General features: G+C 43.3%; 4 protein-coding genes and 2 long non-coding RNA genes across 12 annotated transcripts; 3 read left to right on the top strand and 3 right to left on the bottom strand.

Moving 5' to 3' along the window:
* Nucleotides 1–40,484: 40,484 nt before the first annotated feature.
* On the bottom strand, nt 40,485–80,586 carry GFI1 (growth factor independent 1 transcriptional repressor). 2 transcript variants are annotated; one of them, XM_083620720.1, is made up of 8 exons: nt 80,478–80,586; nt 71,535–71,695; nt 64,275–64,537; nt 63,477–63,674; nt 50,737–51,143; nt 49,261–49,398; nt 45,863–46,028; nt 40,485–42,122 (listed from the first exon to the last, which is right to left on the bottom strand). In XM_083620720.1, the coding sequence occupies exons 3-8, from the start codon at nt 64,387–64,389 to the stop codon at nt 41,944–41,946; spliced, it is 1,203 nt and encodes a 400-aa protein (XP_083476846.1). In that variant the 5' UTR covers nt 64,390–64,537; nt 71,535–71,695; nt 80,478–80,586; the 3' UTR covers nt 40,485–41,943. The 2 variants fall into 2 exon arrangements, with proteins under 2 accessions (XP_083476846.1, XP_083476847.1); XM_083620721.1 differs by lacking the exon at nt 80,478–80,586 and adding an exon at nt 78,154–78,208.
* Nucleotides 80,587–87,928: 7,342 nt separating this feature from the next.
* Nucleotides 87,929–155,493, bottom strand: EVI5 (ecotropic viral integration site 5). Of its 4 annotated transcripts, XM_083620626.1 has the most exons (20): nt 154,931–155,493; nt 143,675–143,892; nt 137,339–137,528; nt 136,784–137,008; nt 131,870–131,944; nt 130,135–130,260; nt 129,428–129,571; nt 128,884–128,973; nt 128,694–128,791; nt 126,497–126,557; nt 124,694–124,747; nt 120,928–120,960; nt 120,246–120,392; nt 116,819–116,953; nt 115,084–115,224; nt 113,890–114,048; nt 112,138–112,284; nt 110,950–111,045; nt 105,609–105,704; nt 87,929–89,184 (listed from the first exon to the last, which is right to left on the bottom strand). In XM_083620626.1, exons 2-20 carry the CDS (start codon nt 143,821–143,823, stop codon nt 88,882–88,884), a joined length of 2,469 nt encoding a protein of 822 aa, XP_083476752.1. In that variant the 5' UTR covers nt 143,824–143,892; nt 154,931–155,493; the 3' UTR covers nt 87,929–88,881. The 4 variants fall into 4 exon arrangements, with proteins under 4 accessions (XP_083476752.1, XP_083476754.1, XP_083476753.1 ...); XM_083620628.1 differs by lacking the exon at nt 120,246–120,392; XM_083620627.1 differs by lacking the exons at nt 143,675–143,892; nt 154,931–155,493 and adding an exon at nt 141,092–141,343.
* A 5,308-nt stretch (nt 155,494–160,801) lies between these two features.
* RPL5 (ribosomal protein L5) lies at nt 160,802–170,130 on the top strand. Its single transcript, XM_083620738.1, has 8 exons — nt 160,802–160,973; nt 162,427–162,496; nt 162,595–162,710; nt 164,906–165,040; nt 165,895–166,097; nt 166,684–166,861; nt 168,263–168,351; nt 169,972–170,130. Exons 1-8 carry the CDS (start codon nt 160,971–160,973, stop codon nt 170,069–170,071), a joined length of 894 nt encoding a protein of 297 aa, XP_083476864.1. The 5' UTR covers nt 160,802–160,970; the 3' UTR covers nt 170,072–170,130.
* Nucleotides 170,131–171,330: 1,200 nt separating this feature from the next.
* LOC310765624 lies at nt 171,331–173,239 on the top strand. Its single transcript, XR_014549687.1, has 2 exons — nt 171,331–171,576; nt 171,689–173,239. It is a non-coding gene; the product is annotated as an uncharacterized lncRNA (long non-coding RNA).
* On the bottom strand, nt 172,520–195,875 carry DIPK1A (divergent protein kinase domain 1A). 3 transcript variants are annotated; one of them, XM_083620713.1, is made up of 5 exons: nt 194,188–195,875; nt 180,242–180,376; nt 179,414–179,521; nt 177,145–177,321; nt 172,520–175,873 (listed from the first exon to the last, which is right to left on the bottom strand). In XM_083620713.1, the coding sequence occupies exons 2-5, from the start codon at nt 180,359–180,361 to the stop codon at nt 175,061–175,063; spliced, it is 1,218 nt and encodes a 405-aa protein (XP_083476839.1). In that variant the 5' UTR covers nt 180,362–180,376; nt 194,188–195,875; the 3' UTR covers nt 172,520–175,060. The 3 variants fall into 3 exon arrangements, with proteins under 3 accessions (XP_083476839.1, XP_083476840.1, XP_083476838.1); XM_083620714.1 differs by having other exon boundaries at nt 194,195–195,875; XM_083620712.1 differs by lacking the exon at nt 194,188–195,875 and adding an exon at nt 192,034–192,912.
* A 2,384-nt stretch (nt 195,876–198,259) lies between these two features.
* LOC310765621 lies at nt 198,260–198,632 on the top strand. Its single transcript, XR_014549684.1, has 2 exons — nt 198,260–198,329; nt 198,425–198,632. It is a non-coding gene; the product is annotated as an uncharacterized lncRNA (long non-coding RNA).
* Nucleotides 198,633–219,404: the final 20,772 nt, after the last annotated feature.

The following is a 219,404-nucleotide window of genomic DNA, read 5'->3' as shown; positions in this document are numbered from 1 at the left end:
TCCATTGGTGATAACCATCTTGGAGTCTTATTTTCCAACAAGTCCTTATATCTAACCCAGACGTTCAGCAGTGCTTTTCTGACAATATGGTTTTTGAAACTTTTATGCGCTTTAACCTTGTCATACCACAAATATGCATGCCACCCAAAAATGTTATTAAATCCTTCCAAATCCAAAATGTCTGTGTTTTCAAGAAGCAGCCATTCTTTAAGCCAGCAGAAAGCTGCCGCTTCATAGTACAATTTAAAGTCTGGCAGGGCAAACCCCCCTCTTTCCTTTGAATCCGTTAATATCTTAAATTTTATTCTGGGCTTCTTGCCCTGCCAGACAAATTTAGATATATCTTTCTGCCACTTCTTGAAACAGTCCATTTTATCCATTATCTGCAATGCTTGAAACAAAAACAACATTCTTGGCAATACATTCATTTTTATAACTGCAATTCGACCTAACAAGGAAAGCTTCAAGTTTGACCATGTCTCTAGGTCTTTTTTCACTTCTGTCCAAGTTTTTTCATAATTGTCTTTAAATAAATTCACATTCTTGGCTGTCATATTCACACCCAAATATTTCACTTTTTTAACCACAGTCAACCCCGTCTCATTCTGAAACCTTTCTTTTTCAGTCTGTGTTAAATTTTTCTCCAATACCTTAGTCTTTAACTTATTCAATTTAAATCCTGCCAATTGACCAAACTCTTGGATTATTTCCAAAACTCTTTTCGTACTAGCTTCTGGCTCCTGTATTGTAAGTACCAGGTCATCTGCAAATGCTCTCAATTTGTATTGTTTAACTCCGACCTGAATCCCTTTAACCAACTGGTCCCTCCTGATCATATTAAGCAAAACCTCCAGGACCGATATAAAAAGTAAGGGGGAAATAGGGCACCCCTGTCGTGTCCCTTTTTCAATCTTGAACTCTTCTGTTACCACATTATTTACAATTAATTTTGCTTTCTGTTCAGAGTATATTGCACCTATACCCAAGCCCTATCTTTTCACCAGGTCTTTATTTTTACATTTCCTGTCAGCTTAGCAGCATGATTTTTACAGGTTTATTTTAGGCTCAGTGCTTAGTCTTCTACAACCATTTGAGCTTACATTAAAAAAGTAAGTGTTAGTCTTGTAATCTTTTAAGAGGATGTATTTGTATCTGAATAATAAATCCATTTAACACACACACACATCCAATTTCAACTTGTTAATTGCTGGAACTCTTAACTTGACTGCCCTTTTCCATCTCCACAGGTTTGGGGATTTTTTGGTGGGGGAGGGGGATACGGGCTTTGTTTTCCCTCATTTGCTCATAAGGTGGAGTCGGTCGAGGTGCTATTTTCCTTTACAGTCCTATTATTCAGAAGGCAAATTGAGACAGGTGAGAATGTACATTTTTTACTTTGGGGGACAAAGTCCCATTTACTACAAAGATGAGATTGTCTAGCATAGGTGATCTTATTTCTAAGTAGGAAGTGCTGCCATTGGGTGCAGGCCGAACACGGAGAATCCTCATGCTTAAAGTATAGATCTTCGGGAGAATCAGCTCTAATTTTATAACTTTTTTTTTAAACCAACTTTTCCTGGCTCCCTTGCCCCCTCCCAGGAATTCAGGTAGTCACAGTTTGATATCCCAGGACCTCCACATAGGGTCAAGGGCTCCCAAGCTTTATGAGTACAGTCGTACCTTGGAAGTCGAACGGAATCCATTCCAGAAGTCTGTTCGACTTCCAAAACATTCAGAAGCCCCGTCGGACATTTGGCTTCCAAAAATAGTTCTCAGACCAGAACAGTGACTTCCAGGTTTGCGGCGTTCAGGAGCCAAAACGTTCGAGAACAAAGCTGTTTGGAAACCAAGGTATAACTGTACAAGGATTGCTTTTTAACTTCAAAAAGGTTTGCAGACACATAACCCCATTACAATGCTAATTTTTATAATTTTCAGCTCAGTTAACAGAGGGGAAAGTAATGCTATCTTGACTTTTTCCTTCGATTAAGGTACTATGGGCTTTCTTTTCAGCCAGAATTCACCGGAACCCATTTCTGGCACCTCTCAGGTGGGCGCCATTGCCGCCATAACCTATTTTTCTAGAAAAAATAGCACTGGGCACAAGACCAAAAAAAATGTTCTCTGATTCCGCCCACTTTTCTTTCCCTAGTTCCCATCTCAGTTTGCCATGTCTTTTGTAAGGAAGGTAGACTCGAATGAAGAACATGCAAAAGAAGAAGAAATTGGGTGGTAACAGAAAAAGGGTGAGAAGAAACAAATGGTGGGGGGAGGACAGTTTATAGTGCAAAGAGATGTACAAGAGTTGTGTAAAGAAAAGGGGGAGTTAATTGGGATGGGGATTTCCTTCCAACGAGGCTGTTCAGATGAAGTCAGCAGAAACGGCGGAGGCTGGGTCCTCCTGAGTGAAGCACTTGGAAGCCACTCAGAAAAGCTAGAATAAACCTAAGCAAGTACAGTAGTACCTTGGTTGTTGAACTTAATCCGCTCCCGGAGTTTGACTCCTGGAACCATTCGGAAACCAAGGCGCAGCTTCCGATTGGCTGCTGGAGCTTCCTGCACCCAATCGGAAGCTGCGGAAGCCACATTGGACATTCGGCTTCCAAAGAATATCCACTTCTGGATTTTCGGCTTTCGGGAGCAAAAATGTATGAGTACCAAGGCATTCAAGAACCAAGGTACGACTGTATTGCAGACTTATGCATATACCGTATTTTTTGCTCTATAAGACTCACTTTTTCCCTCCTAAAAAGTAAGGGGAAATGTGTGTGCGTCTTATGGAGCAAATGCAGGCTGCGCAGCTATCCCAGAAGCCAGAACAGCAAGAGGGATTGCTGCTTTCACTGTTCAGAGATCCCTCTTGCTGTTCTGGCTTCTGAGATTCAGAATATTTTTTTTCTTGTTTTCCTCCTCCAAAAACTAGGTGCATCTTGTGGTCTGGTGCGTCTTACAGAGCAAAAAATACGGTATGTATAATTGGTGCACTTTATTTTAGTTGTAACTTTTATATTTTGTTAATTTCAGAATTTATCGTTTCTACTATTGTAATAATAATAATAATAATAACAATAACAATAATAGGGATTTGTGGTTCCCCTCAGTCTTAAAAAGTGTACCTCCGTGTTCCTTCAGCTGCGGCTGTGCTCTGACCTTTACATGAACCAAGATGAAGCAGAGCTTTCCAACCCAACCCTCCTGCTGACAACACTAAAAGCTGCACTGATTCGCTCAGAATAGTCGCGGGGAGAACTTAACTAAACCTCTCTCCCAAAATGCATCTCTCTAGATAGCCGTGGCAGTAGCCTCTTGAATGAAGCAGCTGGGGAGAATTTTGCACATTCCCGATGTGGCGATGCATCGCTTACGGACAGACACACACTAGCATGCCTGCAGATGAGCTGGGCTGGACTCCAACTGAGCCGCTGCGTGAGCGGAACAACTTTCACTCTTGCAACAGAATGTCCCCTCCCTTTCCTCCCACCAGCCCACATGTCCCTTGCATGCACACACCCACACCATTCCTCCAGGAGGGGAGAATCCTCCTTCTGGGGGTGCTGGAGGGAAGGAGGGGAAATTTCCCTTGTGTGAGCAGAACTCATTTTAGCAAACGAGGGCTGGATGGATTCAGCCCTGTTTTGATACACTTCTGTACAGCCCAAATCTTCTAGGTAAGGTAAAGGGACCCCTGACCATTAGGTCCAGTCATGACCGACTCTGGGGTTGCGGCGCTCATCTCGCTTTATTGGCCGAGGGAGCCGGCGTACAGCTTCCGGATCATGTGGCCAGCATGACTAAGCCGCTTCTGGCGAACCAGAGCAGCGCACGGAAACGCCGTTTACCTTCCCAAAGAAGCGGTACCTATTTATCTACTTGCACTTTGACGTGCTTTCGAACTGCTAGGTTGGCAGGAGCAGGGACTGAGCAACAGGCGCTCACCCCATCATGGGGATTCAAACCGCCGACCTTCTGATTGGCAAGTCCTAGGCTCTGTGGCCACAGCGCCACCTGCGTCCCTAATGGACAAAGTTCAAATACAATCTAAAACCATCCGCACATGAAGGCACCAGCAGCACAAAATAAAAGCTAGCTTTGAACCACATGGCAGCATTCAATGGGCAGGGTGCCGTTCAAAACTAGCAAGGGAAGGCAAAAAATAGTTTGAAAACTGGAAAGCGTTGGATATTTAATAACTTGGGAGAAGAGAAACGTATTCATCTGATGCTGAAAAACTTAGAATATGGGTGCCAGGGGAACTTCTCTGGGGAGAGCAACTGGTACACCTCTTCCAAGAAGGGCTTTTCCTGAGCCCTTTTTTCCTGCCCCACCTCATTAGGCAGCAGAATCTGGATAATGTCCTCCAATGAAGATCTTATGGTCTATCTATGCAGATGCCTCCTCTCATATGAGATACAGTCCCATGGGTTTCTTGTATATTTAATTGCTTGGGTGTGAATATAAATGGAAGTCAAAATGGGCAAACTCCAAGCAGAAGTCAGTTGCACCAACTAGCGTTCTATGAAATCAGGACTCTGGGGTACAACATTTTACACCAGTGTAATGTGGATGGCGCTGTGGGTTAAACCACAGAGCCTAGGGCTTGCCAATCGGAAGGTCGGCGGTTTGAATCCACATGACGGGGTAAGCTCCCGTTGCTCGGTCCCTGCTCCTGCCAACCTAGCAGTTCAAAAGCATGTCAAAGTGCAAGTAGATAAATAGGTACCGCTTCTTTGGGAAGGTACACGGCGTTTCTGTGCGCTGCTCTGGTTTGCCAGAAGTGGCTTAGTCATGCTGGCCACATGACCCGGAAGCTGTACGCCAGCTCCCTCAGCCAGTAAAGTGAGATGAGCACCGCAACCCCAGAGTCGGCCACGACTGGACCTAATGGTCAGGGGTCCCTTTACCTTTAGTGCTACCAGAAGTCTCACACGGGGATACATTCTAGAGGAATACAGGGTCCCATTCGATCAGCTTTTAGGAAATGTAATCCTATTGCTTATACTAGCACACAAGACTTATTGAAATCTATCGGATTGTTCACACATTCTGCTGAACACGCCACAAGCTGCCTGTACACATGCACAATGTGTGAGAGCGTGCACTTGTTGATTTATACAGTTCCAACTTGTGTACACAGTCTGTACACTGAGCATTACATGTGGGTTACTGTGAGTGTACAACTCAACCCTTCATGTACACAAATTGTGCACTTGTTCAATGTAATGTGTGACAGGCTTGAGCAGCAAGTTCTATTCGATTGCTCTCAGCAGTGCTTGCTCATTACAAACCTTATATGGTGCCCTATGAGTAATATGGCTGTGTGACACACCTTTTCAAATTTCACACCAGTGGGACAGCAATAACTAACTTGGGATCAAAATCAAGCCCTACTTTGTGTGCCATCCCGCCAAAATGAAGCACTTTTAATTCACATTTCATTCAACATAAATTTTCCAAGCATGTGCCGAAATGTCTCCTGTTAAAATCTGAGAAATCTGAAAGTGCTGGATTGTGCCCGACATTTGCTCTCTCAAGCGACTGGCAAATGCAACTCACATATTTAGCTGATTTCTAAAATTCATTGCCTGTGAATTGCTCTCATTCATGTCTGTTTCAGTTGTAAGAAAACACTGATACAGTGGTACCTCGGGTTACAGACGCTTCAGATTACAGACTCCGCTAACCCAGAAATAGTACCTCGGGTTAAGAACTTTACCTCAGGATGAGAACAGAAATTGTGCCATGGCGGCGCGGTGGCAGCGGGAGGCCCCATTAGCTAAAGTGGTGTCTCAGGTTAAGAACAGTTTCAGGTTAAGAACTGACCTCTGGAACAAATTAAGTTCTTAACCAGAGGTACCACTGTATTAAGAATCGAGAGTGGTGCACAGACCCTTTGCATCTTCCCTATTCTTCCCTCCATGCGTGCGGGAATTGGTGCTGCTAATCCCCTCAGCCCCTTTCCATGAACATAGAGCTGCACCCTTGTGACCGCTGTTTGCTCCTAAAGGCTGGCCTGCGAAGGGATCATGTGCACAATTTCAAGTGGAAGCGTTGTGAGATTTGATTGTCCATGTTAAGGTTTCTGAATCTAGGGTATGTGGCTGATACAACAAGGGTTTAGGTTTTGGCTTCGTCCCAGGTTCATGAAGTGTTATTCTCACATTTCACGTTTCTGTGTGCATACTTATATTATCCACTTAAAAACATCTAAGGCAAGAGGTTGCATCTTAATTTCGGTTACTATCTGAAAGGTAATCTGTCTCTGGAAACCTTCATCTCCAATATGCAGGTGTTATTTGTGGCGATGGAAAGGCACTTTGCACATGTTCAGATGCACTGTTATAAATTCACCTGCCCTGTGTCTTAAGCTCTACTGCTGAAAACCAGTAAGCTGAGAATTAAATCACCTTCCTCCCCTTTCTGAAAGCCCCTCTCCGTGTGAAAAAAAGGAGATAGAGGTGATTGCTTTAAAAACCACACACCTGCTGCAATACCTTTTTCGGCATCAAAGCCAGCAGAGAGGCAACGGATGTGGCTTGGGGTTGGAGGAAAAAGCGCTTCGTTTTGTTTGCTGCCCTCTGAATAACAAAAGTCATTTTGAACAGTATTTGCCGCCAGGGGTTTAAAGCAGTTTTAAAGCTGCTGGGGTTTAAAGCAGTTTGCACAACGCTCTGAATTCACCATCCGCCTTAGCAATAAAAGATGACTTTCCATGCATTGCTTAAGCTCTGCTCCTGATGCCCTCCCAGATAATGTAACATGGCATCAGCCTTTTCTGCAAGTAAATATTCTGGTTTCCTTTTTTTAAGCTTTCTGATATGTCCATTACATTGACCGCTCCCATCATAACGTTCTCATATCCTCAGCTGCCCCTATTGCCAGCTTTAAGATTCCTGTATGGCAGGAGGGATACAGCTTTTTTGAGCATCATTGATGTGGACATCAAACTGTCATGTCCCCAAATTAATCAGGGTGTGGCAGAAGGGCTGTAGCTCAGTCTCCAGGTAGGCTGGGGAGGACTTATGCCTGAAACCCTGGAGGACAGCTGCCAGTGAAGAACAGGTGATACCAAGCTAGATGGAGCAATGGTCTGACTCTGTATAGGGCAGTTTCCTGGGTTCCAGTGATGTGGGAGCAAATCTCGTAGTTTGTGCTGCGTGTGAAGAAGTACTCTCTCATCTGTCCTGAACGTCTTTCAACATTCACCAAATAGGTGTTGGTTCTCATATTATGAGTGGGAGAAAAACATCTCTCCTCTTTTTCCACACCACAACACTCACAAAGATCTGAGGGTAGGCATTTGGAGGTACAAAATGTCACAAACAAAGCCTCCCCTGAACACGTGTGTGCTCCAAAGCTCTTTCAAATTAATGCAGCAGATTTTCAGGTGCAGAGGGAATCCCACAGAAGTTGGATGCTTCCACTGAAGTAAATAGGGGAATTATGTGCACGAGCTCCATATGGACATTAGTGCGCCTGCGCACCTAAGGAATTGCTGGATGGATGGGAGTTTACACCACCAGAGACTGTCCCTAATTTGGAGTATTTTCTGTCCCTGTTGAAATTAATTAAAGTACACAGGAAGGAACTGGGGAACAATTCAAGGTCTCTGCGCTGTTAGTATGCTCCCAAGGAACCCTGCACGAGGGCCTCTTCACACATTTCTAAGGCGCCCCCCGAAAAATACTAAGTGTGACTGTGACAAACCAGGCGTTTGAAAATGTGGGTTGGAGAGGTACACCAATCGGCGAGCCAGGATTTAACAGGTGTGTACACTACCTGTTGAGTATACACTCAGGGCCAAATCAAACATGGCATGGGAAATCTATAATCTGAGCTCTGGTGGTGTCACCAGAGCAGTCACTGGGGTTTCTGATTTTGATTGAAGCAGCGATGCTAAGAGGTGAGGATTTTAAACCTTTTCCCTCACACTTAAACCCCCCACAACTGCTATTAGTCCCACATTTGGGGTGGGGAACAAATGACTGTCTCCCTGTCCCCCACTCCGGTGTGGACTGCGTAGCAGCTTTGCACTGGGTATGGGGGAAGGTAGATTAGGAAGTGGCATAGGAAAGGGTTAAATACTCTGCCACAGCGTTGCTGCTTTTATCAAAATCTCAGCTCTTGTGGCTGCTTTAAATTTGTCCTTTTAAATACCATAGATTGCAAGAGTTTATGAGTGGCTACGCCAGGTTTGTTGCTGTGAAATGGCCCATAGTGGCAGCTCTGTCACCGTGAGCTAATCGCACCCAGCTTTGTTTTTTCTTCATATTAGACTTCTGAATTACCATGTTGTTTATGAGAAAACTGTTCTAGCCGTACCTGTAAGACTCTGTATATCACGAACCACCCTGGTGTAGCCCCGAGCCCTATAATGCCATTTCAGGTTGACATTAAATATTGAAAACACGCAACCAGCTTGTAGGAGCAAGTCTTAGGTTTCTGTATTCAGCAGCTGGCATGCAAGGCGGGACCAGGCTGCCTATAAAACTCTTTTATTCCTGCCCTCGTCCCTCTGCCACCTGACAGCTACCTTCTTTTCTACCTTCACTGATTAGATTCTGAGGATATATCCTGAAAATCACATGCCTTTCTGCTGTATGCTGGGTCTCCTTTCCAATCTGGAAGACAACAATAGCAATAGAAGGAGCCGCAAGCACTACATGATGGTGGCGGGTGGAGCCCTATGCAAAAGTGGTCTTGGGCAACTATTTCAATTTTTACTTTTGTACTGTAGGCTAGTTTCTACAAACACACATGCACAGACCCCTACAAGCAAGAAATGTTATCAGAGTCCAAGGGTGCCTGCAAGCCAGGCAAAAACACTTGGGGTTCAAAGTAGGGTTAGTGAGGGCATGGCCTGAGGAAGGTTTGAGGGGCCACATAGAGATGCCTGGGACCTTTATATGTTTCAATATCTCGCTTCCTGCTGCCAGTAGCAAGAGGTGGAATCTTCAGGTCCTGCCTTGTCTCGGCACACATTCAAGAAAGCTCTTCCTTCTTGCTCAGCATATGACCTTTCCGCGCAACCTTTGCCACCAGCTTAAAACCATGCGGTTTGGTGCAATGGAAACAAGGACAAGTCTTGCCACATAACACCCAAATACTTCAGAAGAGCCGCCAACCGGGTTAGAGTTGGTCTGGAGGCTACTGTAGGGCAGACAGAGGGCAAGAGCTGGTGTGGGCTGCTTTCGGTGTTGCAAAACCAGGCCACAGACAAATCTTGGAGAAAACTCAAAAGAGGGAAGGAGCACACGCCTGGCTGCAGCCGTTGATAAAATGGTGCGCTGGCCCTTGTCGTCTGTCCTTTGGCGGGAAGATTAGTGGAATGACCGCTCCCCACATCAAATGAGGGGTGCCTTTGGAGTGGCTGCGCGCAGCCCCCCCCCCCCAGATCCCATGCGGATCCAACCGCAACCAATAAATACCGTATTTTTCGCTCCGTAAGACACACTTTTTTCTTCTTAAAAACTAAGGGAAAATGTCTGTGCGTCTTATGGAGCGAATGTGTGGTCTCCCCGGCCAGCCCCGACAAGCTCTGGGAGCAGTGGGAAGGCTGCGCGCAGCCTTTCCGCTGCTACCCAACCTGCTCTTTGGGGCTGGCGGTGGGGGAAAGCCAGGCTTCCCCAGCCAGCCCCGACAAGCTCCTGAGCAGCTCTGGGGTAGCCCGCAAAGCCTCCGCAGGGCAGCAGGCAGCCTTCATCCCGCTGCCCTGGGGAAGCTTCACACGGCTATCCCTGGCTTTTGCGGGAGGTGGGGGAAGGGACAGAGTGAGGCTCTCTCATTTCCCTCACCTCCCGCAAAAGCCCCCAAGAGCTGCATTTTTTTTTTCTTGAATCCCCCCCCCCCAAAAAAGTAGGTGCGCCCTATGGAGCGAAAAATACGGTAAATGGAGGGAGAAGCATGACCAAGAGTTTGGAATGAAATTCCTTTGAGATGAGATTGAAGGATCTCTTCCACTGAGCCTAGACCTGTGGGTTTTAACCCCAGCTCCAGTTTTTTCAGGTGCTCTCAGGCAAGGGCCCCTCCTTCAGTGGCTCTGTGTCTTCCTCGCCACCACTGTTGGCAGCTGTCAAAGACTGCAGTGGTGAGGAGTCGCAACATCAGCCGTCCCAGAGGATTCTTCTCAGAGGCTTTGCTGATGAATGGGCTTTGGGCAGCTTCCAGATTCTACCAACCCTTGACCCCAGCAATACAGACCAGCTTTCCTGAAATACCGCTCCCCAATCTTCCCACGTACAGAAGTGCTCAAGTTCACACTCCTAGTACAAATAGGGTGAGGTTGTTGCCTTCAACAGAGAGGGCAAGACTTTGGGGCAGAAGTCCAGGTCCCTCTCAGCAGGATAAGCAGGCGCCCCCATTCCTGCAATACAGCAGGTCTGGTTTGCCACATTTTGAAGTGAAGCCAATATGCATTGCTATCTAGAAACCCTGTCCCCTTCATAAGTCTGGAGTAAAAAATTACCCAGTTGCATTACTGAGGAAGGCCAGAGGCAAATGTCTTCCCCAGGCAAGGTGTCCAAGATCCTTTCACCAAAGGTGGGACTTCTGTGCGGTCCCTTGCTGCAACTCAACACGTTCCTCTCTGTCTTCCATATAAAATCCTCCTCCAGACTTTTCTTTGTATTCCTGTTCTCAACCTCTATCACAGCTCCTTCCACATGATGTGCACGAATTGCAAAGCTCTCTCTCTGTCCCTTCTCTTTAGCCCAGTAGTGTCTGGGTCACATTGGGACTAATAGGGCGCAATGCAAGGAGGTCAACAGTAGGTGGTGCCAGAGCCAATGACGGCCAGAGCCAACTCATCCTAGTTTTGTCCCCATCCTCTTCCCCAAGTTCCAAAAGGGCCAACACAAACCGAGAAGGAAAAAGCTGGTCTACAGTTCCATCCCCTCAACTGGTTGCAGAAAGGCAGGTGGTGACACATTGAGGGCAGACCAAGGTTGGTGGAGCAGTGCCCCATTAACCCTAGTAGACCAGGCTCTACTGCTTTAACCCCTTGAGTGCCCTCTTCCCCTCCAATCCAGCTACTGCTTCCTCCCCATCTAGCCTGGCTCCTCACTCCACCTGACGCAATTACGGCTGCGGGGAGGTGGCTGGGCCCTCCATGTTTCAAAAGCTCGGATTCAATGCTTAGAAACCCAGATTCTGCAGCTAGAACTAAATTGTGCAAATTAGACACAACGGCACACATTGCTTAAATCATGTGTGTTACAACCAAGTTCTTTCTCCTTCTCTCTCTATCTCTGTTGTAATAAGGAGATGTAAAACAACTTTTTTTTGTTTTGTTTTTTACAGTCCTCCTAATGGACGTTTCCACTATACCTGAGTAAACGGCAGTCAGATATTTGCCAATATTTCCCACACAGAATTTTTTTTCTGGCCTCTTGTCTTACATGTGGTGTAACTTCCACCAAATTGTGGGGAGGTTGACGGGTATTGCCTCATGCCATTTTAACTGCCTTGTCTAGACATCCTTTGTTGGCTAATTCCATCATGGAATGAACTATACCTTCAGAGTGGAGCTTGCAAAAGCGTCGCAGCTACCTTTCGTTCTTGAAGCCAAAACCTCATTACAATAACCAGATTGTCACAGAACTGTTTGAATCCCGGATTTATCTACTTAGACACTATCTGGTGCTACAGAGAAAAATAAGAGCTGCTGTGGTTAATGGGCAGGACTGAGCAATGGGTATTGTTGAGGGTTCACTTCTATGCATCGTACATGTACAGTAGAACCTTGGTTATTGAACACCTTGGTACGTGAACATTTCGGTTCCCCAACGCCAAAAACACGGAAGTAAGTGTTCCGGTTTTCAAATGCTTTTTGGAAGCCGAACGTCCGATGCGGCTGTTGGTTATTGTTTCTGGGGCACCTGTGCCAATCGGAAGCTGCGCCTTGGTTTTCGAACGTTTCGGAATGGATTACGTTCGAGAACCAAGGTACCAATGAATTTACCTTTTGCCTCTTGTGTTTACCATTCTGTCTCTCTCTTCCTGCGCCTGCCTATCTGGCTGCCAACTAGGATAAAACTTTATCCACCCAATAAAGTAGACTCTAGTTCAGGAGAGTTTTTGCCCCAGTCAATCTGTTAATCCTTAAAGTGCCAGGGGATTCTTATTTTCTGTGTATACAGCAACAGAGCATTGGTTGGTTTAATTTGTGTTGGGGGAAAACTTCAATAAAGAATGATAAGAACTGAGTTATCAGTGGTTCTCAAGAAGCTGGTTGCTCACAGTTGGCAGCTACAGCCTGACTCATCAGGCGCCCTTTTTTTTTTATGGCAGCCAGATGCTGAGCCTGTCGCAAGCTCACCCTTCATGCAAAGAAAACGATAACAGCTTCCTAATCAGGATTTGCTACTGAGCAGGATTTCCTATAAAGATTTCAGGCCAATAAACCTGGCCCGCATTCAAAAGAAAGCATGGATAGACAAGATGTACAGAGTTAAGCGTGGGGTCAAGTGTCACTGCCAAGCAGATAGCTGCTCTAATTGAATTATTTGGCACTCCAGCCACACATGAAAAAGAGTATTTGCATGACTGCTTGGATGAGTCACACCAGTCAGAGTCCACTCAAGATTCATGCCCGTGATTCACTCCAGAGCTTTTTTCTCCAGGGCTGCATTCCAACCCTGGAACATGCAGAGTAACAATGAAACTGGGTTGGGGCCCAATTTCAATTGGTAGAGTGGAATGTTAAGAGAATGCTTTACTTTTTGAGGCCATTTGGGCATGGTTTAAATTATGGAACAAAAAATAAACATGGCATCTAGACTGAGATATTTGTAAAATGCAAATATATATAAATTGAATCAATTAATTGCTTAGAAGGCAGGAGACTAATCAGTTGGTAGCCCCAGTAATACAGAGATGAGTGTTTACAGACATAATTTCCTTGCATTTTAGAAATTAAGCACTAATTCCTAGTCTCCCATGAACAGTTCATGCAGAAGGTCTCAGGCTCGATCCCTGGCTAGATTGCCAGTTTCACAAGAGCAAGGGAACAGAAAGTGCCACGCCAGATATTCTCAGAGAACTAGGAACAGATCAAGCTCAACAAAACTTGTGCATGAAACAAGCAAAGTAAAGACTGCCACATGCACAGGCAGAAACGAATCAAACTAATAATGTCTTGATACGTTCTTGAAAAAACAACAACCCCTCTTAAGCTTTGATTTTTTACACAGCTCACCTTTGTAGACTCTTGGTTTATGTATGTGTGTGTGTTTCTTAACCACACTTGCATCCTCTTAAACGGAAAACAAATTCAATCTGAAAACAGTACTCGCTTGTGCAGTACATCAAACCTACAAGCAAAGCAGCACTGGAGGGGGGCGGGAAAGCACCTTGATTTGAAAATTAAAGGAAATGATGAACACCTTCACAGAATCTTAGAACCGTAGAGCTGGAAGGGACCTAAGGGTCATCTAGTCCAACCCCCTACAATGCAGGAATCTCAGCTAAAGCACCCATGACAGACGGCCATCCAGCCTCTGCTTAAAAACCTGCAAGGAAGGAGAGTCCACAATCTCCCGATGGAGATCGTCTCACTGTCGAACAGCTCTTACACTGTCAGAAAGTTTTTTTCGTATGTTTAGTTGGAATCTCCTTTCTTGCAACTTGAGTCCTACCCTCCAGAACAGGAGAAAACAAGCCTGCTCCCTCCTCCATGTGACAGCCCTTAAGATCTTTGAAGATGGCTATCATATCTCCTCTGTCTCCTCTTTCCCAGGCTAAACATACCCAGCTCCTTCAACCATTCCTCATAAGGCTTGGTTTCCAGACCCTTGATCATCTTGGTTGCCCTCCTCTGTTTGATGCTGTATTGTTTTTAATATTTGGTTGGAAGCTGCTCAGAGTGGCTGGGGAAACCCCGCCAGATGGGCTTCAAGGCCAAATGAGATAATATGTGAAATGTGGGGATGCATGTCACATACCTGCATTTTAATCATTGAAATAACAGCTAGGAAGACAATGGTGTAGGTGAACACTTTCCTGACAAAAGAAGTTGGCGGGGGGGGGGGGGGAGAGAGAAAGATTGAACAGAAAACGAAGATTGCAAAGTTAGGTTTGGTGACTGCAACACGGCATGCGAAAGAACACCTACATTTATTTGACTGAAGCATTTTAACTCAATTCCTCAGCTTAAAAAAGGACTAACAGAGTGGCTAAAATGACAGTCCATGCAATCTCAAAAGGAAAAAAAAGGGGATTGGGAGGCCTGGAGGAAAAACGAACAAACTCGATTCCTACATCGCTTGGGGTTGGACTAGATGACCCTCGGGGTCCCTTCTAACTCTACAATTCTGTGATCAGCAGTCTTTAGTTACATAGTTCCAGTTCTTTCTGGGACAGGAATAGGTTCGGGGGGGGGGGACAAAGCTGCTGGTCTCTAGGCAGAGCCATTGGGAGTGGCCCTGCATCCTTTTGGCTGCAACCCAATGACAGTTGGCTACTGTGCTGCCAGAGGGGCTGAATGATGCCTTGAAATGATAAACCACCAATTATGTGGATCTTTTTATCCTCCATGCTGGTTTCCAATTAGTTTCCTGAGCTCAATTCAAGGTGCTGATTCTTCCCTAAGCAGCTTGGGGATACCCAGAATACCATATCCTCCTGTACTGTTGGCACATGTCTGTCTCAAGAGACAATGGAGTGCACCTCTGCGGGTGGAGTGAAAAAGCTGCAGAATCACAGCCCCTGCTGCTTCCCACGTTGTTGTTTGTGATGCATTAACAGCACCAAAGTGACCTCTCTGGGGTGCAAGCCTGGGCAGTGTGTGTGGAGGTCCAGGGCTGCCCCAGATGACAATACTCTCCTCCCAGCCTTACTGACGTGGTTCAAAGAAAAGCAGGGCAATATGTTTGGCACCGCCTTTGCTGCGGGAGTTGCCAGAAAGAGGCATACAACACGCCATCCGACCGTCTTAGGGACTCCATGCCGTATTTGTATAGAGCTTATTCCTTAGCCTTCCCCCAGGGATGTCCCTCAAGATAGCAGGTATGGATTGTTCCTCAGGGCTTACCCCCAAAAGCCTTTCTCACAAATGAGTATAGCCAAAAGGCACCAGAGGTTTATGATTAGAGTTTTCCTTCTCCAAGATGGGCTACCTTCCCAGGTTGTACAAACCCCACCTGCTCCTCTCCTGCAAACAAGCCCTCTTCTGTTCCAGCTTTCCTGAAATGTACTACCATCACCAGAGGCCTAGCTGTCTATTCCACCACCGAGAGAGGCAAGGAAGCAGATCGTTTTCTGTAACAGAGCCCCAATTGTGGAATTCCCTCCCTAGGGAGATGAGGTTGGTCCCATCCTTGCCTAACTAGAGACAGGCTATAAAAATGGTTTTGTTTTGACAATGATTCTGGTTTCATTTCTAATTGGTATTTTGGGTATGTACTGTTATTTTTAATTATTGTATACCTCCTTAGGGGCAGAAAAGTGCTTCGTAAGTGCTATGAATGAATGAATGAATAAATGAAGGAATGAACGACTCTTGAGTGCTTCCACTGCTTCATGCCCACCAGACCAGGGAGACCCCTGTGTGACGTGATTCTCTGTGTGTGTGTGTCTCTCCTTTTCTCCCTCTATCGATATATGAGGCGTGACAGCACACCAAGGACAAAAAAGGCACACTAGGATTCCCTGACGCAGCCCATGCTTCAACAGACAAGAAGTATTACTATTGCCCAGAAAGCATGGACCCATCGCTGAGCTCCGAGTCACTAGGCGAAAAGATTGCAGCTGCAATCTGGCAAAGGAGCAAAATAGCCCATCAGTTCTCATAAGCCAACTGAAGCTAGAGAATTTTGGGTGTAAACTATGATCGTTTTTACCCCATGCTTTAGAATTTCTAAGCACTATTTTTCCTGTAAGGTAGGTCACGATTTCTCTCCCCATTTTACTGCTGCAAATGGAAAGACAGAGAGTCCACCTACAGAGCCCACAGTAGGGAGGCAAGATTTGAGGCAGGGGCTTTCTGCTTCCCAGTAACCTCTCCCTGCCATTAAGCTCCAGAATCTCTTGTTGCGATGTCTTCAAGATTCATTTGACCCTTGGACTCAAATCTTTTCACTCCTCAATATAGATTCTTCCTCCTGAATTCTGGGTCATCCCATTCATATTTTAAGATGCCTGTGGTCAAAAACTTGAAAGCTGGATACGTGTGTGCGCGTTTTCAATGCTTCGTTCCAGATTGATTGTTCTGAATATGAGAAAGACAACCCCCGAGGCGAAACCAATAAAACCACTTGCCGTGCTTTGCCCACTCAGTGTGCTGGTGGGATTGCAGAAAGTGCCTTCAGGTTTACGCATGCATTTCCTACGGAAAGTCTGCTGGGAAGCATCCTTCCTAATCACGATGCAAAATGTGCAGCCCGTTCCTTTACAGGCTTGCTCAGAAGTAAGCCACACCGAATTCCACGAGGCTCACTTGCTCCCAGGGACGTACTCATAACAGTGCAACGTGACATGCTAATTCGACTTGACAATCATTTCTATCTTGCAGCCCGTCTGAATCTCATGGGAGTAGTCGCTAGATTAACATCTCCGCAGTTCCCTGTTTGATGCATTCCTCCAGCTCTCCAATAGACAGTGGCAGCACCACATCAGGGCAGGGTTTTGAGGCAGAATTCCAGGGTCTCGCTCAGCAGAACAAGAAGGTCTCCCCAGCACAGCACTGGCTTATTACATTTTGAATTAAAGTAATACACACAGTTTCATCTAAAGAGGGTGGGGACCTGTAAGACCATTAAGTCCAGAGCTGAGAATTACCTCAGTGCCTCATTGATCACATAGATAGCATAGTTACAAACAGGACCTGCAACAACCCAGTGTGGGCTTCTGCTATTCAGGATTCCACTAAGTCAATCAACATCCCATAGTTGCTGAGCATCCTGCAATCCTATGCACACTTCCCAATGAACGCAATAGAAGTTTCTTTCAAGTGAGATGATGGACTTTTTGGAGCTGGCCGACCTGACTGGAAGAATCTGCGAACAGAAAGTGGAGGAGCATCAAGAAGATTGGGAGAAATTTAAGGACTAGCTAGCTAGATATTCTAATATAACATAAGTAGAACTACTTCTAAGTACCAAACTGGCCTAGGAGTTAAATATGTTGAATTGTATAACATTATGGATTGAAAATATTATGAAAAGAAAAAGATGTTAATTGAATAAGTCAATTTTATTTGAAAGTGGGTATTGGAAAACTGCTACAATGAGTTCTATGGAAACTCAGTTAGCGGGGATTCGAGGAAGTCATTCAACAATGACAACTAAATTGGGATTTTAACAGTTAGGGTACACGTTTGTTTGTCTTTTTAATATTGTAATGTTTTTCTTTTATGTTTGCTATAAATTTGGAAAACCAATAAAAAAATTTTGGGGAAAAAAGAAGTTTCTTTCAAGTGCATATGCATGGACTGCAAGGTTGCAATCCTAACCTTTCTAAGCAGGAAGGAGGCTATTTTGAACCCAGTGGGACTTGATGTCTGCGTAGCTCTTTCATTAGAAACAGACATGCGTGACAGCAGCTACCCCTTTTTATATTTTTAGACATGAGTGCGTGCAGCCACTGCCTCTTAAAGTTACATGAAAAGTGATCCTTGGATCATATCTGTATACCTGTGCCATGTCATGCAGGTAGCATTATAAGGAAGCTACCATCCTTCAATAAACTGAGCAATGTCTGGTGGGGAGCTTCTCTACACCCATTGTTCAGCCCGGACACTGAGATCCAGCACCCAAGGTCTTCGGGTGCTTCCCTCACTGTGAGAAGTGAAGCTACAGGGAACCAGGCACGGGGCCTTCTCGGTAGTGGCGCCTGTCCTGTAGAACCTCCTCCTACCAGGTGTCAAGGAGATGAGCAACTATATAACCTTTGGAATACATCTGAAGGCAGCCCTTTACAGGGAAGCTTTTTACTGCATAATGTTTTATTATGTTTTTATATATGTTGGAAGCCGCCCAGAGTGACGGGGGCAATCCAGTCAGATGGGCAGGGTACAAATAATAATAGCATTGTTATTGTTTTCAACATTGTGATATATCACCAACTAAACATCACAATGCACCCATAAATTGCAATGTCTGAAATAAGGGTGGAACTATGTAGAGGCTAACAGCATAAAGTCCAGGCAACTGTTACTACAGTGGTACCTCGGGTTACATACGCTTCAGGTTACAGACTCCGCTAACCTGGAAGTAGTACCTTGGGTTAAGAACTTTACCTCAGGATGAGAACAGAAATCGCGCGGCGGTGGTGCGGCAGTAGCAGGAGGCCCCATTAGCTAAAGTGGTGTTTCAGGTTAAGAACAGTTTCAGGTTAAGAACGGACCTCCGGAACAAATTAAGTACGTAACCAGAGGTACCACTGTACTTAGGGGTCTAAAACCAGTACGTTTTTACTTACCTTTAACATATTGTTAAAACTATCATTTTATAGTAAAGAGCAATGGGGCAGCAGACTGGGAGAGATGCCTTAGATTCCAGTGCTACCCTTCTGTGGGGGATAAGAGCCTCTTGAGATGACCATTCATTCTCCAAAAGAGCAGAGACCTCAGTTGAGGAATTAGGGTGGCCTAAAACAATATAATGTCAGGTCAGTGATGGCGGATGTGGCTAGCCAAAAATTGGTTGCACAAGCCAAATTGGCCAGCCTGGTGGGCTGGGAGTTTCTCACACCTGGTCTAGACAACACTGCACTAGACTGATCAAAGATCTGTCTCAGTGTCCACAGTAAATAGAGAGTGTACAGACATTGTGGTGCTAATTTAATAAAATGAGATGGTATCTGTGCAGAGCAAGCCCAAAATGGAGACAAAACTGCCTATTTGTTTAGGGACAAGCATGCAATTCTCTTTACTCTAGAGTCAATGACACTTTGTCAGGCCTGACTGAGCTCCAGGAAGTTTGAGCAAAGGTTCAGATTTAACTATCAAATTCACAGCAAGATTTAGCCTCTAGCTTCCTATGAAAGCTTTAATAAATAATAAGTCAACAGGACGAGGGCAAAAAGCAGCCCCACCACCAGTCCTTTCCACACAGAAGCTTTGAAAACATTCCTTTTTGACACAGATGCATATTTTGAGATCTTCATTGCTCAGCTCTCCAGTAAAATAGCCAAGGGCAAGAAGCACTTCATCTGCTCTTTACGCTAGTCTGGAATTCCCTAAAAAGCAGAGTGCGTATGAGGGAGAAACTTGTTCCCATAAATTTCACTAAGGACACTATTCGAGACGTACACCTGCTTGAGAGTAAGCCCCACTACACTCATAGAGACTTGTGTCTGAGTAAACATGCACAAGACCATGTCTTAAACATCTTATAGAATACAGTGGTACCTCGGGTTAAGTACTTAATTCGTTCCAGAGGTCCGTACTTAACCTGAAACTGTTCTTCACCTGAAGCACCACTTTAGCTAATGGGGCCTCCTGCTGCTGCCACGCCGCCGGAGCACGATTTCTGTTCTCATCCTGAAGCAAAGTTCTTAACCTGAATCACTATTTCTGGGTTAGTGGAGTCTGTAACCTGAAGCGTATGTAACCTGAAGCGTATGTAACCCGAGGTACCACTGTATAGAGAAATCATTCTCCTGACAATGAACAGTGAGTACTATTCAGGTTTGGGGGGCTTCCTTTGCACCTACTGTTATGTAGTAAGAAACACAGAAAGCTGCCTTATTTGTCAGTCTAACCATTACACAAATCTTATGATGAGACTGCACTGGGGATACAATGTACCGTTCTGGTTGCCTCACCTCAAAAACGATATTGTGGAGCTGGGGGGAAAAAGGTTCCGAAAAAAGCAACCAAAATGATCAAGAGAATGGAGCAATTCTGCTATGAGGAAAGGTTACAACAGTTGGGTTTTGTTTTGTTTTTTAGTTTAAAGAAAAGGCGAGTAAGAGGAGACACGATAGAAAGGTATACAAAAACTTTCACGGTTTTGAACGAAGTAAATCTCCCTCTCTCATAACATTTGAATTCGGGATTATTCAGTGAAGCTGAATTGTTGGAAGGTTCAGGATAAGCAAGGAAGTATTTCTTCAGACCATTTTCCACCTTACTACAAGACCACCACATGGGATAAAAAGAACCTTCTTTCTCTTTACGTTTCCAACCTTTGTTTGATTTAGATTTATACATTTTTGCCAGTTTACTCAGTATTAGATACCAGCGATATATCATTTTCATATAATTTTCTCTAAAACCATAACATGCTGTAAATTTTATATCTATATTCCACAATCGTTCCCGTGCTTCCATATCTATATTATGACCGATATCTATTGCCCAGTGTATCACTGAGGATTTTACTTGCTCATCCTTTGTCTCCCATTCCAATAATATTTTATACATTTTAGACAACACTTTTACATTACATTCCAGCAGGTCTCTCTCCAATTGTGATATTTGTTCCCTTGTATCCTATCTTTCTTAAAAAACTACATTCAAATGGTGATATTGTAACCATGTTGTTAATTTACCAGATAATTCCTTAAATTCTTTTAATTGGAAGTACTTCTCCATACAGTGGATTGCTAAACTATTCCCTCATTTCACGGGGTTGGAATAGATGATCCTTAGGGTCCATTCCAACTCACAATTCTGTGATATGTGATATGGAACTCACTGCCACAAGATGTGGTGACGAACTCGGGTGGCATTAAAAGAGGGTTAGACAAATTCATGGGGGATAAGGCTATCCACAATGCATGCCTCTGAATACCAGCTGCTTGGAAACAGAAACAGGGAGAGTGTTGTTGCGCTCAGGTCCTGCATTCGGGGTTACCATAGGATCGGGTCAGTCATTTTGAGAACAGGATGCTGAAATAAATGAGGCTGGGGTCCAATCCATTTGGCTCTTCTTATGTAGCCCAGTATTGTCAACTCTAGGGACGTGGGTGGCGCTGTGGGTTAAACCACAGAGCCTAGGACTTGCCAATCAGAAGGTCGGTGGTTCGAATCCCTGCAATGGGGTGAGCTCCCGTTGCTCGGTCCCTGCTCCTGCCAACCTAGCAGTTCGAAAGCACGTCAAAGTGCAAGTAGATAAATAGGTACCGCTCCGGCGGAAAGGTAAATGGCGGTTCCGTGCGCTGCACTGGTTCGCCAGAAGCGGCTTAGTCATGCTGGCCACATGACCCAAAAGCTGTACGCCGGCTCCCTCGGCCAATCAAGCGAGATGAGCGCCGCAACCCCAGAGTCGGTCACGACTGGACCTAATGGTCAGGGGTCCCTTTACCCCTTTATCTTTTTATGGTCAACTCTGCCAGTGGCTCTCCCAAAAGATTTCTCATCACCTGCTACTGCCCCTAAATCACTTGTATGCACACAGCCATGGGTGCTTATCCGCTGCTGCACATGACATTCTTGATTCCCTGCTTCCCTGCAAGAGAAAACACCCTGTTCAAACTGCCAATTGCCCCTAGGATGGCAAATCCAAAGGGATGCATACTCTGTCCACTGGCTTAGGGCACTAAGGACCAGAGATGCAGGTGGTCTAAACCACTGAGCCTCTTGGGCTTGCTGATCAGAAGGTCGGCGTCTCGAATCCCCACGATGGGGTGAGTTCCCGTTGCTCTGTCCCAGCTCCTGCCAACCTAGCAGTTCGAAAGCACACCAGCGCGAGTAGATAAATAGGTACCACTGGGTGGGAAGGCAAGCAGCATTTCCGTGCGCTCTGGCTTCTGTTACAGTGTCCCATTGCACCAGCAGTGGTTTAGTCATGCTGGCCAGATGACCGGAAAAGCTATTGGCTCCCTTGGCCTGAAAGCAAAATGAACGCCGTAACCCCATAGTCGCCTTTGACTAGACTTAACCATCCAGGGGTTCTTTACCTTTACCTTTTTACTAAGGACCACTTGAAGACTGATCCCCCTACCTTCACGGCAGCTGCTCCAATGCCAGTTTTCGTCTTTATAAATGACTTGGATGAAGGAATGGTAGGGGATGCTCATCAAATTTGAAGATGGCACCAAACAGGAAGGGGTAACTAATGCCGCAAAAGACAATCAGGATTCAAAATGAGCTTAACAGATTGGAGACCTGGGCCCAAGCTAACAAAATGAATTTCAACAGGGACAAATGTTAAGGTTTTGCACTTAGGCAGGAAGGACCAGATGCACAAATATAAAATGGAGATCACCTTCCTTACATGCAGTACATTTCAAAAGGATCTAGGGGTCTTAGTGGACCACAAGCTTAACACGAGACAACAGTGTGATGCAGCAGCAAAAAAAGCTAATGCTATTTGAGACTGCATAAAGTGTCCAGATCAAGGGAAGTAATAGTACCACTCTATACTGCCTTGGTCAGACCACACCTGGAATACTGTGTCTAATTCTAGGCATCACAATTTAAGAAGGATATTGACAAGCTGGAACATGTGCAGAGGAGGGTGACCGAGATGAAGAGCATTTGAAGAAGCTGGGTATGTTTAGCCTGGAAAAGAGGCAACTGAGAAGAGATATAATAGCCATCTTCAAATATCTCAAGGGCTGTCACATGGAAGAGAGTAAAGCTTGTTTTCTCCTGCTCTGGGGGGTAGGACTCAAACCAATGGCTTCAAGTTGGAAGAAAGGAGATTCCAACTAAACATTCAGAAAAACTTTCTGATAATAAGAACTATTCAGCAGACTCCCACGAGAGGTGGTGGACTCTCCTTCCTTGGAGGTTTTTGAACAGAGGTTGGATGGCCATCTGTCATGGATGCTTTAGCTGAGATTCCTGCATTGCAGGGGGTTGAACTAGATGATGATGATGATGATGATGATGATGATGATGATGATGATTTATTTGTACCTCGCCCATCTGGCTGGGTTTCCCCAGCCATTCTGGGCAGCTTCCAACAAAGATTAAAAATACATCATAATGTCACACATGAAAAACTTCCCTGAACAGGGCTGCCTTCAGATGTCTTCTAAATGTCAGGTAGTTGTTTATTTCCTTGACATCTGATGGGAGGGCGTTCCACAGGGCAGGCGCCACTACCGAAAAGGCCCTCTGCCTGGTTCCCTGAAGCTTTGCTTCTCACAGTGAGGGAACCGCCAGAAGGCCCTCGGCACTGGACCCTTGAGGTCCCTTCCAACTCTACAGTTCTATGATTCTATGATCCCTCTTTTCTTTTCTTTAGATTGGTATTTCTGACTAAACATTCAGAAGACTTTCCTGATGGTACAAGCTGTTCCTCAATGAAACAGACCACTTTGGAGCGTGGCGGATTCTCTTTTGTTAAGACATTCTTAAGCAGAGGCTTATGAGAAGTGAGAAGTGCATTACTTGCAACGACTGGCAATTGGGCTAAATGACATTTGAGGGATCTTCCAACTCTATGAATCTGGCAGGTCCAAGGTGTGCCATTGTACTGGTGCTTCTTAAAGGAGAATCTTTCTCTCTCTCTCTCTTTCTCTTTTAAAGCCACAGGCTTCAGGGGAAGTTGTGACCTTCCACACATAACACCCAGAAGGAAAGATATTGAGACATCTTCATCTATGGTGCAACACTCCTGATTTCAGCAGAATTGCAGTAGCAACTGTGCACTTGGCACATCCAACTGCAAGGAGCCTTTACATGGGAGACTGTGCTCACACCCATGCACACACGAGGGCAAGGGGGGGACTTGAATAGGAAAGACATTGATCCTAATGCCTGGGTGAAGTTTATAGTAGCATAAAGGGCAAAAGAAATAAGGGCTGCATCGTGCAGTTCAGCAAAAGCAAGAGTGCTGTATGGCAGGGAGAACTTGTGTCTCTCCAGGGATTGCTGGACTCAGCTCCCATCTGCCCCGGGCAGTGTGGCCAAATGGTCAGAGTAAGAAGAGCAGCATCTCAGAGTTATAACAGCAGCTGCAGATTTCCCATCCCTGCTGTACTTATGCTCTTCCTTTATTCACAACATAACATTCATGTCTCTCCTGTATCTGTATCCACAGCCACAGCAGGCACTGAAACTACCCATCACTCTGACTTCAGTCCCCAAAGGCACACTTCTCCATTGTCTCCTGAAACAGGCAGATTCCAACCATCCATATGAGAATGTAAGAAGGGGCCTACCAGATCAGACCAAATACATTCTGGTCCAATGTCCTGTTTTCACAGTGGTGAGGGAAGCCCCACAAGCATGACCAGAGGGCCACAGGGCTCTTCACCCCTTAGGGTCCCCAGCGATTGGTAAACAGAGGCATTGTGCCTCTGACATTGGAGGTAGAACATAATGGAGGTAGTCATCAGCAACAACAGGCTGATCAATAGTTTGTTTTGTTTTAATGAGAGTGCAAATTGGTTGCTTCTCTTGTCTGTCCTGAATTGTCCCATATTCAGCTTCCCTGGATGGGCCTGAGTTGTAGTATTATGAGAGAGGGAAGAAAACTCCTCTTAATCAACTTTCTCTATTAACTGTTCAGTAGTGCATACCATGCTGTGTTGTGCTAGTTTCACAAGTTGATCCGATGCACCGGCTGAGATTGAAACAGGGCATATTTAAACAACTACAACCCACCCTTACCCATGCTGGGTACCATGTGCTCAGTGTCACATTTACACTGGGTCGCTTAGTACCCTAGAACGGTACCCACCTGGGCCACAGAGCCCTAGGATGCTAATGGATGCATCGGAGCCGAAATCCCAATTTAATTGTGAAGCTATTTGTAGAGCATGCCACATGGCAAAGCAAATTTAGCGACGCACTGAAATCAGGCCATTGTGGCAACGTCACAAATGCTGGGGAAAGCCAATGCTGACAAATGTCAATCATTATCATATAAATCGAATGCGGCACAGATACGGATGGAGGCTAGGCAAGTTGGACAGAGAACTGGAGAACTTATCTGTCCTGCTATACATTCCAGCCACCTTCTTCTTCTTGTTGTTGTTGTTTAGTCGTTTAGTCGTGTCCGACTCTTCATGACCCCATGGACCAGAGCACGCCAGGCACTCCTGTCTTCCACTGCCTTCCGCAGTTTGGTCAAACTCATGCTGGTAGCTTCAAGAACACTGTCCAACCATCTCGTCCTCTGTCGTCCCCTTGTGCCCTCAATCTTTCCCAACACGAGGGTCTTTTCCAGGGAGTCTTCTCTTCTCATGAGGTGGCCAAAGTATTGGAGCCTCAGCTTCAGGATCTGTCCTTCCAGTGAGCACTCAGGGCTGATTTCCTTAAGAATGGATAGGTTTGGTCTTCTTGCAGTCCATGTGCAAAAACCTACTTGGTATTAACGAACTCACTATCAGTGCATCGGAATGGACTTGAGTAAGTTCAAAGCCATCAAGGACGAACCTGCACAGGAATTTTTGTACATATCATTTTGAGTCTGATCACATCAGCTGTGACATCAACATCATCTTAAGATCAGGGTGTGTCAGCTTGGTGACAAAATGCAAGCCTTTGTGAGATAATCACACTTTGATTGTTTTTGTTTTAATAACAAGGCAAATCACTTGTAAATCTGAAAGTTGCAATGGAAAAATCTCTTTGGAAGATTGATCTGAATCCTCAGACTATGGCGTAACTTTCTCAGAGCTCTATTTGAACTGCTTGCCATTCATCAATCTCACCTACATCAACCTAGCTAAACCAAAGAACGTGGATGCAAGCCGCTTGGTCCCCATCAATTTCAGTGAGACTCAGTTGGCTTAAGGCCAAGTGCTTTGGTATTGCTGCATTGTGGGATTGGGCTCTGTGAAAGGACTATAATTCTTTGCCAGACCTTTGCCATGGATTATGGGGTTAAGCCTCCTGGCATTGTTGTGTGACTGCTGTCCTTTGGAGCACTACATTAATGTAATGAGTTTCAAGCGTGAAGAAATGACCCAACTAATAAGATAGCGTAAATCCTTTCTCCACAATGACTTTGTGTGTGTCATGCTTACAGCTGGGTCCACTCTTATCTCAGAGGAAAAGAAGAAAATCAAGAGCAGGAGTTCCCAGTGGCACAGAAACCATGAAGGAGAAATGACTGAGAAGATTGTCCGTTACTGATAAACCAATTGAAGTGGTTAGTAGAGGAGAATGTAGAAATCATCCTCCCTGCAACAGGCAAAAACTTCACTTTCTTTCAGGTTAACTGAGCCTATGGGTTACAATAATATACCCATATTTTTTTTTAATAATTCCATTTACACTACCAGTGTTGCTAAATCCGCTTAATTTATGTAAATAAAATGCTTACACGAGGACATTGTCAATAATGTTTGTGTGCGTTTCGCTTTTTAAAACTGGGGGCAATCAAATAGATTGTTACATAAAGAATAAAGTGGCAATCTGGATTTTCTTTTTTACAATATGACAGAGAACATGCATTTGAAGCCTTAGTATACAAACAAACTTCTATTCATATTAGCCTAAATTACAGCTGAGGCTGTGAAAATTGCCCCAATCATAAATAAAGGGTGCCAATTGTTTCAGTGGCACTGGCTGTTTGTTTATCTATATTTTGGTGTGCTTATTGATAGCGAAGCACTTCTGACACCAGTGAGCTGCTGACTTGATAGAAATGAATGTTCATGAACATTCCAAGTTCTCAAGGGACAACATTTCAAAAGAGGTTAAAAGCATTGTTTTGTGAGAGAACAATGGAACACATGCCTGTAACAAACTGAGACAGCAGAACACTGAAACATTCCTAATAGTTAATGTAGGCTAAATCCTATATCCACTTAATCTGTGCTCAAAACTTATTTCTGAGCAGAGGACTGTACTCTGAAGTTACAAAAAACTTTGGAAGGATCCATGACAAAGTTTTATACCTCTCCTGGAGAGCTTTTGGTGTGTCTACCGACATTGCCTGACTTGTGCTGACCTCTTGGCTGCACGGCTTGTAGGGGCAAGGGGTCAAGGGCATGGCTGACTTTTGACTGGTAAGGGAAGCGCACTTCCATTTGGTGCAAAGAAGAAAATTTGCACCTCCTGAGGTCAAGTGATAAATCTGGACAGAAGGTTCGGCTTCTTCTTTTTTTAGCTCAGGTTCGATAATATTGTGCGGGGATGATACTTGCAGCCACCGATGTTTCATGTGGTCAGGAGTGAGGTGGCGCACATGGGGTGCCATTGCTTCCCTGACTTCCCAGCACATCAGAGAATACTCTGCGGAGGGTAAATGTGGATTCTGTGGGGACAGTGGTGGACCTACATTGGAGTCCGTCAACATATGGAGGGCTAATGGTTTCCAATCCTGGTTTAGGAGATCTTAGATGTTGTTTTATACTGATCCTTAAACTCTTGCTTGCAGCAGCACGCTGAAACCACTTTGCACACGATACTCTCTGCACATGCGAAACACGCTATTGATGAAGACGTGTGGGGCAAAAGGCTGAGTAAGTATGGAAAGGGGTTCTGTGTTCAAAAAGGTCTGAGAGATACAGGCCTAAATGACCCAAGCCAAGAGCCAAGCATTAGCCAGAGAGAGTTGCCATATCTCCTGAATTTCCCGGACATATCTGGAATACTTCAGCTGGCAGCCTGTCTGGGAAAATCTGGGTGTATGGCAGCCCATGGCAGCTGTGTCATTGTTGCCAATTTCCCATTAAAATAGCTCAAAAACGGATTTTTTTTGTGCAATTTTGCCAAAAAAGCTCAACAACTTTGCCAAAAAAGAAGCTCAACAACAGGTTTTCACTTCCTGGTCCCAGGAACTCCAAGATTACATTTATTTAGCACATGGCTTGGCTGAGATCTAACTTTGATTGAAAGCTGGGAACAATCCTGTAATAGCCCTTTGACTTTCCTCGTAGCTCAAGATCTTCATAAAATGTCTGTACATTTCACGGGCAAATATTGACAATGCGATCCAACTGACTGAAAATGTTTGGTTTGCACCAGATGTGTCGCGTGGTACGTCTTGGAAACATTAGCTAAAGGAGTGATTTGGGAGCATAAAATGTTGGGTGGGTATGTTGACTTTGCTGAGCTGTTTGCATTATGTTCCTATCACGAGATGATGACATGAGAATTTTAACGATTAAAAATCTAAGCCATGTATCTAATCTGCAGCACTTTAAAAGTCAACACATCCTCACAGTGGAAAAATAAATCGTTTAAAAAAATTAAAACCTCCAAGGGAAAAAATCAGTATCCGTGTAGTTTGTTACAGGTGCTAAGAGTTGTTAGGAGACTCCTATTCCTCTCACAGAGCTAAAATTGCCAGAATTCTTAGGAAGAGGGATTGACTGTTCAACCCACACTGGAAAATGTAGTTTTCTGAAGGAAATAAGGATCTCCTGATCCCCGCGACGGAGTGAGCTCCCGTTGCTTGGCCCTGCTCCTGCCAACCTAGCAGTTTGAAAGCACATCAAAGTGCAAGTAGATAAATAGGTACCGCTCCTGCGGGAAGGTAAACGGCGTTTCCGTGCACTGCTTTGGTTCACCAGAAGCGGCTTAGTCATGCTGGCCACATGACCTGGAAGCTGTACGCCGGCTCCCTTGGCCAGTAAAGCGAGATGAGCGCCACAATCCCAGAGTCGGTCACGACTGGACCTAATGATCAGGGGTCCCTTTACCCTTTGCCTTTAACAGCTCTCAACATCCTTAACAAACTACACTTCCCAGGATTCTCTGGGGGACGGCATGGCTGTTTAAAGTGGTATTATATAGATGGAGCCATAATTCAACACTGCTAAATGGATAATGTTCTCCACCACCCCTGAGGCCCAATTAAGGTGCCCAGGAAAGACCACGTAACAATGAGAAAAATGGCTAGAGGGCTCAGAGATGAAATCAGGGGCAGCTGCTGCTGCCCACCACCTGCAGCCTGGGACAGTTGTCCCCTTGTGTCTAATGGTAGGGCCAACCCTGAACATAGCAGGCTATTGAGGTAATGAAGTGAGGAATTAACTGCCGTTGCTTCCAGTGATTGGTGCACCCCAATGAGCCATGTTTGGGCAAAGCTGGCTTCGAAATGTACATTAGTTTACAACCTACAGTATAGCATGTGTTGATTGACCGAGTGACCAACTGATTGATTGGTGTTGTGTCTGTGTTAACAGATTTTTAAAATCATGGCACGCTAACGAAACGCAAAAACTTTGTAGAATTGTTCCTTCTTCAGCAAATAGAAACAAGAGTTGTAAGATCAGATACAAAAAAAGCCACAAAGCCAACATGTTCCCCGCCACGTTGCTACAATGGCAGGATATGCTCCAGTCGGGGTTGCCATTTAGGGAGGGCAGGAAGCAGTAACCCAGAGGTGAGATCACCTGCGATTATTCTTCAGAAACACCCATATTTGGTGGGTAAGAGGCATCAGAAGGAACCACAGTAAATGCCCTGACTTAAAATACATTGCTTATTTCCCCCACCCACCAATTTATCTTGAATTTAACCCCAGTGTTATCTCTGAAGCTTTCTTTGAATCTTATCACGTCTGCTGTAATCTTTTGTTCCCTCCCTCTACAGCAGATTTTCTGGCCCTCCGGATTTTGTTGGACTATTGGACATGGTGGCTGAGTCCAATGGGAGTTGGGAGTCCAGGAACATCCAAAATACTACGGGTTCCTCATCCATGATCTACAGAAACTTTAAATGATGTCCCTTGTATGAGGCACAAGTGCTACAAACCCAGCAGCAGTAAACAAAGAGCAAACAACTTCTCTGTACAGTGGTACATCGGGTTAAGTACTTAATTCGTTCCGGAGGTCCATACTTAACCTGAAACTGTTCTTAACCTGAAGCACCACTTCAGCTAATGGGGCCTCCTGCTGCTGCCGTGCCGCCGGAGCACGATTTCTGTTCTCATCCTGAAGCAAAGTTCTTAACCTGAAGCACTATTTCTGGGTTAGCAGAGTCTGTAACCTGAAGTGTATGTAACCTGAAGCGTATGTAACCCGAGGTACCACTGTACTTTTTTCTTTCTTTTGGAGGGGATGTTAAATGCATAGTCAGTTTCCGTGCTCAGTCTGCAAAAGTTTTAGGCTTTAATTACGGAAATATCACTTCTTCTTTTTAGCGATCAAGTATTTTATACCCAAGGACCATCCTATGTTGCACATTCGCTAAACTTTGAAGTTTCTGTTAATTCTGGGGGAAATGTTCAAAAGAAGAGCTTTCCAAGCCTAACAGTTGCATTAATTAGCATTGGAAGTAATAATATCATTTAATCATTTTTGCCTGTAATTCCTTAAGGGGGCGGGGAGTGCTTTTTCTCTTGGCCTGAATTTTCCCTGTTAGCTCAGCCCGCAGAGACTGGGCTGTTCTCTTTCCTCACCAACACCTTTCTTTATTTCCTGTGTGATTTTCCATCCCATGCAATTTCTCTCTGTTGTGAGCCAATTTGCGGTGGCAAGACAGTTTAGGTGTCCTCAGCACTCTGTTTCCTTACAGGTTTAGCAATCTCTAGATTGATTTTGTGGCCGGTAAAGATAGCGTGATTGCTCCGTCGTCCGTTTGTCACCTCTCCTTTGATTCCAGCCCAACGGTGAGATGTTCTAAGAACATGTATTTCCTCCATGGTTTCTTCCCCAATCTGAGTTGCATCACTACGCTTCAAAGAGGATGGGATGCAGCCGTTGCCCGTTGCCTTTTTGTTTTGCTGCCCTTGTGTCACCTTTTCTTCTAACCCCCCTGGATTCATTGCCTCTCTCCAGGAGTGGCTGAATCTATCCGTTTTGGTTTCTCACAGGTTCTAAATTTTCCACTCCTAAACTCAGTTCTCCACATCACGTTACAGTTTTGTTTTTTTTAAGTGGCTCTCATTTCCATTTTACCGTAAATTTCTCCTAATGATAAACCTTCTTTTGCAGTTTTGCCTAATATGCACATTCTTGCAAAGTGACTTTGTCTTGCATGATGCATTTGTGCATATTATTTTCACTAAGAGATGCATTTGTACAGTTTGCCCTACTTAATTCACTCTTCAGTAAATGCATTTCTGTACGTATTACTTGACTGTAGTGTAGAACAACGTTGCAAAGTGCCAAATTCGAGAAATGGCTGTGTATTGGTTTGTTTATTGTTTTAGAAAGTGAACTTAGCAGCATCACCTGCAAATGTGAACCGAATCAGATTTTTCCTCCATTCTTACTCCTCACTGCTCTTTTTCTTTAGCATCTGATCACTGGCTTTATTATTGACCCACATTCCACCCAAATAGGTATTAGTGCATTTCTCTGTTTTGTGAATGGTGTGTTGTGCTTTCATTTGGGCTTCTATCCTTTTGCCTTTTGAGTGTCCATTTGATGTGTCATGTTTGAGAAACTCTTTCATAGAATGTGATTTACCGCACATGGCTGACAATTCCTCGTGACAGGTTTTCTTAAGACTCTTTCAGTGTCATCTACAAGTATAATTTAAGCTAGGAGACTTTTCTAAAGGCTGTTTATTTCTGCTCAAGCCGGAACTACTGAACTGGGTTACAGACTGAAGTTGGTGGAGCAGGGCCTCATTCACCGTAATGGACCAGCTTCCATGGGCACTAGCCATGTATTGGGGCCCCCGTAAATGTCTACCTCTTGACACCTGCCTAGAGCTGCAAAAACAGGGAGCTTTTGAAAGGAAGTTTGATGATTTGCACTCAGCGAGGTGAGTCATAAGTTGTGTAGCACAGGTCTGACCTGTGAATTGGCACCGCCAGGACAGGAAATGCTAAACCAGCACATCCTCTGTTCTACGTAAAAGGGGGGGCACACCAGGACTTCACAACTGGTTTTGGTGTCTGTACCATGCACAGGCACTGGGTGCTGGAAAGCATGTGCCTGCATGATACAGTAAAGTCCCACTGAATTCAAGGTGTTTCTTCTGAATAAATATTCAAAGGACGAACACTGCACAATCATTTTAAATATTTCATTCAGTGAGCTGGTGTGCTATACCTGATGATAACCCTTCAGACGTCTCTCAACTGGGAAAATGACTAAGTTTGAATCTATTAAATCTTTATATAACATTTTATTGATTTTCCAAAAATAAAAAACAACAACAATACAAACAAAAACAAAAAAACAAATGGACTTCCCTCTAATCCCTTCCTTGGTTCTATTATTTATCAAGATACTGCGTGTCCATTGTTAAATTTGTAACATATTTAAATCGCCAATATCCATTCATAATAAAATCACAAGTAATCTTAAAGGTAAAGGTAAAGGGACCCCTGACCATTAGGTCCAGTCATGACCGACGCTGGGGTTGCGGCGCTCATCTTGCTTTATTGGCAGAGGGAGCCGGCGTACAGCTTCTGGGTCATGTGGCCAGCATGACTAAGCTGCTTCTGGCGAACCAGAGCAGTGCACGGAAATACCGTTTACCTTCCTGCCGGAGCGGTACCTATTTATCTACTTGCACTTTCACATGCTTTCGAACTGCTAGGTGGGCAGGAGCTGAGACCAAGCAACGGAGCTCACCCCGTCGCAGGGATTTGAACCGCAACCTTCTGATTGGCAAGTCCTAGGCTCTGTGGTTTAACCCACAGCGCCACCCATGTCCCACAAGTAATCTTAAAACCCTGCTAATGTATTAACCTGTGTACATTGCTTCTGTATATATACAATATTCTTCCACAGTTATCAAGAGAATGCAAACAAGTCTGTAATGATTTGGAAACTCTGGGCAATGGTATCCCATGCAGTAGATCAGCTAGTTAAAGGATTGCCACTTGCACAATGGAACTTCCCCTCCTTCTCCCTCTAGATTAAGAGTCTCATGCTCTACCAGATGAGCTATCCAACATAGCTGCTGTGGCAAGCTAACACGATAACGCATGCTCATGTCTTCACGCTAAACCATGGTTTGGTTTAACGTGATGTGTGAAATCAGGCCTATATCTGACATGAAGACATAGTGGGCAACTGTAAAGGAAACCTTGTCAGTCACCTTAGATAATTGGATTTAGCAACACATAGGAGTCAAATCCTAGGGACTGAGGTCCCTTCACACACCCACCCCAATTGTTGTTGTTGTTTTTGTTGTTGTTGTTGTTTTGAGAGAGGGCCAGCCCCCGCAAAAAAGCTGATGGACATTGCCATTCAATTGGTGCATCTTGTGATTGATTATGTGAGTCAGGGCTTACCTGCCCACCCCTCCAATATTTTGTTCAAGTTGGCAACCCTGTAACAAGAGTGTGGAAAAAAGGCAGAGCAGGATGAGGGCATAGAAGTAGCAGTTAAGGTGAAAAATGGGCACTGACCAACATCAAAACCACACAGGTGTTGGGTGGTGTGTGTGTTTTTCTGTCATTTGTTCAGCTGCTGTGTGTGAATTCCAAACCATATATGAAGGGAATATTTCCTGCTGTCTTATTTCAAGTTCTGTATCTTGTGCATGCTACCCGGGGAGCAAAAATGGAGAGTAAAACCCAAACGTTAACAGATCCTTTTAATTTCCAGGTGCTCTCCTTGCCTTTTTCTTCATTGCACAGAAGAAACTAATTATCAGAATGCTGGGGCAGTTCCCCACTGAAAGTGCTCCCTTTCTTAATTTTTTTACTGAAAGATTTTATGGCCGACACCAAGTTAATCTTTGTCAGGCGATGGGCAGTAAATATCCCTGCTAGATGTGTGCCTGACGTTTTTATAGATCCAGGCTTCCACAACCACCCCCAGCTTCCTATTTGCTCTCCATGGCATTTATATGCATATAACGAACAGGTGTGATAAAAATTGATCAGATGAACTGGAGTCCAAACTAGATGAGATGCCAGGGGATGCAGGCTTATTTTCAAAAATAAAAATGAAATGAATTTGCCTTTCCCCTGTGGTTGGGAAGACAGCTGAGAGGGCCTGATTTTGACTGGGGGGTTCTGCACCCTCTCTCCCATGCTGCTGCTGGTCTTATCAGTTTCACAGCCCCCTGCAGGTGCGCTTCAGTAATAATAATAAAAAACAACGCAACTGTTGGAAGGCCGATCACTGGTATACAGGTGTCTCAGATAACCCGGGCAACCCAGCGCCAAGAGTGAAAGGCAAATTCTGGCCAACCGCAGCGGTGTCCATTCAGCCACCACTTTAGTTATCCCTTATATGGAAGAGAGTAGAAGCATGCCTTCAGGGACATGAGTGGGGCAGTGACTTAACTTCTGTTGACTTTCTGCCCAACTACCAGTTGGCAGCACCCACAACCTCGGACGACAAAGGTTGAGGGATCCAGTAGGGTCCATTAAGCAGGCTGGAACCCTGCACACCTGAGGGCTTGGTAGCGCTGGCCAAGAAGCTGCTCGCCGTTTAAATATTCCCTCAGTGCCCTGGAATACCTGACAACAGTGTTGCTGCTGTGGTGTTTGGGGAAATTAAAATGGCAGGTGGCTTCCCACCTCCTGCTGCTGCTGCCAAATGTGCCAGTGGCCAGGAGCAGGGGCAAATAATGACATATTGCTGCCTGCAGAAAGGAGAACACATTCGGGAAGAAGAGTTTGGATTTGATATCCTGCTTTATCACTACCCGAAGGAGTCTCAAAGCGGCTAACATTCTCCTTTCCCTTCCTCCCCCACAACAAACACTCTGGGAGGTGAGTGAGGCTGAGAGACTTCAGAGAAGTGTGACTGGCCCAAGGTCACCCAGCAGCTGCATGTGGAGGAGCGGGGAAGCGAACCCGGTTCACCAGATTACGAGTCCACCGCTCTTAGCCACTACACCACACTGGCTCTCAGAAGCTGACTGGAGCGGCGGTTGAATCTTACTTGAACTGTGGCTGTGTCCTCTATTGTATGGGAAGTCAGCAGGACAACCAATGGGGCGCAGGGCAAGTTGTATGTCTTTCATACATAGCTGTATCCTCCATGGAACTACTCCCCACCCACTCCCTGAGGCCGCCACTTCCTACTGGTTAAAGGTTAGGTGGACACTGGCCCTGAAAGTGGACCGGAGAGCACCAGTGTGGGCAAGGCCAGGACAATGTCCCATCACAGGACATTTCTAGCCCTGCTCCAGAACCTGGAGCTGAACCAGAACGAGCTTTGCTTCCTATGGACAAACAGAGAAGCATATGGCTCATTCTGGATCAGCTGCAGGTTCTGGAGCAGGGCTAGAAATGTCCTATGATGGGACCCTATTAAATTTTCTGTTTTACAATTTATAACATTCATTTAAACAATCTTAAAATATCAATGACTTTCCCTCTTCTGTTTCCATGGTTCATTTTGCATATCATATTTTACATAAACTGAACCATTCATTATTCCATTATTGCATCCATCAAAACTTTTTTACACTGTTGAATTTATCTTAATGCTGCCAATGTTTTCAAGTGTACACAATTCCCCCCCCCCCATATCCCCATATTCAATAAACATTCTCTAAACGTATGTTCTTCTTGTTCTCTTATTCTATATGTGAAGTCTGCAAGCTGTGCATCAGCTTAAGTTGCCATTCTTCTTTAGTTGGGACCTCACTCGTTTCCCATTTTTGGGCTAACAAAACACGGGCTGCAGTAGTGGCACACATATATAACCTTTTTTGACACCTGGGAATTTCTGTCTAAATTATCCCCAACAAAAAGGACTCTGGTTGGGTTTGGTTTTTTTTAAAGTACTTTTAAACATTTCCCCCCAATTCATCATGGATTCTTGTGGCCACATGCTTCTCTGAATACTCACCATCCTCTAGATAGATCAGTGTTTCCCAAACTTGGGTCTCCCGCTGTTTTTTGACTACAACTCCCATCATCCCCAGTTAGCAGGACCAGTGGTCAGGGATGAAGGGAACTGCAGTCCAAAAACAGCTGGTTAGACCCAAGTTTGAAAAACACTGATCTAGATGGTATTGGCCTCTAAGCCCCATCAGCCCCGGACATCCAACATGGCCAAGGGTCAGAGATTATAGTTGTACAGGATGCTGCACTAGATGGGCCATTGGCCGAATCCAGCAGGCTCTTCTTATGTTCTTAGGGCTGGCATAACACATTTTAAAGTAAAGCAATACGCCCATTGCCATCTAAATAGGCCCCATCTCCTATAAGACTGTTAAGTCCAGAGTCTGAAATTCCCCAATTGTACCACTGAGCCAGGAGACCTGGATTCAGATCCTGACTCAGCTATAAAGCTCATTGGGTGTCCGTCAGTCTGACCCAAGGGTCAGCAAACGTTTTCAGCAGGGGGCCAGGCTATATTTTTTGGGGGAAATGAATGAATTCCTACGCCCCACAAATAACCCAGAGATGCAGTTTAAATAAAAGGACACATTCTACTCATGTAAAAACACGCTGATTCCCGGACCATCCGCGGGCCAGATTTAGAAGGCGATTGGGCTGGATCTGGCCTTAGTTTGCCTACTCATGGTCTGACCTAACCTACCTCACAGGGTTATTCTTATGGGGAAGCAAGAGGAAGGGGCAGGAGCCATCCGGAGCTCCTTGGAGGAAGTGTGGGGGTGGAGTGGGGAATGAAAATTTTTAACGCTAGCAAAATAAATAATCATTCCATTTTCTGTCAGGATCAAATGATAACATCGGCAAGCAGGGGGTGGTTTCTTTGTTGCCCATTCTTTCCCTCTGCTCTTCTGTTCCTCCCCTTCCCCATCCCGTCTCGCGCGTTTCAAATCAATCAGGTGAAATCCACCTTGTTCTCCCGTGCCCTGAATCATGATAGCTCAGCGCACTTGATAGGTAATTTAATCACCGCTGGCGTGAATGAACACAAGCTCAAATTAGCTCCTGAAAGGGTTAGTTTTTCTGAGATAGCTCTGCTTTTCCACTCTTGTGTGGCCACAGAGCTTCACCAACTGGCTAGCTGGAGGGGCCATAAAAAATTCAGTGAGAGACATAAAGGTGTGCACAGCCGTTGTCTCCTCTTACCTTTTCCTTCAGTTACTCTGGCAGACAAAAGGTATGGAACCCGCTTCATGAATAATGAGTCACATAATATAGGCGATGCATTTTTAATGCAACCAAGTAATAACATTAAGGAAGATATTTGCAATCTTCAAATTTCACACTGTAACAGCCTCAATAATTTGTTCTGATTCCTACCTGCTTAGATTATTACGATATTTCCCACCCCAGCACCGTTTTTCACTGCAAAAAGGTTATTTTTAAACAGCAGTTTTGCGTGTGACTTATTTTTGCCTGTCGGGGTACAATAATACCGACTTCTGACATTCTTCCTGCTTAACTGCAACTGATATTTCAAAGCAGTTCTGTTGTGATTGAGGTTTTAACATTGTTTTGTTGACTTGGTCTTATTGTGTTGTTTTGCTGGGGTTTTTCATTTTGTTTGTTTGGTATTTCCACATGAAAGGGCAATACATAAATTCTTTTAATAAACAATGAAAATAGAGATACTCACCTGCATTGCAAAGAGATGACCCAGTAAACTACATCCAAAAGTGGCGGAAAAAGTGACCATGTGCCATAATTGCTTTGAAAGGTTACCACATGAATTCGATTTTTAAAATGTCTCACATCATGGGCTTTAATGTTGGGGGGCACAGAGAGAGTATTGAACTGAATCCACACTAGGCATTTGGGTGTGGTTAAGATTTTAATGCAAACGCGGGTGGCGCTGTGGGTAAAACCTCAGCGCCTAGAACTTGCCGATCGTCAGGTCGGCGGTTCGAATCCCCGCGGCGGGGTGCGCTCCTGTCGTTCGGTCCCAGCGCCTGCCAACCTAGCAGTTCGAAAGCACCCCCAGGTGCAAGTAGATAAATAGGTACCGCTTACTAGCGGGAAGGTAAACGGCGTTTCCATGTGCTGCGTTAGCTCGCCAGATGCAGCTTGTCACGCTGGCCACGTGACCCGGAAGTGTCTTCGGACAGCGCTGGCCCCCGGCCTCTTAAGTGAGATGGGCACACAACCCCAGAGTCGGACACAACTGGCCCGTACGGGCAGGGGTACCTTTACCTTTACCTTTACCTAATTCAAACTTTCCTAAACACTAAACAGTATGTGCCAAAACACTGCTACTCTTTGACAGCTGCATTTCTCTGAATTTTTTGATGCAGTTTTCCAACCAAATAAAGTGTGTGTGTGTGTGTGTGTGATAGGGGAAAGTATGTATTGAAATGCATATATTCATGAAAATGATATATAAAATGCATTATATTTGGGGAAATTGCTTGCAAAAAGACTGTGTCTTATCAGGCAGAGTTGTATAAAAATGTGTTTATTCAGATAAATGTGTATTTAAATGCTGGTGAAATTTATATCAAAAGGCAGACTTGTGCAGACAGCTGGAGAACTGAACTTGAGACTGCAAAAATGAGAAATGGAAAATTGACAGATTTGTCCATCCTAAATCCATAAACTTTTCCTTTAGGAGTGTGGCACATTCTGACAAACCATGTAGCCAGAGCTTGCAGACAGCTGAAGGTTGTCATGTAGAGAAGGACCTTATTTAAACAATTTTTTTTATCAGTAACAGTGTGAACACCAGTTTTCATCCCAAGCCCCTACAGAACAAGGTGGCCATAGTTCTCAAAAGGAGAACCATGTCATTTAGCGCCTTGGGACAACACAACTGGAAGTGCACAATTAGATCAAGAAATGAGCAGGTGGTTTGAATAGGACAGACATAGGCAAACTCGGCCCTCCAGCTGTTTTTGGGACTACAATTCCCATCATCCCTGACCACTGGTCCTGTTAGCTAGGGATCATGGGAGTTGTAGTCCCAAAACAGCTGGAGGGCCGAGTTTGCCTATGCTGGAATAAGATTTTGTTGCATTTCCCTTTATGTTGAGTTGACTATCCGTACTGCCCTCCAAATGCAGAAAACCTGTGCTGGTTTTGTGGATATCCTGAGTGTAGAGCTCCAAGACCTGGGGGCAGGAGTTATGTGTGTTCAAAGCCCCATATTTAGAGGAATCTTATGGTATGGCCCTCCTGAAAGTGTACTGTTTCAGAATGCCTAGGGAGGTGATGGGATTGAATATTTCACATCAGAAAAACTTATTCGAACTAACCTGTTGTGGGGGACTAGAGGGCAGGCTAGACTTAGATCCCTGACAGGCTAGCTTTCCACAAGTGGGGCACGCTGAAATATTCCATCTCCCACAGAACTCCCAGGCATATTTTTTTTATATAAAACTGTATAACTTTATTATTACAGAACCAGAAGCTTTATTTTTCTCTCATGTGCCTTGTCTTTTGGATTGTAAGTTTGAAGGCAGAAGCTGTCTTGATACCGATCTTTGTCTGCTGGTCTACTTAGCACCTGATTTTGCACAGTCCCTGGTTATTACTTCACACAAGATCTCCTGGCTAGCCCAGGTTAACAGAACCCCATTTCAGCACTCTGAGCCTGATACTTTGGCAACCTATCACAGGGTTTTGCAAACTTGGGTCTCTAGCTGTTTTTGGACTACAACTCCCATCATCCCTAGCTAGCAGAACCAGTGGTCAAGGATGATAGGAATTGTAGTCCAAAAACAGCTAAAGACCCAAGTTTGGGAAGCCCAGATCTATTATAAAAATGAACCGTGTCTTGAACGAGCAAGGTGGGACTATTCAGACTCTCCCAGTTAAATGGATTTATTACACTAAATTCAGAACTGCTAATTATTCATCATGATTTAAAACAAAACAAAGAAACGCCTGGAGGTTCTGCTAGGAATGAGATGAGCTAGGCCATAGGTGGGCAACCAGATATTATTGGACTGCAGTTCCCATCTGTCCTGGTCAGCAGCGCCAATGGCCAGGGATGATGGGCATAATATTCCAGCTAAATCTGGGGGGCACAGTTCTGCATCCCTGAACTTGACCGTCTCCTCTTAGGGGTGACCAGTGATTATCCCCAGTCCTAAACAACTCTGCATTCATTTCTCTGAGCTTTCCACATGCTAAGCCAAAGAAAGTCAAAAGTGTGGGTGTAAATCCAGCCCTTCTCTGAACCCTGTGCTTCTTTAGGTCTCTTTTCTCGTTCTCAAAAAATGTGTCACATCCTGGTAATATGCTGAAATAGCTGCCTTCGCATGCTCTCTAAGCCTGTATAATTGCCACGTAGGTTACATGCGCACAGCTTGCGGAGGAGATCAAAAGACTGCAACCCTACACCAATTTACCAGAGAGTAAGCCCCTACTGAAGCCAACGGGACTTGCTTCTGAATAGGCGTGTATCAGGTTGCACCCTAGAAAAAGAATCTGCTTATCTATGATCCTGCTCAGTCGAGACCGCTCTGGGTGATTTTTTTTTTGTATCATGTGCAATATAAACTCCTGTCCAGGCAGTGACTGCATTGTCAAGGAGAAGGGCACCGCTGTGGGGGAATCAGATTGTTTTGCAGTGCAGCTGTCCATACCTTTGTACTGTTTGGCACTATATTGGTATATATATATATATATGGTGCACAGGCTGATAGGACTCCAACTCTGGCACTGATTTGACATGAATATGCCTGTCAAAGTGTGGCCTTAAAGTGACACCTTTTTGGCTGATTTGCGCTTCGTCTGTCTTCCTCCCAGCTTCAGTGTTCTGTCTTGTTTTTTGTCTGATCGTACAGCAAGCTTTGTTAACTGATTCGCTGTAATTCCTACACCGTTGGGGGAAATAAGTCCATTGATTTGTGGAGCCGATTTCCAAGTAAATTCATCTAGAATCGCACCTCTGGTTTGGTTAATATGTCCTGTTGAAATAAATACTGCTTCTGAGGATCCTTGGGACTTTATTAATTTAAAACATTATTCCAATAAATATGCATCAATGAACATAAGACACACTGTAAAGTCTAAATAAAGGCATTTACAATCCTATCTATAAAGTAAAAACAGATTCTTCCCCCACCCCTGCCCACAATGAGGTATGCACAGGATTAGTTAAGGCAAATTCATACTATAACAAACTGATACTAATTTATGGGTCCTTCCAGGCATGAGACCATCTGAGAGCATATAACCTAAATATTCAGTCCAGAGTAACAGGAGCTCCTCAGCTATTTCTCACCTACTGGTTATCTAATCACAGAATGCCAATGACATTTAAAAGCAAAAATCTGTCCTCATCCCTTATTTCTGCCCTCTTCAACTCAAGGGCAAACTTCAACAATTTTTAATAATAAGGCTCTTTCTTACTGGCTCTTCCCAACAGGTGCAAAGGAAAAGCCATACATGCACCACACAAAAAACCAGGACATAAAGTAGGTAGACTGAAATTCTTGGATAGGAGCATTGTGTTGTCCTAAAAGTTGCAAATCCCTGGCATGAAGGGAGCTACTGGAGATTAACACCTGGCCTGGGTGTGCAACGAAGACTAAAAATTAGAGATGACATCTTGGTGAAACACATGTGAGGAGCATGTGGGGAATGCCGGACTCTGCACAACATCTAAATGCTGCCCTCCAACTTATTCAGGCATTCTCAACCAGGACTAGGCAAGGTTGGCTGAAGTAGCCAAGGGGCTCTTTCCCTCAGTTGGAAAAATGTATTGGGCCACAATCCAATACTCCTAAATTTGGAGCCTAGGACCAGTTAGCTGGGAGCAGTCCTAGGAAGCTGCCTAATAGGAGCTCAATAAACTCTGGAAAAGGCGGGGCCTTGAGGTCCCAGGTCCAATCGATGAAAACCAGTCACAAGTTTTTAAACGGTAGAAAATCAAATACACACTCTCTCTCTCCTTTGTCAAGCTGCTCAGTGTGTTGACCATGTAAACTCAGGTAGTTTAGTTTTCCCAGATAAAAAGTAATTTTCAGGAAATCAAGGGTTAGCTGGGAAATTCATTTTTTAAAGGACTTTCTGGTTCATAGGCACCAGTAGCTTATGTATACAAAGACTTTGGGGGCTTTAAGGCGGTGGGGTGTGCATGTTATTTTTCCAGTGTTTAATTTTAAAGGAAGAGACACAGGGTGGGGAAAAAGACTTCACCCCACCTTCCTTCAGCCTTGGCGTTCCATTTTCTTTCCAAGACCTTTCGGTGAAGTTCTACAAAATGCTGGCCAGTCTGCTCTGGCTTTCTGTTTAGTGAGAACATGGCAGGAAGTGGCCAGACAAGAGAGGCGGGGGCAGGAAGAGGGCAGCCCACCAAGGGAGGAAGGAAAAGTCTGTTGACATAGTGTTTTGGGGGTTCCCTGGGTTCCCTCCCCCTCCCCGCCCGGATTCTGCATGGCTCTCATTTCAGACCATGTTGCGTCTCTCGGTGCCTCCGCAAATCCACTTTTCTCTGGAAGCCTTTGCCACACAGATCGCAGCCAAAGGGCTTGAAGCCCGTGTGCTTCCGACTGTGGGTGATGAGATTGGAACTCTGGCTGAAGGCTTTGCCACACACCTGGCACTTGTGGGGCTTCTCACCTGCAGATTACAAAAGGATGGGCACAAAGTTACAACAACGTAGCACCCTTAACAAACCAGCTTGAAAAGTCCAATAGAAAATGCAGAATTGGACAAAATGACAGGAAGGATTTGAAACCTGCGGGACCAGAGATTTACAGAAGATTGGAAGAAGTATATGAATTATTTGAAGAGCAACTGTAATCAACAAATTACACTAGTAGGACTGCAAGAAGTTTTGTAAGGAGAAATATACGAAGTGTTACAAAGTAGGAAAAGATAGAGATATTGGTTATGAGTTTGAAATGTAATAGGGAAGATAAGAAATGCATACTGAGAAATTAGATTGGAAAATTTTCAGACAGGATTGATGGAAGTAAAAAATTTGAATAAGATGCAAAAGTATGTTTAATTACTGTTGAAAATGATATGTTAAAAAAACTAATAAAAATTATATATATAAAGAAAATGGCACCCCCAGATATCCAATACGGGCAGGTGACTCGGAATAAATACTAAGGATAGCATAGGGCGGCCATATGTCTGGACATTGCCAGGATTTCAAAAGGCGGACATCTGGAGGTGAATTTCCAAAAGGCAGCACTTTGTCCTGGATCTTAGGCAAGTCAATTGGAGAATCGCGTTTTTGTAAAAAAACAAAAAATACACAAACCCTCAACTCAACAGCTTTGGGGTTTGTCTAAAAAAAGCTGAACAATTTTCAGGGTGCCCTGGTTTTTACTTTTTGAAATATGGCAACCCTAGGATAGCATCTTTAAGATCCTTGTCAAGTTTTGTGCTAATTTTAATCGCCCTAGTTTAGGACAAGTACCAGCCACTCTCTGACAAGGCACAACTGGAAGAAGGAGACAAGGGAGCCCTCGCATTACCCTTTCAGGTAACTCAGAGCTTGGCAATGATGTCAGGGCTGAGAGGGTGCAGCCCCTAAACAGCCTTCTCAATGGGGATCTCAGCTCTCAGACTTAGGAAGCTATCCTTTCCTTCCCTAAAGCATCCTTGGCAAACTACTGATCAGAGTTCCCTTGAAAACCTTTGCAGGAGAAGATTCCCACCCTCTTCCCCTAAGCAGCTCATTCTTCATTGCTCACCTCTTCAGATGAAAAGAGCATTTCAATAGCAGTTGGATTGTTCGTTTCTATTTCCAATTGCACGAATGATTTCCTCTCCCAAACATGCACACAGATAGCGGCCCTCATTGCTCACTAAGCCAGTGTGCCTGTTTGGAAAGTGGAAGAACCTGATTTTAAAATCCGGGCGCTGGCCTCATCCTAACCACAGAAGGCCTTTTTCTTTCACTGCCTCCTTCCCTGTCTCTGAAATGTTAATGGTCGTGCTTCCTGGGGAAATAATTGTGCAGCCATTTGTTCTTACATGTTGCAAGGTTTTGCTGAGGGGCATCTTGTTTTCCATCAACACGCGCTCAAAGTAAGTGGCATTATGCTGAGAGTAGACTAGCGCACTTTGAAACTGTGACAAGCAATCGGTTTCTAAAAACCAATAAAAGCTCACAAAAATGGGGCAGGACATGGGTGGGGAATGGAGTTAGCAATGCGGAGATGGACAATATCAGTGATGCTCTTACAATCAGATTGCACATGGAAACTCTCAACAGCAGTGACCATGAATTGCATTTTCCAAGGTGTAATATGCGGCGTTTTTTCACACCAGCCATACAGAATGACATAAAACCTTGAACCAAAAGGCTGTCTCAGAACTGGGTGAATGGACATTAAAATGGCACTTTAAGCAAGTGCGAAGTCATGCAGAAATCCTTATTTCATTGGGATTTAAGCTGGCACTGACTGAAAAGATATCTTGCATTTGTGGTGGGTGGCCAAATGAAAATGTTGATCCAGTGTGGTACTGTTGTGAAAAAGGCAGATTCCATGTTGGGAATCAGTAGGATACGATGGAACCACCTACACAATGCCTTTACACAAAACTATGGTGCAGCCACTCTTATAATACAGTGTACAGCTGATATATTAGAGCTGGAAAAGAGCAGCCAAAATATCAGGGGGCTGGAGCAACTTCCCTAGGAGAAACAGGTTTGGGGGTTTTTAGCCTAGAAAAATTGTGAGTGACAGGGGAGGACAGAGAGGCCATTTTCTCCTTCTCTCAAAAGTACTGGAATAGGGATTATCTGATGAAGCTAAATTGTTAAATAGTAGAGTTTGCTACCACAAGATGTAGTGCTGGACCAACGTAGACAGTCTTAAGAAGGGATTAACCATATTCATGGTGAATAAAGCTCTCAGTGGCCATTAGCCATGGTTTTGCATCGCATCCAATAACTGAGGCAACATGCCTCTGAATATCAGTTGCCAAACAGCAAATGGCAGGAGAGGCCTATTGCCCTCACCTCCTGCTTGTGGGCCTTCCATAGTCATCTGGTTGGCCATTGTAGGAAACAGGTGTCGGACTCTATAGATCTCTGCAAAGCTCTCCTCCTGTTTTTTATTTGCATGGGGGATAATATCTTTGTAATTTACTCCCGCTTCAGTGGATAAAGAAGGCTGCTGGGTCAGAAGACATACCCCCTGAGAAAAGCTCCATTTAAATCTGCAGTATGTTTTGTTTGTCTTTCTCCTGACAGTTTTCCTCAGCTATTCAATCTGCGTTTTTGTTTTGTTTCCATGTTCCCCAGAAACTCAAAATCATGGTGCCTTGCCTACCACTGAAAATAGCCCTCAAGCAGTTTGAATGGAAAAACTCAATAATACACAAGAGAGCTCCAGAGCAAGTATCAAGACTGACTGTTCGGATCTGCATCCTCCAAATTTCTGGCTGGGCCTACCATTAGACAGAACAAAATGCGCTCATCAGGCAGCAAATTCTGGGGCACAGGGATGGGTAGCGACGTCAACTGAATTCTATACACATGCAATGGGGAGGGCGCCATCTTGTTTCTTGCCTCAGGAGTGTGGGTAGAAATAACAATACAAAGGGAAAATTGACATTCATTGCTCCAGTGCTTTCCCCCCTACCCCCGGGGTACGCAGGGGTACACATACCCCTAAACATTTTGTGAATCTAAGTTTGGCCTCATTGAGGGGCAGTATTTCAATATGAGTAGGAAAATGAGAGAACCCCTAAACATTTTTTTAGGGGGGGAGCACTGCATTGCTCTGTCCAGCGGCTCTTTCTGCCCCTGGCATGTGGCCCTCAGAATGCTGCCTAGAAAGGAATGTGGCTCTCACATAGAAAAACACTTGCCACCTCCTCTGCTTTAAAGGAAGAGCTGAAGAGGGCTTGCGTGTCTGTCTTTCTAAAACTACTTGTACCTTGGAGAGACAAAAAATAAATCTGTCAGCTAGTCCACCCTGCTTTCCTGGTGTCACTCTGGAGGAAACCAGCGGATAAAAAGAAGTTTAGAGCGTTAAAATTGAGATGTGGAAATATGGAAATAACGGCGAGAGGCAGGATTGAGATTTGGAGATGTGCTTCAAGGTCCAGACTATGGGAAGTCCCAAAAATTAATAATTATAATTTGGAAGGTAATTTGATCTTTTTTATTTTAGTTTTTTATTTTTATTGGATTATGATTTGATATGCTAAATTGGATGTTTTTTAACTGGAAAATTAATAAAAACGATTTAACAAAAAAAAGAAACCAGCGGATAAAGATATCCATTTATCCCAACAGCAGGGAGTGGGAGGTGGATTTATTTATTCATTTGATTGATTGATTGATTGATTGATTGATTCTGGGAAGCCAAGAGGGATGTAGCGATTCTCACCTGTATGGATGAAAGTGTGCTTCTTCATGTCGGATTTCTGGTGAAATCTCTTCCCACAGTACTGGCATGGATAAGGCCGGGTGTCTGAGTGGATGAGAAGATGGGTAGACAACGTGGAGGACCTCTTGAAGCTCTTACCGCAGATCTTACAATCAAAGCTGCGCTCCTGCCAAGAGAAAGCAGGACCTTCATGCAGATGCACCATCTTCTTCATTTAATGCGTTTAGAATATCTGTCCTTAGCTAACCACTTACATAGAAGCAGCTTTCAAAAAAAATAAAATCTGATGATTGATTTTTTTTCCTTTGGTTTAAGAAGATTGACGTACTGCTTAAAGGCGCTTACATAAAATATTCACAAGGACAAACACGTTGGAATAATACAATTATATCAAAATATAGATTAAAACACGAAGATTTGAAAGCAGATATCCATTAATTTAAATAGACATACATGGGTATTCTTGCCTAAACAAAACTCAGGATTATTCAAAATAATTCAGATATACGGTGGCCATTTGCCTTGTCGCAAAATATAGATCCCATAGTGACTGCATTGGATAAGGGGGTGTGTGCCTGAAGTTGCCTCCTCCTTCAAACCTGGGACTTTACTTATATTTCATTATATTGAAATGTTCTGTTTTATCAAGTAGTTTTTCCCCGAACCATGAAAACATCCCCAAACCACTCTGGAGATACTGAGAATTGAACCAGGAAACATCTGCATGTGGTACTTGTGTTCCACAGGTTTTACATGTGTATTACAGAAAGAGTTACATTTTGTGATGAAAAGCCTTTAGTGTTCATCCTTCCAGCTCCAATTTTAAAAAGCACCTAGAGTTCTCAGGCAGGTGTCTTTTTGTCACCAGAGTCAAGAAAATCTATGTATAGTGGTACCTCGGGTTAAGTACTTAATTCGTTCCGGAGGTCCGTTCTTAACCTGAAACTGTTCTTAACCTGAAGCACTACTTTAGCGAATGGGGCCTCCTGCTGCTGCCGCGCCACCAGAGCACGATTTCTGTTCTTATCCTGAAGTAAAGTTCTTAACCTGAAGCACTATTTCTGGGTTAGCGGAGTCTGTAACCTGAAGTGTATGTAACCTGAAGCGTATGTAACCTGAGGTACCACTGTACATTTCTTTCCCACTCGATCCGCACCATACATTTAAAGTGCACCCAGCACACATGATGACCCTCAAGAATCCAGGGAACTGTAGTTCCCCCCTCCCAGGGTCAGAATTCCTAGAACTTTTGACAAACTACAGTTTCCAGGATTCTTTAGCGGAAGTCATGTGCTTTAAATGTGTGTTGGATATGCTTTAAACTTATGGTATATATCTGCTGTCCCCGTCCCCCCCAGCACTTCAACAGTGTTGAAGAAGGGGTGAAGCTTTTGAAGGGTGCATAATTTGGGTTTGGGGACAAGAACTCTTTTTTTAAAAAAAAAAAAAATACTTTTATTTTGCTTTAAACAAATACAGATAAATATAAAGAACCAAAATTACAAAAGATAAATCCTTAATAATAATAATTGTAAAAGCTAAAAAACAAAAACAAAAAATATCAAAGTACAGTGGTACCTCAGGTTAAGCACTTAATTCGTTCCAGAGGTCCGTACTTAAGCTGAAACTGTTCTTAACCTGAAGCACCACTTTAGCTAATGGGGCCTCCTGCTGCTGCCGCGCTGCCGGAGCACAATTTCTGTTCTCATCCTGAAGCAAAGTTCTTAACCTGAAGCACTATTTCTGGGTTAGCGGAGTCTGTAACCTGAAGCGTATGTAACCTGAAGTGTATGTAACCCGAGGTACCACTGTACATGGCATAGAGCATAAGCCATTATGGGAAAGAAAAAAGAAAAAGGAAAGGAGGAGGGGGGCAGGGGGGGAGGAAAATGAGCCAAAACACAAGAAGGCTTGTCTATTGTATGCGTCCATCATGGTCGCAACAGATCATTATTCTAACTCTTTTATTCGTACTCTAATGCATGGCAGGAGTGAGGAAGGAAGAGAGATTTACTTAGATGTATTGCAGTGGTAGTAACGCTTCTCCAAATCTAGATCGCAAAACCCTCAAACTTCACTTTTGTGTTCCAGGATCTCTAATAGTTTTAAGAAGGGAAATTTGCGCTGGCACAAAACCCCACACATACACTAAGTGGAAGAATAGAAGCACGACCCCCACCCCACTTGCTATACCCCTCCCCCTCTTTCCCCCTCTTTTCTTCCTAATATTTTTAAACAATTCATGAGCCAAGAACTTATACATTGACCACTAATAATGAACCACATGTTGTACATATTACCCCACATTTATTATGCTATTTTTGTGATAGACAAATGGCATGAGAAAACTTGGTATACTTATTTGTATAACATTATTCTTGTTTTTAAAACCCAATAAAAAGTTATTTTTTTAAAAAAAATGGCAAATTTGATGGAAGTTTGTGTGTGTGTGTGTGTGTGTGTGTGTGTACACGTGCATATGGGTTTGTTGTGCAGGGCGGGGAAGGCTGCAACAAAACCATATGAAATATCACTGTTTCGTCTCTTTGGTGAGCACCTTTCAGGTTGGTTGTAGCATTGTAACCAGGATTAATCCCCACCAGCCCTGCATGATAACCCACACACCTTTCCCTGGCAAGGAGACTGCTAGTCCCATGAATCTGTCACTCTGGGCTCATTTATATTGTCATTTAATGTAAATCAGGGTTTCCCAAACTTGAGTCTCCAGCTGTTTTTGAACTACAACACCCATCATCCCTAGCCAGCAGAACCAATGGTCAAGGATGGTGGGAAATGTAGTCCAAAATGTAATCCAAAAACAAGTTTGGGAAACTCTGATGTACTGTAGATAGTGAGTTTTACTGTACAGTGGTACCTTAGTTTCAGAACATCTTAGTTTATGAACAACAATTAAGAACGCTGCAAAACCCAGAAGTAGGTGTTTTGGTTTGTGAACTTTGCCTTTGAATAAGAACATGTTTCGCTTCCTGTTGAGTGTGTTCCATTTGTAAATTGAGTCCCGCCCGCTGCTATGAGAAAGCACGCCTTGGTTTAAGAACACTTTGGTTTAAGAATGGACTTCCAGAACGCATTAAGTTCGTAAACCAAGGTACCACTGTACATCCATTAATTCTTCATTGTCTGTATGACATTCTCCTCCAATCACTGCCTCTCCACACTTTCCCCTCCCTCAAGCCAGATTTCCTCGCACCCTCTCTGTTTCAGAGTATCCCCGGTATGAGTAAATCTGGACTGAAGGAGGGGAAAGTGTGAGGAGGCAGTGCTTTGGAGGAGAACGTCAGAGAATTAACAGAGGTACAGAAAGCGGGCTCTTCGCATTAAGCCACCGTGTGGACAAGACCTCTCCAACCACTTGCCACCTTCCCCGTGGTTCTCACCTGTGAGTGCACAGCTTTATGCTGCTCCAGGCTAACTGCATGGCCAAATGTCTTGCCACACATTTCACAAGCGAAGGGCCTGGTGCCGCTGTGCGAACGACGAACGTGCACCTCCAGGCCGTGGGGAGTGGAGAAGACCTGAGAAGCAGAGGGAAGACAAAGAGAATTATGGTTCAGGAAGGCCTGAAGCTCACAGCAGGTGCTGAACTTGAGATATCAGAGCTGTTTAGGAGAGTGTTTCCCCCCACAGAGGTTCAGCCAATTAACATTATTGAGTATTGGTGCCATCAGGGTGGGGCAGGTGTCAATGGCCCAAGCCACAGAATGAGCAAGAGGGATTGCAGCCACAGCCCGGCTGGATGACCACATTTTGAAACAAATGAGGTAATGCATGTTACCATCTAAAAAGAGGGGGACCTCATAAGACAATTAAGTCCAGAGCCTAATATTACCTAGTTGCAGTGGTGTAGCAAGGGTTGCGAGGGCCCGGGGCCATGTGGAGGGAAACAGATGAGGCACACATGCACATTCAACTGCCTAATAGTGCCTGCGTCACCCAGGAGATCGCAGCCACAAAAATAAGAAAAGAAGAGTCATTTCGTTGTCTGGAGAGGTCACTTCCTGGTTCACATGGAGAAGCCTTTTTCAACGGAGCTCAGCGACAAAAGCGCACAGCTGTTTTGAGGCAGCACTAGGTGCTGAAATTTTACGCTCCTAACAATTTTGCATCCGGGGAAACCGCCCCAATGCTACACCACTACCTAGTTGTGCCACTGTTACTGCAAGCTGAAATGCTGATTGACAAGTATGTGGTCTGCTGTAATAATTGATACTGTTTTGTCAATCAGTATATATATCTGATACTGCTTCATATGTAGTTTATGATTTTAGGGAGATATATATAGTGTCATATGTAGCGGGTTTTTTCATTGTCTAAACTGATTGATGATTTAGAAATGCTACAAACAGCTTAGAGTGTCTGTGACAAAAGTAAAGTTTAGAAATGTTACAAAACAAGGACAATTGTGAAGTCCAGCCAGACCTGCAAAAGGCTATTGGTCAGTAATGGCTGTATACTATGTCTAGGATCAGAGACAGCAGGCCTCTGGATATCAGTTGCTGGGGAACAACAGTGAAAGGGTTTTTGCTGTCATGTCCTGTTTTGGGGCTTCTGAAAGGCATTGGGTTGGCCACTGTAGGAACCAGGATGTTGGGCTCATGGGCAAGAATCTTCTTATGTTCATAAGAGCTATCTGAACAATTAATATGCCATGGCTCCACCTTCCCCGTACAAGCTTCCTAGTCACACATCCTGAAATTAAGCAATAAAGAGGGACCTGTCTCTGCCTTGACCAACCTTGCCCAAGCCTTTGGACCTCACCAACCCTAAATAACCCCCACCCCAAAGCTGGCTAAGTGGAGTAGGGTGGAACAGAGGAATACCACCAAAGGGGAATCATAGAATATGATCCATACCTTGCTGCATTTGACACACTTGTAGGAACCAGTGCTGATTAACAGGGGGCGACAGAGGAGCTCTGATTCCAATTTGATGCTACTTGCACTCTTCTCCTGTTGGAGTCCAGGTGGGCCTTCCACGTAGATCCCAGAGGCTGCTGCTGGCCGCTCAAAGAGTCCAGAGGAGCCAAAGTCACCATAGAGTCCCAGCGCTGAGCTGCGCTCCGATCCATAGAGAGCAGGCTCAGATCCCCTCTCGCAGAAGAGACCAAGGGATGAGCTACGTTCCAGACCTGGGCAGGGCCTGTAGCTCTGGACCAAATGTCTCAGCTCAGAATTCCCAAGGCTACTCCAGGCATAGGGCTTCAAGGGCACCGAGAAGGGGGGAGCTTCGTCCAAGGAGGGGCAGATGGAGCGCTCAGAGGCTGTCGAGACACAAATTGAGTGCAGGCAGTTAAACGGGGTTCACACAGAACACGCACTCGACCTCTTTGTTGTGTTAGCTCTTTAGTATATAGGGTGCTTCCAGGCTTATCTTACAAATAGGTTGTGCATATCCTGTTTCTCTTTGTTCATGATCGACATGAGTGTCTACATACTCCATTTTCTCCAATCATGTTATTCACTGCTATACCACCACTTGACAACTAAACCACGGGGTGGAGCTTGATGGAATGTGTCTGGGCTGAGTTTCTTTGTTCCGTATTATTATTATTATTATTATTATTATTATTATTATTATGCTGTCCATCTGACTGGGTTACCCCAGCTACTCTGGGAAGCTTCTAACAAATTAATATACAGTAAGACATCAAACATTTAAAAACTTCCCTATACAGGGCTGCCTTCAGATATCTTCTAAGTCAGGTAATTGTTTATTTCCTTGACATCTAATGGGAGGGTGTTCTACAGGGCAGGTGCAACGACCAAGAAGGCCCTCTTGTCTGGTTCAATCACTTCTCTTCCATACATCCTCCATATATATATCACACATTTCCTCAGGGACTGCCTATTTCCATATGAACCTACCTGGAACCTGAGACCATCTTCTGAGGCCCTTCTTCATGTGCCTCCTCCTCAGGAGGTCCAGAGGGTGGCAGCACGAGAAGGGGCCTTCTCTGCACTGGCCCCTGTCTGTGGAATGCTCTCCCCAGGGAAGTTTCCCAAGCGCCTTCATTATACACCTTTAGGCACCAGGCAAAAACGGTCCTTTTTAACTAGGCCTTTGATTGATTTGATTAACATCCTATGTCCTTTTAAAATGTGGCTTTTTGGGGGGGAGGTGTTATTGGGTTGTTGTTTTTATTTTTATTACGTATTTTGTGGTTAGTGCTAAGAAGCTTCCATACCAGCAGTGGCTGCAGAGGCACAATGGGTTGTTTTTACTCATCATATTTGCCGTGGAAGAGGAAAATCCAGATAGGACAAAGCAACATAAGGACAGGGTTGGCATTTTGTTGGTAGCATCCTTGTGTGAACAGTGTAAAAACACACACCTGTGTGCATGAGTAGCACGCATTTCGCACTGAATGCCTGCCTGGAAGCACCCCGGTCACTAACGGCCGCAGTTCACGTGTGAGAGAACTACTCCCTCCCTCCCATTCACCCACAGGTTGAAATAAGTTCAGATGTATTTGACCAAACAATAATACACTTCCTCTGTCATTAGCCTAAAAGCTCTGTCGAAATTAAAATGCAACACTAAGGAAGCAAGCCCTCCTGGAGATAATAGAATAGGCAATAACAAGAAGCTCTGCTAGTCAAACATTTCAACAACAGCTTCATAACAGTTGGCTCATTTTAAAAACCACTGGAGATTTTCACGAGTTTAGTGGCAGCGGTTGCAAGGACCAGCCAAACGTTTTACATCTTCATTTTGCTCCGTACAAAGCTACTTTCAAATTCGCACTCTGCGCCGTCCAGTTCATAAACATTTGAGATTAAAGGATAGTTCTCTTCTTCGCCCTGATTTCTGAGACAAAACTAGGGAACAGTGAAGCTAATTCTGTCATTCACGAGTCTCATCTCAAACCTGTTTCCTTGCAAAATCATTCAGGAGTGAATCATTTCCCCCGTTTTTCAGTTATATGAGTGATTAGCAGCACAGCACCACCATTTTGGAAAAAGGAAAAAAAAACATAACACAAGGCGCTGATCTCATTTTGGAGACAATCTAAGAATTTGCACAGTTGCAGATGCTTTCAACCACGTCAGATTTATTTTGGTAATTCCGCCCACCTTTATAAACCACCCTGCGCTGATAAAGATCACGGGGTGATTCACAATTCATCATAAAAAAAAATGCAATAAATGTATGTAGTTCGCCAACTCAGAAAAATGAAGTAAAAGCCCAAGAATGTAAGCTCCTAGGAAGAGGGTGATGGCAAGCTAGTCAAACAACTACTACGACACCACGCAAAACGCCTTGGTAGACAAGTACATCTTTGGCTGGCAATGAAAACTGCATGTTGAAGATGACTGATGCACTTCCAGTAAAGGGAAGTTCCACAAATAGGGTGCTGCCACAGAGAATCATAGAATCTTAGAGTTGGAAGGGACCCAATGGTCATCTAGTCCAACCCCCTGCAATGCAGGAATCTCAGCTAAAAGGCCTTGTTCCATCAGCGGGACCATGAGAATGGCCTCCCCATGCAGATCCCAAGGTTCAGGGTTGGCAGATGAAGGGAGATGTTTTAGATACAGTGGTACCTCATTTTACATACGCTTCAGGTTACAGACTCCGCTAACTCAGAAATAGTGCTTCAGGTTAAGAACTTTGCTTCAGGATGAGAACAGAAATCAGGCTCCGGCGGCGCGGCAGCAGCTGGAGGCCCCATTAGCTAAAGTGGTGCTTCAGGTTAAGAACAGTTTCAGGTTAAGTACGGACCTCCGGAATGAATTAAGTACTTAACCCGCGGTACCACTGTACTGAAAGCCTCTGGGAGAAAAGGGGATGCAAATTCCCAAATCAATGGCAACATTTGAAAACGCCAAGCTAGATTATAAGGTCTCAGACAGTAAGGGAGAGAATACTTGCTCTTACAAAAATACTAGTAGTTATAGCTATATTAAAGCATGGTTTGCTTTTTAAAGATCTCCCTTATTTATGACCAGGTGACTCAAGGGGTCAAACTTTTCCTAGACCACAACATTTTAAGCTGTAGGCGTGGCAAGGGGGTTGCATGTTTTTTCCCTTGGTTTGCCGTGAGGTTGAAATCAGCAGGTTGAAAACTAGAATGTCACTGAGGAAGGCAAGGTGCGTCTTCTCCTTGGCATGCTAGTGTTCTACCTACGGGAAGCTTATTTGTAGGAGAAGGGTTCAAACATTCAGGCTCCCATCCCTTATGCATTTATCACTTGTGTTTATAACCTTTACCAAATGGTCTCTGGGCAGCTAACAAATTACCTGGCAGGGAGACCCTCTGATCTCAGGTGGCCTTACTTCTGAGTAGATGAGCCTAGTGTTGCACTGACAGCCTCCCACCTGCAGCATCAGCCAAGGAAGCTTTGACCACTTGGTGCTGATTTGGATGCCTCTATTTTGGTTCTGGAGGAGACACTTGAGAGTCGCATGGACTGCAAGAAGATCAAACCTATCCATTCTGAAGGAAATCAGCCCTGAGACCTCACTGGAAGGACAGATCATGAAGCTGAGGCTCCAATACTTTGGCCACCTCATGAGAAGAGAAGACTCCCTGGAAAAGACCCTGATGTTGGGAAAGATGGAGGGCACAAGGAGGAGGGGACGACAGAGGACGAGATGGTTGGAGAGTGTTCTCGAAGCTACAAACATGAGTTTGACCAAACTGTGGGAGGCAGTGGAAGACAGGAGTGCCTGGCGTGCTCTGGTCCATGGGGTCACGAAGAGTCGGACATGACTAAACGACTAAACAACAACAATTTTGCTTCTAGCGTGACATCGAAGTCTCGCAAAAGTTCACTTGCATCATTTTAAATCATAACCAGCCCAGTAATGGCATTGCCTGACTTATCCAGAGGTTCTTGCCCTATGACTCCACAAGATCGTGTCTGCTGCATGATCAGTCTTAGTGAAAAAAATGCATAGCAATTGTGGCACCAGATGCAGCTCTCTTATTGTGCTTCTGTCATAGACAGATATTCTTTCTAAGCCTTGAATGCTTCTTCCCCTAGCTCCATGGTTTTCCACCAGTGTGCCGTGGCACCCATGGGTGCGTTGAATGACGGTCAGGGGTGCTGTGGGCAACACTGGCCTCTGTCCCTCTTTCCTTCCCTCCCTCCTCTGATGCCCTCTCACGTCTCTGCCTCCCAAAGGCTTGCACAGCAGTTTGTTGCAGCAGCCCTGGCTGCAAACTCCCCGGACAAATAGTGCCTCTAGGGCTGGCCAAGGGCCGATTCCTAGGCCCTTGTGGGGCAATGGGAGGAGACACCTCTCTTTGGGGCAGGGGGGCAGCTCAGAGACCAGGGGCAGCAGCAGCAGCTGCCCAGAGGACTCCCAAGGAGAGGGGAGAGGAGGCTGAGGGAACACTCCACAAGGGAGGGTGTTTGAAAAAGACTGAGAGGCTGCCGGCTCTGCAGGCAAAGGGTGACACATCTGGGCTCCCGAGCCCCACAGGGGTGCTGCAGAAAGAATGGAGTTGGTCAAGGCAGCCGTGGACTCAGAAAGGTTGAAAACCTCTGCTCTAGGTAGTACACCGATTGCTGCTCTGAAAGCCATGTGGAATTGCAGGCTATTACCAGCGCCTGTTGGCTCATGCGGTGTTGCTAGTGAATGCCTGTCCTGTCCTTATCTACAAAAAAGCTTCTCCCGCAGCAAGAATTATGTACACACACATACACACACCCCACAGCATAACAGCAGTACCTCGGTTCCATAACTTGAATATGCAAGTATTGACTGGTTTGGGCAAAGTGTACATTGGGGTTATACTTGACTCCTGCCCTATACACACCCACACACCCACACTCCAATACAGGTGATCAGTGCTTTTTAAAAATAAATAAATAAAAAGTGGAGGGAAGGTGCTGGTGCTCACTATGAAGTTGTTACAGTAAATGCCCCACACTTTTAACATTTGGGGCGGTACTCCGTACCCTTGAGTACCCCTAGGGGGGAGCACTGCCTGAGGTGATTTTTTAACCTAACTTGCGCCACTTCGTGCCCTGTGTATTCCCTAGCAGTTGGACATATTTTTACATGGAAAGAAACCACACACAGTAAGAGATGTTTTTAACATCAATAAATCAGAGGGTCAGCTGTTCTGTAATGTTTCAAGCCCTGTCACATTGCGACTTTATTTTATTGTTAACAGAGGAGTTTTACTGAAATGCCATTTTTGTTGGTTAGACCTTCCCAATTAAAATGTAAAGGAGGCTGGGAATATAATGCTACACGTTGAAATATTTGGTGCCTAACCATGACCCAAACTCTGAATTTGAATATCAAAAGGTATTCATTATAAATAAATATAAATAGTGTTTGTGGGAGGGGGCATTGTTGTTGTTTTTTGTTTTGTTTTTTGTTTCATTTATTTGTGCTTTTATCCTGTATTTTTTATCTTGTCAACTGTCCTGAGATTTTCAGATGAAGGGCGGCGTATAAATTTAATAAATAATAAATAAATAATAAATATTTCATGCTAGCCTTACTTTGAGTAGTTAGGTTGATATTAATAAATGTGACCAGCTTAAGTTCAGTAATTTTAGTGGGTTTACTTTGCATAGGAAAAGGAGAACTACAGCCAAAAATATATATTTGTGCTGTTATGGCCTCTAAGGTGTGAACGCATTAAGGTTTTTGTTTCTGTTCATGCCTGCAATATGTTTTGAGTTAAAGGGAAAATATGCATTGGGGGTTATTACCATAGCTGTCAACTTTTCCCTTTTTTAAACGGTAATTCCCTTATTCCGAAAAGGATTCCTCGCAAGAAAAGGGAAAAGTTGACAGCTATGGTTATTACAGATTTCACACACTACTCCTATATTATTAACAGTAGTCCAGTTTAATAAGTTTTACATGAAATGGAGTCAAATCAAATGTCATATGTTATCTGAATCCATTTCATGTAAAAAATAAAAATGCTACATGTAAGAGATACATCTAACTGTGCTTTTAAATCCCCCAATACCTTGTAGTTCACATTATTAGCTAATTTTATCAAGGAGCATATTTAAAGCACATGCACACACGTAATAATCATAGGGAAAAATGCAAGATAAAATGTTTCAGTAGAATAATCAGTTTACAAAAACCATCAACTAACTCCTGAATTATTGCTTATCAGACTGATAATCCAATAACAATATATAATCAATGGTTTAATAGAGAGGGGAAAGAAGAGATGTGATTAAGTCCACTGAGAATAAAAATAATTGTAAAAATAAAAATGGCCGTAGCTTAATAATATTCTATCTGCACGCACACACACCCCGGCAAGAAAAAGACGGGTTAAAAAAGCACTTTCTGCAAGTACAGGAAAAGGTAATAAAACAATTATAGAGGCTTTTTTAAAGGAGGAGGAGGAGAAATTAAAACTTTAAACAATTTTACAAGTGAATAGAGCAAAATAGAATCAAAAGGGAAAGGGGTATGAATTGAGCAGGTTTTGGGGGGGGGGGGTTACATGTTTATTACAGCCTCAGGTTTGTGCTCTGCTTTGACAAAAACAATTTTGCAGTAGCGATATTTTTCTCACACTCAGCCAGATCACCTACTGGGTCCCATTTTGATCATTTGAGCATGGTGTGGGTGGGTAGGGGAGAGAGAGAGAGAGAGAGAGAGAGAGAGAGAGAGAGAGAGAGAGATGGGGGCTAAGCCGTTAGTGCCATTAAGAGAATGTTTGGGGCACTGGGATGCCCTTCTTCAAATAAATCAGTACAATAAAAGCCAATCACTAGGCAGAAGGAGAAAGCCAGCCCTCAGTGTCAGATTTGGGGGTATGGTTAAAGGAGTTAATTATTAAATTGACATCTAATAATATAAATTGCATTACATTTCTACCTCTACAGTAGGTACTGTTTGAGTATTTTGCCTGAAGAAACAACAGTGTCTTACATTACCTCCAATTTTAAGAAGGTTATCATATGTATCTTCCTTTTTGGTTGTATTATTATTATTATTATTATTATTATTATTATTATTATTATTCCATGTATTGCCCAGTCTTCTCCAGCAGGTCCCAGGGTGGGTTACAAGGATTTGAAATTCAGAATTAAAAAACAGGTCAAGCAAAAGTCTAACACCCACCTTGGTGAGATGTCACACACACACACCCATTCCCCCAAGATCTATTTTGTTGGGAAAAAACCAGAAGGTGGCAACTTTACTATTCTCAGCGTTCACCACAGTGTCACTTAATCAGTGGAAATGCTGTCAGCAATTTCCGTTTCTGAGCAAAACTGAAAACAAACACTACACAAAAAGTCCAAATGAACTGTTCTCTGTTGTGCTTTCTGTCAAATGGGCCAAAAGTTCAGCTTGCTTTGCCAGCGCCATATGGACCCCCAGCAAGCTGACTAGAGATGTTGGAAGCAAACCAATTTAGGATGCAGCTCAAACACTGGGAATCTCATCACCAGGAGTACACCACAGATATATTCTATCTCTGATCATGAGCGAGCAACGCAGCAAGGCTAGCTGCTGTCAGTCTGATCTGGCAAGCAGTCAGTCTCTAAGAGAAACTACCTTAATCAATCATAAGCTTTGTAATCTCCTAATTCAGTCCTGTCACTGTAAACACGACTTTGGCCCCTTGCAACTACTTTTGATATTTTCGAGGCTGGCCTTCTTGCTTCCAAAGGGCTCTTGAATGCTCTTGATTATAGCTGTCAAGCGTCCCTTATTTGGCGGGACAGTCCCTTATCCCAGCGCCATGTCCCTCTGCTGTCCCTTATTGATGATGTCCCTTAAATAAGCTACTGAAGGTAATGGGGCCCTTTCTATGTCCAGCTGTGCTTTGTCAACAACAAATTGTTGCTGTTTTTTGTGTTGAATATATGCTATATGGTAATTTATGGACCTAATAGGTATCTAAAGCCATTTGCACGCAACAAAATATTTATTTTATCAAAGTAATTGTTGATCCCTTATTTTGGCTGCTGATCCCTTATTTTCAAGGCTGCTGGTCCCTTATTTTCAAATCTGTAAGTTGACAGCTATGCTCTTGATGGATATTATTTTGGATAAGCAAGGATGCTATTTTTTTTGGAAGTTGTACGCAGACATCAATGACATCCAGGCACATGACGAAACAAAAAGCCACAGAACTAGATTTACAGAGAAACTATATGTGGAGAGATGTATGGAAGTGAGAGCTGAGAGCTGGACCATACAGAAAGCTGATCGCCGAAGAATTGATGCTTTTGAATTATGGTGCTGGAGGAGACTCTTGAGAGTCCCGTGGACTGCAAGAAGATCAAACCTATCCATTCTTAAGGAAATCAGCCCTGAGTGCTCACTGGAAGGACAGATTGTGAAGCTGAGTCTCCAATACTTTGGCCACCTCATGAGAAGAGAAGACTCCCTGGAAAAGACCCTGATGTTGGGAAAGATGGAGGGCACAAGGAGAAGGGGACGACAGAGGACAAGATGGTTGGATAGTGTCTTCGAAGCTACAAACATGAGTCTGACCAAACTGCGGGAGGCAGTGGAAGACAGGAGTGCCTGGCGTGCTCTGGTCCATGGGGTCACGAAGAGTCGGACACGACTAAACGACTAAACAACAACAACATATGTGGAGAATCAATGCATTGTGTGCAATCCAATCAGATGGGTGGAGTACTGTTGTTGCTGCTGCTGCTGCTGCTGCTGCTGCTGCTGCTGCTGCTGTTAGCACACCCATTTTCTCTCAGTTGTATGCCTTCAGTTCATTTATCTTTACTTCCAGGATTACCTCATCCCATATATGCCCACTTAACTGCTTTGATCTACAGAACTGACACTGTTACAGGTAACACATAATAGTTGTTAATTCACTCGTAAGAAAGTGATCTTTTAGTGTGGCAGCTCCTAAACTTCGGCATCTTCACTGTTCTTTTTCCGGCACTTGCTAAAAACGTTTTAGGCAAGCTAGACATGTAGAAGTTGACATGTGTTTTAGTAAGTTCTTTGCTGAACTATTTATTTTATTTTGGGGGTTGCTGTTTTTTTTAATACTTGATTTTAACTTTGCCCTTTATTGACAATGTTAGTGTTTTGCACTGCTTGGAGGTAAGATCCACAATCAAGCAGTGTTTTGTTAAATAAAGACATGCAATGCCACCAAACTCTCAGGGTTATTGTGAGGATAAAATTGGAGTTGTGGGGGCAAGCATGTATGGCACCTGGAGGTCCTGGAAGGGTAGGCAGGCTAAAAATGTAAGTATAGATTTCTAAATTGTATTTTAGTGGGAGACCGGAAGAAAGGGCTGAGTCTTCATGGCAGATGAAGGTGATGGACTATATGGGATTGGCAGAAATGACTGGCAGAATCCAAGACCAGGGAGAAGAGTCGGTGGAAGAGGATTGGAAGAAATTTAAAGACTATCTACAGAAATATTGTAAAATTAATGAATGTTAGAATGATGTTGGATAGAAATTAAGTGGTTTCCAGCTGTAATGCTTTAAGAATATGGAAAAAGGGTTATTAGTAACAAAGTTAATAAGAATATGCAAAAATGAATTGATAATGGATGAAAATACTGAGTTATAAAATGTTAAGTTATAGAGATAAGATAAATGAAAGAGGGTAAGGATTTGCTGATTTGATTATTTAAATGGGAATACAAGAAGGGGAGGTGTGAGGAAGTCAAAGAAACAAGCAAATGAGTTTTAAGTTATGAAAAATGGAATTGTTTTTAATTTTTCTTATTTTTTGTGTGTTTATTCTTATTTTTTTGTTTTTTTTATTATGTGTTTTTGTATATTTGTTTTTGTAAAACCTTAATAAATATTTCTTTTAAAAAAAAGAAAGAAAGGGCTGAGTCTTCATTTTCCTCCTGTGGATCCCTGGAAGGATCTATTCCTTCGCGCCATGAAAGCAAACAGTATCACGGTGGATTACTCATCCTTCCTTCTGAATAGCCATAAAATATTTTCATAGCCTAGCAAGTAATATTTAAAAGTCTGGAAGGATAAAATGAGGTGACTATAATGCCATCATTATCGCTACACTATTCAGCTGTTCCTACCATCAGATTAATACAATCATCATTGTCAATAGGAATGTATATATAGATACATAAAGCATACACAAGAATGTGTGTCTACATCTGTATATTACCCATCACAATCCCAGGCAAGATTACTGGGAAATAAACTCCACTGTGTTCAATGGGGCTGAACCCCTAATAATAATAATAATAATAATAATAATAATAATAAAAAATTTATGTGCTGCCCGGCCACTCTGGGCGGCTTCCAACCACTTAAAACATCAAGCACAGTAAAACATCAAACATTAAAATGGCAAAGTGTGCAGAGGAGTCTAGTCTGAAATCATGCTGTTGTTCATTTATGTCAAAAGCTTAGACAGGTTCCTTTTGGTTGTGATTGCTTGAAGTGCCGCAGAAATGTTGCAAACCAGAGTCCCTTGTTGTAGCCTGTGAAACAGGTGGTGATTTTTTGGGGGTAGGAGATGCCTAAGCAGGCAGACAGGCAAGATTCAGAAATCCTATCACCCATTTCCTTTGCTATTTTATAGGGCAACCTTCTCCTCGGAGGAACGAATCACTTTCTTTGCAGTTCCTTGAACTCACGACCTGATCAAATTGCAAACAACTACTTTGCAAACAAGAGGGTCGAGAAGGGGCGCGGGCGTGTTTGAAATATATATATTTCCCTGTCTTTCTTTTATGCCTTTTTAATAATCATATTCCCAGATATAAAGCATAAGACATAGCCTATTTTATCAATACATGTCAAGCATCCTTGTCTTTCCTACTGCACAACTACAGTCATTTTAGGGAGAATTGTTTAGTAAGGATTTTGGAGGAAGCCTTCTGAGATATATTAAAAACAGCAGCAGCAGCACAATTTTTCTGCTTTCTTTTCAGCCAGAGAGTTCTCCCTGCTCCCATTCTCCACTTTTATGCTGCTAGTATAGACCTAGGAGTGATCTCTTTCTAGCTTTAAAGCCAACGCCTTCAAAACTATGGTTATTTTTATTTATTTTTTGTTTTTTTAAAAATCCGCTTTTCTATGACTCCTTCGTTCCTAAAAGGAAAAGGAAAAAACGCCAGCAAATTGTTCTAAATTGCTCGGGCTGTGTTTCTGAACGCGATCAGGGCGACTGACGCCAAGTGAGGAGTTCAGCTTCCTCTCAGGGCCGACCACATCAAAGGGAAAGGAAAAGCCAGCCAGAGGCTGCGCTGCTCTCGAGGAGAGGCCGTGCGCTCGGATCGAGTCCAGGGCAGGGAGAGGAAGGAAGGGGCTCTTTTGAGAGAGAGAGAGAGAGAGAGAGAGAGAGAGAGAGAGAGAGAGAAAGAAAGAGGAAGAAAGGAAGGAAGGGAGAGAGAGAGAGAGAGAGAGAGAGAGAGAGAGAGAGGAAGGAAGGGAGGAAGGGAGAAAGAAAGAAAGAAAGAAAGAAAGAAAGAAAGAAAGAAAGAAAGAAAGAAAGAAAGAAAGAAAGAAAGAGGAAGGAAGAAAGAAAGAAGGAAGGAAGGAAGGAAGGAAGGAAGGAAGGAAGGAAGGAAGGAAGGAAGGAAGGAAGGAAGAGAGAGTCTACTAATAAGATGGAGACCCCCCCAATGCACATCGCACATCGTCCTCTGTACAGAGTAATGCAGTTGGGGAATTTTTCATTATGGACTTCATCTGGTCTTAACGGGGATCCACTAGCAGGGATGGTATAACTTCGTTTTCTTGCCGCTCAGAGATTATTTTTTAAAAAAAATATCAAGCTTTTGATGAAGATGATGTAAGGCTGCGTTTGGGGGCTCATTTCCCTGAGTGCGGCTCTGCACTTTTGCCCCGGGGGCCCGATCCTGAGCTCTGTCCCGATCCTTCATGCAGCTGCTCGGGCACAACTGCGCTTAATCTCTCCGCCCTCGAACTGGAGCGCAGAATTCGTTGCTAGGGATCCTTTACTGGTCAGCCCCGCTTCCCTCGGGCAAAATGAGCTCCCTACCGAGTCCGGGGCGGGTGGGGTGTGTTCTCCCCCACCCCCTCGACTAATCCAGATCGACTTCGCGCTCGTCCTGTGGCTCCCACCCCCACCTTGCCCTTTGCAAATATATTGAAAGAGAAATTACTCAGGTATAGTTTGGCTCTTTCAAAAATCCGATGGGGAAATCCAGAGATTCTCACACCTTTGAAGCCTGAATCGCTGAATTTAAGAAACGAAGCGTTTTCTTTCTTTTCTTCTTCATTTTTAAGGGGACAATTTGGGTCAGCAAGAAGCGGACTGTTCTGAGATTCCTCCTGCCTTATTATAAAGAGGTAAACACGCGCGACTGAAATTGCGTTTCATTATGAACCGTGCGCGCAAATCATCGCACGTCTGCAGGCAAAAGAGGGTTTCTCTTTCCCCCATCCTCACGGCAATGGTCGGAGATGCGGGATAGGGTGGGGGTGGGGATTAAAACTTGAGAGCCAGGGGAGAAATTTAAGGAGGGAAGATGGGAACGTACATGCAAGTGGGCAGCTGAGATCTTTTATACACATCCTTGGAAGTAAACCCTGCTGAACGCAACGAGATGGCCAGGACTGGGCTGTAAAGCGAGGGCCACAAAACGTTCGGATCCTGTCCCAAAGCAGCCTAGAAACGCGTCCACCACCCAGCCCTTCCGACGACAGCTCCTACCTGGGGAAGCCGAGGGAGAAGGCGGCCTCCACAAATCCTCCAGCTCGGCGGCTCGGTCGCAGAGGCTGCCCTCGCAGCTGGGAGCCGACTCCGAGGTGCCGTCCGCCCCGTCGGGCAGCTGAGATTCCGGGGAGAAGCGGCCCTGCGAGGGCTCAGGCTCCGGGAGGCCCAAAGGCATCTGCCCCGGAACTTTAGTGTCTGCCAAGGAAGGATGGGGGAGGAAGGAGAAAGATCTCGTGAGAAGCCTGCTTTCCCGTGTACGCCCCGTCGCACAATCCCCATTTGCAGGTGCCCGAGGAGAACGCCAGCCAACAAACGCGCTACCTTCAAATCCACTTTTCCCCTGTTGGATCAAAAGCGCAGCTACTCCGTGATAACTATAGATAGATATTTTTATCACGCAGTAGCTGCCCTTTTATCCGCTTGTTCTACCTGTGAAAAAGTGGATTTGGGAGACAGGGTAGTGAAAAAGCGGATATTATTAAAACTCTTCCTGAAGGCAATAAGATAAAAAGACACTAATCTAAACAAAAAAACACTTTAAAATAAGATTAAGACTTTTTTCATAATGCAGTAAGATAAAACAAACTAAATAAAAGCACGTGGTAACTACAGATACATGCCTGCGTATCAGGCGTCAAATGGAAAATCATCTCCATTTGCCTATAACCACCACCTCCGGCGACTTGGGTGTTCCGTCGAAAGTAAACCCTGACCCTCCCCTGCGCTCTAGGCGCCTCGGGTCCGGTCCGGAGGCACCCGAGGAATCCGGGCCAAAGAAACCGCTTTGGCTCTCACCTGCGCAGATCTGTGCCAGGACGCTCTCCAGGCTGAGGCTGTACTCCCCGTCGGGGGCTCGGGGCTGGTGGTAGCTGTGCGCCTTCTTGCTCTTCACCAGAAAGGACCTGGGCATGGTGCCTCGCGGGGTGGACGGTGCTCAGCCCTCCGTCTCCTCCTCCTCACGCCTCTCGGGCCACCAGTCCCCGCGGCGCGGGCTGCCTCGGCGCGTCCCGTCGAGCGGCGGCTCTCTCCAAGTCGTCCCCAGTCCTGCGGGAAGTGCTCTGCGAAGAGGTCGGGCGAGCCATTGGTTACCAGGGAATATGCTGGAGGGGGCGGGAGAGGGAGGGAGGGGGAGGGGGGAGGGAGGAGCGTGGCTGACGGGCTGGATGCCTAGGACGGAAAGAGGACGCCACTACCCTCCGCCAGGTGGCATTCGCGCAGGTGGTCAGGCAGCCGGCTCACCTGTCAGCCGCAGTAGCTCTGCTTTTTTCGAGGTGACGCACGGGCTTCTCCCCGCTCCCATTTCATCCTCACACAAACAAACCCTTCGGGAGAGGCGAGGCTGAGAGAAAAGCGGGGGGGGGGCACCCCGTGGGCTTCCTGGCCGAATTCGAACCCCGCTCCCCGGTTCCAGATGCGGCACTCCAACCACTAAGCGTTCTCTCCTACAGGTTGCGACTTGTTCCAGAAATCGACCGCGCGAGACAAAGGAAGTATGCTTTCTCCCTTCTGTTCTCCTCTCCCTCAATATTCATTCATTCATTCATTCATTCATTCATTCATTTATTCTCTGGCCTGCCTGGCCCCCAAAGGTTACTTCACGTGTTAATGTGGGGAGGAGTGGGGCGTTATTGTGGGAGAGGGCCAAATTCTCCTCTCAAGGTTCAAGCGCGCAAAAAGCCCAAGAGGCGGTGGCTGACGCAGATCTTCAAAGAAACAACCGCAAGGTTTGGATCCCCACCACTTATCTAAACTCTGCAGTACCCGATTCTCTGTCTCTGTCTCTTTGGTGGCGCAAATAGCTCGGGAGCGCTGCCGTACAGAATCAAGGGGTGCCTGTCACGTCGGTGCGAGCAATCCCGTGCTCGAATTCTCCCGTGTTTCAAATTCAGTCAGCGCCCCAGCATTGGTTGTGGTTCGCGCGCGGCAAAAGCAATCTCTCTAGCAACGTGGCCGAGAAAAAGGGCTTAAACATCGCTATCCCTCTCTTACGATTAATCAAACAGATTTCCCTCTCCTCCTTTCCTTTTCCTTTCTCTCTCTCTCCTGCAACCAAGGCTCAGTCATCCTCAGAGCCCGGACATTAATGGGCTAACTTTGTTCCGCTCATTTCAAGAGGTAGATCTTCGTGGGCGAGCCCCCCCCCCCGATTTTGGCCGAGAAAACAGGCAGGGGGAATCGCGCGCGCCAGTACCTGCCCGCGATCCTATTAGTCAAGCCCGCTCCGAAGCAAGCCTCGTTGTTCGTAATGCAATTTGCTCCCCGTGAGCCGCATAGAATCACAAAATTGTAGAGCTGGAAGGCACCCTGAGGGTCGTCTAGTCCAACCCTCTACAATGCAGGATTTCCCTCCCGACGTGGAACTCGAACCCACGACCCTGATATTAAGTGTCTCGTGCTCTACGCGTCTAGTTTAGCCTCTCTCTCCTAAAACCAGCGGGCTGACACCGAATTCCCCCAAGAGGTCTCTGGTGAGACAATCAGCTGGCCAAAGAGGCAGTGAACACCTCTGCGCAAGAGCTTCCAAAGAGCTGATCGATATTTCTGGGGAGATCCAGAATTGGGGGGGGCGGTGTTGGCGGGGGGCGGGGCTCAATCCTTCCTATGAGGGGAGTAAAAGTCGGGCAAGCACCATGCGGGACAAAATGGGGAATATCTCCTCCGCATCTTTTAAGTTGTTGAGGAGTGTCGAGCTCCAAAGTTTGCGCCCTGGCTTTTAAACGCTGACCAAGCTGGTCTGGATCCAAAGCAATGGTCTCGTGGCCTTGATCCTCAGAGAGGTGAGCTCAGAAAAGCAACCGAAGAGTCAAAATCCACCCCATGATACCTTAAAGACATCGCATTTATTGCGTGTCGTGAACTTTCCTGGGATGCAGCCCACGCAGGAGGGTGACAACCCTAACAAACTAGACAGAGGGGAGGAGGACGAATATTATATATTAGGAACAGTAGAAAAGGGATGGATCGCCTGTCAATGAGTATTGTGATTGATCTGTTGAAAAACAACAACACCCGGAACACAGTCGCGAATATTCCCCTGCCAACCGGATCTGCTACAAATCGCATATTATAAACTGCAGTTGGATTATATTGCTAAATGTACTAGAATAATTTTATTTATTGCACTCCGATCCTAAAGCGGGTACAGTTAACCTCCCCCTGGGATTTGCTTTCAAAAAGTGAAATTCAATGTAGCGTTGAACAGCTGTTGTATCGTACACCTTAGTTCTAATTCAGAGCAGAGTGAAGGGGCGGAGGGAATCTGACGTTTAAAATGGATTTTGATTTTTGATTTTACAAAGGCAATGTCTACAAACAACATTTTATTGTGCCATAAATCTGTCTCCTCCCACACTTGCGGCTGTTCAGATTTCACCCAATAATTATTGTGCTTCAACTATTTTATTGTAAACCGCCCCGATAACTGTATTGAAAAGTGGCGTATGAATCCTAATAGCAAATATGCAGACTTCATGGGCAAGATCCAGGCACAAGCAAGTAAACATTTTTAACATGCCATTTAGTCTAATGAAAGACACCTTGAATTCTCTTTTTAAAATCACTGTAAACTTTGGCTAGATCGTCTGACCGCCTTGTTCCTCTCTGGAGGCAAAGTTATGCGAGCCAGTTGATTCCCATCATTAAAGCTGTGTTTCCAATGGTGACGTGTCCTTTCTTTAGCTGATTCTGCAGATTATTTTTGAATTGGGATTTCGTGTCGCTACTGAAGCCCCCAAATGAGCCACCCAGTTCGATCCTAACGCGCGTTAACTCGGAAGTAAGACTCTCTGTTCCGTGGAGTTTTTTGCTCCCGAGTTTGCATTTGAGAATGCAGAGTCAATCGTTCACGGGGGTGGGCTTTTTCTCCCCTTGCCAACTTCTACTGGTGGAAAAATATCCTTCTCTTTTGGCTGAAAATGAATGCGTAACCACCACCGCTCCCTCAACCAAAAATAAACGTGGGCTGCATGATTTATTTATTTATGTTCCTCAGATAAGAAATAGTGATTGAAAGGGTAATAACTCATTGCTTCACCCAGTTTGCCTGCGGGTGAAAGGCAAAATAGGTTGGCTGAAGGCTGCGGAGGAGTGACTTAAATTAGGATTTAGGGACCTTGGGGGAACATGAACCGTTAGAGGAACCTCGAGAAACGATCAAACTTCTTATCATTTTTGGGAGGTCGCGGGAATTGTAGAACAGTCGCGCTTTTAGTATCCTGCAGGAACTGGCAGATTCGCGTCATGTACTTTATGGAAACCAACCAGCATTTGGGTTACGTAGACCGGATGCCCGGGCAAAGTTTTCATTCCATGGGCACCCAAATCAGGATTGAATCTGAAGCTAGGACGGGGGAGAGGCGGGGGAAGGAAGCGTCAACTATTGAGAGCCCCCCCCCAAAGTCAGCCTCAAATTCATCGAAACGTCACGCAGTATTTATTATCTCCGTGTCCTGTCCTGTTGAATAGGAGGGGTTTAAAAGGAATTGGTGGAGTTGAAAAGTTAGTTTAGTTTGAAAATAGCGGCAAAAATCTGGTTCCGCCCCCACGTCCCCGCAATTCGCCACTGCCCTGCTCCTGACCATTTTCTGTCTAGTTTCGTTTCGATCTATTTAGCAAATAAGTGAACATGTGTTGAGCCCGGACAGTGTCTATCCAGATGCAACCGCTTTGTCTTTATGGGGTTTGTGGCAGGTGGAATGAAACTGCAAGGGGCTGCACTATGGGATCCCTTCCAATTGAACTTTTCTATGAAACCCATAGACTAGACTTGGCCAGAGTCGCTGGATTCAAAGTGCCGAGCTCTCAGGGGTTCAGAAAAGCTGAATAAACTACAAGCGTCAGAAGGATAGTGCAAACTTAGGCGCGTTTACCTGAGAACGAGTCTCATAAGTAAAACATGGCTGCACATTTCGATTATTATTATTTTTACGCATTTGCATTGAGTGCATCCGGGCACGAACCGCGGGACTTCCCCTCTGCGCAAATCCCGCTGCAGGAGCTGGGTGATGCGCTTGCGGGATGCGCCCTTCCGCCGGTTTCTAAGACAGGGCTTCTCCTTCCCAGGAAAAATAATGATACGAAGAAAAGCAGCCCTGACTGATTAGGCTACTGCAAGATCCTGGATCTTGTGATCTGAATGCCTGAAGCAGGACAAACGCTGTCCACTATTATATATGTGCAGAGTCCCGAACAGGCTTTTGCAAATAATAAAAAATGGAGGATAACCTTTTACCCACACGAACTATTTTTTATTATATAAAAAAGTCCAGGCGGCCCATTCCGCTTGGGAAAGTCTGGCCTCCGGCACAGATCTAACTGGGAACTGCGCGAGTGTTGCCGAAGACACCAGTTATACTAGATTGCACTCCCCCCAAAAGTGCAGCATTTGCAAACCACCGCCAGATTACAGGTAACCTGCTCTGCGCGGCTCCCGTTCCTGCTGAAACTTTTAAACATGATTTTAGTTTTTCAGCTCGGCTGGTCGTGATGGAAACACCAACGTTTACGCGCATATATATGTAATATGTGCGTGTGCCGTGCGGCTGCAAGCTCGCGCTTTTGCAAGCTGGCCGCATCCTGTCGCTTTCAAAAGGGAGGCATCAAAGGCAGCTGGGAGGCTGGATCCACGGGCTTTGTTGTTGTTGTTTCTGCTGCCGTTTTACTGCTGGTGGGAGAATTTCCATGTCGCTCCACCTGCCTCTCCATTCATCCTTGAGAAGGAGACGCAGAAGCGGAAAGTGCAGGACCGAAAATCAAAGCGCCTTGATAGATTGGTTGACTTATCTGCGCCAGCCTCCTCCTCCCTCGCCCCTGCCCTCTATTGATTCGCTGGAAGAAAAGCAGGAGCCGCGCCAGATTAGATATTTCCGAGAGAGAGAGCGCAATGGTTTAGGTAGGAAAATGGAAAGGGCAGGAGTAGCAGCTTGGCCCCACGACTGTGGGTGCCCGGGGCCGTGGGTGCCATGCAGCGTGCATGGCCCTGGCGCCGAAATCTGTGGGTGCCTGGCCCCTCCATGGGGAATTTTGTGGGTGCTCGGGCACCCAGGGCCCGGCACCTATGGGGGAGGGGGTCTCGCGTGCGCCTTGGATTCCATTGTCTTTGAAGAGCAATTTCCAGCATAGCGCAGGGCTGGGGAGCTAACCCAATCCGTTGACAAAGCGTTCCACATCTTTTTTCGGCTGTTCAGAGTGCGCTCGGGCCACCTAACCTTCCTTTTTGAACCACCGGTTCAACGGGAAGGCACGCGTGACGCTACAAGGGCGAACGCGAATGTGCCATACACGTGTGAACATGCCCCGTGCCTTTTATATATACAGTGGTACCTCGGGTTACATACGCTTCAGGTTGTATACGCTTCAGGTTACAGACTCCGCTAACCCAGAAATAGTACCTCGGGTTAAGAACTTTGCTTCAGGATGAGAACAGAAATCGTGCAGCGGCGGCGCAGCAGGCCCCATTAGCTAAAGTGGTGCTTCAGGTTAAGAACAGTTTCAGGTTAAGAACAGACCTCCGGGTCGAATTAAGTACTTAACCCGAGGTACCACTGTATATAGGCTAGAGAAGCTTCGGGTGTGAAGCTGCCCTTTTATAAGCAGTGTATTTAAATGTCTGGGCAGCAACAGTCCATGGGAATGATTAACACGAAACCTCATTCCCCAGGTTGTTGTCACTGAACCACCTTCGGCGCTGAGTAATTTGGATCTGTGGTGAACCCCACTCACCTTTCCCCCCTGCTGATAGGGAAGCCCCCGCCCCGCATCCTCACCCCCCACCCTGCGGCTGGATTTCGGTTTCAAACAAAACAACTCCTTCTTGGCTCCCTCGTCCAATTTCGCCATTGCACAAACCATCGTTTAAATGGAAGGAGCTCCCAGGAACAAAGTTGGGAAGGTTTGATAGGAGAAGCCTGGGTGCGGGAAATATGGCTTGCCCTCTCCGCAGTTGTAAACTCTCTCTCTCTCTCTGTTGGCAACCGGCTAACAGGAGTAAAGGACCCTCCTTTCTACAGCTTCACCGCTCTAAATCGCCACTCTCCAAAACTAAAACAACCCACCACCGTTCCTCCCTATTTTTCTTAAATATACACAGGCTTCACAGTCCCCTTACACAGTGACCTGGGACTTTCTTCGGAGTAAGACAAGCCTAGGGCTGCTTGCGAAAGAAAAGACCCTGGAAGATGCGCATCTGGCGGTGGCACGCGTTTGCCTGTAACGTGTGGTCAGTGGGAGGTGTATGTATGATGGGTCGGATGGCACGTGGCCCAAACACAGCTCCCTCCACCTTGCAAGAGGGTTTTAGAATCCAGGAAGGCAATTCCTTTCATGGGGAGCCTGATCCGGAGTAAGGTGGGATTTGAAGTCTGGGTGCTAGATCGGGGGGGGGGGCGTGTGTGGACTAGAATGGCCCTCGTGGTCCCTTCCAGACCCTGCCCCACCCCTACCAAACAAACCCAGAAAGACAAAGAAACCAGTGGAGAGAGCGGCAGTAGTGGCGAAGCGCCCAGGAGTCTCTCTCTCTCTCTGCTCTGCACCCATCCACTAATTTACCTTCTTTCTTCGATGAGAAGGGCCAGGCCTGAAGCTTGCCCTGGAAAAAAACACTCCTTCTGAGCAGCCTATCATACCCCAGAGCTGATTGTGATCGTACAAGAACAGGAGGGTGGAGAGGCGGAGTGGGGAATAGGAGCCACACACTCTGCACTTGCTCAGGAACTAACAGCCACCAAGTTCCTAGGCTGCAAGCAGAAGAGGCGCCGAGGCTGAGTTTACGAGCCCTTTTTTGGGGGGTGGGGGTGATGATGCCTCCACTTCCGGGAAGAAGCAGAGTCCGTTTTCCCCCGCTCACACGTGCGTAAAGAAGGCAGCGACGCAAACACGAGTGGGTGGCGCGGAGAACCGAGCCGCCCTCAGATGGACGGAAATCTGGGTGCGCGAATCCTTCGTCCGTCCGCCCCCCCCACACTTTCTTTGCGCTCCCGGGTTCAGAAGAAGGCGGAGAAGGTGAGTGAGGAGGAGGAGGAGGAGGAGGAGAAGAAGAAGAAGAAGCGCTTCACTTACCATGGAGAAAGGCGATGGAAGGAGACGGTTGCTGCCTGCCTGTTTCTTGTCCTCGGGGACTTTCAATACACAGCCCCCTCTTCCTCCTCCTTGTCGTCTCTGAAGAATCGGTGTCTTGCGCTGGACCTTTTCTTTCTAAACACCCCTTCTGAGCTCAGCCCCTGAAACCACAAATTCCACTTCCTGAGCGTTAGTGAGCCTGCTGCTGCTGCAATACCACCAAAATCTTGCTTTTCTTCTTCTTCACCTCCTCCTCCTCCTTCTCTCTCTAAAAGGCGACCCAAAACATAAATAAAATGACAATAAAATAAATCAGCTCGGCCAGCTCACTCGTTCCTTTCTGGCCTTTACGGGAGCCCTGCTATATAAGTGTGTCTAGTCAGCCAGGGCTCAGGACCAAAGTGGCCATGATGGGTTCTGCTGTTCATTTGGCTCTCCTATTCTTCTGCCCCTCACGATCTGGCTTCCACTAGCAGGAAGGGCTGCAGATCCAATCCGGGTCGAAAAAATACAGGACACAGTAAAGGTAAAGGGACCCCTGACCATTAGGTCCAGTCGTGGCCGACTTTGGGGTTGTGGCGCTCATCTCGCTTTATTGGCCGAGGGAGCCGGCGTACAGCTTCCGGGTCATGTGGCCAGCATGACTAAGCTGATTCTGGTGAACCAGAGCAGCGCACGGAAATGCCGTTTACCTTCCCGCCAGAGCGGTACCTATTGATCTACTTGCACTTTGATGTGCTTTTCAACTGCTAGGTTGGCAGGAGCTGGGACCGAACAACGGGAGCTCACCCCGTCGCGGGGTTTCGAACCACCGACCTGATCGGCAAGTTCTAGGCTCTGTGGTTTAACGCACAGCGCCACCTGTGTCCTTTAACACAGGAGGCAGTACCCTTCAACATTTAATTTTACCCTGTTTATTTTGGGTGGTAGCTATGTGTTGCTCAGAGTAGACCCATGGACTTTAACGGGCCTAACTTAGTCACATTCATTAATTTCAACTGGTTATGCTCTGGGTAAATCTTAGTTGCATACCACTCTTCGTCTTCATATAATGGCAATGTTTTTGTGTATAGATCAAAGATAACCTAAGATCCTTGTGATAAATGTAAGCCTTGAACTAAATTAGAGCAGACCCTTGAAATTAATGGGCCTACTCTTATCAATGGTTCTACTCTTGAGTACAACTTCCCAGGATACAACCCATATGTACAAACTAAGGCTGCAATCCTATCCCTATATACTTGGGAGGAAGCCCCATTTAATTCTATAGAACTTAATTCTGAGTAAACATGGTTGGATTGCACTGTAAATCACTGATGACTCACTGTCTTTAACAGTACTGCAATCTCTGATATCTCAGGCAAGCCAACTTCACTCTGCCTGCCTAACAGTAGGGCTGGCCCAGATAGCTGTCCCTTGTAAGACAGAAAATTCTAAGTGGGCGGGAGTGATTAATTTTCCAACTCTTTTACAGCACAGTCCTAGACGTGCTTACTTTGAAATAAGTCCCACTGAACTGAATTGGCTTACTCCCAAGTAGGTGCAGCCTGAGTGGTCAAACTTCTGTGAATGGATAAATATGCAGACTTTCACATTACACAGCATTCCTCCTGCATCAAGTCAAATGCCTTCTTCCAACCTACTGACACAGCAAAGAACAGTGTGTGATACTGAAATTAACCTATACATTGGTGCATTTCAAACTTCCTTCCCTCAACAAATCCTTTCCACATATTTTTGTCTAAGGGAACAAAACCCAGTTCAAACTACATACACCATGGCAAAGTCCTCTCACGTTACACAGGTTTCTGATTGATTTATTTTTTAGTTTACTCTTTGTTATAGAGCCAGCCCTACCATTAGGCAGAATGAAGCAATTGCCTCAGGTGGCGGATGCTGGGCTTGTGGGGAGAGGGTTGGCAATGTCAGTTTGGTACTGGACTGGAGAGGACATACCGTATTTTTCCGTCTATAAGACGACCCCTATTTTTGGGGACTCTGGTTTAAGAAAATGGGGGGGGAGATGGCCCCCGTGTATAAGACACCCCCAAATTTTGGACATTGTTTCCCCCCCTAAAACTCTTATACATGGAAAAATACGGCAATTGTGTGTGCCCTGCATCCTGCTTTACACCCCATAATCTAGCCTGTTGCCCCCTCTGGTGTGGTGGAGGATGGTGCCCTGTTACAGTGCTGAATTAAGATTCAACTCTTGTACAGGCCCTGCTCTGGACACAGAAGCTACTAACCAGGCCTCTTGATTCCAGCCCTCACCCTGCATTTGCCTACTTGGCTGCAGTAGCTGTGCACCGTATGGCTGAAATTGGCTATGATGCACATATCATGGTTTTGCAAAGAAGCAGTAGGATGCATTGTACTCTGCTGCTGTTTACCAGCAGGGAAGAAACCAGACTTGCAAGTGAGTAAATGCAATGGGTGACTGGGTATTTTCCTGTGGAGGTAATGCCAGTAATAGTGTTGCTGACAGTGACTGGATGATGCCCATGACACCTGTGCCAATCAGGCATGCCACTAATTCCTCACACGTTCAGCAAGTCTATCTCCAATCCCCGACAAATATTACCCACATTACTGCTTGTCTGTGTTATATACAGAAAGGAGGGTCAACTCTGTCTGGTAGTTGAAAACACCTCACTTGCTACATGCCACAATCAGCCACCTTCCAAAACTGTATCCCCAGGTGATCCCACACTGCAGCAAGGAGAGTCACATCCCTTTCATTGGCTGGCAAGGTTCAGCCTTATAGGTAAAGGTAAAGGGACCCCTGACTGTTAGGTCCAGTCATGGACAATTCTAGGGTTGCGGCACTCATCTCGCTTTACGTACAGCTTCCGGGTCATGTGGCCAGCATGACTAAGCTGCTTCTTGCAAACCTGCCAGAGCGGTACCTCTTTATCTACTTGCACTTTGACATGCTTTCAAACTGCTAGGTTGGCAGGAGCAGGGACCAAGCAGCAGAAGCACACCCTGTCGCAGGGATTCGAACCGCCAACCTTCTGATCAGCAAGCCCTAGGCTCTGTGGTTTAACCCACAGCGCCACCCGCGTCCATCAGCCTTATACTACTAGGCAGTAGTAGGTAGTAGTTCCACCAGGAAAGGATCATTGTTGTCTCAATATTTTCCCCCACACCCATGAGATTCATAGCACCTTTTCGCCTCTCTAAAACCATATGCATTCACATGTAACGCATTACTGATGTGGGCTGGAGAGAAGGGAAAAAAACCTGTGCACTCTAGCAAAGCTGATACCAATACAAGCATCAAGAATATAGCATTTAAATGTCACTGGAAAATAGTTCAAAGCAGAGGTGTCTGAAATCACACCTCCTCGCCAGTGTAGGTTTTGCAGGGGTCATAAATGCACGAGGGGGGAACCCCAATGTTAGGGTTGCCATGCATCTGGAATTTCATGATCGTGTCTAGGAATTGAGCAGTGAAATTAGTGCCTGGGTGCACAACAGAAGAAGGAAGTGTGTGTTTGAGTATCACTCTTTGCCTTTTTTTTTTTTTTGGCAAATCCCCCCAAAAAGCTCAACTATTGTCTCCTGATTTTTATTTCTTGAAATATGGCAACCCTGCACCTGTAATTGGTACAGCTGGCTTTTGAAAGAAGCAGCACTGGCATTGAAGCCTACTTGAAACCAGTTTTTCCATAATAAAACCCTCTTCCCAGATATGTGGGAAGATCTCCCCTTCTCCCCAAATATTTGGCTACTCGGTGGTAGGGGTTAAAACAGGCATTTTTTTGCACCTACCAAGACTGAGGCACTTTGTTATAACACATTTAAAGCATATAATCCTCCCAAGAATCTTGGGAACCGTAGTTTACCCCTCACACAGCTACATTTCCTAGTGCCATTAGCAAATCACAGTTCCCAGGATTATTTGGGGGAAGTCAAGTGCTTTTAAATGTATGGTGTGTGCACAGTCTGAGAGCCTGCTCCCCTTGAGGTGCGCTGTCCGGTTGCTCCTCCTGGAAGCAAAATAACTAGCTTACTTCAAAATAACTAGCAGGCTGTCTTCCCTTGCACAGACCCAGCAATCTTTCAAGACTTTCCAAGGAGTCACCACTAACCAGTCAAGGGATTGTCACTTGGTAGCAACATGGCACCTCTTAAAAACATGTATGTTTTGTCCTGGATCTCTGCACTTTAGAGTTTCTGCTGGTTTCCTTTAAAAAAAAAGTCAAAAGCTCAACAATTTTGGGGTCTCCCCCCCAAAAAAATACTCAACAACTTTTGGGGTATCCTGGTTTTTACTTTTTGAAATATGGCAACCCTTGTTCCGAGCTCCTTGGAGAAGTGGGACAGAACTAATAACTCCTGCTCCTTCAATGGTGGCAGGGCAGGCAGACATTATATGGGCGCAGCTGCTTTCTGGAGGGTGCTGGTGGCGAGAGCTTCACCTGTTGATTATCCACCTGCACAAAGGTGACAGGCTGCAGGGTGCTTGCGGCCGTTTCCCGGCCTCCTAATAGCTTGTTATGGAAACTTTTGTGGGGATAAACATGGCTGGAAATACTTCGGCACCCACCCTGCCCCTCCAGGCTTGCTCATTTCCCCTGGGAACTTAGGTAATGCATAAATTTGGAAGAGGTGGTGGGAGGATTTCTCCTTCCCTCTGTGGAGGGCTTCTTGTCCACTGGAGGGGGGGGGAGCGAGTCCCTGCAGAAAGCAAAACCGCGGCCTAGAAAAGCCTCTCTGCCCTCCTTTCTCCCCTTCCTTTCTGGGGCCTAGTGGTGTTGCGGGGACACAATTTGCAAAATCTCCAAAGGTGCCTGTGGTCTGTGGAGCCCAGCCAAAGTCAGCAAGGCTCTGGAGACAGAAGAGAAGGGACTGGCAGCCTCTCTCTTTGTGTGTGTGTGTGTGTGTGTGTGCATAACACATAGCCGTGACTGTATCGTTATGACTACCCCTGTTTTTAGCAAAGCTTTGGTTAACTCCATGCATGAAATCACACCGCCTGTAAAATTAGAAAGAGGGTTCAGAAACCACAGAGTTCACAGGAAAAAAAAACCAGACACACACACATGCACACACACTCAAAACATTTCCATTTGTAGCACTCAAATGGCTTCCACCCAGAGGAGACAGGAGGCCTTCAGACCGCCCCCCAGCCCCCCAAGGTAACAACAACAGGAAGGGAAGGGGGAAAGGGACAAGGTTTTCCCCAAATTCTTCAGAGCACCATTGCTGGACAGGGACTCTATGATGTTTAACAAGTAGGTGACAGGCAGACATCCAAGAGGTGACGTTCCCCACTTTTCATTCCTCAGTGCAAACAAACTCTAGGCCTGGCAGTAACCCTTGGGTAGCGCTACAATCCTAGGAAGTGACTACAACTCCCACCCTGACCATTGGTCATGCTTGCTGACATTGTGAGAGCCCAAGCTTAGAAGCAGATTCCCTGTTTCCGACTTACGCTAGGTGAGACTTAATTTTTTACTATTTAAAAATATAACCTGTGGGGTTGTGGGAAGTGAATGTACAATATGGGGAGTTTTTTTGTTTTAAAAAATTTAAATGCATTTTAAAGTTATCACGTAGCTTAGTGTATTCTATAGCACTTTTAAGGCACAGTATACTTATATACGTCTCGTCCACCCTTCATCATATGATCTGAGGCAGGGAAAGCAAGGGTAAAAATACAGTGGTACCTCGGGTTACAGACACTTCAGGTTACAGGCGCTTCAGGTTACAGGCGCTTCAGGTTACAGACTCTGCTAACCCAGAAATAGTACCTCGGGTTAAGAACTTTGCTTCAGGATGAGAACAGAAATTGCACGACGGCGGCGCAGCGGCAGTGGGAGGCCCCATTAGCTAAAGTGGTGTCTCACGTTAAGAATAGTTTCAGGTTAAGAATGGACATCCAGAACGAATTAAGTTCTTAACCCGAGGTACCACTGTAAAACAAAAATGGAAAAGTACAGAAAAACGAGTTCGGACAGAGCTTATGAAATCAGACAAAAGCACAACTCTTGTCCACCTATTATGCTGATTTCCAGCAGCTTTCCTGGGTCTCAAGCAAAAGTCTTTTGGATTGTTTTCTATTCCCTCCTAACTGGAGAGATTGAGACTTGAACCATATATTTTCCGTATGCAATGCATGTACTTTCCCATCAGGCTATGCTCCCATCCTAATACAGGAAGAAAACCAACAGGTGAAGCCTCATCCATCATTAACATCCCCCCCGCCCCCCGCAATGCCAGGGAAATCTGCACCTGCTGAATTAATGCATGTTTTATTGAGTTTACATGAACAGGCTCCCTGCCCCAGAAGGTGGCAGTAGCCCTAAGCAAAGACGTTCCAGGATCACATTTGAGCAACTTATTAATAGCAACATTTTTGTTCTTTGGAAACTTACGCTGACAAGTTGGGGAAGGGACAAAAGGATATGAGGATTTAGAATAATGATCAGATATGCATTCAAAGTATCTTTAAGCTTAGTATTGTAAATAGCACTTAAGGTACAGACAGCATGCTTTATAATCCTGTGAAGTGTTGCCATTATCTTATTCATAGGAGGTCCGTCTGCACATGGTTACGGACAAGTGCTGTAGCACCATTTAGCAAACTGTTCACGGGGTCCCAGCTCACCTCACTCAGTGAGCAGACAATTATCTCTGTAGCTCTGCAGATGTTTGGTTAAGAAGAAGAAGAAGAATTTTGATTTGATATCCCACTTTATCACTACCCTAAGGAGTCTCAAAGTGGCTAACATTGTCCTTTCCTTTCCTCCCCCACAACAAACACTCTGTGAGGTGAGTGAGGCTGAGAGACTTCAGAGAAGTGTGACTGGCCCAAGGTCACCCAGCAGCTGCATGTGGAGGAGCAGGGAAGCGAACCCGGTTCACCAGATTACGAGTCCACTGCTCTTAAACACTACACCACACTGGCTCCTAAGAATGTCAAAGGGCATTTGCTTCCTTCAGAAAGGTGTTCCAGATCATTACAGGGAGATTAGTCTGCCCCACCTAAGGGCTAGAAAATAAATTCAGAAATATGAACATGTAAGCAGCATTCAGGAGTGCAGAGAAGGGTCATGGCTCAGTCAGTAGAGTACATGCAGGAAATCCCAGCTGTAACCTTCAGCATCTCTAGTGAACAAAAATCAGATGGCAGTTGATGGGAAAGTCCTTTGCAGGACACCCTGGAAAGCTGGTGCCGGTCAAAGCGGATGATCAGGGGCTAGATCAGAGCTTTCCAAACTTTTCATGTTGGTGACACACACTTTTTAGACATTCATCATTTCGTGACAACGTAATTCAGTTTTACTAGCAAACCAGAGCTTAAACTAACCCCTTTCCAGCCCCAGACGGAGAGCGGGGAGCATTCGCACAACACACCCACACACTGCAGCCGACACACAAACGTGTTGCAACACAGTTTGGGAAGCTCTGGGCTAGATGGACCTACGGCCTGACAGTGTAAGACTATTTCCTATTATTGCTCCAGGCATCATATTATATGGCGGTATTTCACTTAAAGCTAGGTTCTGCTTGCTTGTTTGTGGTGTTGCTGCTGTTGTTGTTGTAAAAAAAAACTTCAAATGCCAGTCACTTTAAATGCAAGAAGAGTGGGCCAGGTGGGAAATTAGTTCTGATATCATTGCTATGGTATCCGCAATCAGTTAACGCTTTTTAAACAAAAAATAAATCAAGTTACTGTTTGTACAGTCAAAGCAAGCTGCTAAAGTAACTCTGCAGCTATTTTGTGACAGGTGTTTTGTAATGTCCGTTTCAAGGTAATTGCTGGTTCATAGAAATGGACTGAAGCCAATCCTGTGTATGGAGTCTAAAGTCAATAAGCGTGGGGAACCTGTAGCTCTCCTGATGTTGGACAACAGCTATGCTGGCTGTGGCTGATGGGAATTGGAGTCTAACAACATCTAGAGAGCTACACGTTCTGTCTCCTTCTGCGCTGCTCAGCTTCCCTTAAACGTAGTATATACAGAGCCTTTTCCTGAAGTCCTTTGTATCTATAACTTAAGGTTACCAGACGTCCCTGTTTCCTGGGGACAGTCCCCGGATTTACAGATCTGTCCCGACAAAATTCATCTGTTTAGAAAGAAGTTGAAAAGTGTCCCCGGATTAATTGAAAAAAATCTGGTAACCTTACTATAACTTCCAATACATTCCTGATTGTTACCCCCATTCTAATTGGCCCTTTACACCCAACCACACAACACAGTACAGGTAGTCAGCGGTCTCGCTGGTTCATGTAGTTAGCAGCATGCAAATGTTACTGTGCCAGGGACACGGGTGGCGCTGTGGGTTAAACCACAGAGCCTAGGACTTGCCGATCAGAAGGTCAGCAGTTTGAATCCCTGTGACGAGGTGAGCTCCCGTTGCTCGGTCCCAGCTCCTGCCAACCTAGCAGTTCAAAAGCACATCAAAGTGCAAGTAGATAAATAGGTACCACTCCGTCGGGAAGGTAAACGGCATTTCCGTGCACTGCTCTGGTTCGCCAGAAGCGGCTTAGTCATGCTGGCCACATGACCTGGAAGCTGTACGCCGGCTCCCTTGGCCAATAAAGCGAGATGAGCGCCGCAACCAGAGTCGGCCACGACTGGACCTAATGGTCAGGGGTCCCTTTACCTTAACCTTTAAGTTCACTGCATTCTGGATACACCTCCAGAGATCTCACAAGTTGGGGAACATACAGAAATATTTAGCTGTCCCTTTTCCAGAAAACGTGGCTGTGGAATTCATGGAATACTTTATAGACCACAGAACAACCTTTGTCAACCTGGTGCCCTCCAGATGCTTTGAATTACAACTCCCATCAGCCACAGCCAGAACAGTTGATGGGAGTTGGAAACATCTGGAGGATACCAGGTTGATGGAAGCTGCTGTAGAAAGATAGCATTTTGGGGAGAGGTGAAAGATGATGGGATTCTGTTTGTTTTCCCGCAAACCTACCAGTTGATGAAATGAATATCTCGCCGAGGTAGACCCTTAGACTTGTGCCTGCAATGTGAAAGATCTGTTAAATCTATTTAGAGAGTCCTGGTGGAAACCATGGCCACATTCTAGGGTTCTTAGAACAGACATAGATGCCTGAGTTTATTATGACAGTGCTAGAAAGGGTTTGCAGAGACGGAGCATTCTAGAACTGGGTCACAGAAAAAGGCAACATAAAGTGTTGCATTTAGAAGTGTTTGGAGCAACGCCAGAACTTTGTTTGGTTGGGCAATGTTTTTGGCCAACTGCAAGCCTACATAAATTTATTTATTCATCACCAATAAATTAAATTAATAAAGTGAAGGTCTCCGGGTTTCATGGTTGTAGGGAAGTCTGTGTGCTTGCCTATTCTGCTTACCATAGTATGACATATCAGCTCTTCCACGAGAGTCTGAGCAGGCACAGCTGCAGTCCTTAGGCGATGATAGTTCTGAAACTGTCAACAGAGCTTGCCTTCTTAGGATCCACAGAGTTTTGAAAAACAGAACCACATACCTAAAGAGAAAATGGGTACATTTCCACTATTTCTGACTGAAGGAGTTGCCTTCTCAGGATTTGACGTATAATAACTGGCTTGCTGAATCAGACCATTTAGGTCACCAAAAAGCTCACAAATGGGACAAGATGGGATAGCCATGCTATGCTCAATCTGAGCATCTGGTACTCAGGGATAGACGGGAGGCTTCATTCTGAAAATAGGGAGTGCCAGACCGAGTATGGTTTGAAGAAATATGAGGGGCTACCACCTTTCTAAAGCTTGGTGCCACAATACATGCCACCTTGGGTACAATGATAGACGAAAGCTGGGATACAAATGTCCAAAAATCAACTAAAACTAAAACTTTAACTATTCTAACTAAAAGCCATTGACAGGCTTATTCTTCATGAATAGCATGCAGCAGTTACATAGACACAAGCGTTGAAGAAATAGTTGGGTAACCTGCAGTCCTATGCATGTCTACTCAGAAGTAAGCCCCAGGTAAATGTGTATAAGGTTGCAGTCTTAGTCACTTCCGCTCTTGACAGAATATCTCATTCTAACATTTCCACTAAGTCAGTATTTGTTTGACTCCACTGCTAAATTAGATAATGCAAAGGGGACCAAGGTGTTAAGTTTTGGCAGTAGACTACCTTATTTCTTCCTGATTGGCTTATCTTAATGCCTGTCTGTAGCTAACAGGAGAAGCATGCTGAAAAAAGGCTTTTTGCACCAGTGCGATTTATAGACAGCATTTGGCACTTTGCAGGGCTGGCGCTGAAAAGTAAAGTCACTGCAACTTACTTATCTCTAAGGTTTCCTAGTTTCTATTATGGGATGTATGGCGCAACCGATCATTTGATTAGCAGGTTTCATAACCATTATCTATCCGGATGCCGTTTTTGAATCACTCCAAATACAGTAAGAGTTTTGGTTTTCATTATCTGGAACAAGATCAGGGCAACACATACCCAGCAAGCAGGCACTAATCTTACCAGTCTTACCAATTCGTGGGTAGGATCGAAAGAATCACAAAATGAGCTGTCTGATCCCTAGAAATGCCTGGCCTCTGTTGTCTGACCTCCAGGCTGCACGTCTAGCTATTGTGAAACCAAGGGGGATTTCAAAGTGGTTTAGAGTATGGCATGGTTTGATGGGGAGAGATATGTCAGCCATTCAGACACAAAGACATTCTGCAGTGCCCGTTGTGCGCACCCAGGCAAATACTTTGGGCCTGGCCCATGTCTCCAGATCTGATTCCACAGTTACAAGGAGCACGTTAGTGTTATAAGAGCAACAATATTTTTATTCACTTCTGTAATCAGATGACGTAGAAAGAACTTTGGATGTTTTCGCCCCAGCTTCTAAACGAAGCATAAAATGAACCCTAATGTGGCACTAAAGTTCCCCTAATTCCCACCTAAAGTGGGAAGTGAGAGCTGGACCATAAAGAAGGCTGATCGCCGAAGAATTGATGCTTTTGAATTATGCTGCTGGAGGAGACTCTTGAGAGTCCCATGGACTCCAAGAAGATAAAACCTATCCATTCTGAAGGAAATCAGCCCTGAGTGCTCACTGGAAGGACAGATCGTGAAGCTGAGATTCCAATACTTTGGCCACCTCATGAGAAGAGAAGACTCCCTGGAAAAGACCCTGATGTTGGGAAAGAGGGCACAAGGAGAAGGGGATGACAGAGGACGAGATGGTTGGACAGTGTTCTCGAAGCTACCAGCATGAGTTTGACTAAGCTGCGGGAGGCAGTGGAAGACAGAAGTGCCTGGCGTGCTCTGGTCCATGGGGTCACGAAGAGTCGGACACGACTAAACGACTAAACAACAACAACAATGTGGCACTGCAGTTGTCACTACTGACAACTCTTCTAATTAGAACTCTTCTAGCTCCTTGATCTCTGCAGAGTGTGGGCAGCTCTGTGTGACGATTTAACTTGCCGGAGACAGTTCTCTGTGGCCATATGAAGCAGAGAGAGGGAGAAAGGGAGAGAGTTTAAACCAGGGATGGGAAACTTGTGGCCCTCCAGAGACTGGTGGACTTCTCCATCCCTGATTATTGGCTGTACTGGATGGAACTGATGGGAATTGTTCCAGCAACATCTGGAGAGCCTTGCCTCTGGCTTAAAACCTAATTGAAGAAACAGACACATCACACACACACACACACACACACAGAAAGAGAGAGAGTTATGGGCTTGAACATGAGGGCAGAGCTAGCTATTACTAAAAACATGGATCTGCTGTAGAGAATGGAAGCTCTGTGTTCAGTTATTGCCTTCTACTCCAGGATGCATAATACAACATGTAAATGCACCATGCATTTAAACCACATTTAAAGTGCATTACTGTCCCGTCCCCGTCCCCAAGAAAAGAAGACTTCTGGGAAGAGTAGTTTGTTAAGGATTCTGGAAATTGTATCTTTGTTAGGGGTCTACTACAGTTCCCAGAATTCTTTGAGGGAAGTAAAGTGCTTTAAATGCATGGCATGTACTCAGCCATAGTGTCTTGATATCAATACACAATGCATCTCTGCCTGACTTCTCTGGTTGCTGCCAACAGGGACAAGCGAGTACAGTGGTACCTCAGGTTAAGTACTTAATTCGTTCCAGAGGTCCGTACTTAACCTGAAACTGTTCTTAACCTGAAGCACCACTTTAGCTAATGGGGCCTCCTGCTGCTGCTGCGCTGCCGGAGCACGATTTCTGTTCTCATCCTGAAGCAAAGTTCTTAACCTGAAGCATTATTTTTGGGTTAGCGGAGTGTGTAACCTGAAGCGTATGTAACCTGAAGCATATGTAACCTGAGGTACTACTGTACATCATATAATGACTGACTGCAGGGCGGAGGGTAAACTTTGTGATATACTGTGGAGCATGGGAGGGACCTCTTGACGCAAGGTTTTCATTTTGGGTGGCAGTCTTGAGTTCCATATGTGGTCTGGTTCTGTCCTTAAAATATGTATTCGAAGCCACCCTAATACTGTTTGTCCTCCTGAATCCATTCATTTTCTGGGCCAAACACCACACATATTGCTCCCTTGTTATGAGGATGTTTCTATCTTCACCCCTTCCAATGCGTGCCTGCATTTACCCAAACTGGTTCTGGGAAGCTGCAATTGAGAGCAGAGGTTTGTACAGGCAAGCAGGTGCTTAGCTTCCTGTGTGCCCTTTTTTCTTATAAAAATCCACCCCCTGCAAAATTTATTTTCCCCTCGAGGGTGGGGGAAATCTCTCTCTTCTTCTGTGGGGCGAAAAGCTGGACATGTGCCATATTTGACAGGGAAAATGGGAGTTAAGCATCTTCCCCTACCGTTGTGAACGTATTGCAGCTTAATACAAAAGTGGGCACGCTCTGGGTGCACATTTACTTCCACGTAAAAGCAAACTCCGAGATACAGCCTGTCGCTCAGTCTCCCTCACAAGCACCTGTGCAATATGGCAGTTACTGCAAGATCATTGCACTTCACTGTTTAATGTGTTTTATGGCCAACTTTCAACTGAATTTCTCATGCCACTGACTGAAGAGCTTTGCTTTTGCAAAGAGACCTGCAGCTGGTGCTGCTAACGATAGACAGGCAGATACTTTCTAGGCAACCTCAGCTGCCCAGCACCAGGTGCAGAGGTTGTCAGCTGCTTATATTTGGATTCCCTCTGGGGAAGGTAATGCAGATGCAATCTACAAAGAAAACTAGACACAGAACTCAAAAACTATTTTTTGCTTTTGGGAAACGGCATCATTTTACATCTGAATGGGGGCAACATTTGCCCCGCAGTCCAGTGAAACATCAACACTTGCTCGGAGAAATGCAGTTCAATGATTCCTGTACGTTGATAAAAATAGCAAAAGCAAAAAAACTGAAAGTTAGCGCAGCTCATAAGGTTGTTTAAGAATTTCCTGGATACCATCTATTTATATGAGCGGGCCTTCCAAACAAACCTATTTCTTCCCCTGCAATTTGCAGCTGATTGGGTTTCATTGTTTGGGCAGCAATCCTGTGTATGCTTACCTGAAAGAAAACCCAACTGAACTCAGTGGGACTTATTCGCAAGCAGACATGCATAGGAGTACAGTGTTAGTAAATCAAGAACTTTGACCCTTTGAACTAAAGCAATCAAAAGATACCATTCCGAAATACTGACATGCAGTCCAATCTTCGAAATGTTTGCTTTTATTTAATCTAGAGGGACTTCCTCCCAGGTACATGAGCAAATCTAAGCACTTTTGCTAAGAAGTAAAATTTACTGAATTCAGTTGAACTTCTGAATGCATATAATTAAAATCAGGGTACAGTGGTACCTCGGGTTATAGACGCTTCAGGTTACAGACTCCGCTAACCCAGAAATAGTACCTCGGGTTAAGAACTTTGCTTCAGGATGAGAACAGAAATCGCGTAGCAGCGGCGTGGCAGCAGCAGGAGGCCCCATTAGCTAAAGTGGTGCTTCAGGTTAAGAACGGACCTTCAGAAAGAATTAAGTTCTTAACCTGAGGTACCACTGTATTGGGTAAAGAGATTTGACTTGATTTAATATTTGTATTCTGCTTTCCTCACAACAAACGTTCAGCTCAGAGTGACTCAATGAAAGTAGCATTAAAAATTATAAAACATTACAATAGCTACAATATAAAAAGGAGCATATTGATAAAGCCAATATTCATCAAAACAAAGCAGCACTCAGCAAAAATTGTTGTTACATAGAATGTTAGCAGAAGTCCACTTCTGCAAGATTTTTAAAAATAATTGTGTAAATACTAAAAGTTGAACATCATGTATCATCAACTGGATTGTACATCAGTGCTCTCATGAAATGTACAGTCAAGAGTAAACTAACAGGACCAGATTTTAAAAAGTACAGATGTATTTCATAACTTTTTGTACTAGTTGCTTTGAGGACACCTACAACCTGTATATATTTTCACTTGAAAGTACATCGCAGTCCAGCTGAGTGTGCATAGGATTTCAGCCTTAATCTGAAAACTCACTCCAGATTACATAATTTTGGCCCAATCTGTTTTCTCCTGAATAGCTTGCGTCATCATCATAAATGAGGAAAGATAATTCCCCCCCCTAGACACTTTATTTCAAACATCACATCATGTTCTCACTGTCAGGTTATTGTTGTAGTTTTTTTATTGTTTTAAGATATTTTTATTAACTATTTTCTTGGTTTACAAAAGTACATGCATTGTCTCTTTTTTCAGGTTGCCAAGTCTTTTCTACAGATCAGTTACATTTGATATGAGACATTAGTGTTGTGTACAGTATAAGGTTGGGGAAGAAGACAGCGGGGACAGAAGGGGTGAGATGGTAAAACCTATTTTTTAGTGTACATGTGGGGTTGTGTCAGCGTCAACTGGGTAGGTTCTTTTTCTATTTGCTTATTACATTTCCTTGGTAGTGAGAAGGATTAGGAGGGCCCAGGGTGTGGGCATACCTGCAGTGAGGTATGTTTGCATTTGTGAGAGAGGGAGGGATTGTTGGGTCAAGTAAGCCATATTGATTTGTATGCTGTTGGTGGGTTCATCTTGTTGTTTTGTTGGGCTGTGTATGTGACAAAGGGAAGCCGAACCGGGTTAAAGGTACGCTTCTGGCTGAGAGCAGGTGGATTATAAGCTCTTTATAAAGTGAGTGATCATTATTATCTTGGAAAATGTTCAGTAGGGTCAGTTCTGGGGTGAATTCTAATACCTGTTTAGGTTGTGTGGGGTTTTTTTGCATCTCTCTTGTAGGACTACTGTCTAGGAGGGTTGGATTTCGGTGCATTCCCACCACATGTGGAGGTATGTGCCTGTGGAGGTGCAGCCTCTCCAACATCTTGGTGAGGTTCCTAGGTGTATCAGCGCCAGTTTCCGTGGTGTTAGTTACCATCTGTAGATGAGTTTCAGAGTTGAGTTCCCTTCTTTTGGCTGAGATGGATTCTAGTCCATTGGATGGGGTTAATTTCATAGCCCATGTCTTGTTCCTGTTGCTCTTTGATTGCATCAAGGGGGTTTGCGGGATCTTGGAGCAGCATTTTGTGTATCATGGATACCATTCCTTCGCTGTGTCCCTCTGCTGTCGGGAAGTGGTTTTCGAAGCTGGTCAAGGGCCTAGTGGTTGCTGATTTTACTGCTGGATTGTTTAAGGAGGTGTGTAGTTGGTGGTGTGTTAGCTAGGGTATCTGAGTGTCAGAAAAGACAGTATTTGAGAGCTGAAAAGAAGAAAGTAATGCACGGAGTATAGAAAATATGCCATCTTTTTCATGGGAGAGAGTTCCCTAAATACTTATTTCTCCTTAGATATTGTACTGAATTATCAGCAGTGTTTTCCCCTGCCTAAAGTTCAGCAGGGCTTTTGCACCACCAGCAACCATTTCTTTGCTCTCCATCCTCACTTTTTCCTTTATGGAGCTCACAATTTTTTCTTCCTGTGGCCCACATCTTTTTGTGTGTCCCTCTAAGTGTTTCTTTTTATTTTTCTCTTCTTCTACCCTAGATTTTTTTATCTGCTTCCTGTGGTTGCTGCAGCAGTTTTATTAGTAATTTCTGCATTTTTGTTTCTCGCATATCATTTTACCCCATTATCATCTAGATTTTTCCATTTCTTCATGCAACCAGTCCTAGGTTTCTCTCTTCCTTGTACTCACTCTACAGAGCATCTGTGGCATAAAATTCATTCTCCGGATTACTTAGCTTAAGACAGAGAAAGTGAAAGCAGCATATAAACAAAAGGAATCTTTTCCTTCTCTTATTCATAATTGTCATATATCGCGTAAGTGTATTTTCCTGTTAGTAAACATTTTTGTTTGTTTTGTACTATTGTATTTTTTTCTTGATTTTATTGTTATGTAGTAAAGGGTAATAATGTTGAGCTGTTTTAATAAAATATAATAACCGATACTGTATTTTGAGAAACACTTGAACAAGTAACTGTTTAGCATCTATTAAATCATGAAAAAAATTTATTATATAGTTACATATACACAAAGTTAAAATTTCAGTCAATAGTGTCATTTGGAACACATTTCAGTAGGGCATGAATCTGTGGGTCATTTGGTAAGCAGAGGTCTTAAAACTAAAATTAGTGTTTTTGCCATTTTTCTCATAAACATTTTCCAATTTTACTTGGTTTAAACAGAATTTCATTTCCTTTTAAAATGCTGAGACCAGTCATATGGTAACATTTACACTTCCCATACAAAATTCAATGTACATTTTTATGCAGGGCCAAGGATATATAAATATATACAAAATAGACATTATTTGTAGTTAACATACTCTGATCAGGTCCATTAGCAACACATCAAAAGCAGATGCACAGAATGGTTAATAAAAGGTTTTCTTTAATCCTTTAGAACAAAGTGTAACCATTAATTATTATATAAAATAGCACAAGTAAAGGCTTTAGATTGGAAACTTTGGTGGTTTCCAATAATAGAGGTTATGTTAATTAAAAATAAGACACTCAACCAGATAAATGTCGTATCTGATACATCCATTGTGATCACAAACAGTTTATGTAAAAAGAACACATTTGTTCACAGAGCATTAAATATTGCACAAGTACACTTTTCCTTTGAAGACTAAGGACTTCCCATGTTTACAAACTGTAGTATGGTCCTTGAGTGGGAAGAAGTTGTGAGTGTGCATTTTCTAGCATGAGAAGCATACGGGAAATATTAATACTGTTAGAATCGTCATCCATCCAACCTCCTCCCAGTCCTACTCTATGGCAACAACAAGTTGGAGATAAAAGATTTGGCAAATACAGAGGCCAATAGTAAGGTGCAACACATCACGCGTCAGGTAAGATGTAAGAGCCAGTCAACTTTCAAGCTAGTCCTCTTGACCGTGGAATAAGCTCCTAGAGAATGAAGGCCAATACCATTCACAGTGATTACACAGTAGTAGAGTAAGACTCCACTCTTTTTTGGTTATTTTCCTTCTGAACGATGGTGTCTGATGTTTCAGTGTTTTCAATATCACTGTCACTACTGTTTGCCGCGGCTGGAGTCAAGTCCATCGGACCAGTCCTCCTGTGCAAGTGAAAATGGACCCCAGACTCCTGAACGTGGTTTGATATAAAGTCTTCGTCAGACGAATGCAAGGACTCATCATCGCCTATCAAATGGTTCACAATATGAATCCCATCAAAGGTGTGTGGGCCTGGGAAGGGTTTCTTGCCTTTTAGGCATCTGATCTGTAAAAAGAAAGGACAGACACATACAAGCATTAGCCGACAGGCCTATCATTTCAGCTCAAGAAAGGAGAATATGCCCATATTCAACTAAACATTTATATCTTAAAGAACACCCGCAAGTTATAAGGACAGGAGTAGCATTTGAGTGTACTCAAAATCACTGCTCACCCTCACCAGAAACAAAAACAAATGTGTGTATGCACATATAATGATCCCAAGTTGTCCCTCCTTTCATGAGCTGCGCTCAGAGGTTCCTGCTGACTGAAGATAGGAGGTATTTTTGCCAATTCTTCCCCCCCCCCCGTGACCCTCAGCAATACTTCCCCCCACTGTTCAGGAAAGTACCCCAATCCTCTAGTTTTTGAGGGGGTGGGATGCTTCCTAGACAGCATTAAACGGCATGAGGCTGGGGGTGGGAAATCTGGGATTCGACATGGTGCAAAGGCCAAAGATCAGAAAAGAATGTGTTATAGTAAAGAAGTACTTTCCCCTTAGAGAAAATAAAAAAACAGAACACAAGCACAGCAAGCTTTCACTAGTGAAGTCACACTTATACTCCACCATCACCCTCAATACACCACTATAGCATTTGATAAACAGCAGAGTACATAAACATAGCCAAATTTACTTAAAATTCATGTTAAAGGCACCATCTTCTGTTCACATTGACCGGACAATTAAATTCTACTCCTGGTGCCCATTCTTAGAATTTACAGTGTAATGGTTAGAAACATAGAGCAAATACTATTGCTATTTAAAAAACAGTGTGTGGGGGCGGGGGGGAGGAGAGACATTGACTGAGGAAAAGATGCATTCCAGAGATTTCTAAAGCCATTTCGCCAGCTTGTTGAACAAGCGCTTTATTAGTGCAGTAATCTATACATTTCAGTAACTGCAAATGGAACAATCTAGATGTCAAGCCAAAGGGTGACATGCTCAGTCCCTACATGCAGAGCACCTTAAGTAAGATGTTACACTGTAAACAGAGGGACTGCTGAATTGAAATCAATACATTTCTACAGGGGCGGGGAACCTTTTTTCTGCTGAGGGGTGTGTTTTGTGGGGGTACTTTGTTGGGGTGCATGCTGGAGGTGGGCAAGGCAAAAGGCAGATGTTTGGCAATGTACCGTATTTTTCGCTCTATAAGATGCACCAGACCACAAGACGCACCTAGTTTTTGGAGGAGGAAAACAAGCAAAAAAAAAATTCTGAATCTCAGAAGCCAGAACAGCAAGAGGGATCGCTGTGCAGTGAAAGCAGCAATCCCTCTTGCTGTTCTGGCTTCTGGGGTAGCTGCGCAGCCTGCATTCATTCCATAAGACGCACACACATTTCCCCTTACTTTTTAGGAGGGAAAAAGTGAGTCTTATAGAGCAAAAAATACGGTATTTCCCTTTCCCCACTTTCCCCTTCCCTTCCCACTTTGAAATTAAGCTGTGGTTCACGTGCAGCCCCCAGGCCACAAGTTCCCCCAGTCCTGAGTTAAGCCCTTATACAAACTGAAATTGCCATGGCTGCTTTGCATGAAGTTTATGCACAGTGGGCGACTCAAGCTGAAGCCACGTATTGAGCTATGAGTTTTATTTCACGAATATTTCGCAAGCGACACTTTGTGGGACAGTCCACTACAGCTGGCAATGGTGTCTGACAGAACTAGGAGCCCTCTCTAAACCTCATCTTGTGTAAATATTCACAAGAAGAGCTGTAGAATTCCTCCTTCTGGTTCTGTATTATGACAAAAAGAGGGAGAGAGACAGAAAGACACCACTTGGGACATTTCTCAACTTTAAGCATGAATAATAAACCAGCCACCTTAGGACGAATTTCAACATCTTATTTTGAAGCTTTCTTAAGTTTCAAAATAGACATATTCGCATCCAAATGATCCTTAAAGTGACCCACACGCCTTCTGAATACCTTGCAATATTTAAAAACAGCACAGTAATATAACCGAAAGGAACAAATGAACAGCAAAAGCCCTGGGGATAGCTCAGTCAGCAGAGCATGAGACTCTTAATCTCAAGGTCGTGGGTTCGAGCCCTACCTTGGGCAAGAGATTTCTGCACTGCAGGGGGTTAGACTAGATGACCCTCGTAGTTCCTCCCAATTCAACAGTTCTATGATTCTCCTTATGCTGCTATTGTAGTACTAGGGGTTTGAAATTTGCCTGAAATGTGCAATGATGCAACATGTCCATGACGGGCTCTTGAGTTAATGAGATGGTTAGTGTTCAGGATGTGTCAGGATTAAGGAAGGTTCCATAGGCTTTAGACTAAAAAATTTTTTTTAAGCGAGGTTCAGCAAACAGACAAGGAAGCTATTCTCTCCAACTCAACAAAGTTGGCTATGAGTTTACCCTAAGTGGGAAGACACCACATTCCAAAATGGGGAAGAGTTCTGTGACCTTCCAGATAGAGGACAATTGATCAATAGTTCTTGTCCCTAGTTCTAGTCCTTGACACCCGCCTTCCACTTGTTTGAACATCACACAGAAAGCTGGTGCCATTTCCCAGCTTATAACTAAGGAAGAACATTCCAGGTCTTAGCTCCAACTGCAGGAGAGGGGTCTATTTTCAAAACCAGAACCGGAACAAGGCATTCTGTTTGTATCTCTTTTGATGGAACAGAACTAGGGATGCTGATCACGGAAGAACGTTCTTGTTAATACTAAAAAGCGGCAGAAAATCTCTTGTGTTACCGATATAAATCTGAATTATTCATTCCAAATAGATATGTGGACTCAAGCCCCCTTTAATTTGGTTTAATGGAAGAAGCATGGTATCAGAACACAGGGCTGATCCACAGCACATGGTATCAAGGAATGGAAATTCTCAAGAGATCCTGCCAAATTTAAATATAAGACACCATAGCATGCTGGCTACTGTCCCAACTATTCAATGGCTTTTATGGAGTTGTCAAAAATTTCAATGCCCATCATTAATGGTCTCCGGTGACGGTTGAAAGTGGCAGAATTGACTAGTGGCTCAAAGTACCTGATTTAGAGGCCCAGTGGATAGAGTACACATGTTCCACGGGGCTTTTTTAAAAGACTCTCCCTGTACTTATACTTTATGTACTTGTTATTTACCAGGCTGTGTATTATTATATTTGAGAACACAAAGCAGCCATGCTTAGAAAGGTAGTCAAATCCATTCCACTTGAACTTTCTCATAACATGCTCTTACCTGTTGCTGACTGTCAACCCAAGCATAAGCAAAAAGAAAAAGACAGCAGAGAAAAATTTAGAGGTTTAAAACATTCCTAAATAATCCAGATTAAAAACGCGCAAACTAAGGTAGCATGTTAAAATACGAATATTTGCTTGAATCAACTCAACTTAATTTCAAGGGCAGATTGATTTTTCTGGGGGGAAATAGAATATTAATTTCTATAGTAATTTCCTTGTTAAAACTGTGTGTGTGTGTGTGTGTGTGTGTGTGTGTAGAACTGTAAACATTTAGTACAAAATTCAGTTGTTAAGTCAAAGTTCGTGAAGAAGCCAGCTGTATTGCCTTGATATCAAACATGCACTTTTTGAAAGTAAGATCCTTAGAATTACGGTACTTCCATTACCACAAATATAAAAGGTTAAAATCTTATCAGTTATTACTTCCTTCAAAGAATCTTGCAGAACTGCAGCTTTGTGGTGGTTCTGAGAATTATTAGAGATCTCTGCTTTTTTGAAGAGTTAGCATTTAACTCCTTCTCCTGTGTTTCCCTGATCTAAACTCCTCTCCCTCAAGCTGCTCTTAGCTCCACCTTGGTGTTTTCCACCATATGCAGGGATGGTAGGAAGTAGAAACCAGCAACTTACCGGGGGGCGGGGGCACAAGTTCCCCTGATGTATATAACATATCAACACAGTTCACATGTCACACTAAACCAAGGTTTCATGAGATGCAGACAACCACAAGCCTCAGTTTCCCTGTCCCCTTTTGTGTCACGTGGACAGTTTGTAACAAATTCTGATAACTTTCAAAACCAGCCAGCTTCAAAAATGTTTTTGAAGCTGCCTTTTTTCAACTGGAGTTTGTTTTATACCTTTAACCCAGATCTCAAAATATCTCAGTAGGTAGAGCACGAGATTCTCAGTGTTGAGGTTCAAGCCCCACATTGGGCAAAAAGATTCTTGCACTGCAGAGGGTTGGACTAGATGACCCTCGTGGTCCTTGCCAATTCTACAGTTCTTTGATTCTATGATCTAGATAACAGGACAAGGCAACTAGGGCGAAGTGAAGCTTAATGTTGCTGAAGTCCTTCTCCTGACCACATGAGGAGAGGAAAGGCATGGAGTGAGCGTGTGAGCCTGAGGATCAGAGTGGTTCCTCCCTGTTCACATTTGTCTTACAAATAATAATAATAATAATAATAATAATAATAATAATAATAATTTTATTATTTATACCCCACCCGTCTGGCTGGGTTTCCCTTGCCACTCTGGGCAGCTCCCAACAGAATATTAAAAAAGAATAAAACATCAAACATTAAAAGCTTCCCTAAACAGGGCTGCCTTCATATGTCTTCTAAAAGTCAGGTAGTTGTTTATTTCCTTGACATCTGATGGGAGGGCGTTCCACAGGGCAGGTGCCACTACCGAGAAGGCCCTCTGCCTGGTTCCCTGTAATCTCACCTCTCGCAGTGAGGGAACCGCCAGAAGGCCCTCAGCGCTGGACCTCAGTGTCTGGGCTGAGCGATGGAGGTGGAGACGCTTCTTCAGGTGTACTGGGCCTAGGCCGTTTAGGGCTTTCAAGGTCAGCACCAACACTTTGAATTGTGCTCGGAAATGAATTTTGAGCCAATGTAGGTCTTTCAGGACCATAGTTTACTGTGATGTACGCAACAGTCCACTGTAATGAAGCAGCTTTGTCACAGCAAACCTCCCTAGGTTATGCAGTTGGCAAGAATACAGAAGCATGAAGGCTATATATTTAAGGTTATGTAAAAGACTTAATATTGAATTTCTAAATTTCCTTTGTTCTATTAAAAAAAACAAAAAACAAGGTGGTAGCGGTTGGGGTTTTCAGCTTTTAGCAGTTATCAAGAGCAAAACTGCCGAAAGGAAACAAGAGGCTGAGGCAGGGCAGCTGTACTGCTTACATGACAAAGATCAAAACTAGCGACACACTGAGACCAGAAGCTTTCATGTCAGAACAGGAAAGAAACAACTTGATCAGGCAAGGTCATGACTTTTTGATCAGAGTATTACCATATAATCAAAAGTTTTGAAATCTTAATAGAAAGTACGTGATTGAAAAGATAGCAAGTAGTCAGAAGAACAGGCTTCCATATTGTACTATGTAATTGCACCATCAAATTTTACTTCTCTCGTACGTCGTAAATACATTTAAAAGCCTTTTGGTGAATTTGGCCCTTGGGTGCCATTTTCAAGCAACACGTTTCAAAAGAGAGAGAAGTTACTTAAAACAACAACAAAACCCTCTCCTTTTTAGGGTGACATATAGAAATCAGCAACAAAAATTAAATGTAGGATTATAATCCTTAGCAGCTATTCAAGTGCCATGGTTTATTTTAAATCAATAGCTCTGAGGCTATTTATAGATCTCAATCCAAGTTTTTTCTAGTAAACAGCTGGGAAAGGAAAGGTTGCTTAAGGTGACAGATTATGGCCTATTACGTCTATAACTGGGCCAAGAAAAGAAAATGAAAATTGTGTTCACCTGTGTGTCAGCATCATCTAGTAATCTACTGAAAAATCCATTCAACCCTATCTAACCATAGCTAAAATAATGTCCAGACTTCATTCAGTATTTCATTCCAACATCTCAATGCTGAAGTTAGAAATCTGCAAAATACAGGCCCATTTCCATCAATTTCTCTGAAGTGGGATGATTATAACTAACTCCCTTCTCTCTGCCTTTCTCTCAATGTTAGTTGCCTATCAAAACTTTCTATTAAATGCATATATTGATCTGATATATTTTTCAGTAGTTTCCTCTCTTTCTCCATCTCTCCTCTTAAGGATGTCTCATGACTTCATGAAAAAAACAACCCAAATCATTTGTATGTGCTTTAGAGGTTCAGCAAAAGAGACATCTCTTCCACTAGATCATGGCAATAAACATTATTGAGAAGGAAACCATCAGCTCTGAAAGTGAAGTACTCCTTTTTTGAGGGGGGATGTTAAACTCATTAACAAACATGAACAACCTGATTTTCTAGAATTCTGTAGTGTTTCACCAACACTGTGCTGTTCCCACATACCTATGCTCACCACTAAGATAAAAGAATGAGGTTGAAAAAGTATGGAGCGAGACCCTATTATGAAAAATGCTACTGAATCCTCAATTTTAGGTTATTCAGCATCAACAGCAGCTCTGGGTCTAAGAACGCACAAAACACAGCACACACAGCTGAGGAACTATACTTATTTTAACTTAAGGTCCACTAAGCTGCTATTTTAGATTGGGTGTTTGTTAACCACATGACCTCACAAGCGCTATCTTATCACATCACAGTTTCCTCAGACTGGCCACAACTATTGAAATCTGACTCCGCCAGCATAGAGGTTCAGTATCTGACACGTACTAGCAAAAACAGCAACTTTCTAGCTGTCCAATAGCTGCGCTGACTTATGGGAGGACAAATCTGGTGGTCTTGTCTTAACTGCACTTGCAAGATACCATGTAAGGAAAGCACATGATTTATTGCTCTGTAAGCTTCAACCACAAGTTGAAAAACTCACATTTTAAATCTGAGAGCTAGCATGTTTCCTTTTCATGTCAGGGGGTAATGGGGCAAAAAAAGAAGGGGAAAAAAGGTTTGCATTCTCTCCCATGCTTGATTTGGGCTACAATGCTGCACTGTGGTTTTTTAAAAAATTCTACCTAGAGTAAATGTCGTATTACTTATTTATTTAGAGGGGGGAAATCTCACCCTTAATCTTCCAAGTTGAGGCAAAGCTTTTAAATGCTTATCTTAAGATTATCACAATGGCTGCACTTCAGTGTATTGAAAAAGCTTTGCTCCTGGAAACCTGACAAGCATCACTCTGGCAGCGTGTGCCGATGAGCCCAAGGGCAGGCAGATGAAGACAACAGCAAAATGCTATGATAGACCCACAAAGCTGATGGAATTCCATTACAAACCATGATCACCGAAGGGTTGGGAACCCGTGACTTTCTAGAAGTTGGTTGGACACCAACTCCCACCGACTTTGGCCAGCCTGGTCAATGGCCAGGGCTGATGAGGAGTTGTAGCCCAGCAATCAGAAGCTATGAATGCCATCAACCATGGCAACCTTGTGGGATGACTACTGCTAAGTAGTAGCTCACTCTTAACCAGTCTGAAAGGTCTCCTAAGATGGTCTGCAGGATGGAATGGCTGTTCCACTTCATGGAAACTGTGATGCGACACTGTTTCATCTTCCTTTACTCTAATATCCACACGAAGAGGCTGGGAGAGATTATCGAAAAGGTTTGGAAAGCAGTGCCATCAGTACGCAGACGGCATTTATCTCCCATTCCTCTTTTTTTTATCTGAACCAAGTTAAGTTGGAGAAGCTCTGGAGGTGTAGGTAGGCTGGAGATCAGCAAATGAACTGAAACTAACATAGACCAAACCAACATGTCATTGGCCGGTCGTTTAAATAACCCTGTTTTGAATGGGGCTGCACCCTTCCTGCATAGTTTCAGGGTGCTTCTGGAAGCTCAGCTAAAGATTGTAGCCAGGAATGTAGCCTGCATGTAGGTAGGAGTTGGGTAGCGGCAGCATATACCAAGCAGTTCCCAATCAGCCTCTGGACCAAATTCAACATGTTTAAAGGTAAAGGGATCCCTGACCATTAGGTCCAGTCGTGACCGACTCTGGGGTTGTGCGCTCATCTCGCTCTATAGGCCGAGGGAGCCGGCGTTTGTCTGCAGACAGCTTCCGGGTCATGTGGCCAGCATGACTAAGCCGCTTCTGGCGAACCAGAGCAGCACACGGAAACGCTGTTTACCTTCCTGCCAGAGCGGTACCTATTTATCTACTTGCACTTTGACGTGCTTTCGAATAAAACAGCTCAAAAAAATATTGGAGAGAATGGTTCCCTTTCATTTGCAGTTAGGTCGTCGGATGGGCCCCCGATACAGACGCCAGCATAGTCTTAGACTGTCCTGCACAAAGGAAAGGGTATTTTCTTCAATTAACACTGGCTTTATAGAATTTTCTCACTAGAAAGGTTTGGCAGCTCTGCTTGCTTGGTTTATAGAAAGGTGATATACCGGTATATGAGGATTTCCATTTACGAAGTGGAGCTTATCCTCCTTCTCCTTATGCACCCCCACCCCAAATCTGATCTGGAGGGTAAAAGGAACCCCCAGAACAGATTCAGGGGGCATGCGGGCAGAGGAAGTTCTGTTGCACAGCCAGAGGCCACTTTGCTGGATATTACCCTTTGCTCTTGCTATACATTGCTATTTATGTTGCTTGAGTTAATTTTCTTAGTGCTGACGACAGGCCATTGTTGGTTTTAACAATGGGCAGAATGTGGCAGGCAGTGGTGCAGCTACGCAATTTTAGATTCTCGACTCAAAAGGTCTTATGGGGCCGCCCCTTTAGAGAACCATGTGTATTGCTTCGTTCGCGAAGCACAATTGACAGCATTTTTCAGCCCCAGCTCTAGGGATTAGACACCATGCAGCAATCCTTATGTTGACCATGGTTCAATTTAGCCAGCACATGATCTCTTCCAGTAGGCTTACATGTTTTAAAGAAAGAGAATTCCTAACACCATGGTGGTGTTAAATTACCTTACTTCTCCATGCTCCAAGAACATCATTACCCTACAGGGAGCCATGTTACCCCAATGTTTTCTGTTTTGGATCAGCCTGGTTAAAGAGGAAAAAACCTGCCAGAATTCAAGTGTTTTGTCCAGTGTATATTCTGCGAGGTCTCAAGTAATTTAACTTTGACTTAGGGAGTCATTCTGAGTCATTCTCAATCTAGATGGGATTTTCCACTTATTTAAGGTTTATTCTGCTAGTAACTTTTCTGACTAAGATTCCTTTAATTCAGTTTCCTGGGTAAGGCTGGTTAGTTCTCTAGAATACTATTTCCTGAAGTCTAAGTTTTATTTAGCACATTTAGGCCCTTTTTTCAAGGAAGTCAGCACTCTTAAATCAAACTCAGTAGAACAAAATGATCAAGTTACTAAAAGCAGAACAAAAAAAATTGCAAAGCAGATATTAATGTACCTGGGCATCTTTCAGCAGTACATTTAATAATAATAATAATAATAATAATAATAATAATAATAATAATAAAAGGAGGGGGGAGAGATCACTACAGGAACTTAAAAACCATACATGCCCCCAAAAGCCTTGTAAACAGAAATGTTTAGCCAACCAGTAGAAGGCAATTTATGATGGGCAAGCAGATGATCCTCCCTTGAGAAAAATTGCAGAGCCTGGGCGCAGTGACTGAAAAAGGTCCTTTCCTGCTCCCAACTAAGCACACTTCTGGGGAACCATAGGAAAACCTCTGGTCAAAGCCAGCTTGCCCAGCGAGGCAGAGCTGCCATCAACAGCTTTCCAGCAGTAGTCTCACTACTGGAGGAAAGAATGAGAAAAACAACCTTGTTGGAAAAACATGAGTGCCCCAGTGGAGCCAACCTGGCAGACCAGAGCTTGCCACTGTTAAGCGGCAGTGATTCTGCTGCCAGGAAGCCATAGCTGTGGCTCCACCTCTCCAGGCAGGCTGCTCCAGCATCTGATGAAGATCTAAATACATGGGCAGGCTTGTATGGGAGTGGAAGGTCCTCTGGAAACCCTGGCCCCAAACCATGGACAGCTTTTAAGACTCTTCATCAGCACTTCATCAGGAACAAAACTGGGAGCCAGTGCGGCTGCTTCAATCATGGAGTTATATGCTCCCTGTTAACAGCTGCCACAGTCTGGACCATTTATAGTTTTGGTGCCCCTTTCATAAGCAGCCCTATGTATATTGTATACTACAGACACCCAAATGTGATGTAACTAAGGCGCATGTCACCATGACCAGATCAGGAATGCAAGTCCCTACATATGCTCCCACTATTCAGCCTCGTCCCAAGGTGGCCCTTCGCATATATGGTCTGAATTATTTATCCATGAGTAATTACTTAGTGTTTACAATTTCATTTTTACAAGCGGAATCGTTTAAAAGCAGGGCATTTGATCTGCAGCTGAATGTCGATCTTCATTAAGTCCATCTTGAGTTAGTTCAAGAGAAGTGCGATTTGAAGGCGAGATAGCGCCTCTATCAGAATCTGTTACCGTTTGCATTAGGTTGTTAGGAGAGAAATATCAGATGGGTTGGAGCATAAGGTGCATGAAGATAGCAAGAAGGAGCCTCAAGCTCTGATGCTGGAGAAGAAGAAAGTGCAATCTATCTTTCTTTCTTGAGAAAAACTTCCTATCTGAATAAGCCAAGCAAGTGTTTTTGGTGTGGTTGAAAGTCAATGACACACAACGACGATTGTTTACATGTTATTTAGCTAAAAAGCATTCCCTTCTTATCACAGACCCTACCTGAGCAGTTTTGGGCCCCAGCTTATCTCATCTCCCCTTATGTGACAGCTGCCTGAGAGCAAAAGAAGGCAAGGCAACAAGGGGCCATAAATAGGGGATTCTTTGGGGCTGATTATATGAAATTGTGCTGTGCATATAGGGGTTGGGGTGAGTGCACATGAACCACCAGCAAGAATATTTTTCCCCGGGCTACAGCCGGGAACTACTTTTAAATCACTATTATTGCTTGCACAGGCTAAAGGAGGAAGACTAGACAAGGTATATTGCATGCAGTTACTCTTCTCACAAGAAATGATACTAAGTGTGTGAAATATTAGTAAATATACTTTTATAAATATCAATAAAAAGGTAAAGGTAAAGGGACCCCTGACCATTAGGTCCAGTCATGGCCGACTCTGGAGTTGTGGCGCTCACTTCGCTTTATTGGCCAAGGGAGCCGGCATACAGCTTCCGGGTCATGTGGCCAGCATGACTAAGCCGCTTCTGGCGAACCAGAGCAGTGCACGGAAACGCCGTTTACCTTCCCGCCGGAACGGTACCTATTTATCTACTTGCACTTTGACGTGCTTTCGAACTGCTAGGTTGGCAGGAGCAGGGGCTGAGCAACGGGAGCTCACCCCGTCACGGGGCTTCAAACCGCCGACCTTCTGATCGGCAAGTCCTAGGCTCTGTGGTTTAACCCACAGCGCCACCCACGTCCCATAAATATCAATACCGATATGTAAATAATATTACATAATGTATCCATTTAATTGCAGGAACAAATACTGCACGCAGTCCATGCAATACTCAATCCTAATTGAGGACATCACAGAATCCAACAATTTTTGAACTGGAAAAATATAGGAGGGGCTGTTTCAGAATAGAAAAGTTTTCAGAACAAGGTATCGGATGGAGCCTCAACTACTTCACCATCTGAAACTGGAGGTTCAATTAATTCTGCAAAAACGCACAATAGCAAACATTTGCTTTTGGCTCTCCCTTCGAAGAGTCGCTCAGCATTATAAATCAGGTATTACTGCCATGAGATTTACAATGCAGAAACTAGCTACTGTTGTTGTACAGGAAAATACTATCAGAAGACGGAAAGGGTCAGAATCTGCATATCGTGGAACTACAGCAGACACAGAAAACTGTACGACACAAACGTATTTTTTTTACACAGTTCCAAAGTTCTTCTTCAACTCTACAACTAGAAGCCATTATTCCTTGCTTCTGGCTCCCAAAGTATTTTGTGGTCTGTTAAGTTTGTGTGAGAAAGGCTATCAGTTCTAATCTTACGCACCACTCTTGTAATCTACACTGCACATTTGTTCCTTGCAACATCCAACAGGAAGCCAAGACAACTGTTTAGGAATACAGAGCATATAAAGAAGCAACAGGAACTCCCCACTCCCCACCCCGCCGGGCAGTTTAGGCAGTTTATAAATCAATCAGTATGAACTGGGAACTAATGCAAGTGAGAGAATATACTCTAACACAGTCAACAGTTTATTTTAGTCCAGACTGGATGAGGCTGTCTAGATATTTGTTCCGCTGACCCCTGTTCCAATGCACCTTCCTTTCTACGCATGGAACAATAGTGGCAATGAAGCCAATATGCCTGATCTATATGTCAAGCAGGAAGCACAAAAAGCAGGTGCTCCTTTTGTGTATCCCTCCCTTCTTCAGCTTTCTCATAAACAACAACCATTTCAAAGCAGTTGTGCCTTCGTAGAACATAACAGTGGCCAAGAACAGTTGTGCATCGAGTGGAAAGCCATCTTAAGTAGGGTTGCCATATTTCAAAAAGTGAAAATCCAGACACAAAAGTTGTTGAGCTGTTGGGGTGTTTTTTTGTTTTGCAAAATCTTTAAAAAATGAAGTTTCTGAGCTACTTTTTAAATGAAATTCGCCAAAAATCCACACTTCCGACATGGGTTACGTCTGGATTTTCCAGGACATTTCAGAGATTTTCGCCCGTACGCTGTTTCTGAAGGCCAAATTCTGGATGTGTAACCCTATCTTAAGAGTAGATGGAAATCATTAGTCAATCTTTTGAGCAAATGTGCCACATGTTTAGTCCAAAACATGAGATAATGGCACTCTAGTCTGCACTACACAGGACAGAAAGCCCTCACACACAGTCATCTTATTATTTTGCATCTACTGAATATAATTTTGGAAAGACAAGCAAAAGGGCAGGCCTTATTAAGCCCAAAGACCTTCCCAATTTTTCACAGACACCACCTACAGACACCACCTACTCTACTGGCACCACTGGTATAGTTTCGCTTCCAATTATTTAGCAGAGACTATTTCATGATCTGGGGCATTCACGTGGTGCCTTATTTTGCTAACTTTTAGGTGCAAAATTGATAATTCACTTGGTCTTCCTAAGAACTTCCATTTAGGTCAACTCCATCCAGACACATGATTTAGTTATCTATAATTACTTTTAAAGGTTTATGTATTGTATCCTTTGCTTTTAATGATGATGCTTTTATATATATTTATTTTTTATTGTTTTGTGGATTTTAGCCGTGCTTTATAACTTTATTTATCGACCACTTAGGACTTTTTGGGTCAGCAGTTTATAAATAAATAAATGCTCTACCTGCTGTATACTGCTGGTTTTAAAACATTGTTGTAACTCTTGTATACAAACATTTCAATTTCTTCTTTTGGGTTGTTTTTTTAAAAATTGTTAGGTGCCTTGGGAAAATTTTAATGGAAGGTTGGATAAAATGTTTTAAATGAACCCCCACCCCAAACAATTTTTGCTTATAGTGAAGATTTTTGTGAAGGCCTGTCCAAAAGTGAAGGGATGAAGAACAGAAGAGAGAAGTGGCTTCAAAAATAGGGTTGGGAAGGTGAAAAGTTAGGTTAGTAGTTGTATGGAGTGGGAGGGGAAGCTCGGGGTGTGTGTGTGTTAATGTGACTTGTTAAGCGGAACACCTCATAATAATATAAATACACATTAGGGCAGATCTTCAACAGGTAAAACTTTGATGTATCCTATTTATAGCAGCTTAAAATATAAACAGGACCAGATTTTTTTTTTTTTTTTTTTTCAAGATCAGGAGTACCATACATTGATTTGTCTTTCAAACTTGAAAATTGCAGGCATGCACACTAAAGTAACTTCTATTTCTTTCCCATGTTTTGCTGAGTCATCTGTGAATGTCTCCCTCATTCAGCTGGCCAAAAGGTTGTGGTCACATTGTGTATGCCACAACTTTAAAAGGAAGATTAGCTTACAAGGTCAACCATAGAATGCCTATGAATGTTTAGAGAAGCAAAGTGAGAGGGACCATTAATCGTTTGGAGGGCAATTTTTTTTATTATTTGCATTTATTGAGTATAGAGTTGTGTAAGATACATACTACAAGTCAGAGTGCGATTCTGAGGAAATTCCTGCTTCAATATTTTTTTAAAATATATTAAATTAAATTACATCCCTTTGAAGTTGTGACATTTCGTTGTCTCAGGGGAACAATGCCATGTTTGGGATGGAATGCTGAGTAAAACTCATAACTGCCCTCATCCATCTGCCTAGGATGTCTTCTCTAGCTCTCCCTCTGGGTTTCGATACTTCAAAAGACGGATCTATAAATTTTATACCTGTTTACAAAAGTCAGGTCTGAAATTCTTGGAATCCCAAAATTGCATTAAGATTCAGTATAAGGTGTTTATGTAACGCAGAAAAATGTGTGTTGTCATCCTGAAGTGCTGAACAACTCCAAAAGAGAAAATAAAAGTGAAGTGTAAACATTAGCAGGTCCTAATTTTCCACAGAGTATCACAGAAGCAGAGTATTAATTTGACGAAAAAGCTGCGTTCCTAGGCTTGTTTATCTGGGAATAAACCACACTGTACAATGGGACACGACCACTATTCTTCCTTATTCTCAAACTACTCTTCAATTATTAGGAGGTTTTTTAAAAAAATTAAATAGTCTGCAAAAGAATAGAATTATAGGATGTAGGCTGCAATTCTTATGCAGTGGTACCTCGGGTTACAAATGCTTTGGGTTACAGACTCTGCTAACCAGGAAATAGTACCTTGGGTTACAAACTTTGCCCCAGGATGAGAATGGAAATCGCGCGGCTGGCGCAGTGGCAGTGGGAGGCCCATTGGCGAAAGAGCGCCTCAGGTTAAGAATGGTTTCAGGTTAAGAACGGACCTCCGGAACAAATTAAGTTTGTAACCCGATATACCACTGTATACATTTGGAAATACCTCTCCCCCACAGCCCAAATCGCTTTCCTTTTTTTCCCCAAATACTTTTTATTGCTTTTTTGTAACAACAACAAATAAAACAAATACTCTTACATTCAAAAAATTTGTATGTCTTCTTATTTACCCTGCGCCTTATTGCGCCCGGACTTCCTTCCATCCCTTCAACGGTTTTCATGTCTCAAATCTTTTCTTATAGTTTCTTATTTACACTGCATCCACATCACAAGATTTACATTAATCCTGCTACAGTTTTTAAATTCTTACAATTACTCCGTATATATTCAACAAATTTACTCCAATCCTTTTTGAACTTTGCTTCTTTTTGGTTCCAAATCTTATAGGTCAATTTCTCCAATTCTATGTATTCAAACATTTTTGTCTGCCACTCCATTAAAGTTGGGATTTCTTGGGATTTCCATTTCTGAGCCACTAAGATTCTAGCGGCGGTCGTTGCGTACATGAATAGTTTGTAATTTTCCTTTTTTAATTCATCCCCTGTTATCCCTAGCAAAACTGCTTCTGGTTTCTTTGGGAAAGTGTATTTAAATAGTTTTTTCATTTCATTATATATTATGTCCCAATATTTTTCCCTTTTTTCACGTGTCCACCACATGAAAAAATTCACTGTCTTTTGTTTTACAAAATTTTACAAATTGCTTTCCAAGCAGGTACTGGACTGCAAACACTTGCTTGAACTCGCACATAAAATAAGCTCTTAACCTGCAACTCCCAGTATTAGAATGGGCGTCTGGGATATGGATCCCATTCACAGCAGGGCAGGGCAGTAAGACTGCATCCTTACATGGATGCAAATTCATTTCAGATGCATATCTGAATCTTTACTGTATGTCCACAGTTCCGATTCCACCAGCAAGTGATATGCACCTGTAGGCTGTTTGTATGCACAGATGTCCTTAGCTGGATTGGAGTATAAATGTTTAATGCAAGATGGTTGGATATTGATTTCTCAAGTGAGTTTAACGATTGTTAAAGGTGCTGTTGATAAAAAGACAAAGCAGGAATTCTGCTATAATCTCAAGTGAGATGGGCCGTACAGAAGTCCCAGGCACCTCTGAATGATTGCTGATTTGTACGATTATTCATACACATCAGCGACAAAGCTGCATCTCCCAGCTGCTTCTGTTGAAATCTACTATGTTCATGTTTTGGACAACGTGTACTGCTGCTACATTTTAGAACAGTGATATTTTTGCACAAAATACATCATTTGTACAAGTATATCACGTTTCTTGATGGCAGAAAGGAAAAAATACAGATAGATGAACATTCACGTTAAGAGTGGAAATGCATAAAAAATTAGGACTGAAATAGTAAAGTCATTTAAAAACTAAAAGCTGTTTTATTTTCAATGCAAGAACTTATGGAAATTTATTTCACATACAGGCAACTGCCTCTTAAGATAAAAAATCTAAATAAATCAAATGTTACTGGACTATTACACCTCTAACACACATAATTCTTACAATTCATAATTCTTAATTCAGTTGGGTTAGATGTTCCAAAACATTGTCAGATTATGGATGTTATTAAGTCATGAGGAATCATTAAATGAAGAATGTTAAAAACACTGAAACAGTAATTACCTACGATCAGCAAAAAAGCCCCACATAAACCAAGTGGTTCAAGATAACTAAAAGAAACAAAAGTGAGCAAAAATTATAATCTTTGGCTTACCTCATGATTGAGCTCTGCTATCTGATCTTTCAGTTCTCGGATATACTGACTTGAGTCGGAATTATTAAGCTGTCCTTGAAATTTCCCTTCTTCTTTCTGTTCCAGAAAAGATGTTAAAAAAAAAAAAAGGTTGATCAGGTAATACTATATTCCCTTTTATACTATTTCAGAAAGGTGGATTCAGAAGATAACATCATACTTAGAATTCACCACTGAAATCAATGAATTAAGTTATAGATTTCCACAGATCTGCTCCAAGTATGACTTACTGGATACCACCCAGAGCTTTCCAGGTTTATATAATGTACTGTATTACCTTTGTTTTCTTTATTATTAAAAAAACCCCATGCTTATAACTACATTAAAAAAACAGAATTTAAACAGAATACGAACATGCATTCTATTTCAGAAATAATAATACTACCCTTCACCCGCAGAACTCAGGGCAGTTCACAAAAAAACTATATAAAAGCACAAAATACATGATAGAAACAGGAACAAAAAAACCAAACCAACTAATATCCCCAGCCACCTCCCATAAACACATTTGAAAGGAGTAGAAAGTAAAATTAAAGTAAAAAGGTAGCGGTTGGGAGAAAGAATCTACTTCAAAACCTTTTAACAATAGAATAGTAATCAATTATTCTTATCAAACCTGACTTCAACACAGCGGAAAAAACACAATGTATTTTAATTAGCCCCAAATCTGTGGGATCAGCCTCATATAACCAACATTCTTTATTTAATGCCATATAAACCTTGAAACTTTTCCGACTTGTTTTCATATTTTGGAAGTAATTTATACTTCCCTGAAATATAGCTGGGTTAGATTATTAGTGTTCATAGAATCAGAGTTGAATGGGACCCCAAGGGTCATCTAGTCCAACCCCCTGCAATGCTGGAATCTCAGCTAAAATATCTCTGACAGATGGCCATCCAACCTCTGCTTAAAAACCTCCAAGGAAGGAGAGTCCACCACCTCTTGTTAGAGTCTGTTCCACTGCTGAACAGCTCTTACTGTCAGAAAGTTTTTCCGAATGTACAGTCGGAATCTGCTTTCTTTCAGCTTGAAGCCTGAACATACCCAGTTCCTTCAAGCACTCCCCATAAGGCTTAGTTTCCAGACCCTTGATCATCTTGGCTGCCCTCCTCTGCACACGTTCCAGCTTGTCAACACCCTTCTTAAATTGTGGTGCCCAGAACTGGACACAGTATTCCAGGTGTGGTCTGGCCACGGCAGAATAGACTGGAATATCAACTACCTTTCACTCAGAGTAGATCCATTGAAATCAATGGCCACAACTCCGATATGCAATAGGTTTTGAAACCAAGCACGCTGATCCCTCAGGATAAGTCTGGTTTGTTAATCAAAATGTGATTTTTAGAAAGTGCACAAATACTTAATTGTATGCTTCTGTTTTTGGTAGCCACAGAAGCCACAGAAAGGAGAGATTCTATATAGGTTTAGCAGGGGGCGGAAACCCTGCTTGCCAAAGGCTTGGCCATGAGAGATGGGGAATTCTGACTTCTTCTGAAAGCTTGGTGGCACATGAATCACGCTCACCTTTGGGGAAAACAGACATACTCTTATTTCATATCTAACTAATCGGATTATCCATAGTTAAGTGGGGAAAAATGGATTGTGGAAGTTAAGCTATCTTGCAGCCTTTTCTCAGTTTGGTCTGCTTTATGAACTTTTGCTATTACATGGTGATGACATTTTACACTGAACACATAAATTAAGTTTATTCATTAGGGCAGTTGTGGGGGATGCGTGGCCTTTTGGTGACTGGGATGATTCATTTTAGGTTTTCAGAAAACGCATCACACTGCTGAAGAGTACAACAAGAGTTTCCTGTAATTGCAAAAATAGAAATTCTCTCTTTAGAACTCTGCAAGTCCTGGATATTAAAGAAAGGTGCTATAAGATATAAAGACAGGCTTCTTCCCATGAAAGGTAAGAGTTTACTGTTGGGAAGGTGCCTTTAGTTTTTCCTTAAAAGTGAATGCTGGAGGCCACAGATAACTTTGTTCTGCAGAGCATGCTAAACCTGAACACTGACAAACAGAAGCAACAGCAGATTTCTTGTGTGAAGTTTAACTTTTTGTACTTTAAAAAGCATGAAAAAACATATTAACAGATTACACACACACACACACACACACACACACACACACACACACACACTTTTGACTAATTTATATATGTAAAAGAAGAAGAAGATTGAGATCCTGGTATCAGTGTAAATGCTCTCAATTAAATCCTCTTAATTTGGGGTTCAAAAAAATAGGGTCTTGTCTTATACTTGGGGGTGTCTTATACATGGAAAAATATGGTAGTATTTTAAAATATGAAAGTATTCAAATTACCGTAGATCAGCGTTTCCCAAACTTGGGTCTCCAGTTGTTGTTAGACTACAACTCCCATCATCCCTAGCTAGCAGGACCAGCAGTCAGGGATGATGGGAATTGTAGTCCAAAAACAGCTGGAGACCCAAGTTTGGAAAATACTGCCAGAGATGGACATGTTAGTTGTATCCACATAAAGCATAAATTAAACCCTCACCTCTGTTTTGCTTGGGATTTCTTTTTTTTGGGGGGGGGGAGTTGATTGTAATTAGGGACTTGATTGTAATTTCCGTAGTAATGTGGGTGTAGCGATACTAGGGGCACTTTACATGTTTAATGCCAGCGTGTCTTACACTTACACCTAAACTCTTCACAGAAAGCTGTATGCTTTAAGGTAATTGCTATGACCCAGCTCTGACCCTGAAAGTGGAACTCCTAGATTCTCAAATGAGTAAAACTACTTTGAAGAAGAAATGCATCTAATACAATTATTTTTCCATTGCATCTTTCGTATGCCTCCCGACCAAGAAGTTAGCTAGCAGTTTGTGTTTTCAATTGCAATCTTTTTATCGTGTGTGCATATATGTTTGTTGTACACAGCTTTGCCTTTTAAAAAAATGTAGTATATAAGTATTTTTTTATTATTATAAACAAGTGAATAAATCTAGAACAGTTTTAAGAAAGAGCTATGAACTATAGGCTTCTGAGCAGCAGGCACACTGCACATAAAATACAGTGGTACCTCAGGTTACATACGCTTCAGGTTACAGACTCTGCTAACGCAGAAATAGTGCTTCAGGTTAAGAACTTTGCTTCAGGATGAGAACAGAAATTGTGCTCTGGTGGCACGGCGGCAGCAGGAGGCCCCATAGGCTAAAGTGGTGCTTCAGGTTAAGAACAGTTTCAGGTTAAGAACGGACATCCGGAACGAATTAAGTACTTAACCCGAGGTACCACTGTACTTTGCTGCAATTTTATAGGACTTGAAGTACTGTATCACTGAAGGGATTTGAGTTCCTTATGCTTAGGTAGAAGCAGCAATTAGATTTTGGCGGGGTAGGAAGTGGCCGCCAGGATTTTGGTTTCAGAATCTTCACAGAAGTTTGACTTAAAAGGAAAGCTCTGTGGCTTCCTCAGAGAAATTGTTTTGAGGCAAGTCAATGCTATACTCTCAACATTATAGTTATTATTAATAATCAAATTAAGTGCTGTGTTTTAAGACACAGTTTAGCAATGTCTTCACAGTCAGCAAGTGTAATAAAGGACCCCTGGACGACTAAGTTCAGTCAAAGGTGACTATGGGGTTGCGGTGCTCATCTCATTTCAGGCTGAGGGAGCTGGCGTTTGTCCACAGACAGCTTTCTGGGTCATGTGGCCAACATGACTAAACCACTTCTGGCACAATGGAACACTGTAACAGAAGCCAGAGTGCACGGAAACGCCGTTTACCTTCCCGCCACAGCGGCACCTATTTCTCTTCTTGCACTGGCATGCTTTTGAACTGCTAGGTTGGCAGAAGCTGGGACAGAGCAATGGGAGCTCAGTCCGATGCGGGGATTCAAACCGCTGACCTTCTGATCGGCAAGCCCAAGAGGCTCAGTGGTTTAGACTATAGCGCCACCCATGTCCCAAGTGTATGTCTCAATAGGCCCTGCCCACTTCGTGTACACTGTCATGCTTAGACTGGACAGCAAGTCTTCCCACCCCAGCAGCTAAAGAACTACAGTGATACCTTAGGTTAAGAACTTAATTTGTTCCAGAGGTCCATTCTTAACCTGAAACTGTTCTTAACCTGAGGCACCACTTTACCTAATGGGGCCTCTCGCTGCCGCCGCGTGATTTCTGTTCTCATCCTGAAGCAAAGTTCTTAACCCGAGGTAATATTTCTGGGTTAGCATAGTCTGTAACCTGAAGCGTCTGTAACCCGAGGTACCACTGTACATCAGAACTGTTGTGTATGTACAGTCCCAATGCTATGTTTAACACATATACCTATATGCAAGTCCACTCACTTCTGCCTACTTTTGACTACTGAGCCATCAGTCAAGTGTCTTAACAGAGACCACTGAAAAGCACTTCTCTGCGGTAGTATTCCAAGTGGTCGGTGAATCAGTGTGGCGTAGCATGGTTAGAACATAAGACTAGGACCTGGGACGCTGAGGTTCAAATCTCCACATAAGCTGGCTAGGTGACTTTGGGAGAGTCACCCTCTTCTCTCAGCTTAATGTACCTGGCAGGGTGGTTACCAGGAGAAGGAAAACCGTGTGCATTTTAGAAGAAACGAAGTAAATAAAAATAAAATATATTATACTTTTTTATTTTTAAAAAAGCAGAATTCAAGTTGTAGGGTAGGAGTGAACAATGATTACAAGGCTCCTTTGGGCAGGGTATCAATTTAATAATAAATAATATCAGCATAAAAAAGGTAAAGGGACATCTGACCATTAGGTGCAGTCGCGGACAACTCTGGGGTTGCGGCGCTCATCTCGCTTTATTGGCCGAGGGAGCCAGCGTACAGCTTCCGGGTCATGTGGCCAACATGACTAAGCGGCTTCTGGCGAACCAGAGCAGCACATGGAAACGCCGTTTACCTTCCCGCTGGAGTGGTACCTATTTATCTACTTGCACTTTGATGTGCTTTTGAACTGCTAGGTGGGAAGGAGCAGGAACCAAGCAACGGTAGCTCACCCTGTTGCGGGGATTCGAACCACCAATCTTCTGATCGGCAAGCCCTAGGCTCTGTGGTTTAACCCACAGTGCCACCCGCGTCCCTCAATATCTAAAGGGGAGCTCACACATAAGGGTAATGGAACCCTGTCGCCAATTTCGTAAACGAGTGTAAAGGGCAGGCAGAATTATGTCTACACTGAGAGGAAATGTTAAAAAGTTACCCAACGTGTGTCAAACTGAAGGGGAAAAGAGTGAAAACACAAAGCGGTAGGAAGTGAAAAAACAAAACAAAGGGAACAAAGGGAATGGTTTACACTCTTACTTGGATTTCTAGTTCTGCAATATGTTGCTGGAGTTCTGCCACAGCTGCTATGCTATCTGCCTCTCGGAGCCTTACAGCCATGACTTCTTCTTTATTCTAGGAATAACAGGGGTGAGGAGGGAATAGAAAAAGTTCAGAAAAAAAGTGATTCCAAGTAAGTTACGGGTAGCAAGCTGACTCACATTTAAGGAAAAACTGATTTGAGCCAGAAGTATCCTTTTGCTCTAAATTCATTCAACAAGCTACTTCAAGAGACTGACTGACCATGCTATCAAAATAAATACAACAATATTAATGATTTATTGGTGTTGCGGACTCTCCTCCCCCAAGATTCCCCCCCCCCTTTAAAACAATTTGACCTGTGAGGTTTTAGTAAGCAAGGATAGGCAGTCTGTGAATACAAGGATATATAAAACATTTTTGGATGATGCTGCTCTATCGCCAAGGAGAATGTGCAACTGAAGGCAGCCTCTAAAGTTACATTTGCCATTGCAGTTCTCTTTCCAGCATTCAAAACATACAAAAAATTTAATGCATGCTGAAGATACACCCTGCTCTGCACTTCTGCAGTCTGAAGTAGTAAAAGACGGTCTGTCCCTTACGTGTTACATTTCTGCTTTTCCATGTGTGTGAGGGTACGTGCACAAGAAGCACAATAAAAAGGGACAAATAATTAAAAACAGGAAACGAACTGTACAATGCAGAATCTCATCCTGTCTTCAGAGGCACATCCTCGACATAAACAGGCATCCAATTAGCATTTGCTTAGCACTCAAGGTATATTACAAAACTGTACATTATACCCAGTTGTGGCTGATGAATATACACACTCCTGGGAAGTCCCCTTACAAACGGTGCACAATTAAAATGTAAGGCGATGACTAGTTTTAGGATGATAAATGGTGCCAGAAATCACCAAATGTCCTTAGATTTTTGCCTATGGCACCTCTTCTTACAAGGGATTCTGTAATCCATCAAAACACTGAAATTGAACTGAACAACTTGCATTTTACAAAGGGTGAAAGGGTTTTAAAAATCAAACGCGATGTCAGCTTGTTTAATACAATTCTGTAATATAAATCAAATATCCATCCTGAGAAAGCCTGCAGGTAGAATTTGCTAGTTCTCCAAGATATCTTGGTTTTAATGTACACAGATAGTGTTCACTGCATTTCTGTTTTGGGTTACCTTGCATTCAATCTCTGCCTGCTTTCGCTTTGATTCCGTCAGCTGAGCCAGAAGTCCTTTGTTTTGAGCAGACAGATACTGGACCTTCCCTTGCAAACTGGAAATCTCTTGTTCCGCCCTCCGCAAATGGTTGCTATTTATCTGGTTCTGATGTTTAGGTGCGATAACAAGGGGGAGAAAGAGGGATTACGTTAGCCTTGACCTCAGTCTTCTTATACATTTGCAGTAGTAAATATGTGAAAGCTAGTGCAAACCTAAGGCTTGTAACTTCCACTAGCAAAGCAAGACAATGATCATTTACTTGCTTCTGCAACAGTTTGGTCAGTCCCAATCTATTAACTGTGAAAAACCTTTCTTTTTGGGGGGGGGATATAATTAATCAGTAACAGTGAATTAATTGAGGAAAAGGGTCAGAATTGATGGAAAGTTAATTCCAACAACAACAAGAAGAAAAGATAGACACCAAGGGGGGAAAACAGACTCACTTGCACAGAGGAAAACCCTCAAAAAAACCCCCACAAAAAAACAGGATTCACTACAAAATAGAAACAACCATCACACAAATAAACCAGAGACAGTCAGAAGAGCACCAGTGGAAAGAAAGGTCTACTTCAAGGAAGGCAGAGGAAAAAACCCAACTGTTACTCTTAAGGGAGGAGCAACTTAGAAGTTTCTCTAAGCGTTGGTGTTTTTTCCCTGCTTTCAGGCAAGTGGAGGATAACAATCCCTACTCGGTGGTGTACTAGTACCCACTCAAGAACGAAAAGTTACACTTAGCAGTATTTCTGGTGTACTTGTTTTGTGTGTGTGCTGCTTATATGAATGTGCTGCTTATTCAAAACAAGAAATTTGTACTCAACATTAAGGGCTTACACACCTCTCTCTTATGACACATATTGCACATGTGATCAGATAGAGCAATTGCACCCCCTACAGGCTGAAAGTATTGTGGAAACCAGTGACTTTTTGCTGCATAACAGATAAAATAATATTAAATAGATTGGTGCAATCACGGGTGGGTTTTTAGCTTCGGTACTGCTCTGTGTATTAACATGCTACACAGTTATTTTTACTGATGGAGGCTGCTCAATCGTTTTAACAGCTGCTTCTCATTGCTCTCTGCTACTTTAATTTAGTTTTTATGTATTGCCTTACAGTTATTCGCTACCTTTTATATGGAAGATATGAATGTCTTAGATAGCGCTTTTGTTGCCAGAGAGCATTATATTGGCAGCAGAAGCTGGATCAAAACACAGTTTCACGCCAACAAAACATATTGCCTAAGAATCCACATACTTCCACCCACTAATCAATTTTTTAGACCAGTTTAGGTATGATATAAGTGTCAGTCTGACCTCACTATATTCTAAGTGACTTTAAAAGTGGCACCACATTTTCAAGATTGGACAAACTCCCCACACTATTTATTACAGGTTAGAAAGTACAATAGTATCATTAAAGAATTCTCTTCTCTACTGGTCATTGCCAGCATCCTTCAGACATTAGCAGCACTTCGAATTTATACATTGGATCTGACTAAGATCTACTCAAAGTAAACCTATTGAAATTAATAGACCCAAGTTAGTCATGTCCATTAATTTCACTGGGTCTGCTCTCAATGGACAGAGCTCTATACTTCCCAGTTCCAAACCCAACATACTACGTTTAGATATGCAAGTGGTTTTCATACTTAGGGAATTATTTCCATGCAATACCTGACATTCAGATTCCTCTAGGTGAAGATGCCCTTACCTGTGTTTCCATTTCCATCATCCTTTGCTTCACTTCTTTCAGCTCGGCTTGTGTTTCTGCTTCTCGGAGCCTGACGGTCATGAGTTCATCTTGCAATTCATTTAAAGCGTTCTTTTTAGGGGGGTCTTTCCACCTCCCAGTAGTGCGAACTAGATGGCGCTAAAAACATTGCTATGTTTTAACAGAATCCCCAACTTGCATTAAAATAAAAAATAAATCTTCAACTGGCATAAGGATGCAGGAGAATTCATTCAACTTGAGTAACCAAAAACAGGAAAAATATGGAACATGGCGATTAAAACAGCAAATTTTCAGCAGCCAAGCACTAAACTGTACATATACTCATAAGGACAAAAAGGCACATCAATATCTTGAATGTTTTTGTTAATGATTTAAAAAATTCCCCAGCCGTTGAAATACTTACAGTCTCCTCATATTTTCTCACTCCTAAATAAGGTTTAAATTGCTTAAGACAGCATTATTTGAAATCCTTGGCAACTGATCACTAAAAGCTACTCTAAGATTATGACGTATAGTTGCTTGGGCATTACTCTCATTGAACTACTCAGTGGAAGTTAAAGGTTAAGGTAAAGGGACCCCTGACCATTAGGTCCAGTCATGATCAACTCTGGGGTTGCAGCGCTCATCTCGCCAGCATGCTCTGGCGAATCAGAGCAGCGCATGGAAATGCTGTTTACCTTCCCACCGGAGCGGTACCTATTTATCTACTTGCACTTTGATGTGCTTTCAAACTGCTGGGTTGGCAGGAGCTGGGACCAAACAACGGGAGCTCACCCCATCGCGGGGACTCGAACCGCAGACCTTCCGATTGGCAAGCCCTAGGCTCAGTGGTTTAGACCACAGCGCCACCCTCGTCCCTCCAGTGGCAGTTACTTCTGAGTAAATAAGCTTCAAGACATTCTGCTAACACAGAAAACTGCATATTTCACAGAAAGTTTATAGCTATCTCAGCTGCAGAGGCAAATGTAAAAACCTGCATTTGCTAAACAGGGGATCAAAATGAATGGCAGGGGCTCTCTGCAACTAGGACTCATTCATTTGCGGTCTCTTCTCATGATCCCCAGCCTCTTCAAACATCCCTCTTGTACACTAGCTCTCTGTAAGTCCAGTTTACACAATGCATTGTTGAATCAACTTTAGCCCTAGGTCTTAGGGCTAGGTCTATAGCCTTACCTGCCAGTGTTCCTCCAAATCTTTAACTTGTTGTCTAAGTTCTTTTAGACCCATCAGAGCTTCTGCTTCTCTTAGTTTCACTGCAATCAATTCTTCTTGAAGTCTAGCAATATTGTTCTCATCAGGGAAGGAGCTGTTCCTCTGCAAACAAAGCAAGCTCTTAAGAAACCGAGAGTATAAGGCAGGCTATTTGCATTAAACGATACGTGACGTAAGGGAAAGAAACACAAGGGTCATCTAGCTCAGACCTCTTGCAACTGCATAATATGTTTTGAGGTGGCATTTCAGAAATACAAAGCACAAAAAGAACCCCCCAAACTTGAAGGACATTAAAATCTTCACAAATGAAAATGCATTGGCTCAATGGGCTTAAAGTTTCGGTGAAACAAAACTCTCTTTCTTGAGCAGGATCATTATATAAGGAAAGGGGACCTGCTAGCCTATTAGTTAGTTAGTTCATAAAATTTATACACTGCTTGATTGTAAAAAAATAAAAGTAAAAACTCAAAGCAGTTACAAAAAGATAAAACAATAAAAATCAAGGGGTGGGGGGTGGGAAATACAAACCTACTCTAAGACATACAAAATTTAAAACATTAAAACGAGTTAAAGTTATCTCAACTTTCTAAGCATCTAGGTAAGGTAAAGGGTAAAGGGACCCCTGACCATTAGGTCCAGTCGTGACCGACTCTGGGGTTGCGGCGCTCATCTTGCTTTATTGGCCGAGGGAGCCGGTGTACAGCTTCCGGGTCATGTGGCCAGCATGACTAAGCCGCTTCTGGCGAACCAGAGCAGGACACCAGAGCAGCCGTTTACCTTCCCGCCGGAGCGGTACCTATTTATCTACTTGCACTTTGATGTGCTTTCGAACTGCTAGGTTGGCAGGAGCAGGGACCGAGCAACGGGAGCTCACCCCGTCATGGGGATTCGAACCGCCGACCTTCTGATCGGCAAGTCCTAGGCTCTGTGGTTTAACACAAAGCGCCACCCACGTCCCATCTACCATCTAGGTAGGTTTGTCTAAACAATAACATTTTTTGCATGCCTTGAAAAGAGTAAAGCGAACTCGCCTGATTGATCTCAATAGGCAGGGAGTTCCGAAGGGCAGGTGCTGCCACACGAAACGACCCGCATTCTTACAAAAGCAGAACAGTTTTATGTGCCAATTCTGCCGAATGAAGCAGCCAAGTGGGCCCATGTGGGGTAAGGCAATCTTGTTGCTAAGGGCGTTAGATACTAATAGCAGGCCTTTGGTTGATCTGATTTACATCCTATGCCCTTTTAAAAAATTGGGGGGGGGCTATTGGGTTGTTTTTTTTTTATTTTTATTAGGTATTTTGTGGTTTTATATCTTGATTTTATTCTGTGAACTGCCCTGAGACCCCTGGAGTATAGGACGGTATATAAATTCAATGAACAACCCCACCACCTTAAACTTGGCCTGGTAGCAGCACGCAAGAATTCTATATGGATAAAACAGGCAGGCAGAACGATAGACCACGCTAAAAGTAGCTTGCCTGAAGTTTAAAGAGAGAACCTCTCTAGGGAGAGTTCCTAAAAGTGGGAGCTTCAATAGAAAAAGCCTCGTCTTGTGCCCCAAACAACTGTGCTTCTGAGTAGGACACACACTCTCCCCATGCTAAATGTAGTTGGGCCAAAAGGGACCTACGTTTTACAGAATGTTATGTTAAATTCACTTAAAATCACTCTGCAAAGCATTCTGGTTTGGACTTGCCTTTTCCATCTCAAGAACCTTGTCTTGCATTTCCTTCAAGGCACAGTGGGATTCTGCTTCGCTCAGCCTTGCTTGCACCAACTCTTTCTCCAGCTGCAGGACAAAGTCTTCACTATAGCGGGAGCTGCACTTTTGCTATATGGAGGGAGTAAGTTCAGCATTAAATGAGAGGAAGCAGTGCAAGCGTGCTCAGAAAGCAAGAAGATGCAATGGGGAGGGGTGCTGCTGCTGTGAACTATGAAGGCTTTCCCCCCTCAGACATTTCCATTCAGACTTACATACAGACAAAGTTTATTCCCACTAGGGAGCAGACACTAAAAAACAAAAACCCTGCTAACTTAGGAACCAGTCCTATTTTACAGTGATTTTTATAATACCCCAAACCTGAAGTTTAAGTAGTGGAGCAGGTTGCTTTTTTTAAAGCTGTGGAAACACACCTCCAGTTTTCTGAGGTTTTGTTTTGGTCATCCTGTGAGTCAGAACGTTTCAGCGTTTTGTGGCGCCACTGCAAGTTTGTCCCTGTTGACAAACTAGACCCAATCTTCAAGATACAACAGGGGCTATTTTAAGGATTAAATATTTTTACTTTGCCAGCTAGCCATTAAGTCATTGTGTTCTCCCAAGTACAGTTCACGTTGAGTCAGCCAGTCTGCTGTGGTGACTAATGAAAGGCTGGGCCTTGCCATTCCAGGCCATCTTTATTTGGCAAAGCCGCTAGAGCTATTCTCCTCAGAGCACAATGGAGCTTCACAGAACACTTGCTGGAAACTACTCTTCATGGCAACAGATCTGCATTTGCGCCTCTGTTGCTGAGGATCCAGCTAAAAGGTTATTGTAGTGGATCTCCCTCAGGCCTTTCACCAGCGATATCCCCATCGCCGCATTCAAGATGTCACCATTTCCTGCAAGTCGCAGCCAATAAACCAGAGAGTTTAATGACAGAATCCCAAAGGGTTATGCATAGAACAATTTAATACAGTACAATAGCACATTTTTTTTTACACTATAGGTTAGTCGAAAGATGTATGAAAAGCGAAGGCATGTAAGTCATGGCGATAAGTATTTTCTGCCTGGTTTTCCCCACAGGGCGGGGAGGAGAGAAAGAATGTGTTTAAATCTGCAAAGCTTATTTTGGCAAACTTAAACTTACTGTTTAAACAAAAAACTACCGTCCACAACTTAGCATATAGAATCGTGTTTCGTTGATTTATGTTTATAGACAAATTCTAAGGATGTTTGCTCAGAAGACCCTACTTTCGGTTAGTGGCACTTAGGCCCAGGTAAGTATAAACAGCAGCATCGAAAATATACTAACTTTGACACTGCAATTCTATACCTGCCTACTCAGAGTAAGGTCCATTTCCCCCCCCCAACGCTGATGGGAGGACAACATTTGGAGGTTTCCCAATTCTGGTGCACAGGATTGCAGAGTGAGGTTTCTTTTGTACAAGCAAAAGGTATGGGGAGGTGCAGCAGACGCGCTTCTAAGCAGCTAATTGTAAGAAAACAAAAAGTCCTGTCTGCTTTTCTCATGAAAACAGCAAAACTCTCCATGTGTAGAAATGCATATTAGAGCTGAGCGACCTGTGCTTCTACAATGTACCCAGGATTTAACCATTATCTAATGCTGTGGGGACTGATTTACATTTGAAAACAAACTTTCCTACGACGCATTTTGAGCGAATAAAATCTCATATCAAGCATTTCACTCATTCCAAAAGAGAAAATATTTCACAGAGCTTCGGGGAGGGTGTGTGTGCGTGTGGAGATTGCAGTGCCACCTAAGTAGATACAATTCTTACCTTGAATCTCCATTTAAATGAAATTTCAGTGGCATACACTCCCAAGTGACAGAAGGTCTGAGAGTCAGTTCGTTGGAAACTAAGCTTAACGAGCCTGCTTTTAGAGAAGTGTGCGATAAAAATGGGAAGGGTTCCAAAAATTGGGCTTTTTCAGAATTTCAGTGTTCTTGTTTTTTTGTTTTTGTTTTAAAAAGCTACGCTAGCCCCTCTTCTTCTTGTTTGTTTTATACGTCAATCCACACTGTATGTAATAATTGTTTTTTAAGCTCCTTATTTTCCCAATCACTTTGAGACAGTGACTTATCCAAGGCCATCTTCATTTGATTCACAGATAACTAAGGAGCACCAACCCCAATATATCAAATACCAAGCAATTCAAATTATTTCATGGTAACAATCATCCACCAAGAATGGGAAAAGAAACACAAAGCCTAGAAATTTTGTGAGTATAATAATCTCCCCTTAGCTTTCCCAGGAATACAGCTTCCGTCTTTACACTTGCACAACAGTCTCCAATTCAATAGTAACACAACACTATAGTAATCCAAAGCAATTATTCAGACTAGCTATATTTCTCTTCCTTCCCGTCCCCCATCAGATGTATTCATTTACATGTATATTTTAATACCTATGAAAATATCGTTTTTAATTCCACATTTCATTACAAGACATATATTCAACACATAAATAAAATGTTGGATTATTCCATACATATCTATTGATTATGAGAAAGCTAAAGAACCAAGTAGGAAGTTTCCTGTTTTGGTTGGGTTCCAAAAATATTACTTGTGAGAAACAAATTATGGAACAAAATTAAGAGCTACCAAGATCAATTATCTTTCACATAATACTTATTATTCAGGGCAGGCTAGAAAGGAACATTTATGTTATCATAATTAATTACTCTTCTTCCAGTAATGAAGTCTCTCTCTCTCTCTCACACACACACACACAAAATATTTTCTTAAACAACAGCCAGGCGAATTGAGAGCACATGTTTAACCCAAGGAAACAATCATACTGACATTATCTATTTAAAAAATAAAAATGTCAAATTATTGGTTGTGCAGCATCATCTTAAGCACATTCACCTGTTAGTCACACAAAGTTCAATCGCCTTCCTGCCTAAGTGGTCAAATTTAATTTCTCTTTTTTTCCCACTAGGTGGTGCCCTAAAATTTTGAAACGGCCCTGAAAACTACTGTGATAATGATGATCAACCTAAAGGCCTGCTGTCAGCTCAGGCTACGGATAGAGGAGGAATCCACCGTTAAGCAGATTTAAGGTTTGGTTATTCCAACCCAGCCAAGCCCTGTTTTGCATTGAACTGTGTTCTCTCTTCAGGTTCCTTATGCATCACCAAGACACTCAGTTCCCATCATCTCTATGGCTATATTGGTTGCTAGTGATACGAGTTGAGAGTCTAACAACCTCCAGAGGGTTAGGAACCCCTTAATCTAATTATTAAAAACAGGCTAATTCGTTTTCGCTTAATTTTTATCCATGCATATATCACAGAAAGCAATATATTTAAGAGGAATAGAACAGAGATCATGCCATGTCCAACAGAAATAACAGAAGTGAATGAGAAAGATAAGAGATTAGGTTACTACCAGGTACCTTACCCCTTGTTGCTGTTGCTGGAGCTCCCTGATGGTATTTTCAGCTTGCTCCAGTTTAGTAATGGCCTCATTACTCTGCTGTTTGATGGTGGCCAGCTCCCGTTTTATGAGGTAGTTTTCCTCAGCCTCCTGGGCCCTTGTCACTTGTCCCTTAGGACATAATTTTCTTTTTAAAGCAATTAGAGGACCGATCCAGGGAAGACCGAGAGTTTTACATATTTATTCTGCCATATGGTTAAAATCTTGCAAATCATCACAGAACTGTTACAGCCAGTACATCAATTTAGCGAAGTAAAGGCAGTTTAGCACTGCATCGCATTAAACGCTTTTAGTATCCGCCAGCAAGGTCAATTGTGTATTTGCATTCAGCAGAACTCTGTTCATGCATATATTACTCCATTGTGCATGCACATCTGTTAGAAGTTTCGTAGCTGGTCTACAGAATTAGTGCTGAAACAGAATTAGAGCCCAGCAATTACTCAGAATTTCGGGCGCCATTAGAATGAGCGTGCAGAGAGATGCCTAAATATTATTCTAACACAGAGCTGCTAGATTACAGTTGTTTAAATTTATGAGGGTAGATATTCAGTTGTAAAAATGCATGTAGTTATTAATGCATGCATTAAAAACAGAAAGCTGTTTTTTTTTAGAATCGGAAAGAGTGAGATACTAAAGAAGTATATACCTGTATCAATCTATCTGCCAAGGAAGCACTTTCCTATAAAAAGGGAAAAAATTCAGATAGGAGTAAGAGAAAAAAAAGGAAAACCAAGTGACAAAATCAATGGTGGAAAATTATGCCCAAATTCTACCAACTTTCCATATGCAATGAACTCCCAAATATTCATTTTTTTCACCCATTAAAGGTGGTACGGTTTAACAGCCAAATCTCAGCAGCACAGGCAAAAGACTTAATTCAGAAAAATAACACCGAGCTTCAAATTTAATAATATTCGTTTAAAGAGGGTAAGTTGTTTAATTTTCAGCTGGCAGTTTATTGCATGGAGCAAACATTATACGGTATGCAAATTCATGTAGAGCTCACTTGATCAAGCTTTGTGAAGTGAAAGGAGGTATAATTTGAGCACATTTCAAAGTTCAGCTAGTGAAGGGGCAGAGCAATTTGTACAACAGCAGTATTTAAAAGGCAGGAGTCTAGTGATGCAAAATGTCAGGCACAAAGAACAGTGAATATATGCAAAGTATATCTGATCTGATTTCGGACAACTCTTATCACTAACGCTATTACAGTTTAATCTTCCCTTGCTCAGATTTTGCAGCAAACTAGAATCTTCACAGCAATCTAATAATCCAGGCAGCTTTCAACCCGGAAAGGTACAATTTAACCCGTACACATCAGTTAGTTTACACCTCCCTTAATGCACTTACAAATTCACAGAGAGGGCAGAAACTGTTAACACATCCGCATGAAAATTGCTGCATCAAGGAGCCAAATGAAGCTGTATCAGTAGAAGTAGAAATGTATTAATTAGCATAAATTAGGTGGAAACTATCTTCAACTATCTGAACGCACAATTGTTCTCTGAAGTGAGATTTGTTTAAGAACAGAATTTCCATCTTGCTTTCCTACTTTTGTTTTATGACCGTAACGGCCATTCTGTTCCCCTTGGAACCAGGAATGCACATTGGAAAAAGTTCACTTTCCACGCTTATGGGAAAAGACCAAACTTCACTCCCCACACAGGGAGAACTCCTCTTTTAAGTCACAAATGAAGACTTCTGCCAACTATAATTTCAAAAACTAGGAAGCTATAGCTGTAAAAGGCTTGAAGGCCTAGAAAAAAATACCAGAAAAAGGAATCCAATCTATTCCTATTCAGCATCCACTAGAGATAGACAGCGTATTCTTTAGTCCGATTAATGGGAACAAGTATTCTAGAGCCAAGGGGAAAGGCCACAATATCATAAGATTATTGGGCAGAAGGAAATTTTTATATGACAAATAAAAACCATGAGAAAGTGATTTGGGTATAGAAAAAGACAAAACCTGCCCTTTCAGAGTTGCCCCAATGCTTGAAGAAGAAACACCTGTATTAGAGATCAAGGAAAGCTTGCCTTCTACCAAAAGGATAGCCAGCCACTCTCATAATGGTTAACAAACGAGTATCAGTCTCTAGAAGCTTATATGTCGTGCTACAGCAAGCTTGAAGTCTTGCAAGGTTGGCACATTGGCAAGAAGGTGGCTGTCAGGGTCGTTGGTGCTAAGGGCAATTGCAACAGACTGGAAAACAGTCTATAGAACCATTGGAAGGACTGGGTTAGATCTGGACTAGACGCTTCCATCACCTGCTCTTTTTGGATGCCATCGTTTCCTGGGCACTGGAAAGGTAATCACTGTGGATTTTGTTTGAGAACAACTCTGTACTGTCTTGGAATTCAGAACAATAAAGAAAAACACATCACAACCTTGCTCAGACTATAACAGGACAATGTTACAAAAACCTCTTTTTAAGAGAAGCGCGTCCCTATCACTAAGGCAAAACAAAAAGGAAATAAAGAATTCATAATGGGTTCTCCTATTCCTCCAACTGCCCTTGCCCATTGAAAGAACTGAGAAATAAAAGCAGTAAAAGTATTACCATGATAGTGGGACTAAAAAAAGCAGCAACACTGAATGAGAGGATCATCTAGAGGACAAACATGCTGCCTCAGGCTTGCTAGCCCATTGTCTAGTCAAGGCCAGTGTGACACGTAAAAAACAGATCCTCAGGAGAGGATGACTTCCTAAGACTGTTTTCTCACCAGTGCCACAAATATACTCGAAAATTTTCAAGTGGCTGAAAGAATCGAGCTGAAGTTCTTCCAAGGCGTCCAAAACACCCACCCACAACACAACTAGGTACACACACAGTTCAGTTTTTTGCTTCAAACGCTGCCCTCTGAAACTACTCAAATTAACAGACTGCCTATACTAAATGGAACACTTGGGATTTTTAAAAAAATAATAATAAAAGCATACATTCCTCAGCGCTTTATAAACTGTTCATATTATTACGCCTGTGTCAGTTATTCAGAAAAAAATTACAATATAAAATGCTCAACTCTCCTGTTTGAGCACCACCATTCAACAACCCAAGGGATGACTGTTTCGTCTATCACTAGTTTGTCTGGTTCTGGCACCCTGCAGTCCTGTTTCCCCCTAGCCATCAAGTGATCAGCAGTGTCCACATGCTTGGAATAAGAGGAAGGAAGCTCTAATGGCTTTAAGAAGGAGAATAATAATAATAATAATAATAATAATAATAATAATAATAATAATAATTATTATTTATTTATACCCCACCCATCTGGCTGGGTTTCCCCAGCCACTCTGGGCGGCCTCCAACAAAACAATAAAATACAATAACCTATTAAACACTAAAAGCTTCCCTAAACAGGGCTGCCTTCAGATGTCTTCTAAAAGTTTGGTAGTTATTTTTCTCTTTGACATCTGGTAGGAGGGCGTTCCACAGGACGGGCGCCACTACCGAGAAGGCCCTCTGCCTGGTTCCCTGTAACTTGGCTTCTCGCAGTGAGGGAACCGCCAGAAGGAAGAAAATGTTTCCAGGTACAGTTAGTGTTCTTCATGAAGCCAAAGTAGGCCAAGAGATTGAGATGAGGCAGAATAGAAACAGTGAGAAGCCCTTATTTTCCACAGCTCTTTGGTGAAAAAAGTAAGAAGGATGAGTGTTCTGCTCTCAACCTGCTTGGGAACAAAAATCATAATCCAAACTAAGAGCCTTCTCTTATCTACCACACTTTGTTACAGCTATCTGCTTTAACCTAAATTAAGAATGAGCTTTCTCAACTTTATCGTACTCTTCGGTCCAGGGATTGAACTTGAACAGAATGCCACTGAATTAAGGAAGAAGACTGCAAGTCAAAGCTGTATATGTGTTGTGGTTTCTATGGTGTGCTGAACAAAAACAAATAAATAGAAACTTGCTTTCGGTTTCTGAATATATTCTATACAGTGGTTATGCAAAGTGCGAAATCATTTCAGACACCTGGCTTAATGTTTCAGTGCATTTGGTGATGCAAAGAAGCAAAATAACGTTGGCACAAAACTTTGTCCCAGCTTCCTTCCAACAAGGAGATTGTCCAAGGACACTGATCTTCCATCCAAAATTCATTAAATACATATTTCAGTTTCATTGTTTGACTTTTCCTAAACCCAATGCCTTGTTCTTCAATAAAACCGTTAATTATTAAGGGGCCATAGAATGCTTTGTTGAATTCACTTCTTTAGTTAAAGTTCTACGGAAAGCAAGTGCTCATAGTTTAGAACCCTAAATTCTCTAATTATTAAGAAGCATCATGACACTGCTATAAAGCAGACATTATCAGTGTTGTTCTTGCCATGCTATTCATATTAGTACAGCTATTCAGAACTGCACCGGTATTGTAAAATTTGTCATCAAATACAGGATAATGGTGACTAGAATACTTACTTTTTCTAGCGTTTCAATGCGCTGTTTTAAAAGTCTATTTTCTGTCTGTAATCTCTGAAAAGCAAGCAAAATTAACTGAGACCTAAATGCAGTGAGGAGACAGGAAGAATCCAGTAACCTTCAAGGCCCACTGCAGTTACAAGATACCATATCACCTGGTAAACATTACATGGAAACATCCTAAATTTCTCACCTAATTATTCCCTTATAAGAGTTTCAAAGCAGATGGGCAATTTAAATTAACTGAGAAGTCCCAATTATCACTTTATATGCATGGTGCCTCTACTTTAGGGTACTGATTCCACACACTTGTGGCGAAGTCATGCTTCTATGAATGTTGTTATATTGGAAGGTCATATGATCAATTATAAGTTATACAGCCTAAGGCCCAGCATCACAAAGAGCTAAATCCTGACGACATTCCCTTGAAAGCAAGACTGTGGATGCAGCCTGTTAATTCAGATCAGTAGAAGGCCTTCTGAAATTATCAGTGTTACTAAATTGCTTGCTATCACAACGCAGATAGCTTCTTTAAAAAAAAGAAAGAAAAAAAGAAACTGGAATGCAACGTGGAACCTTTGAGAAAAATACCGTATTTTTTGCTTTATAAGACGCACCAGACCACAAGACGCACCTAGTTTTTGGAGGAGGAAAACAAGAAAAATAATATTCTGAATCTCAGAAGCCAGAACAGCAAGAGGGATCGCTGCGCAGTGAAAGCAGCAATCCCTCTTGCTGTTCTGGCTCCTGGGATAGCTGCACAGCCTGCATTCGCTCCATAAGACACACACACATTTCCCTTTGCTTTTTAGGAGGGAAAAAGTGAGTCTTATAGAGCAAAAAATACGGTAAATTTAAGGTCTGATGGTCACTTTGGGTGACACTGCTGCAAACAGCAGGGTGGAGTGTCAACCAGTCAGGAGAGAACAGAGAGTTAAAAGAGAGAAGCTGACAGTTAAAACTGTGAGATAGTGTTTGGAAAGGACTTGGGATGGGTGGATAGGGGTTTGCTAGGCAGGGCAACTCACGAGTATTTCCCTGAGGGGAAGGAAAAGATCCTAGAAGTGGGCTAGAAGAGTTCTTACTGGCGTAGTAGGACAAACAGCCATTCAAGGAGGAATCTGTTTAATTAGAAACAGTTCTAAAGTGGAAGTTTTAAGTAAAGTTCTCAGTTATTTCTGTAAAGCATTTCTGGCTGGAACAAAAGCTCTGGGCCTTATCAGGGTCACCATTAGGCTTTAACCCTCATAGAGTGTGTTTAAGTAAAATTCCAGTTTTGCTTCCGTTGGGACTGATCCTTACTTTGAGGGATAAATGGTCACGGGTTTTCTTTTCGCATCATCAATATTAGCAAACCCTGCCACGTATGGAGAATCTCAGACCTCTCAAGCGTTACTCCCAGGGAGTGTCTAAGTTTTAAAGCACCCCAAACCCAGCCACATTCCCTCGCTCGCATCTTTACTTAGGGAGCCTGCCACATCAGGGTTTTATTTTCTTACATATTCCTCCACAAAACGATCATATCCCAGCCCACACATCTTTCACTGCAGCTTTGTTTTAAATGTACCTTCGAAAAGTGGAAAGTTACAGGTACTATATTAGCTTTCCATAATAAATGAGGATGCACTATGGAAAGTTAATATGGCACTTGCTTCCACAAAAGACTTGTTATTTATTCATTACCTTCGTATCCTGCCTTTCTTCCAAGAACCTCAGGACAGCATACAAATAGTCCCTGCTGCCCAGGTAAGGATTGAAAATATCCACATTAGTTACAACACTCTCTCACAAAATTCCACTTACTTTAATTTCAACTTGCTCTTCCATTTCTTTTGTTTTTATAGTGGTATATTCTTTTTCTAACCTGAAGAAAAAAATGTAAGACTTTTTTTTAGTACAGTGGTACCTCGGGATGCGAACGGGATCCGTTCCAGAGCCCCGTTCACAGCCTGAATAGAACGTAAGGCGACTGTACGTCTGCATGTGCTCAGGTTGTGTTTTGTCGCTTCTGCGCATGCGTGTGACGTCATTTTGAGCGTCTGCGCATGCGCGAGCAGCGAAACCCAGAAGTAACGCGCTCCATTGCTTCCAGGTTGCCGCGGAGCGTAACTTGAAAATGCTCAACCTGAAGCACATTCAACCCGAGGTATGACTGTATTGTGTGCATGTGCTGAACAGAATAAGTAATGTGTAGATTGTCTGTCAATATTCCTCTGCTTGACTCCCACCAAAGCTTTTGTTTTACATTCACTAAACCTGATTTTCCTCTCCTTTACCCTGAAACTGTAAGTCCATGAAAAAGGCACGATTCTTTGTCATTCTTTTCACCATGTCTACGGTCTTAAGGTACATGAGGTTTTGTTTTAACACACATAGTGAAGGAGAAAAAGAAAACCACACAAAACATCACCATGGAGTAGTTCACACAAGTGCCTATTTTGCTGTAAGTTTACTTGCTGGAAAGCAATACCTGCCAGCATGTGCCTGGCAAAAAGAAAATTTGTGAAATCTGCACCCAACAAGGTAAACCTCTTCTTCCTATGTATATCCTTAAAAGGGAAAGGACCCCTGACAGTTAAGTCCAGTCGCAGACAACTCTGGGGTTGCGGCGCTCATCTCGCTTTACTGGCCGAGGGAGCTGGCATTTGTCTGCAGACAGTTTTTCCGGGTCATGTGGCCAGCATGACTAAGCCGCTTCTGGCAAAACCAGAGCAGCACATGGAAACGCCGTTTACCTTCCCACCGGAGCAGTACCTATTTATCTACTTGCATTTTTTGTGTGCTTTCGGACTGCTAGGTTGGCAGGAGCTGGGACCAAGCAACGGGAGCTCACCCCGTCGTGGGGATTCGAACCACCGACCTTCTAATGCAGGAATATGCAGCTGTCCCATACGGAGATAGTACCTGCAACCCTGGCATTATGAGCACCACGCTCTAACCAACTGAGCTATCCGCTTGTAGGAAAACTGTTGCGTGAAATTGTTGATACATGAATTAAGTGCCCATGCTTCAGCAATTGAGGCCTCATTTAGAACTCAACAGAAAACATACACCAAGTTGTACTGCTTTCAATAAGCAATTATAAATGGGAATTGTGAAGCCCATTTCAAAATCCCATAGCTAAAGTGCAGTGTGCTAAAATTGATTTCTAAACAAAACAAAAAAGGGCCTTAGCAGTAGATCTGCTAAGATTGTTTTTCTTAAAAGAAAGGAAGTTAAGACTTTATATCTAATGGGACCCCTTTAGTTCCCTGGAGATTCTTTGATCCAGTGGAGACTTATATGAATTAAAGAGCTGAGAGGGGAAGAAGGGCACAGGCAAAAACAGAAGCTTCCATTCGGCTCAAAAGTTTCCATAAATGCAACAACAGGAATAGATACTATCCAAAAACAGATTTTAATTTTATTTATTTATTGCCCATCAGGTCCTAAACAGTAGCTTTTGATACACAAATCTCCGTCAAGCTCTTTTTTAGTGGCACGCTTGTCTGTTTTGCCTAAAGAGTTTCTGAAGCTCAATAACTAGTTTGCCATTTTGTGACTTTCAGTTGATCTGGATAAAGTTACTTTGCTAACAATGCTTTTGCGTACAATGGAACCTCAGATTGCAGACATAATCCATGACGGAGGCACGTCCGCAACCCGCAGTGTTCACATCCTGAAGCGCTGCGTCTGCGCAGGCACGATTTGGCGCTTCTGCGCATGTGCGAGCGGCGAAACCTGGAAGTAACCCGTTCCGGTACTTCCGGGTTTCCCGCAGTCCGCAACCCGAAAACACGAAACCTGAAGTGTCCGTAACATGAGGTATGATAACATAGGCCAAAGTGGCTGATGTATTCTCCCCCTCTCGAGTGTGATACACAGTACTCTAGTTAGTATCATTGGCAAAGAAACCGCTGAGACTCTTAAATGGAAGCACGTTAACAAGATTTTAAAGCAATTCAAAACCCAGGAACTGTTTTAGAGCACAGATGCTATTTATGCAAAATGTACTACCTACTTTTTCATCTTTTTTGCATTGTATTTGACCTGGTAAGCTGCTTGGATTAATTTATCTGGCCCACCATCAAACTGACGCGGAACGACCTTCTGAAAGTGCTAAAAAGAAAGCACACCGTCACGGTAATTAATACCAACATTATAGGCAAACATTCCAGCAATTTGATATGTCGATGTCACATTTAGCTTACTTGTAACATCCCTTCCATGTCGAGCTGCATCAATTCTGCTTGATTCATTTGGAGTAGTGCTAAGCCGACCCGAAACACTATCTCCAAACCCTAGGAATAAGGTATGTGTTTTATTTCAGGTAAGCATTTCTGATATCTAATATAAATATATTTTCCCATTTAACTTAATACTGACAAAATTAATATTGAGAGATTTCAGCGCCACACTTAAAACAAATGAGGCTCCGCTTAGATTGACACAGAATGTCAAGTTTAACCCAAGCATAGGAGCCAACTGCTAGGGACCGAGGTCCTTTCCACCCCCCAGTAAAATATTTAAGGGGACCGCCCCCCCCAAAATTGATGGGCATTGTCATTCAAATGGTGTGCATGTGTTGTGTCATGTGATCAATTATGTGGGGGTGGCACTTACCTGGACCCCTATAATATTTTATTCAAGTTGGCACCCCTGAACCCAACTCACAACCACAGTCTACATCAGAAAGAGTTGCCTTGGGAGATATAGTGTTTTGATTGTGACAACAGGCATTAGACAATAGCTTACCTCAGACATAAAGATATCAAATATTCTTGTTGCAATTGGTAATGGGAAAGATGTAAGGAAAATAGTTAAGAACCACGACGAGGCATACATAGAGGTATGAAAACTCTGAGCCTGGAAATGTACATACAGCTCTGGCAGTTGCTCCTGAAAGAAAATTTACAGTTGTTGGTTTTTTTTAGTTAAGACTTTCATAAATCATAAAATAAGTATCTATTTATAAAGGACTACACTTTGAAATGGTGGTCTCCCTCTTTCAATAATATGATTTATATCATCTGAAGGCCACACACTGATTAGACAGTTCCCATGTAATTTACCTCAGACTGAATCGCTCTGCATTTTGCTGTGTGAAAGCATCAATACCCATCTAATGGTTATGAAGCACTGATGTTCTCTCTTACTGAGAGTATCAAAATAGGGATAACAAGGGAGTGTGAACAAAATACTGGAGACAAAGCTGTTCAACTTTCTTAGTTCAGCAGGGTTTATAGACTGAAGCGCTGCTCTCCACTTCCTGAACTCTGGCCAATTCTCTACACACCATACCTTTCGGAAGTGCTTTTAATTTATGGCCTTCCACCTCTCTGCCACCCAATTCTCCTAACCCACTGCTGAGAAAGTGGGAAATATCTGCAACTTTAAAAACAAAAAGAAATGAACTACAAAGCATGCAACTGGTAAACGATCTCATATATATCTATATATACCTGTATCATCCATTCAAACTGATACATACAAAGGCCAAGCTCAGCCATACTTGGCTTGAAGAGTTCTCGAAGTCGGTAATCTTGCATTAATTTAACAAACACACAAAACGCTTCCTCCTCGGGCATCTGTTTCGAAGGAGAACCAAGTCAGGAGCTCATTACTCATTGTCATAGTCACCCTAAAAAGCCCCAAAAGTTTCCAATACCACGCGGCTACAGGAACCATACAGGTATGCATCTGGGGTGGGGGGAGAAATGATGTTTCCTAGCCCTTCACAACCAATTTTCATCTGTAGCTGCTTTTTATTGCAGTATCTGAACAAGTGAAAAGAGAACTGCTGTTTCTCAAGCCCTCGTGGCTTGGTAGTCTCATTGTGGCAGTTGTGGTTACATGGAAAAAGCATTGCAGATAAATAATAATAATAATAATAATAATAATAATAATAATAATAATAATAATTTATTATTTGTACCCTGCCCATCTGGCTGGGTTTCCCCAGCCACTCTGGGCGGCTTCCACAGAAACCAAAAATACACTAAAATCACACATTAAAAACTTCCCTGAACAGGGCTGCCTTAAGATGTCTTCTGCATGTCAGGTAATTGTTGATCGCTTTGACATCTGCTGGAAGAGCATTCCACAGGGCGGGTGCCACTACCGAGAAGGCCCTCTGCCTGGTTCCCTGTAGCTTTGCTTCTCGCAATGAGGGAACCGCCAGAAGGCCCTCAGCGCTGGACCTCAGTGTAATGTAGATACTCCCTACATTACGAGTTCACACCCAGGTTTGGAAGCACTGGCCATATTTGGATTATCCATTTTCGGATTAATGAGCATGCACAAGATTTTGGCTCCTGCACACAGCTGCTTCACCTGTTTCTCCATCGGAGGGAACAAGACAGGAAGCTGCAAGCTAACCATAGTTCATCGTTGCATTTAAACCAGGAAACTATGGCCGATGGCTTCCAAACAGGCAGAACAGGATGCCAGAGGGGCTTAAAGTTGGCTTCCAAAACAAGCTACGATGTGGAAATCATTAGCTGCTAGTTCAGATGTAAAGGCAAGCCATAGTTAAGCTTCCTGTCTTGTCCCGAGTCTTGTGTGAAGGGAAGAATGAAGCATTTGCATGAAAGAAGATCAGGCATAACTTGGCTTATTAAACTGAGATTTGTTTGTCTGAATGTTGTCATTGCCTTCAAACACTTGCAACCTCTGGCCGATGTTAAACATTGCAGTAGGGTTTTTTTAATTAAATAATAATAAAAATAATAGCCAGGAGAGTTAGTGGGTTATGAAAGCCATGCTGGGGAATCTCAAGTCTGCCCAGGAATTTTTATCCCGTAGAACAGGTTTTCTATTACTATATTCTATAACATCTCTGCAGAATGAACGTCATTGTGCCTGGGGCCAGGGGGAAAGCTACCTGTGGCCAAACATTTCTCTTTTAACAAGCAGCGAACAAATACACATTTACATTCTAGGGGCTAGCCGCCAGAAGATCAACAAGAAGCAAGGCTCCAACCTGACTCACATTAAGCCCGGGCTTAGAATTTTCTGAACTGTTACAGTAAAACAATGTGTGTTCAAAGTCTGTGGTAAAGACCAGTTAAGATTCCCCACAAGAAGAGCCCCAGTTCGTGGATCCAGTGTTACGCTTTATCATCATCCCATACTGCTTTGGACAAAGCAAAATTCCAAAGTAATATATAGTTTTGCGAAGCAGTGTGGTTTCCTTACCTGCATGAGAAGCAATCCAACAATGAAAGCACTTCCTTGGCAGTAACCAACTTCGCGGTCCACTAATGAATAAGCCTAGAAAATGTTTTTTTAAAAACTGGTAAGACTCCAAGCAGCAGAAATCACAGCACATCTGCTTCCAAAACCCATCACATTTATATACCAACTTTTCTTCCAAATATAAGTAATAAATAAATTTTTATTTATACCCCGCCCTTCCTGGTTCAGAAAACTGGGCTCAGGGGGGCTAACAACAAATTTAAAACATTTAATTGATGCAGCAAAAACAGCATAAAATACAGTATAAAACGTGAATAACAATAAATTCGGAATTCAAAAATCAATTTAGAGGGGAAATTCATCCAATAAACATTAGATGATCACCAGGGCTAGCTGGCTAAATTAGTTCTATTTGGGCCAGCGAGGAGACCAGGGGAGAATTAGCTGTGGGATCCCAGAGCGGGTAATCTTCATAAAAAGGGGAGGGGGAGGGAAGGAAGGGGAATAAAAGATCAGGCTAAATTCAGATTGAAAGCCAGGAGGAATAGCTTTGTCTTACAGGCCCTGCGGAAGGAAGTTAAATCCTGCAGGGCTCTGGTCTCATGGGACAGAGCATCCTACCAGGTTGGAGCCATCACTGAGAAGGCCCTGGCCCTGGTGGAGGATAATCTGACTTCCTTAGGGCCCGGGACCTCTAAACTATGATTATTCATGGACCTTAAGGTCCTCTGCGGGGCATACCAGGAGAGGCGGTCCCATAAATACGAGGGCCCTAAGCCACAAAAAAGAATAGTGGGGTACATACATGGTTCTCCTGCTCCCCCATTTCATCTTCACAACAAACCTGTGAGGTAGGTTAGACTGAGAGTTGGTGACTGACTCCAAGCTCACCCAGTGAGCTTCATGGCTGAGTGGGGGATTCGAACCCTGCCCTCCCAGGTCCTGGTGCGGCACTCTACAAATATTACACCACTCTGGTTTACACTACAAGGCAAACCACTTCCAATATCCAAAGGAGCACAGAATATGGTGGCGGTCACAAAATTCTGCTTCTTGAGGATGCTACCTATTACCTTTCAAGCATGTTTTTAGCTCTTATTGTTGCAGAAGCATGTGGGGACTTGCCTGCTAACATTTCAAAACTCAGAGAAGTTGCTGGATACGGTTTTCCATTTCTGCCCCTGCATCATTGCCCCTGTCTTGAGCAGTAAATGCAGAAGTAGCCAAAAGAAATGGTTCAAATTTGATCAATGTGCACAGGGTCGTATGCAATAGTGTTCATGCGCAAGAATGGCTGCCAAGACATGCAAAGGAACTTCCCCTTCATCTCCTCCCCCTGCAGCCTGCCATGTGCCTCTTAAAATCTGCTCCAAAGAGAGACCCTCCAGAGCCAATTCAGGGGAAGACGAGAAGTCATTTTGGCACCCTTTAATTCATACAGGTTGTAGACTTCAGGTTTCTTGGGCACATCACCGTCAATATTATCCTTATTATTCTTTAACACAAGAAACAAGAAGTGCACAGAGGTTCTGCTAATATTGAATTAAGTTTACATTCTACTGAAACCCAGAGGTTGTATGCATGCTAGCCTGCAAGGATCCTGGCTACAGGCTGAGATGCTAGGATGCCACAAACACATGGCAAGAGGAAGAGGCAATCAATTACGTGGCGGTGCTATAATGGAAGCAGATCTGTACGTCGGAGGAAAAGTACAGTACCCAAAGGTCAAATGACCACTCATAGAAAGTGTGGGGAAGTGAAGGAAGCAGAGGGCTTCAGGAAGGAAGACTGGAGGCAGCAACAGGAATGGAATACGAGGAATGGAAAAGGAAAAAAAAGAACGGTGAGCAACAGATGTACCTGGAAATTTGCCTAATGGGCTCTTTTCTCAACCTTTGTACTAGTATGAGGACACAAGCACAGAAGGGGCTGTGTGCAGATTGTGCGAAGGAGTGTAGAGGCAAGACATGTTTGCAATTTTACCCCTCTGCTACCCCCCAACGTGCTAAGTGAAAAACCAGCAATCCTAACTGGTAGGCGGTCAACATTTGCATGTGTGCTATTGGTTGAAAGTGGGGCAGAAGGCTGAACTTATCCTTGAAGTCAAGAAGGCCTCCCTCCATGCTGTACAAGAACTCCCACTATAGCTGTTAAATACACGTCCAAAACAGAGCTGAGATCTTCCTTTCTAAGGTTTCTGATTTGAGAGATATGAGTGTCAGTCTCCTGGTTATCCCCACCCTTCCAGCTGTGTATTTGCATGTTTTATATCCCACGGCATTTAAAAAAAGGAAAGCGTGTTGATTACGTATACCACCTCTGATGTGCTGCACAACGCACAATAACGAGCTGCACCACGTTTCCAATCAAAAGGAAACTGCAATCAGCAGGAAATGTTTCGAGTGCATTCGTATGAAAAAGTCAATTGACAGTTCAACATGAGCTCATTCTCTTGGCTGGCTTAATGTCTACAACAGATGTGCCTGACTTGCAACAACAGGGTAATTCTTCCCTTCGCTGTCAGAAAGTCTAATTGCAATTGATGAGCCCAAGTAATTTCCCAAAGGTCAGTCCACGTGCTACATTCCAGTATTTCTCTCATGGAAGTCTTACTCACATGAGCCATATGATATGCAGGCCCCAATGTAGCAGCAGTTAATGTCTTCGAAAGATGAAAAATACAGATGGAAGAAAATGGGACAGCCGAGATCTACGATATACTGGCTTATATGCTACGCTGCTTGAGAACCAAAAAGTTCTGGACATTTCCTTTGTTTTAAAACAAAAAACTTTTAAGCCCTGCCCTAAATTACTATGAGGAACGTGGGTGGAGCTGTGGGTTAAACCACAGAGTCTAGGGTTTGCCGATCAGAAGGTTGGCAGTTCGAATCCCCGCAACGGAGTGAGCTCCCGTTGCTCAGTACCTGCTCCTGCCAACCTAGCAGTTTGAAAGCATGCAGTGCAAGTACATAAATAGGTACCATTCCGGTGGGAAGGTAAACAGCGTTTCCGTGAGCTGCTCTGGTTCGCCAGAAGCGGCTTAGTCATGCTGGCCACATGACCCGGAAGCTGTACGCCGGCTCCCTCAGCCAGTAAAGCAAGATGAGCGCCGCAACCCCAGAGTCGGTCACGACTGGACCTAATGCTCAGGGGTCCCTTTACCCTTTACCTTTAAATCACTATGATTGGTACACCATCGGAAAATAATTCACTGTGACTGAAAGCTAGTCTTAGCCATCAAAAAGATCTCCCTTTCTCCCTTCAAAGATCTCGGACTTTTACCAGTCAACTTGTTTTCATTGCTTAGGGTGTCAAATTTTTCCGTAGAGCCAAACCACAGAGATACCCAGTAGCAGACTGGAGAGTCCTCATCTGTTATGAGACACCTTGTTAATGATGGGATCTGACTCAGAAATGCAAAAACCTTCTGCCAACTACCCCATTTTGCCTTCTAATTTGGGGTACACATACAGCCGATGAATACTCATAAATATAAATTCATGTGCATGTATGTACACAAGCGTAAAAAAAGTGAGTCTTACGCTAGGTTATACCAAGGGACCAGGGTGGCTAAAAATTAATGGTTTTTTTAAAAAAACAAATTTGAAAATCGGATTTAAATTGCTTTTGGAGGAAAAATCTAAAGATAGTTTTCTATTTAAGTCACATTATAGTCCAAAGGCTATTCATCAGGAAATAAGGATTTGAGTTTTTCATGTGTGCTAAAACTCAGTCTAAGGTTTTTGGATTTTGTTTTGTTAAAAAAAGTTTAACCACATCAGTTAGCAAACATGGATACATATGCTATAATGTTATTGTTTCAGTTAAATAAATTGTTTAAATTGTTATTAAGTAAAAGATTGTTTTAGTGATCTGTCTGGGTGATGGGCTGTTCAGGGGAATGAAGGAAGTGGATCTGTGTGAGATGGCAAATGGCTAGGTGGTACAGTGGTACCTCAGGTTACATACGCTTCAGGTTACATACGCTTCAGGTTACAGACTCCGCTAACCCAGAAATAGTACCTCGGGTTAAGAACTTTGCTTCAGGATGAGAACAGAAATTGTGCGGCGGCAGCGGGAGGCCCCATTAGCTAAAGTGGTGCTTCAGGTTAAGAACTGTAGTTCCATAAAGAAGGCTGATCGCTGAAGAATTGATGCTTTTGAATTATGGTGCTGGAGGAGACTCTTCAGAGTCCCATGGACTGCAAGAAGATCAAACCTATCCATTCTGAAGGAAATCAGCCCTGAGTGCTCACTGGAAGGACAGATCGTGAAGCTGAGGCTCCAATACTTTGGCCACCTCATGAGAAGAGAAGACTCCCTGGAAAAGACCCTGATGTTGGGAAAGATTGAGGGCACAAGGAGAAGGGGACGACAGAGGACAAGATGGTTGGACAGCATGAGTTTGACCAAACTGTGGGAGGCAGTGGAAGACAGAAGTGCCTGGCATGCTCTGGTCTATGGGGCACGAAGAGTCGGACACGACTAAACAATTAAACAACAACAACCACTGTAGTTAGAAAAACACCGATGCTGGGGGAGAGAAAAACAGGGCAATGTTTGATTTCTGTTTGAATCCAAGGCTTGGAACCCCTGGAATCATGCACTGCTTGGAGACTGGGGTGCCGTGCAACAATATGCTCAGTATATAGAGACATAGCTTGGGTGTCACGGCTTAAGTTTAGTGTCAGAGTGAACATTTCATATTTATATACTGCTTAATCCATGAAAGAGTCTAAGATTTATGATTTACATTTAAAAAACCATTAAAATATGATAAAACACAATGGGCTTACACTTTATCAAAACATAAACAAAAACGGCAGTTTTAAATCAAAATATAAATAAAATCGCAGTTTCAAAGCAAATATTTGCTTAAAACAATTACTTTTCCGATATGAGCTGCTGACTTACCTTCATTACATTAAATAAAACCTCCTGCCCAAGGCTGTCTTTTTCTTTAAAAAAGTCGTGCTCGGGGTATGTCCTAGCAATGTCCCTTCTTATAAGCTTTTCAGAAGGTGAAGTCATTTTCAAGAGTTCCGAATATTGATCCTTAATTGGCATATTTTGAGCTGTGCATAAAAGCTGCCAAACTATTGCTCGGAAATGATGCGGTATCCCTTTTCGAACAAGTTCCTAGAGCGTAAAAAATAAATAAATAGAGCGTTTATTTATTAACTGCTCTACTTGCAATAATCTCAAAGCGTGCAGTTTACCAAAATCTTCATATTCATGCGAACATGTTCTCATTTTTTAAGAGGGATGTGATAGCAGAAAGGCAAAAAAAAAAAAAAAGGCAAAAAGGGATAATATTGAACACCTAATTGAACACAATTATGTTTTGCTGTCTATCACAGTCTACGATGCCAGGCATTACATTCTGAACCACCAGATTTTAGAGAGTGGTATTTCTAAATGCGGACACTGCCAACGACTAATGATTTTGATCACAGCCAATCAACAAACCTTAATTTGCTTCTCTTTCTTTTTCCGCACATCTTCCCAATCATTCACAATTCTTCCCCAAAGGATCCAGGAATCTTCCTCGAGGTGGCTGAGGTTGCTAGAAGCTGATGAACTAGAAACAAGTGAGGACCCGCTGTTTCTTCTTGACCCATCGACGGAGCGCAGCGATTTGCTGTCGGTCTCCAACAATCTGCGGTAAGCACAAACGCTTTGAATCTTCTGGACGTATTGAAAAGAACAGGCCAGATTTTGCATTTGAAATTGACAGCTCGGCCATGAACTACACTTAAGCACACTTGTTTGCACGACCTCCTTCATTATCCTTTGAGACTAAGCAAAGTAACAAACAAACCAAGTTAAAATATTTTAGCACTGGAATCAGAACCTTGTTCTTCGAAATGGTATTTTTCCCTTGTAAGAGAGTATTTAATGAAGCTCACGAGTCAAAAGGTAAAATTATTAAGGGGAGAAATAGAACACACAGGTGGTTGTGGATGGGTGTCACAGCCAGACTCCAAAAATGGAAAGGGGGCATTTGCCAGGAAGAATCAGCAGGTATTGAAAAGGTCAAGTATGTCACCTGCTCCTGATCTGACCATGTCTCCCCATCCTATATTTGCAGTACAGGTTAAGTACTTAATTCGTTCCAGAGGTCCGTTCTTAACCTGAAACTGTTCTTAACCTGAAGCACCACTTTAGCGCCGCCGAAGCCTGATTTCTGTTCTTATCCTGAAGCAAAGTTCTTAACCTGAAGCACTATTTCTGGGTTAGCGGAGTGTGTAACCTGAAGGTATGTAACCTGAAGCGTATGTAACCCGAGGTACCACTGTAATAGCATACACACATTTAGGGAAAATGTGTTTGCTGGCAATTCCATTCTAGATGTGTGAACAAGTTGTAACTCGGTATTAAGCCCAACTTATTAGTAAAATAAGTGAGGCTGAAACCATGAACATACTAAGTAGTGACTAAGCCTCATTTAACAAATGAGTAAGTCCTGTTGATTGGACTGAACTGATACTATCGTCATCATTATCATCTGCCAATAACTGGGGGAAAGTTCAATCAATCAATCAAATCTGTTTATTGTGAGGACCATGCCTGTGCACAAACATCAACACTACAATAGTTAAAAATGTTAAAATTCATTACATACTATGCCAACAAAACCTTCTTCCCACAGAATAGAAAAGGAGGGAAAACGAGCAACGAGTTAAACAGACGATGAAGGGGTCTTTGCATTGTCGTCCATAAATCTTTCCCTGGCTTTCATGGCCTTCATCACAAAAACCGCTACCACATGGGTAATGCGTGGGTTTGCATCAACTAACAAAAATTTTACTCTGTCTTCAGGACTGGTTATAGAATTGGGTATAATTTGCAGCAATGCGTCTCTAAAGCCCGAGTAAATGGGGCGATAGAGGAGGTAATGTGTAAGATCCTCTTTAATTTTCATAAGGCAAGGACATAAACGGTGTTCTACTGGGGTTTTTGTGTATCTACCGGTCAAATAAGCAGTTGGCAATGTTTGGAACCGTGCCATAGTAAAAGCTCTCCGAAGGGTGGGATCAGTGATCTCCACCAAGTAGTTGGCACAGATTTTGACTGCTTTTACTCGAGGGAACCAGCAGGAGAACCCAGAGTTTTTTATCTTAGTGGAGTCCAAAAAGGCGTCTTTTTCAAAGATCCATTCCCGAACTTTATCAGGGCTCCACAATTTGAGAGTATTAAACTCAGGTAGGTTGTATCTAGATAAAATATCTAGTAGATTTTTATGCCAAGTGCTATTATTTCGTAATGATACAAAGGCTTGTTTAGCCAATAAGGTGTTCGGGGCATCTATGAGGTTGGTGAAAAAAACGCAGGAATCTTAAGTGGGCCCTGGCAGACACAAAGGGTAATCCTACTTCCACTCTTAGGAAAGCTGCCGGAGTGCTCTGAGGGAGGCCTAGAATTCTTCTGAGATAAAAATTTTGGAAGATTTCAAGCCGTTCTAACAGCTTCTGATTCCATCCCCAGAGTTCTACTCCGTATAACATCTGGGGAATCACTTTTCCAACAAAAGTTTTTAGTGCTGGGGTCACCAGTTGCCCTCCCCTCGAATAAAAAAAGCTGAGCAGAGCACCAATTGTCCTACGTGCTAGAAGGGCTACAGTCTTGAAGTGGGCAAGCCAGCTAGATGTAGCTTGGAAAGGGGGAAAGTTCACTTTCCTCTCCTCTTATGGTCAGAAGCCCTATCAGCAGTTATATATTGCTTACAATTTTGCTGTTCACTTGGATGTGTTATGGTTCTACTTTGGGACATTTGATTGATCAATGACAGAAACAAATCCCAAACTATTTTCTCATTTGCGGTTTGCTCTGCCAAAATGCCCAAGTTAGTATTGTAACCTTCCCCCCCCCCCCCCCGGCACCCAATTTCGCTGCTCCATTCACAACCTTTCTAAATATATTGGGCAAATGAGTTGAGATTACTAAACTTACCCTGCACTTTTCCTTTCAGGCAGCCTTTGCCAAGCTGGTGCTCTCCAGATGTTTTGGACTACAATTCCCATCACCCCCAGCCAGTCATGCTACCTAGAGCTAATGGGAGTTGTAGTCCAAAAACATCTGAAGAGCACCATGTTGGCAAAGGCTGCCTTTAAGGAATAGTTGTTTGTTCATCAACTTTATAGAAATACCGTATTTTTCGCTCTATAAGACTCACTTTTTCCCTCCTAAAAAGTAAGGGGAAATGTGTGTATGTCTTATGGAGCGAATGCAGGCTACGCAGCTATCCCAGAAGCCAGAACAGCAAGAGGGATTGCTGCTTTCGCTACGCAGCGATCCCTCTTGCTGTTCTGGCTTCTGGGATTCAGAATATTTTTTTTCTTGTTTTCCTCCTCCAAAAACTAGGTGCGTCTTGTGGTCTGGTGCATCTTATAGAGCGAAAAATACGGTACTTTAAACAAGCATGTGCAACGCTTGTTATGCTGAAAAGCTAATACCCAAATGCTTCTATATTTCCAGTTGTTAGCTTAATGAAAATGGACAGTTAACAAAGAGAACGACAAATTCTCATAAACTGTCGAGGGAATGAGCCACCTATGATAGAACTAGACCACTTTATGGCTTAACATTAATCCAGGGAATATAGAATTAATGTTCTGGAGGCAGGAAGGAGGACTTACAGCAGGCGCTGCTCCATTTTTACTTCCTTAGCTTTTTTAGCATTTAAGATTATCATAAGCTTATGAATCAGCTGTAAACAGTAGCTTTTCTGTCACTGTTTATGTTTAAATCAACCTTGAACTCAGTTAAAACAGCAATTATTTACCTGAACAGGCAAGACATGAGGATTATCTGTAACTAAAAATTAGGGTAGGGCACAGGACGGGAAAGCAGGGAGAAACGGAAGCACAAGGCCCAAATACAAGATTTGGAACTGGAACTCTTACCATCAGCGTGCAAGTGATGGACTACTTTTCGAATATTAAGACATGGCTCATGAAATTTAATAGTTTCTTACCCGACTTGGTCTACAAAGCAAAAGTGCTACGTTCCTTACATTTGCAAAACACAAAGGAAACCTTTCCCTTACAAGCAGTGCAGTAAACAAGTCCAAACTCCAGATAAGCATAGAAAGCGTGGTTGTCTAACTCTTGAAGAATGAAACAAATACTTCACCATAGCAAGTCATAATTTTGCAAACCGGACTGGGGCAAACGTTTGTATTTTGAAGTATTTATCCTAATTCTCTGTTGTAATCCTTACCTTGATAAGTCCATGGTTCCTCTTTAATTCAGAATCTGCAGTTTATGATAACGTAAGCAGTCAGTAGAAAAGAAACCACTTCATTTCCATCAATGATTTACCTTCCTCAAACAGATTCCTGATTGGTTAAGAATGAACCATTCCAATTTATATTGGAGGGGAACTTAACCCCGTGTGACTTTAAAAAATAAAGAAACCGAGTACTTGTCCAGAGAAAGGTCCCCTACTTCCTTTTTTTCACACTTCCAGTTTTTGTCAAATCTTTTGCACATGCTCAGGTCAAAGTTTGTTTTCCACAGTGACGGAACGTGTAATCTGAATCCTGCAGAGCTCTGAAGAACTGTTAAGTTCATACATTTAGTGAGTGAAAGCAGGCAATTCCTCAGGTTTCTAAGCAAGTTTTCAATAAGGCTTTCTAAACACTGGTATTCCGCTTTGATCTCTTAGGATTGCAGTAAATCTAAAGGAATTTCCCATTTTAAGAACACACACAGACCAGCACCTGAAAATAGTTACTTCCGTTTTCCGAAGAATATAAGTGTTACCCAAACAGAGAAAGAGAGCAAAAGTGAAACAGAGAATGGATGGACTAGGAGAGATCTGTGATAAAATGAAATGACACAAAAGGCACTCTAAAAGAAAAAGAGGACACAACAACAACAAAATCTACTGAAGTGTATAAAATTATAAAGATGGGCACATAGATGTATCCTTGCTGGCATTCATGACTTGTTTTTAGGAGTACAGATAACTACTGTTCTATCTGAGTGCTACAGGGAGAGAGGATTTACAAGAAAATATATTCATCTTAGGGGACGCGGGTGGCGCTGTGGGTAAAACCTCAGTGCCTAGGACTTGCCGATCGTATGGTCGGTGGTTTGAATCCCCGCGGCGGGGTGAGCTCCCATCTTTCGGTCCCAGCTCCTGCCCACCTAGCAGTTCGAAAGCACCCCTAAGTGCAAGTAGATAAATAGGTACCGCTTTATAGCGGGAAGGTAAACGGCGTTTCCGTGTGCTGCGCTGGTGCTGGTTCACCAGAGCAGCTTCATCATGCTGACCACGTGACCCGGAAGTGTCTCCGGACAGCACTGGCCCCCAGCCTCTTAAGCGAGATGGGCGCACAACCCTAGAGTCGGACACGACTGGCCCGTACGGGCAGGGGTACCTTTAACTTTATATTCATCTTATTTGGCTAACACAGTCTCTCGGAGACTCACAATCAAATTAAGAAACAAACAAGAATTGTTAAAAGCGGCCATCAAAAGGTAACAAATCAATACACGAAACATAAAACACCAACTTCTTAAACAAAACAAAACAAAAAATCACCAAACTAGAGGATACCAACATACAGCCTTAGCACAGCAGGACCATATTCCATCAAGAAAAATAATAATTTAAAATTTAACATACTTGGGCAATGACATAGAAGGGATAGTTTTGACAGTGGTGATAAGGGATAGCTGATATACAATGGGTACCTGTAACACTCCTGTAGTTGCACTGTTTATAGCAATCAACCACAACTACATACAGTAGCTTGCTTGGAATTGTGAATGCTCCTCCTGTCAGCCCCTGTGGGTGACACACACGTCACAAACCAATCATAGTCTAGCTTGTCTTGTTGCATGGCCCCAGATCGTGGTATGCTTTATCTGTTTCAAACAAACTACACGTGGAAAACTAGAAAGACAAGTCAAGGTTTGTTCTTGGCTTTTTTTTTTGTTTTGTTTAGCACTCACAGTTGGTTTGCAACAAGCAAGTGAACTATTATCTGGGTTCAAAAGAGAGGGGGAACTATTTGTGCTGCACGTAGCACCTGGGGTGGGGGTGGGGGGAGGCACAATCACAAATTAAGCCGTGGTTTGGCTTGCCGTGTGGACAAGGCCAAGTAAGAACACAAAACGCCAAAGCACAGGGACCTTGATGAAGAGACACTGCTCAAGTCAATTGTATTTATAACTATTGTACTTTTAGGACCGTAATGTGATCTTTTTTTGCATTCAAGCCTATCGAGAAGGCATTAAAAACAACAACAACAACAACAGCACAATTGTACTGCAGTCTTACGTACAATATTCGGGTGAGGCTGTAGTGTCACAACCCTTTATTGTGACAAAAGCTATGGTCCGTCTGGTCGGGGAGGAATATGAAACTGAACCGGAATGCAAGGTATGTAAGTCTTGATTAAGAAAGAATTCCCAGCGTTCTTTTGAAAAATCAGATGGAAACTTGGGAGATTTAAAGGCAATTATATGTTCTACATCTTTGAACACACTAGCTTAGCTTTCCAAGAAAGCACAGGGACGTGCTGTTGTTGTTGTTGTTTTAAAACCAAGCCACCCACCTGCACAATTTGACATGCCACAGGTTGCCCCGACTCACTCACCTGGCAGCAGACGCATACGACAGAATGGCTACGCCACAGGCTACTGGATACCTTCCAAGCTGAGCTTATCGCCTTGCCAGGTAATTATACGGCTCGCGACCAACGGCCAGACAAATAAAGCTGGAAAACATGCCCCGCCACTGGAACCGATTTCCGAACCTGAACACCGCCAGGAAAGCTAAGCTGCCACTCACCTGTTTTGCTCTTCTAATTTGGCCAATAGCTCTAAGTCATCGGGACTCAATTCCGCGGGGGACAAAGGAGACAACGCTGGAGTCGAGAGCGTGGTAGAGGAGGATGCCGTGTGTAATGAAGCAGATGGACTTGCCACCTGGCTGGCCATTTGACTGACAGTGTTCTTCACCCATGAGAGAGTAGAACTCAGCTTCCCTGTAACCTTGTCTGTCGCCACCTGAGGAGGAAAGCATACAAGCATTTAACAGCGCCCTGGTCAGGAATGGCAAGCACATAAGCCATAGGTGTTTAGTTGGATCCCTCCAGTGGTTCCACACACCCCCCCCCATCTTTGCTTTTTCTCCTTCCCTTTCCATGCAACTGTAATTTGTTCAGCCACATAGAATCATCTCAGGTATCTATTAACGATCACCGGTGCTTTTATTTAATGAGAAGAAAGAACTGATAGAAAAGCGAGAATTTGCAAGTTCTGAAAAAGCGACATCTAAAGCTTGCAGGTACGTCGGCCTTGCTAATAAGACTTCCGCAAAAATGTCTAGTCCCACAGCCAAATTTTACTAGCTGGCCTGCTCACAGATATCTTACCAGTAGTTTGTGTATTAACAAAGAAGAGAACCAGTGCGAAGGATTTTTGAGTTTTTGGGGGGTTTTTTAGGAAATCAAAGTTGTTGAGCTTTTCTTGGGAAATCACGGGTAAAAATAGGACATTGCAGAGGGCAGGCTTCTGCTGGGGGTGGGGCAGAACCTCAGATAAGTGATTACTTTCAATGCTTTTCAATAATATTTGTGAATCTAAGAGGAACAGCTGCGCCCCCCCCAGCCCTCCCTTGGCTACACCCATGACCAGTGCTATTTCACATATACAGTAGAAACAAAGGAGTTTTGTGGCACCTGAAAGACTAACATTTTTTAACAGCATGAGCTTCTGCGGACTCAAACCTACTTCTTTAGATGCATGAAGCCCACAGTGGCTGGGGAAGCTCAGATAGGCAGGGCATAAATAATTTATTATTATTATTATTATTATTATTATTATTATTATTATTATATGCCTGCCCCAACAGGATGGCCCAGACAGACCACCAATTAGGAACCACTGTTGTAGGCATCTGGTTGGTCACTGTGAGAATAGGCTGCTAGACTATACAGTGGTACCTCAGGTTAAGTACTTAATTCTTTCCGAGGTCCGTTCTTAACCTGAAACTGTTCTTAACCTGAAGCACCACTTTAGCTTATGGGGCCTCCCACTGCTGCTACGCCGCCAGAGCACAATTTCTGTTCTCATCCTGAAGCAAAGTTTTTAAGCTGAAGCACTATTTCTGGGTTAGCTGGGTAACGTGAAGCGTATGTAACCTGAGGTACCACTGTATAAACCGCTGACCCGAGTCAACAGAGCTCAAGGATCATCAAGGATGCTGGATTTTTTGTTTTGCTTCGCTACAGGGTGAGCTGTACTTATCCTGCTCCGCGTTTGCTCCTGCAGGCCTCTGGTGCCAATGTTTGTCTCTGATACACCTCCATAAATTTGAATACAGAGAACAATGCCAACCCGGAACCGACTATCTCATTTGCCAGCCGTATTTACATGCAAGAGGTTTCTTCTTGTTGGTGATACTTCACAAGCCAAGACATTTGTTTTCTTTGGCACAACGGAAGCAACCAAGAGCAAGGCAGAAATTGCTCTGTGCCAAGAAAAGAGAAAAACTTTCACTCTGAGAAAGTGCTTCTACATTAGTGGAACCCAAAAACACCAGTTTGTTTTTTTTAAATAGCCACTGACTGAACTTGAAAGGAGAAGTAAAAACTGCAGAAGTAAATATGCATAATTTTAATGTGCTAAAAAAACCACAAAGCCTCAAAGAACAGCAAACGTTCTCTCTTCTTTTAAAGCAATGGCAGGTATTTATTCCCCCACAAAGCAAGTTTCCAGAGCACTTGAAAATGTTGTTTGGTCTGAGCCCAGGGGTTTTCTAGTTTGCATGACTTGTTGACGCTTTAATTTGAAATACTTCTGCAGAACTGCAAAATGCGGTCACTATGTACCTGTAAATGCCAGCACAGGTTAGCATTTTTGTTTCTCAGGTAACACAATCGCCATGTTTAGCAAAAGCAAGAAAGGGCAGTGTCAAGGTAGGCTTGACCTTTCCAGTTTCTCTCATATAAGTGCTGGGCGCAAATATATCCAGGTTTCAGACAGCAACCTACTGAAAATGCTCTTCGGAGATTTCATGTACAGACTCATTTAAGGGCCAAATCAGACAAGTTGAGGCAGTCTTGTTGTTTATTCACATGTCTTCGCTGAACCCACATTAAACAGAGGGGTTTTCTTTTTCTTTTTACAACTAAAAGGGCACATGGAGAAGGAAAGTTTTACTTTCCCCTTCTGTTGCCTCAAACATTTTTCTGCCCAGATTTGCTCACTCCAGGTTTTGGAGTCAGCTGAAAAGAGGTTGCCCTTGGTGACAGATATTTAGTTTTCCTCACCGACATACCCCTATTATTGTAAAATTTAATCTATTTAATACATGTACAGTTACCGAATACTCTCTCTGTGTGTTTGTACATATATGTAAACTTGATTTTTTACTCCTGTTAGGACATGTTACAGAATACAATGTTTAAAGGATAGCTTTAAAGGAAATCGATGTACATTATGCATTTGGGTAAAACATGTTCAGATTCCTGCATTGCAGGGGGTTGGAGTAGATGACCCTTGGAATCCCTTCCATCTCTACAAGTCTATGAACTCAATGAATTAATAATGAACTAGAGTCTATTGATTCAACAGGTCTACTCAGGGCAGTAAAGGTAAAGGGAACCCTGACCATTAGGTCCAGTCACGGCCGACTCTGGGGTTGCAGCGCTCATCTCGCTTTATTGGCCGAGGGAGCCGGTGTACATGTGGCCAGCATGACTAAGCCACTTCTGGCGAACCAGAGCAGCGCACGGAAAGGCCGTTTACCTTCCCACCGGAGCGGTACCTATTTATCTACTTGCACTTTGACGTGCTTTCGAACTGCTAGGTGGGCAGGAGCAGGGACCCAGCAATGGGAGCTCACCCCGTCACGGGGATTCGAACCGCCGACCTTCTGATCGGCAAGTCCTAGGCTCTGTGGTTTAACCCACAGCGCCACCCGCGTCCCACTCAGGGTAGTAGTAAGCGTGCAAGTACACACTGTGCTCCTTCTGGGGTAGTTAGCCCTAAACAGCTGGAATGACTCTGGCTGGATGGCTAAACCAGGTGGGGATAGCCAACAGGTCTCAAACCCTTGGTGAGTTAGGGACTTCCCCTGCAGGTGGAGACAGGCTGCAGCAGGTTGAGCAGACGAGACAAGTAGCGAGTCCAGTGGCCAAGAAAGTGGTTTCTGTATATGCTGTAGAGGGAAGTGAGGGGCATATTGGGCTCATCAACCTGGGAAAGCAGCCGATCTCAGAGAAGGAAAACTCTGGTCCTAAACCTCCACTGCCTTGCAGGGCATCTTTGGGAGAAGAAAAGGCTGAGGAGAAAATCCCTCACAATTCCGGAGCAAAGTCCCTAAGACGGTTGACTGGCATCTTCTACACCTCCTTCCTGCAACTGCTACAGCCAAACTGGTGCCAAACACATTACTCTGCTTTTCTTTGGACCACATCAGCGAGGACAAGGTGGGGCAGGCCTTGTCTTCTGGGCAATCTGGGACCTCCAAACCCACTGCCCAGGCTTGTGTCCAGCGGAAGAGATATTTGGTGCAATGGTTCGAATTCCCCCTGGAGGCACACTCCATTGTCTCTCGAGACAGACGGATGCCAATGGCTCTTGCTTTTCGCTAACCTGTACCGGAAATCACTAGCTCTCCAATACCGTTTTCTTGACTTACACGAAGCGTGTCAGATTTTTCATGACTTAATGAGGTTAATGGAATCCGCACCTCAAAATTCATTGCTTTTATATCCAAACTCAAGTGTGAATGTATTCGAACCTAAGTGAGGACAGCTGAATTGATGAGATGCGAAGGAAGAAAAGCACACCTCGGAGTGTGGAGAAATAGATTTCCCAGCGCGTAAACTGAGCAATGGTAAAATAATAATAATAAACAACAAATATTAAAGTGTTTGCCCTTCAATTCATCTCAAAGCACCCAGGAAATTCCTATACAGTGGTACCTCGGGTTACATCGCTTCAGGTTACATACGATTCAGGTTACAGACTCCGCTAACCCAGAAATAGTGCTTCAGGTTAAGAACTTTGCTTCAGGATAAGAACAGAAATTGTGCTCCGGCGGCACGGCGGCAGCAGGAGGCCCCATTAGCTAAAGTGGTGCTTCAGGTTAAGAACAGTTTCAGGTTAAGAACGGACCTCCGGAACGAATTAAGTACTTAACCCGAGGTACCACTGTATATTTGCTGGTAAACTATGGAAAATAGGAATACACAATAGGGATGAAAGATGGAGCCTTATACTTGCCAGCAACACCCACCCCATATTGAGCAGTGCAGTTCCAAATGGTATCACACCATATCTGTTATGTACCAGTCACCCCAACAAATGGCAGCCTTGGAAGTTAATTTCCCCACTCCCCTGGAGGCAATATGGCCCTCAGGCCACACAACAGGGAATTTATTATCTGAGCAAACACTTCTTATAAGGCTATACCTGTGCACCTTATTTATTTCCCCCATTAAGTCCTAATGATGCTTCTCCAGTGGGTCAGTGGCAATATTTTTTATTCCTAAATGGAAGTACAGTAGCCAAATCATAAACCAACTGTGAAGTTGATGGTCCACTGCAAAATGGAAAATGGATTCGCCAAGTTCTAAGCCATGGACATTACTAATCTACACTTACTTAATGCCTTCATGTACCATAAAACACACTAATGGTTACTTTACTGCTGTTTAATGATAGCCAGTATCTTAAATATTATGCTACGATAAGTTATGTTGTAATTCTAACAGGGGGCCAATGTGTAAATGAGGTGTTTGCAAGACGGTAATGTGTATTATTTTGTGGGAAGTAATTATAGAGGAAGTAGAAGACTAAAACCCCAAATGATGTTTTTAAGACTTCACAATTTTGTAGCATTTTTCCATAAAACAGAACTCATTCAGAAATTTTGTTAACCTCAACCTTCAGAAGGATTAAAGAGATAATCTAAGACAGGGAATACTAATATGTATTAAGAATGAATTTTCCAATTAAGAATAAGTATATTCAGATTGCAATAAAAATGCTGGCTAGCAATGCTGTTAAAAAGTTACAGGAATGCAAGGTCCTGAATATCCTGTTTAAAAAACGAGATGGAAGATATAAGTTACCCCTTCTCACATTCAGCTCTTCAATATGACCAACGATTATCATATATTAATATATTTTACTTTATTCTCTTTGAACATTATTTATTCCGTAAGTGGATTGTGGTGAATGGAGCTATTAAACCCAACGCTTAAGAAAAAAACTTCTGTTAAAAATAACATGAATTGGCACAAAATTACTGTTTTAGATAAGAATTGGCATAGTCTTATATTTGCAATGACCTACAGATGTACTTAGCTTTCCTTTTCCTGCACTATCAGGGTAAGCAAGATAATATCCAACCAATAAAAACAAACAGGCAGAGCAAAAAAGGTTATAACAACTATAACCATCAGATAGCTCTTGTTAGATGGGAAAGCAGCCAAGCAGAAAACAATTTATACTCAACAAGAACTGAAATAAGATTTACAACGGAATCCTATATTTGACGTGCACCTGCTGAATGAAACTCTTAAATCAGGCCAGATAAATCTCTTTTTTGATAAGTTACAAGCTTGGTGGATCAGGGGAATGTTGTGGATCTGGATTTCAGTAAGGCTTCTAACAAAGTCTCCCTTGTTATTCTTGTGAAAAAGCTGGTAAAACGTTGGCTGAACAAGGTAACTGTTAGGTGGGTTTGTAGCTGGTTGACTGACCGAACCCAAAGAGTGCTCGCTAATGGTTTCTTATCATCCTGGAACAAAGCGAGAAGTGGGGTTGTTCTGCCCTGGGCCCGTTATTGTTCAATGTCTTTATAAATGACTTGGGCGAAGGAATTGAGGGGATGCTCATCAAATTTGCAGATCACACCAAACTGGGAGGGGTAGCTAATGCCACAGAAGACAGAATCAAAATTCAGTATGACCTTAACAGATAGGAGAACGCGGCCCAAACTAACAAAATAATTTCAATGGGGACAAATGTTAAGGTTCTACACACCTAGGCAGGAATAACCAGCTGCACAAATATAAGATGGGAGACAGCTGGCTTGCCAGCAGCACATGACAAAAGGATCTAGGGGTCTTAGTGGACTACAAGCTTAACACAAATCAACAGTGTGAGGATGCAGCAAAAAAAGCCAATGTTATTCTAGGCTGTATCAAAGGAAGTCTAGTGCCCAGATCAATGGAAATCATAGTAATGTTCTAGCCTGCCTCGGTCGGACCACACCTAGAATACTCTGTCCAGTTCTGGGCGCCACAATTTAAGAAAGAGATTGACAAGCTGGAACGTGTGCAGAAAAGAGAACTCAAGATGCTCAGGGGTCTGGAAACCAAGCCTTATGAGGAACGGTTGGGGGAGTTGGGATGTTTAGCCTGGAAAAGAGAAGACTGAGAGAAGATAGGATAGCCATCTTCAAACATCTATAAGGCTGTCACCAGGAAGATGGAGCAAGCTTGTTTTCTCCTGCTCTGGAGGGTAGGAATCAAATCAAGGGCTTCAAGTTAAAAGAAAGGAGATTGCGATTAAGGACCAGGAAGAACTTTGACAGTAAGAGCTGTCTGACATCCAATATTTTTCTATTTGCAATATGTTTCTATTCTTAAAAGTTCAGTAGAGGACAGTTTTTGATTGTTTATAACCCAGCTTGTGTGATAGGATGCTAATCATATTTCCATGAAAATTCTATCAGTGAAACATCCATTCTATTTACATAGCAAGTTTAGGATCAGGACACAAGAATGGAAAAACAATTTAAAGGAGTAACAGATGCTAATCTTATGCTAACCCTATGCTCATCTTACATTACAGTAGATCTTACCTTTCATCACCTTCTACAAATCTCCAAACCTACAGAAGTGTGCTTCAATGTTGTTTTACATGGGGATCAGCCAGTAAAAATTATGGCCACTCTGCCCATTATATATCAGCAGATTGCAGTTTCCCCCAGCTAAACAAGCAACAAGGAGCAACTGCTTTTTGGGTTTCCTCAGTCCTGCCCCAATGGGATATATACACATTTACCTCATGCATGCTACAGTTTATGGGTGTATATATTAAATGTTTTGTACGCTGGTACAAAAAAGAAGGGGATGACAGAGGACAAGATGGTTGGACAGTGTTCTCGAAGCTACCAGCATGAGTTTGACCAAACTGCGGGAGGCAGTGGAAGACAGGAGTGCCTGGCGTGCTCTGGTCCATGGGGTCACGAAGAGTCGGACACGAGTAAACGATTAAACAACAACACAAAAAAGAAAAAAAATGTGGAAAGCAGCCTTAGGAGACAGACCTAAGAGATACACACAGCCCTCACCACATTTATTTGGAAAGAGGTCCAACTGGGTTTAATTGCATTTACTTTCAAGCTATCTCGATACCTTACTGATAGTGGCAGGTCTCCCTCCCTTCCTTTCAGAGGGGAAAATGCAGTTGTTAAAAGAGTGAGATTCTACTCCTGTTATTTCTTCCCACAACCCACTAGTGTCAGCTTAACCCTAGCCCTAGCACCTGGTCCTTACAGGCCTTACAGATTTTATTTCCTGAAGAGATTTTGTTTAAATGCAGTTAGCAGTATGCAGGAGCTTGAAAAACTGAAGAGCAAACGAGAATCTTAAGCGTGTCACCTATTTGTAAAATAAAGAAAAGGGAATTATGTTGGGGTAAAGTCAACTGTCCACATAAAAAACACAAAATCCTAGGAAACCATGTACCAATTGCCTATTCTTAGTTAGTCTTCCTCTAGCTTCATCACCTCCTGAATACAAGCCCGGCCTTTCTACACACTTATCAGCCATCTGCTGGAAAAACCATGTAATTTCCCTCTAACCACAAAACACCAGGCCTCAGCATCAAACAATGTGGAGAAGGTGAGGAAATGGGGTCAAGGGGAAAACGCACAATACCCCATGACTTTTCAATATGCACCTGACAGCCACTCCCCCAAATATTGATGTGAGCTTCTCTGGCCTTGCTCAAAATCCCAGCAACCATCAGAAAAACGAAAAAATAGTGTCAAAATGTAAGTAAATCTTAATCTCAAACTAGGCTATAGTAGCCCACCTCAGGAAGGTAACAAGTGCTGAGCTGCCTTAGGGACAAATTGCATGCTATGCTGGGAAATCTTTGCTTCATCTCCTGGTGTTTTGAGTTTGTTTGTTTTTAACTAAGTACATCTGCATGCAGAGAAAGAAGGTGCTGATTTGATCAGTAAAGCAGCATTGAAAAAATGCAGCGGGAGGGGGAAGGTTACCTCCCTCAATTTAAATAACCCTTCCCCAAAAATACTGTCTGCTGATTTGCAAGGGGAGGGAGGAAGAGAGGGAGAGGGAGGGAATGCAGCCATGATACAGGCACTTATATACTTCCCTGTGGAGCAAATAGCAGCGTGAGAGAAGCAATTTAGAATGGGGAAATAGTGCAAGCGAAAGTGTTAAACATTTCCACCCTGGCACCACTTGCGGAATCAAATCAGTGCCGCCCCCCACCCCCACCCCTTTGCCCAATCCAACTATATTTAGTACAGACAAAATGAGACCAGTGATATAATAAACCAACTGTAATGTGTGGCTTGGCCTTCAGCCTATCTCCCAGAGTTTTTAAGTTGGATATCCTAAGGGGATAGCCCTCTCTCTCTCTCTTTTTAACTCAGGAAACAAACATCGTTGTTCCAACTGTAGCAAGCTTTTGTTTTTCCCTCAAGGTCAGCTTTCTCCTCCCTACAAAGACGCCTGCACAAAATAAGATTTCGGCCTCCCCCCACTCGACTCGCTACTCCATGGGGGAATTCCAAACACCCATTGTCTGCAGCTTTTCCCACATCTTTGCTGATCGGCTAAGCCCCACAGGCAAATCAAGAGTGGGAATAGGGAGGGGAATACACGCTATCCCTAGATTCAGAAGTGCATAGTTTTCGGCTACGCTGAATTTTCACCCAAGCCTCCATCATTGGAGGTCTGAGCAACCCTCACCGATCTGAGCACGCACCTCTGTTTTAAACGTCATTTATTCTCTCAAAAGTTTCATCACAGTATCTTCTGGGGTGAATTTTCGAGGAAACATAAACTCTTTCCACAAGCAAACTGAACTTCCCGGAAAGCTATCCTGGACTGAACCTCAGTATGCAGAGTATACAAATAGCTGACTTAACAGGGATTTTTTAAAAACACTTTTTTTTACAGGAAGTGGGTTATGATTATGTGGAAAAATGACAATATCCTTATGCAAGCTCATCACTCTTATGCAAGCCTTCTGGTTTAGAATTAGTCAATCTGAAGTGAATGTCTGTCCAAATTGCAACTCGGCAGAAGAATGTTTGGTACATGAGTACATGAGTATAATGGACAAAATCTTGTTTTGAACTAGCAAGCATAGACTCATGAAAGTTTAAACAGACGGATCAATATTTCCAATGCCTTGGGGATGCAAGAGGATCAGTCACTTTTAAATAAATATCTAGCATCTTCTTAAGGACCACCTCAATTCATTCTACTGTCATTTAAGCAAGAGATAGGCATCAGTCAACATGGTTCATGTAGAAACTTGTATTTCAGTTTGATTCTGTTAGGTGCTTGCAAGCCAGCTGAAATCAACATGTTACCCCTCGTAAAGGCCACTGGGCTCAAACTAGATGTCTTGGGTAATTCACTCCCCCAGGCAAGATCCACACATATCAACAGAATCTCTCTTCTTCCACTGCAAGGGTAATGGAATCTTCTTATGAGAATGAGCAGTATCGGTAATAAAACATTGATGCTATCCCAGAGCGTCTTATGGGATACCATAGCTGGGCGAAGGGAAGGGAAAAAGCAGCTCAGGAAAAATGGTTTCAAGCCTTAAACAGGGAAAACATACCAGTCTCCGTAATGGGTGGTGCAACCAAGCCAAGTCAAAAGGACCAGAGGCCTAGAGCTTATTTTTCCAAAACAGTGTCTCAGACATACTTAAGCTTCTCTAAGGAACTAACTCCACGCCTGAGCTCCTTTGGGGATCTTCCCTCCTCCCCATCTCAACCAACTGTTTTGCAGGAGAGAATGCAGAGATCTTAAAATGCATGCCATCCTGTGTGCATGTATGTAGCTTGCCGTTGCCATAAAAGGATCTCCAAAAGGGGCACATCTGATTTTAGACACCTCCACCTCTGACCGAGAATTACACGCAGGATAAGAAAAAATATTCTTTGCCATATGTGGTTGGGATGGGATTGTGGAGGCCCCTCGTGGACCTAGTGTGGATTGACGGCAGCCACTCAGTTCTTATGTGTGTGTGGGGGGGGAGTTTAATCCACTATATATCCCCCTTCCCGTACATGCATCCTATGGGTTGAAATCAATCCTCAACAAGTGAGCTAGAAGGCTGACGTTTTGTGTCACACCATCTGCAAGTGCGACCTTTCTGTGGTGAAGCAGAAAGCGCTCTGCCCTTACTCAGGGGCACTCTTGCTGATGGCTGAGCATCTGTAAGGAAAACCCGGTCGCATCTCTGACGGATTGTGCCCTGTCTGATAAAGCCGGATCACTTGGAGTTGGTGCTCAGCCTGGGAGAGCCAAGAAGGGACGTTGCCACAAAGACTAACCACAGACACACACAACACAGGGGTCGTTCCCCCGCCGCAGAGAGGAAATCCGGTGGGTGGAAAGGAGGAGGAGGAGGAGGAGGAAACCCCGACGAAATCCCGCACCAGCGCAAGCAGCGCGCTCTCCGATGTTGATCTGTTGCGATTCCTTTTGCAAGACGCCTGCAAGACGCGGGGGAGAGCATGCAGAGCAGCCCTTTTTGCAAGGCCACAACAGGCCCGAGGAGACAGAGAAAGAATGAGAGAGAGAGAGAGAGAGAGAGAGAGAGACAGAGAGAGACGTCTACACCTTCCTGTCATTCGCGTCTCCAGGGCGCAGCGCGGCGAGGGGGCTCCGTGCGCCCTGGCCCTCTCCAAGGCCACCGGGCTCAACAACCCCGGCACCCTTTCCCCCGGGGTGGTGGGTGGGTGGGATCATCCCATGGGGTCTCCTCCTTCTTCCCGGGGTGCAAAGGGGCGCCGCTCGCTCACCTTGGAAGCCTTTGCCGGGGAGAGGAGGCGAGAACATCAGTTTCCTGGGCAGCCAGCCCGGCCCGGAGCCGCCGCCGCCGCTGCTTGCTTGCTGCTGCTGGCTCGGAGCTCCCCGCCCGGACGGCGTCCCGCCTTTCTTCGTCCTCTCTTTCCCCCTTCCTTCCTTCCTTCCCTCCCTCCTTCTCTCTCCACCCTTTCTCCTGCAGCTCCAGCCTCGAGAAAGCGGGCCACGTCCCTGGGAGAGACCCGCGCGCAGGCGCACGCGCCCCCCTCCGCCGTCGGGGCAGGCGACTCGAGGCTGGACGAGAGGGCGAACGGCGGGGAAAGGGACGCAGCCGGGTAGCCAGGCTGCAACGCCCCGCGGGTTGGCTTGGGAGGAAGGCCGGCCTCTCGGCGGGGCTGCCTTCCCTACCGAGGAAATAATGCGGGCTGCGCGGCATCCAGCAGCCGGGCAGCTTTTCTCGCGCGTGGTTTGGCTGCCTTGAATGCTAACTTGCTTCTCTGCTTTCTCCCAGCGGGGGGAAGGGCACTGTCTCCTTAGGAGAAAACAAGATCTATGGTGGGAACTGTGTTGTCATAACACATGAGTTCTTCCTAACCATACTTCTTCTTCCTCCACTCCTTCCTTCCTTCCTCCTCTGTCTTCCTTTGTTTCTTCTTCCTCTTCTTCAAATTTGTATACCGCCCCCATAATAAAATATTAAACATTAAAAAGACTTCCCTATACAGGATTGCCTTCAGACTGTTCAGGGGTCAGATAACTCCATGCCCAAGTCAGCCTTTTTATTTAAGAAGGACAGTGATGCTCAATTCATCAAAGAAATTGGGCTATATAAATTAGTTGACCTAGCTTCAGTCCCAGTAGCGAAATGAAACAAAACGAAACAATAAGTGGTATTCAACTAAGTTTTACCCAACATAGACCTACTGAAATTAATGGACCTAACTTAGCCATGTTCATTGATTTCAGTGAGCCTACGCTGAGTACAACTTATTTGAATATGTCATTTATACTACTAGACAAAGCATCGCTCCTAGCAATAACAGTATCAGAACAGACCTTAAACTTTTTGATAACCAATAAAACTATATTCTACAGAACCATATTTACGAAAGTGAATAAAACCCAACCATGTAAGTGTGTAATTACTTATTTCATAAAATTTATATACTGTTTGATTGTAAACAAACAAACAAACCCTCAAAGCAGTTTGGTTCTAAACTTTCACTAGGAAGTGATTCTGAAAGTTAAGGAGGAGGGACGAAATCACTTTAAGGAGGTTATTTAACCTTTAATACTGGACTTGAATACAATTTTTTTTTAAAAATGTGAGTACAACTACTACTAGCTAACTGGGTTGTATCCAACATTACTCATACTAAAACCATTGAAATTAGCAAACGTAATTAATTTAAGTTCATTGGCTTTGAGTAGAACTTGGTTGACTACAACCAACTATCACATTAGGGCACAACCCCCCCCCCCCCCGCTTCATTTTAAGGACTTTAATGCATAAAGCTTATAAAAAAATACTTTTGTGCTTACTACCGCCTTGAAACCCCTGCGCCTGGAGATAGTATCCACAGTAGAAGAAACAAGCATTTCTCAATGCTAAATGACACACCCCGGAAAAGGGGCTTTAGGACTTATATAGATAACTCACCCCACCCCTCAGAAGAGGCGGAGCTAGTGACTTGGCTGGATTCCTCCTATATGGAATAATCCTGCCTCCTGTTCTGTTCAGCATAGCATTGGTTGGAGAGGTCTAACAGATTACAGGATAATAGGTGTTTAAAGATAATAGGATTGATATTTACTTGAGAGTGGGAGTTCAGTGAAATTTACTTATGAGTAGACACACATAAGGACGCGGGTGGCACTGTGGGTTAAACCACAGAGCCTAGGACTTGCTGGTCGGCGGTTCAAATCCCTGCGACAGGGTGAGCTCCCGTTGCTCAGTCCCTGCTCCTGCCAACCTAGCAGTTTGAAAGCGCCTCAGAGTGCAAGTAGATAAATAGGTACTGCTCCAGCGGGAAGGTAAACGGCGTTTCCGTGCACTGCTCTGGTTCGCCAGAAGCCGCTTAGTCATGCTGGCCACATGACCTGGAAGCTGTACGCCGGCTCCCTCGGCCAATAAAGCGAGATGAGCGCCGCAACCCCAGAGTCGGTCATGACTGAACCTAATGGTCAGGGGTCCCTTTACCTTTACCTTTAGACACACATAGAGTATACCTCTTAGCCTTTTCTTCTCCCGAAGATATCCCGCAAAGCGTTGGAGGTTTAGGATCAAAGTCTTGAAATTCCTGGGTGAGGAGGGAACAGTGAGAGAAAGCTGTCAAGAGGGAGCGCCGAGAAACACTTTTGAGCATCTGGAGTAAGGACCACTGCTTCAGCAAGTGGGGGTCCAGAGAGGCAGGAAGGCAGAGGCAGTGAAAGAAAAGCAGGAGGGGAAACAGAGTCAGGCTCTGGGTTCTGCGTTGAGAGTTCAGATGTTCAGGTAGCAAAGTGATTTTTTGGCCAAAGGACGACTTCAGCATCGTATGACAGAACTGTAATCAGCATAGAATTGGAGCGGCAGAACCAAGGTCCCTGAAGCCCTGTGTTTATGTGGCTTTCTACCTGAAAGCTTCAAACTATATTTTGGCACTGAATAGGTAGATGTTCATTGGTAGAGCATTTGCCTGCATGCTGGAGGTGCTAAATTGAATCCACCTGGAACCCAGGAGAACTGCCACTCAGTGTAGACAAGACTAGATTCGATGGACCAATGGTCTGACTCTGTAAAAGGCCGCTTCCTAGATTACTACGGAAGAAGCCTCCTTCTCTATACAGCCATGTTTTTCCTAAAGACTAACATAGCCATGGCACTTACTCAGCAGGAAAAGGCAGCCCTCTGCCTGCCCCCAACCATTTCTTTTATGGAGAGCCATGGTACAGTCTTTAGACTCTTGATTGAATGGGCCTATCTCCAGAGGACATTCCTACTGGAATGTTGTCTTGATTGTATTACATTTTTCCTGTGATAATGATTTACAACTTCATCTCCCTTGAGGTGATCAACGTAATACCATTGTTATGTGATAACCTCCCTTGCTTTGCTTGCACAGGAGAGCAAAACAGCACTGTTTTAAACTATTATAGTAGGCAATACCAGAGCGGTGAGTCTCCTAGGCTCTTGTAGCCATTGATAGTTGGATCTGTCCTGTCCTCTTTCAAAACTGTCCATGTTGGTGGCCATTACTGCCTTTTGTGGGAGCAAATTCTATGTGCTGTATAAAGAAGTAGAACATTCAGCTTCACTTAAGGGTCCCTGGGGTTTAGCATTCTGAGAGGGGTTTTCTCCCTTATCTGCTTTCTCCACTCCATATATACGGTTATCTTGTACACCTCTATTATGTCTCCCTGTTTTTCTGAACAACAACAACAAAAAGGAAGAAGCCCAAAACGTAGTAACTTTTCCTCACAGAGGCTTTGCTCCAGCTGCCTGATCATTTTTGCTTGCCCTTTTATAAAGTGGGTTTACAGGAAGGTCAAACAGGATCTGTAGAAACCTCTTTCTGGCTGGTAGGCTTACATGTAGAATGTTTATGTGACAAGTTTCTCCGCAGAATAATTGGGACTCTGCTGTGGTCTCGGTCTTTCTGCTCAGACCATCTTAATAATAGTCCATGTAACAGTTTGTGTGGTGGAACGTTCTGCAAAGGAGAGAGATGAGAGGAGGAATACAGTACTTAGAGATTCCTTTTGTGGCACCCTGTAGCCTTGCATCTTTCCTTTGCAAAATTGCTATCTTTCTACTGAACACGCTTATAAGTTTTGACTTGAACTTTTGAACGGGATACCTGCTTGGGCAGGAGGTTGACATATACGTGCCAACTCCTGAAGTATTTCTAAACAACAAAGGACTACACTAAGCAGGGAAGCTATTTCCTTTTCATCTTGCCGATTGGAAAGTCAGTGGTTTGAATCTGCGCGATGGGGTGAGCTCCTGTTGCTCTGTCCCAGCTTCTGCCAACCTAGCAGTTCGAGTGTGAGTAGATAAATTGGTTACCACTGTGGCAGAAAGGTAAACGTTTCTGTGCGCTCTGGCTTCCGTCACGGTGTCCCGTTGCACCAGAAGTGGTTTAGTCATGATGGCCACATGACCCGGAAAGCTGTCTGTGGACAAACGCTGGGTCCCTTGGTCTGAAAAGTGAGATGCGTGCCGCACTCTATAGTTGCCTTTGACTGGACTTAACCATCCAGGAGTCCTTTACCTTTACCTTATTCAGCTTATAGGTGTAACATGGATGTGGCAGTGTGACAAACTACAGTATAGATTCAACATCCTGAATGGGGCATGGGCAGAGTATCATGTCTGGTGGATGTACAGCACTGAAATAGCTTCACAGCTGGTTGTAGTATTAAACTTGCAGTGTTATGAATGGTGGATGTATTGTACTATTGTGAGGGACATTGTGATTCATGGGCACGTCACAATTACTATTGTCTGTAGGGGAGAGACTCTAGCTGTTTCCTCATTTCACGTTGCTTGAAATTTACTAGTGAGTTGGATTGGTGCTGAGCATAGGAATCCTGCCCAGCTCAAACTGGATTAAGCAGCACTACACCAGCAGTGAACTTTCTGAAATTATGGGCTCAGGCTTCATAATTCCAGTGAAAATGACAAATGAATCAAATGTATAAAACATACTTTTAAAAGTTCATCAGGAGACCACAGGATTCGATTTATGTTTTTGTACTATTTCATATTGTTTGTATATTGTATATTTATTTTATACTGTAGTATATTTTTGTGTGTTGTATATTTACTTTATTACCAACATAATTGAAAAAAGATTTTTTTAAAAATCCTCCTCCCTCAACAGATCACTGTCTCTAAAAGCATACAAACTAACATTTGACAGGCGGGGAAACAACTGAGAGTGGTTCTGTTATGGAATAGTGCAGTATTGGCCTTGGCCGGAGAAGATCCATTCATCCTCAGTCATAAACTCATTGAGAGGAAGCAGCCTTTCTTGGGTAAAAAAACTACCTCAACCAACCTCACAGGGTTGTTTGACTATAAAATGGGATAACCACATATGGCTTCCTTTAATTGAAGAGTAAGATACTGGTGTATATTTCCTCCCTTTTAAAGAAAGTCCTTTTAGACATTTTCTGCAGCAAAAGAGTAGGACACATTCTTGCTGCTGGAAGTTATTCTCTGCTTATTCCAGCAGCACAATGGGACACATATTCCCAGTATTGATCAAGGGACCCCATTAAAAAGGGGGCAGTTCTTTCATTATGGTCGTTTGGAGGAAGGTCCCTAAAGGCCAACCAATCATCCTCTCTGTGAAATGGGCTGAACTTTACAAACACATTCTCCTGAATATAATTCCCACTCTCAGCAATGCTCCCACAGGGGGAGTGAGCATTAATGAGAGACGATGTGGTTCTCAAATGCCAAATTTTTAAAAAATGCAAATTGCATACAGCTGCCGGCCCTACAGGTCTCTGAATGCTTCTGAACTACAACTCCCAACCACCCCTGAGTGGTTAGCCACCCCTGAGTGGCTAGGCCTGCTGGGGCTGAAGGGAATCCAGCAGCGTCTGGAGGACCACATGATCCCAGTCCTTGGTATGAAGAATCCGCGTTGAAATCTATGAGCAAAAGCCGCTTAGCACCGAGGCGCCACTAGGTGGCGCACCCGCCGGCTTTCTGCTGAGCGCGTTGCCGTCACACTCAGAGCGGCGGAGGACACCATGAGCTCCGACGACATGGATTGGCGTCATCGCTGGCGGCGCAGGAAGAAGGACACGAGAGCGAGCGGCGGGCGAGGGGGGGGGGGAGGATGAGGGCACTTCCCCTCCAAGCCTCCAGGGGGCAGCGCTCCCTCCCTTTGCAGGCGGATAGGGGAACCTCTCTCTGCCTTGTCGGCCAAGTGACGTGTAACGCCTGCGCGCTGAGCTCGGCCTTTTCCCCCAGCGCTACGGCTTGCGGACGTTTCGCTGCGCGGCCCCCGGCCTAAGCGAAAGCGGACAGAACCGAGAACCATGGTCAGTACCGGCACCAAATGGGCCAGGATGGGAAGGGGAGAGTCGGCTCCGCTTTCTCGAACCCCGGCTGCCCGCTTCCTCGCCCGCTGCCGGCCGGATGGATTCGGATTGCGCAGCTGGCAGGCCCAGCTGCGGAAGCGAGTTCCAGCGTGGCCTAATGGCTGCAACCAGCCGCCTTTAAGACGCTGGCAGTAGAAGGGCCGCGGCTGGTGCTCCCCCCAAACACGCCTCCCCGGGTCGGTTTCTTTGGGTCCCCCCCGCCTCGGGTTCCCCCGTTTTGTTTCCGTTTGCACTCCCCTTCTTCGGTCCCGCCCGCACAGCGCCTCTTTCCCCCGCTCTCCGACTTGGTTGCATTTTCTCCTCCTGCCTCCCAAAATCTTCCGGCCCTTGAGCGCAGCAGTAGCGATGGGTTCGGGCCTTGCGTGTCTGAATGCACCCCCCCCACCCAAGGCGTGCACACATGGCTCCGGGCCTGCCTTCACGATAGCTGCGCGATCGGGAAGCGGGGGTGGGGAGGAAGCGTGATGGATAACTTGCGGATCAAGACCCACGCCGTCGAAAGGCGTTGCGGGGAATTGGAGGGGAGAGTCTCTAATCGCAGGTCTCGCGTAAAGCAGCGTCCCTCGTTTCTGGAAGCTTTGCGCTGTGTTGTGTCCGGGGAGGTCAGGCGATGCCCCCTTTGGTCCCGTTTAAAGACTGTCTCGGAAGAGCCACATGTCTTAACGCGTGTAAACATCTACAGTACATCAGTTCCATCCCGACTTTGTCAAATACGTGTCACTGGCAAAGCTGGATTTGCCGGCATGTGTGTAACTTGACGAAAGGCAGGTTCTAGAGCTTTAGCTGCCATACCAATCCTGGGCTTGTGGGAAGGGCCTGTGGGCCTGTCTCGTTGTTGCCTATAGGAAAATGTAATGATGCCAAGGTGTGATGACTTTTTGAAGTAAGGCAAGGCGTTGGTGGGATAGTTTTATTAACGTCTTCTCCCCTCTAGTGGATGGTCAGCATAAATCCTTCAGTTTTGGGAAGACTTGATTTCTACATTGCCATCCAAACACCTTGCTACTTTCAAACGTAGTATTTACTATATTTTCCCCATCATTGCCATAAATGCTTTATGTAGTCCAATTGTAGTTACTGGATTCTGGAAAGCTTTGAAACTTTAAATGGCATGTTATATTAAAACAGTAAACGTTTTATAATTGAAGATGAAGGTGTCATTAATGGGTGCTAAGCACTTTGCTACTGAGCAAGTTTGAAGACTTTGCTTTCCTCTGAATCACAGCCATAAAGAAGTCTTAAGTTTATAATATGTGTTTTTTAGGCTGTGTGTGCACTTTTCAAACACATTTCCATTTTTCTCCTTGTTGACTTAAGTTCCTGCTATCTTCACTTGCAAGATTGTTACGCAAACGTTTTTGACATTAATGTTTCTGTGTCACATTTATTCAAGGGGTTCGTGAAAGTTGTCAAGAATAAGGCCTACTTCAAGAGGTATCAAGTCAAATTCCGAAGAAGGAGAGGTATGTTTTATTTCTTGGCAAGCTTTCAATAAATTAGATGGATGTGGCCTTGAACCTGCAGTTTCTAAATACATTCCAATCTCACCTTTCTGTTTCAGAGGGAAAGACTGATTACTATGCTCGTAAACGTTTGGTGATTCAAGATAAAAACAAGTACAACACCCCTAAATATAGGATGATTGTACGTGTCACCAACAGAGATATCATTTGCCAGGTAAGCTCTCCTTTCTGTCCTTGGTTGTACTGCTTTGCACTTCACAAATTTCCTTCATAGAAATGCCTATGTAACATGTACATAAGCCTTTATAAAGGAAGAGAAGAACTTAGTATTTTTTCTAAGGTAGTTCTTGGGCAGAAACTATTCTAAACTCTAGAATAGGCCATATCCTGTGACAGTACTTCCTTTTGTAGGAAAGCAAGACTTGGTAATGGATAAATTTGAGGAGGTGTCTTGAATGTTTTTTCTAGGAAGAAATCTTTAAAATAAGCAAAATAGGCCCTTTATGTTACCATCTCAAAACATTTTTTCATCCCCTGGAATTCTTTGCCAGGTATATATATTACTGCAGATCCACATTTCCTTTTTGGCTGTTTCTCAAAGGAGGTTATTGAACAAAGCAGGTTCAGTTGACTCCAGGCTCTGCTTTCTGCTACTTAATTTCTGATGTGCTTCTCTGTGCAAAGATACATGTTGCATCTGAAAATGTTCAGCATGCTTTCATTAGGAACAAAAGAGCTACCAGCCTGTAGAAGATGCTGAGAGTGAAGGTGAAATTATTCTTTCACAAATCTTCGTGTGGCATTTTCTTTTAACTGTTCTATTAGTTCTTCTAAAAATCTTCCCCTGACCCTTAATGCTTATGAGAATCATGTTGAAAAGAAGCAGGGAACAAATTGCTTAGGCATTTCTTAGCTATTTAACTGGCTTGGCTACCAACAAGTGAGCACTGAGAATTGTAGTTTTGCAAAAGGGCTAGTAATCACTGGTATAACTCTCAGTGCCTTTCCCAAACTAGAATTTCCATGGTTCTTTTGAGGAAGCCATAACTTAAACTAGTGTAAAATCAGTTTTAAACTTACAGTGCATGTGTTGCATTTCTGAATTTGGTAAGGACTGACACAGAAATTGTCAGAATTCCATTTTGAGTGTAACTTCTGATCTTGGATAAGTGTATGTCAGTGGTTTTCAAAGCTGTAGATCTTTCTTTGTGTGTGTGTGTGTGAGAGAGAGAGAGAGAGAGATTTTATGCTTAATTTACCTGAATCTGGAAGACTGGACTGCTGAACAGCTTAAAAAAAAAAACCTCACTTCAATATCATTGGCAAAGTTGCATTAAAAAAATATATATTAAAGATTTCTTGGTTTACAAAAGTCTGTGCAGTGTCTCTTTTTCAGGTTACATTTTCTACAGATCACTTTCATTTGTTGAGACATTAGTTACATTAGGAAGAAAAGGGGGAAAGAGGTAGAGGGGGAATGATGAGTGGGGTAGGGTAGGATGGCACTGCTTCTATTCTACTTGGCAAAGTTGCATTTGATGGCTTGCTGTTGTAGACCCTTTTACATGGAAATTGCCATGTGCTAAGCAAATCTTCAGAAGTACTATTGATTTCCAAAGTTATGAATGAAACAGGTTTCTTTAGTCTACACATCCCTTACTTTTTGATAACAGTGTTCAAATGTCTTTGTAATTTGGGGTGCAAAAACTGAAAAAAAGGACTGAATATGTGTATCATCACTGGCAGTCTTTCCCCTGTTATATTTTCATATTGGAATGCTTCGGAAAACCTGGAAAAGGTTAAGCATGTGCCATACAGTCCTGAGGAACCAGCTGTCCTGGATGAGAAGCTGAGTGGCAAACTGTCCTGGTCTTATAGCATTACTTGCCTAACTGCCCTTATTGCTGCTGCCACCATTCTTTGTAGTTGGATAACTAAAATGCAGGACTATTATAGCTACTGTGTATGTGTATTCTCCCTTTGTCTATGGCTTAAAGTACCAGTACTTCACAGTCAAGAGAGTCTCAACATGTCCCTCTGAGGGCATGAGAAAGAAGGAGCAGGATCAATATATCAATGGTAGGGGGCAAGGTGGGAACTGAGCAGGTGATGAAGGGAGAGAATGATTTGGTCAGTGTCTTTTATAAGGTTTTATTACTACGACAAAGATCTAGCTGTCGGTGATAGGTGCTTTACTCATGAAACTCACTCATGTTTCTTAGGTAGATATACAGTGTTTACAGACGTTATGGGTACACTCTGGTTTGGGGGGGAGAACATGGGGGAAGGTTGGCACTACAGGACTGCTGGCTTTGATGGCACTCCTCCCAAACAGAGGGAAGACTGTAGTGAATTAATATTGCAGCTGTTTGATTGGAGGTCGCCCACTAACCTTGCTTTTATTGTCAGATCGCATATGCCAGAATTGAAGGCGACATGATTGTCTGTGCCGCATACGCTCACGAGCTGCCAAAGTACGGAGTGAAAGTAGGCTTGACCAACTACGCTGCTGCCTATTGCACAGGCTTGCTGCTGGCCCGCAGGGTATGTATCTATTCTGAAAAATCAGAATAACATCTACACCAGCTTAATTGACACAAATTAAGACACACAATTTACAAATAATGGAAATTTAGGGTTTTATAGCACTGGCTTAAAGTGTATGTCTGTAGGAGGTGGGATATGCATATCACCACTTACCCAGTCTGTTTCTGTTTTAGTCCTCGAGTACAAACCTGGGATTTTGTATGTATTAAGACGGCACCTTGTAAAATGAACTGGGCAAGAAATAAATACTGGGTTAGAGAAGATGGCAGAACGTTGGGTTTGGGTGTGTATGTCTGTGCTTCTGTCATTTCAGCATATCGGCCACCAGTTATTCCTTAGTACTTGATGAAAGTAAAGTTACTTTCGCAGAATTCTTATATCAGTGCAATTTCTTTACTGCAAGGTTCTATTTCCCTTCCTCTGTAGCTCTTATGTTCTCCCACCTTTCAGCCATGGCTTTAAAGACTTCCTTGCATTGTATGTGGTCGAGGTATGGCAAGCTCAACTTACATTTAGTAACTTAGAATTCTCATATTAGGGTGTTATCCAAATGGCAAATCCCATGCTGAAAATGGGCTGGAAAATGTTTTGCTGACTGTAGTCTCAAAAAGTTGCTTCTGTAGAATCACTTGTGCGCACAATTGACTCCTAAAAGATTGTTGGTGCATGAGTTAATTTCTTGAAAATTAATAGCTTACCATTCTGGTCACAACTGGCCCTTGGAGTGGGTTGCATACTGCCTGTTTTTCTGTCTCATGATATGTGGAATGTTTCGCCAAAAGCCTGTTTTGGTCTCCAGTGCAGTAGATATATGAAGAAGAACTTAGACCCCTCTGCCTTGTTTGTTGCAGCTTCTGAACAAATTTGGCCTTGATAAGATCTACGAAGGTCAAGTTGAAGTGACGGGTGATGAGTATAATGTAGAAAGCGTGGATGGGCAACCTGGTGCCTTTACGTGCTATTTGGATGCAGGCCTTGCTCGCACTACCACTGGGAACAAAGTTTTCGGTGCTCTGAAAGGAGCTGTGGATGGTGGTCTTTCCATTCCACACAGGTAACTCCCCCCCTCCTCCCTGGACTGATAGTTCAGACACTTCCTCTAGAAATGGAGATGTCTTTGTTTTGAAATTTAAATTCGGTGTATTTAACTTTCACCATTGGTGGTGCTTAATGCTACTTGCTGCATCTTGTCACTTGGCCCTGGGTATGATATTCCCATTGCGGACTTCACTTGCCGCCTCCTCTCTACAACAGTCTTCCACATACCAGACGCTCAGAGATCTGGCTCATACGATAATTACCACCATTCATCACTTCGACAGAAGCAGTAGATTGTACAAGCAATACCCAGAAGAGTAAAACAGATTGTCGTTTCTGCTGCCCCACCAAAAAACCCCTTTATTACAGCGCTCCTTAATAATTCACCTTTTTTTCTTCTTGTCTTCAATCTGGCTGCTATGTGATGATGTCCCACTGACTTGAACATGTTGTAGTTGGTCCTTGGCATGTGTATGAGAGAGCTCAGTGTTTCAAGACGGGACTGATGGCGGCTAAAATTTCTGGCTGGTCTTGACTGATTTTTGCTTAAGAAATGCTTTCTCCCAAATGTTAACGAGGGTTCCTCAATTCATGTCTGACAGTACCAAACGTTTCCCTGGTTATGACTCGGAGAGCAAAGAATTCAATGCAGAGGTCCACCGCAAGCACATCATGGGCCAGAATGTTGCCGATTACATGCGTTACTTGATGGAGGAAGACGAAGATGCTTACAAGAAACAGTTCTCCCAGTATATAAAGAACAACGTGACGCCTGATATGGTAAGATGCTTGCTGTTCACAGTGACTGAAAAAGCAAGTACTAAGAGTGTGTCTTTTGTCGAACTGATATTGCTGGCAACGGACACTTTTATGGGAAAATGCTAGCAAGTATCTGGGATCTTTCAGATCTCAGGCCTGGTATCTCTGTGTTATGAGCTTTGCACATCCCTGAAAACATCTTATTAAATAATGACCTATCATTCCATTTGTAAATCCACCACAAATACGTGTCCAGTTTCCTGACTGCTTGTAAATTCCCTGGTTAACTCCTAAATTGTCTTCCTTTCTGCTGTTTAAGAGGCTCAAAGCTTGCTCAGACCGTTGGAGTTCCTGTTTGATGAGCGAGCATCTTGATAGTAGTAGCCTTGGATTAGGAAGCAGGGGGCAGAAAGCGCTGGGAATTCAGTTGGATGTGAACAGTCAGGTGCATGAATTCCTTCTTTCTTGCACTGCTAATTGGATATGAGGAAATGAGTCTTAAATCCAGCCTTGCTGGTTGCCACTCATCAAGCACCAGCACTCTTGTTGTAATCCACAGATAAAATTGCTGATATGCAAGGTTACTTCAGAGCAGGAGTACTTTGGTTTGTGATAAATTTTTAGCATAATTTGCCCTTCAGAGGAAATGCATTTGTAGTATTAAGCCATTTGGTGTACTTGGGAACTCCAGAGCCCCTGTGGAAATTTTGCTTGCCCGAGTTCATGGGCTGGTAACCAAGAAACTGTTAGGTTGGCTGCTTCAGAGTGGTTAGTTAGAAGAACAGATGTTCACACATTTGCAAAATTATAATTTATTGTTGAAAGTAAGATGCAAGCTTCCTAGTTGGAGGTGTTCATCCCCACTCCCTCAGTTGATTTGGAGGAGGCTGAAAACCTCTGAACCGCATAGATCTCTGTTTGTGTGTGTGAAGTTAGAGCCCGACTAAGCTACTTTTGCTTCTGTGAAGGAATCAAAACATTCAAGTGGCAAAGTGGCTGACTGCTTCTTGTGAGGGATGTTGGTACTCAATGGTCAGCAATCAATAGTCGCAGCCTGCTTGAGTACTGAAAATTGTAAAAAGTAACCAGTGCTGTGCATATGATGGATGTTCATACACAGGTGTTCCCCGCCTCCCACTTCCCCAAATGTGAATTTGCCCCAAGTTCCTCTAATTGTGGGTCTCTTTTATACGTACTTAAACCTTGAAAGAAAGGTCATATACATGAACTCCATATTGATTTGTGCATTCATTCTGTGTCCTTATCTAGAATAGTTCTGGGGTATGTAGTTAGGACGACATTTTATGATAGTTTTAAAACATTACTTCCTATAATGCATTAGAGTACGGGGGCGGGAGTGCCAAGTAAATTTTGGTCAACATGTACACAATGTAAAACTGATTTCTAAAATCCTTATTTCAGATGGAAGAACTGTATAAAAAAGCCCACGCTGGAATACGTGAAAATCCAGTCCACGAAAAGAAACCCAAGAGAGAAGTCAAAAAGAAGAGGTGAGATGGTCATGTTCTCCTCCTGCAAGATGATATGCCATAAAGAAATGTTTGTTACTGAAAGTGCTGTGCCACTGAAACTTTTTGAAATGCATTAACACTGAAAATTGGCGAATCCTAGGATGGGAAGATTTCTTAGTTTTGTGGCAGGAATCTGCATTTTCAGAAACATTTTGGATTATTGGGAAGCTTAGTGTTAAAGCCCTGTGTGTTTTAACAGCTTGGGCTAGATCGTTTTAGGCTTGAGGGTTGCATCCAAGCTGCTAAATCTCCTCCTGTGTTGCAGCCTCCTTCATGAGCTTGATCCTTGCAGCAAGTTCTGCCTTTGCAAGCTGGGTGCTGCTTATGGGCCTTAAGATCTCTGCTTAATGTAGATCAAAACAAAAAATGGATCTTACAAATGGCAGTACTGGCAGTTTGAATATGAGCAGCTGTAGAACAAAACTGATAACAATTCAGTTCGTTATCACTTAACATGTATTTCATGGGCTGCTCTTAATTCGGTTGCAGGAGAAAAGCAGCAGTTCCACTTAGTTCCTATGATCGTTCTGGCCTGCTTCATAGGCAAGAGGTGTTTTGGCTGCATTGGTTATTAGTGTTCTTTGGTATGACAAACAGAGTTTTCCATTCTATGTTGAAAGTTATTGTCTCATAGGATAGTGGTTGCTTAGTTTTCAAGTTTAATAGAACACCTTTTGCTCTGGGATCTTAACTTTTAAATCTCCTCGTATCCTATTCTTCTAGGAGTCTCCCACAGGCACTTGTAAAGCATTCACGGGTCCCAGCCATGTTCATTTGCCTACCTAGTTTAGTTAGTGGTGAGTTTAAATCTCACAGAGCTTGGATGTATTCCTCGTAGACCTGCCAGTCTGTATTTGGTATAAATTAGCAAATCTAGCAGTGAACACTTAAGTGATGGAATGGGGCCATCTTTCCCTGAGGGTCTTGAAGGGGGCAATCATACATGTGAACAACCTGTGGCTTTAGGGGCCACATGCAATATTTGGCTAAATTTCAAAAGTCCCAGTTAGGTGATCTTTGGTTCTCAGCACAGCAAACAAGGGCTCCCCATCTCTGCACTATATCCTTGGCTACAGTTAAGTGATTTGAATTATTTTATGCAGCCGCATAAGAAAACTTTCCCCTTCCCTTCCATGTTAAGACTCACATCAGGTAGACTTAAATATAGTTGGAAAATTAAGCCACTGCAGAACTGATAACCCCAGAAATTGGGGGAGGGGGAGACAGTGACATGGTAGGTCCTCTGCTGTAAGCATATGATGCCGAGTTATAATAATCCTGGCTTCTGAAGATGGACTGTGTTGATGTCATATACTTGCTGTTGGAGTTATAACATACAGGCATGTTTAGAATGATCTGACATTCCTGGGAAGAATGTCACTGCCTCTCAATACCTATGTTACATGGTAAATAAGATAGCCCTGAGTGGCACAGTGATGGATTAAAAAGGTAAACAAAATCAATGGTAGCCTGTAGAGTGGCACTTTGAAATAGTAGGTTGATGTCAAGTTTTTCCTTTAAAAAAAAAAAAGATTGTTCATAAGGCTCATGCCTTATGCTTGACCCATCAGCAACACTAACCCAATCTCTTATTTGCAGGTGGAACCGTCCCAAGTTGTCCCTTGCCCAGAAGAAAGATCGTGTGGCCCAAAAGAAGGCTAGCTTCCTAAGGGCCCAGGAGCGTGTGGCTGATAGCTAAGAGGCCTTCCATAATTTTCTATGGAGATGTCAGAAAAGAGAATAAACTTATTGAACCAATGTTGTAAGCATTGACTTACTGATGCTACATCATAGCTGCTGTTGGATAACTGAACACCTGCTGGCTTCTTCTTTTTACCTGCTTTATTCTTTTATTTAAAATACAGATTCCATCCCTTTGCATTTATATCCCTCTTTTCTTCTGCCAGGGAGTCCAAGGTGTCACAAGTGTGGTTTCTGGGCAGTTAACCAATCTAAGTGCTTAGCTTCAGGAAAGTGGCAATCTCATGTGGCCTTCAGACCATGTGAGAAGATTGGAGTTTGCTTCTTTTGCATGTGTTGGGCTCTTGTTATCAAGTACAGATTAATTATGGAGAATGATTTCTGAGCCAATCAGGACAAAAGCTTTAAGGGACACTACCCTGTTCTGTCCAACTTCCATAGCCTAAATTAGGGATTTCTCAAAATGGAACCTTGAGAGGGATTCCGTTCAGAGCTGCCCTTGCTCCATCATGGAGTCTGTTGGTGCTCAGCTGAGGACCTCTTTGGATATTCGAAGTCCACTTTCTTAGTCCATTCAGGTCTTGGAAATGCAAACCAACCCCAATCCCTCAACTGGGTTCAGCTCTAGGAACAGTAGTTGTTTTTCCATGAACTTAGCATCACTCGCAAGCCTTAATGACATGGTGCCAGTAGGGGAGGAGGAAAATGGGGTGGGCTTTAGAGAATGGAACTGGCATCCAATTATGCTTGCTGTATGTGTGCATGAAGCATCTTCCGTGTTGCTTGTCTATTTCAGTCAAAGTGGCAGAACAGGTGCTTTGGAGAAGAATGTTGGCTCTCTTTTTAAAACAAACACCTTCCCTTCTGTAGGGTAGCAGGCACAGTTCTAACAGTTGAGGTACGAGACATTGAGAGAGATGGCAGCACCTTCCTCTAAACCAAGCAGTCCATCTTAAAATATGAGTGGGGAGTGGGAAGAGTCAGATGGTAGCACTCAGTGGGTCTAAGTATGACTATGTCTGAATCCAATCCACAGGCCTGACAAAAGGAAAGTTGTTCTGTAAATACTTGTAAAAGCAAAAGTGTTAGAAAAACCTGCCTACTTCCTCACATGTTCCACTAAAGAATGACGTGCTGTTAGACATTGAAGAAATTCCAATGTTAAAGCATTTGCTAAGATGCAGGAAGGATAATCTGATAGAAGATTTAAGGGCTAGCTGTGCCAGGACCAGACATAATGCCCAACCGTCTACACAGACAAATTTGAGAAACTTGCCCAGTATGATTGCCTCCAAATTTCTCTGTAGCAAGTCCTGCCTTATCAACCTCATCCCTGCTGCTGAAGGTGAGCAGTGTGACACAACAGATGATGTTACATGAGACTTTGGGTGTAGTCCCTACTTTGCCTAGGTGCCTCTTTGTTCCTGGAGCAAATTGTTATCTCAGAGCCTCACTTGGGAGGATAACTCCATGCAGCAGCCTGACTATGTAGTAATATAAAAGGTAAGTCCAGCTGGCACTGAAATGTCCTCAAGGGCCAAGCAGACCTTGCTGGGGAGATCATTTCATCGATGAGAGCCACAACTAAAGTCTGTCTCCTTATTGCCGCGCCCAGCGTCCCTCAGAGGTGAGACCTGTGGAGGGCCTGAGGATCTAAGGGTCCAGGTAGGTTCATGCTGGAGAGACATTCCAGAAGAGAGAGAAATCCTGAGTCATACATCATCTGTTAAAACCAGCACTTTGAATGGGTCTTGGAAGCATATAGGCAGCCAGTATAGTTGCAATTGGTGGTCTATAATCCGTTCACCTCAAAACTCTCAATAGGCAGCCCCATCTGCACTATGAAGCATTCAGACTTCAAAGGCAGGCCCATGTAAAGTGCACTGCAATCCAATACTGATGCTACCAAGGCAAAGGTACCGCTGTCCGGATACAGTAATGGTTGGGCCACTAGGGGGCAGTACAAACTAGTCATGACAAGAATTTAAGTTGATCTTTGAAGAAGTGAGGCAAAGTAGCATATTGACTCGATGGATTTCATGGCAGTTAAAGGTTTCCCATTGATTAACTGGCAAGGTCTACTGTGAAGCAGTTTAGACTTTGATCTGTTAATTTCACTACCAGATCAGGTAATGCAATTATATAGTTTATCAGGCCTTGTAAAAAGGAATAAGCAGATGTTATTAAGCAGGTATAAAATGGAAACCTGGTGGTACAAATGGACCAGTTTTGTCCATTCTATCTTCCCCATTTGGTTTCCTGTATTTGGAGGGACCAACTAGAACACATGGATCCATGAGTGCTTAACTTTCATGCCCAAGAACCAGTTAACCTTTTGTCATTTCCATTATCTTATGAAGAACATGAATACTTTACTTTCACCAGAAAATTGAGGTCTTTTCCCTTCTCCTCTATTAGAAGTTATTGTTCCACGCCACTGCCAGAATGGGGAAATAATTCCAGTTTATTGTAAACAATTCATATTCAAAATGAAGTCTCCTGGAGATGGTGATTTAACAGCAATCAAAATGAAATACAGTACAAACTGCATTGCTGACAAGTTCCATTATTTGAAAATTTCAAATATCTAGAAATATTTGGCTCAATATTTTTTCCCACTGAGCAATGACTTTAACAATATTGACATTCAGGTTTATCCAGCATGGATATGCCTAGTAAGATAAAAGATTTGTTTAGTGGTTGCAAATATTAAATGCTGCCTCTTAAATAACATCTGTTAATTTAAAAACAAAGTGGACATTGTGCAAGAACATTGTTAGTAAAAATATTTACACAAGGCAAAAATGCGCAAGATTCTAGAGCAAATTATTAACACTTTACACATTGTACAGGGAACAAAGATGGGTTTGCTTTGTTAAGTGCATGTTCATTATGTGGAAAAAAAATTTTTTGTGTTGACAAAAGAGCATGTTAAATACAAGAAACCCAGATGAAGAGATACATTAACGTAAGAGACTTCATCATTTTCTCCCTCTTATAACAGAAATACCAATGAATCAAGTGAAGGGTGGAGAGAGTGAATTAGTGTCAAGTTGAATACGCTGAAGAGCTCTGTCAAAACAATAACAAATGTCATTTGAATAGGTAGAAGTGGATGATTGATGCAACATGTCAGCAACAAGAAATTAAAGTAAAATAACAGCTATGTGTTCAAATTTTCCATATTTGTTCAGAACTGAGGACTGTGCCCCTAGCCCTAGAAGAGCATATAAAATAGATATTGAAAAGTACCACACAGTTCTGAAAACAGAACTGTGGTGGGTGGTCTAAACACACACCCTACCATTGTCTTGCTTCACTTTGCTATTTTGTAAGCAACATTACAACTTAGGACCATTAAATGCAATTTCCTACCAGTTTGCCACATGTTCTAGAAACAGCTTTGATACTGCATAATGTGTTCCAGAGTCTACTTCAAAATACCCAGATTTTCAAAGTAGCATGGTAAGTTTGACCCACAAAGCCAGAGCAATTAACTTATACGACATTTGGCTGAATGGGTTTGCATTCAAGAATTTTGGCTTACTTGGTTCAGGAAAAACAGCTGGGTGAGATCAACATTAGGCATATTTGTTTCTTCAGTATCAATGCTTAACCATAGAAATTGACAGGACTTGGCTTATATTTCGACACACTTGGGAGTTGCTGAGCTGTAATGGAATTACTTCAGAATAAACATGTGACAGAATTTGGCTGCTGGATGCCTACCTTTGGCCAGATTGATTTTTAACGTTTTACCATCAGACAAACCACAGTTGGGTTATTAATTGCACTAAAGTTACGAGTTTGCCAACTCATGTATAAAATTCAGTTTTAGTGTCCCACAACTCTTTGCCTTCAGACTGTGTAATACCTTTAGTTACACATCTGCTTACATTAAGACCCATATGATTGCAATTTATCAGTTTAGTGTCATTAAATATTGCTACTACAAGATGTGTGGGTGCTTAAAATCAACTGCTAGCATGGGAAAACACCTACTTTTAACTAGGAAGTTTCAACAACTTAGTAACATTCAATGTACGCATGAGGTAAATGTGTATACAAATGTATAAATGTAACAAAAAGTTCTGGTTTCAAAAACCTCCAGTTAAAACATGTTCAATTGTCACGCTGAGTTTCTTTCTTAAAAATCACTAATGTGCAAATTCTGCCATGCTAAAATTAGTAAACAATCTCAAAAATATTATTTTCATTTATAAACAGTAGCTTGGATTCTACCATGTTAATTTCTAGTAGTGGTGGGTCTTGTGGCCAATGTTTGTAAAGTTACTTTCACTTTTCAAAAAGCCCTCAAAGGAAAAATTAAAAGCACTACAACCCATTTTGTAATTTGGGGGAGTGACAAGAGAAGAAGGGGTAGGGAGCAGCAAGAAAAAGAGTAACTTACAACTGTTTAAGGGCTGCAGCCTTCTTTGGGCTTGCGGGATTCTTCAGAACTCTGCTTCAAAAACCTCTCAGGATGCAAATAGCTAGCATCTCAGGTTGAAGGTTACTTTACAACCCTTTCTTTGACAAGCCACATTTTCACATGCAGGGAGTATCTGAAGTGCCTAAGTACTTGAACGTGATTTGTATTCAGAAGTAGGACAAGCCATCTAGAATTGTACCATGTGAATTTTTTCAACAGGCAAGTTTTGCTAAAAAAAAAGAAAAAGAAAAAGGATCTTGATTCTGCTCTTCTAAAATTATCTTAAATGTGAATAAGGGCAAGAGGAGAATGTGTAACCTGTATTCTTTCCCTAATGGGAGTGTTATAGCCATATGGCTTCAGTAGTCTCTGCCAGGCAGATATTTAGAGAACATACATTTTCCAACTGGAAAAAAAATCACTGTGGTGGCTGTGTTTGAAGGAGCATTGATGAGAGAGGAGGCTAAATAAAGATTTTTTTCAACGTTGAAGCTGTGTTTGAAAAAAAGTAGTCAGCTCCTACAGCAGCAACAATGTTCTTCCGAGAAAAAGAAACTAAGAATCATTTGTATGAGATATTTTCTTCCACAGTAGCGTTTTCAGGTTGTTGAGTATCAAGGAATGCTCCATCTCCATCTGGTTTGCTGAAACTTTCAGGGCAATGCATGAGTACAGCTGTTTCTCTAACTCTTCATGTATTTCCAGAGGAGCCCCACGAAGCAGGTAATCTTTGAGCAGCTGGCACACCTTTGCCAAATTTGGCTGAATTATTTCTGTGGTACATTTCATTTTACTTTGGTCACATACAGTTCTGCAGTCCGATCCGTACACACAATCCAGGTCAGACTCACAGTGACGATCTTTAATTAGCTCTTTCAGGTTCATTTCTGGCACTATTTTTCTCATGTCCACCATTTTTAAGTCATATTTATCATTGTAACCCAGGTTTTTGGCACTCGTGTCGCACATAAGAAAATTCCCATAAGGTCCATGGAAAATGTCTTCCACAAATTCTAGAAGCCCTATGGCTATTTTTGCCTTTCTGGGCCACGATGGAGTAAACCACTGATCTATGCTTCTTCTGAATCCAGAGGGAATAAAAAGTTCTATGATCCACGGAAGGCTTATTCCAAAAAGAGAGGTATATTCAACTTTTTCCATCACATATAGATCTCCACAAAAACCCAACAGTTTGGGAGTATGTTCTTTATCCTGGAGAATTACCATGAGCAGAAATTCATTCAGCTGGAGAAGCGCCCATGCTGACTTTGCTTCTGGCAAGGAAACTCGGCCATCTTTGTTCCCATCAGCAACAGACAAGATGAGATTCACCAGCTCTGGAAGATTCCCCTGCTCTCCTAGTTTTGCCTAAAAAGAAACAAAAGATATATGATAAAGTTATGTATCTATTTTTTTAAAGTAACAACCAACATAATGCTATAAATGCTGGTGCGTATTTCTCATTCTCAGTTCCTGTTTCTAGTAACGTTAGGGAGGCTATTCTGGTTCAAAGGCATTTAGGAACAAAGTTTATTACCGAGCTGCCCAGTGCTCTGTGCTAAGTAGTGCAGCCATTTTAGCATTATTGTATTGTTCTGTAATAACTGAGGTGGTATTTTCACAGTCGCAAAAGAATCTGAAAATCTCAGCTCTTATTTTCAGACAGAATTTTGTCCAGTTATCCATTTAAAAGAGAACTCCAAAACCTCTTTACAACGACCCACCAAATGGAAGTTTTACCACTTACTTTATAATATGTGGCGGCCTCTAGGTTTTCAAATAATCCATCATGCAGTCTAGTCCTGAAGCAATACCTATATTAGGGGTGGTGAACCTCAGGCCCATGAGCCAATCTTGGCCAGTGAGGCTACTTCTCCCAAACCCCACTTACCTGTCCACCAGTTAGTGACATTAGCTGGTAGGCAGGGGGGTGTCACTTCTGCCGAGCACTGCTTCATGGGAAACATGATGGCAAAGCAGACCTCAGCAGCCAGCTGGATTGAAACTTATGCGTCATGGGGGCATGGAAAACGTGTGTATGAACTTAACAGTGCTTAGTTTGTCTTTTGGTTGCTATTTTTTTATGTTGCTAATGTTGTTCTATTGATTATATATGCTGTATAGATTTGTTGTGTGTTCAGCTTATTTTGTTGCTTGTTGCTTTGTTAACAATGTTCCACAGACTGTAATTGTGTTACTGATGATTTGTTATTTATTCCATATGATTATGCTGTATTTGTGTGATGTTCCATTACGTTCTATCATGTTATTGCTATTTATTGTTTCTAAGCCTTGAGATTCATTTGGATGAAAAGAGGCATAGAAATATAATAAATCAAATCAAATCAAATCAAATCAAATCAAACCTTCTACTTATTAGTTGGCAAGCAGAGGGTTCAGCCTTGCTTGGTGCACTTTGCCAATGGATTCTATGCAGGGAACGTTCTGGCAAAGTAAACCCCTCAGCCCACCTCCACAGGTCAACACCTGTTCCAACAGGAACTGGACTGCCGGGCCAAAAAGGTTCCCCATCCCTGGCCTATGTAAAAATTGGGTGGTGGGTAGGGGATTAGGGACATCACCAGTACTTTGAGCTCACTAGCCACCACTAGAGGTAGGTGGTGAGAGTAAATACTCACTTTAAAGAGTCCATAGACCATCTCCTTGAATTTCTGAACTGTAGTTCCTCTAGTTGGTTTATCAAACAGAATAGTTTTCTTTCTCGGTTCTAGTTCAGTTCTGAGATCAATGTGAGCAACTTCTTCCATTTGGCATTTTATTACACCTTGTAGATTGCCCCAGGCTCCTAAATACATCTACACAACACAGGAGAGATAGAGATTCTGGAATTGACTAAATTTCCAGCTTAACTGTTGAAACAACTTTCATTAGCATGGTGCCTCTATTAATTGGACAGATTTAATGTTTATATACAAGTACTAACAAAAGTAGCGCAGGCAGCAAGTGATTTCTTAGAAATGTTCCTGTTCTTTTCGGGCACAGAAGAGAATGCCATTGACAAGGTAGTGCCTACTGAGATGGGTGCATGAATCATAAAAAGTACGGTACACTCATTTTCTTCTTCAGGACTAGTGATTTTAAAATAATAGAAATATGCCTATGAATAGTCACATAACACTAGATAAACTATTGTCTAAGATTTCTTTAACTTAGTAACAGTCCTGCTAAGTATAATACTTTGGGGCTAACAGAAGGCAGATTCAGGGTAACTGCCTGTGTATCAGGGATGGGACTGTTAAAGTACAAGATACATAGTATTTAAAAGCTATCCAAAGCTTTTAGTAGTCTAGCAGTAAACTCATGTCATGTATAAGGATCTCTGTTTCTCAACTATGTACTTCATTTTGCACTGATTGTGATAGATATTCAAAATGTACTGCACTGGAATGCAAACACTACCTATACCACCCAGATGGTTATTTAGTGATATACTAAACAAGCATATTTAGTGATATGCTCACTTTTTAAAGTGAGCGCTATATTCTACCACTTTTATGGGGAGATACTTTTTGAAGGGCTGAAGTTCCTACATAGAAAATAATGAAAAGAGGGGTGTTTTGTAGTCTGTATCAAATAAATCCATCTACAGAAGTTTAAATATGCATTCTTTTAATCCCGCATTGAATTTAAATCACTGTTTTAAAATTCTGCCATATTCATTTTCTTTCCATTAACTATGAGTGATGACAAGCTCAGACACTTATTGAATGTAAAGCAAATCCAAATGCCAAACCTTAGTTTGAAGCATTAGCCTTACAACATATTACTAAAGTATATTAAGAATAGATTATTCCATAAAAAGATCTAGACCTAGCTAAAGTTTAACTGTGACTAAGCAACAGAACTCATTTTATTGGGTGGTATTCAACTGTAGACTTACAGAAATTAATGGACCTAACTTAGTCATGTTCATTAATTTTAATGGGTCTAATCCAAGTAAATCTTCGCTGAATACCACCCACTGTTTCAATGATAATCACAAGTAGCTGGGTTGGGGTCATAATGTTCTCCACTGGCTGGCGATTCAGATTTCTTTTTTTTTGCAATAGAACTGCATGACATTACAAACCATTCTAGCCAGACTCCTTTTAGACGGTAACCAAAGGCAAACAAAATGCTGTGGCACCCAATCCTAACAGATGCTCTTGTTCTGTGGTCCAGCCACCCTTAAACATGTCACACTAAGGGGTTTCTGGAAGGTGAGTGTGTGCCCTTTTCCTGTTTGTCAGGAGACATAACTTCCCAGTCACCACTCTCTCTAGTGCTATAAAATGTTAAAGGGTTAAGGCTACTATTGCCAAACCTGAGTACCCTCTTGTTATACAGTGAGGGGCTTGGGGGAGTTCAGCATACTAAGCAAATATGTCTTTCCTGAAGCATTCTAGTATAATATAGAACTAGTGTAAGCTAACAAGAGGACTTCCCAAAATCCTAGTCCTCTAGCCAGAATACCATAAGGTGCTCAAAATGGCCAGTCTCCCTACTCTTCAAATGACACCTTCAACATCCCATAAATCCTGCAAGTCACTGAACACACACAGGGCGGTTGTTGTTGTTTTAAAAAGTTTAATTTTCTTTGAAATTTACAAATGAATTAACTTCAATACACTGACGTAGTCTAAATATGCAGAAACTGTTATTTTTCAGGTGGAATTGTTTTCCTGCCAAATTTACCACCCAGGTTCAGTATTAGAAGAAATGATGCTGCCAGTATCCAGTGTTTTTAAATCATGAGGCAGTATATATAACATGAATATTTTTGAGTGCATTTCTTCTGTATTTGATTCAGAAGTCCTTTTGACAGTAATATACCAAAGTTGTCCAATTACCAGATTTATCACTGCTTAATGTTTTTATGAACTTGACAAAAATATAGAGCAGACATACCTGATTGTTGGGCTTGGTTGACAAACATTTTCCAAAATACAGAGTTTGTCTTGTACATAGGCTACTACATGCTGATCCATCAATAACTCCAGTCTTGTACTTATCACACTGGAAAAAATGGCAGAGAAGACCACTATATGAGTATCAATACATTTTCTACCTCCAATGATCGGGTATCCCGGGGACCCAACCACCCTGATTCACTTTGAAGGTTCCTTTGGTCTCAAGATTCCAGACATTTTATTTCTTTTTTCATTGTCTAGTCTCCCTTTGCCCGCCATCCGCTCCCACTGCCTTAACCATTTTCTTCTCTTCCAACAAAACAAAAGAAAGAACATTTTCACATCATTATTGAATGCTCTTCTAGAAGATGCAGTGATAGGAAGATTAGGCAAATTCATGGGAAGAAAGGCTATTGTTGGCTATGCTATGATGGATATGTTCTGCCTCCCTTGTTAGAGGCAACATGATTCTGAATTCCAGTTGTAGGGTGCCAGAAGTAAGGAAACTGTTGTCATATTAAAAAGCTTCCCATGGACATCTGGTGGCCACTGTGACAAGAGGTCACTGAAGTAGATGAATCTTTGGCCTAATTCAGCAGGGCTCTTCCTATGTTCTTATATTAAACTGGGTTAATTATCTGAAAAAATATCGAGTGCACAAAAGAAAAGTTATTGTATACCTCATTTTGATACACAGTAGTGCATAACAACAAATTGCTGAAAACTGTGCTATTTACTATACGCAATAGCAAAAGATAACATTGGTTATTTTATATATATTATAATAATTATATATATAATTAAAATATTTTTAAAATGTACTTACTATTATTTTCTTGCAATCATGCCCTCTACAAAGTTCTGTGTAAGATGAATACTGAACATAAATAATCCAGCTGCCAATAAATACCCCTAGCCAGGAGAAGAAGAGATACTTCATCCGCATGTAAGAGAAGCGAACCTTTAGGGTAGAGAGACAAACAAGAGGGGATGGGAGGGAACGGTTTCAGTAATATTTTATGACATCTTGCATAACCTAATTTCACTGTGCTAAGTAATAGCTTTGGTAGTAAATAAAATGCAAATTGGCATTAGCTTCAATCCAAATAAAGTAGAGAATTTTATTTCACAGCATTGAAAGCAAACTCAATTACATTTAGTTTCAGTTCTCTCCAGAAACCTCTGGGTGAACCACTGGGAGTTCAAGTTTTGTCCTCATATAACAGGCATAGGCAAACTCAGCCCTCCAGATGTTTTGGGACTACAACTCCCATCATCCCTAGCTAACAGAACCAGTGGTCAGGGATGATGGGAATTGTAGTCTCAAAACATCTGGAGGGCTGAGTTCGCCTATGCCTGTCATATAGCCACCATGTGAAGTAGGTAGGAGTAACTGGAAGGAGAATTAAAAAGTAATAATTAATCACCACTTGTTAAAACTGGTCCAGAATAATCCAGTATCTATTCAGATTGATATATACCAATAACACAGAATTGTAGAGGTAGTTCTTTTATTTTCACCTGAGTAGGGAAAGTATCTTATCATTTATATCTCACTTGTCAGCACCAGCAATAGCAAGAAATGGCAGTTTCTGAACTTAAGAATTTAAGGATTTTACACACACACACACGTTTTCTATGGAAGTTTTACGTACTATCATGACCAGGATTAGGACTTGGAGGAATGAAGATTCAAATCCCCACTGAGCCATGATGCTCACAGAGTGACCTTGGGCCACAGGGTTGCTGTGTGGATAACACTGGAGAAGGGAAGAACCATGTGTACCACTTTAGCTCCTTGGTGGAAAAGTGGGCTATAACTGTAGTAGTAGTAGTAGTAATAATAATAATAATAATAATAATAATAATAACAATAATAATACTATCACAACAGTATTTGAAGTAGCCTGACACAGGAACTAGCCAGCTGGCACTACCAATGTTTTAGATGATCCAATATCTATGTCTATACATAAGTTTAGCTCTGGAATTCATGTAACAAGCCACTTTTGATTAAATACCACATTTGAAAAGAATGCAAAGGGTGGCAGGTTAGCCTCCTCTGCAAAGTGCTTCAGTACCAATACTTCTTTACTCTCCCACTTTATTGGCCTGGGAAGCCAGCTACCAGATATGTCTCAGATGTATTCACTCACCACTTACTATATAGTGCATATGCTATGCCTACTTTTTCAAACAAAAGGTATGCAATATTATTGCTCAAGTAACAAAACTATCAAAAGCCCCAATTCATGAAGGTGTAGATCAGAGGTATGTGGAAGAAAAACTAATTGTGTTTTATCCATAAAACATGATCCCTTCAAATCAAGTTTCAGGTCAGAGATGGGTCAGTAAAAGAAAACTCATTCTTTGCCTGCCTGTATTGTACCCAACCTGTGAACAAACAGACTTCAGTTTCCTTTATATGAAGAGACAAACAAAAAACACCATTATTCATATATAAAAGTTTGTTTGAAGTTAACAGGAGTCAAATTTCACTTTGCCTGGCAAACTAGTTGGAGTGTTCACTCTCACCTTCCACAGGCTTTTAATGCATTTCTCTCCACACACCCCCTCTAGCAAGAAAGTGAGACTTGTTGCACTACTCCCCCTTTCTAAAAACACTGGCAGACTTTGGTCCACAGAATGAATGTGGTATCTCCCTCTCTGTACAATTCAGCCATACGTTGCTTACTTATGCCGTCACTCTTTTTTGGCTCCTTTTAAAGGTTTACCACTTAGGTTTTTAAATAGATTTTGAAGAGAGGAAAGAAACTACTCCATTCCACACTCCATCAAAATATTGTGAGAAAGAGTTGCTTTTTATTCCCAGACATCTAAGTCTAAGGCTGAAACAGGCATTTCATGTGAAATTATATAATGAACTACCCTCTCTCCCCATGTCAACTTCAAAAAGAAGCAAAATGGAGAGGGCTGCCCCACAATTCTCTGCTCAAACCACCCCACTACAACTTCAAATCAACCCACAAAACTGCCTCACCCACAGCATGTATGGAGTCTGATGGGGACCGGGGAGGAAGAGTGGTTGTAAGGGTGAATTAGGAGTGGATGTGCAACAGGCAGGGGAAAGAGTTGAGCACCCATGCCTGCTGATTCTCTGTTTCCTTCTGTTCCTTCCAAAGGTGCCTTTTAAAAAAAAAAAGGATTTTCATGCAATTGTTTGTAATGCCGATGCTGTTCCTTGGAGACAACAATACAGGTGAAGCTGCATTCCTTGACTAGACAGCAGATCCTGATTAATAATGCCCTTTTTTGTTAACCCAGAAGTACTGTTATAAGGATCTAGCATAGTCCTAGATTTACATTTATACAACTGGCTGAAATTTAACAATATGCAGCATTGTGAAAGAAGGGAAATGAGAAGAGAGAAGTTACAAAACAGGAGAGCGGAAGTTTACTCACAACCCATGACATCAATGGCATTCACACACCCTCCAACATTTCTTCAGTGAAAATAGGGACGTCCCATTCCATAATGATAATTTTATTATTTATACCCCACACATCTTACTGGGTTGCCCCAGCCACTCTGGGCGGCTTCCAACATATATAATAATATAATAAAACAATAACATTAAAAAAACCTTCCCTATACAGGATTGCCTTCAGATGGCTCAGGGGTCAGATAACTCCGTACCCTCCAACATTTCTCCAATACAGACATGCTAAGGAAAAGTGGGACATTCTGGGATCAAATCAGAGACCAGGATGGCTTCTCTAAATCAGGGGCATCCCTGGAAAATAGGGACACTTGGAGATTATCAATTCATATGTACAGACATTTTAAAAAGGAAGAATTTTCAGGAAGTTGATGGACCTGTTTTCTCTTATTGTATAGTCTAATTTTGGCTTATATTTGTGTGTCTTGGATTTGGTTTTGTACTAAATATGAGTTACTGAAATTGATATATCGGATATAAGTCTTAGTAGGCCCCAAACCTCCACAGACAATGAGGCCGAACACTTATGAGCAATCATAGAAAAGCTATCACCAGTGTGCCCTGGTTATTTTTATGGGGTCTAAGAGATAGTCAACTGGCCACTGCTGGAAAAACGTATGATGGATCAAGCCATTTTTATGTGCAAAGCAGGGCTCACTGGCAAAACATGGAATTCAACAAGCTAAATATATTGTTTGCATCCTTCTTGTTTATTATTTATTTAAAATATTTCTTATCTACTTTTCATTGCCTTCACCTACAAAGATATCACAGGGAAGGTACTTCCTCCAGAAAATGAATTGGTCCAGCATCAGAAGAGGCTTTATGGCGAAAGGAAATTAACCCATAATAACCAGAACAGTAATCTCCAAACACCAGACTGTATTCCCTTTCCACACAAAATAAAGTTATGAAGGAAGTCAGATTAAAGACTCAACTGCTATCTATGGCATGCAAGAATGAGCAATAAAACTGCAGACTAAACTCAAGCCTATTAAGTGCATATCAACAAGAATTAGACAGAATGTTTATTTCTTAACATTAGAAAAACAGATACTGCTAAAGAAAACTATCAGCATAGCATTTACTGTGTGTATAAAGCCTACTGAAAATCACATTTATGGCACAATTAAAGTTATAGCCAATAGTATTACTAATACAGAGAATTTCACGTTTGCCAGTATCACAAGACTTCATTTATTTATATTCTACTTCCCAGTGTGCTTTGAAAGACTAACAGTTCAAAAGCTACAATGTCAAAGTTACCAGCCAATAAAATCCATTGAAATAAATTCAACTAATTAGCAGCAGATAGCATCAACAGCCAGTGAAACCCAACATAATTTTGAATAAACCCAAATTCTTATAAAGGTCTATTTTTACCAATGTCCTCAATACAGAAAGGCAGACTGACTGGGCAGGGGTTTCTAAAAGCAGGAAGAGGCACAAGGTGATATATGGGATACCCATAGCCAAAGCTCTTCATAGACAATCCTGATGACGCTTGTGTGGGGAGGGCATATGGTAGATTACAATAACTCAGAGGTAGAGCATCTCCTTCGCATGCAGAAGATTCCAGGTTTAATCCCTAGCATGTCCAGCTAAGGCTGGGAGGGAACCCTGCCTGAAGTCTTGGAGAGCTGTTGCCAAGTCAGTGTGTAGGCAATGCTGAGCTACATGGACCAACTGTCCGACATGGTATAAGGTAGCTTCCTATATTTCTGCAGGTGACCAGAGTTCAAACAATGTCATTATTTTAAGAGTACAGAAGAAGCATCTTCAGATGCTCCAAGTAACTGGAAACTAGTACAGCTAGCCACCCAAAGTCACTTTCTGGCCATTGCATTCTGGACTCTAAATAACCAGACAAACTGCCCCGCAAAAATATTTTTTAATACGGTTGATGACTTCTTTTCTTTCATTTCTACATTAATGTGAATATAACAGTTTTCTTTTCTTTTCAAATGATTCAAAGACTATACTATGTTAATTACAAAAACTTTAAAAAGACTATAATAAGTAATAATAAGTAATAGCTTTATCATTGTTTAAGTCAAATTCTTATTTTCTCTAGGATGTTGAAATGCCTTTCCTTTCCTTCACTTTCATATAATCTTTCTTGACACAAAGATCTAATGCACATTGTAATTAAATATAACTAAGAGTACTGTGAAACTTTTCTGTTTGCTAATAAAAATTATGAAAAACAAAACAAATTAAAATATCCAGGAGGTGTCATGGAAACAAGCTGGCAAAATGCACTTCCACTGATGTGACCTTAAAATAATTAGATGTTCAATATAAAAACTTACACATCTACGAATACTAAAGAAAATGGCTTTGTTAAGTGATAAGAGGTTATTTACAGATATACAAGCCAACTCTGCATCAGTTCCCCACAAAGCTTTAACTAGTCATGCTAAGTCAAAGTAAAATAACAAGCATTTTTTGGGGGGGAACTGTGACATCAGAATAAAATTGTTTCAGAGCTAGCAAATGATTTTCTTTCCCTTACTGCCTTTCTCATTCCCACTAATTCTCTTGGAAATGAACCAAAAACCACAGAAAGAAAAAACGCAAATGACGACACCTAGCAAGGCATTTACAGAGTCAATATTCTGTTAAACAGTGTGAACTGCATGGTAATTAGTTATTCACCATGTGAGATGCATCTCAAACAGCACAATTTCTGGCAAAAGTTGAGTCTGGAAAGGTTCCAGAGCACATTGATACTAGAAACAGACCTAGTCAGAGATGATGATGAATAAGATGCAGTGCTTTGAACTATTGTATTTTAATATTAATGGGCTACAAAAGAAGTTTAAAGCAGCCTTCTGCTGTTCCATATCTCCTTGCTTTAGTTCCCCAGATCCTTCATCTTCTGCCTTCCCTGTTGCATACAAGATTTGTCCTGCTGCCAGGAACTAGAAAAAGGTGCAGCCTAGGAGCTTCATAATCACCCCTTCCCCCCTCACTACCACAACCAGGGAAAAAATAGCAGAGATTTATGAATACAGCAAGTCTTGGCTTTCTCCCTGAAATAAGGGATAGCCAACAAGTCAAGTCCCATGGCATGGCTAAGGAACACACACAAAAATTCTGTTGTGGTTGCCAGGAGCAGCACAAGGAAGCAGATGGTGGCAGAAGACGGACATGCTTATTAATATTGTAGTTTGGCCAAATAACCAAATCAAGTAATTGAAATATGTGGCTTCCTGTGGATTTCTAGCTTCAGTGTTTTTACAGAAGCCCATGAGATTTAAAATCCAGATTAAATGGGAATCTTAACCACATGCAGCCACAGTTAAACTCAGTGCCAGCACATCCCCTAATTACATTGAAGGCAGAAGACAGAAATCAAATGCCAAGAGAGAAGCCAGTACAGCAAGTACCCATTCTAGAGGCTACCTCCTAAGCTCTTAAACATTTTTAAGAGGGAGCCATCAGCCCTCCTACAAGGCTTACTAACCCATGAGAGTGGAGATCCCTATAAGACTTAAAGCATGTAAGTCTTTTTTTTAAAAAAAAAAAAAACCCACAACAACTCCCTTCCTTCCTCTCTTTGTCAAGGCAATACAAGGGTATGGCAGCAAACTTCATGTACTATAAACAAAGTTCTAGAAGTGAAGATGTCAGATCTTCAACCGCAGGTAAACAAATCAGAAAACATTAGTGTTCTCCATATAATTTTGTTGTCATAAAAGATGTCAGTCGTTATTTCTATTAACCATGTTTTTAACATCCACACAAAGCAAACACAAGGCAACTGTATCATGATGTCTTTTGAAAACAACATTCCTAAGAGCAGCTCTGTGTAGTTTAAAAGTTGCTTTCCCTTCCTCAAAAAAAAAAAAAAAAGACTCCTTACTTTATTTTATACTCTGTTCCTTTTGAGGGTGGGGTTCACTAAAGTTATAGAACTAAGTTAGAATATGTACTAAGTTAGAATAAGATTAAGATGCTAACTGGATACATCAGAAATGTATGTATTATAGAAAACAGCTTACAAATACGGCACCATATGCATTTGTCAATTATAAATCTCTAACAAGTGTTTGAATATGGAAGCATATTCAAGTACTGGAACTGAACAATGATGCTGCAATGTGCTTCATTGAATCAGATAGCTTCTAGAATTACTTGTGGAGGAGGAAAACGATGGGGCTTGAAACTGTTCCAAGGACACAAAGATTTGAGGACAACCTAGAAGAAAGGGGCATGATGGAGATGCAAATGTGTTGGATTTCCATAGTGGGGAAAGGCTTACAATTTATGTTCAAAGAAGAGCAAGCTATGAAGCAGAAATGTAGGACAAAGGCAGAACTGTAATATACCTATACTTTGCAGGTGTTATGTTTCACCAAAATAAGAAACAAGGCAATTTCCTCTGCTTTACAAATGGGAAAATGCAAGTGCTCAGTGATAAAATTATATTCTATGCTGCCTACACCATATGCAAATATACATGAACACACACTGAGTGAGAAGCATCTGGTACAGAAACAAGATATAGTTCTTGCCCAGAGCAAAATATAGATCCCTGTTAATGCTGTTTATTTTTAGGACAGACTTACACACATACACAAAGATAAAATATTGAAGTATCTTGACCTTAGACAGAGAGTTACATTTGTCTGACCTTGCAAGCAGCCACATCACCCTGTTTAGCAGAATGTTTGCACAGCTCTCTCCCCAATGTACCCTAACCAAAATTAGTTTAAATACTGGCTGAAATGTTTAATGATGTTGCCTTTGTTATCATAATCTTGATTTCTTTGTAAGCTACCTTGATTTTTTTTTTTTTACTGAAGGGCAAGGTATACCCTTTAAATAAAAATAAAACAGAATACAGTTAACAGGCTTCCTAATCATTAACCCCTTCTGTGTTCCATGTTGCTACTAGATAGTTATTTGAAAACACAAGGCAAACTAAGGACAAAGACTATGCTGCTCTTCCTTGCTTTTGCCTCCCTAAAAGTCTGCACAACAAACAAAGAGCCCCAATTTTATCCAAAGTAGCTCTATTGTACTAATATAAGTTTTCAACCATGTACAAAAATGCAAAATAGCAAAAAAATACCAACAGATACAGATCACCAGTAAAACACCGAGTTCAATAAAGTATCACTGAAGTGCCTTCAAATGAGTAACTTCTGACTGCTTGGGATACATTCCTCATCAGTGAAGTTGTTCAAGTTTCCAGCTTGGACAATGAAAAGCACCAGTCTTTCCAGGAAGCAATTTTTCCAACTTCTTGTGCTTCTTTTAAAAGACACCCCTCCAAAAAATGTACGTACATAATTCTCTGCTTTACAACACAGAGAATTAAAATATATTTTAAAAATATATTTTAAAAATTGCACATGAACCAACAAGATACCTGAAGTTCTTATCCTCACTTCACCAGCCAAAGGAACGAACCAATCTCTTCTCAGTTTATACCAGCTATAGCAGCCTTCAGCTGCTTCCTTCAAGACACCATCATGAACCTGGTGCCCTCCAGATATTTTAGAATACCGTATATCTCCTAACAATGTAGCCAGCACCATGCTGCCTGGGGTTGATAGGAATCATAGTCCAAAACACCCAGGGACCAACAGGCTGGCAAAGGAACAATATTTCATTTGTGCCATATAGGTTTTAATCAATATAAATACTAATTTTTAAAAAATCAAAGTGGAAGCAGATACCACACTGACCATGTTACAAAAATACCGATAAAACAAACATTTCACTTAAAACACTGGGGTAACTGTCTGCAGTGCCTAAGCAGAGAATTGTGCATAACGTGTAGGAAACATTTTAAAAAAATAATAATACACAGCACATTGAATGAATTAAATCAAACACACAACTTCCGGGAATGACTGGTATTCTTCATTCAAGAGAATATGGTTAAGAACTTTAATTTCCTTGGAGGAAGTTATTATTCTTTGTAGGATACTTTGCTGCCTCCATTGCATCCTCAATTACAGTCTGGTCTAAAGGAGGTGACTGAACTGGTGACAGCTCACTGTTACCTGTTTGCAAAGCATTTTGAGGATAAAACCGCTTGCATCCAACAGGCTCTTGACTCCAGTGTTATAGCAGATGAAACCAGAGCATTGTCTAGTATTGTTATATTGGATGAGATTCCGTTAGCAAGGCTTGAGGAAGTGGACAAGGTGCTTGGCTCAGTTAAGGCAATCACTTGCGCTCTGGACCCTTCCCCTCTTGGCTGTTAAAAATTGGTAGGGATGGGACAGCTTGCTGGGCCAGGGAGTGATTAATGCCTCCTTGTGAGAGGGGGTGGTCCCTGCCTGGCAGTAGTAAAACCACTCCTTGAGAAACCCTCCCTGGATTTGGAAAATCTAAGTAATTACTGGCCAGTTGCCAATCTCTTTTTCTTGGGCAGGTCCTCTTGGAGGAAACTGATTTTCTAGATCCATTTCAATTGGAGTTTAGGACTGGTTTTGGCACAGAAACTGCTTTGATCTTCCTGTATGTTGACCTATGTATCCTTGTTAATTCTCCTTGACCTCTCGGCAGCTTTCAACAGCATCGACTATGGTATCCTTCTGGAGTGGATGTCCAAGTTAGGGGTGGGTGGCACCACTTTGTAATGATTTAGGTCCTAATTGGATGGTCATTTCTAGAGGGTGATGCTTGGGGAGTGCTCTTCAGTGGCGTAGCGTGGGGGGGTGCAGGGGGGGCCGGCCGCACCGGGCGCAACATCTGGGGTTAGGGCAAATCCATGGGTTAGGGGGCACAAATCCACGGGTTAGGGGGCGCAAATTACTTGCCTTGCCCCGGGTGCTGACAACCCACGCTACGCCACTGGTGCTCTTCAGCCCCATGGAGCCTTCAATGTGGGGTCCCTCAAGGTTCAATTTTATCACTTATAACTACATGAAATTGCTGAGTGGGGTCATCTGAAGTTTTGGAGTAACTTGTCAGCAATATGCTGATGACACACTTCTCCTTTACATCTGCTGGTGTGGCAGTGGACTGTTGTGTTGCCTTGGTAATGGACTGGAAGAGAGCCAACAAAATGAAGTTCAATCCTGATAAGACTGAGGCACCATTTGTGGGTGGTTCCCTAGACCGGATGAATGGGAGTTTGCTTGTTCTTGATGAGGTTACACTCCCTCTGAATCAGTGAGTATGTAGCTTGGGGGTAATTCGGGGTCCATTGCTATGACTTGAGGCTCAGGTGCCCTCAGTGACACAGAGTGTCTTCCATCAGTTTCAGCTGGTAGCCTAGCTGTGCCCCCATCTGGGCAGGGATAGCCTAACTTCTGTTGTCTGTGCTCTGGTAACATCTAGGTTAGATTACTGCAGCATGTTATACAAGGGCTGCCTCTGAAGATGGTTCAGAAACTTCACCGGCCAGGTTGCTCACTTGTCCAAAATGGTTTGAGCATATAACACCAATCCTGGCCTGAATACACTAGCTTCCAATTAGTTTCCAGGCCCAATTCAAAGTGCTGGTTTTGACCTATAAAGCCTTAAATGACTCAGGACCACAATACCTCAGGGATCGCCTCTCCCCATATGAACCACCCCAGACCTTGTGACTATCATCTGAGGCCCTTCTTCATGTTCCTCCTCCATGAGAGGCTGGAGGTTGGCAACCCAAGAACAGGCCTTCTCTGTGGTGGTTCCCTGCCTGTGAAATGCTCTCCCCCAGAGAGGTTAGGGGCTAGGTTAGATAAGTGAAGTACATGGATGTGTGATAAAAAGCACAGTATTTCCTCCACAGTTATTCTGATACAGATTTATACATAACACACATACATACATGTGACTGTCAAAGAGTCCTGCTGGATCAGGCCAGTATCCCGTTCTCACAACAACCAACAAAATTTATACAGGAATTCCATAGGCAGGACATGACTGCAACAGTATTCTTCTCACTTGTGCTCTCAAAGAACTAGTACATAACCAAAGGCAGATGAACATGCATAAAACTAGTACATCTGGCTGTTTCTGTATTAGCCTCTCTAACAAGATTAACACTTTCTAAAGCACATTTTCTGCCTTTTAACATTGTGTCTTATCTTGCAGCTGACATGAAGCTGCAGCCTTTCAGTGCAATATCTTTCTGTAAACTGCATAGAGGCTTTCCTAAAATCAAGTGGCATATAAATTGTTGTTGAATTTATATATATAATATAGATTCAAACTGTTGAACTGTGGAGGTGAGAAACCAGCCGGGTACATCTGAAATCTGGAAAAACGGTACAAAATTCATTGCGCAAACTCAAAAAATTCAAGTTACATAGGGAGGACCCCAGAACCACTGAGGAGCCCCGGAACCACCAGATTAAGCAAAAAGCGCTCCAAAAACAGCAGGGACTGGGAAGGAGTGAGTGGGAGGGAGGAGAAGCGGAAGAGTGGAGAAAGCTTGGGCAAGCAAGAGCCGCAAATGGCCAACCAGGGGCGCTAACATTAATAAAATATGGGGGGGGGGGAGTAAATCCCTGCTTCACACAATCACAAGACTTGGCACACATACCCCATTTGAATGGCAATGCACATCAACTTTTGGGTTGGTGGCCCGCTCAAATATTTTATGGGGTGGGGCGCACAAAGGGTCCTCAGGCCCCTAGGAGTTGGCTCCTATGTTACTACCTCCATCTCTCCATTACAACGCCTAGAAGGTTGGCATAGGAGCCAACTCCTGGGGGGGGGTCTTCGCTGCCCCCCAATATATCTATATATCTATTAGGGCGCCAGCCCCCCCCTCGCCCCCCAAGTTTTTGGGCATTGCCATGCCAACAGTGTGGCAACAGCTCGTGTCATGGGATCGATTATGCGGGACAGGGCTTACCCGCCCCACCCCCATCCAAAAATCAATTATTTTATTCAAGTTGGCACCGGCGTAGGTAGGCTTGTTAAGGGGCAAACTCCAACGGAGCGGGGTGGGAAGGGAAAGGGTGGTGGGTCTCTTGAGCGGCGACAGATCTAACACGCGTTCCCCTGCTTCCCGTGGGAACGGCGCCCCGCGCGCCTCCCTCTCCTCCCGCCCAGGTGCGCCGCCCCCGCCTCGCGCACCTGCCGGCCTCGCTCCCTCCCCTCCGGCGCTGCGGCCGACGCCGCCTTCCTCCTCCTCCTCCTCCTCCTCCCGCCGCAGCCCCTTCTCCTGACCCCGGTCTCCGGCCCACCCGGGGCTCACCTGGCTGTAATAGGGCTTCCTGAGCCAGGCCCCCGCGAAGAGCCTCCTCGCCATGGTAAAGGATGGCACATCCCCGCAGCGGGCCGCGGCGGAGTCCCCGGAGGAGGGCGGCGAGAGAGGCGCCCGCTCTCCCCTGCGTCCGCCCGGCGCTGAGGGGGCCGAGGGGGCCGCCGGCCTTCTTCTGTCACCGCCGACCAGGCAACGAAACGTGCCCGAGTCCGGGGGGGGGGGAGGGAGGGGGCGGGGGAGAGGGGAGGCGGCAACGGCTCTCCCGACCCCGCCCCGCTTGGCAACTGTCAGAAGGCGGGCGGCGCGAGGGAAGAGGGCGGCTTTTTCTCCTCAGCCTTCGAGGGACCTGAGGGACACTAGGAGGCGCCGCTTCTGCCGCCGACACCCGCCCGGTGGCGCCTCCTCTTTTCTCTCCCCCTCAGCGTCGGAGCGGGGGCGGGGAGGCTTCCGGTTGCGGAGGGCGGCGACGTGGCGCGCAGCCCCGAATCTCCCCTGCCGGCAGCCGCATCGCCCTCGAGTGCGGAAGTGGCCCTGGGTGGGAGGGTGATAGGAGCCAAGTCCTGGGGGATCAGGTCCTTTCAGCACCCAGACCCCCAATAAAATATTTGATTTCCCCCCCACCCCGCAGTTGATGAGCATTGCCATTCAAATAACAGTGTGCATTTGAGCGATGGGACTTACCTGCCCCCCCAATATTTTGTTCCAGTTGGCACCCCTATGTGTGTCCTAAGTTTAGGAACCCTTGCCCATTCCCCGCCTAGCTAGAATTGATGCTTTTGAATTATGGTGCTGGAGGAGACTCTTGAGAGTCCCATGGACTGCAAGAAGATCAAACCTCTCCATTCTTAAGGAAATCAGCCCTGAGCGCTCACTGGAAGGACAGATCCTGAAGCTGAGACTCCAATACTTTGGCCACCTCATGAGAAGAGAAGACCCTGATGTAGGGAAAGATGGAGGGCACAAGGAGAAGGGGATGACAGAGGACGAGATGGTTGGACAGTGTTCTCGAAGCTACCAGCATGAGTTTGACCAAACTCCTGGAGGCAGTGGAAGACAGGAGTGCCTGGCGTGCTCTGGTCCATGGGGTCACAAAGAGTTGGACATGACTAAATGACTAAACAACAACATTGCTGGTGGTGAAGCAGTGTTTCCTGGCTTGGACTACACTCTGCGTGGGGCTACCTTTGAAGGTGACCCGGAAACACCAACTAATCCAGAATGCAGCAGCTAGACTGGTGACCGGGAGTGGCCGCCCAGACCATATAACACTGGTCCTGAAAGACCTACATTGGCTTCCAGGACGTTTCTGAGCACAATTCAAAGTGTTGGTCTCACCTTTAGAGCCTTAAGCAGCCTCGGCCCAGTATACCTGAAGGAGCATCTCTACCCCCACCATTCAGCCCGGATACTGTGGTCCAGCACTGAGGGCCTTCTGGCAATTCCCTCACGGCGGCGGGAAGTGAAACCACAGGGAACCAGGCAGAGGGCCTTCTCAGTAGTGGCGCCCGCCCTGTGGAACGCCCTCCCGCCAGATGTCAAGGAAATAAACTATCTGACTTTCAGAAGACATCTGAAAGCAGCCCTGTTTAGGAACGTTTTTAATGTTTGATGTTCTATTAATACTGTTGGGAGGCACCCAGAGTGGCCTCCCAACCAGCCAGACGGGTGGGGTATAAATAATAATAATAATAATAATAATAATAATAATAATAATAATAATAAATGAATGAATGAATAAGTAGTAGTAGTAGTAGTAGTAATAGTAGTAATAATTAGAGAAGGTTGCCCCTGGGCATGTTTAGAGTGCCCTGCATTTCCCCCCAGCTGCGCAAGCACACACACACAGCTATGCATATAGAGAGAACTTTATCATAATAAGGGACATCAGGAGAGTCAGGCCAATGGTCCATCTAGCCCAGTTGGTCATTCTCCCCATGAACAACCAGGTACACCTGTGAGCAGGATCTGAGCACTCTTTCCTCCTGCTGTCCCCCCCCCCCCCAGCCACTGATATACAGAAGCATGCTGCCTCTGTGGAGGCAGAGCAAAGCCATCACAGCCAGTAAGTAGCCATGGTTAGCTGTATCCTCCATAAATTTGTCCAAGCCCCTTTTAAAGCCATCCAAGTCGGTGGCCGCCGCTTGCCTCTTACGGGAGGGAGAGAGTTCCATAGTTCTCGGTTAACTTCCTTCTTAAAAGGAAGCCCTTCTTCTCAGCACATAGTTAAAGTATGGGATTTGCTACCGCAAGATGTCGCGAAAGCTGCCAGCTTGGATGGTTTTAGAAGGGGATTAGAGAAATTCCTGGAGGATAAGGCTACGGAGGACTACTAGTCACAATGGCCATTTATGGCATCAAGGATCAGAGGGAATATGCTGGGAAGCAGTTGCTGGGAAACAGGAGGAAGAGGGGGTTATTGCCCTCATGTTTGGTTTGTGGGTTTCTCACAGGTCTCTAGTTGACCACTGTGGAGCTGCCTGCTGGACTGAATGGGCCTTTGGTTCTGATCCATGCTCTTATTGTTCTTCTGTTCTTATTGCTCATACTTTGCCAACAGGCCACAGCCAGGTACATGAGTCTGATCATTTCTAGGAGTGCAGTGCAAACAAGCGGTGTGTGTTGAAGACTGGACACCCATGTCACGCAAACCAATTTCATCAGAGTATTTAGATTTAATATTAAATTATAATGGAAAAAGTCCTTCAGCAGCAGTGGTGGGTGTATGATCCATCGGGTCCTGTGCACAGCCCTTTTAGGGAGCTGAAAATATGATGGAGTTAATAACATGTTGCTATTAAACGGTATTTTTTATTTCAAATTAATGATATATGTATAGAGAGAGAAAAGAAAACACTTCTATTCACTTGAAAATGAACTTTATTTAAAGGAACAATATGGATGAAAAGTCAATGATTTACATAAAATATTTATAGATATAAAATTTATACATGCTTTCTTCTACACTTCCTTTGCACAAAATTGTCAATTAACTTGTCATATTTTACATCTTGCTATGCAGAACTTTCAATTGCTAAAATTGCTAAACTCATTAAATGCTCTTGAGATATAGCAGAATGTAAGTAATTTTTGACTCTTTTAAGGGTGTTGAATGATCTTTTATCAGTTGCATTCATATCTGATGAAAGAGAATTAGGCTACAAAGCGATGTCGCTAATGTAAGGAACCTCTCTAAAATATATGCTGTCTTCTGTTTTGACTGGAGTACATTTTTCATCACTTAGTTGCATTTTCCACACCATCTTTACCTTCAAAAGTGACTGAATCTGTCATATCTTTTGTGGGAAGTTGAGGTCCAGTGTTTCACTTGTTTTTACATCTTCAATACCTGCTGCTGCTACAGCTTGATTCTTCCATTGTCTCTGATGCGTCATGACCCTGAAGAGCAAGTTTTCAAAAAGGCAATGAACGTATCTGTTCTTCTTCATGCTCTTATCTTTCTCTATTCTTTTTCTGCTTTTCACTTCCAGATGTATAATTGTGTTTCATATTATACTTTCAGGTAATACCACGCAATGAGCCTGTGGAAGAGAGTAGGAGTTTTAAATTAGGTCTACAGATCTTCTGGTGGGCTGTTTTGTTTCAATAGTTCAAAAAACACAATACAAGACTCTTGCCAATTGACTTAGAAATAAAATGTCAGGTAATATTCTATCCAATCAAAGCATGATAACAGCCTAAGGGGTTTAAATCGAGCAGGGGGTGATGGGATTCAGAATTATGAGCCGTAGAAATAAATGTTATGACCATGCAATGAGTATTTCTGCCTCCCAACGAGTATGCTCTGTTCTTATTTAATAAAATGATTCTGCAGCAGTAACTTCAGTCTGAAATATAAACTTATTGGTTTGTTGCCAATGCTAATCCTACTCAGAGTAGCTCTGTTGAAATTAATGAACATGACAAACTTAGGTCATCCATTTCCATGGGGGTTGCTCCGAGTAGGACTTCTAGTCATTGCTGGTCAGCCACATAATACACAAAATCACTGCTAATTCTTTTACCAAAACGCCAAGGGGGAAAATCCAGAAGCAAGTGGCTCTAGCACCAACAGATAGCAAATTTAGATTCTTACATTGTGGAGGGTTGGACCAATGACCTTTGGGGGTCCCATCCGACTTGATGATTCTATAATCATCACTGTAATGTTAAGAGAATTCAACCAGTGTTCCATTTCACCAAAGTCTGGAGCAGTTCCAGTCCAGGTTTTACCAAAAAAAGGTTGCAAGGCACACAGCATCAACTGGTATCTTCTCAGTTAACAGTGTACACTAAAAAAACACGGGGATCCCTTAGCTGCATCTTACTGATGTTTTTACTGCTTCTTATAAAGGGGCATGATCTTACTGTTGATTTAAAATTGTTGCTTTTAAAGTCTTTACAACTGGCTTTGTATGCCAGTTTGTTGGGGATACTTGTCCTGAAACGCAGAATATATATTTTTAGAATAAATACAATGAAACAAACTAGTAAAACCCTAATACTCCACTATTAAGTGGCTTCCGTGGTTCTATGTTGGTCTCTGATTTGCCTTTATTTGAATTCACTGGGCGACACTGCTGGGCATCTGTCATCCATGCTTTCAAAGTGACTCTGATGCAAATCCTAAATAGCTGCATTCTTTTCAAAGCAGATGTGGGCTTTGCTTTCACTCCAGCAATTCTCCATTAATAATAGACATTAGGATGATTAGTCACAATGCACGACAGAGAAAAACAACAAGAGGTTTACTGATGGGTGAATAAAATTACACTTCTATCCTCATATGTGTCACAGCACAAGCCTCTTACATCACCAGTAAATACAATTGAGCAGGCAGTTCATGACAGGCTTTATGTAACCGCAAGTGAATTAGCAGTGGTTTCACACCTCGTTTGTAAAATGTTACTTCTGTGTCAAAGGAGAATGGTGCGCTCTGGCAAATTTAAGGCAGCGGTCCTATGCACACTTATCTGGGATTAAGGATGCAATTCTGTAGTGGAGATTCACTGAGCGACCTTAGGAAGCAGCAGAAGTGCAGCTTTGTTGGCAGAGATGAAGCTACACCAGTGGAATAACGCTTCCACCTGCAGAATGGATTAGTGGTTTTTAGTACGGCCTCTTCAGTCTATCATGCCAAGTGATTGAGCTGATGTGATGGAATGGAACGTTCATCAACATTTCAACTACACAGGGACTATACTGTCAGAAAGTTCACCATGAATGGAGAGTTGTCAGTTTGGCTGGGGCAGAAACCTCACACGAACTCTAGAAATGAGAATAGGTTTGTGAAAATGAGTGAAGACAGGAAGGAAGGAAGGAAGGAAGGGGGCAAGAGAACCCATAAGCAAGGTGGTTGGAGGAAGGTTGCAAGAGCAGGTTATACCAACCATCTCGTCCTCTGTTGTCCCTTTCTCCTTGTGCCCTCAATCTTTCCCAACATCAGGGTCGTTTCCAGGGAGTCTTCTCTTCTCATGAGGTGGCCAAAGTATTGGAGCCTCAGCTTCAGGATCTGTCCTTCCAGTGAGCACTCAGGGCTGATTTCCTTAAGAATGGATACGTTTGATCTTCTTGCAGTCCATGGGACTCTCAAGAGTCTCCTCCAGCACCATAATTCAAAAGCATCAATTCTTTGGCGATCAGCCTTCTTTATGATCCAGCTGTCACTTCTGTACATCACTACTGGGAAAACCATAGCTTTAACTATACGGATCTTTGTTGGCAAGGTGATGTCTCTGCTTTTTAAGATGCTGTCTAGGTTTGTCATTGCTTTTCTCCCAAGAAACAGGCATCTTTTAATTTTGTGGCTGCTGTCACCATCTGCAGTGATCATGGAGCCCAAGAAAGTAAAATCTCTCACTGCCTCCATTTCTTCCCCTTCTATTTGCCAGGAGGTGATGGGACCAGTGGCCATGATCGAACATAGAGGGGCTTTATTCTGAGTAAATGCGTATAGGATCAAAATGTCAGGATTGTGGTGGTGTTTCATTGCATAAAGTATTTTTTTTAAAAAAAATTAAACAGCCGGTGTGACTGATTTTCATTAAGATATGTTGTTACTTGGATAAAAGCTGACTTCTACAGTATATAGCCATTGTCCTTGTGGAAAAATGCTCTCTTAAACAAATTCTAGAATTTGAGTAGCACTGTGAAGTCAGAATGCCAAGGATTCTGCTGAGTGTACAGTGTCCTACATTGATTAGGAACACTGAGCGCTAGAATTCCTCAGGAGCAAAGCCACTGTAAATTATGCAAAACGACTAGCAACGTAGTAAAAATATTCTGCTTTGGTAAGAGCAAAAAAGTGTTGCCGTTGAGGATGTTCTTTTCCTATATCAGCAAGTCCAGATGGGCTTCTTTTTTTGTTCCTCGTGTTTTCTTCTAGCATATTCGCAGAAGTCTGAGCACAGAGTGGGATGTTGCGCAGCACAGCAGAAAGAGGACGGTTCAAAATGCTTGTTTATGTACATTTCCTTTTGTACCCTGCAATGAACATTGCAATAGATTACAGCGGTTCAGAACCACGCGCTTGACCATCTCTCTAAAAAGCACATGCAAAAAAGAAGCGAGAATAAAAATGCCGTCTAATCCCAGCAGACTAAAATCTCAGTTAAACAGAATGGATTGACCCAACGGGTGGGTAAAACACTTTTTGTCTTGGATGATATTTTGAATCCAGGTGACAAACCGAACCTTTCAAAACTGCATTGACTTTTTGGTTTCTTAGAATCGCCGAACAGTGCTGAGTGCCATGCTGATTTTACTGTACTGAAAAAGAGAAAGGAAGTATGCAGATTCATTTTATTATTTATTTTAAACACTATTTATGGGGCATATTACCAAAACTGGGCCAATAATGAAATGTGTGAAGGAACTGGGGGTGAAGAGACAGAAAGGGGAAGGAAGAGGTATAGGTTCTGAAGTCAGAAAGGTGATTCAAAGATAGTGAATGATAACAGTCCCATAATAGTGGAACTCAGATCCAAAGTGTGCGATCAACAGCCTTATATAACCAACATGCTTAAGTCAAATTAATGCATGAAGGAGTTAATACCACAGAATAAGCTGTCCTGCCAGGCTTAGCTATATTCACTTCCCCTCACCTTGGGAGGATGTGGTAATCAGGCTTTTCCTCTCCTTCAGTCTACCTGAGAAGCTCAGTGTGCGAAGAGGTTTAAACCAGTTGCTCCAGGTCAACCATATGGCTCTCACAAGCCACTCTTGCATTCTAGGAATGCTTAGCTCTTTGTAACTAAGCCAAGTTTTATCACCTACACAGCTTTTCTGAAGCACAGGAAACTGACTTTTCAAAAGTTTGTAAGTAAACCACTTTTTAACTTACCTAACATGTGGTCTTTTTCCTATGCTGTGTTTCATATTATACATACAGCCTTCCTTCCTTCCTTCCTTCCTTCCTTCCTTCCTTCCTTCCTTCCTTCCTTTCTCCAACACAAAGGATAGGGCACAGAGTCCTCATAAGCTTAAAGCTAATACCATCTCTTACAGTGAAAATCCTCGTCATTATATACTTTACATGGCTGTCTATTTGTATATATTTTAAAAAATTATATATGGATGTTTTATGATGGTCTATACTTATAATGTAGGACACGGGTGGCGCTGTGGGTTAAACCACAGAGCCTAGGACTTGCTGATCAGAAGATCGGCGGTTCGAATCCCTGTGACGGGGTGAGCTCCCGTTGCTCAGTCCCAGCTCCTGCCAACCTAGCAGTTCAAAAGCACGTCAAAGTGCAAGTAGATAAATAGGTACCTTTCCGGCAGGAAGGTAAACGGCGTTTCCGTGCACTGCTCTGGTTCGCCAGAAGCGGCTTAGTCATGCTAGCCACATGACCCGGAAGCTGTATGCCGGCTCCCTTGGCCAATAAAGCGAGATGAGCACCGCAACCCCAGAGTCTGCCACGACTGGACCTAATGTCAGGGGTCCCTTTACCTTTTATACTTATAATGTCTATTAAAGGTTTGGCAAATTAAGTAAGCTTAAAGTCAAACCAGGTGATAGCAAACACACATACACAGCTGCACTCCCAAGGCTGGAGGGAAGGACCACAGATGGTTCAGCTGCCTTATCCAATGGACACTCATTGGCAAGCCAGAAGTGAGGGCCAGAATTAATCAAAGCCATTTTGTAGAATTCTGTACCTTGAAAGGCTCAGTTGCCTTGCCTCTCTTGTGGTATTTCACCCTTTAGTAAAAACCTTCCTGTTTAGGCAGGTGTTTATTTTATAAGTGTTTGCTTGAGGCTTCAATTTTCTTTTCTGCTGGTCTTGTATCTGCTTTTTATTATAATGCATTCCTTTGGAATTTTATTTATTGTTGGTTTTAATCGTTGTCAGCTGCCCTGAGTGGTGTATTGGTACCAGGGATAAGGCAAGTTTATACAACAGGCAGGGCCTAAACAATGTCTTAACGAAGTCTAGTGTTTGCAAACCCTTTTATGGAGGTGTGCAGTGGTTGCTTAAGGTAACATGAGCTGGCTTCCTCCTTGCCCACACCTTGAACACACCTTGATTTTGCAAGTAGTTGAACTCCTTCCATCTCTGACCTTTACATAAAGGCAGGTGTATGCGATGTTTGATTCCCCTTCCTGAAGTGTTGTCTGAGACTGCTGGGAGTATGGCAGAGTTCTTACTTTGGAGAATTTAAACCATGCTGGAAACACAGTCCGTCCATCCGTCAGCCAGGCAGCCAGCCAGCTGGGCCATCTGTCTTTGTTTTATCTGTTGGCAAAGCTCAAAGCCTGCCTTCATTGTGCTGATCTGAAGCCGAGTTCATTTTTCACAAGTTGCTGAATTGCACTATGCACATTTTGAAATAAATGTGTCTGAGAACTGGTGGAGGCACCAAGACAACTTTTGATTGCAAGGTTCTCATTGCATGAAAGAAAAGAGTATGTTCCTGCTAAAACTTAAATTGGGCATAAAAAGTGAAATCCCAAGTTGATACTCTGCCTCGCCATCAGGTCTGTCACCATGTTGCAGTGATTATGAAACCACAGTTTTTGAAGGGACCAAATGTAGCCATATCACTCTTTCCAACTTCCCTGTGTTATGACGCTCCATGTTTCCTTGTCAGCCAATACTAGGAGGGAGAGCATGGAGCCAGACACATGACTGCTCTTTCCAATAGCAGCAGTGCATTTAGTGTAGCCTAATTTGCCCTTGGGATAAAGGTAAAGGGCCGCTGGATGGTTAAGTCCAGTCAAACTTGACTATGCTGTGTCTGGCTTATCTTTGCTTTCTGGCCAAGGGAGCCGGCGTTTGTCCGCAGACAGCTTTCCGGGTCATGTGGCCAGCATGACTAAACCACTTCTGGTGCAACGGGACACCGTGACGAGTGCCAGAGCACACGGAAATGCCGTTTACCTTCCTGCCGCAGTGGTGCCTGTTTATCTACTCGCGCTGGTATGCTTTTGAACTTCTAGGTTGGCAGGAGCAGGGACAGAGCATCGGTAGTACATTCACAGATGCAGTTGGCTCTTGCCAATGGAAGCTCACGCTGTGATAGATTTGCTAGTCTTTAATGTGCCACAGGACCCTGTTATGTCAGCTACAGTGAATTCCGGAGCGCAATTAAGATGATCAGCACGTGCCCTTCGACCACTGCAAATGGGAAAGGGCAAGGTTAGGCAGCAAGGGTCAAGAAGGGTGTTCCGAGTGCAAGCATGAGCTGTTTGTACAGAAGCATGCATATTCTCACCCCCAAGTTCTGTTTGTTTTATTTTATTTTCTCCAAGGCTGCTGAGCTGGGTTGAAACATACCGTATTTTTTGCTCTATAAGACTCACTTTTTCCCTCCTAAAAAGTAAGGGGAAATGTGTGTGAGTCTTATGGAGCGAATGCAGGCTGCGCAGCTATCCCAGAAGCCAGAACTACAAGAGGGATTGCTGCTTTCGCTGTTCTGGCTTCTGAGATTCAGATTTTTTTTCTTCTTGTTTTCCTCCTCCAAAAACTAGGTGCGTCTTGTGGTCTGGTGCGTCTTAAGGGCAATGCAATGCAGCAGCAGTTCCTCTGTTGTTGTTGTTGTTGTTGTTGTTGTTGTTGTTGTTGTTTTTAAAGGAGACGTATATATACCAATAATACAACTACAAAGGAATTACTCAAAATACCAGTGAGTATAACTAGGTGTTCTGTGCAGATTCAGAAAGCTGTGGCTTTGAGGGGAGTATGGTGAGGAGATGCTTAACTCAATCATTTGCACTTGGAGAAAAACAAACTAACCCCAAAGCACACATCCCAAGAACTGCTTTTCTCTGGCACTTTGTAGGGGGTGGGGAAACACCTGTGGCTGATTTGGAACAGGTAAAAACAGTGTATCTCTGAAAGCAGATATATAAATGTAAAGCAAAGTCCTGTGGCAACAGAGTGTCAGGGACTGAGCAGAGGAGGAATGATGGAGACCGCCTCCCCAGCCTGACCCTTCCAGAGAAGAAGAAGACAGCTCAGAATTACGACAGGGGTTTGAGGGACAGCTCAGAGGCAGATGAGGGGGGAAGCTGGGAAATAATGGGAGAGGAGGAGGAAGAAGCACCAGAGGGGGGGGAACGGACAGCTGACGGACACAGTGTCTTTAGAAAGCATTCCAGACCCCCCTCTCCCAGAACCTGGCAGGCATTGAAAGTAGGAGAGCAGAGAGCTCAGAGGCAAAGGGCACTGCTCAGCACCCTAGTGATGACGCATAATGGGAGAGAGGAAGGGGGTGGAGACTCACTTGGAGCAACATCCTTATTCCAAGAGGCTGAATTTCTAAGCCTCTCTCTGTGAACATTGAATAAAAAGCAATTGGTAAGAACTTCCTTGTCTTATCCATTCCTGGCAACCTACCGTGGGGTTGGATCCTTGGCTGCCTGACACAGAGGGGGGGAAATGAGGAATTTCCTCAAACCAAGAGTTCATATTTGTCGTTGCCTCCACTAATATGTCATTGGAACTACTCCTGTTTGTGTTGGTGTGTGTGGTTTTGATTGGGCAAGTCTTACACAGGCTCCCAACCTGAATTTCTGGGGTGGCGGGTGTTTTTTTTGGGGGGGGGGTAGTATAATTTTTTCCAAACATTTTCACAATAATCTTCATATCAAATGGTTACATTGTTTCATAAACTGACTTCCCACACTCACTTCTGCAGTGTTTTTGCTCAAATGTCCTCCACTGCGTTATATCCTTATCTATTACACAAAGTTTCTCTATTACAGTTATTTTGTCAGCTTGGATTTCCCATCCAGATTTGGGGGCAGCGCCTGGGCAAGCTGTCGTAGATGCTCCCTGCTCTGCACTTATCAGTGAATTGCAACCCCACTTCCCTGCAGTGGTGCTGAGCAGCCGATTTCAGCTTTGCCACCAGGCCAGCGCATAAGCACAAAGGGGAAGGGATAGAATACCCTCCAATATTTCTCCAATGAAAATAGGGACGTCACATTCTATAATGATAATTTAACTATTTATTATTTATACCCCACGCATCTTACTGGGTTGCCCCAGCCACTCTAGGTAGCTTCCGACATATATAATAACATAATTCAACATTAAACATTTTAAAAAACTCCCTTCCCTATACAGGATTGCCTTCAGACGGCTTGGGGGGTCAGATAACTCCCTACCCTTCAACATTTCTTCAATGAAAATAGGAACATCCCAAGGATGTTGCGGCATGCAGTGACTAGATTCCAGTTCAAGGGATGCACAAATTGTTATTTGGCATAGATACAAGTATGGGCAGTTGTCTAGCAAAATATAGCTACTCTAAGCCCTTTTAAGATACTGGGAAGTGATTATTCTCGCCCCATGTCTTCTGTTATGTGAACATGTTCCTGGAAAGATATTGGGAAAAAATGGCAAAGGTTTCAAAGAAGAGCAATGGAAAATATTGATTAGCTGTAAAATGCACTATATTATGAGGCACTAGAAGAGCTGGATAAGTAGGTTATCAAAAGAAGGTTAAAAGGTGGTTCATTAATAGCTCGCAGTAAAAAAAAGAAAAGGGAAAAGTGATCTGATACCGCACACCTCATTAATCTATGAAACGAACATCCTCTCAAGTGTACTTCCTTGCTGTCATTTACTTATGACATTCACATTTTATTCTCCCTTTACTGTGTTTGGAGTGGGGTGGCAATCCTGGGGTTATCACACTATATCTTCACAGTGACTCCATGAAGCAGAATCATAGAATGGTAGAGTTGGAAGGGATCCCAAGGGTCCTCTAGACCAACCCTCTGCAATGCAGGACTCCCAACTAAAGCATCCATGACAGATGGCCATCCAACCTCTGCTTAAAAACCTCCAAGGAAGGAGAGTCCATCACCTTCCAGGTGAATCCATTCCACTGTTGAACAGCTCTTACCGTCAAAAAGTGCTTCCTGATGTTAAGTTTCCTTTTTCTGTAACTTGAAGCCATTGGTTCAAGTCTTACCTTCCAGAGCAGGAGAAAACAAGCTTGTTTCCTCTTCCATGTGACAGCCCTTGAGATAGTTGAAGATGGCTATCATATCTCCTCTCAGTTTCCTCTTTCCCAGGCTAAACATACCCAGTTCCTTCAACAGTTCTTCAGAAGAAGAAGGAGAAGGAGAAGAGTTTGGATTTGATATCCCGCTTTATCATTGCCTGAAGGAGTCTCAAAGCAGCTAACAATCTCCTTTCCCTTCCTCCCCCACAACAAACACTCTGTGAGGTGAGTGAGGCTGAGAGACTTCAGAGAAGTGTGACTAGCCCAAGGTCCCTCCATCAAGGGAGTATGGGCTGCCAATAGGCTCATTCAAAGTCTAAGCCTGAATTCTCGTAATGACATAGGACACTGAAATCCTTGAACAAGAAAGTCTTCAGATGAAAATCTTCCTAGGGAAAAGTTAAGGCGTTTGGCAGATACCCATTGTTTCTGAGTACTTAACACAGTCTAGTTTCACCCCCACATGGAGTTGTTATGGCACACTACTACCGTCAGAGGAATTCTTTTGTTTATAAGAGACTTCTGTCTCATACATAGTCATGTTCACTGACTATTTAATTGGACACAACATTCTTGTAGCGAATGCTGCCAGGCTAGTGGACAGGTCTGCTTTGTGCATTATAACACTGATAAATACCGTGGCTCTAATGTTTTGTTTTAAATGAATCCAGGGCCAGCTCACATGATTTTCAGTGGGACATTCCACTGATGAATTAATTTAATGGTTTTGAGTGGGAGAGTCGGTGGGATCGTGCGTCCTGATTCTTGCTTACCATTTAGAGGATCTGAGAGTTGACGCTTTTTATGTTTGCCTGAATAAACATTCCTTTTGTTTAATTGCTCCTGTTTCGCCTGTGAGCTGCTCAACGCTGTTGCCACTCCTTCCACAAACTTGCCTAAGGGAAGAAATGTGCTGCGATTCACATAAAAACAAACCAGGTAGTATTGCTAAATGCGCTGAGCTCCCTGGCATCTCAGAGGAGGATGCCTAGTGAGCAGGGGAAAGCGACTCCCCTTAAATGAAACCGGTTTCCATTTTTGGAAAGCTTCTGCTTTAAATGTATGGTGTGCCAGCTAATTTGAGCCCCAACAAAAATAAGCAGCTGAGGGGAAATGGAGGAGCTGATCAGGACTGGGATTGTGGTGTATGTGGCAGGTTTTTAAATCTTTTCTCTCAGAGCCTCAGTCCTGGTGTGACACCCCCACTAAAAACAACAACACACAGCTTGCCATGTGTTCCGTGAGGAAAACTGTCATGCCACACACCAGTTTAGGAATGCAGGAAGCAGTCTACTTTTGGTCAGTTCCACGATCACATAGATATTTGTTCAGTCATAGGGTTGCCACCTGTCCTGTATAATACAGGATTGTCCCATATTTCAATGTAAAATGCTTCGTTCTGTAATGATACAGTTTTGTCCTATATTTCATGTCTTCTCTCTCTCTCTCAGCCGAGTTGGGGATGTTTTCCAAATACATGTGTTTGAATGGGTGCATGAAAGGCCATGCATTTAAGCTCTGGGTTGCCAAGCACAGACAGATTTACAAATTCATGTGTTTGTGTATGTGTGTGTGTGACAAACTCCAGAGGGGCCATCTTGTTAGGTCGCAACAGATTGTAATGGATTGCTTTGAAGTCATTGCAGCACCAGATGAGGAAAAAATATCGCCCCCCCCCCCGTCCTGTATTTTGCCAGAATGAAGGTGGGAACCTTAGTCATAAATCTGTTGCTAACTGTAGTTCAGAAACATCTGGAAGGCCACAGGTTCCCCATCCCTGCCCTGCTAAGACCCAACCAGCAAGCCATAATGTCCAAGGCAGGGCTTTCTTTTCTGTTATGTACTGAGTTGAATAGGATCCAAAAGGCAGCAGTCTGATTGGCCCTAGAACAATAGGATTCAGAATGCAGCAGTCTGATTGGTCCACAGGAGCCACCCAATCCATCTCCAGGTGGAAGGGAATCCGCAACCTGATTGGCCTACAGGAGAATCCCGGAATTAGCCAATCATGAGGGGCCCATTGTGTAAATAATGTATATAAGGCAGATTCTGGGGGAACTTCCATCCCTCCTCACCACTATGAGCTGAATAAAGAGCATGAAATCCACTCTGAGTTTATTTCATTTTCCCAGCCAGAACTTGCTGGAACTCAGTTCTGGCACCCCTCAGGTGGGTGCCACTGCTATTATAAGAGAACAAGGGAGGCATTCATGATGAGTTCCGGCACCTCTTTTTCTAGAAAAATAGCACTGGTCATAGGCTTAAGGCACAGACACTTAGCCACCCCATTCCTAACGAGGTTATGGTGTATACATATGAAACGCCTGCATTATTTTGCACAATATATTCAGCTGATTGAGGCTGCCTAAAAAGTGGGCTACGCACTGCTGCCACAGTCTAAATGTTGCCCTCTTCCTGAGAGGTTGGCTCGTTTTATTCACCAATTACTTAATTCCCAGACACATAATTTAAAGTACCTCTGGGCTAATTTGGCACTGAAGAGGAAATAAATGTAAAATATTAATAGAGTGATTACAAATTTATGAGGCACAGAGCCGCTTCGTTACCTATGATAGTCAGTATTAATGTAAAAATTACTAAGGAATTAGATGGCATAAAAGTGTCATTTAATACTTATTAAGGGTTCATTTAATACTTCTTGCCGTTAGAAACACAGCAGACAAAAATGCTTGAGAAGACAAAGGATGGCTGTTCTTTGGTTTCTGCACATCACAGGCGACTACATCCCCCCTCCCATGCCAATATGCAGAAGCAATCCTCTGTAAAAGCCATGCAGATTTATTTATTCATAGGCTGCTCTCCCCTAAAGAATAGCTTACAGCAAGGCAAGCTAATGTGATGTCTTCCAGATGTTTGGGGCTACAACTTCCATCAGCTGCGGCCAGCATGGCTAATGGTAGAGGGTGATGAAGTCCAAAACATCTGGAAGACACGTCGTTGCCTACTCCTGGCAGACAGTGTTCTGTTTGAAAGATCACCAGCGGAACAAATAAAAGAAACTGCTGGCTCCTCCGAATTAGAGGAATTCTTTGCAAAGTCCAAAACAGGATGTTTGTGGCATGACAATGACCTAATTTTAGTGGAAACAAATGGGAATCTGGCCTGTCCACAAGATGGGAGAAGAGCCAAATTAGTGTTCTCTATTAAGTGCGGCCATTTTTTTTTTTCAGTGGAGAATGCAGCTGAGTCCCATGAAACGAAATATTGCTGAGGCAGGAGGGTGAGAGGAGGGAGGTTGAGAGGCTGAGTTGAGTCAGGTTTGTGAAGAGTCACGGGTGCCTCGTCCTCCTGCAGGGACAAGCTCTCCTTCCCTCCGGTCTCCCAGACCCAGAAGAGGCAGGAGGCGGAAGGAGCAAAGATGGACAGGCAGGAATAGACTCTGGTTGCTTGGAAAAAACCCTGGAGATGAGGGGACTTAGGCAGCTGTGGTGGGGCAGGGACCTTCAGCCTCAGCAATTGCTTCATGGGGCAAGACTTCCTGGAGATGATTTGCTGCGCTCATTAGGCCTGGCACTCCACCAAGCCTGGGCCAGTCGTGTTTTTGCTAATAAAAAGTTAACTCCAACCAGCACAGTGTGATATAGTGATGGCCTGCTTCTGACACCCTACTTAGAGTCGCATTTGGAAGCTGGGCATTTGACAACACGAATGCAGAACAGCATTTTATTCAAAAGGTTACACTTTATCAACAAGAAGGCTGGTTTATTCAGATCACACTTTTGGTGATACAGTACCTATCTGCTTAGTAACTAACAGGCTTTTTTGCTCCTTCTTTGCTATCTAGGGCAGCCTTAGGCTTGTTAAATCCAGTGATAGAGAGAAGTAGATTCCCAACGTTCTCTTTAAAATATTTTCTGCAAGCATAAGAGAGAATTCTGTCACTGGAAATGGAATATTTCAGCCAGGGGGATTTGTTGTATCAGTTCTTCTTAAAGCACTGCGTTCTCTCTCTCTCCATAGCTGTAGAGATGCAGTCAAGAAAGCTGTGTGCTAAATAGGTTATCATTGTATTTTATATCGTACACCAAAATGCAGATTTATTATGTTCCTAAGAGAGCAAATCTACTTAAGTAATTACAGATATTTTTTCTGGGCTCAGAATATACACTAGAGAGAAATGCTGAGAGGTCACAAAAACTGGAGTTGAACTCCAGGGCCCTGCTTCTCCTTCTTTTTAAAATCCCTGCCCAAGAAATGTGCAAAAGCACACAGACAGGCAATTGTAAACTTCCTTATGCAGTTTTCTAGTTTTGTGCAAATCTGAGCGATCAAATGAATATAAGCTCCCAACTCGCCCTTGCTTAGCATGCTGGGAAAGAATGAAAAGGAATTCTAAATTCTCAGCACACGTGTTTCAGATTGCTGCCCGATATATCCAGAGGAGAAATTATTAATGTGCTTTGCTTGTGTGGTTTTTCCAGTTTTGTGCAACTCTGAAGGATCAGAAGGGGGCAAATCCTCTATTCATGAGCACACTGGAATTAGTTATGAACACAGCTGGAAACGTAGTGGGAATGGAAAGTGGGGGGGGGGGAGCAGAAAGTGAAAACTGATCCACCCTCCCCCCAAAACAATGAAACAGATACAGTGGTACCTCGGGTTACATACACTTCAGGTTACAGACTCCACTAACCCAGAAATAGTGCTTCAGGTTAAGAACTTTGCTTCAGGATAAAAACAGAAATCATGCTCCGGCAGCGTGGCGGCAGCAGGAGGCCCCATTAGCTAAAGTGGTGCTTCAGGTTAAGAACAGTTTCAGGTTAAGAACGTACCTCCGGAATGAATTAAGTACTTAACCCGAGGTACCACTGTAATCTGCAACCCGGAGTGGAGTGGTTTGGAATATGATTCCCCCCCAGTTTATTAAATCTACCCCCATACTGAGAAAACCCAAATTAACAGGGGGGAAAGCATTGATCTTGGTGTTTCTGGATAGAGTGTTATGTGGACTATGTAAATTAAATGGGAATGCAATCAGCTGCAAATAGTTTACTTGTCCACAGAGTAAATTCTAGTGTGGACAAGCCCCAGAATGGTTCTGTAATGGGGCAAGGCCCCATCTGACACCAGCCTAAATACAGACCCACTACTAGCCTAAGGGACCATTTGTTTACATTTGCATGGAAACCTCTATTTAGTTTCAGAATGCATTGAATTCAGAAATTGCTGCCATATTTCAGCGTGTTAAATTTAAAGTATGCTGTTTTCTAATTCAAGGTGTGAAGCCTGGCAAATAAATGTAATATATTTCCTTAAAGGAGCCTACCTTTTTGACTAAGGAGGAGCCATTGTGATTCAGGAGGAGTTTAGAAATGTATAGCTTGTCTGTGCAGTGTCATTCCATTTCCCATGCTTCCTATATTTAGAAACTTAACATTTTAGTGTGTTCTGTTTATGCATCTATGAAGAGTGATGATTGAGAGCAGGCTTCACTTTTTGGTGCTGCAGCTGCAGTTATGCTATGAAGATAATCAGCCTTAATACATTTAAATTTGCATCTCTTCTGTGAGCAGAGAGTGCATCTAAATGAGATATTGTAATTTGTTCTGACAGAGACAAGCTCATAAATATCCCTGTAATTTCACATGAAGTTTATTCCTGTTTTTTTAAAAAAATGTTTTTAGTTTCCTGGGTTCTTCTGTTGCATCTGAATTTTAAATACTGCTTTACGTCTTAAAAGAAAATCACTGTGATTAACTTTGTTTCGATGCAGAAAGCATTCAAAGAAGCCAGAAAACAAAATGAATTATTTAAATGTTTATGCAGGATTTTTAGAAAATGTGAGCTTAAGTTGATAAACAATTTTAATTACATTGGATGCTCTGATGTTTTCTTATTTGTATACAGGGGATAAGTGTTGTTATGGCAAAAGTGCTAAGTACTCACATGTGATGGATGGATGGATGAATAAATGAAAAATACCCACCAAAAAGCACAACGTTCCATAGGCTAGGGTTTGGGAACCTGTAGACCAGAATACAACTCCCGTCAGCACCAGCCAGCATGACCAGTGGTCAGAGACAATAGGAGCTCTGGTCCATAGGTCCCCCAGCCCTGCCATATAGCATCAAGCCCTTTTAAAATGTGTTTTTTTGAGGGGGGTTATTGGGTTGTTGTTGTTTTTATTTTGATTATGTATTTTGTGGTTTGATATTATGATTTTATACTGCCAACGGCCCTGAGACCTGTGGGTATAGGGTGGTATATAAATTCAATAATAATAATAATGATGATGATGATGATGAAATAGGAGATCCTTCTTTTCATCAGAGGAATGTTGGCAGGTATGAGGTCTACCATGAGTAGAGCTTAGTTGAATATCATCCTGATTTTTTAAAATAACAAGCCACACACTCTGAATAGCTACGGGGAAGAGGAAGGATCAATATTTGAAGAGAACGGTGCATTAATGGGGCATAAAAGCTTTCGGAATGAATCCACAGGCTTTCAATTTGCTAGCATCTCTGTGGCTTTCAGCATTTTACTAAATAATTGCTTTGGCTAAGGGACAACCTTTGAAAGCATATGTCATGCAAAATGGTAGTCCTGAGAGAAACAAACCAAGTTTATTTGAATGGGATTATTTACAGGATGCGTTTTATGCAGCATCCGGGCAATGATTTATAATGCCTTTCTTGGGTTCATCAGTAATTAATAAGCTGCCTCTATGTTCTCCAGTTGTATTTTATTTCTGCATTATAGCCTCCTCTATTACAGTGGCTTAGGGCAGGCTACATGAGCCTCTCCCCATACCCTCCTCCTATATTTAAAAACAAAAGCAGACGGATCCCTATTCCTAAAGGTGGAACTTATGTCAGCATGGACCCAGGGGAAGTGGTGATTTTAAAATCAACAGCCACACCAGGGCCGGCCCACCCATGAGGCAAGGTGAGGTGACTGCCTCAGGCAGCAGGATCCATAGGGGCAGCAGATCTGGCCTCCAAGGAATGCATTGCCTGCTGCTGCTGCTGCTACTGGGTCAGTGATGGCTGTAACATGCACCTTGGAGGCTGAATCTGCTGCCTCCTTGGCAGACCCCTGCCTCCGCCGCTACATTAATTACCCCTCCTACTATTGCCTCTGGTCTCATCCACTACTGACATGTGCCCCCGCTACCTGAAGGTTGACACAATGGGAATGTGGCCCTCATGTTTAAGAAGTTCCACAACCATTGCTAGCCTTAAGATGCATCTCCTGAGCTGTATTTATAGGGTGGGGCTTCCATAGAACATACAGCTCATCGCTTATAGTAAGGAATATACCATGATTGCAGTGAGTGTCCATTACAGCAGACCCTCCAACATATTCCCAGTGAAAATAGGGACATCCTATTCAACAACAACAACCATTTTCTTTATACCCTCCCCATCTGACTGGGTTGCCCCAGCCACTCTGAGTGGCTTCCAACAAATATAAAAACACAATAAAACGCTAAACATTACAAAACTTCCCTGTACAGGCCTGCCTTCAGATGTCTTCTAAAGGTGGTATAGTTACTTATTTCTTTGGCTCAGGGGTTGCATAACTCCATACCCTCCAACATTTTAAAAGTCCTAAGGAAAAGTGGGACATTCCAGGATCAAATCAGAAACTGGGATGGCTTCTGTAAATCCGGGACTGTCCCTGGAAAATAGGGACACTTGGAGGGTCTGTTACTGGTGGTTGGGTCCTTGGTTGTCAATATGAAGGACTCCTTTGGGTGGGATTCTTGATCCGCTGCAGTTGCAATGATAAATACAAAGGAAACAATTTCTGCAATATTGACACTCCTTCGCGATGCCTGAACAGGTTCCTCCTCAGATTTATCCAGCGGGACGCAGATGGCGCCGTGGGTTAAATCACAGAGCCTAGGGCTTGCTGATCAGAAGGTCGGCGGTTTGAATCCCTGCAACGGAGTGAGCTCCAGTTGCTTGGTTCCTGCTCCTGCCAACCTAGCAGTTCGAAAGCATGTCAAAGTGCAAGTACCTTCCGGCGTTTCCGTGCACTTCTCTGGTTCACCAGAAGCGGCTTAGTCATGCCGGCCACATGACCTGGAAGCTATACGCTGGCTCCCTCGGCTAGTAAAGCAAAATGAGCGCCGCAACCCCCGAGTCATCCGCGACTGGACATAATGGTCAGGGGTCCCTTTACCTTTACCTTACACAGCAAATGCTCCAACCACCTGTCAACCAAAACAAAGGTTTCATCACCTGTGGGGAATGTTGTAAAAGATATAATAATAATAATAGTAGTAGTTTATTTATACCCCGCATCTGGCTTGGTTTCCCCAGCCACTCTGGGCAGCTCCCAACAGAATATTCAAAACATGATAAAACATCAAACATTTAAAAATTCCCTAAACAGGGCTGCCTTCAGATGTCTTCTAAAAGTCAGATAATTGATTATTTCCTTGACATCTGATGGGAGGGCGTTCCACAGGGCAGCACGTACAGACCTTATCTTAACTCCCTGTACTTGGCACAAAATGTAGTCCTTGCATCAGACAACTAACGTGTGATCTTTTGAATGAGGCCATTGTGAGCTGCTGGGAACGTCACCGTCTGCACCCAGCCAGGGGCTCAGAGGGGAAGCCAAGGAGTAAGTCCTAAGGGGAAGGGACGGATCATGCCATATATGAGGTGTCACATCACCGAACCAGGATGCTAAGATGTTGTGGTGTGCCCAAGGAAACATAAGGGATTGTAAGAGAGGGAAAGGTTAAATGCGAGGAGCAGTTTAAAGTTATTTAGGCTGCAATCCTACAGCTTGTGGGTGGGGTGAGGAGAGAATGGAAGGGACTCCATCTGCCTTATCAAAGGGTGCTGGCATGCTCTTGCTAGCAGGCCAGAAGTGGGACTAGAAGAGTATTCTTGTGTTGTTCTGTCCTTTTCTAGCATTTTATTTTTTCTTTTAAATGAACAATTTTATCAGGTCACACCTGTGGCGTTCTGGCTGTTGCTGGGCTCCAGCTTCCAGAAGCCCCAGTCAGCACTGCCAGCAGTCAGGAATGTCTGGTGTTGTAGTGTGGCAATATCTAGAGGTTTCCATCCCTGCCTTGGGTGAAGAACCCACTGTGACCCAAGTCTAAACTTAATTCTCTCCTCTTGGGCAAAGATCATAAGATGACCTGGCTGGTAGCCAGATTTTGTGCCCAGATTTGTAGGCACGTATCATCCTCTAGAACAACGGTTCTCAACCTGTGGGTCCCCAGATGTTGTTGGACTACAACTCCCATCATCCCCGAGCTCTGGCCTTGCTAGCTAGGGGTGATGGGAGTTGTAGTTCAACAACATCTGGAGACCCACAGGTTGGGAAAGGCTGCTCTAGAATAAAATACTTGGCTAGTCTAGATGTATTCAAGTCTCCAGGGCCAGATGAACTGCATCCAAGAGTACTAAAAGAACTGGCAGATGTGATCTCAGAACCACTGGCAGTCATCTTTGAGAATTCCTGGAGAACAGGCGAAGTCCCGGCAGACTGGAGGAGGGCAAATGTTGTCCCTATTTTCAAAAAGGGGAAAAGAGAGGACCCAAATAATTACCGCCCAGTCAGTCTGACATCAATACCAGGGAAGATTCTGGAGCAGATCATTAAGCAAACAGTCTGTGAGCACCTAGAAAGGAATGCTGTGATCATCAATAGTCAGCATGGATTTCTGAAAAATAAGTCATGTCAGACTAACCTGATCTCATTTTTTGACAGAATTACAAGCCTGGTAGATGAAGGGAACGCAGTGGATGTAGCCTACCTTGATTTCAGCAAGGCATTTGACAAGGTGCCCCATGATATTCTTGTAAAGAAGCTGGTAAAATGCGGTCTTGACTATGCTACCACTCAGTGGATTTGTAACTGGCTGACTGACCGAACCCAAAGGGTGCTCATCAATGGTTCCTCACCATCCTGGAGAAGAGTGACTAGTGGGGTGCCACAGGGTTCTGTCTTGGGCCCGGTCTTATTCAACATCTTTATCAACGACTTGGATGATGGACTCAAGGGCATCCTGATCAAATTTGCAGATGACACCAAACTGGGAGGGGTGGCTAACACCCCAGAGGACAGGATCACACTTCAAAACGACCTTGACAGATTAGAGAACTGGGCCAAAACAAACAAGATGAATTTTAACAGGGAGAAATGTAAAGTATTGCACTTGGGCAAAAAAAATGAGAGGCACAAATACAAGATGGGTGACACCTGGCTTGAGAGCAGTACATGTGAAAAGGATCTAGGAGTCTTGGTTGACCACAAACTTGACATGAGCCAACAGTGTGACGTGGCAGCTAAAAAAGCCAATGCAATTCTGGGCTGCGTCAATAGGAGTATAGCATCTAGATCAAGGGAAGTAATAGTGCCACTGTATTCTGCTCTGGTCAGACCTCACCTGGAGTACTGTGTCCAGTTCTGGGTACCACAATTCAAGAAGGACACTGACAAACTGGAACGTGTCCAGAGGAGGGCAACCAAAATGGTCAAAGGCCTGGAAACGATGCCTTATGAGGAACGGCTAAGGGAGCTGGGCATGTTTAGCCTGGAGAAGAGGAGGTTAAGGGGTGATATGATAGCCATGTTCAAATATATAAAAGGATGTCACATAGAGGAGGGAGAAAGGTTGTTTTCTGCTGCTCCAGAGAAGCGGACCCGGAGCAATGGATCCAAACTACAAGAAAGAAGATTCCACCTAAACATTAGGAAGAACTTCCTGACAGTAAGAGCTGTTCGACAGTGGAATTTGCTGCCAAGGAGTGTGGTGGAGTCTCCTTCTTTGGAGGTCTTTAAGCAGAGGCTTGACAACCATATGTCAGGAGTGCTCTGATGGTGTTTCCTGCTTGGCAGGGGGTTGGACTCGATGGCCCTTGTGGTCTCTTCCAACTCTATGATTCTATGATTCTATGAAAATAGCTTACTAGGGAAATGCTGAAGTTGCCCTTGGGGCGCCTCAGAGTCAATTTTTTATGGTAGCCCAAATCTCAGTTGTACGGGTTTATGTATATATCTCAATTTTAACTCATGAGCTATTGCTGTAATCTGCTCCGATTGTATATTTTACCTTTATGAACGCTGTTTTTGTTGTGTTATGTGAGCTGGTCTTTGACCGTAATAAATTATCTAAGACTCTAAACCCACTGTGACCATTCTTTGACAACTAAATATGGCCTTAACGTTTATACATATATTCTCATCCTCTCTCTTTCTCTCTCTCCCTCACCAGACTACGTTTACTGCAAATGAAACAGCAGCCTTTTGCCAGGCAACCTAGTTGTGTGGAGACGTTAACTTGTTTTGCTTTAATAACCATTCTAGGAAGCATTTGGGGGCGTGAGAACTGCAGGTGGGGGGGGGGCAGGAAGGCAAAAACAAATGCTGTATAAGGAGATTAGCAAACAGCTTTTGGCACACCACCACATGGCACGGAAAACGCCGGGTGGATTCTTTGCGACGCTTGAATTTCTGAGTCTTTAGGATATATAACCCTCAAGGCAAATTAATGAATGGCACAAATGGAACAGCCATTAGATGTGAACAAGTTATTATCATGAGCGCTGCTGATCTGTCTCGCAGGAACAAAATGTACATGCTTCAAACTCTGTTCCAAGACACTGGCTAGCTGTAGATGGTCGAGATGGAGATATGGTGGCCTTTCTAGTTTCCCTATGTATTTTAAATTGCTTCTGCGATGTATGTTCTGCATAATGTGTTCATCTATTAATTCAGAGTACCACCAAGTTTAATATTGTCCTTAGTGTGTATAACTGGCAGGATTGTAATCTTACCGATTTGTTGTTGTTTAGTCGTTCAGTCGTGTCCGACTCTTCGTGACCCCATGGACCAGAGCATGCCAGGCACTCCTGTCTTCCACCGCCTCCCACAGTTTGGTCAAACTCATGCTGGTAGCTTCGAGAACACTGTCCAACCATCTCGTCCTCTGTCGTCCCATTCTCCTTGTGCCCTCCATCTTTCCCAACATCAGGGTCTTTTCCAGGGAGTCTTCTCATCTCATGAGGTGGCCAAAGTATTGGAGCCTCAGCTTCACGATCTGTCCTTCCAGTGAGCACTCAGGGCTGATTTCCTTAAGAATGGATAGGTTTGATCTTCTTGCAGTCCATGGGACTCCCAAGAGTCTCCTCCAACACCATAATTCAAAAGCATCGATTATTCGACGATCAGATATAGATATATCAATCTTACAGATAGATGTATCTATATCTATCTTTCACATTATTCAATTCCGTCCAGGTTTTTAAAGGTTTTTCTTTTTTACCCTAAGGGACAGTGCGTTAGAATCTAGCTTACCAGAGGAAAACCCTTCTACTCGCATGCTCTTCTGGGGGAAGCGGGGGCCAGAGACGCCGTCTTTGAAACAAGATGTAAAAACACAATCTGTGCTTGAACTTAACAGTGAGTAAAATATTCTGCTGCTGCAAGGTACAGATTGCACACTGAGCAAATTTCACATTCGGCCTTGAGTCATGATGTTGGCGGAGAGACATGGAACATTAACAGAATATGGACTTCTAATGTGCACCAATGTAAATTGCTGAAAAAGGAACTGCTGCTGTCACTGTAAAGGTAAAGGTACCCCCACCTGTATGGGCCAGTCGTGTCCGACTCTAGGGTTGTGCGCTCATCTCACTTAAGAGGCCGGGAGCCAGTGCTGTCCAAAGATACTTCCGGGTCACGTGGCCAGCGTGACGAAGCTGCTCTGGCGAGACAGCACCAGCGCAGCACACAGAAACGCTGTTTACCTTCCCGCTATAAAGCAGTACCTATTTATCTACTTGCACTTAGGGGTGCTTTCGAACTGCTAGGTGGGCAGGAGCTGGGACCGAAAGACGGGAGCTCACCCCGCCGCGGGGATTCGAACCGTCGACCATGGGATCGGCAAGTCCTAGGCGCTGAGGTTTTACCCACAGCGCCCCCCGCACCCCCGCTGTCACTGTACTAGTGGACAAATATTTATCATGATTTAAAGTACAGTGGCCCCTCGGGTTAAGAACTTAATTCGTTCTGGAGGTCCGTTCTTAACCTGAAACTGTTCTTAACCTGAGGTACCACTTTAGCTAATGGGCCCTCCCGCTGCCACCGCCATGCGAATTCTGTTCTTATCCTGAAGCAAAGTTCTTAACCTGAGGTACTATTTCTGGGTTAGTGGAGTCTGTAACCTGAAGCATCTGTAACCTGAGGTACCACTGTACTGATGTGGTATATTATGGTTTGCTTCCTTAAGGATTTCCCACCGGGGCTGATGTGTGACTACGTTTGCGATGCAAGGAATTTTTCATAAAACTGAACATACTTGTAATACATGTTCTGACACATCATAGGCTTAGAGCCTCATTTCCATGCCAGCACAAAAGCAAATACTGGCAGGATCCTTAAGAGATTAAGTTTCCAGTGGTAATCATTATTTCTTACTTGCATTCCAGTTGTGCTTAGACGGCCCAGGTCAGGTGCTTAGCCTTGAATGCGCTAAATGTTATACAAACATAATGCAACTGCATGACAAAAAGCATCCATTAACAGACTGTTAAAGAAAGCAATCCGTACTCTAAAATGATGGCGCACTTATGACAGAAGTAGTACTACTCTCTCAACAGGTCAAGGGATTCGGATAAATTATGTAGCAGCATAATGCAGTTTCTGGCCGCCATTAAACCGTAGAATTGTAGAGTTGGAAGGAGCCCTGTGGGTTATCTAGTTCAACCTCCTGCAATGCAGGAATCTTTTGACGAACGTGGGGCTCAAACTCACAGTCCTGAGATCCTTGAGTGGTTGCTTTGGGGTCTAGGTAGTTACTTTGTACATCCCAGAGCAGGGCCTGCCCAAGACATTTTGGCACCAGAGGCAAACCACAAAATGGCGCCTCCCCACCAGGGACAAAGGATTGAGTGGATAGACTGGTGACTGGGAGCGGCCGCTGAGACCATATAACACCGGTCTTGAAATACCTACACCGGCTCCCAGTACGTTTCCAAGCACAATTCAAAGTGTTGGTGCTGACCTTTAAAGCCCTAAACGGCCTCGGTCCAGTATACCTGAAGGAGCATCTCCACCTCCATCATTCTGCCTGGAAACTGAGGTCCAGCGCCGAGGGTCTTCTGGTGGTTCCCTTACTGAGAGAAACAAAGCTAAAGGGAACGAGGCAGAGGGCCTTCTCAGTAGTGGCACCTGCCCTGTCGAATGCCCTCCCACCAGATGTCAGAGAAAAATAACTACCAAACTTTTAGAAGACATCTGAAGGCAGCCCTGTTTAGGGAAGCTTTTAATGTTTAATAGGTTATTGTATTTTAGTGTTTTGTTGGAAGCCGCCCAGAGTGGCTGGGGAAGCCCAGCCAGATGGGCGGGGTATAAATAATAAATTATTATTATTAATTATTATTATTATTATTATTATTATTATTATTATTATTATTATTATATACACAGGGAAGGTGTACATGTGGGGAATCAAATCGACCTTACCTGATGTTTTAAGTGAGAATCAAAGGCTGTCACAGGACGGCGGTACTCTGAATCACACTGGGCAGGTTCAGGAGACCACAGCAGTGCCAGATTTAGGGTGGTCTGAACACTGTCTCCCATGCACAGGGCACCAAGCTGAGGGGGGGGGGCACAAAACTGAGAAGCTCCATTTGGGTGTGCCAAATGCTGACCATGCTCGGGGTGCCAGATTACCACAGTCCGCCCCTGAGGGCAGCCCCTGCCATTTCCTCTCTAGGGGTGGGAGGCCAGCAGCGCTTCCTATTTGTTGCAAGGCCACTGTAGAGGTGGCATTGGGGGGTGGCATGGCAGATCTGGCCTCGAAGGAGTGCACCACAGTCATTGTTGTTACTGCAGCAGCAGTGGGTGAGGACTTTCTCAGAGGCCAGATCTGCTGCCCCTGTGGATTCTGCTGCCTGGGGCAGTTG

The sequence above is a fragment of the Podarcis filfolensis genome, assembly GCF_964270895.1.
Source record: "Podarcis filfolensis genome assembly, chromosome: 6".
NCBI classification, from domain to species: Eukaryota; Metazoa; Chordata; class Lepidosauria; order Squamata; family Lacertidae; genus Podarcis; species Podarcis filfolensis.
Note: the sequence above shows the minus strand (reverse complement) of the source record. Positions and strands in the feature narration are given on the sequence as shown.

What these genes read in the sequence shown, in the direction of transcription:
- RPL5 (XM_083620738.1), top strand. An exon ending in GGTCTTTCCATTCCACACAG is followed by an intron (nt 166,098 to 166,683) that starts GTAACTCCCCCC and finishes CATGTCTGACAG; the next exon opens with TACCAAACGTTTCCCTGGTT. An exon ending in AGAGAAGTCAAAAAGAAGAG is followed by an intron (nt 168,352 to 169,971) that starts GTGAGATGGTCA and finishes TCTTATTTGCAG; the next exon opens with GTGGAACCGTCCCAAGTTGT.
- EVI5 (XM_083620626.1), bottom strand. Translation starts at nt 143,823, where the DNA reads ATGGCCAGCCAGGTGGCAAGTCCATCTGCTTCATTACACACGGCATCC. An exon ending in AAGAGCAAGTTGAAATTAAA is followed by an intron (nt 124,748 to 126,496) that starts GTAAGTGGAATT and finishes CTTGCTTTTCAG; the next exon opens with AGATTACAGACAGAAAATAG. An exon ending in ATTTGGAGGAACACTGGCAG is followed by an intron (nt 114,049 to 115,083) that starts GTAAGGCTATAG and finishes CAATGTTTTTAG; the next exon opens with CGCCATCTAGTTCGCACTAC.
- GFI1 (XM_083620720.1), bottom strand. Translation starts at nt 64,389, where the DNA reads ATGCCCAGGTCCTTTCTGGTGAAGAGCAAGAAGGCGCACAGCTACCAC. An exon ending in AGTGTGTCAAATGCAGCAAG is followed by an intron (nt 49,399 to 50,736) that starts GTATGGATCATA and finishes TCTGCTTCTCAG; the next exon opens with GTCTTCTCCACTCCCCACGG. An exon ending in GCACACTTTCATCCATACAG is followed by an intron (nt 42,123 to 45,862) that starts GTGAGAATCGCT and finishes TGTAATCTGCAG; the next exon opens with GTGAGAAGCCCCACAAGTGC.
- DIPK1A (XM_083620712.1), bottom strand. Translation starts at nt 192,087, where the DNA reads ATGGCGAGGAGGCTCTTCGCGGGGGCCTGGCTCAGGAAGCCCTATTAC. An exon ending in GGAAGCCCTATTACAGCCAG is followed by an intron (nt 180,377 to 192,033) that starts GTGAGCCCCGGG and finishes TCTACCCTAAAG; the next exon opens with GTTCGCTTCTCTTACATGCG. An exon ending in ATGATTGCAAGAAAATAATA is followed by an intron (nt 179,522 to 180,241) that starts GTAAGTACATTT and finishes CATTTTTTCCAG; the next exon opens with TGTGATAAGTACAAGACTGG.